We start from the raw sequence: 280986 nt of genomic DNA, 5'->3' as shown, positions 1-280986 counted from the left end.
TAAAAATTAAACGAAACAAACAAAAGCATTATAAGAAAACACAAAGAGAGAGTTTCAGTATGGGATGACAGAAAAGTTCTGGATAGATGGTGGTGATGGCATCCACAATGTGAATGTGCTCAATGCTACTGAACTGTAAGCTTGAAACATGGCTAAAATGGTAAATTGTATGTTATATATGTTTTACCACAATTCAAATTTTAAAAAGAAAAAGGATTACTTTTATATTCTTGTGATAGGGCTAGCTTTCTTAAGGCATAAAACTTTGGAGCTATAAAGGAAAATATTTGAAGATTTTACTATATGAAAAATTTAAATGGCTGTATGATCCAGAAATAAAAGTTACAAGACTGACATTCAATGAATGCTTCAATAGAAGAATAAAAAAAGATGAGCCACTGACAGGAATAACATATAAGTAATTTGTGTAACAGGTAAAGAATTAACATCTGAATATATAAAGCCACTATAATTCAAAGAGTATGACAAAAATTTCATGAAAGACATAAAACTTCTTAAGTAATCAGGAAAATGCACATTAAAACAATTTCATTTTTCACCCAGATTAATAACGTTAAAAATATTGAACTCCACAAAATATGAAACATATTTTCATCACCGTGGCTAGAATTGCAAAGTAGCAAAAACTGTTTGAAGGGCAGTTAGTGTGCAGCTGCCCAGATATTAGATGTACACATCCTCTATTTATTCTCTAGCCTGGAGAAATGCTCCCACAGGTACACAAGAATAAGGAAGAGTGTTCACCAGAGCATTATTTAAAATATCAAAAACCAAAATAGAACCCAGCTATCTACCTAACAGAAGGTGGTGAAATACATCTTCATACATCTACTCAGTGAAATACTAGCCAGCCTCTGAAACGACGTAGACAGGGAAACGTGTCACGACATGATTTATAAAAAAAAGGCAAGTTACAAAACAGTCCATACTCTGTAATCCCATATTTGTACAAAATAAATAAAATAACATACTTTGTGTAGAAAAAAAAATCTGAATGGATCCATATCAGGCTATTAACAGTGAACATCATCTCTAGGAGTAGCATCATGGGAAACTTTCCCTTTCTAAATTAATTATTTCTATAATGTTTGAATTATTTAAAATAAGCATAATCATTTTTATAATTGAAAAAATAGGAAATAAGATAAAGTAAAACATTTCCATCCCTCTGCAAAAAAACGTAGCTATGATCCCAATAAATGTCAGGTGTTGACCTCTGTGCAGTATTTTCCCTAAAGAGGAAGAGACAGAAGAGCTTTTAGAATGGCTCAGGAACTATCACTGCACCTCCAGTTCACAAGCAGGTTGACATGGTGGAAAGGACAGGGAGACACAGGAAGGCCTCGGCTGTATAGTGGATACTGAAGGAAAGCACACTCAGTACTAGACTCAAACTGTTTTTTGGCTTAACTTCTAATCTCTGAGTGGCTCCTCAGATCACCGTTTTAAGATTAGAAATATTTGACTTGAAAAGGTCACAATGGAAATCAGATCAGCTAAGAGAAACTAATCATGACTTCCTGGGTGAGACCTATAAAAACCTAGCTGTGCCCTAAAAAGACAGCAATAAATGCTAAGATATGGGAAGGCACAGTGCTAGAAAGCCAATGTCAAAGAAAGAGTATTACACTTGGGGGCCGAGGCGGGAGGACCACTTAAACCTAGGAGTTCAAGGCCAGCTTGGGCAACATAGTGAGATATCTCTGTCTCCATGTCCTTAAAAACAAAGAAAGGGCCAGGAGCGGTGGCTCACACCTGTAATCCCAGCACTTTCAGAGGCCGAGACAAGTAGATCACTTGAGGTCAGGAGTACGAGGCCAGCCTGGTCAACACGGTGAAACCCTGTTGTAGCCGGGCATGGTGGCAGGCGCCTGTAATCCCAGTTACTTGGGAGGCTGAGGCAGGAGAATTGCTTGAACCGGGGAGGTGGAGGTTGCAGGGAGCCAAGATCGCACCCCTGCACTCCAGCTTGGGCGATAGAGCAAGACTCCATCTCAAAAAATAAAAATAAAAACAAAGAAACAGCATTAGCCAAGTAGCCTCTACTCACAACCTCTGAAGGATGAAACCAAGGATGAGAAAAAAATGAAACGAAAGGAAAAGTAAACAAAAACATTAAACACTAGACACTGCTACCCACTTGAACATATGTAATCTTCACAACATCCAGGGAGGGATGTAGAAGAGGAAGCTCAAAGAGGTCCATGATTCGCTCAATATTACAAAGTCACAAACTCCAGAGTCCAGATTTGAATTTGAATCTGAATCTCGTCTGTCCAGTGCATGGGCAGCCCCTTCAATCGGCCAGTCAGCTGGTCTTAAACTTCCCAATAATGAAGCCCATGTCCTCAGTCCTTCCTGGCAGACTCACCTGTGAGCTGGAGGGCAGCACCTGGGAAGAGGGCTCCTCGGATGGGGCTGCTCCTGTGCCCATAGGGCTCAGCGTGGTGATCCTGCTCGGCTGGCCACGAAGTGTCAGAGTAATGGTGGTGGGGACCTTCAAGCCTGAGATAAAGAGAGAGAAGCCGTATTTTTGAGTCACACTCTCCACCTTCTACTGAGGCTTTCCTTTCCTGGAGAGCTTCTCCCCCACATAACACAGTCCCTTGGCCTCCTCCCCAGCTGGGTCATCTATGTCCTATCAGTCAATCTGAAAGGACAGGAAACAGCCCGTGTTCTCTCAACCTCTCTGGGGGATAGGTCCACACAGCTGAATCCAAAGGTCAATGCCAGGACCCTGTGGGACTGGTTTCAACATCATACCTTGCCCACATGAGATGGGAAGGTCCTGGGGGGAAGATCCCAGATCTGGGAGTCCCCACAGTTCTCATGAGACTCACCTGATGCTTGGTTAGAGATCTGAGCCAGGCCAGGGAGGCTGCTTGCCAACTTAGCGAGGCCCCCATTGGTCAGCAGCTGGTGGATGGCTGTGGGCTTCCCACCAGGAGTGGCACCCAAGGAGGAGAGAGTGGTGGCCACAGGAATGGTACGGACAATGGTGCTGGTGCCCGTGGTGATGGCACCCAGGCTCTGCATGGGGGTGGGCAACTTCACACTGGTGGCCTGTGGGACACACAAGCCCAGGTGATCAGAAGCTGTCGCCCAACAGCAACGTTCGAGTTTGGAAGGCCCACAGCATATTCTTAAAGGCTAATATGTATTGAGTGCCTACTACATGCAAGGTACTCTTCTAGGCATTTTGCATATATTATTTCATTCTTACAACAACTCTGTGAAGGAGGTACTATTATTACCTCATTTTATAGACAAGGAAACAAAAACAGAGTGGTCAAGAAACTTGCCTAAGGTCACACAGTAAATGACAGACCTTAACCTTTGGAAGTTCCCTGCTGTGTAGCTAGAAGGCTGTTTGTCCTTGACCCACTGACTCCAGACCTAGTTTCCCTGCCAAAACCAACTAAGCTGAGGAGGCCTCCTCCCTACACCTGCCCAGCCCAGCAGATGACAGATGTGCACCTGTGGGGCTGGTCCTGGGGAGGGATTTGCTGGAAGGCCAGAGGTCTTGCTGCTGATATCCTGCAAGCTGAAGCTGAGACCTTGGAGGAGGCTGCTGGCTGATGTGGCCCCTAAGAGAGGACATAGCAGGAATCAGTAGAGACTCAATCACTTGCACTATCCCAAGAGCAGCCACATCCATCCACCCTCACCACCAACTAAAACACCAATGGTGCTTGCCCTTGGACACCCCTGTCCTCAGAAAGAAGGCAGGAAGCTCTCCCCAGCCAGGCACACATGCAATGGATTCCACACAGGAAAGGTACTGTGCCAGACACTGCCCCGGACTTGCTCTGCAACTGCTGCAAACCATCAGTCATACATTTTAGACCATTTTGAGAAATCCAAGTTTGTTCCTTTCTTTCCAGGGAAGAAGAACATTTTAAGCCAAAAGAATTCTAAATATCCAACTTTCACTTCGCCTCACACAATCAAAGCAGTAAGGAAGTAGCCTCAAAGCAATAAGAAAGGTTCTCTTAAAGGAAAAGGGTTTCTTTTCTTTTTTTTTTCCTTTTTTTTTAGACGGAGTTTCGCTCTTGTTGCCCAGGCTGGAGTGCAATGGCACGATCTCGGCTCACTGCAACCTCCACCTCCTGGGTTCAAGCGATTCTCCTGCCTCAGCCTACCAAGTAGCTGGGATTACAGGTGCCCACCACCACACCCAGCTAATTTTTTGTATTTTTAGTAGAGACGGGGTTTCACCATATTGGCCAGGCTGGTCTCAAACTCCTGACCTCAGGTGATCCACCCACCTCAGCCTCCCAAAGTGTTAGGATTACAGGTGTGAGCCACCGTGCCAGGCCAGGAGAGGGTTTCTGTAATGCCTTGGCCCTGCTGGGCTCAGGCAACAGGCCTTTCAAAGTAGGGTTAGGGGGTAGGACAAAGTGAGAGACAAGCACAGACAGAAAAATGTCTCATTTTGCTAATGCCCAGTGTAGCACCATTTCCAGTTTTATTCAGTCAGATGTGCTTAAAACAGCAAAATAAAACCATAGTCAGCTCTCAATTATCTGTGGGCTTCGCAGCAGATTCGCAGACCGCGGATAGAAACCTGTGAATATAGAATTCCAACGGTATGACATAATTTCATATAAGGGACTTGAGCAGCCGTGGATTTTGGTAGTGGTGAGGGTCCTAGAACCAATCTCCTGTGGATAAGAAAGGCTGACTACACATATATGTCCTATCGGCTATTTCTCTTTACAGTAGAGGATACAGCACCTGTAGACTGGAACATTTACTCACTTGCAGACCAGGACATTGACTCACTGCATTTATTCATGGCCAAGGAATCCCTCTGCCCAAGCTAATTCCAGCTTCATGTCAAGCCTCTATGATCACTTTAAGACCTAGAGGCCCATCCTGTGGATTCAGCTCCAGGGATGCTTTCCCAGGACCACCCACCAGCAAAAATTCTATGTTGGAAGGAGAGAATGCTGGGCCACAAGATACCTGGGAGGGAGCTGCCAGGAGATGTGGCCACCAGGCGGCTCTGCAGTGTGTGCAAGGCACTGGGTGCAGTGCTGCTGGAGACCACTGAAGGGACTGGGCTGGCTGAGACTCCACCTTCAGAAGAACTGGACCTGGAGACAAAGGAAGGAGCTCTGTTATCCAAAGGTCACAGGGCAGCAAGCCCTAGCAACACTGGCAGAGTACAGAGTGAGGCCCAGCAAGGCTTTCAGCAACAGACACACACCAAGAACCTTCAGCTTCTTTGTCCCACTTTCTGTACCTGGCCTCTAGTCTTCTAAAAGTCCTTACTTACAGGACTTATAGCAAAAGCCAGGGGACGCTTTGGAGTCTCAAGTAAAAATGAACTCTGGGTTGACCCAAAAGCAAGACAAAGATCCCAATCAGAAGGAAGTCACATTTCCAAAACTGACAGAATCCAGAATCCATCATTTTCCAAAGCACTAAATGAACCAGAAACAGAGGGAAGGGAAAAAAGGAATAGACACAGATGGTCCAACGAACACTCACTTGGCTGTGGTGAGAAGTCCTGTGAGCTCCTTGGCCCCTGCTGAAGCCTGCCCCAGTGTCATGGTGATGGGCTTCCCACCTGCAGCTGCGAAACAGAAAACCCCAAGGCCCCTGGTCAGTCCTATTTGGCCTCTATGTTTCCAGGTTCCACAGCTTAGGCTAAATGCAAGATATTATGGATGAAAACTGGAAGATGAAAAAAGATGAACTATGCTAGAGCAGGGAGAGTTGGGGTTATTTTTTCCTTCTATTTTCTAAACTTCCTGAAATATTCTGTACCTTTAATTGAAGCAAACAAAAAAAAAGAACAAAATATAGGATGCTTTGAACGATGGCACAGCTTCCTCTCATATTCTGCCTGCCTGGTCCTCATTCAGATGGGCTCACGCCCACTTTACCCACAGGTACAGCCTCATGCTTTCTTTGCTCTGGGCATCTCTCAAAATGAAGCAAAGGCTGACATGCTGGTGAGTGGCCACCAAAGGGCAGTGCTGTGGTACTGAGAGAGCTCAGTTCTCATTTAACGTACCAAGAGAAACTCACCTTCTGGAGCACTTCCTTGGGAAGGAGCACAAGGCCCTCCAGCTGTGTCCCCTTGGGAGATAAGGGACACCTTGATCTTCGGTCGCTTGGAGGTCTTACTGCCAGGAAGGGGACTCGAGGGATGGTGTCGCTTCAGCTGAACCCTAAGATCCTCTTTTTCTCCTTCCTCCGGTGGTTCTGATGAAATGGGAACTAAGAGATGGAGCTGAGTTGAGATCCTCCACAATCCAAAAAATCCCAACAGACACTCAGTCAATACCAGCACCGACAAAGCCATGTGTAGAACACACAGGAGAACCACTCTACATACAGGGCCACCCCTCAAAGGAGACTGCCCATGCTTCAGGACCACTTCACTCAGGCCCTGTCCGTGGGGGATCCCACTTTGCCCTTCTTAGAGGATGGCACCCTTCTCATCCCTCATCCTGCACTGGAGTCAGAAGAGAAGGGGCCCTGAGTTTGTAGGAATTAAAAGACAGAAGATATCCTGACCCTGCCTAGCCAAGGCCAATAGCAACAACAAAAATAGAGGACTCAACACAATGAGTAAACAGTCCTTCTCAGACTCAAAAAATGTGATCATCTTCCTGTCTGAAGCCCTCCCCACATCATCACACAGTTGGGGACATTAAACATTCTAGGAGAACTCATGCAGGAGCAGGTCGTCCAGTCCTCTCTAAAAAGTAGAGTTTTCCAAAAGGCTCTCAAGAGTCCCACCCTGCCCTAAGAGCCCACGGTTGAGGATCCACTTGCCAAATGGAGGCAATGAAGAGGACTGTCACCAGGACTGAAAGCTGGCTATGAGAAGCTACTAGGAGAGAGAGTACCTCAACCAGGCAACCTCACAGCTCCTGCCCAAAAGTAACAGGGCAACACTGGCCCAGGTCACAACCTAGTCCCCAGGTCATGTGTACTAGTACAGACAAAGGCCATCTGTTCACACATGGGCTTCCACTTCCTCTGACTCAAACAGGCTCATCATGTATACAGCCAAGCTTTTTGGACTCTTAGGTTATCTTTCGAGCTTCCTCAAAGATTCCCTCCTCTTTAAACCCAGAAGTCCACCCTAGTCCTCTTGTAGCACAGAGAAGCAAAGAGTGGGGTGGGGAGGAAGGCAGCAGTCACATGAGGAGGGAGGAGGTGTCCTGGCATGAGGCAACAGTCAGGACATAACCAGTGAGAAGGATTGCTTAGGGGACAAATGCACTGGCTAAAATCAGAGTAGGAAGGAGGGTGGAGGGGAAAGGAGTTTCAGGTTCTATGCTGATATGTGGCTGGTGGGCTTGTAGCCACCAGATAAACACAGGACAAGAGGCAGGGAGAAAAACACACAAGGAAACTGAGACTCACAGGCAATGCCACAGACATACAAAAAAGCAGCAGAGGCCGGGCGCGGTGGCTCACGCCTGTAATCCCAGCACTTTGGGAGGCCGAGGCGGGTGGATCACGAGGTCAGGAGATCGACGCCATCCTGGCTAACACGGTGAAACCCCGTCTCTACTAAAAATACAAAAAAGTTAGCCAGGCGTGGCGGCGGGTGCCTGTAGTCCCAGCTACTCGGGAGGCTGAGGCAGGAGAATGGCGTGAACCCGGGAGGCGGAGCTTGCAGTGAGCCGAGATTGTGCCACTGCACTCCCGCCTGGGCAACAGAGCGAGACTCCATCTCAAAAAAAAAAAAAACAAGCAGCAGAGCCAAGACCATAGTGAAAGAAAGAACCACACGAAGAGACAAAAAAGAAAACACCATGAGAAGCAAACAAAAGAATGGAAAAAAGGCAAAGACTACAGGAGTAAGCAAAAGGGGTCAGCAAAACAAAAGAATACAAAGAAAAAGAGAGAAAAGAACAGGAGGAAACCAAACTGAGGCAGATGAGAGGCAGAGATGGAAAATAAATAAGGGGTTGAGGAGCAGAATGCAGTGGACGAGCAGGCAAGAAAGAGTAATACTCACCAAAGAGACAGGAGGAGGTGCCAGGAGGAAGAGCTTTCCTCACCAGCATATTTTGTTTCAGAAAAGCAGCAAACTGTGCTGGAATGAATCAGAAAGAAATTACAGAATCACACCCAGCCACAGAAGGGAGAAAAAAAGAGGGAATAAGAAAAAAGGTTGTAGAAAATGGCCAATAGGGGCTCCTTCTGAAATTACTGCATGGCAACCTGACTCTGCCACAGAGTCGGTCTGTAGAAGCATCTAAAACTGAATAGTACTACCTGCCTCATGGGGCCATGCCAAAACTCAACAAACTACAGCAATGCGAGTGCCATGAAGAAGGCATGGCACACAGCAAGGACTCCATATATGTTCACTATTAGTATTCCCTGTTTGCCTATCAGCTCTGCTAAGCCAGGGTTCGAAAGCTGCTACCCTCCCCCATGACACCCTAGATCCCCATTTCAAACCCAGCTCGCCAATCAGCCTTCCAAACTTCTTAGATTCTCAATTAATCACCCTCTGCAGAAGCACAGCAGACCACCAGCTCTGTCTTTGTCAGAAGTGTAAAGACACACTGTCCACATGGGACTTGGCTCTGGCCACCACTCACGAAGATCCATGGCAGAGCATCCACGCAGACCCTCGGGGCCTGGCCTCATTTCTCAACTCCTCCCATCCACTCACACTTCTACTCCTTGTTAGTACTACTCTTACAAGCAAACTCACAAGAGGTCTAGGTTTTGGTTCTGATCCTTTGGCTCCACTAAAAGAAACACAGGGAAAGTAAACAGATGAGCCTCCTATCCCCTCCACGTCTGTCTGCCAGACAGCCAGCTCTGGCTGCTGCCTCCTCCCAGGCACCCCTATTCCTGAGAAGCTCAGGTGACACATGCTCCTGAACACATCATTAAACACCAATGCCCAAGAGGCCTTACCTCAAGGCCACCCAACTGGATCAATGTGGGGGAAGGGGGACAGAACGACTGTTTCTTCTTTCCCCACCCAATGAACTCTCCCTTTTCTATAGCTCCTTTCATAGCACTTGCAGCTCACCAAACTCTTACTTTCGACTATATGAATACTTCCCAGCCTCATCTGAAACCTGTCTGCAGAGAACCCTGATAAACTTCACTGAAAGTCTCAGTGTGAGAATCTTAATGCTTCAAGGGTCAAACAAAGAAACAGCATGATGCCAGGTGAGTTGCCCTAGAATCTGATTAATAAAATCAATCACCCAATGCGTATGATTGGAGAGCCCCGACTGGAGGAGTGGCTGGCAAGGTAGAAAAAAGTTTAGGCCAATATACATGTTCATAAAACCTAGCCTCCCCAGAACAGCAAGACAAAGCTATAACTAGTCATCACAAAGCCCCACTAACTCGGAGGCCTTGGCATTCATTTCAATAATTAATTATGAATTTTGCCTACACAGAAATGTGAGAAAGGGTGCCTCTCACATCCCCCTGAAAAAAGCTGTAGATATCAATACTGTGCAATTGCCATGTGACATGAACTACAGAAGACAGACCCAAGAGGAGCCACTGGCCAAGTGCCTATACCTTGAGCTTGTTTATGGGTCAGCACAGCTTCTGTCCGCTGCACATGTCTCTTCAGCAGCTGCGAGCTTCCAATCTGACTGGACTTCTGGGCAGAGGTCACCGTGGTCACTTTGGTCTTGGGACTGGAGGTGGGGCTGCTGGACACACTGGAGAGATCCTGAGTAAGGTGAGAAGGCCAAGAGATGAGCCAATGTTATTAGGATCTGACCATGAGTCAGCATGTCCCTCTGGAATTCCCCTTGTAGGAACTTACAGGCCCATGGCACTAATAAGACAGAGGCAACCCCAGGAAATTAAGGAACCAACTCTGTGGTGCTGATTCCCCAGCAAAAGCACTCCCTCCCTGCTCATACTACCTCTGAGCCTGAGGGTGAGGCGGGCAGCTTGGCAGCTGGGGAGGCAGGTCGACTGCCCCGCTCAGGGACTTCAAAGGCCAAGTCTCTGCGGGCCACATCGCGGGGCTTCTTCTTCTTCTCAGCATCCTGATCCCGAGGTTCAGAGCCCACGTGACCCTCAGCACGAGTGAGCACTCCAGTCAGAAAGTCCACAATCTCATCCTAGTGTAGCAAGGAGCCAACCAAGGCCTTTTAGTCCTCATCTGGAGAATGGGAACCTCTCATACACTTTCCAACTAAAACAGATTCTCCCTCAGCTCTGGCATCCACATGTGTGAGTCCTTCCCTACTCAAACAAAGCCTGGCACAAATCCCAGGCTTCTGAGCAACTGTGGTTCAAGAAGACCAGCAAGTACCTCTGTCAGGGGGAGCTCTGGGGTGGTCACATTCCACCACTTTTCCAACACTCTCCCCCCTGATGCTTTGCTTACATTAATTCACCACTCTCATTTTTCTTTTCTTTGCTTATGACTGAGACCTACCAGAGGCCCCAGTGGAGGCCTTAGAGCCAAAGAGGCCACTACCAATAAGACCAAACCTAAAAGGCTACAGAAAGGCAAGCCTAGCTGAGAAAAGCACACAAAACAACTGTTTACCTGAATACATCTGTCCACCATGCTCTGAGTCAACCCTTCTGATTTCTTCTTTGCTTTGCTTATTCTAAGAAACAAAAAGGATGACATGTTTACTTCTTAAACATTCCATGGCATCCTATGAAAATAAGAATGTATTTCTTTTCTGGGTTATTTTGTAGCCCCAGAAGGAGGGCCGTGTTAGCCTTAGGCAGGTAATGCAACCTCTCCGAACCTGTTTCGTGTCTGCAAAATGGGGAATCATAACATCCCATTCATGGAGTTGTGGGGATTAAACAAAATAACATATGTAAAGAAACCAAGCACAGTGCCCAGGACAGTCTGCTCCAGAATTCCTATACCTATAGCTTAATAGATCAACTCTATCCAGAACCCAGGAGGCGGAGGTTGCAGTGAGCTGAGATTGCACCATTGCACTCCAGCCTAGACAACAAACAGAGCCAGGTGCCACTTCAAAAAAAAAAAAAAAGCTCAAGGTCATGAAAGACAAAAATGGAGGAACTCTATCAAATTAAAGGAGACTGAGGAGACAAGGCAACTAAATCCAAGTGTGATCCTGGGCTGGATGCTGGACCAGAAAAAATGACATTAGGTAAACAACTGATGAAACTTGAGTCTGTAGATTATAGTATCATGTTGACGTTAATTTCTTGATTTTGAGAATTACACTTTGGCTATGTAAGATATTTAACATCAGGTGAAGGGTATATGGGAATTTTTTTGTACTAGTGTTATAACTTTTTATAAAGCTGAAATTTCAAATATTAAAAAAGATTTTTTTAATGCTGTCTTTTTTTAATTTTTTTTTTTGAGATAGAGTCTTGCTCTGTCACCCAGGCTGGAGTGCAGTGGTGGGATCTCGGCTCACTGCAAGCTCCGCCTCCCGGGTTCACACCATTCTCCTGCCTCAGCCTCCCGAGTAGCTGGGACTACAGGCGCCCACCACCACGCCCAGCTAATTTTTTGTATTTTTAGTAGAGACAGTGTTTCACCATGTTAGCCTAGGATGGTCTCAATCTCCTGACCTCGTGATCCGCCTGCCTCAGCCTCCCAAAGTGCTGGGATTACAGGTGTGTGTCACTGTGCCCAGCTAATGCTGTCTTTTAACTTAACCAGACTGGTCTGTAGTTACATTGCCAGCTTACAGGCATATCTCTTAACACTGTAACACAGCTCTCTTGCAGCTCTGGGAGAAACTACCCACCTGAGATTGTCATCAGCTCCCCCAACCACCACCAAGCTGTTCTCAGCTCGAATCTTCTCCCGGAAGTCCTCCATGGCTTCAGGGTGACATTGAAGGGAATTCTGACCAATGACAAAGAGGACTGGAGTCTTCATATCCAAGAGGGGATCATCTACATCCTAAAACAGGTATAGATTTTAGAATCGGCTTCTTCATATTCACAAAGCACTGACCCAGAAACTCCACTAAGGAGGATCAGCCATGCAACTGCAGTCGGCCTCAGCATCAGCTTGGACAAGGCATGCATACTCGCACTCCCACTGCCAATGACCCAGCACTCAGCTTTACCACATTCTTACCCCTCTGGGGCCATCCACGGTAAGCAGAGGAAACCCAAGGCAGACAACTGCAGTGACATACTCCATTACTGACACCTGTAAATAACAGAACAGTTTGTCTAAAGGTCAACTGAGTTCATGGCACCTCAGCCTACCCAGAATCCAGGAGTGGTCCAGACCCACCAGAAAGTCTCACCTCTTCCTCCCGTCCTAATATCCGGGTGCATCTTCTGCCACGACGGCAGCAGTAAGAGCACAAGACACAGGTATGTCATTCCATAAGCAGCCACTACCTAGAGAACTGGGGCCCCAAGAGGACCCCAGCAGGTGGCTGAACCATAGGATAGAAGGTTCAGTATTCCTACCCTGTCAACTCCCTCAACTAGAGCCCTCCTGCTCCATTTTTCTCCACAAATAGTAAATATAGTCAAGAGAACACAATGTTGCCATTAACCCTTAAGTGAAAAAAAATTCTCTCTATTGAACTTAATGGATAGCTACCAGACAGCCTAGATTTCTTGAAGCAACTGCTAAGGCCTACCACCCTGGGAGCAGGGACTATGGGGACCTTCTTCCTCTCATAGCTATCACACTTGATTGGACTGCATGAAGCAAAATTAAGACTTTGGACACATGAGGGACACTTACACAAACTGATAGACATACAAATATATGTAAAATACAAAAAGATTCCTTGATGTCTTGGAAAGGGACTGAAATGAACACAGCATCAAATTCCAGAGCTATTAATATTTGCCAGCTACAATTATTGTTGTTTTTTAGATGGGAGAACAGTATGGTACTTATGTTTAGAGAAAAAAAGGGATCCTTTTTTTTCCCACAGATATATACCCATATATATTTAAGTGTGTGTGTGTGTGAGTGTGTGTGTGTGTGTGAAAATGCTATGATATTTGGGATTTTCTTCAAAACGACCTGGGGGAGAAAGAAAATGAGCAGGGTGAGATTAAACAAGCCCAGCCAAGAGTTGATCACTGGTAAAGCTGGGTGAAGATCCCGGGGGTTTATTATACTACACCTGCTTTTGTTTCTGCTTAAAGTTTTCCTAAATAAATTAAGAATTGTTTTAATAAAATTTGTCTTCTACAGTTTAAAATGCAATTATATAGGTAAAGTATCTAGGGCAGGGCCTGAAACATAGTAAAGGACTCAATGGTAGATACCATTAGTGGTATTCCATCCCAGGACAACCTCCAAATAAGATAGAAATTACTTACATGACAGGCCACCAAAGCTCCTGTGTTCCAGCCAATCAAGATAATGGGTTTGTGTGGGAAATGACTGTGAATCTTCATGGGAAGAGAAAGAAGACAGTAAGACAGGAGGCCAAAGATGGGTGCAGAACAACCCCAGAATGCTGGGTATGCCACAACGTACTGAAATAGGGGCATTCTCACCTCCAGCACTTTGCTTCTCACTGCCCCAATCATATGCTCGAGACACTGTAGAACTCCTACCCCACTGCCATTGTTCAGCAGATGGGTGGCTACAGGGATGACCTGAAGGAAAGAAGTAGCCCCCACACCAGCAGAGGTAAGTTTCAAATCTTTCAATTCTGTTTAACCTACGCTAAACCCTTTCAACCTTGGAATTCCACATGAAAGAAGGGTTAGAGGAGGCTCCACATTCAAGTTTTCCATTTTGGCCTCCTCCCACATATTCTTCTCCTCGATCCTCCAAGACTATATTCCCTGCCAGGAAGGAGTTCCTCTTGCCCCCACACATACCTTGCCTAAGCAGGACAGCTGAGATTGCCAGAAGCGGTGGCGGCGTGAAGTGGGAAACACAGAGCTGGAGGGACCAGAGGAGGCGATGAGAATCAGTGGAGAGCCAGGGAGTTTGCTCTAAAGAGGAAGAATCCCACCCAAAAACCAGTGAGTGAGAAGTGTTCTTCCATGAAATTCCAAGTATCCCAATACCTTTCTTATCCCATCCAATGCTCCTTTGCTTGTGAAATTATGTTAAGCACTATGCAAAATAAATTATTAATAATAGTTAAAGAAGCCGGCCAGTCGTGCTGGCTCACACCTGCAATCCCAGCACTTTGGAAGGCCGAGGCAAGTGGATCACCTGAGATTAGGAGTTTGAGACCAGCCTGGCCAACATGGTGAAATCCTGTCACTACTGAAAACACAAAAATTAGCCAGGCATGGTGGTGCATGCCTGTAATCTCAGCTACTCAGGAGTCTGAGGCAGGAGAATTGCCTGAACCCAGGAGGCAGAGGTTGCAGTAAGCCGAGATCGTGCCACTGCACTCTAGCCTGGGCAACAGAGCAAGATTCTGTCTCAAAAAATAATAATAATAATAAATAGTTAAAGAAGCCATTTACCTTCTGCCAAGGTTCTAAGGCTTGAGTCTAAAATTTTTATGTGCCATTGTTAAGTCCTGAGCCACCCAACTTACTGGTTTGTTATGAGAAAGCACGCCCACAGCAGGGTCCCAGGGCCTCTTCAGTAGGAGAGACAAGGCCTCAGCTCCTGCAGCCCCAGTCTTCGTGTTGGATGACACAAGCATCCGGTCAATCAAGGTTGGGATCTACAAAGAAGAAAGAGCAAAGATGACTCCAGTGTAAAGCAGGAGACCTTCCACCACCAGCAATCAAGCAGAAGAACAGAGCCCCACTATAAGCCATAGACAGACTTCAACTAAGCCTCTGAAAACCTCCTCAGGAACAAGAGTATATATAAATAAATGGGTGAAAAGTATGCTCCCCCATGAAAAGTGAATGGGTACAATCCTTTGGAAAGCAGTCCGTATATGCAGCAAGGGACTTAAATGTATTCCCATCCCTTTTCCAAATGTTTCTACTTCTGAGAATCTTTCCAAAGAAAATGTATCAGAAACAAAAACACACACAAAAGGATGGGGACAGTTATGCACAGAGACAAATTAACTATGAATAATAATAAAGTAAAAACAATTTAATATATATATGTAAGGAAGTAGTTTAGTCAACTATCTACCTAATTGGATATTAAAGATTATTTTCAAATATTTACAAGAATTTATTTATTTATTTATTGAGACAAAGTCTCGCTCTGTCGCCAAGGCTAGAGTGCAGTGGCCTGATCTTGGCTGTCACCTCTGCCTCCCGGGTTCAAGCGACTTCTTGTTTCTCAGCCTCCCAAGTAGCTGAGATTACAGGAGTGCACTACCATACCCAGCTAATTTTTTGTATTTCTAATAGAGACGGAGTTTCACCATATTGGTCAAGCTGGTCTTGAACTCCTGACCTCAAATGATCCGCCCGCCTCAGCCTCCCAAAGTGCTGGGATTACAGGTGTCAGCCACTGCACCCAGCTTTCAAATATTTACAAGAATATATAATAACATACAGAAATAATTTTGCTAAAATGTTACAGGTAAAATAGAAAATATAAAAATTATCTCTACTCAAAGCTGGGCTCAGTGGCTCATGCCTGTAATCCCAGCACTTTGAGAAGCCAAGGTGGGCAGATCACTTGAGGTCAGGAGTTCGAGACAAGCCTGGCCAACACGGTGAAACCCTGTCTCCACTAAAAATACAAAAATTAGCCAGGTGTGGTGGCACACACCAGTAATCCCAGCTACTCGGGAAGCTGAGGTATGAGAATCACTTGAACCCGGGAGGTGGAGGTTGTGGTGAGCCAAGGTCACAACACTGCACTCCAGCCTGCGCAACAGAGTGAGACACTGTCTCAAAAAAAAAAAAAAAAAAAAAAAGAAAGAAAGAAAAAAATTATCTCTACTCAGAAAAAAAGACTGTAAGAAAATAGGCTGCACGCCTGTAGTCCCAGCTACTCAGGAGGCTGAGACACGAGAATCGCTTGAACCCAGAAGGCAGAGGTTGCACTGAGCCAAGAGCGTACCACTGCACTCCAGCCTGGGAAACAGAGGGAGACTGTCTCAAAAAAAAAAAAAAAAAGAGACAAAATGTTAATAATGATCTCTATGGAGTTTATGGGTGACTTTTTCCTTTACAGATTTCTATGTTCCCTAAATTTCCTCAATGAGTATCAGTTGATTTTATAATTTTTTTAAATCTCCATTTTCTTCTAGACTACTGCCTTCAAGCTGTGGTGTACTAAATAAATCTGTTATTATGTACAAAAATACGTATCCTGCTATACTATGTACAGTATACTTTATCTCATGTCTGTTTTTTACTATCTACCAGAAATGTGACATTACAGATGTGCAAATATAGGTTTCAGGCATGTTGATGCTTACACTGAGAAGAAATACCTGCGAATCCATGCTACCCACAAAAGGTCAAAATGACCTAGGGGAAAGGAAAAATGTTTAAATATTAGAGGCAGTTTTCAGAAAAAGAAAAAGGTTTTGAAAAGTTGGAGAATAAAAAGTACTACGGTTTGATACAAGTTGTAAAACTCCAAAAATAGCAGAAGATAAGTTGCTCTTAATTTAAAAACAGAGACACTAAAAGGATTTCTGTATAAGAAATTAGAGAATTATAATCATTAGACTTTCTCAGTTTAACTCAGGAAACAAATATTCGTGCAACTGCTTTTACAAGGCACCAGGCTAGTACTGCAGAGAAATTTAATCTACAAGAGGTAATGAAGACAAACACACAAATAATGGTGGGGGACGGGAATAGGGAAAGACCAATAACTGCCATGAAAGAAACAGAAGCCTATGATTCAAACCACCCAACGGAGAAGGAGAAGTTAACAGGCAATTTTCATCTAAAGATGCAGCATGTGAAATGAGACAGGCTCTTTGGAACAGGCAGGATTCCAACAGAAGATGAGAGAAAAGCCTTCCAATCAGAGACACCAGCAAGAGGCAAGAATGTGTAGAGCTTATTCCAGGCACAGATGGACTAAAGTCAAGGACGCAAGTAAGGAAGGAGGAGGATGTAAAAAGCCAGTAGGAAGGATAGGACCAAACCCCAATGAATAAGACCAAACTGCAAAGGATCTTCATGTTCTTTATAACTCACTCTAGAACTATGAGCCACTCAACACTTTGAGGCAAAGGATCTGACCCTGGGTTAAGCTTTTACAGTTGTATATAGCTTTGAAACCAAAAAGCCTTGAAACTTGCTTCCTGTCAACAAGGGATAAATAATCAATAACTGACTTTTCCACTTGGAGCTGGGAAGACCAAGCTTCCCTGGCCTTTTGCATTCACTCTCAACAGCCGATTAAACGGCTAAGGTCTGTACCTTCTCTGCCCTCTTTATCATAATGGAGCTAATGGTGAAAGTAGCTGGGTGAAGAGCCATGATCCCATCCACCTGCGCTTTCACATCCAGCAGGCACTTTAAAAGTAAAACAATCCTACAATCATTTATATCCTTCGGGAAACAACCAAAGTATTTGTTGTGAATCTAAATATAGTCATGGGAAAATAAGAGTCCGATGGCAGAGGAACCACTGTGGAGAGCACAGCCCAGAGAGGATGTTGTCTTGAGTCTGAGGCCCTTGCTGACTGGTGTACCAGCGAGCCTTCCACCATTCCAGCCAACCCACACCATGGCCCAGCAGCATGGAAGGAAAGCACCCAACTATGCATGCTGTGGAGTTCCCCCAGTGGTCTGCCATGGTCATAATATCTGACATGCACACAGGATATGTCCAGTCAGTAACTTAAATAGGGCAGCAGTACAAATTCCTCCTGAAAGGGAAATTATGCTAGCCACGGTGACTGAGGCAGGGTCACCAGAGAACTGAGACCCTGGGCACTACCAACACTCATCTCCTACAGTGTATTCACCAATGTTACACTTTTACCATAGGTAGAATGCTGAGGAGAACATATGTGAAGATGCCTACAATACTTCTGGGCCACCACTCTCTGTCTGCCAGGATCCGGTCTGGGCCCCACACTCTACCTGCCCACCACTCACCTCCCGAGTCCAGTGTTTCTACTACAGGGGAGCAGTATGGGGGAAAGTCTGGGACTCCCTTTTCATTTGTCTCTTTCTTCACTAGAAAATACACTCCACCAGAGAAGGGACCAGTTTTGTTTTGCTCACCCCAGTACCTGACACATGTAGGGTCCAAAATAAGTATTAGTTAAACAAAAAAACTAATGTCAAATTTCCTACCATGAATATCATTAATGTATCTAGTCCCGAGTTTTATTTCAGCACTAAACCAATCTTCTAACAAACCTGGCACCCTTTAACTTAAAAATATATAAGAAGCAATGAGTCTGCACGTTTTGAGGATGTGGCTGAGGGAACATGTGGGCCAGGCAACTTACAGCAGCAAAATGAGCCAGCTTCCTGTGAAGCAGAAAATAAAACTATTAAAAAAAAAAAAAAGTCAAAAACTGAATCATGCTTATGCCTGTAATCCCAGCAATTTGGGAGGACAAGATGGGAGGATTGCTTGAGGCCAGGAATTCAAGACGAGCCTATAGCAAGACGGTCTCTACAAAAAAATTAAAAATTTAGCTGGGGGTGGCAGGCACGGCGGCTCACGCCTGTAATCCCAGCACTTTGGGAGGGCGAGGCAGGCAGATCACGAGGTCAGGAGATCGAGACATGGTGAAACCCCATCTCTACTAAAAATACAAAAAAAATTAGCCAGGCGGGGTGGCACACGCCTGTAGTCCCAGCTACTCAGGAGGCTGAGGCAGAATTGCTTCAACCCAGGAGGTGGAAGTTGCAGTGAGCCGAGATCGCGCCACTGCATTCCAGCCTGGGTGACAGAGTGAGACTCTGTCTCAAAAAAAAAGAAGAAAAAAATTTTTTTAGCTGGGTGTGGGGGTGGCACACACCTCTAGTCCCAGCTACTTGGGAGGCTGAGGCAGGCGGATTGCTTGAGCCCAGGAGTTCGAAGTTATGGCGAGCAATGATAGTGCCACTGCACTCCAGCCTGAGTGAGAGAGGAAGACCCTGTCTCCAAAGAAAAAAAAAAGGCCTCAGACAACTTGGATTGATTCAGTTCTTTCTCTTCTCTCTCTCTCTTTCTCAGAGACAGGGTCTCCCTCTGTCACCCAGGCTGGAGTGCAGTGGCGGGATCGAACTCACTACAGCCTCCTCCCACCAGCCTTCTAACTAGCTGGGACTGCAGGCGTGTGCCACCATGCCTGACTAATTTTTTTATTTTTAGTAGAGACAAGGTCTTGTTATGTTGCTCAGGCTGGTGTCAAACTCCTGAGCTAAAGCGATCCTCCTGCCTCAGCCTCCCAAAGTGCTAGGATAGGCATGAGCTACTATGCCTGGCAGTGAGGCCATTTTGTATTGGAGCAAAACACCCCAAATATTTCAAGAACCTATGAGGGTACTACTTAAATAACTGTTAATATTAGTAATAATAATTACTGTGGGCTCACTGCTTACTATGTGCCCAATTTTGTGTTAAGCACTCTACCTGAATTAACTAATTTAACTTTCATAAAAATCCTAGATAAGTATTATTATCAGCCACATTTTAGAGATGAGACACCAGTCCAAGCTTACACAGCTAATAAGTAACAAAGTTGAGATCAGCCAGGCAATCTGCCTCCAGCATCCGCATTCTACCACATTGACGACAGCCTGATGCAATCACTGGAATCACCAAGAAAAACAGTTTAACTTTGTGCAATACTAAGTAAGAAAGCAGGGAACTATAATGATATGTTTGTAGTGAATTATAAAAGTCTAAGTGTTGCTACTAAAGGCTCATGCCCTGGGGAGCAGAATTGAAGGCATCACGGCACGTTCCTGCTCTGCAATCTCCCAGTGCTCCAAACAACAAGGGTCTGTTTCTGTCACCTTTCTCAACAAACTCTTCCCTGGTAAACCCTTCATCTCCTTCATGATAACTCAATTCAGCCATGACTCAAACCACAAGCTGCAAGGCTAGGAAGGCTAAATGTATACTCTGGTTTTCAGGCCCCATACCTCATCCTGGAGCCAGCAGGGCTGAAAACGTTTACACCAGACACAAATGTGAAATGATACTGTCTCCCAATTTTAATACCAAACCCATTAGTTTTGGCCATGCACTCCAGACTGACCAGATAATTACTTTGCCTAACCCCACATCCTGAACCCACAGGGGAGGATGGCTATCCCTAGGACAGGGCAGACCCCAATCACAGACTTACCTTCCCCTTCAGCGTCTGCAAAGCATCCAGGTAGGCTGCCAGCATGGGCAGACTCAAGGTCTCCACGAGGGTGGTGTGCAGCCACTGGATCAGCTTCGTATCCCAGCTCACACTTGCCAGAGCCTGCCGCACTCTCCTTGCACACTTGTCCACAGCAACACGGCGCAGCACTGGCTCATTACAAGCCTGAAGGATGTAAGTGGAAGTGATAAAACTTGAGGACTACCTGGCTAACAAGTGGGGGGACAAGTCAGTCAGCCAGTGAGGCCTGAACTACGAAGAGCCCACTGTGGGCAGATTTCTGGTGTCTTACCCCTTCGTTGGCCAAGCGGGCAAGCCGGTCAGACTGCAGGGCTTTGAGGATCTTGTTGAATAGCTTGTTCTGGGCCATTGTCCAGCCAGTCCTATAAGGGAAACTCTGAGGAATTATAGTCAAACCCTGGGGATGCTCCTCATGTATGTACACCATATAAAGAAGATTATGCCATAGTTTTATGTCTCTACTATGGAACAGTAAAACGAAGTAGCTTAGTCTAAGACCACTGAGCTAAAACACAAGACCTAGATTCTGGTCCCAATCCTACCAAATGAAATCGTCACAGCACACACTTGTATTAATAATACACACATACACACACACAATAATATACACAGTACAAGTCAAGACTACTCATGAAAAAAGTCTTTCAGGCTAGCAAAGCTAATTATTTACTTAGTAGCTAAAATAATTCCAATCGTAAATAAAAGCACAGCACCACTGAACAGACATATTTGAATTTCATAAGTTTCATATTTCACACAAAAAGGCAGACAGGATCAGCAAGCATTTTAATGTACTAAAATCTCAGACCAAGGTAAGAATTCTATTTAAACCAGGCTTAAGAACAAAAATATAGCAGAAATATAACCAGTAAAGAGGCTATTCTTCCACTCCTCAATATTCTACCCCACACTAATCTCTCTTCTCCATATATATTTTTTGTATTTTTTCTATATGTCACACAACTAGCAAATTTATTTTTGAGAGGCCTGTTCCATATAAACTAATAGGTTATCATCCCAGCATATGGCACTGGTATTCACATATCTACCTTATTGCTTATTGCTTACCTATTACTTACTGAGGCTTTGTGTGTTGCAGACATCTATCCTACTGTTCTCATCTCCACCTCATCACACCCAGTTTAGCGATATGGAGCTTATTATTGTCCCCCTTCACCCCACTCCCAGCAATCTTAATTACTCAGATGCTCTAACTCTGGCTAGTGACCTTCCAAAGATATCAAAAGAAAGGCAACTGAAGATGCTCTATTAATATTTGTTTACCTATTCTCCCTGCCTTAAAAAAAAAGCTGATGATGGCCAGGCGCAATGCTTCACGCCTATAATCCCAGCACTTTGGGAGGCCAAGTGGGGTGGATCACTTGAGTCCAGGAATTCAAGACCAGTCTGTGCAAATGGCAAAACCCCATCTCTACAAAAAATACAAAAATTAGCTGGGTATAGTGGTGCGTGCCTGTAGCCCCAGCTACTCGGGAGCCTGAGGTGGGAGAATCGCTTGAGCCCAGGAGGTTGCGGCTGCAGTGAGCCGTGATCATGCCACTGCACTCAAAGCTTCAGTGACAGTGAGGCCTTGTCTCAAAAAAAAAAAAAAAAAAAAAAAAAATTACGTGGGTGCTACACCCAAATGAGACCCTGGAATGGGATCAAGGTAGCATTTCAAATCAGTTTGGATAAAGTCCCTAAATGTAGGGCTGAGACAACCACTGGCCGACTGGAAAAAGAAAATCTGATCCCTACATATCATTCTACATCAAAATAAATTTCAGATGGAAGAAAAAGAAGACATAAAAGGAAGAAAGAGAAATGTAACTACATAAAAATTTCAAACTTTGGCCAGGAGTCTGTAATCCCAGCACTTTGGGAGGCCAAGGCGGGTGGATCACGAGATCAGGAGTTCAAGACCAGCCTGGCCAATATGGTGAAACCCCGTCTCTACTAAAAATACAAAAATTAGCTGGGCGTGGTGGCGTGCGCCTGTAGTCCCAGCTACTCGGGAGGCTGAGGCAGAAGAAGCGCTTGAATCCGGGAAGCAGAGGTTGCAGTGAGCCGAGATTGCGCCACTGCACTCCAGCCTGGGCGACAAAATGAGACCCCGTCTTGAAAAAAAAAAAAAAAAAATTTCAAACTTTAAGCCGGGCATGGTAGCATGTGCCTGTAGTTCCAGATACTTGGGAGACTGAGGCAGGAGGAGCCCAGAAGTTCAAGTCCAGCCTGGGCAACGTCTCTCAAAAAAAAAAAAAAAAAAAAATCGAAAAAGTATAAACAAGGTCAAAACACAACGGGAAGATGACCGCCATTTCATTAAAATAGAAAGCGGCTTTAGAAAATTAATAAGAAAAAGATGAAATACTCAAAGGTCAAAGAACACAAAAAGGCAGGTCACAAAAGTAAAGTCAACTCTACTTCAAAATTAAACAAGCTGGACGTGGCTCACGCCTGTAATCTCCACACTTCAGGAGGCCAAGGTGGGCGGATCACAAGGTCAGGAGTTCGAGACCAGCCTGGCCAACACAGTGAAACCCTGTCTCTACTAAAAATACAAAACTTAGCCGGGTGTGGTGGCACACGCCTGTAGTCCCAGCGACTTGGGAGGCTGAGGCAGGAGAATCGTCTGAACCTGGGAGGAGGAGGCTGCAGTGAGCTGAGACAGTGCCATTGCACTCCAGCCTGGGTGACAGAGAGACTCCTTCTCAAAAAAAAAAAAAAAAAAAAAACAAATGCAGCCAGGCAAAGTGGCTCACGCCTATAATCCCAGCACTTTGGGAGGCTGAGGCAGGAGGATAGCTTGGGCTCAGGAGTTTGAGACCAGCTTGGGCAACAAAGTGAGACCTTGTCTACTAAAAATCAAAAAATTAGCCAGGCATAGTGGCAGGTGCCCAAAATTCCAGCTATTCAGGAGGCTGAGGCTGCAGGATGGCTTGAGTCTAGGATATCAAGGCTGTAGTGAGGTATGATCATGCCACGGGGCAACAAAACAAGACCTCGTCTCAAAAAAAAAAAAAAAGGAGGGGGAGCCAAGATGGCCGAATAGGAACAGCTCCGGTCTCCAGCTCCCAGCCCCAGCGACACAGAAGACGGGTGATTTCTGCATTTCTGCTTGAGGTACCGGTTTCATCTCACTAGGGAGTGCCTAACGGGTTCAGGACAGTCGGTGAAGCGCACTGTGCGCAAGCCGAAGCAGGGCGAGGCATTGCCTCACTCGGGAAGCGCAAGGGGTCAGGGAGTTCCCTTTCCTAGTCAAAGAAAGGGGAAACAGACGGCACCTGGAATATCGGGTCAGTCCCGTCGTAATACTGCGCTTTTCCAACGGGCCTGGAAAACGGCACACTAGGAGATTGTGTCCCGCACCTGGCTCGGAGGGTCCTATGCCCACAGAGTCTTGCTGATTGCTAGCACAGCAGTCTGAGATCACGCTGCAAGGCGGCAACGAGGCTGGGGGAGGGGCGCCCGCCATTGCCCAGGCTTGCTTAGGTAAACAAAGCAGCCAGGAAGCTCGAACTGGGTGGAGCCCACCACAGCTCAAGGAGGCCTGCCTGCCTCTGTAGGCTCCACCTCTGGGGGCAGGGCACAGACAAACAAAAACTCAGCGAGAACCTCCACAGCCTTAAATGTCCCTGTCTGACTGACAGCTTTGAAGAGAGTAGTGGTTCTCCCAGCACGCAGCTGGAGATCTGAGAACGGACAGACTGCCTCCTAAAGTGGGTCCCTCACCCCTGAGCAGCCTAACTGAGAGGCACCCCCCCAGTAGGGACAGACTGACACCTCATTCAACCGGGTACTCCTCTGAGACAAAACTTTCAGAGGAACTATCAGACAGCTGAATTTGTGGTCTCACGAAAATCCGCTGTTCTGCAGCCACCGGTGCTGACACCCAGCCAAACAGGGTCTGGAGTGGACCTCTAGTAAACTCCAACAGACCTGCAGCTGAGGGTCTTGTCTGGTAGAAGGAAAATTAACAAACAGAAAGGACATCCACACCAAAAACCCATCTGTACATCACCATCATCGAAGACAAAAAGTAGACAAAACCACAAAGATGGGGGAAAAACAGACTAAAAAAACTGGAAACTCTAAAAAACAGAGCACCTCTCCTCCTCCAAAGGAACGCAGTTCCTCACCAGCAACGGAACAAAGCTGGATGGAGGATGACTTTGATGAGTTGAGAGAAGAAGGCTTCAGACGATCAAACTACTCTGAGCTACGAGAGGAAATTCAAAACAATAGCAAAGAAGTTAAAAACTTTGAAAAAAAATTAGAAGAATGGATAACTAGAATAACCAATGGAGAGAAGGGCTTAAAGGAGATGATGGAGCTGAAAGCCAAGTTTCGAGAACTACGCGAAGAATGCAGAAGCCTCAGTAGCAGATGCGATCAACTGGAAGAAAGGGTATCGCTGATAGAAGATGAAATGAATGAAATGAAGAGAGAAGGGAAGTTTAGAGAAAAAAGAATAAAAAGAAATGAACAAAGCCTCCAAGAAATTTGGGACTATGTGAAAAGACCAAACCTACGTCTGATTGGTGTACCTGAAAATGATGGGGAGAATGGAACCAAGTTGGAAAACACTCTGCAAGATATTATCCAGGAGAACTTCCCCAATCTAGCAAGGCAGGCCAGCATTCAGATTCAGGAAATACAGAGAACGCCACAAAGATACTCCTCGAGAAGGGCAACTCCAAGACACATAATTGTCAGATTCACCAAAGTGGAAATGAAGGAAAAAATGTTAAGGGCAGCCAGAGAGAAAGGTCGGGTTACCCACAAAGGGAAGCCCATCAGACTAACAGCTGATCTCTCAGCAGAAACTCTACAAGCCAGAAGAGAGTGGGGGCCGATATTCAACATTCTTAAAGAAAAGAATTTTCAACCCAGAATTTCCTATCCCGCCAAACTAAGCTTCATAAGTGAAGGAGAAATAAAATACTTTACAGACAAGCAAACGCTGAGTGATTTTGTCACCACCAGGCCTGCCCTAAAAGAGCTCCTGAAGGAAGCACTAAACATGGAAAGGAACAACCGGTACCAGCCCCTGCAAAAACATGCCAAATTGTAAAGACCATCGAGGCTAGGAAGAAACTATAGCAACTAACGAGCAAAATAACCAACTAACATCATAATGACAGGATCAGATTCACACATAACAATATTCACGTTAAATGTAAATGGGCTAAATGCTCCAATCAAAAGACACAGACTGGCAAACTGGATAAGGAGTCAGGACCCATCAGTGTGCTGTATTCAGGAAACCCATCTCCCGTGCAGAGACACACATAGACTCAAAATAAAGGGATGGAGGAAGATCTATCAAGCAACTGGAAAACAAAAAAAGGCAGGGGTTGCAATCCTAGTCTCTGATAAAATAGACTTTAAACCAACAAAGATCAAAAGAGACAAAGAAGGCCATTACATAATGGTAAAGGGATCAATTCAACAAGAAGAGCTAACTATCCTAAATATATATGCACCCAACACAGGAGCACCCAGATTCATAAAGCAAGTCCTGAGTGACCTACAAAGGGACTTAAACTCCCACACAATAATAATGGGAGATTTTAACACCCCACTGTCAGCATTAGACAGATCAACGAGACAGAAAGTTAACAAGGATATCCAGGAATTGAACTCAGCTCTACATAAAGTGGACCTAATAGACATCTACAGAACTCTCCACCCCAAATCAACAGAATACACATTTTTTTCAGCACCACACCACACCTATTCCAAAATTGACCACATAGTTGGAAGTAAAGCTCTTCTCAGCAAATGTAAAAGAACAGAGATTATAACAAACTGTCTCTCAGACCACAGTGCAATCAAACTAGAACTCAGGATTAAGAAACTCAGTCAAAACCGCTCAACTACATGGAAACTGAACAACCTGCTCCTGAATGACTATTGGGTACATAATGAAATGAAGGCAGAAATAAAGATGTTCTTTGAAACCAACGAGAACAAAGACACAACATACCAGAATCTCTGGGACACGTTCAAAGCAGTGTGTAGAGGGAAATTTATAGCACTAAATGCCCACAAGAGAAAGCAGGAAAGATCCAAAATTGACACCCTAACATCACAATTAAAAGAACTAGAAAAGCAAGAGCAAACACATTCAAAAGCTAGCAGAAGGCTAGAAATAACTAAAATCAGAGCAGAACTGAAGGAAATAGAGACACAAAAAACCCTTCAAAAAATTAATGAATCCAGGAGCTGGTTTTTTGAAAAGATCAACAAAATTGATGGACCGCTAGCAAGACTAATAAAGAAGAAAAGAGAGAAGAATCAAATAGATGCAATAAAAAACGAAAAAGGGGATATCACCACCGATCCCACAGAAATACAATCTACCATCAGAGAATACTACAAACACCTCTATGCAAATAAACTAGAAAATCTAGAAGAAATGGATAAATTCCTCGACAAATACACCCTCCCAAGACTAAACCAGGAAGAAGTTGAATCTCTGAATAGACCAATAACAGGTTCTGAAATTGTGGCAGTAATCAATAGCTTACCAACCAAAAAGAGTCCAGGACCTGATGGATTCACAGCTGAATTCTACCAGAGATACAAGGAGGAACTGGTACCATTCCTTCTGAAACTATTCCAATCAATAGAAAAAGAGGGAATCCTCCCTAACACATTTTACGAAGCCAGCATCGTCCTGATACCAAAACCTGGCAGAGACATAACCAAAAAAGAGAATTTCAGACCAATATCCTTGGTGAACATTGATGCAAAAATCCTCAATAAAATACTGGCAAACCGAATCCAGCAGCACATCAAAAAGCTTATCCACCATGATCAAGTGGGCTTCATCCCTGGGATGCAAGGCTGGTTCAACATACGCAAATCAATAAATGTAATCCAGCATATAAACAGAACCAAAGACAAAAACCACATGATTATCTCAATAGATGCAGAAAAGGCCTTTGACAAAATTCAACAACCCTTCATGCTAAAAACTCTCAATAAATTAGGTATTGATGGGACGTATCTCAAAATAATAAGAGCTATCTACAACAAACCCACAGCCAATATCATACTGAATGGGCAAAAAGTGGAAGGATTCCCTCTGAAAACTGGCACAAGACAGGGATGCCCTCTCTCACCGCTCCTATTCAACATAGTGCTGGAAGTTCTGGCCAGAGCAATCAGGCAGGAGAAGGAAATAAAGGGTATTCAATTAGGAAAAGAGGAAGTCAAATTGTCCCTGTTTGCAGATGACATGATTGTATATCTAGAAAACCCCACTGTCTCAGCCCAAAATCTCCTTAAGCTGATTAGCAACTTCAGCAAAGTCTCAGGATACAAAATTAATGTACAAAAATCACAAGCATTCTTGTACACCAATAACAGACAAACAGAGAGCCAAATCATGAGTGAACTCCCATTCACAATTGCTTCAAAGAGAATAAAATACCTAGGAATCCAACTTACAAGGGATGTGAAGGACCTCTTCAAGGAGAACTACAAACCACTGCTCAATGAAATAAAAGAGGATACAAACAAATGGAAGAACATTCCATGCTCATGGGTCGGAAGAATCAATATCGTGAAAATGGCCATACTGCCCAAGGTAATTTATAGATTCAATGCCATCCCCATCAAGCTACCAGTGACTTTCTTCACAGAATTGGAAAAAACTACTTTAAAGTTCATATGGAACCAAAAAAGAGCCCACATCGCCAAGTCAATCCTAAGCCAAAAGAACAAAGCTGGAGGCATCACGCTACCTGACTTTAAACTATACTACAAGGCTACAGTAACCAAAACAGCATGGTACTGGTACCACAACAGAGACATAGATCAATGGAACAGAACAGAGCCCTCAGAAATGATGCCGCATAGCTACAACTATCTGATCTTTGACAAACCTGACAAAAACAAGAAATGGGGAAAGGATTCCCTATTTAATAAATGGTGCTGGGAAAACTGGCTAGCCATATGTAGAAAGCTGCAACTGGATCCCTTCCTTACACCTTATACAAAAATTAATTCAAGATGGATTAAAGACTTATATGTTAGACCTAAAACCATTAAAATCCTACAAGAAAACCTAGGCAATACCATTCAGGACATAGGCGTGGGCAAGGACTTCATGTCTAAAACACCAAAAGCAATGGCAACAAAAGCCAAAATCGACAAATGGGATCTCATTAAACTAAAGAGCTTCTGCACAGCAAAAGAAACTATCATCAGAGTGAACAGGCAACCTACACAATGGGAGAAAATTTTTGCAACCTACTCATCTGACAAAGGGCTAATATCCAGAATCTACAATGAACTCAAACAAATTTACAAGAAAAAAACAAACAACCCCATCAAAAAGTGGGCAGAGGACATGAACAGACACTTCTCAAAAGAAGACATTTATGCAGCCAAAAAACACATGAAGAAATGCTCCTCATCACTGGCCATCAGAGAAATGCAAATCAAAACCACAGTGAGATACCATCTCACACCAGTTAGAATGGCCATCATTAAAAAATCAGGAAACAACAGGTGCTGGAGAGGATGTGGAGAAATAGGAACACTTTTACACTGTTGGTGGGACTGTAAACTAGTTCAACCATTGTGGAAGTCAGTGTGGCGATTCCTCAGGGATCTAGAACTAGAAATACCATTTGACCCAGCCATCCCATTACTGGGTATATACCCGAAGGACTATAAATCATGCTGCTATAAAGACACATGCACACGTATGTTTATTGCGGCACTATTCACAATAGCAAAGAGTTGGAACCAACCCAAATGTCCAACAACGATAGACTGGATTAAGAAAATGTGGCACATATACACCATGGAATACTATGCAGCCATAAAAAATGATGAGTTCGTGTCCTTTGTAGGGACATGGATGAAACTGGAAAACATCATTCTCAGTAAACTATCGCAAGGACAAAAAACCAAACACCGCATGTTCTCACTCATAGGTGGGAATTGAACAATGAGAACTCATGGACACAGGAAGGGGAACATCACGCTCCGGGGACTGTTGTGGGGTGGGGGGAGGGGGGAGGGACAGCATTAGGAGATACACCTAATGCTAAATGACGAGTTAATGGGTGCAGGAAATCAACATGGCACATGGATACATATGTAACAAACCTGCACATTGTGCACATGTACCCTAAAACCCTAAAGTATAATTAAAAAAAAAAAAAAAAAAAAAAGAACCAACAAATGCAAATTAATAAAGTATTATTTTTCACCTATCAAATGGGTAAAAATTAAGAATTTAATAATTCTCTGTTGTTGTGAGGGTGCAAAAGAAGTCTCTCTGTATTCTGTTGATGGAAATATAAATTAGTACAACCTTTTGGAAAAGCCAATTTGGAAAAATTAATTGAAAAACCTAAGTCAGATCATGTCACTCCTTTGCTCAAAGTCCTTCAGTCGCCCCAGTTCAATCAGCTAAAAGCCAAAGTCCTTGCAATGGGCTGCATGGACTCCGTGTCTTTCGGATCTTATCACCCATGACTGATCCTCACTTATTTCAGTCACACTGCCTTCCCTCACAGCACCCTCGACTTCCCTGCCCTTGCACATACAACAGGCATGCTCCTGCATCACAGACCAGGGCCCTGCCCTTCATTATGCCAACCTGAAACAATGGCTCCCTCTCTCATCTCCTTCAGGTTGTTGCTCAAATGTCACCTTCTGCTGAGGCTTGACCTATCCCTGTTTAACACTGTAACCCTCCAGTCTTACCCTGGGATTCACTAACCTGCTTTCCAGCCATATCACTACCTCATATTCTATCCATGCTATTTATTTGTTTAGTTTGTTTCTCTCTGCCTGCCAGGGTATAAATGGCCAAGATGGCCAGGATTTTTGTTGGTTTTAAGTGCTATATCACCAGCACATAAAACAGAGCCTCACGCACACTAGGGAGTTAAACATCTGCTGAATAAATAAATGGATGAATTGTGTGCACACTGCATTCTAAGTTCTATAAACAGCCAGGTCCCTATCCAAACCCTCAGACTCCATACCATACTAATGCTGAGGAGCAAAGAGGAACACAGGCACATGATTTATGTCTTTCACCATACCAAGACAGTCAAACTGCAGGAATGCTGCTTGAAACAACATCAACAATCTCAATTTCTCTGGCTTCATAAGAGACCAGCATCCTGTCCATCATATCCCACCCCACAAGATACTCTAATTTCTACAGGTCATTGTTCTAGGAACACCAACAATATGGCCCAGTGAGTATACAGACGGAGGACAAATTACCCTTTGTTATTCACTTTGTACAACTATCTAAATGTCCCTGGATAGAGCAAATACCCTCTAGAAGGGAGGAAAACAATGGTCAAACTCCTTTTCCTTCTGTAAAATAAAATCTCCACCTACCACACCTCCAGTTTTATAACTTAACCACAGTTACAGGATCCAGGAGAACCCTACCTAGGGACAAGGGTTCTATCCCACCCTCTAATAAAGAGCTATATACCCTGAGTCTTCTTGTCCATAAAATAGATACAGCTAGATTACCTCTAAGTTCCTTCTAACAATAAAAAAATTCAGGTTAGCTATGATTACTGACAGCAGCAAAAGTTGAGAGCAGTCGAAATCCAAATTAGAGAAACAAAATGGGATGACTGTCTTCTTCAGAAGTGCCCTCCATCTTCAGAAGCTTTCCTTGCTAGAACTAAATCCTCTCTTAACTGCCAAAGCTGCCCATCCTTTTGTAACCCCCTTTTGGGGGTACTAGAAGCATTCTGAGGTTTCTTGGAATTGTCCTTTTTCTTATTCTTCCCTAGTTATCTTGGCTTAATCTCTGCTACTTCATCAGGATCCAGTTTTTGTGGTTTGATATTCAGAGATTCTGGACTTAAAAGATGAGGGGATGAAAGCTTCAACTCAATGTTGGGACTCAGGATGCCTTGGAACTGGGAAGGTTTGCTGAGACCAGAAGCTCCAGCCCCACCGGTTCATTATCTTGTTTTCTGTCACATTATTTAGATGCACAGCAGACTCACAAGAGTAGTAGCTCTCTTATGTACAGTGATTCTCAGATGGGCTTGATAATTTGATGGTGGTAGGAGACAGAGGATGCTTACAAGTCATTTGAAAAAGCTCTCTGGAAACATGGATATATCTCCATGTTAATACACCTCTGTTTTTAAAGGCTAGGTAAGTTCTACCTTATTTGTGGACATTTAGGTTGTGCATTTTTTAATCGCAATTTATAAGCCACTGCAGTGACCACCCCTCCCTTCCTCAAATATATACATACACATCTATCTATATTTTATTATTAATTCTTGTTGTTGGTGAGACAGAGTCTCACTCTGTCGCCCAGGCTGGAGCGCAATGGCGCGATCTCGGCTCACTGTAACCTCTGCTTCCCAGGTTCAAGTGATTCTTCTGCCTCAGCCTCCAGAGTAGCTAGGACTACAGGTGCCCGCCACCACACCCAGCTAATTTTTATATTTTTAGTAGAGGTGAGGTTTCACCATGTTGGCCAGGCTGGTCTCGAACTCCTGACCTCAAGTGATCTGCCCACCTCAGCCTCCCAAAGTGCTGGGATTACAGGTATGAAGTCACCACGCCCAGCCCTATCTATCTATATTTTATATACTCATACAAGTATCTCTGTAGGATAAATTTCTTCAAATGGAAATGACCAAAGGCTATCTGTGTTATAATCTCTGGATAAGGCTGGGCATGGTGGCTCACGCCTATAATTCCAGCACTTTGGGAGGCCGAGGAGGGCGGATCACCTGAGGTCAGAAAGGAGGTCAAGACCAGCGTGGCCAACATGGCGAAACCCCGTCTCTACTAAAAATACAAAAATTAGCTGGGCATGGTGGTACAAGCCTGTAATCCCAGCTACTCGGGAGGCTGAGACAGGAGAATCGCCTGAACCCAGGAGGCGGAGGGTGCAGTTAGCTGGATTGCCCCACTGTACTCCAGCCTGGGTGACAGAATGAGACTCTGCCTCAAAAACAAAACAAAACAAAAAAAACAAAAATCTCTGGATTTCCAGTTCCTTGAAATAGGTATAAAAGACCTGTAGCATCTTGAAAGTAGTATTATATTGCAGCCTTACCTCTAGCAATCATGCTAATTTATAATCAACCAGGTTAAGCAACGAATACAATTTTTTCATGTTCAACAATCTCTGGAGCTTTCTCAAAGCCTATTGATCACGTTGCAAACTTTAATTCCAACAACAGAGAATGAGGTATAATTTATTTATGAAACATCAACAGCATTTCCAAAATTATCCTGTTTTTATTATATAATGATGTTTTCCCTATTTGTTTTTCTTACTCTGTATTAATTCTGCAATCCAAAATTATGGGAGTAAGGAAAATGATGTGAATGCAAGGTGCGGAGGGTTAGAAAGCTATTTAGAAATTATTACCATACACCAATGACAGCTGAAATTAAATTTTAAAACCACAATGTTGAGAGTCCAAAATCCCAGAAAAAGTTCTTAGGATTGCTGCTGGATATATAACAAAGTGACTCCAAGAATTGAAACATGATCTCTATATTCTGTCAGCTTCGTGGGAGGCTGGAAAATTAAGTGAGCAGAAAAAAATGATCTAAGCCAAGATTAAGATAAAGAGCATGCAAGAGATATAATTAGCGAAAATTTTAAAAACAGGAGACAGAATTTTAAATACAAGCCTAAACAGTCAAATAGCTGATGGGAACTGTGGTGAGTCAACTGGCACTCCCCATCCCACGCCCCACCCGCCTATTCAATTTTCATGAGGGCAAAAATGCCTTTTCTTCCTTTCTTAGATGAGATCAGAGAATCTTTTGTTCTCCCTGCTCTGACTGAACCTGAATGATATGCTGACCTCTGGCTCATTCTATTCAAAGCAGCCAAAATATAACATTGGTCCTGAAAATATCTGATATTTTCAAAGGTATTCATTATTTTGGATACTGTTTCAAAGAAGACTAATTAATTCAACATTAAAATATCTAAGGGATTTTTTTTTAACCAGAAGTCAAACAAGGAGACACAAAGAACATCAGATAAACTCAATAGTCATACTTTCCTTTTTCAGATTATAAAATTCTTTGTCTAAACACTAGAAGAAGGGAAGGAATGAAGGAAGGGGAAATAAAGAGGGTGGGGGAGGGGAAGGAGGGAAGATAACTCAGACCTTGGACTTAAAATTTCAAACATCCAACCTAAGATTTATACAGATACATACAATATTGAATATATAATTAAAGAAGGTTCAGAAAAGGAAAATGGGGTGTTTTTGGCTGGAATTCAGAAGTTCTGATTTCTAAGATAAGAAAGCCTGCTTTTGGATACTACATTCTTTCGCTGAAATGTTGGAAATGTCCTAAAATCCATTTGAGCAATGCTGAGAAGTATCATGTGTCAGGAAAATTTTATTAAATGTCTTTCAAAAGCTATGCAACTAATGAAACTAAGCATTTGACAAACATCTGGAGGAAAAAAAAAGCTGGCCCAACATCTTCAGGACTACATCACTGTGCCAGCAAATAGAAATCATTTTCAAAGGTCCTCTAAGTCACATGCCATGGCACGCAGACACAAGAACATGACCCAGGCAGCTCACTTTTTCTATAAGAGGCCGGACAGAAAATGTTTTAGGGTTTGCAGGCCATATGGTTTCTGCCACTATTCAATTTTGTGGCTTTACTGCAAAAGCAGCCATGGATAATACCTAATGAATTTGATTGTGTCTCAATAAAAGCTTATGCACACTGAAATTTTAATTTCATGTGTCATGAAACAGTATTAATTTTTTTTGCAACTATTTAAAAATGTAAAAACCATTCCACACAAAAACAAGCAATGGGCCAAATTTAAATCAGCCCACTGTCATAGTTAGACAACCACTAATACAGACAATTAAATAAGGTAGCAATATTTAAACCATTTCACAAAATATCAGCCATTAATAAAGAAAGCCAGAGTCGGGGCAAGGAAGGGAGGAACATGCTTCTTTTTTTTTTTTGAGACGGAGTGTTGCTCTGTTGCCCAGGCTGGAGTGCAGTGGCACGATCTTGGCTCACTGCAACCTCTGCCTTCCAGGTTCAAGAGATTCTCCTGCCTCAGCCTCCCGAGTAGCTGAGATTACAGGCGTTTGCCACCACGCCCAGCTAATTTTTACTATTTTTAGTAGAGATGGGGTTTCACTATGTTGGTCAGGCTGGTCTCAAACTCCTCAACTCAAATGATCTTCCCGCCTCAGCCTCCCAAATTGCTGGGATTACAGGTGAGAGCTACTGCACCTGGCCTATACACACACAGTTATCTGAAGACAGTTTCTACTGAAATCATTCAAGAGGGAGGAAAAAAGCTCTTAACTTAAATTAAGTTTCTGTCTCCACAGATAAAGAGCAATTAGTAAACTCTCCGGGAAAGAACTCCAGAGTTCTAGGGAGCCGACCTATACCGTTCATGGAGCTCTTGATGTGGGAAACTAATTTTACATGACTTTATACAAGAAGAAAGGAAGCAGCAATTTAACAATCAAGTCAGGGAAAGAATGGCAACACGATGATTATAATCAGAGCAGAAGGAACTGCAAACTCCAAACAGGCTACAGATTCAGGGACAGATATAACCATAAAATGGTTATATCTGAAACTGAAGCTAATAAGTTATCATTAAATAATAAAATCGGCTATGTACAAAAGTTACCTACCAAAAGAGATGGTTTGTAAGCCTGCTGCCAATGAAAGAAGGCCTCCAAAATCTCATCAGACACTAAGAAAACAAATAATCTGATAAACTGAGCTTTAATGGATTACATCAATCTGTGGCAATGTCATAACAGAAGGATGGTGGTCCACAAGGAGACTGGAGAAAGATAAGCCAAAGATAAGAATCTGTCAGTGTTTCTCTAAAGGATGGGCAGGAGAAGGTGCACACTTGCCTATTCTGTGGACCCATCTTGCCTACAGGAAAGATGTATACATCCAGCTATTCTGCTGTGCCTCCTGTGTAGACTCTCCACTCATCTATTCACTTCTAAAATAAAATGGTTTTCCAGACTTTCCTACTGAGAACAGACACTCTGGCCAGGCCACCCCAGTGTCTCTTATGCTTTGCAGTTATATCTCTCCTTATAAATTAAGAAACTCAGCCAAGTGCAGTGGCTTACACCTATAATCCCAGCACTTTGGGAGGCCAAGGTGGGCAGACCACTTGAGCCAGGAGTTTGAGACCAGCCTAGGCAACATGGCGAAACCCAATCTCTACAAAAACTACAAAAATTCGCCAGAAATGGTGACGTACTCCTGTAGTCCCAGCTACTTGGGAAGTTAAAGTTCCCACCCAGGAGAATCACCTGAGTCCTGGAGGTCGAGGCTTGCAGTGAGCTGAGATCGTGCCACTGCACTGCAGTCTGGGTGACAGAGTGAGACCCTGTCTCAAAAAAAAAAAAAAAAAAAACAAAGAAACTGGTATTTATAGTGTTATTAAGTCTCTAATGACTTTGGTCAGTATGAATAGTCCACAAAAACCTCTTAATCATAACCATGGATGAACTGACAAAAAAAAAAAAAAAAAAAAATCACACAGTTCTCCTATGTACTTTCTGAAATTGCAAAGGACAAGGTAGTGGAAAATACCACAAAGGGGTACATAACCATATGAGGCCACCTTGTTCAGCCACCACTAACTGGTCTTAATCTCTTCTTACTGCCCTTAATTAAGGCAGAGGGTATGGTAGTTGAGAACACTGGGTTCTGGAGTCAGACTGCTTGGTTTGAACAAACTCCATCACTTCCTAATTAAGGTTTCTTAAACACCCTGAGCTCAGTTTCTTCATCCTGTTAAGCAGAGATGAAGGGGGGATATACCTCCAAGAGTCATTGGGAGGATTAAGAGACAATGCATTTGAAGAGCTTGATACAATGTCTGGCATCTAGAAAGCACTCAACAAATGGTAGCTCCTTTCTGTTATTACTATTGTTATTTTTTATTATTAACTGTAAAAATAGTGATAAATCCTTTTGCTGAATATACTGACTCTAGCAATATTCCAGTAGTTGATCTTCATTCGTAGCAGTTTTCTTCTTTATCTGAAGCTCAAAAGAGTTTTTTTTTTTTTTTTGAGACAGTGTTTTGCTCTTGTTGCCCAGGCTGGAGTGCAATGGCACGATCTTGGCTCACCACAGCCTCCGCCTCCCAGGTTCAAGCGATTCTCCTGCCTCAGCCTCCCGAGTAGCTGAGATTACAGGCATGTGCCACCACACGCAGCTAATTTTGTATTTTTAGCAGAGACAGAGTTTCTCCATGTTGGTCAGGCTGGTCTTGAACTCCCGACCTCAGGTGATCCACCCACCTCAACCTCCCAAAGTACTGGGATTACAGGCATGAGAAAAGAGCTTCTTAAGGCACTAAATTAATTCCAATGCAAGACCCCAACCAACTTCTTCACAAGCTTTTTTCAACCAAGGTGCAGAACTGCTCCTCCCTCAACAGCTGCTGTTTTGATCACACAAGCACACCTGTTCAATCTCATTCCCAACTTCCAACCAGCTTCAGAAATCATGTCAATCACCTCAAACTTTCTACCCCTCTTTCTATTATAAAATAAGGGTTCTCCAAAATTATGGAAAGTTACCACCTACCAACTCCTGATATAAGAAGTAACATTTCCTTATATATAGTAGATATACGGATACACAGACAAAAAGCCATCAACAAAATATAAGTTGAAACCACAATGAGATGCCACTTTACACCCAGTAGAATGGTTATAATTTTTTTTAAAAAGAAGAAAATCAGTAAGTGTTGGCAAGGATGTGGAGAAACTAGAACTCTCGTACACTGCTGGTAGGAATGTAAAACGGTAGAGCGACTTTGGAAAACAGTCTGGCAATTCCTCAAAGGTTAAATACAGAGTTATCATATGACCCAACAAGTCCACTCCCAGGTATATAACTAAGAGAATTAAAAACTTAGATCCACACAAAAACTTGTATGCAAATGTTCATAACAGCGTTATTCACAATTGCCAAAAAATGATGACAACCTAAATATCCATCAACTGATTAATGAATAAATAAAATGTGGGCTATCCACACAATGTAAATGAAGTGTTGATACAGCAACCACATGGATAAACCCTGAAAACATCATGCTGGGTGAAAGAAGCCACTAGGAAAAGACCACATATTGCATGATTCCGTTTACATGAAATGTCCAGAATAGGCAAATCGATAGAGACAAAGGTCAATTAGTGCTTCCTAGGGACCAGAGAAGCTGGGAGGAAATGGGGAGTAACTGTTTATGGGTATGAGGTTTCTTTTTCGGATGATGAAAATGTTTATCAAATTGACAGTGGTGATGAATATACAACTCTGACTATACTAAAAACCAATGACTGTACACATTAAATAGCTGAATTGTAAGGTATGTAAATAATAACCCCAAAAAGATGTTATGTGATTAGGTAAATGTTTACCAAATGAACAGGAACAAATAACCAGGAGAGGAGTGCTGAATCCCCTGGGGGCGGTAGAAAGCTTGGGAACAAAACTAGCCAGTATACTCATGAAAACAGGCATCAGTGTGCCCTCCATAGCCTGCAAATCTATTTTTAAAAGCCACTCAAACATCTTTTAGCTTTTCATGTGACTTCACAACTTTCATCATCCTAGTTATAAACCATTTAAACACATTATCTTACAAATGTACATTTCGTTTTTTTGTAGTTTGGGTAACCCCTATATCATAACTTATACAACAGAAGCTACTACAGAGCTAGTCATATCTATCAAATTTTTTTTTTTTTTTTTTTTTTTGAGACAGAGTCTTGCTCTGTCGTCCAGGCTGGAGTGCAGTGGCGCAATCTTGGCTCACTGCAAGCTCCGCCTCCCGGGTTCACGCCATTCTCCTGCCTCAGCCTCTCCGAGTAGCTGGGACTACAGGCGCCCGCCACCCCGCCCGGCTAATTTTTTTGTATTTTTAGTAGAGACGGAGTTTCACCGTGGTCTCCATCTCCTGACTTCGTGATCCGCCCGCCTCGGCCTCCCAAAGTGCTGGGATTACAAGCGTGAGCCACCGCGCCCGGCCTATATCTATCAAATTTAATTCACTTATTTATTCAACAAACATTATATGCCTACTGTGTGCCAGACAACGTCCTAGTGTGAAGTATGCAAAGATGGTTGAGATGTAAGCCCGGCTCTCAAGGAGCTCACACACAGCATGGTGAACTGAGAGTTATAATGCGAGACTTTGGAGAACACTCTGACTTGTGTTGTTGCAAATGAAGTAAGGTCCTAATAAGTGTTACTTCAATGAAGATGATACAAAATAATTACAGGGCAGTGACCATCCTCCTGATTAGCAGCCTACCTGTTAACATGCTCCTCCCAGTCCTCTGGTGGAGGAGGGGCATCTGCATCAGTCCTGGCAAAGATGACATGCCGTTCACACTCATTCATGACGCTGCGTGCCTTCTGATTGTCATAGAGTGGCATAGGCGTTGATGTGACCGTCTCCACATCTATTGGGACGTCTGATTCACTGTAAACAGGTGAGGAAATAGGACCGGGCCACACATACTTCACAGGTATTTAACAATCATCTGGTTGACAAAAAATGTATCTTTAATACAGTCAGCTTTAAATCACGCATAAGCACATTATATTCACAGGAAAATTTTGATCCAAAGTCATCTTTCCCACACTTGTCTAGATCTCTGCCCTCTCAGACATGATGGTATGTACTGGAAGAACACAAAGTCGTTTTTTCAATGAGTCTATATAAAAAATGATAAATATCTATTTTTTTTTTTAAGATAAATATGGGCCAGGTGCAGTGGCTCACGCCTGTAATACCACCACTTTGGAAAGCCGAGGCAGGTGGATTGCTTGAACTCAGGAGTTCAAGACCAGCCTGGGCAACATGAGGAAACCCTGTCTCTACCAAAAATACAAAAATTAGCTGGGCATGTGGTACATGCCTGTGATCCCAGCTACTAAGGAGGCTAAGGTGGGAGGACTGCTGGAAGCTGGGAAGTCAAGGCTGCAGTGAGCCATGATTCCATCACCGCACTCCAGCCTGGGTGACAGAGCAAGACCTGGTCTCAAAAATAAATAAATAAATGACAAATACGGCCAGGCACAGTGATTCACACCTGTAATCCCAGCACTTGGGAGGCTGAAGCAGGAGGATCACTTAAGCCCAGGAGTGAGCTGGTCTCAAAAAATAAATAAATAAATGACAAATATAGCCAGGCACAGTGATTCACACTTGTAATCCCAGCACTTTGGGAGGCTGAAGGAGGATTGTTTAAGCCCAGGAGTTCAAGACCAGTTTGGCAACATGGCAAAACCCCATCTCTGCAACAAACACAAAAATTAGCCAGCCAGGCATGGTGGTGTCTGCCTGCAGTTCCAGCTACTCAGGAAACTGAAGTGGGAGGATGGCTTGCTTGAGCCCAGGAGGTTGAGGCTACAGTCAGCTCTGATCATGCCACTGCACTCCAGTCTGGGTGACAGAGCAAGATCCAGTCTCAGGAAAAAGGACAATATATTCCATAAGCAAGTTGATTTGACTCAAGCTAATATTTTTAAAAGATCACTATCAATTTTTGTTTAGTAGGCTATAGCTCAGGAGTGGAATTTAGAAGACCAGCTAGGCAGCCACTGCAGTTGACTGAGATGGGCCAGAAATCATGATACCTTGTTAAGGACAAGAACAGTACAAATGGAGAAAAGTGGCTAACAAGTTGATTGCCTAGATACTGTCCAATACAGTAGTTATAAGCCACACAGGACTACTTAAATTGAGGCGGGTGGATCACGAGGTCAGATCGAGACCATCCTGGCTAACACAGTGAAACCCCATCTCTACTAAAAATACAAAAAATTAGCCAGGCATGGTGGCAGGTGCCTGTAGTCCCAGCTACTCGGGACACTAGGCAGGAGAACCGTGTGAACCCAGGAGGTGGAGCTTGCAGTGAGCCGAGATTGTGCCACTGCACTCCAGACTGGGTGACAGAGCGAGACTCCGTCTCAAAAAAAAAAATTACTGGGCACAAGGGCTCAGGCTTGTAATCCCAGCACTTTGGGAGGCCAAGGTGGGCAGAACGCTTGAGCCCACAAGTTCAACGGTGTGGGCAACATGGTGAAACCCCATCTCTACTGAAAATACAGAAATTAGCTTGTGGTCCCAGCTACATGGGAGGCTGAGGTGGAAGATCAACTGAACCTGGGAGGCGGAGGTTGCAGTGAGCCAAGATCGCACCACTGCATTCCAGTCTGAGTGACAGAGACCTCGGGCCAAAAAAAAAAAAAAAAAAAAAAAAAATTTAAATAGAATTAAATATTCAGGCTGGGCATAGTGGCTCGTGCCTGTAATCCCAACATTTTGGGAGACCAAGGCGGGTGGATCACCTGAGGTCAGGAGTTCGAGACCAGCTTGGCCAACATGGTAAAACCCCATCTCTACTAAAAAAAAAACAAAAATTAGGGTGTAGTGGCACGTGCTTGTAGTCCAAGCTACTTGGGAGGCTGAGGCAGGAGAATGGCGTGAACCTGGGAGGCGGAGGTCGCAGTGAGCAGAGATCGCACCACTGCACTCCAGCCTGGGGGACAGAGCGAGACTCCATCTCAAAAAAAAAAAAAAAAAAAAAAAAAGGCTGGACATGGTGGCTCATGCCTGTAATCCCGGCACTCTGGGAGGCAGAGGGCAGAGGTGTGCGGACTGCCTGAGCTCAGGAGTTTGCGACCAGCCTGGGCAACATGGTGAAACCCCATCTCTACTAAACACAAAAATTTAGCTGGGTGTGGCGGTGTGCACCTATAGTCCCAGCTACTTGGGAGACTGCGGCAGGAGAATTGCTTGAATCCAGGAGGCAGAGGTTACAGTGAGCCAAGATCGCACCACTGCACTCCAGCCTGGGTGACAGAGCAAGACTCCGTCTCAAAAAAATAAAAAAATAAAAAATTCAGTTCCGCAGTGACGTTAGCCACATTTCAAGTGTTCAACAGATACACGTGGTGGCAGTTACCATACTGGACATCCCAGGTATAGAACATTCCAATTATTACAGAGAGTTCTGTTAAACAGTGCTGGTCTAAAGTTTTAAATTCATACAAACTTTCCCTTTCATTAGCAAGTCAACTGGTAGTTATTTAATATATAGTATAAAGTCTATGATTTCCTTTCTGTATGATCATCTAAGACAGATGACCTGGAATGCACATACCTTAGCTATTTAGCTCATTTTGTACAGAGCCTAGAACAGAAACAAATATAAATGAACATCTAAAGGTCTTTCATATTTTAAAATGAAATCCAGCCGGGCATAGTGGCTCACACCTGTAATCCCAACACTTTGGGAGGCCGAGGCAGGTGGATTGCTTAAAGTCAGGAGTTCAAGACGAGCCTGACCAACATGCTGAAACTCTATCTCTACTAAAAATACAAAAATTAGCCAGGCATGGTGGCGGGTGCCTATAATCCCAGCTACTTGGGAGGCTGAGGCAGGAGAACTGCTTGAACCCAGGAGGCGGAGGTTGCAGTGAGCCAAGATTGCGCCATTGCGCTCCAGCCTGGGCAACAGAGTGAGACTCCGTCTCAAAAAAAAAGAAAGAAAGAAAAAAGAAATCCTAGTCCCCAAGGGTCCTTCCCCACTTTATGATACATTGCACCAACTCTGTCACCCCAAATACTATGCCAAACAAACTCGTCTAGTGGCTATCTGCCAAACTTTATGTTAACTTTTTGACCTCGGTGACCTTACTGCATTCATTTCCAATGACTGAAATAATTACATCATTATGAAACGAAATGAAATCATGTGCAGCTAGATTGGGTGGTGGGCAAAAGAGCTGATAATCTTCTCTAGGCCAGACACTGAGCTAGGTACTTGGATACGTGTACCTAAAAGAGAACTCTTGATTTTACCATCACAAACCTATCCTCCTCCAGTTTTCCCTAACTCATGGCACCACCCAACTGCTCAAGCCAGAAATCTGTCATCCTAATTTTACCTTTCCCTTTAACCCTGGTTCTTGCTCTTCTTTCCAGTTCACCATAGCAGATCCTATTAACCTATTCACTCTACCTATGAGATACATCTGAAAGCCATCTATATTTCTCCATTTGTACTGTTCCTGCCCTATACAAGATATCACGATTTCTGGCCCATCTCAGTCCATTGCAATGGCAGCCTGCAGCTGGTCTTGTAAGTTCTACTCCTGCACTATGATATACTCAACAAAAAATCCAAAATGATCTTTTTAAAGTATAAATTGAATCTGTAGTTTAAGATCCTTCAATGACTTCTTACCACTCTTAGAATCAAATTCCTTCACGAGGTAACCTCTGCCAACTTCTCCCTACCTCCCACTTATACCCCTACTGGCCTAAAAGAGTTCTTAGAGCATGCCAAATTCTCACTTTCAGGGTCTGTATTTGGAGACAGAGATTATAAAAGGAAACAATTTTCTCAGTACCAAAAGAACCAAGTCCACAGAATCTCACTTTAAGAAAATGTCATGAGATGTGGACACAGGAGTTTTAATGTCAGCAAGAAGCTAATACGCAGCAAAAAAGGAAAAGACTTCAACTACTATTTAAAGGAGCTTTTCAGATACGCCCTAGGCCAGAGGCATCAAGATTATGCTAAATTTTGCCTAAAGTTACAGATTTTATCTCCTGTACAACCAAAAAAGCCAAGAAAATTATAAAGTCATTGGGAAATGAAATAAAAAACACTATTCTGCACATGTTTAAAACACACAGTGGGTCAGGCGCGGTGGCTCATGCCTGTAATCCCAGCATTTTGGGAGGCCGCGGCAGGTGGATTGCCTGAGGTCAGGAGTTCAAGACCAACCTGGCTAACATGGTGGGTGAAACTCTGTCTCTACTAAAAATACAAAAATTAGCCGGGCATGGTGGCATACGCCTGTAGTCCCAGCTACTCAGGAGGCTGAGGCAGGAGAATCACTTGAACCCAGGAGGTGGAGGTTGCAGTGAGCCGAGATCACACCACTGCACTCCAGCCTGGGCGACAGAGCAAGACTCCATCTCAAAAACAAAACAAAACAAAACAAAACAAAACAAACACACACACACACACACATTGTGGTATCTCTAACTCATTAGGTCATTAAGGCTCAATTCCAGGAGGGGGTGACTCTAAAGAAGCTTCTACAAGGGCTCTAACCCCCAACAAAATTAAAACCAGTGCTTAAGGAAAGATTAAACATTAGATCAGATTAAAAACAGACAAAATTCTTCTCCAAAAGTTTACAAAATTATTAAGGACATGATTTGATCACCATAACGGAATATATCAACACATCTTGAAACATAATTAGAATGCCTTAAAGTGCAAAAGAATTGGCAAACAGGTTTATTTAGACCAAATGTAACTGTATCACACATCAGGTAGTCAATTTATGAAACTTCCTTACCCTATAACATAGGCTGGGTGAAAATATCATTAGACATAAGAAGGGTTTAGATTAACCCATGGGTAGCAGCTCTGTAACAAGGGAAGAGAAAAAGCAACGTCTTGGGAATTGGCTCCTAACCTTCGTGTGTGAAGCCAAGAAAAGCAAAATGCATTACTATAAAAAGGCTATTGTTGCCACTGTCAAGCAACCCAGAGCACTGGACTAATGTGATAAAGAGTCGTATCTTGTGTGGTAATCTTTTAAAATCACCTTTTCGTCTTTTTCTTCACCAGTTAAATAACCCTCTACGATTTTCCCCTTTCCACACGTCCTACTAAGTGGAATATATTGTCTGCTTTTCATTTGCACGTCTTGCTTTCCTAACTCTTGTTAGCTGTCTCATAGAGATATCCACATTCAAGCCTGCTATCCTTACGCTGCTTAAGAGATGCCTGAATTTAACATCCAAATGCCTCATAAATCTCCCCCAGTCAATCCTGAGAAAATCCTCTCTAAATTCCCATCTGATCACTGCCCAGTGAGGTTAGCAGCAGCCCTTAGAAGCCCAAACTCACATGGTACTTTCGTGCTGCCGCCGGGGAGTGACAAAGAGCATGCGGGTGGGGCGGGCACTACTGGCATCTGGGTGGGCACTCCAAGGCTTGGCATAGCTATGATCCAGAAAAACCAGGTCCAGCTCCCGTTCGTGCACTGAAAGCTGGAAGAGCAGCGAGGTGCCCATGCGTCGAGCTGAAGTCTGGAAGTCCCTCTCCCCACCCCGGTGGGCCATGTCAGTGGAGGGGCAGAAAGTCAGAGCATGGGTATCTGCATGCTAGTCACCTGCAGTGAAAAGTTTCAGTTTAGGTCAATTCCAATATTCTAGATTTCTCCCAATCTACACCATCTAACACGCTTACTTTTGTAACCTACTATCATTCCTATTGAGTATCCATTTCACGGCAGACCCCTGGTGGGGACGGTTCGTGGAATCCCACACCAACACCAAAAAAAAAAGAAAAAAAAAAAAACTATGGTGCCATGAGTTGTCCCACACTCAACCTCTAGCGAATTGAAATTAGCTAACGGGAGAGCTCACCTACCCCAAGGTTCAGAAAGACCTCGCGTGGACACACACTAAACTTGCTTGGCCAGCACCACTTCCTAGGTGGGCAGGAAGGGTTTTGGCAAACAGGAAATCACAAATATGAATTCGTTGAAAGCTAAGGATCTCTGTTGCTTCACATCATCCTCTAACGACAATGCGAACAGAGCCAGGTCCGCAGCTAGAGCGTGGGCACCCCTTAAGGGCAGGGCGACGCGGGCCTCAAAAAAGCGAATCCCAGCTAGGGCTCCATTTCCTTCAAGCGTCTCGTATTGTGCGAAACAAAAGTTCTGTAAGTACTTCGTAATATTCCACAGTTGTTTATATAAAAATGAGAGCTGCCCCCCCACAAAGCCTGTGACAAAATGATCCCCGTTGAAGCCCTTTCACCCTCACCCCCGGTGAGGCGTCCCCAGCAAACCGCCCAGGACCACGGCTGCCCCGCAGGCGTTCCCGCCACTGAGCCTCCACACGGCTCATCTAGGAGACAGGGCTATGACTCGCATTTTACAGACGAAGTCGCCAGCTCGGGGAACTGAAGCGACTTGGCCAAGGTCATCCAGAGTTCGCGACAAGGAGGAGCTGCCTGGCCCCCGCCTCCCGCCCCCCGCCTCCCGCTCCCTGGGGCAGGGCTCGGCAACCGCGTCACGGAGGCCCAGAAGCGGCCCCCGCCCGACCCGCCCGACCAGCCCCGGCAGCCGGCCCTAGCCCGGGCCCCCGCATGCCCCGGGAGCCCTGAAGCCCTCGCCGAGACCCCTGGCCGTCCCAACCAGGGCCGTGATCCCCACGAACCGCCAATCCCCTCGAAGCCAACGCTGTTCTCACCCGCGTTCTTACGGCCGCGCGCTCGGCCCCGGCCGGATCCCTAAGCGCGTGCGCGTTAACGCCTCCACGCCCCGGCGCTGCGGGCACCGAGTAAAACGCGGAAGCGGGTTACGGCCTGGGAAGGGAGAGGCGGTGAGCGGCAAAGCCCGGTACGGACGAAGCTCCGGCGCCTCTGTCCGAAAGAGGAGCGCCAAGAATGTGCGAGCAGTCCGAAGCAGAAAGTCAACACCTAGGCTGGAGTTTCCCCCTCGCGCATTTTCAGTAGGGAAAGCGAGGGCGGAGGACTAGGCTGGCTTCTACGGCCCCAGTTCTCGCCGCCCCCACCGTGTTGCTCCTTTGTGCCCTCTGGGCGGTCGAGCACCCAACTGTCCACCTCCACCAGGGCAGCCCCCTGAATTTACTCATTAAGAATTTACCTATGTGGCTCACGCCTGTAATCCCAGCGCTTTGGGAGGCCTAGGCAGGAGGATCTCTTGAGCTCAGGAGTTTGAGATGAACCTGGCCAATATGATGAGACCCCCGTATCTATAAAAAATTGTAGAAATTAGGCCGGGCGCGGTGGCTCACGCTTGTAATCCCAGCACTTTGGGAGGCCGAGGCGGGCGGATCACGAGGTCAGGAGATCGAGACCACGGTGAAACCCCGTCTCTACTAAAAAATACAAAAAATTAGCCGGGCGTGGTGGCGGGCGCCTGTAGTCCCAGCTACTCGGAGAGGCTGAGGCAGGAGAATGGCGTGAACTCGGGAGGCGGAGCTTGCAGTGAGCCGAGATTGCGCCACTGCACTCCAGCCTGGGCGACAGAGCGAGACTCCGTCTCAAAAAAAAAAAAAAAAATTTTAGAAATTAGGCGTGTGTGATAGTGGTGTATGCCTGTAGTCCCAGCTACCCAGGAGGCTGAGGTGGGAGGATCACTTGAGTCTGGGAGGTCCAGGCTGCAATGAGCCATGGTCGTGCCACTGCACTCCAGCCTGGACTACGAAGTGAGACTACGTCTCAAAAAAAAAAAAAAAAAAAAAAAAAATAGAATTTTGTTACTGACCCTAGATTGCTTTGTGTGGTTAACTTTCCTATGTGTTTTGTGTAGAAAGAGTAGATCCTCAAATCAGGGACATTAACCTTTGTATCCTCCAGAGAACATACAGCCCAGAACATAGGTAACTGTTCAAATGTTCACTGATCAATAATTGGTTATTTGGTTGACTGAATGACAACAGGACATCAAGAGACATGAGACAAGACAGCAAGAGACATGGTTCAAGATGAGAAATCTCACCCGGGAGCTGTGGCTCATGCCTATAATCCCAGTACTTTGGGAGGCCGAGGTGGGAGTATCGCTTGAGCCCAAGAGTTCAAGACTAGCCTGCACAAAACAGTGAGACTTCGTTTCTATTAAAAAAAAAAAAAAAATGGCCAGGTGTGCTGGCTTACGCCTGTAATCCCAGCACTTTAGGAGGCTGAGGAGGGTGGATCACGAGTTCAGGAGTACAAAACCAGCCTGGCCAACATAGCGAAACCCTGTCTCTACTAAAAATACAAGAATTAGCCGGGTGTGGTGGCGCATGCCTGTAATCCCAGCTACTCAGGAAGCTGAGGTGGGAGAATCTCTTAAACCCAGGAGGCAGAGGTTGCGGTGAGCCGAAATCGCGCCATTGCACTCCAGCCTGGGCGACAGAGCAAGACTCTGTCTCAAAAAAAAAAGATAGGTACAGGCATGCAAACACTCGAAACATTCAGAAAGCTACACATTCAAAGCTGTGTTCCACAAAGATGAGAGGGTAAACTGAGAAGACGGAAGGCATAGGATCGGGGAAGCAGGGTCTAACACAAGAAGCAGATGAGGAATTCTGAAGGTGATGGCAAAGAGTATCCCAAGACAATAGTTGTGCTGCAGGACTGGGGACCACTAGTCTCGGCTGGGGGAGAAGAGAAGACCAGGAGGGAGAGCCCCAGGGAAAACAATAAAACTGGGAAAATGCCTTACAGATTTGAAAAAAATCAAGGAATGCTATTTAAAAGTGCTGTTTAGAAATATGGAGCTTAATGCCATAGAAATTATCACAAATAGAGCAGCCCCTGCCCCACCTCTCCCTACCCTTAACTTTGTCTCCTGGGCGCTTGTTTGGGGCCAGGGTTCTGCTATTTCTCTACTTATATTCCCATTCCCACTATAAACAGATTTGTATCTTTTCTCTACTCCTTCCTTTCCTCAGCACCGCGTTTATCATTTTGTTTCATTCTTTGCCAATTTAAGAGGTGATAAATGGTGTCTTATCCCATTTATTTGCTTATTAATGAGTTTTTTTTGTTGTTTTGTTTTTGTTTTTTTTTTGAGACAGAGTCTCTCTCTGTCGCCCAGACTGGAGTGCAGTGGTGTGATCTCGGCTCACTGCAACCTCCGCCTCCCAGGTTCAAGCGATTCTCCTGCCTCAGCCTCCCGAGTAGCTGAGACCACAGGCGTATGCCACCATGCCCGGATAATTTTTTGTATTTTCAGTAGAGATGGGGTTTCACCGTGTTAGCCAGGACGGTCTTGATCTCCTGACCTCGTGATCCACCCACCTCGGGCTCCCAAAGTGCTGGGATTACAGGTGTGAGCCACCGTGCCCAATGAGTTTGATTTTTTTTTTTACATCTTTTTTGGCTTTTGAAACCAATTTGGCAAAGTCATAAATTGTATCTCATTGTATTTGTTTGATTATTAACAAGACTGAGGGTTTAAAAAAAAATTTTTTTTTTGTCATTTTGGGCAATTATCTGATAGGAGCTTTGCCTTTGTTTTCCTTTGGGATAGTCATCCTTTTCTTATTAAGTAAGAGCTTGCTCTATAAACATTTATTAAATAACCTTTTGGACATTAAGTACATTGAAAATGTTTTCCCTGCTTTGATATTTGTCTTCTAGCTTTAAGGCATAATTTCTACATAGGAATTTTTTATTTTATACAGTCAAAGCTGTCAGCTTTTCACTTACAGGGTCTTTTGTGTCATGCTTACTTTGAAAAGCCATTCACAAAGTGAAAAGCACTGTGTTGTGTTTAGATTTCAAGAAAAACTTCCAAGAAGCACTTTGTTTTTTTAATCTGCTGCACCAGAAAGCAATCAGCACCCTGATCACTGACCCAGCGTTTCAGTCTTTGAAACCATTCATCTCTTAGACTGCATGGTACACTTACTGCTAAGTAGTTGTTTCATTAACTAATAGATAGTTCTTTTTTTTTTTTTTTTTGAGACAGAGTCTCACTCTGTCGCCCAGGCTGGAGTGCAGTGGCTCGATCTCGGCTCACTGCAAGCTCCACCTCCCGGGTTCACGCCATTCTCCTGCCTCAGCCTCTCCGAATAGCTGGGACTATAGGCGCCTGCCACCACGCCCGGCTAATTTTTTGTATTTGTAGTAGAGATGGGGTTTCACCATGGTCTCGATCTCATAACCTCGTGATCCGCCCGCCTTAGCCTCCCAAAGTGCTGGGATTACAAGCGTGAGTCACCGCGCCCGGCCTAGATAGTTCTTAAATATTCTTTTTTTTTTTTGAAACAGTCTTGCTCTGTGGCCAGGCTTGTGTGCAGTGGCGTGATCTCGGCTCACTGCAACCTCCGCCTCCCAGGTTCAAGCAATTCCCCTGCCTCAGCCTCTGGAGTAGCTGGGACTACAGGCGCGCAATACAATGCTCGGCTACTTTTTTGTATTTTAGTAGGGACGGGGTTTCACCATGTTGGCCAAGATGGTCTTGATCTCCTGATATCGTGATCCGGCCACCTTGACCTCCCAGAGATCTGGGATTACAGGCTACAGGTGTAAGCCACAATGCCCAGCCTTTTTTTTTTTTTTTTGAGATAGAGTCTCGCTGTGTCGCCGAGGCTGGAGTGCAGTGGTGCAATCTCGGCTCACTGTAACCTCCACCTCCCAGGTTCAAGCGATTCTCCTGCCTCAGCCTCCCGAGTAGCTGGGATTGCTGGCACGTGCCACCACGCCCAGCTAATTTTTGTATTTTTAGTAGAGACAGGGTTTTGCTATGTTGGCCGGGCTGTTCCCGAACTTCTGGCCTCAAGTCATCTGTCCACCTTGGCCTCCCAAAGTGCTGGGATTACAGGCATGAGCCACTGATCCCAGCTTTTAAATATTCATTAGTTTTCATTCTAACTATTGGATAAGATGTAATTTATATGATGTTCAACCCTAAAGCCTAAAAAGCCTTGCTGTGGACAATAAGAATAAATGCCCCAGCTCCATCTTAATGCACAGAGGCTCGGACAGCCATAAAGACAGCCGCTTCAAAACTGCATTGGCTTCTTTGACCTTCCATATGAGCTCATTAATTCAAAAGCTAATTTCCTTTTGTCAAAGAGGGTCTTGTATCTAAATTTAGGTTTTTCTTAGTAAAAAGGAGGTTTCCACGTTAGGAAGAACTTTCCCTGAGACCTCACAGAAATAGTCCTTGATTTTCCTATCCCTTTTCTCAGGTCGCTTCACTGTTTTCTTATTTTCTCATCTAAATTGTGTGACTTTGGCAATGATTCACTCCAGACAACTTGCTTGTACAAGCAGAAAACATCAACCTTATGTCTGACCTTGAAATCAAAAGGACAGCAAGGAGGGCAGGTGTGGGGTGGGCAAAAAAAAAATTAAAAAAGGCCAAACTTGGTGGCTCACACCTGTAATCCCAACACTTTGGGAGGCCAAGGCAGGCAGATCACCTGGTGATCTTTGGGAGGCCAAGGCAGGCAGATCTCGAACTGGTCGGGAGTTTGAGACCAGCCTGACCAACATGGAGAAACCCCATCTCTACTAAAAATACAAATTAGCCGGGTGTGGTGGCACATGCCTGTAATCTCAGCTACTCGGGAGGCTGAGGCAGGAGAATTGCTTGAACCCGGGAGGTGGAGGTTGTGGTGAGCTGAGATCGCACCTTTGCACTCCAGCCTGGGCAACAAGAGCAAGACTCCATCTCAAAAAAAAAAAAAAAAAAAGCATAATAGGAGAAAAGAGAAAAGAGGGGGTGAAAGCAGCCAGGTGGTTTTGTTTCTACAGGCCCAGTCACCTATACCCTGTTCCTCCTCCCCCCCCTTTCTCATTAATTCCTCTCCAGAACCAAGAACTGCCCACCTTTGTGACATCCTGTCTGTTGCTAAGCAACAGATAGGAAGCAGGGCTCTACTCACCCCAGGATCCCTGGGAAGAGCCTTGGACTGAGGAGCTCCAAAAAGGAAGCTGTGGCACTGCGGAGGCAAGGAGGGAAGAAAGTAGGTCTCCGAGATGCTGCGGCTTGTTGTGCAGTCAGCCAAGATTGACCCACCACTAGCCCCCCTACCCAGGCCCTGCATGTCCATCGACTTCAGAGGTGAGAGCCTCCCTGGGTCCACATGGGAGAGAGAAGCCCCCAGAGGCAACATGCATTCAGTGAAAAAAGAGGTGTATGGCACCCTACTACATAAAAGATGGCCTGTGTAACACAAAGTGAAGTAGACGTTGTCCAGCTCTCTCAAAACTTATTGCTATCATTTGATTATGACTTCCCTGCCTCCCACTTTTGCTAGGGAATGGCTATGGAAAAAAGAGAGGACTAGTGCTTCTGGACCTTCTTCCATGACCTGGAGCTGTGCCATAAACTAAGGTTTAAAGAGAAAGTCCGTGCTTCCTCAGATTGATGCGGGAGTTTAAAAAGATAATAGGTGTATAGTCCTTAGTACAACTTTTAGTAATAACTGCTTGATCATATTAGTTTCGTTTGCATGAGCTTTACAATTGACAAAGCATTTTTTTTTTGAGACGGACTGTCACCCTGTCACCCAGGCTAGAGTGCAGTGGTGTGATCTTGGCTCACTGCAACCTCTGCCCCCCAGGTTCAAGCGATTCTCCTGCCTCACCCTCTGAAGCAGCTGGGACTACAGGCACATGCCACCACACTTGGCTAATTTTTGTCATTTTAGTAGAGACGGGGTTTGACCATATTGGTCAGGCTTGTCTTGAACTCCTGACCACAGGGGATCCACCCGTCTCGGCCTCCCAAAGTGCTGGGATTACAGGCGTGAGCCACGGCGCCCAGCTGACAAAGGCTTTTCATATGTACAATGATGTCTGGTCCTCACAGCAATTCCAGAGGTAAATGAAGCAAGTTTTATTATCTCCATTTTTTTTTTTAGGTAAAAGAATCCCAAGAAGGAAGGGAAAGAAAGGAGTGAAAGAATTTGTGAGAGAAAATGAGAGATGTTAGGTATATTTAGATATCAAAGATATGGCAGCTAAAAGGAAAGAAGTAAAAGAAAAAAGGGTGAAAGGGCGGGGCACAGTGGCTCACACCTGTAATCCCAGCACTTTGGGAGGCTGAGGACGGCAGGTCACTGGAGGTCAGGAGTTCAAGACCAGCCTGGCCAACACGGTGAAACTCTATCTCTATTAAAAATATAAAAATTAGCTGGGCATGGTGGCAGGAGCCTGTAATCCCAGCTACTTGGGAGGCTGACACAGGAGAATTGCTTGAACCTGGGAGGCGGAGGTTGCAGTGAGCCCAGATCGCACCACAGCACTCCAGCCTGGTCAACAGATGGAGATGAGGTGCCGTCAAAAAAAAAAAAAAAAAAAAAGAGGCCAGGTGTGGTGGCTCACACCTGTAATTCCAGCACTTTGGGAGGCCGAGGCGGGCAGATCACGAGGTCAGGAGATCGAGACCATCCTGGCTAACATGGTGAAAACCCGTCTCTACTAAACATACAAAAAAAATAAAAATTAGCTGGGCACGGTGGTGGGCGTCTGTAGTCCCAGCTACTCGGGAGGCTGAGTCAGGAGAATGGCGTGAACCCGGGAGACGGAGGTTGCAGTGAGCCGAGATAGCACCACTGCACTCTGGCCTGGGCGAAAGAGCAAGAGTCTGTCAGAAAGAAAGAAAGAGAGAAAGAGAGAGAGAAGAGAAGAGAAGAGAAGAGAAGAGAAGAGAAGAGAAGAGAAGAGAAGAGAAGAGAAAAGAGAAAAAAGGGTGAAAGTACGTAGGTGGAGATACAGGATGGTGGATACAGGCAAATGGGTTTTACAGGGACCGTCGGCAGGGAGAAAACCGGGCCCAAGATAAAAGAGGACACAGGAGTTCCTACAGGAGATATGAGTAAAGAATGGAATTTCTTTATTTTATTTATGCTGTTGTTCTGTGAAACTATGCTTGTTGAACACAGCAATATTCAGAGATTGAACATTTGGGACTCCAGGCTCACAGGGTGATGCATGCTGATGTCCTCAGTCTGCAGGTTTCAAGAGGGGCAGTGGGAGCTCAGGATATATTTGCCCTGATTGACTAATTTTCCAGTTAGCCAGGCAAGGGCCTGGCAGTTCTTCTCTGATTCTGAGCCATCTTCCCCACCACCTCATGGGCACCATCTTTCTCATTCCAGAAATATCTCCCACAAGATGCCTAATCTCCCAAAGTGCTGAGATTACAGGCGTGAGCCACCGTGCCCAGCCGACTTGAAGTTTTCTTAGAGTGTCCTACTTCTCTTTACCCCACTCCAACCCAGACATTGAAATATTTCCTACCATCAATGCCAGCCTCTTGGTTTCTTTGCAGATATCAAGAAAAGAACACGTGTGGTGGAAGGGAATGATCCCGTGTGGAATGAGGTAGATAACAGGGCAAGCCCAGAAGAGGAAATAACGACCACAACAGCAAGGGGGCAAGGATGGGGTCCAGTCAGGTGCTCAGAGGTCTAGGGAGAGGACATGCAACCTCACAGGCTTTCCTCAAGGCTGGGCATCTTGGCCTGGGAGTAGCAGCCTCTGACCCGACAAGGCTGTGAAGGCCACACCTGCCCACGACTGTTCGTGGCCCTTCTCCCCCACTCTGAGGATGGACCATGGTATGGCCTATCAACTAGTCCAGCTGGGCCATCTTGATGTTCCTAGAAGCCTGAAGCAGAGTGAAGGCTCCCTGTGCATGACTCCCTCTCACCTGCCATCACTCCATGCTGCCCCTCGCCCCATTCCTAGTCCCCAAACCCTTAATTCCCAACATGCCCATGATACTGCAGTTCAAGTAACAGAAGCCGAGTGAGATGCCCACACCTTGGTGAAGGATAGCAAACGCCATCTCCTGAGGAAATTAGACACGAGGGAGGTTCCTCAGTCTTAGAGAAACGCAGCGCCAGCCCGTTCCCCACGTCTTTCCTCGTTTCCTAGAAACGTGGGATGGGAAGGGCAGAGGAAGGATGCTGACCTCTCTATGCCCCCCACAGACCCTAATCTGGCACCTCTGGAACCGCCCCCTGGAAAATGACTCCTTCCTGCAAGTCACCCTTCAGGACATGGGCTCACAAAAGAAAGAAAGGTGAGGCAGAGAGAGGCAGGAGGAGCCTAGCTCCTGACCAACGCAGCAGCAGGTTACGTGAACCTTGTCTCTAATCTATAACTCACTCAGATGAAGGAACGGAACCCACTCCAGCCAGCTAAAAAGAAAAAAGAGGGGTGGGTACTGAAAGGGTAGCCAGAGCAAGACTGCAAATCAGCTGGGACAGGAACTTGGGAACCCAGCAGCAGCTCTGTCCATCTGAGATACATCTGCCACATATCTCAAATTTCTGCTTCTCTCTGCCCAACCTCGGCTTCTTATCCCAGCCTCATCTAGTGCCCAGCTGAGACTCACATGCCCTAAGACTGAGGCTATGCCATCCCAGGTCAAAATTCCTAGGACAGAGAATCCTATTGGCCCAGCTCTAGCCAGGTGTCCATCCCTGGTCCAATCAACTGTTACTTGCCTAGGAGCCCCAAGACAGTTCCCAGAGCCAGGAGCCCTGTGCCCTGTCGTGGATACCCAGCCCCACTGCATTCTTCTCCAGCCTCTCTCTGAGGACAGCACAGCCCTGGGAGGAAACCGTCTCTAGCTAAAGCCCTGCCTGGGAGAGAGGAGGACACTCTTTCCTCTGGCTCAGGATCTCACATCTGCTCCTTGTCTCCCCAGATTCATTGGCCTGGCCACAGTACTGCTCAAGCCATTGTTGAAACAACCAAGTGAGGTCCTTTTTGTGAAGGACTTGACCCTGCTCAACCATTCCATGAAGCCCACAGATGTGAGTCAGGCCCAGGAAGGCCCAGGCAGGGTGGCTGGAGGAATGGGGGCAGCTGGTGAAGCGGCCCACAGCACAAGAGTGCTTCCTGCTTGGGGGGCCCCATCACACTGCCTTCCTCTCCTGACCACCTCCCTTGCCATCATCTGTGCCCCCCTCCCCAACCCATCTATTTAGATGAATTGACCTCCTTGCATTGGGAGTCAACCACTGTGCCAGGCCCTGTGGTACAAAATTGCCTTAAGCCCACGGTCTGTTGGAGTAGGCTCCACTTACAGTGACAAGTGCTCCAGCACCCATGAGACAAGGTTCAGTAAAGCAAGGCCACTGGCTCAGGTCAGGAGGGAGTGAACGATTTGTCTCAGGAGGTCATGGACAGCTTTACAGAGGGGGTGATGTTTAAGACCTATGGAAATGTAGGGAGACCATCCAAATGAGAACAAGCAAAGGCTATTTATTCAGAGCTTGTGCTAGCAAGGGACTCGGTCATCATCATTTGTGTTTTGGCAGAGACTCAGAGGCAGCCAGGGGAGCAGGAGAGCTTCGTAGTGGAAAGAAGGGAAGGCTGCAGATGTGCCCTGATTGGAGGCTACAGGGGAGCCCAAGTCGGGCTAACTAGAAACAGGGCCTCCCATGTGATTGGTTAGAGGGGCATGTTTGGCTCTCTCTGGTTGGTCCTAAGTTGGAAGTGGGAACAAAAATTATGGCAGCTGCCAGTTATTAATCAAGGCCTGGCCATTTGGAGCTGATCGTTATTGATTGGCTTCCTGGATTATTGCTAGAGACAGCAGTCTGACCTCCTACAAGTCTGACTTAGAGCAGGCTGTCTTCCTGGGCTGGTTGCTGTAGATAACAGGTTGGTTCCCTGGACTGGTTGCTGCAGATGGTGGATCTGAGTCTTATTTTCTAAGTGGTTTGGCCATTGTCCATTTGTATGCAGACAGTCTGTGACTTACAATGGATGGACACACGATATTGTTGACTTACAATGGGTTTATCGGGATGTGATCCCATCATAAAGTCAAGGCACATTCAGTCTGTCAGTTGAGTTGTAAGAAGGGGCATGAGTTTTCCCAATGGACAAGAGGGGAAGACCAGCCCAGGCAGGGGCATAAAGTGGGTGGAGCAGGAGGCAGGGTGAGGGAGGGTGTGCTGCACTGTTGTCACATGGTGGGGGGGTGGGGTGGAGGTGGGAGAGCTGAGGTTTCGTGGGAGAGCTGAGGTTTCGTGGGCGACCAAGGCCTAGAGGTCAAGGGCCTTGTGGTCCATGCTGGTGAATTGTGACTTAACTTTGATCATTTAGACAGTTGGGGTGTTCAGGGGGCCATCCTGGTGATGGTCTGGAGGCTGGGTCGGTAATGGGAGCACATGAAGGAAGGAGCTCAGTTAGAAGGCAGGAGTGTGCAGGGCCTCCCACATGAGTTCATGAGATGTTGGGCTAGGGGAAGAGCTGCTAGCATCTGTGTTCTGGGCTCAAGTCACCTCTCCCTCTCCTCCCCACCCTCCTGCATCCTTTTCTGCCACCATGTGGCTGCTTTAGTCTACAAACATCCCCTCCACTGTAACCCATTGCTCTCTCCTCACCCATTTATAACCTCCCTCACCCAGACTGTGCAGATGCCCATGGTGTGGCCCCATCCCATGACTAGCATCATGGCCCCCACCAGAAGGACCAGGTGTGAACCCAACCAGGCTGTGCAGGGCTTGGGCGCTGTGTCCAAGGACGGCAGGGTCTGGCTTAAAGCTCCCCTGCCTTTGTCTTGCAGTGTACTGTCACCCTACAGGTGGCCCACATGAGCAACCAGGATATTGAGAAGACAGGTATGTCCTTCCCTGGAGCTTACCCTTAAGGGCCTACCCTGTCCTTCTCCACGCACAGCTGGATGGGTTCTTGTGGACCTTCAAAACCCAGGCCTTGAGGCCTACAGAAGGAAAGTGACCAGGCTAGGGTCCCTGGAAGCTACAGGGTCTAGATGCCAGATCTCCAGACATCCGGCTGAGGCCATCCCAATATGCCTATTTGTCATTTCTAGACATAAGACCCATGAGATACGACATAAGTCTCCAAGGGGCTGCAGACAGACGAGGATGGTCATCTCCCAGAGCCCCAATGTGTGGAGCGGGGTCCAGGGATCCATAGTTCCTGAGGGTGAAGGGGCCCATAGTATTGTTCTGGGGAGGACATATGTCCCTGTTGGGGCCTCTTGGCCATGCTTTTAGTCAGGAGATGGTCACTGGGGACAGCATGATGGAATGGGGAAAATACCTCAAACCTCCTGGGCCCCAGGCCTCTGAGCCCACCCTGGACTGTGTCTCCGCAGGAGCTGAAGACCTCCTAGGCATAACGGCAAGAGAGGCAGCCAGGCAGAAATTGATGGTCCCTGGCTCCACTGTGCACAGGGCTCTGTCCTCAAAGCCTCAGCACTTTCAGGTGAGGACCATCCAGGTTGCAAGCTCTTGGGACTCACCTGACACTCTTGTTTGCTGTGTTCCCAGGCCACCTCACCCCTCCCCAAGGTCATGGTAGAAGGGCAGAGCTTCAGACCCAGCCTCAGGCCCTCAGATCCTTGCCACATGCCCTGCTCCTCCCGTGGCCATTCTGGAAACTTCTGCCTGTAGCTGAAGCCACAGAGCTCCAGTGAGGCAGTAGGAGAGCCAGCTGTGTACTGGCAGGCCCTGGTACCTGCTGGGGAAGCAGCGCAGATGACAGAGATCCTGCCCTCTCAGAGTCCTCGGGTTGTTGGCAAAACAAAGTGGGGCACAAGCAAAGTTAAATTAACTGTATACGAGAGGCTGGGGAGTGTCTGATCTGAGGGGACCTATGGGAAGGTCCACATTTCCATGTGAATTCAGGAACCCTCATCCTACGGCTTATCAACTTCTCTCTGGCTTCTAGCCTGTGGCCTAACATTCCTGCCATGGTTTTACCTGCTCCCCAGCCTGCTCCTTGCACAGGAGCTGGGAGTCTCCTGGACCGCTCCTCTTCCTGCATCCAGGCAGTGGCCAAGTCCTGGCTCTTAATGTCACCCACTGCTCCCATTTCACCCTCACCACTTCCATTCCCTGGCCTGAGCCACCACCACGTCTTCCCTGGACCACATCAGAAGGCTTCTCCTGAACCCCCAGCCTCCAGCTGTCTCTTGTTCGTTCTCCAACCAAAGTGTCCTTTCAAAGACGTCACTCTTATCATGCCAAGCACCTTCTTCAAAAGGCCCAGTGTCTTCTGCACAAGATCCAGTTCCTTTTACAATGGCTTCCCGGGCCCTTGATAACCCAAGCCTGTCTCTCCAAGTCCATCTCCTCCTAGCCTTCTCCCAGTGGATTGTCTGTCTGCACTGTGGCTAGGGCTACAGTCTCTTTCTTTCTTTCTTTCTTTCTTTCTTTCTTTCTTTCTTTCTTTCTTTCTTTCTTTCTTTCTTTCTTTTTCTTTCTCTTTCTCTCTCTTTCTTTCCTTCCTTCCTTCTTTCTCTCTCTTTCCTTCCTTCCTTTCTTTCTTTTTCTTCCTCCCTCCCTCCCTCCCTCCTTCCTTCCTTCCTTTCTCTCTCCCTCTCTTTCTTTCTTTCTTCTTTCTTTCTTTCTTTCTTTCTTTCTTTCTTTCTTTCTTTCTGTCTTTCTTTCTGTCTTTCTTCTTTTTTTTTTTGAGATAGAGTCTTGCTCTGTTGCCCAGGCTGGAGTGCAGTGGCACAATCACAGCTCACTACAGTCTATACCTCTGGGCTCAGATGATCTTCTCACCTCAGCCTCCCAAGTAGCTGGGATTACAGGCATGCACCACCATGCCTGTCTAATTTTTTCGTAATTTTTGTAGAGACGGGGTTTTGCCATGTTGCCCAGTCAATCTGGTCTCAAACTCCTGGGCTCAAGTGATTCTCTCACCTCAGCCTCCCAGAGTGCTGGGATTACAGGCGTAAGCCACTCACTGCACCTGACCTAAAATGTTTTCTTATCCGAACAATTTTGTCCCAGCTGGAGAAGGCGGGGCCAAGGCCCTCAATATCAGCTCCCCATGTGTTCTCCCCTTAGGTTCGAGTGAAGGTGTTTGAAGCCCGACAGCTCATGGGCAACAACATCAAACCAGTGGTAAAGGTGTCCATCACAGGCCAGCAGCACCAGACGCGCATCAAGATGGGAAACAACCCTTTCTTTAATGAGGTGGGCTGAATGGGACACATCAGGCAAGGAGCCAGCCAAGGGCTGGGCATCCCCAGTGGGCAGCCGGCAAGCTTGCTCCTTGACTAGGGTGTCTTCATGTGTTTGTTCCACAAGCATTTACTGAGTGTCTACTGAGGGCCAAGCACTGAAAATACAGAACAAGATAACTCAGAGCCCTGTATCTGAGGAGCTGGTGGGCTGGCGGGGGCACAGCTCATGAATCCATAAACAATTACAGTGGAGCAGATCATGGTTTACAGAGGTCTGGGAGCATTGCTATTGGAGGTTTGAAGCACAGACCCAGACCATGTACATCCCATTGCTGCCGGAGCCTCAAATTGTAGCACTGTGCCTGATACACAGTAGGTGCTCCATAAATACTTGTTGAATTAATTAGTAAATGAACAAATAAAAGATAAAAGCACAGTGGAAGCTGGGAGGAGTAAGTGAGTAATGAGGCTAGGGGTGGCGGAGAGGACTCAGAAGGGCTCCAGCAACCCTGAAGGAAGATTTTACCAGGGAAAGACAGACACGATGGGAAAAGATAATTCAGGAAAAAGTGGTGGTGTTTTCAAAGGCCTAGAACCAAGCAAGCTGCAGACTTGACAGCAGAACTATAGCTATGGGTGTGGCTGGAGGAGACTGGCTGGAGGGGAGCCCTACAATGTGGGCTGGGGTCCCATCCTGGACACTACTCAGGAGCCATGGAGGACTTAAGCAGAGGAGTGACAGGCCTACGTTTGCATTTGAGAAAGGAGTTTCTGGCTGCCACGGGGAGCAGGGACAGAGTGGACTGGCAGGGCAATCTAGAAGGAGGTGTGGGCTCAAATCTCCATCCTGGGCAGCTAGCTGGGCCCTGAGTTCTCCAGGGATCTCCTACCATTCCCCATTCTGGGCAGAAAACCCTCCAGGAGGCTGGGCGTGGTGGCTCATGCCTGTAATTCCAGAACTTTGGGAGGCCATGGTGAGTGGATCACCTGAGGTCTGGAGTTCGAGACCATCCTGACCAATATGGAGAAACCCTGTCTCTTTTGTAAAAATACAAAAATTAGCCACATGTAGTGGCGAGTGCCTGTAATCCCATCTACTCAGGAGGCTGAGGCAGGAGAATCGTTTGAACCCGGAAGGTGGAGGTTGCAGTGAGTTGAGATTGCACCACCACACTCCAGCCTGGGCGACAGAGCGAGACTCTGCCTAAAAAAATAAAAAGGAAACCCTCTAGGAGCCTGGGAGGCCTCTGCTTCTGGAGGAGCATGAGAGAAGTAGCACAAGTTGAGTATCCCTTACCCAAAATGCATGGTATCAGAAGTGTTTTGGATTTCAGATTTTTGGGGGGAATCTGGAATATTTGCATTACACCGGTTCAGCATTTGTAATATGAAAATATGAAACCCAGAATGCTCCAGTGAGCATTTCCTTTGAGGGTCATGTTGGCACTCAGAAAGTTTCAGATTTTGCAGCATTTTTGATTTCAGATTTTTGGATTAGGAATACTCAACCTGTACTTGTAAACCCATTGAAATGGGTAAAGTTGTGGAAAGAAGCACATTATTCTGAGCTTTCAGGTTTACTGAGTTCAGCTTGGGTGAAGTGGTGGAAGAAATCGTCCACTCTACCCCAATTCTCTTTGCCTCAGATCTTCTTCCAGAATTTTCATGGGGTTCCTGCAAAGTTCTTCGATGAGACCATCTTAATCCAGGTGAGGAGCCAAACTGGTCCCCAGCAAGGTGGGTTTCTTGTCCCACTTCAATACTGGGAAGCACTGCAGCTCCAGCCCCTACCCTTAGAGCCAGGGGCACTTCAGATTGTCTTCCTGACCCCCACCACTTTCTTCACCCCCTGGCACCCAGATCATTCATTTACTCATTTATTCAACAAACGTTGTGGATTGCCAACTGCCAGGCCCTGAATTGGGCGCCAAGGTGAACAAGGCAGCCCCTTCCCATGTGCCAGGATTTTCAAGCCACCAAAGGCCCCTCCAAGTAGAATACTCCATTCCCTAACCAAAGGGAGCCCAGTAACAATGGTGAACATGTGGTTGTCAAGTGCCTGCTATGTGCCCAGCACAGGGCTAAGGAGAACAAAGAGGCTTCTTCCTTTGAAGAATTTACATGTTCTTGGGAACGAAGGCACAGAGGAAACAACCAGGAGAGCATGTAATGGATAACGTTGAGTGCAACACCTTGCTTTGTGTTGACTTGGGGCAAAGAAATTGACCTCTCTGATCAATTTCCTCATCAGTAAAATGGAATTAAAAATCTGAACCTCACAGGGTTCCTCTGAGAGTGAAAGGAGAATGCACATGTGCAAGTGTCTGCCCCATTAGGAAGCATTCAATACATCGGGAGGATCCTGGATGTGCCTTTGCTATTCCTCTTACAGGGGCTGAGGGAAATTGGGATTGTGAATAATTAAAATATTTCTGGGAACTCCCTTGCAGGTGGTGAACTCCTCAGCAATGAGATACAAAGCAGAGATCGGGAGATTTCAAGTGAGTACTGTACATGTGAGGAGGTTCGGTGAAACAGTTATAATAGAGACCCACGCTGGGCTCCATGCCCAAGTCTGGGGAAAAGGACTTGGATTTTCACACAGAAAGATCCAGACTCAGCCGGGCGCGGTGGCTCACGTCTGTAATCCCAGCACTTTGGGAGGTTGAGGCAGGCAAATCACGAGGTCAGGAGATCGAGACCATCCTGGCTAACACAGTGAAACCCCATTTCTACTAGAAATACAAAAAATTAGCAGGGTGTGGTGGCGGGCACCTGTAGTTCCAGCTTCTCGGGAAGCTGAGGCAAGAGAATGGCGTGAACCCGAGAGGTGGAGCTTGCAGTGAGCAGAGGTCGCGCCACTGCACTCCAGCCTGGGCGACAGAGTGAGACTCCGTCTCAAAAAAAAAAAAAAAAAAAAATACACACACACACACACACACACACACACATATATATACTCAATCTGGAGGGTGATTGTGAGGATTAAAGTATATATAACGTTTATGAAAGCTTGTGGAATGTTGAATTCCACACTCCCATAATACTGTGGACGCAGTTCAAATCTCTGCCTCCAGGAAGTAGAAGCAGAGGATCCAAAAGGTCAGCCTACATGTTAGGGAAACTCAGAGAAAGATTGCTGCCTTTGAGCACAGAGTGAAAAGATGTGATTTGGAAAGACAGGCTGAGAGATTAGGAGAGTTTACAGTCATGATGGGCTAAACTAAGATTCTCCAAATCCGAAAAGATCAGGAAAAGGTAGGTTGCTAGGTTAAATACAGGATGCCTGGTTACATTTAATCTTAGATAAACAAAAAATACATTTTAAATATAAGTATGTCCCAAATATTACATGGCTTCTTACCAAATATTGCAGCGGACATATATGTATTAACAAAGTAGTCATTGTTTATCTGAAATTGTAATTTAAGTGGGCATCTTCTATTTTTATTTACTAAATCTACAATGTTAGGAAAGGGGCACCACCCTTGGAAAAAAACATAGAGAGAGATTCTAGAAATGTTGGATGGTAGGAGGTGAAAAATGTTGTGCTCTTGACAAAGGCCATTGCATGATTTCTAGACAGTGACCAATGACATAAACTGACTAAGTTATAGAGGTCAGAGAAAACCTGAGTTTAACCAAGCTTCTTTTTTTTTTTCTTTTTGAGACGTGATCTTGCTTTGTCACCCAGGCTGGAGTGCAGTGGTGCGATCACGGCTCACTGTAGCCTCGAACTCCCAAACTCAAGCAATCCTCCCACCTTAGCCTCCCGAGTAGCTAGGACTACAGGTGTGCACCACCGCACCTGGCTAATTTTTAAAAATTTTTTGTAGCGAATGGGTCTCACTATGTTACCCAGGCTAGTCTAGAACTCCTGGGCTCAAGCCTTCCTCCCACCTCAGCCTCCCAAAGTGCTGGGGTTACAGGCATGTGTCCACCACACCCAGCCGAGCTTATTTATTTATTTCTTTTTATTTTGGTGTCATGAACTCCCATATCCTCATCACTCATCTTCACCAATTCACAGTCCATTGTGTTTTACCTACACCTAGCCCCCTTCCCCTTCACCACTGGATTATTTCGAATCAAATCTCAAGCATCATATCATTTTATCTTTCTACATTTCAGTACGTATTGCAAAAACATAAGGATTTTATTAAGCATAACCACATACAATTATCACATCTAAAAACCTATATAATTCCTAGGTAGCATTAAATACCTAGTCAGTGTTCAAATTCCCCTAATTGTTTTATTTATTTCTTTTACAGTTTGTTCAAATCAGGATTCCAAGCTGGGCACGGTGGCTTACGCCTGTAATCCCAGCACTTTGGGAGGCCAAGGCAGGCAGATCGCCTGAGGTCAGGAGTTCAAGACCAGCCTGGCCAACATGGCCATCTCTACTAAAAATACAGAAATTAGCTGGGGGTGGTGGCACATGCCTGTAATCCCAGCTACTCATGAGGCCGAGGCAGGTGAATCATTTGAACCCAGGTGGTAGAGGTTGCAGTGAGCCAAGATTTTGCCACTGCACTCCAGTCTGAGCGACAGAGAGAGACTGTCTCAAAAAAACAAAAACAAAAAATAAATCAGGATTCCAAACCAGGTCCATTCATTGCAAGTGGTTAATATGCATTTTAGTTTCCTTTTATTCTGTTGGTCCTCTCTGCTCCCCCAACTTCCGCTTTTTTTTTTTTTTTATTTGCAACTTATTTGTTAAGGAAACTGGGTAGTTGGACCTGTAGCGTTTTCTCCAGTCTGGGTTTTGCTGATTTCATCTTCAGGGGATCATTTTGCATTCCTCCACCCCATTTCCCTATCTAGAGTTTAGATCAGTCTGAACCAATTTGTTGGCAAAGTGACTTTAGCAGAAGGCACAGAATGTCTGCTGGTCTCTCATTTTATGTTGTTAACAGCTAATGATGATCACCACCTGGATCTGTTGCTTCATTAGGAGTGACTGAGTTTTTATTCTGTTTTTTATTTTTATTTTTTAATTTATATACATATATATTTTGAGACAGAGTCTTGCTCTGTCACCCAGGCTGGACTATTGTCCAGCGTATGGATGTACCACAGTTTAATTATCCATTCCCTTGTTTTTTTTTTTTGTTTGTTTTTTGTTTTTTGAGATGGAGTCTTGCTCTGTCACCCAGGCTGGAGTGCAGTGGCGTGATCTCGGCTCACTGCAAGCTCCACCTCCCAGGTTCATGCCATTCTCCTGACTCAGCCTCCCGAGTAGCTGGACTACAGGCACCCACCACCACACCCAGCTAATTTTTTCTTTTTGTATTTTTAGTAGAGACAGGGTTTCACCGTGTTAGCCAGGATGGTCTCGATCTCCTGACCTCATGATCCACCTGCCTCGGCCTCCCAAAGTGCTGGGATTACAGGCGTGAGCCACCGCGCCCAGCCCATCCTTTCCCTTGTTAATGGACATTTAGATTATTTCCAGTCTGAGGCTGCTATAATGGGGCCATGTAAACATTTGTGTACAAACCTGAGTGTGGACATAAGCTTTAATTTCTCGTGGGAAAATATGTAGAAGCAGAATGACTAAATCATATGGTAGGTATATGTGGTATATGCTTAACTTTTTTTTTTTTTTTTTTTTTGAGATGAGTCTCACCCTGTCACCCAGGCTGGAGTGGCATGATCTCGGCTCGCTGCAACCTCCCTCTCCCGGATTCAAACGATTTTCCTGCCTCAGCCTCCCGAGTAGCTGGGATTACAGGCACCCGCCACTATGTGTGGCTGATTTTTGTATTTTTAGTAGAGACAGGGTTTCACCATGTTGGCCAGGCTGGTCTCGAACTCCTGACCTTGTGATCCGCCTGCCTTGGCCTCCCAAAGTGCTGGGATTACAGGCATGAGCCACCGCACCTGGCCAACTTTTTTTTTTTTTTTTTTTTTGAGACAGAGTCTCTGTCACCAAGTTTGGAGTGCAGTGGTGCGATCTCGGCTCACTGCAGCCTCCGCCTCCCGGGTTCAAGCAATTCTCCTGCCTCAGCCTTCCGAGTAGCTGGGATTACAGGTGCACACCACCATGCCTGGCTAATTTTTGTATTAGCCCACCTGGGCCTCCCAAAGTGCTGGGGTTACAGGTGTGAGCCAATGTACCCGGGGGTGTATGTTTAACTTTTTAATGAAAATTTCTAAAAGTTTTTTTCCAAAATTCCAAACAGGTTCTGCCACTGTACATGGCCACCAGCAGTGTATTAGAGTTCCAGTTGCCCCACATTCTCCACAATACTTGATCTAGTCCATCTTTTTTATTTTAGCCATTCTAATGGTGTGTAGTAATATTTCATTGTGATTTTAATTTAAACCTTCCTAATGACTAATGATGTTGAGCATCTTTTCATGTGCCTGTCATCTGTATATCTTCTTTGGTGAAGTGTCTGTTCAAATATTTAGCTTGTTTTCCTTGGATTGTTTGTTTTCTAACTATTGATATACGATTTGCAAATATTTTCTTCCAGCATATGACAGCCCATTCATTTTCTTAACAGTGCCTTTCAAAAGCAGACATTTTTCATTTTGATGAAGTCCAATTTATCAAGCCTTTCTTTGATGGGTTGTGCTGTGTTGCTGTATCTAAGAACACATTATGGGTGGCCATAATGTTCCGTGGCAGCTTGCCCCACATATGTCACCTTCCATCCCGAACCACATTCCTCAAATTTCTGTGTCAGAAACTATCTCCAAGGGGAAAGAGAAAACCCGTAGTTTCTTTGTCAACTCCTACCTCTTACCTTAACCATCCTCTTCCCCAGGACCAGTGAGCCCTTCCCTGACCCCGGAGTAGGGTAGAGTCGGGCTGTGTTGGCCGAAAGGGTGGCACAGTGCAGTGTTGAGGAGCTTTTCCATGCAGGCTTTCTCACTGACTGGTTGTAAGACTTTGGGCACCTCTCTCAAACTCAGTATCTTCCTCTGCAAAGTAGAGGTAATAATGGGCCTACCTCCCAGGCTGCTGTAAAGATGAAAGGAGTTAGGGCAGAGAACATACTGAAGCCCCAACAGCGAGTAGTTGGGTCAGATTAGTTGGTATTACAAATCTTGGCTACAGGCCCTAACTAATCCTCACCCCACTCTTGTTTTTTCAGACAGATATTGGGTTTATCTATCATTCTCCAGGTAGGTAACACTTATGGCAAATATGTATGTCTTCTGAGAAAAATCAGGCCGGGGTCAGAATATCTTAAAATCCCCATATGTCCAACGCTTGGGTGGAGGGGAGTATTAGAGGTAGTAAATTATTTTCTGTATTTGATAATATTTCACTGTACATTGTGGTATTTTATTTTACCTTATTTTTTAATTTAATTTTATTTTTTGAGATGGAGTCTCACTCTGTTGCCCAGGCTGGAGTGCAGTGGCTCGATCTTGGCTCACTGCAGCCTCTGCCTACTGGCTTCAAGCAATTCTCCTGCTTCAGCCTCCCAAGTAGCTGGGATTACAGGCATGCGCCACCACACCCAGCTAATTTTTTATTTTTAGTAGAGATGGGGTTTCACCATGTTAGCCAGGCTGGTCTCAAACTCCTGACCTCAGGTGATCTGCTCGCTTCAGCCTCCCCAAGTGCTGAGATTACAGGCATGAGCCACCACACCTGGCCTATTTTACTTTATAATAATAGCATCTTTCTCTGAAAAACTCAGGGCATCTCTTTGGGTCAAGTGCTAGCCTTTTATTACAATCCTGGGTTAGATTTCTATTTTTTGAGGCCAGTATTGGGAGATTAAAGTTTGAGTGGAAGTTTCCACCTTAGACCTGGCTATAACATACACACCACGTTGAGGAAAATGCTTGCCTCTACAGTGCCTAGTTCCAGATCAGGCCATAGTGAGAACAGTAGGTTCCCAAGGCATAAACAGGGGTCCCTGTTTCCTAGAGGCAACAGCTGGCAGCCTTGTGAGCACGCTATCATTGCTTTGTGGTACGAGTGACTCCCCTTTTCCTCTGCCACTGGATAGAAAACAGGATACCCAAGACATATTTCCACCTTCCCCTTCTCTTAAAACAAAGGCTGGTTTCAGGGGAGAAGGAAGGAGGCTGGAGGCGGATCTCCCATGGCCTCTCTGCCTCTCTAGGTCACACACTCCTAAGGAAATGGCTAGGCCTCTGCCAGCCAAATAACCCTGGCAGTGGTGTGACAGGCTACCTGAAAGTCACCATCTGTGCCCTCGGTGTGGGAGACCAGGCCCTGGTGAGCTGCCCCTAATGCCCCAGGAAACTTTCCTATCCTGGCTGCCTCCTGGGGGCACCCCTGGGCCTCACCCTGGACATTGACCATCACATCTCTCCTGTATCCGCTGCGTCACTGCAGGGTTGTCCCATCCCCCCTGCACCAAGTGGGAGGTTGGGGAAGCAAAAGTTTGGTGTCCTTGCCTGTGACCTCCCCATGACCTTGACTATATCAGCTCTCTGGTCTCTCTAGATAGATCAAAAGCTGCTATATGGGGCCGATGACACTGATATTCAGATCTTCAAGTCAGCGGTAGTCCCGATCAACATGGCTTACTTACAGTTCTTCATCTACTGCGCAGAGGACCTTCACCTCAGTTAGAGTCTGGGTGCAGGGGAGGGAGCAGCCCTGAGGTTCCCTACACGGTGGTACCCTGGATCCTCATGGAGTTTCCTCATTCCTTTTGACACTAAACTACGGTTTGGGGTAGGGGGACAGGGTGAGACTGGAATGCCCCAAGACTTGTCCTGTGGAGGTGCCATGGACACCCTTTCAAATGGGTCTCACACCCCCAGCCTGTCTATGATGGCCAGATGCAAACTCAAGGCTCCCTATGTCCCCCAACCCCATGCCATTGTGTGGAAAAAGAAGGGGCATGGTGGGAACTGGAGACAGGTCTGCCCAGGGGGCCCCCCCTAAATTATAGGGGGGGGTTTTCAGTTGTTCTATCACCACCCTATTTCCTCCTCCTGAAAAAATATGCTGCTGGCTCAGATGTCTTTTTACTTGTTGTTCACAGAGAAACACCAGTCAGTGAATCCTCAGTTGGAGGTGGAACTAATTGGGGAAAAGGTAAGTGTAGAAATGTTCTGAGACCTAGAGAGATTGGCGCCTAGAGAAAGTAGTGTGGAGAGGAGGGTGGCCTGGTGGGCAAGACCACAGGAATCATCTCCCAGTCACCCACTGAGGGAAGCATGCACCCCTGCACCTGGAACTCTGTGCAGGCGGAGGCTATGTCTTATTCTCTGCATGCCAGATGCCCCCTAAAAACCAAATACACATGGAAGAATGAGTGCGTGAATGAAACATGCCAATGAGTGAACAACATCAAAACTGTCGCCACCCCTCAGTTTCTTCATGTGTAAACAAAGGTTCTGGGCAAGAGAGTTGCTGACATTCCATAAACCTCTATGAATACGGAATAGCATTTTCCAAAGTGTGCTGATGGGTGTCATGGGTAAAAAAAGGGTCCTATGTTCAAATTCGGAGAATGCTAGGTTAAAGTTAAATAGATATGTTTCCATATTTGCCAAGCAGAATTTCTACCATATTCTATTTGTTGCAAGCAAGTCGTTAAACCCAGCCCACACATGAGCAGAGAGAAAATAACGTCTATCTTTTGAAGGGAGGAGTACCAAAGAATTTGTGGACATATTTAAAACCACTATACCGAGTATTTCCCAGTGAGTGGTTGGGTACCCCCAAAGCTAGGTGAAACGTTCTCAGGTGGTAAGTGACACAGAGTTTTCAAAAATTTTGATACTTCTGTGTTCACCTTAGTGTACCTTAAAAAGTTTAATAAGGCCAAGTAACACTTGGTTTCACAGATACCACTGCTTAAACATGAAGTCAACTGATGGCTTTAAAACAGGCATGCTGCTGCCATTAGCTGTGTTTTTGCCCATTTTTCTTTTGGGATCTTAGAATCTGTCTAGCAAAATCTATGTCTATACACTCATATAGTAAGGTTAGTAGCCCTATATCTACTTAAAAATGAAGTCTATTGAAAGCTGACTTAAGGAAAAGTATGAGGAATCTGAATCTGGCAAACACTTCGGATAAGTACACAAAGGACTGGTGCTGTTGCTGCTGAGAAGTTGTGCAGGTGTCTTGAGACCAGGGATTAGCCCAAGCACCCCTGTGCTGTGGTGTCCACTGGGGGGCTGGACAGGAAGAGCTGGAAGGTGAGGCCAGTGGAGGGAGGAGGGGGCAGGCTGGCACCAACATTGCTTTGGGACATTCCAGCTCAGGACACACATGCAGACCCAAACCGACAACCCGATATGGAACCAGATCCTGACCTTCCGGATTCAGGTATGGCTCTTCCATCATGCCCACCCTTCTCCCACATTCCCTAACAGAGAAGGGAAATTTGGATGGTTGTGTGGGGGTGAAGACAAGAGGGTGGGGGCCAAAAAGCATGGCAAGGGGGACTCTGCCTGATAGGGAGCATGAGGAAGCCCAGGACATATTATGGAAAACTTTACCTTTTACAGCTTTACTGAGTTATCATTGACGTACCTATATCAATGGTATGTATGACTTGTAGATATTTAAAATGTACAATTTGGCTGGGCACGGTGGCTTACACCTGTAATCCCAGCACTTTGGGAGGCTGAGGTAGGCAGATCACTTGAGCTCCGGAGTTTGAGACCAGCCTGGACAACAGTGGCGAAACCCAACTCTACTAAAAAGATAAAAATTAGTCAGTCATGGTGACATGCGCCTGTAGTTCCAGCTACTCGGGAGGATGAGGCAGGAGAATTGCTTGAACTCAGGAGGTGGAAGTTGCAGTGAGCTGAGCCGAGGTGGTATCACCTACTTATTTGAGCAAACACTTCAGCTAAGTAGGTGATAACAACCTGTTGCTCAAGCCAAGCCACTGCACTCCAGCCTGCGCAACAGAGGGAGACTCAGTCTCAGAAAAATATAAAAGAAAAAAGAAAGAGAGAGAGAGAGAGAGGAAGGAGAGAGGGAAGGAAGGAAGGAAGGAAGGAAGGAAGGAAGGAAGGAAGGAAGGAAAGAAATGTACAATTTGATACATTTTAAAATATGTACACATCCAGGAAACCCATCACTACAATCAACATAATGAATATATCTATCACCTCCAAAAGTTGCCTAATGCCCCTTGGGAATCCCTCCCTGTGATTCCTATTCCACACCCTCCCATCCCCAGGCAACCACCAGTCTGCTTTCTGTTACTACGTATTAGCTTGCATTTCCTAGTGTTTCATAGAAATAGAATCGTTCAGTAAGTAACCTTATTTGTCTGACTTCTTTCACTCAGCATAATTATTCTGAAATTCATTCATGCTGTTGCTGTGTATCAGTGGTTCGTTCCTTTTTGTTGCTAAGTAATATTCCATTGTATGGATGTACCACAGTTTGCTTATCCCTTTCCTTGTTTATGAACATTTCCGGTTTGGGGCTGTTACAATGAAGCTGTAAACACTTGTGTACAACCCTTAGCATAGACATATGCTTTCATTTCTCTTAGGTAAATATGTAGATGCAGAATGACTAGATTCTATGGTAGATGTATTAAGCAATGAGTGGGTCATACAACTGAACTTTCCAGAGAACCTAAATGTGCCCTCTCACCCACATATAAAAACAAAACAAATCCCTTTAAAGACACATTTTAAATGATAATATACATTTTCTTATCTTCTCAGCAACTTGCCCTGAATATAATTAGAGCTTTTTGTTGATGGCCTGGAGCCATTATGAGAACATAGTTATTATCCTGGGCTATCTACAGTACCCGGCTACTTGTTCCTACACTAAATGGCTCCGAGATACTTTCTTTGTGGGGTTCTGTAGTCTGATTTTGATCGCCTTTCTTTTTTTTTTTTTTTGAGACAGAGTCTCTCACTCTGTCGCCCAGGCTGGAGTGCAGTGGCGCGACCTCGGCTCACTGCAAGCTCCGCCTCCCAGGTTCATGCCATACTCCTGCCTCACCCTCCCGAATAGCTGGGACTACAGGCGCCTGCCACCGCGCCCGGCTAATTTTTTGTATTTTTTTTAGTAGAGACGGGGTTTCACCGTGTTAGCCAGGATGGTCTCGATCTCCTGATCTCGTGATCCGCCAGTCTCGGCCTCCCAAAGTGCTGGGATTACAGGCGTGAGCCACCGCGCCCGGCCTTGATCGCCTTTCCATCTGTCTCTGTCACCTATCAGCTGTTGTGGATGACAGTTCTCTTGAAGGTGGAGCCTTACTGGCTTTTTGACTCTAAGTCAGGCTTCTAAGAGCTGTGTGTAAAATAAGAACATAGTTCTGAGAGATAACTTGAGCTGAGAGATAACTTGAGCTCTCTCATAAGTGCAGGCACACAGGAATTTGTGTGACATGGATTTGGCAACCCAGAGAGTGTTTTGCTTCCTCATACCTTACATTGTGAAATATGAAATTAGCTAATGCGCTCCTCTTCTCCCTCCTGTGAACTCCCCTCCTTGCTGCTTCTGGTAGCTACCCAGTCTGCCTTCCTGTGAGTCATCACTTTCAACCATTCCTCATAATCCCTGCCTCCTTGGATGATTTTATAGACTCTGAAAGTAGCAAGACATTTCAGAAGAGGCCTAGTCCATCCCCCATCCTTGCCAAGCTCCCTCCCACATTTTCCAGCCTGTGGTGAGGGCACAGGGCTGGGATCCTCAGATGCTCTGTGGCTGTTCAGAGCCTTGGGGAAATCTTTTTTCATCTTCTTTGTTCATCTTCTTTTTTTTTTTTCTGAGACACAGTTTCACTCTTGTCACCCAGGCTGGAGTGTAATGGCGTGACCTTGACTCACTGCAACTTCCGCCTCCTGGGTTCAAGCTATGAGTAGCTGGGACTACAGGTGCCTACCACCAAGCCTGGCTAATTTTCCTATTTTTAGTAGAGACGGGGTTTCACCATGTTGGCCAGGCTGATCTCGAACACCTGACCTCAGGTGATCCGCCTGCCTTGGCCTCTCAAAGTGCTGGGATTACAGGCATGCATCACCGTGCCTGGTTTATTATTTATTCTTTGAGGAGACAGATATACCGCTGTTTAAAAAGTTGATGGCTAGACGTGATGAAGACATTCTAGGTCCACGGCCTCTCCATGAGATGGTTTGGTGAATGTGCATTCAGACTGCGAGGGGCTGTGCGAGGACAGTAATATCTACCAGCCCACAGTCAGGGCAGACTCAGAGGTCAGAGGGGCCTGAAGCTTATGCAATTAGGGGACTTTTTTTTTTTTTCTTTTTGAAATAAGTTCTCGCTCTGTCGCTCAGATTGGAGTGCAGTGGCATGATCATGGTTCACTGTAGCCTCAACCTCACGGGCTCAAGCAATCCTCCCACCTCAGCCTCCTGAGTAGCTGGGACTGTAGATGAGTGCCACCACACCCAGCTAATTTTTGTATTTTTTTTGTAGAGAGAGGATTTCATCATGTTGCCCAGGCTGCTCAAGTGATCTGCCCACTTCAGCCCCCCAAAGTGCTGAGATTACAGGTGTAAGCCACCATGCCTGGCCAGAGGGCCATTTTAAAAGCAAAAATACAAAATGATCATGTGACAAGTTCCAGGCCCCTCTCAGGACCTTGCAAGGGGCCCATTCAAATGGGAGGCCCAGCTGGGCGAGGTGGCTCACACCTATAATCCCAACATTTTGAGATCCTGACGCAGGAGGATTGCTTTTGCCCAGGAGTTCGAGACCAGCTTGGGCAACATAGTAAGGCACCTGTCTCTACAAAAAAAAAAAAAAAAAAAATTGTTTTTAATTACCTGGGCTTGGCAGCAGGTGCCTGTAGTACCAGCTACTCAGGAGGCTGAGGCGGGAGGATAGTTTGAGCCTGAGAGGTGTAGGCTGCAGTGAGCTATGATCATACCACTGCACTCCAGTCTGGGTGACAGAGCAGCACCCTATCTGAAACAAAACAAAGCAGACCCCCAGAAAACAAATAAGAGGCCCTAAAGCCAAAGCTCGATTAGCTTGGTTCGAAATCCAGCTTTTCTATGATGAAGTGGCTCACTGGTAACTGAGCCAGGACTTGCTCCCAGACCCGAGATTCCCTACCTGTTCTTAAAATCTCCACGAAGACCAGACCATCCCAATGTGTACTCACCGCTCCTCTCTCCTTCCCTCCACAGCTACCCTGCCTCTCCAGCTACATCAAGTTCAGAGTCTTGGACTGGTGAGCAACCTGGTGGAGGCTGAAGCACACAGGGAAGGAAGAAACGAGAGCTGGGCCGGGGGCTCAGCCTGAGGAGTCTGTTTCTCTCCAGCCACAGGAAGGACTGCCCGGATGAGATTGGGACGGCCAGCCTGTCCCTCAACCAGATCTCGTCCACCGGAGAAGAGATAGAAGGCAAGCAAAGCCTCGAGCCCGCTTCCCACGCCTCTCGTCCTGCGCCCGACCCTTCTCACTCTCTCTCTTTTCAGGAGTGTACTCTGGCTTCCTGCCCTGCTTTGGCCCCAGCTTCCTGACTCTGCACGGGGGTAAAAAGGCCCCTTTCAGGATCCAGGAAGAAGGCGCTGTAAGCTTCTCACATCAGCTCTAGGGGACAGTGGAGGTAGAGCTTCCCCATGTAAAGCAGTAGGGCCTGGGACGTGCCCCGAGGCCCCGGCCCTGGTTTCTGTCCCTCGGGGTCTTGTGGAGGACGTGAAGCCTGTCCATGAGCAGCCACGTGCATGTGGGACAGGCGTGGGGGCACGAGAAAGGGGCAGACGGAAGCTCTGGGCTTTCCCTGAGGAAGCGGCTTTGAGAGGAGACCACGGTAAGATTTTCAGCAGGTGGGAAGGGTGCGAAGGACGGAGGACACAGCACAGGCAAGTGTGAGGAAGCATGAGGTTATTTAGGAATGGTGGTAAATGCCAGAAACCCAACTCGAACTGGCTTAAACCCGGGGAAAAACAAGAGCCCTGTCCGCCCGGATCTACTGTGGATCCCAGTTTCTGACTGTGCAGAGGCCCTGGGAAGGAATGAGGCAGGAAAGGATGCCGAGGAAGAACCACAGGCATTGGTCCTCAAGGCCACTAGGAGGCCCTCACTCTCCTTCGCCCCGCCTCATTCCCTCCTGCCTCAGTCAGGTTTCCGGGCTGGGAACCTCACCACACAGCCTCCAGCAGGGAAGGCCAGGGAACCATTCTAATTGGCCTCCTTAGGTCATGTGTGCTCCCCTTGGATCACTGTTGCCAATGAGGCGGAACAGGCTCTGATTGGCCAGGCGGGTAGCGCAAACTCAGTGATAATCACAGTTACCACCCAGCCTGAAGCATTGTGGGAGCACGGTCCTCCATGGGGCAGGCAGGTTCCCAGGGTGCAGAAGAGGGCTCAATGCCCAGAGGTTTCCCGGCGTGGAGGTGTCTGGAATTCTTCTCCAGGATTGTGGTTGGAGTAAGCCCCGGGCAGGCAGTGACTGGACAACCTTGTCTTTGCCTCAGGGGTTTCAAAGGAGATTGGCCTGTTCTTTTTTTCTCACCCCTTTTCTCCCTTTTCCTCTCACTTGCCCTAGTGTATTCCCGACTCTGTTAGGGATGGTTTAGCTTATCGAGGCCGAGTCTTCCTGGAGTTAATCACCCAAATCAAGTCCTATCAAGACTCCACGATAAAGGATCTCTCCCATGAAGTGACCAGGATAGAGGTAACTGCAGAAAACAGGTAAACCAGGGAAAAACAAGAGCCCTGTCTGCCCCGGATCTACTGTGGATCCCAGTTTCTGATTGTGTAAAGAGGCCCTGGCCACTGGCTGTTGAGTGTGTAAGGATGCTTGATCAGCCTGATTATTTACTAAGCCCCTGCTAGTGGCTTCATGCTGCACCAAATCCCGGTGGTTGGGGGACCCTGATGGAAAAGATAAGGTTTCAGTTTAAGAAATGCCTAATCTGGGCAAGGTGCTGTGGCTCATGCCTGTAATCCCAGCACTTTGGGAGACCAAGGAGGGAGGATCACTTGAGTCCAGGAGTTTGAGACCAGCCTGGGCAACATGGTGAAACCCTGTCTCTACTAAAAATTAAAAAAAAAAAAAAAAAAAAAAACATTTAGCTGGGCATGGTGGTGCACGCCTGTAGTCCCAGCTACTAGGGAGGCTGAGGCAGGAGAATCACTTGAACCCGGGAGGCGGAGGTTGCAGTGGGCAGAGATTGTGCCACTGCACTCCAGGCTGGGCAACAAAGCAAGACTCCGTCTGAAAAAAAGAAAAAGAAAAAGAAATGCCTAATCTGGGCTGAGCGCGATGGCTCACACCTGTAATCCCAGCACTTTGGGAGGCTCAGGCGGGCGGATCACTTGGGGTCAGGAGTTCGAGACCAGCCTGGCCAATATGGCGAAACCTCATCTCTACCAAAAAAATACAAAAATTACCCAGGCATGGTGGCTTGCGCCTGTAGTCCCAGCTACTTGGGAGGCTGAGGCAGGAGGATTTCTTGAACCCAGGAGGTGCAGGTTGCAGTGAACCAGGATCATGCCACTGCACTCCAGCCTGGGTGACAGAGCAAGACTCCATCTCAAAAAAGAAAAAAAAAAAAAAAAAGGAATCCCTGATATGGTTAAGGAGAAATTGTGTTAATTCATGACCTAGTTTCTCAGGGCTTTGTAAAACACTCTAAGGGATATGGGGAGGGCTACTTACTGAGGCAGGAAGGGGCAGGAGGAACAGTAACAATAGACTGGAGGAGAGTAAGTTGGGGTCACCCAGTCAAGAGAAACAGGAATACAGCCTTGTTGGCAGAGAGCTAGAGATGAGGTGGGTAGGTTTCAGAGACCCTTTGGAAACAGAATGGCCAGAGCCAGTGACCAACAGAACATAAGAAGTGAGGCTGACTGCGCTAACTGAGGCCCATTTTCTGCCATGGGTGACGAGGTAGTCAGGAGTGCGATGCACCAAGGTGGGCTCGCTAAAGAAGGAGCAGGTATGAGGGAAATGATGAAACCCATCTCTGACATGTGATGTGAGACATCCACATAGACCAGCTTTGGAGCCTGCTAGACACAGGGATGTGACATCAACACATCAAGGTTTGAACCTGTGGTAGTGGAAGAAATTGCCCAAGGAGAGTAGGTGGAATGAAAGGCTATGAGGATGTCACAGTCTAAGAGGCGGGTGAAAGAGAAGGGATTTGCAGAAGAGGTTGGACAGGAGCCTGCAGAGGCGGACTCAGGAGTGGAGATTTGCAGAAAGGAGTGACCAGCAATCTCGAATGTGGCAGAGAGAAAGGGCGAGGACTGAGAGATATCTGCTGGTTATTAGGAAGATGTCTCCTTGGGTCAGGAGAGAAGCTGGGCTGCCATAGATGGAAGGGAGAGGTAGGAGCCAGTGCACAGAGACAAACCTTCTAAGAAACCTGATTGAAAAGCAGGGCGTGGGAGGCTGAGATAGGAGGATTACTTGAGCCCCAGGAGTTTGAGACCAGCCTGGGTAACATAGTGAAACCACATCTCTAAAAAAAAAAAAAGTAAATTTTTTTTTTTTTTTTTTGAGATGGAGTTTCGCTCTTGTTGCCCAGGCTAGAGTGCAATGAGGCAATCTCAGCTCACCACAACCTCCACCTCCTGGGTTCAAGCAATTCTCTTGCCTCAGCCTTCTGAGTATCTGGGATTATAGGCATCCACCACCACACCCGGCTAATTTTGTATTTTTAGTAGAGATGGGGTTTCACCACATTGGCCAGGATGGTCTTGATCTCTTGACCTCGTGATCCACCTGCCTCAGCCTCCCAAAGTGTTGGGATTACAGGCGTGAGCCACCACGCCCAGCCTCAAAAGTAAATTTTTTTAACGTGAAAGGAAATGAGAACAGGTGGTAGCTAAATAGGGGTTCAGATGGGAGAAGGAAAGTTATTTTTTTTCAATAGGGGAAACCTGAGCTAGTGAACAGACTGGGGGAATGCAAGAATGGGGCAGAGGTTGGCAACGGAAACGAGGGGCTGATACAACGGACAGGAGGCCCAAGCAAGCACTTAGTGAGAACAGCCAAATTTGGGGGGATAGTGGGCAGCTGGAGCAGGAAGCGGGAAGGTTCAACCTTTCTGGGAGTATGTGTGTGTGTCTGTAAAACCTCAGCCCTACACCCCTATCCACATTGTGTCTTCTGAGAGAAAGGGTTTAGGCAAAAAGGAGGAAGCATCTCTACTTGGAATGGGGATGGGGTGGCCCAACTCAGAGCCTACCCTAACAAGGGAGGAGATCACCCCCCTCCCCAGCCACCTGATTTCGGGAAGCGAGGGAGCCACGGCTGGCTGGGTGGAGGGGCCGGGTGATGGAAGTCCTAGAGGAACTGCCCTGGATCAGCCAGGTGCGAGGGAGCCTCTGAAGGCATTTGAGAGGGAGAGAACGGAAGATGGCTTTAAAAGAAAAAGTACCTCATCCTTGCCTCCCCGCCCGTCAATATAACCCTTGGCTTATGTACTGGGGATGGGGGGTGGGGGCGCTTATTGTTTTAGAAGCACCAGAACCGCCAAAAGTATGGGCTGTGCGTCATCTTCCTCTCCTGTACCATGATGCCCAACTTTGAAGACCTGATCCATTTCGAGGTCAGCATTGGTCACTATGGGAACAAGATGGACCTGAATTACAAGCCTCTAGTCTCAAGCACGCAGTACAGCCCAGTGATATATGATGGTAATTGTCAGATTCAGGCAAAGAGTAGAGAGCAGCCACTGCATGCCAGGCCCTGTGCTAGGCTCTCTCAGGGGTGTTAGCTCATGGAAGATTCATAGGCATTATTTACCTATATTTCACACATGAAAAAATGAGGTTCAGGGAGGTGAAGTCATTTGCCAAACTGAATAGCTAGCAGGTGGTGAACCCAAGAGTCGAAACTAGGTCTTGACATGAAGTCCTTCTCTACACTGCTTTCCACACTACAACTTCGCCAACCCCATCTTTTCCCCTACTCTGAAACACCTCTCATCCATCCATCCTCCACCCACCAATTCATGCATCCATCTATTTTTTTTTTTTTTGAGACGGAGTATCGCTCTGTCGCCCAGGCTAGAGTGCAGTGGCGCAATCTTGGCTCACTGCAAGCTCCGCCTCCCGGGTTCAGGCCATTCTCCTGCCTCAGCCTCCCGAGTAGCTGCAACTACAGGCGCCCACCACGATGCCCGGCTAATTTTTTGTATTTTTAGTAGAGACGGGGTTTCACTGTGTTAGCCAGCATGGTCTCGATCTCCTGACCTCGTGATTCGCCCGCCTCTGCCTTCCAAAGTGCTGGGATTACAGGCGTGAGCCACCGTGCCTGGCCGCATCCATCTATTTTTTATCCATCCATTCAGCCACTCAACTCCCACCCACCCACTTACCCCAACATCCAACCAACTACCCCTGCAGCCATTCATTCACTCATCCAATATATACTTATTGCACACCTATATTAGGCACTGTAGAGCAGCGGCTCTCAGAGAGCAAGCCCTGGGCCAGCAGCATCCACATCACCCGGAAACTTGTTAGAAATGCAGATACTTGACCCCACACTAGCCCTAGAGAATCCAATAACCTGGGGAAGAGGCCCCACAGTCTGTGTTTTATCAAGCCCTCCAGGTGACTGGGGTGCATGCTCCAGTTTGAGAACCACTGCTGCAGAGCACTGCCGTCTCGCTTTCATCTTTTTCATCTTTACCATCTCATCACCCATTCTGAGCCTTTCTGGGCAACCCACTTCCCTAACTGTCTTTTAAAAAAGCTTTATTGAGATATAATTCACAAGCCATACAATTCGCCCATTTAAGTTTGTACAATAGTTTTTTCATATATTCACAGAGTCGTACAACCATCACCACAATCAATTTTAGAACATTTCCTCATCCGGAAAAGGAACCCTATGCCCATTGGCAGTCACCCCCCATTTATCTCCCACCTCCCCAGCCCTAGGCAACCACTAATCTTTCTTTTTGTTTTTTTGTTTTGTTTTGTTTTGAGACAGTGTCTCTCTGTTGCCCAGACTGGAGTGCAGTGGTGTGATCTTGGCTCACTGCAACCTCCGCCTCCCGGGTTCAAGCGATTCTCCTGCCCCAGCCTCCCGAGTAGCTGGGACTACAGGCATGTGTCACCACGCCTGGCTAATCTTTTGTATTTTTAGTAGAGACGGGATTTCATCATGTTAGCCAGGATGGTCTCGATCTCCCGACCTCAGGTGATCCACCCACCTTGGTCTCCCAAAGTGCTGGGATTACAGGCATGAGCCACCGCACCCGGCCATCTACTTTCTGTGATTGTAGATGTTCCTATTCCATACATATCATATAGGGAACATATAATATGTGGTTCTTTGTGAATGGCTTTCACTTAGCATGTCTACTTGATTTTTGTATTATGAAATAGGAAAAAAAGCATATGAAATGCGTATGTATAGTTTAAAGAAGAATAATAAAATGAGGGAGGCCGAGGTGGGAGGATCACCTGAGCCTGGGAGGCGGAGGTTGCAGTGAGCCAAGATCGCACCACTGCACTCCAGCCTGGGTGACAGAGTGAGACCATGTTTAACCAAAAACTAAAAAAAAAAAATAAAATGAGTACCCATGAACTCACCACCCAGCTTAAAATATAGAAAACTATCAGCATCTTAGAAAGGGTCCCTGTTTGCTCCTCCCAGATTCCTTCACCCAAGAAGTAACCATGACCCTGACTCTTGTATTAATCACCTTCTTGCTTTTCTTTTTAATTCTTCACCTATGAATGAAATCCTAAACATGATACTGTTTTTATATTTTACATAAATGGACTCTTTCGGTCTGTATTCATCTGTCTTAAAAATCTTCTGCTCAACGTTAAACTTTGTACGTGGGTATGTGTACTGCAGTTCATTTTCACTTCTGCATAAATTCCACTGTGTGCTTATACCACAAAGTGTGTGGTATATGTAGGCATTTAGGTTGTATCTTTTTTTGCTATTGTAATAATTTTGTTATAAACATTCTTGTGCATGTCTCCTGGTTACAAGTGCAAGACTTCCTCTAAATTATATACCTAGGAGTGGAAAAGAAACTCAAAGCAAAAGTGATTATACCAAATTACACTCTCCTCAGCATGGTATGAGAATTCCTATTACTCTACATTCTCACCAGTATTTGATATTGCCCAGCCTTTTTTTAAAAAAAATTAATTAATTTTTTTTGGAGATGGAATCTTGCTCTGTTGTCCAGGAGGGAGTGCAATGGTGCAATCTCAGCTCACTGCAACCTCCACCTCCCAGGTTCAAGCGATTCTCCTGCCTCAGCCTCCCAAGTAGCTGGGATTACAGGCGCCTGCCATCACGCCCAGCTAATTTTTGTATTTTTAGTAGAGATGGGGTTTTGCCACGTTGGCCAGGCTGGCCTTGAACTCCTGACCTCAAGTGATCTGTCCGCCTTGGCCTCCCAAAGTGCCAGGATTACAGGCCTGAGACACTGTGCCCAGCCTATTTTTAAAATTGTTTATGGAGACAGGGTCTCACCATGTGGCCCAGGCTAGCACCACCACACCTAGCTAATTTTTCATAGAGATGGGATTTCACCATGTTGCCCAGGCTGGTCTCAAACTCCCGAGCTCAAGCAGTCCACCCCCTTTGGCCTCCCAAAGTGCTGGTATTACAGGCGTGAGCCACCGCACCCAGCCCTGTTGTTTATCTTTAATTTTATAGTTAGTACATTATGTGGTCTAAGAAATATCTGTCTCAAGATCATGAAAATTGTCTCCTCTGTTTCATTCTACAAGCTTTATCGTTTTATCTTTTTTGTTTGGGTTTATGATCCAGTTTGACTTAATTTTTGCATATGATATGAGGGAGGAATTTAGATTATTATTTTTCTCTATACAGATAACCAGTTGAGCACCATTTGCCTGAGAGACTATTCAGTCCCACATTGAATTACTTTGCCACCTTTGTTGAAAATCAGTTAACCATATTGATCTATTTGCCTATCCTTATCCACCACAACCTCCGCCTCCTGGGTTCAAGCGATTCTCCTGCCTCAGCCTCCCAAGTAGCTGGGATTACAGGCATGCGCCACCATGCCTAATTTTGTATTTTTAGTAGAGATGGAGTTTCTCCATGTTGATCAGGCTGGTCTCGAACGCCCGACCTCAGGTGATCTGCCCGCCTCATCCTCCCAAAGTGCTGGGATTACAGGCGTGAGCCACCGGGCCCAGCCTAGTTGTTCTTTTACAAAATAATTTTGGCTATTGTACAAGTCTTTGGGTTGGACTTTGGTTGAAAATGGGTTACTTCCCATTTTCCTATTTTAGCATAAGCTCAACAATTTCTACAAAAAAGGCCACTGGAATTTCCCATGTTCTTTTGTTTTCATCAGGTATTTTTTGTTTTGTTTTTAGTATTGCATTCTATCTATTGACAATATGTATCTTTGGATTAGTTTTAGTGGTTGCTCAAGGAATTACAATATTGACCCTTAACTCATCATAGTCTACTTTGGGTTAATAATATGCCACCTCACAGAAATAATTGTTTTATTATATGTAATATACCATGCAATTAATTACAGTATAATTGCATTGATACCTTACATTATCTTTGTTTTACCTTTTTTAAAATATTTTTGGGACGGAGTCTCATTCTGTTGCCCATTCTGTTGCCCAAGCTGGAGTGCAGTGGTTTGCCTCTTGGGTTCCCAGGTTCAAGTGATACTCCTGCCTCAGCCTCCCCAGTAGCTGGGATTACAGGAGTGTGCCACCACACCCAGCTAATTTTTGTATTTTTAGTAGAGATGGGGTTTCTCCATGTAGGCCAGGCTGGTCTCGAACTCCTGACCTCAGGTCATCCACTCGCCTCAGCTTCCTAAAGTGCTGGGATTACAGGCGTGAGCCACCATGCCCGTCGTATCTTTGTTATACATTCTGGAATTGGCTTGCTAATATTTTGTTGAGGCTTTTGCATCTATGTTGATGAGTAAAATCTTATTTTGTTAGTAATTTATTTAGTGATGTAATTTACCTACCACAGGATTCTCTTGTTTTGTAGTCACTCCCCTGTTCCCACCCCCAGGTCCACACAACTACTAATCTACTTTTGTCTCTGCATATTTACTTTTCCTGGATATTTCATATAAATGAAATTATACAATATGTCATCTTTTGCATCTGGCTTCCTTCACTTGGCATAATGTTTTCCAGGTTTATCCATGACGCAGCATGTATCAGTACTCCATTCCTTTTCATTGCCAAATAGTATTCCATCATATGGATGTACCATCCATCATTTGTTAATCCATTCATCAGTTGATGGGCATTGTTCCCACTTCTTAGCTATTAAGAATAAAGCTGGCTGGGTATGGTGGCTCACTCCTGTAATCCCAGCACTTCGGGAGGCCGAGGCGGGCAGATCACCTGAGGTCAGGAGTTCGAGACCAGCCTGATCAACATGGAGAAACTCCATCTCTACTAAAAATACAAAATTAGGCATGGTGGCACATGCCTGTAATCCCAGCTACTTGGGAGGCTGAGGCAGGAGAATTGCTTGAACCCAGGATGGGGAGGTTGCAGTGAGCTGAGATCACACCATTGCACTCCAGCCTAGGCAACAAGAGCGAAACTCCATCTCAAAAAACAAACAAACAAAAGAATAAAGCTGCTGTGAACATTCGTATACAAGTCTTTAAGTGGAATGGCTTTTTAAGAAACTGCCAAGCTTTTCTAAAGTGGCCACACCATTTTATATTCTCCTAGCAATGTAAGATGATTTCAGTTTCTCATTTAATATCTGTCTTTATTTATTATAGTAGGCACACAGTGGTACCTCATCGTTGTTTCAATCTGCATTTCATGTAATGACACTGAGCATCTTTTCTTTTTTTTTAAATTTTTATTATTTATTGATTTTTTTTTTTGAGACCGAATCTTGCTCTGACACCCAGGCTGGAGTGCAGTGGGGCAATCCCAGCTCACTGCAACCTCTGCCTGCCCCCCGGGTTCCAGCAATTCTCTTTCCTCAGCCCCACCAAGTGGCTGGGACTACAGGCATGTGCCACCACGCCTGGCTAGTTTTTGTATTTTTCATAGAGACAGGGTTTCACCATGTTGCCCAGGCTGGTCTCAAAACTCCTGGGCTCAAGCAATCCACCCACCTCGGCGTCCCAAAGTGCTGGGATTACAGGTGTGAGCCACTGCACTCGGCCTATTTTTATTTTCTATTCTTTGAGACAGGGTCTCGCTCTGACACCCAAGATGGAGTGCAGTGGTGCGATCACGGCTCATGGCAACCTCTGCTTCCAGGGCTCAGGTGATCCTCCCACCTGAATCCCGAGTAGCTGGGACTACAGGCGCACACCACCACACCTGGCTAATTTTTGTATTTTTAGTAGAGTTTCTCCATTTTGTCCAGGCTGTTCTTGAACTCCTGGGCTCAAGCAATTCCTCCACCTTGGCCTCCCGAAGTGCTGGGATTACGGGCATGAGCCACTGTGCCTGGCCACATCTTTTCATATGCTCATTAACCATTCATTTATCTTCTTTAGTGATATTTGTATTCAAATGTGTTGCCTGTTTTTAAAGTGGGTTGTTTCTCTTATTATTGAGTTGTAAGAATTCATTATATATTCTGAATACAAGCCCTGTACCAGATATGTCATTCGCAAATAGTCTGTGGCTTGTCTTTTCATTTTCTTAGTAGTGTCTTTTGAAGTGCCACCATTTTTAATTTGATAAAATCCAATTTATTTTTTCTTTTATGGTGTTATATCTAAGAACTCTTTGGTTAACTCATGATTGTGAAGATTTTTCTCCTATTTTTTCTTCTAAGTTTTCTAGTTTTGGCTGGGTGTGGTGGCTCACACCTGTAATCCCAGCACTTTGGGAGGCTGAGGCAGATCACTTGAGCCCAGGACCTCAAGACCAGCCTGGGCAACATAGTGAGATCCTACAGAAATTTTTAAAAAAATTAGCTGGGCATGGTGACACACACCTATAGTTTTTTTGTTTTGTTTTGTTTTGTTGGTTTTTTTTTTTTGAGATGGAGTCTCGCTCCATCACCAGGCTGGAGTGCAGTGGTGTGATCTTGGCTCACTGCAACCTCTGCTTCCCAGATTCAAGCAATTCTCCTGCCTCAGCCTGCCGAGTAGCTGGGATTACAGGCGCGTGCCACCACGCCCAGCTAGTTTTTCTATTTTTAGTAGAGATGGAGTTTCACCATGTTGGTCAGGCTGGTCTCGATCTCGTGACCTTGTGATCCACCTGCCTCGGTCTCCCAAAGTGCTGGGATTACAGGCATGAGCCACCGCGCCTGGCCACACCTGTAGTTTTTACAGTTTTACTTCTTACACTTATCTGTATGATTCATTTTGAATTAATTTGCATGTGAATATCCAGTTGTTCAAGCACCATTTGTTAAAAAGACCATCCTTTCCTCATGTGTTTTCCTAGGTTACATGTTAAAATACTTACTCTGTTCCATTGTTTAATTTTCTACATCAGAGGTTCCATTTATGGGTTTAGTGATTCTCCTTGGTTTTATCTGTATCTCTCATTTTCTCCCTGATCCTTTTTTGACCTATTCTTTCCATTTCATTTCGGTTACTTTTCTTATTTCTATCCTTATTTCCATGCCCCTCACTGAATTGTCTGCAGCGTCTAATCGCCCGTGGACTACTTATGTTACCTTCCCATCTCTGTTTTTGTTTTCTCTTCTACTTGTTTTCTGAGGTTTGCGGGCTCACATTGCCCCATGTGTGTCCTGAGCTCCTTCAGGGAGTGTGTTTTTGCTGGCACTTTCTGCAATCTGCCCCTACTCAGCATGCTTCCCGCTGTCTGTCTGGCTAGTCGCGTCCCGCAGGTGGCTGCTGCTGCTGCGCTTCACCCCTTGGCCTCGGTGGTGGTCACAGTTGCTTTTGGCAGTCTTTACGTGTATTTTGAGTCTGCAGATTATATCTGTCTCCTTGGTTTGCTGAAAATTGAGGTATTTTCCTTCTCCTTGTTGCTTTTGTAAGTTCTCCAAGAGTAGGAGAGGAAAATTGCTGTTGTGTATCCTCACACTGAGAGCCCCAGGCATGCATCTCTGCTTATTTATCATTCAAGTCAAAGGCCAGGGTCTGAAACTGGTGTCTTACAAAAATCCCGGAAAATTATATTTTCCCTTTGAAAATTACCTCTTCCCCACTGTATCTCCTTCCAGAACTCACTCTGTCCTCTGTGGACCTTCTCATTCTGTCCTTCGCATTTTTAAATCTCTTCCATATTTTTCATCTTGTCCTCTCTCTGGGCTGCATTCTAGATGATTTCTTCTAGATCTTCGTAGAAAGTCCGTAGGTGACCATTCTGTTTAAATTACTCGGCATCTCCCTTTTTCCCTTCCCCACTTTTCTTCTTAGCATTTTCCATGTTTGACACACTGTATTTTACATACTGATTTTCGGTGTTTTGCCCCACTATTTTTTAATTTCTTACTTTCAATTCAGGTAGAACATACCTATGGAAAAGTACACAAACCAAAGTGTCAAGCTCAGTGAATTATCACAAAGCAAACATGCCCTTGTAATAGCACTCAGATCATGGAGCGGGAGCACTCCAGAGGCCCCTGTGCCCACCCCACCCCACCAAGGCCCTCTAGATCATTCGGATCAAAAGGAGCAAGTATCAAGCACGCATAAATGCAGCTCGAAACACTTTGCTCAACCACAGCCACTCCTCACCTCCATGGCATGACCATAGTTCACTGTAGCCTTGAACTCCTGGCCTCAGCCTCCCAAAGCACTGGGACTGCAGGCGTGAGCCGCCGTGCCCTGCCTCTTTAAAAAATAATAATTATTATTATTATATAAAAAATCATATCATGTGTATTCTTTTGTATCTGGTTTCTTTTGCTCACTGTTCTGTTTGTGCAGTGTGTTCACAGATCCAGATGACATAGGGTATAGTCATAGCTCATTCACCCACTGCTGTGTGTTATTCTATTGTGTGAACGTACCATAATTTGTTTATCTTTTCTACTACTGAGAGAGATTTTTGAGAGATTATTTATTTTATTTATATATTTATTTATTTATTTCAGAAGGAGTCTCACTCTGTTACCCAGGCTGGAGTGCAGTGGCGTTATCTCTGCTCACTGCACCGCCTCTCGGGTTCAAGCAATTCTCCTGCCTCAGCTTCCAAAGTAGCTGGGATTACAGGCACACACCACCACTCCTGGCTAATTTTCATATTTTTAATAGAGATAGGGTTTCACCATGTTGGCCAGGCTGGTCTTGAACTCCTAACCTCAGGTAATCTGCCCACCTTGGCCTCCCAAAGTGCTGGGATTACAGGTGTGAGCCACCGTGCCTGGCCCTTTTTTGTTGTTGTTTTCGAGATGGAGTCTGGCTCTGTTGCCCAGGCTGGAGTGCAGTGGCTCAATCTTGGCTCACTGCAACCTGCGCCTCTTGAGTTCAAGTGATTCTCCTGCTTCAGCCTCCCAGGTAGCTGGGATTACAGCTGCCCACCACCACATTCAGCTAATTCTTTTTTTATATTTTTAGTAGAGACAGAGTTTCGCCATGTTGGCCAGGCTGGTCTCAAACTCCAGACCTCAGGTGATCCTCCTGCCTTGGCCTCCCAAAGTGCTGGGATTACAGGCGTGAGCCACCGCACCCGGCCAAGAGATTTTTTGAGAGATATTTTGGCTGTTTCCAACTTTTGGCTATTATGATGAGAGCCGCTATGAACATTTTTCTCCACGTGTCTCAATGATGCTGTATATGCCCTTCTCTTGGGTGTATACCTAGGAGTGGAGTTGATGGGTTAGGAGTATGTACACTGGTTCTCAGCTGCTCACTTTCTTGGAACTTTGTGGGCATTCTCTGAGGTCTGGCTAAAGTTTCATTCTCCAGAGAGGATTGGCTTGCTTCTTCCAGTTACCTGGGACGCTGCCAAGCAGGGACCACTTTATTTTAATTTATTTATTTATGACCACTTTGTTTTATTGATTGGTTGAGACACGGTCTCACTCTGTCACCCAGGCTGCAGTGCAGTGGCATGATCACGGCTCATTGTAGCCTCAAACTCCTGGGCTCAAGCCCACCCCAGCCTCCTGAGTGGCTAGGACTACAGGTATGAGCCACCATGGTTGGCTAATTAGAGACAGGGTCTCGCTATGTTACTCAGGCTGGTAACAAACTACTTGAGACCATTTTAAATTAAATTTTTTGTTGGACACTCTTCAGGCTACACAGATAACATGAGCACCAAATGTCAACGTCCATGAGGCCCCACTTGCTACAAATTTTGGGGAAGATTTTCTTCCCCTCCACCCAGAGAGCCACACTGGAGACAGGCAAGCTTCCCCACTGTCCCCTCCTGTGTGACGGGTCAGTTCTCATTCCCCGGCCCCAACGGCTTAGGGCTTGGAGTTCGTGCTCTGCATGGTGTATGACTGCCGTAGCAAAGTACTACAAGCCAGGTGGTTTTAGACCACAGAAACTCATGCTTTCACACGTCTGGAGGCCAGAATCTCAAAGTCAGGGTGTCAGTGTTGATCCCTGCCGAGGGCTCTGAGGGAGAATCTGGCCATAGCTCCCTCCTGGCTTCTGGCGGTTGCTGTGGTCCTTGGTGTTCCTGGGCTCACAGCTGCATCCTGCCAGTCTCTGCCTCCGCTCTCACACGGTGTCTCCCTGTGTCTGTCCTCACTCAACTGCCATCTCTCTGTCTCCCTTCTTATAAGGACCTCAGTCATTAAGGGCCCACCCTGCTCCAGTAGGACCTCATCCTAACACATTACATCTGCAAAGCCCCCCACCCCCCGCCCAAATAAGGCCACCTGCTAATGTCCTGGGGTTTGGGACTTGAGTACACCTTTCCCGGGGGGCACACAGCCAGTCTGTAGCACATGGGTCCCTGTTAGACTGCCCACCCTGGTCAGCCCTAGGCTTTCTCTTCTGCCCCCCGTTCCTCCCATAGTTGCCAAAGAAAAGCACAAGTTCTCCAAGAACTTTCCAGAAATTTGGAGAACAAAAGCCAGCATTGGCTTCTGCCTGCCTCACAGATTTTCTGCATATTAAGTGTTCGTTTTCTATGGGTTTCTGCCTCTAAGGCTGACTCGGCAGCAGTGCGGTTCAGAATCTTTTACGTTTGGTTTCGCTTCCACCTTTCAATAAGGAACATGGCGAGGGAACCCAGTCTGTGGCACCCATCAGTGGTGTTTATCTACACTTGCTCCCCCTGCCCCCGTCCCACCCAGAGGCGTGCCCTGTTCCCCCACCCCTGGCATCTCGCTTGAGGTTCAAAACCCAGGGCTCTGGAGCTAGGCACCTGCGTTATGACCGCCTGGCTGTGCCACCTCAGGGAAACTGCTTCCCATTGCTAGCCTGGATTTTCCCACTGTAAACTGGGGACTCTGGAAGACCATGTGACAATGAAGGGTCAAAGTGCACACATTCTCACATTCTCACTTGGGCCCCAGCCCAGCCTCCCAGCTGGAGGGCTCCAGTTAGCATTGTTAGCAGGTCGCATCTTTGAGGGTGAAGTGGTCCAGAGAGGTCCTCGGAGGGAACACAGTGAGAAGAGACCTCCCAGAATCCCCCAGACACCCTATCCCTCCATGTTTCTCTGTGTTTCAGGGAACATCTACCATTATGTGCCCTGGTACAACACCAAGCCTGTCGTGGCCGTGACCTCCAACTGGGAGGACGTCAGCTTCCGCATGAACTGCCTCAACCTCCTCCACTTCACTCGGGACCGCCTGGTGAGTGGTGCAGGAGCCGATGCTGGGAAGGGTTCAGAGTGTGGCTGGGAGACTTGGGAAACTGCATCACAGTGGCAGGAAACTGGTCACACAGCTCATTCATGCATTCATTCCACACTGTTGAGAAGAACATGCCAGAAGCAGGGCTAGGCACTGAAGACACAAAGATGATTAAACACAGCTCCTGTCCTCACTGTCTAGGGAAGTTAGACATGCAGGCAGTGACTGTGCAGTGCAACTCTGGCTATGATGGAGATGCGGGTACCAGATGCTATAGGGCCAGAGAGAGAAGGTGGGGAGAGGAGAGGAAGAGTGGATAGTCAGAGGAGGTGTGCACAAAGGAGATGACACATCAGCAGGGTTTTGAAGAATGCATAGGATTTTGTTGGGGACTGGGTGGGGGTAGAAGGGAATAATGTGCAAAGCCGTGGCAATGTAGTGGTTTCTGAAGTTCGGCAGGATCGGGGGGAGGCATGGAGGTGACATGAAGATAAGACCATAGAAGCTGGAAGGAGTGAGATCAGAAACGATCTCAGGTGCCTGTTGGGAGTGTAGTTCTCGGGACCCACCTGGGGCTGGCACCTCTGGCATGACTTCCTCACACCTATGTGGAGGTCAGGGCTCTGCAGTGCTTCCCAGTCTTATCCCATCCCAGCTTCTTGCCACCTGTTTCTTCTGTTGGGTAGCAGGAAGGATGTGGGGGGTTCCTAGCCTCGGAGTTGTGGACAACCTTGAACTGATATCACCAGGTTATCCCTCAAAGTTCCCAAGGTCATGGCTGAAAACATCTTGGGCCAATCAGCCCTATGGCCTGTCCAGCTGGGCTCCATGCTGAGGCGGGCTCTCTCACCATTTCTCTCCTGCTGGGCAGAAAGCCAACCTGGACACCCTGAAATCCACGCGGAATCTGAAGGACCCAGCTCTCCTCTACCAGTGGGAGAAACTGCTGAGGGAGCTGGCGGAGGACTGCAAGTAGGAATGGGGGCACTCCAGGATACAGCTGGCCTGGAGCTGAGCCAGATCTGGACCTAGGGGCTCAGAGCAGTGCCCTGAACACCTACCTCCCCCCGCCCTCCTCGGGGAGGAGCACTGCTCAGACCTCTCCCCAGCAGGAAACCCCAAGAGTCGCTTCTCCCTTCCCATTCAGGTCCCTGCTGCCCCACACCCACACCCGAGGCTCCTACCAAGCCAGCCTGTCCCTTTCCTCCAGACAAGCCCACATAGCCCCACCTCCCTGCAGGCCCTGGGAGGGTGGGAGAGGACTGGATGAGAACCCAGGGCTGGACACACAGCGAGCAGGCTTCCTATGGAGCGTGGGAAGGGCTCCTCGGCCAGGCCAGGCCAGCAGCGGATGGGGGCAGGATCTTGAGGCCAGGAGGGGCACGCTGGCCTAAGGCAGGGCAGGAATGGTGACACTGGGAGGCAGTAGAGAGGTCCAGCCCCTGCTACCCTGTCCTGGCCACAGGCGCCCTCTGCCCTGCATGACCTATCAGCCCAAAGCCACCAGCCTGGACAGGAAGAGGTGGCAGCTCCGCAGCCTCCTCCTGCAGGAACTGGCCCAAAAGGCCAAGCAAGCCAAGCCCAAGGACATGGTGGCCACAGCGGAGGACTGGCTGTACCGCCTCAACGCCGTGCTCCCTGAGGTGGGTGCTGCACACACTGGCCTGGAGCAGGGCTGGGAGCCGGCTGCGCAGGGCCTGACATTCTCCTGCCTCGGCAGCCCCAGATGGGCCTCCCTGACGTGATGATTTGGCTGGTGGCCAAGGAGCAGCGAGTGGCCTATGCACAGGTGCCTGCCCACTCCGTCCTCTTCTCCCCGGCAGGGGCTCTGCACTCCGGCAGGCTCTGCGGGAAGATACAGACACTCTTCCTACAGGTGGGAATCAGGGGCTCCTCAGCGGAGAACAGGGCTGAGAAATGCCCCCAGAGGAGCCCCTGAGCTTGCAGGGCAGCCCTTATGGGGCCTGTTTCCCTGGTCCCTTAACCAGGTGGAATGGGGTTGAAACAGTCCCTAGAGGAAGAGAGGGGTCTGTGGCTGTCAGCATGTTGGGTGATGCCAAGTCCATGTACCTCCTAAATGTTCCCCAAATCCACCTCCTTGCTGGGCGTGGTGGCTCACAGGTAATCCCAGCACTTTGGGAGGCCAAGGCGGGTGGATCACCTGAGGTCAGGAGTTCGAGACCCAGCCTGACCAACGTGGTGAAACCCCGTCTCCACTAAAAATACAAAAAAAAATTAGCTAGGCATGGTAGTGCATGCCTGTAATCCCAGCTACACAGGAGGCTGAGGCAGGAAAATCGCTTGAACCTGGGAGACGGAGGTTGCAGTGAGCTGAGACTGTGACACTGCTCCAGCCTGGGTGACAGAGCGAGACTCCGTCTCAAAAAAAAAAAAAAAAAAAAAACAAAACCAGAAAACAAATCCACCTTCTCTGTCATCCTCATGGCCGCCACTTGGTCCAGCCCCTTGTCATCTCTTCCCTGCACCGTGATGGGGTGATCTCCAAAATATTTAATGTCTGTAAGGTTTGGCACCAGCCCATCATATCAGATGCAAGCTATAAATAAGACTAAACACCCTGACCACCACCCCCACCCCTGGCTGTGACAGTGGCCTCCCTGCTTCTAATCCTCCCTGGGGGGGCGTGGGGGCCACTCCCTCCCCCTTCAGAGACTCCCTGGCTCCCCACTGCCTCCTGGAGAAGGTGCCGCCTTGCGGCCTGGCCCCGGACCCCTGGCCCCTGTGCCTGCATCCATTCTCTCTGGCCCATACTCTCAACAGTAAGGACACTCTGAGCTTTCTTGGCCCCAACTGTACCTGCCCTTTGCCCTCTCCACCAACGTGCAAGCCTCCTTTCATGCCCACCAGAGTCCTTCACATCCCACAAGAACCCCTGAGACATGAATCCTGGCTCTATGTGGCCCTAGGCCAACTCTTGACCATGGCCTCAGCGTGCTGCTCCGTAGAATGGGCCTGCCAATCACCGTGCCCTCCTCATGGTGGGGTGTGAGAATCCAGGCCTACGATGCACACTGGGCAACTGGCACAGTGCCGGCCCATAATAAGCACACAAGGAATGTCCATCAGTCCCATTATCAACGTCCCTGCTACTCCCTCTGTGAGGCACTCCCAGGCTCTCTGCTTCACGGCTCCCAGGGTGGAGCCACCCCACTCTGAAGGGCAGAACAGAACTCCATGCCATTCACTTACAGCTCCAGCACTCAGCTCAGTGAAGGCCCTGCTTCCAGGGCTCGGGGGGAAGGGGAAGGTACAGCCCACTCGGGGTGGCCGGGGTGGCGTTCAGGGTGTTTAGTGCCCCTGTGGGACCGATCGGCCTCTGGCTCAGTACCCAGAGGGTGAAGGACAGAAGGATGTGCTCCCAGCTCACCTCCGGGTCTGCATGTGGCTTGGCAATGTCACAGACAGCAAGGACCTGCAGCTGCTCCGCCAGGGTGACATGGCGGTGTACGCCGAGATGGTGAGTGGTGAGCGGCAGCCCAAGGCCAGGGCAGGCATGCGGGGGTGGAGGTGGGGTGGCCTCGTAGGGAAGAGATGGCCTCCCTGCAGGGCATTTGGCGTGAGGAGGGAGGGTGTAGCTGCAGTAGCCCTGCACTGAAGAGGAAGAAAAAATTCCTGACTGAAACTGAGGGCTAGGAGAGAGTCTGATGGAGGAGGCAGAGACTAAAGCAATCGCGGACGCTGCCAGCTCTGGTCTCTTGTTGATCCTCCATACACGTGTGGAGACAAAGGGGGTGACTAAGTGACCTCTGGGGCCTGGTCCCCCTCTCCCTGATGCAGGTTTATTCCGAGCTTTCTCCTAGTTCATCAACAGCATGTGAAGTGAGCAAGGCTCTGACTTGCAGGGGCCTCACCCATCACCAACAGGGCAGCCCGGGACCCCTGCAGGCCCCAGTGGGGTCTCAGGAGGTGAAGGACTAGAATGGTAGAGGAGCAGGATCTGAGGCATCTGCCCACAGAACCATCAACCTGGGGACTGGGTGGGCAGCGGCCAGGGACTGCTCTAGAACCAGAGGAAGGGAGATGTCCTTGGCTCCTGGGGGGAAGGACATGGCTCAGGAAGCCACGTGAACAGCAGAGGGGAAATAAGATTTGAGTGTCAGGCTTTTTAACTTACTGAATTAAAACATATGTTTGCAGTGTCTAAGTTGCATGTGTAGATGGATACATCATAATATGTCTAACCAGTTCCATAGGTCTTGGAGGTGCAGAGGCGGAGAGGGGTTCAGGGTGAGGGGCAGGGAGCAGGGCCTGCGTGCTCAGCGGGCACCAGAGGACTGGGCCGGTGCCTTTGATGCCAGCTGCCTGCTCCCTCTTCACTGCAGACCCTGGGGAGCCCAGCTCTCCTGCACCACCCACCATTGCTGCCTCTGGGCCTTTTCATCCACACTTTCCCTGCTGAGCACGCAGGCCCTGCTCCCTCCCCTTCACCCCGGACCCCTCTCCACCTCTGCGCCTCCAAGCACTACATAGATGTCTTATGATATCTCTGTCCACACATGCAGCATCCACCCCACTCTGCCAGCTGAGTGATCCAGGGCAGGATTGACCTCTGAGCCTCAGTGCCCTCACCTGTGCAATGGGGACATGGCCCTTTCTTGCCTGGCTACCACATTTTTAGGATGCCCCTGCAGCCCAGAGTCGGGGGCCCAGGGAAGGCCCATGTCCCCGCACTTTGTGCTGAAGGAGGCGGCCACCCTGACAAGCTTCCCTCCCCTAGTACGAGAATCAGGCCAAGTATAAAGACCAGTGGGGGCAGCAGGGGCTGTATCGCTGCCCCAACTTCTCAGATGTCATGGGGAACAAGACCCTCCCCATGACGAATTTCCAGCCACCCCTGGGATGGCACTGGCAGGACAGCTGGACAGTGGAACCTCAGAGAAGGTAAGGCCAGAGGGGGCAGGCCTCACTGGAGGGCACACTTCACCTGGGAGGGCCAGTCCGCGGCAGCCCAGAAAGATGGGTACCTAGCCCCTAAGCCTGGTGCCAGAGAGCCAAGGTGCACCAGGCCAAGGGCCCTGCCCACCACCCTGTCCTACGTGCCGGGCCCTGCTGGCCCTGTCCTGCCCAGAGCAGGTGGGGATGCCAGGTATGGGAATGCCTGGCCAGCAGAAGACGGCCCCAGGGGCTGCTCGGGGAGGTGTGCTGGGAACTTGGGGTCTCTCTACCCCCAGATTCCTCCTGGACATAGACATCAACAAGAGCCAGGTGCTGGAGGAGGTATATGAGAACCAGGGCCGTGACACCAGAGGCGCCTGGGGGCCTGCCGCCGTCCCAAACACAGACGTGGTGAGCAGGGCCGAAGCTGCCTCAGGGGTTGGGGGGCAAGCAAGGCCACCAGGCGGGGCGCCTTGGAAGCTGGGGGTCCCAGTGGAAAGGGTCTGAGCCCTATGCCCTGCACTATGTGTGGGGCCCTGGGTGAGCGCGCCAGCCTTCAGGCACTCTCTCTCAGCACTGATGGGGTGAGGGGTTTGTAGAAATACCTTAAATAAGACTGAGAAACAACAAAAGGGAGGCAATGTTTCCTCCTAGGCCTCCTTCAAAGGTGCTGCTTACCACAAAGGAGAGAATCTGCTTGGGGTAGGCTAACCCAGCACTGTCCAGTAGAACTTTCCGTGATGATGGAAATCTTCTATATCTGCACGTGTGGCTATTGAGCGCTTAAAATGGGGCACTAGTGAGATGAAGGAACTAAACTTTGAATTTTAACTCATTTAAGCTAGAGTAGCCCCAGGCGGCTGGTGGCTACTGTATTGGGTAGTGTGGGTTTAATGGATCTCAAAAGCATGCTAGTCTCCCCTTTACGATGAGGAGGAGCAGTTTCCAGTGCAGAAAGGCAGGTCCTTGGAGCATATTCAGTGATGGCTCTGGTGGTATGAGGTGTAGCAAGCACAGTCTGGCCCGGAGTGGGAGGCTGCTGCAGCCACAGCAGGCACGCACACAGGTGTGGGAAGAGGGAGGGAGGGCAGCCTCCTCCCAGCTCATGTGCCCCTCGCTCGCCCTCTCTGTCCACCTGCAGAATGGACAGCCCATGGAGGCCCGGGAGAACGTGAAGTGCCCCCAAGGCTGGCACTTTAAGAAGGACTGGGTGGTGGAGCTGAACCACGCAGTGGACAGTAAGGGTCAGTCGTTTGGTCAGGGTTGGGATCAGGAGAGACCAGGGCCTCAAAATCACGGCAGCCAGCAGGGTGGGATCAGAGCAGCCAAGCCCTCAGTGGGATACGCCTAAATTCCTGGGGCCCCCTGGCCTCCAGAGCTGGGTCTCCAGCATTTCCTTACACATGGTCCCCACTTTTGAGACAGCACAGGCCGTCAGTGTGTCCTGAAGCCTGGCCCAGAGCAAGGCGTGGCAGATGCTGGTGAACAGGAGGCTGTCACATGGTGGCTGAATTCACCCACAGCAGCTCCACGGCAGGAATGATGATGGGCTGCAAGTCTCAAGGCCCGGGCTCAAGATGCAAGCTTTGCTGCTTATGGGCTATGTGGCCTTGTGCGAGTCATAGGACTTCCCTGAGCCTCACCTGCCTCATTTGTTAGCTGGGCAGCTGGGGGGCCCAGGCCACTCAGGTGACACAGTGTAGCCACACTCTCCTTTCTACACCTCAGGGCCAGAGACCTGGATGTGAGGGAAGTAATGCCCTTCTAGGGCCTGTCTCCCGGGCCTGTCCAGGCCTCCCAACCTGCGGGCACCTGAGGACTCAGAGGCCATGGTCCCCCCACTGCAGGCTGGGAGTATGGAGTGGGGATCCCACCGTCAGGCCTGCCCCAGGTCTGGAGCCCGGTGGAGAAGACGTACCACTCGTGCCGCCGCCGGCGCTGGGCGCGTGTGCGCTTCAGGAACCATGGGGAGCTGAGCCACGAGCAGGAGACCCTCTCCTTCCTGCAGCTGGTGAGGGGTCGACGGGGGCCCTGGCTGGGACTGCGGGCAGGGCCGCCTTGGCTGCTGCAGGAACACAACCCTGCTCTCCTCCCCACCGCAGGGCCTGGCCAAGGGCGAGGAGGAGGGCTGGGAGTATGACACCTTCGGCTCCAAGTTCCACCTCAACCCTCAGCCCCAGAGCCGGTTCCGCCGCCGCTGCTGGCGCCGCAGGCTGGCCCCCAACAAGGACAAGGGCATCGCGCCCATATTCCTCCTGGAGGGGTCCTTGGTAAAGCCTCACAGGCTGGGTGACGCCTGCCTGTAACCCCACCTCCCAGAGAAGCCAGGGCCTGGCCTGGCTGGGGTGCTGATTGCGGAGGAAGGGCCTCTGTTCCTCAGGCTTGCGAGGGTGGCAGTGTGAGGGAGGAGGGCGACTGGGCCTAGGCTAGAGGAAACAGGAGCAGCACCCAAGAGCCTCAGGGGAGACTGTCCTGGGTACAGGCTATGGATCTGAAATACCATGCTGGGAAGGAAGAGAACAGCAAGACATGGCCATGGGGTCTGGACAGACAGTTCAGGGACCCCCAGAGGCAGGACACCCGGCCCCCCAACTTGCCCTTCATCTACTGCACCTTCAATAGTAAGCGCTGACGTGGGTGTCTGCTTGAATGGCCCCAGAGGCCAGTACCTGAGGGCAGGGGGTGGGGACGGGGTGGGGGCAGTCAGAGGGAGCTGCTGGGGTCCTGGGGCAGGTGACAGGCATGGCTCCTCTTTCCCCAGAGCCCCACTACTACCAGCTCTTCTGCTACATCTACCAGGCCCGGAACCTGGTGTCCAATCAGATCCTGACATTCCAAGGTAGGTGGCAGGCAGCCTTGTCCCTAGCTGAGGACAAGGCCTCAGGGAGGACAGCAGGGTCATGTTCCTGCAGCAGCCAAGGCGGCCCTGCTTGCAGTCCCAGCCAGGGCCCCTGCCTGTCGGCCCCTCACCAGCTGCAAGCCTTGTCCCTGGGTCCTGGTGTCAGCTGCTCAGCAGTGTAAAGACAGAGGCATGGATGAGGGTGACAAAGACACAGACCCCTCTCCCAAGCAGCTCATGGTCCTGGTTTGGGGAAAAGACACAAAACAAAGACTATGAGGCAGGGCTGCTCTTGAGGGGTGACCCCAGTGCTGTGGAATTAGATGTGGGAGCTGAGAGGGCTCCATCCCAGTGGTGGCCACTTAGCTGGGCATGGAAGAAGGAGGAGCTTGCCTGGCAGTACTGGTGGGGCATGAGGGCAAGAGAGAGGGCAGTATGCTTGGGAACCATGTGTCACTCGTGTTTGGACAGAGGCAGAGGGGCCTGTGGGGAGGGCCTGTCCTTGGTCCTGTGAGGACGCCCCAGCGAAAGTTTCAGGAGACAAGCCACATGCTCCAGCCTGGTCCTTATTGCTGTTTGTAGGGAGCGGGGACAGTAGGTGGCAGGGCTTCAAGGATGTCTGCTGGGAGCTGTGTCCCTTGGGCTTCACCACCCACATCGAGAGGCCCATGTGACACTCCCTGATGCCAGGCCACTTGCTGCTGCCATGAAAGGGCAGCCACAGAGCCGGGCGCGGTGGCTCACACCTGTAATCCCTGCACTTTGGGAGGCCAAGGTGGGCCGATCACGAGGTCAGGAATTCGAGACCAGCCTGGCCAACATGGTGAAACCCCGTCTCTACTAAAAATACAAAAATTAGCGGGGTGTGGTGGTGGGCGCCTGTAATCCCAGCTATTCGGGAGGCTGAGGTGGGGGACTGCATGAACCCGGGAGGCAGAGGTTGCAGTGAGGCGAGATGCGCCACTGCACTCCAGCCTGGGTGAAAGAGCAAAACTCTGACTCAAAAAAAAAAAAGAGAGAGAGAGAAAAAAAAAGGGCAGCCACAAGTGGCCTTGTCCCTAGAACTCCTCCAGAGGAGCCCCTGCCCTCCATCTCTGTGAGGCCCAGGCTTCAACCCTGGGAGGCACACAGAACTCGTGGATGGGACCAGATGATGCCTGGCCTCTGGTGACAGGCCCCGGTGCTCTGCAGCTGACTCTGAGGGGGCCTCTGGGAGGCCTCAGTGGCTGCCCTGCCTGACCCTCCTGGGCCCCACTGGGTCCAGTGGCTGCAGCAGCAGAGGAGAGGAAAGCCCCTCTTCCCAGCTCAAGACACTGCTACCTCCTCCTCTACCCCTCCAGGGCCCTTCATTCGGGTGGTCTTCCTGAACCACAGCCAGTGCACCCAAACCCTGAGGAGCTCTGCAGGCCCCACATGGGCCCAGACACTCATCTTCCAGCACCTCCTTCTGTACGAGAACCCGCAGGACACCAAAGAGAGCCCACCACTTGTGGTGCTGGAGCTGTGGCAGCGTGACTCCTGGGTAAGGTGGGCTGGGCAGAGCACGGGGAAGAGGACCTACCTCGCAGAGTGGCTGAGGGGATTTATTTTAGACGAAAATGTATGGAAAGTGCTCCCATGAGGCCTGACGTGCAGAGAGCACCATGGAAATTCGCCTGCCAGCTGTCGCCCTTGCCTTGAGAAGCCCAGACAGAGCTGGGCCTGCCAGTGTGGCCTCCATGCTTTGTGAACTTCCCCCCTCCAGGGCAAGGAGAGCTTGTGGGGACGGAGCATGTGGCCCCCAGTGGTCTGGCTGGATCTCCAGGACCGGATCCTGCCCCCCATGAGGTGGCACCCCCTTGTAAAGGAGTTGGGGAAGGAAGAAGGCGAGATCTTGGCATCCTGTGAGCTGATCCTCCAGACTGAGGTATTGGGAGAGAGGGCCTGGCTGGGAAGTGTGGCACTCAATGCCCCTCCCCAGCCCACCCCCAGCCAGCGGGGGCCAACTCCACCCTGTCAGGAAATGCCTGGGGCCCAGGATCCCGAGCTGTGGGCTTGGTGACGCTGGCCTGACCAGCCTCTCCCCTAAGTCCCCCTGCCAGCCCCTACCCATGGGGCTCTGGGCTCGGTGAGGCCTCTGAGGGACCTGCTTGAAGTGGGGGTGAGGGCAGCAGGACCAGCCCAGAGGACCTCATGCTCCCTGCCCTCCCCCAGAAGCTTGGAGAGAAGCAGCTGCCTATCTTAAGCGTTCCCTGGAAGAATGGGGCATACACACTCCCCAAGAGCATCCAGCCCACGATAAAGAGGATGGCCATTGAGGTGCTGGTGATGTGGAACGCGGACAGTGGGCAGGACAGGCGGGGGTGGTCTGAAGTGCGCTGCAGCCTTCTGCTGGTCCTCCCTGACTACTGGATCCAAAGCTCACACCCCGAGAAAGACTACCTGGGAGGTGGAGGGAGACAGGAGAGAAATGAAGAGGTTCTGGTGTAACACTGGAAATCATTTTACCACAAACCTCTGCAGTGAGGAGTAGGCAAAGGGCTGTAGCATGCATGATCACATGTCGGACTCACGCTGCCCCTGCGCAGTAGGAACTACTTTGCAGAGAAGGAAATAGAGGCTCCAAGAGATAACACATTCCATGCACAGTGATGCAGGGACTAAGTGACAGGGCCATTTAGGCCCAGCTCTGTCTGCCTGCAAATGCCAGGATGTTGCTCACCTCTCTTCTGAGAGTAGCGTGAGGGTCCTCATTCAGAACCTGTGTGCCCTGCCGCAAATGTGGCAAAGAGCACAAGATGGTCAGGCCTCTGGGACTGAAGGCTTCCCTGAGATCAGGCAACTTGGCTGGTTCCTGCTTTGGGCCCCGAGGAGGCCCAAAGTCAGGGTGCAGCTATTTCCTGGCAGGGTGCCAGGTCACTGAATGGCCATTGGGGTCCTCAGTGAGCTAGATGGCACAGGGGCCCTGAGAAATCCAGGCACTTCCTGCTTCTTCGGGCCTCAGAGGCAGTCAGCCTCAGGAACTGATGAGGCTAGACAAGGCAGCAGGTGAGGAGGGGCAATGCCTGCGAGCTATGGAGGTCAGTGGAGGATGCAGCCAGTGGCCAGAGGGCACCTCCCTCATGGGTCGGGGGACAGCGTCCCAGCCCCAAGGACAAGCATTGATCCCTCACAGGACGGGGAAGCCTGTCCTTATGCGCCTTCAGACCCTGGCTCCTCTGCAGCCCCATTCCCTGACCCTGCAGGTTCCTGCTGCACCGCTATTGCCCCTCAGCCCCCTTCTCTGGCCAGGACCCCATTACAGAGGCACTGCCTGCCCCTTGTCCTGCTCTCCTTCTTTGTTCTGGTAGATCCTGGCCTGGGGCCTTCGGAACATGAAGAAGGCGAGCTCCCCTCAGCTCCTGGTGGAATTCGGGGAAGAGTCCCTGAGGACAGAACCCATCAGGGACTTTCAGACCAACCCCAACTTCCCCGAGTCCGAGTCTGTCCTAGTCCTCACAGTGGTAAGAGGCCCTAGGGCAGGGGCTGGGCAGCCCTCTTCTTCTGTGGGTCTCACGCTCCCCACATCTTCTCGGGGCTGCAGCTCATGCCGACGGAGGAGGCCTACGCACTGCCCCTCGTGGTGAAGGTGGTAGACAACTGGGCCTTCGGCCAGCAGACTGTGACGGGCCAGGCCAACGTCGACTTCCTCCAGCCCTACTTCTGTGACCCCTGGGCTAAGGACTACATGCACCCAAAGCTTCCAAGTATGGCCCTTCCTCCGTGCCTTTCCCCAGGCCTCACAAGCGAGCCCACAGTGGGAGTGGGGCAGGCCCTGCTCCCCCGTGGGGTTGGTGCTTCCTCCTCGGCCCTCTCCCCATCCTGAGACTCGTCCCTGTGCTCTCTCTGCACAGCGCTGTCTGAGAAGCACCACCAGGATGTAAGTAAGGGCTGCAGGCCCACCTTCTCCCACACTGCTGACGGGGCGTAACCCTTGGGCCTAAGGAGGGGTGTCCATTAAACAGTCTGGATACCCGTGCCCAACTGTGAGGCCCACCTCGCACTGTAGGGTCCTCAGCCTGTAGGGTCTCTGTAGGTCTCTCAGCCTGACTGCACGTTAGAATCATCTGAGAGTTTTTGTGTTTTTTTTTAACTTTTGAATCTTTTTTTTTTTTTTTGAGACAGAGTTTTGCTCTTGTTGCCCAGGCTGGAGTGCAGTGGCGCAATCTCGGCTCACTGCAACCTCCGCCTCCCTGGTTCAAGCGGTTCTCCTGCCTCAGCCTCCTGAGTAGCTGGGATTACAGGCACACGCCACCATGCATGGCTAATTTTTTATACTTTTAGTAGAGACGGGGTTTCATCATGTTGGCCAGGCTGGTGTCGAACTCTTGACCTCAGGTGATCCACCTGCCTTGGCCTCCCAAAGTGTAGCAATTACAGGCGTTGAGCTGCCATGCCTGGCCTTAAATCTTAAAAAAAAAACTTTCTTTGGCTGGGTGCAGTGGCTCACACCTATAATCCCAGCACTTTGGGAGGCTGAGGCGGGCAGATTACTTAAGGTCACAAGTTCAAGACCGGCCTGGTCAACACGGTGAAACCCCATCTCTACTAAAAATACAAAAAAAAATTAGCTGAGCATGCTGGTGCATACCTGTAATTCCAGCTACTCCAGAGGCTGAGGCACAAGAATCGCTTGAACCCCAGAGGTGGAGGTTGCAGTGCACCAAGATCCCACCACTGCACTCCAGCCTAGGCAACAGAGTGAGACTTCCATCCCCCACTTAAAAAAAAAAAAATTATAGAGACAGGGATCTTGCTATGTTTCCCAGGCTGGTCTTGAACTCCTTAGCTAAGTGATCCTCCCACCTTGGCCTCCCAAAGTGCTGAGGTTACTCAGCCTCACCTGAGAGTTTTAAAACTCCTGAGGCCTAAGCCACTGATCTATTCTATCAGAATTGCTGAGGTAGGACCCAGGCATCAAAATTTTTTCCAACCCCTTCCACACAGGTGATTCCAATGTGCTTTCAGGGTCCCCAACTATTGCTCTAAAGTGGCACTTGTCAAACTTGAATGTGCAGGAATCCTCCAGACATCGTCACCAAAAGCAGACTCTTAGTAGGTCAGGGTGGGGCTTGAGGTTCTGCATTTCTGAGCCCCTTCCAGAATCCAGTCTGCAGCTATGGGCAATGAGGACAAAGAACTATGTGTCCCCTCCTTCTTGCTCCCTAGATCCCATTTCTAAAGACCCCTGAATTAAAAGGTCTATGTGAAAGGCAAGGGCAAGGGCGCCAGGGAAGCCCTGGCCTCGACCCCCCTCTCCTCTCTGAAGTCAGAGCCCATGAGTGAGCTATGGCTTTCCCTTGCTCACCCTCTCCTTTTTCAGTTCCTAGGCTACCTCTACAGAAAGTTCTGGTTCAAGTCTAGTAAAGCACAGGTGATGAAGGCTCAGCCCCAGGGAACAAGGAGCAGCCCCATTCAGTGCAGGGAGGTGGGAGGCTGCCCCTGCCCAAGGCCAGAATGATCCTCTTCTCTGCCAGGATGAGTATGAGCACGAGGTGGACTGGTGGAGCAAGCTGTTCTGGGCCACAGATGAGCACAAGTCCCTGAAGTACAAGTACAAAGACTACCACACCCTCAAGGTTTGAAGGAGGGAAGAAAGGGGGATGGAATCAAATCTCCCACTGGAGGAGGCCAGCAGAGCTAGCCTTGATTCCTCTGGGAAGCCTCAAGTGGGAGGGTTCCCGCCCTGTCTCCCAGAGACAGCTCCAGCCGCCACCCTGCCTGAAGCACACAGTGCTGGCCCCAGGGCCGCTGACTGCCAGATGCTTTGGAGCAAGACCTGGGAGCTGATGGTCCCTCCATCTCCTAATCCTGGGAACAGTCCCCACCAGCCAGGGTTCCACACACCCCTGCAGGTGTATGACTGTGAGCTGGAGGCCGTGCCAGCCTTCCAGGGCCTGCAGGACTTCTGCCAGACCTTCAAACTCTACCAGGAGCAACCCAAGTTGGACAGCCCCGTGGTAGGGGAGTTCAAGGTGTGTGTCCACCCCAGCTTAGCTGCCCCTGTCTCCTTGTGCACCTTCTGTCCCCAGAAGACAAATAAAAGCCCTGGCTCTATATGCTCATTGTGAAGATGGAGCAGGGCTTAAGAACATTCTGGGAGTGAAGGAGCAGAGATTCGCCTCCACAGGAACTTGGGGAGCGCTCCCCTTCCCCTCCCTGCTCTGGCCTATGCTGGCCTCCCAAGGCCGCAAAGCCACAGAGAACAAGCCCGAACCTGAAGGGATAGATGGGGTGGAATGAGTCCACAGCAGCACAGATGGGGAACTCACCTACTGACTGCGGTTCCTTTGCCAACACCCTGCTTCAACATAGTGGGCCCTGCTGAACACCTTCTGTACCTGCCTCCACTGTCCTCACGGCCCTCTATCCCTGCTACCCTCAGCCCAACCCTCTCTCCCCTGAACATGGGCTGGGACACCTCCCAGAGGGCTTTACAGAGCTGGCCAGCACTGCCAGGCTGGGCCCCCAACACTCTCCCCCCGCCAGGGCCTTTTCCGCATCTACCCCTTTCCTGAGAATCCAGAAGCCCCAAAGCCCCCGCTCCAGTTCTTGGTTTGGCCAGAGAGAGAGGACTTCCCCCAGCCGTGCTTGGTGCGGGTGTACGTGGTACGAGCCATCAACCTGCAGCCCCAGGACTACAATGGCCTGGTAAAGAACAGTACCTGCCCCGCAGAGGTGCCCCGAAGGCTCCCCTCAACCCATCTCTGGGAGTCCCCTCCAACTGCTGACACACAGAATGCCAACTCCCCATAGGCTCCATGTGGTGCAAGGGGCTTGTTTCCACCCTCCTCCCACCCTCCCTGACAAACCTGGATGGCCTCCCCAGTTCCTATCCTTCCCCCACTTGTATCTGACCCCAGTGTGACCCTTATGTGATCCTGAAACTGGGCAAGACAGAGCTTGGCAACCGGGACATGTACCAGCCCAACACTCTGGATCCCATCTTTGGCACGTGAGCTGCCCCAACCCCCAAGACCCCTTCTCCACTCCTACCCATACCACGCTGGAAGTCGGCCGGAGAAGGCACAGAATTCTGGCACTCATGTCCAGCCTCCAAGTTCCTACCACAGCGTCTTACATGCCCTGGTGCTCAACAGATAGAAGACAAATGCATGGGTGGGCCGGTTCTACCCTCACCTCTCACTCTGGCTGGGAGGGGAGCTCAGAGCCCCACATCGGGCCTTTCCAAAGTTATTTTCAACCATAACCAGGGGATGGCGATTGGCAGAAGGCAGCCTACCCCATGCTCTGCTCTCCACAATCTCCATGAACAAACAAGGGGCCTATGGGGCCAAGATACCGGTGAGGGAGGTGGGCACAGAGACATTGCCCACATCCTCTTCAGTCTCCAACGCCTCACCCCTAGGATGTTTGAACTCACCTGCAATATACCCCTGGAGAAGGACCTAGAGATCCAGCTCTATGACTTCGACCTATTTTCACCTGATGATAAGATAGGAACCACAGTCATCGACCTTGAAAACCGACTCCTCTCTGGCTTTGGAGCTCATTGTGGGCTCTCCAAATCCTACTGCCAGTGAGAGTGGGCCTGTCCGGGGGAAGGGAGTCAGGTGGGGTGAAGTGAGCCTACAGCTCCCTTGGGAGAAGCCTGCATCCTAGGCGGGAACCAGGGCCCAGACCTGCCCAGTCTCCACCCAAGCTTCCACCCATGGTCAACCTGCAGCTCAGAGCGGTGTTCTTCAGGACCCAAACCTCCAGACCTCCTCCTCTCACATCCCCCACAGGTCAGGGCCCTTTCGATGGCGGGATCAGATGCCCCCAAGCTACCTCCTAGAACGCTATGCCAAGCGGAAAGGGCTACCTCCACCTCTGTTCAGTCCTGAGGAAGATGCTGTTTTCTACAACGGGAAAAAGTTCAAGCTGCAAAGCTTTGGTGAGCAGCACAGAACACTAGCAGAAAGCACAGACACAGGCCACTGGAAGCTGTGAGGCTCCAGAATGGAAGAGCTGCAGACTCGGGGGAGAAAGGGGAGGACAAGAAAAGAGCTCCCTGGAGCCAGAGGGCAGCCCACCCCTTTCCCCTTCACTCCTACCCAGGCTGCGGTGGGGAGGGCAAGAGCCTACCTAGGAGATAGGAAGGCTAACGACCTCGCAATCCCCTCCTTCCATCCCCCTCCAATCCAGAGCCCAAAACCCCTACTGTTCACGGTTTGGGACCCAAGAAGGAACGCCTTGCACTGTACCTTCTGCACACCCAGGGGCTGGTACCTGAGCACGTGGAGACCCGCACACTGTACAGTGACAGCCAGCCAGGCATCGACCAGGTATGAGACTGGAGAGGCCACTCCTGGCTCCTATGGGAGGAACTAGATCAGGAGACAGAGATGCCTGTCCACCCAGGACATAGTCCACGAGAGGGGAAGGACAGGCCAAACATTTGGTAATGTACATGCACAGAAGACAAGCATGCTGTGCACGTTAATAAGCAAGAAGTTCTGGTGGTGTCACTTAGAATGGAGAATTTCAGAGCTGGAAGGGTCATCTACAAGAAACAGAGGCCATGCACCAGCTGTGGGAGGCACTAGGGAGCCCTACCAGTCAATGTCTCCATTGCCTTAAGTGTCTCCCGAGGGGTGGGAAGGTGGCGCTCAGGTCAGACAGTGCAGACATGACAACGCGGGTTCTCGCTGTTAATTGCAGGCTGTGTCTTCTCCACAGCAAATAACCCCAAACAGAAATAAAAATCCCCAAAGGCACCTAATTATCATTCACTCTGCAGCCACCATAATGGCTCATCTCATTCTCTAAACTTCTCAAGCTCATACCACATTCCAGACAGAAAGTCCGCTGCTGAGCAAGATTTTTAAAAAACCATTCTCTGGCCAGGTGCGGTGGCTCACGCCTGCAATCCCGGCCTGTGGGAGGCCGAGGCGGGCAGATCACTTGAGGCCAGGAGTTTGAGACCACCCTGGCCAACATGGCAAAACCTCTTTACTAAAAATACAAAAATTAGCTGGGCATAGTGGTGGGTGCCTGTAATCCCAGCTACTCAGGAGGCTGAGGCACGAGAATCGCTTGAGCCTGAGAGGCAGAGGCTGCAGTGAGCTATCATGCCCCACTGCACTGCAGCCTAGTGACAGAGGGAAACTCTGTTTCAAAAAACAAATAAAAAACCATTCTCATTAAACCTGTTTTCTCAAATGGGTCAACTTCAAAAGAATATAATTAGGTCAGGTAGTCTGAAAGGCAGAACGTATTTGTGTATTCTTCAATGTTGGCAGTTCTGCCCTTTTTCTTTCCTTTTCTCCTCCTTTTCATCCTTTACCTTCTTTCCTCTGTATGTGTGGCTAGTTTAATACCCTTAGGTTGTAGTTCATAACATAAAACGACCTGAAAATCTGGACTGGTATCTAGTTTCCTCATACTCGAGGCTATCAAGCAACACCAAGCTGCTTGATAAATGAAGCCCCAACCCCGATCTGGAGCCCCGTCCAGACAGGCCATCTAGCATGACCTAGGCAGTGGCATTCACCCTCTAGACCTGTCGTAAGTGGAATCCCAGCACCATGCCATCAGCCCCAAAGCTACCGTGTCCCAATCTCCCTGCAATACTCTCTCAGCCAAAAGAAAGGGGGAAGCTGGTGGGTGGTTGCCTGCGGCCTCACAGATATCTCTGTACCCCACCCCTCGGTGTTGGGAACACAACCTCAACAGACCTCAGAACCTGGGACAGGGAACCCCAGGCCAGCCTGCTGAGAACAGAGGCTAGCAACCCCCAACCAGCCAATGTATCCCGGCTCTAGGGAAAGGTGCAAATGTGGGTGGACATCTTCCCCAAGAAGCTGGGGCCTCCTGGCCCCCAAGTCAACATCAACCCCAGAAGGCCTAAAAGGTGAGTGACAGCCCACTTCCCAATTGCTGCATTTCAGTTTAGCCTCCTCCCAGTGCAGGGCACCACTGTCCTCAGGTACTGAGCTGCAGTAATTCGTTTCTCTACTGGGAAGAGAGGAAGCTCTACTGGGAGCTTTCTTCCCCTGAATTCCCCACACTGAGCAAGAACACACAGGGCAGCCTCCCAGGCCTCTCTGCCCTCACCGAGGCTGCAGCTGGGGAGCTCCTCCTCAGCAAAGCCTCAGAGCACAGTGGCCGCAGGTATGAGCTGCGCTGCATCATCTGGAAGACTGCCAATGTGGACCTGGTGGATGACAATTTAAGTAGAGAGAAGACAAGCGACATCTACATCAAAGGGTAAGGAAGAGGAGTCAGGCTCTGGCAGAGCCCCTCAGTTCCCCAGTTCTGTCATCCTGCTGGCATGGCCCAGTCCTGAATGGGACACCTCTCCACTTCCAGCTCTGCCTGGCGTCGGCTGGGCAGCCCTTCCCATGGGGTTCCAGCTGGGGGATGGGGACAAGGCACATGAGCCACAGGTGACAGGACTCTGGCCCCAGGTGGTTATACGGGCTGGAGAAGGACATGCAGAAGACAGATATCCACTACCACTCGCTGACTGGGGAGGCCGACTTCAACTGGCGGTTCATCTTTACCATGGACTACCTGGCGGCGGAGCGCATGTGTGTCCAGAGCCAGAAGGTAACAGGCCTGGGGCGTGAGGGGCAACAGGCCACACACAAACAGACTCAGGCTCCTGGAGCTCCTCCCCCCACCCCTCCAGAGGCTTGCAATCTGTCCCAGAACATCAGAAACATGTCCTCAGGTGGAAACCCTCTTCCTTGATGGTCTATCACTGCTGGGTGGAGGGCCACTGAGGGGTTCAAGGGAAACGTCCAGGAGACAGGCCAGTAACACGCCCTTCCGCCATTCCCCCAGGATTATATATGGAGCCTGGATGCCACGTCCATGAAGTTCCCAGCCCGACTCATCATCCAGGTCTGGGACAATGACATCTTCTCCCCCGACGACTTCCTAGGTGAGGTCCTGACATAGGGCTTGTGACCACAGGACAGGGAGCTCCTTCTTGCTGATGTCATTTTTCTGGGCTCAGGGGTCCTGGAGCTGGATTTGTCTGACATGCCCCTCCCGGCTCGGCACGCCAAGCAGTGCTCCATCAGGATGATGGACGCCGACCCCAAGTGGCCCTATTTCCTCCAATACAAGCACTTCTCCCTCTTTAAGAAGAAGACTGTGACTGGCTGGTGGCCTTGCCAGGTCCTCGATGGTGGCAAATGGCGCTTGTCGGTAGGAGCTGGGGAAAGTGTCTACTGATTAGGGCTGCTATGCCACATGTCCTGGCTCTAACAGACATCTAGGGACCTGGCTAAATCCCCTTTCCTTTCTTGATCCCGGGAGGAGGTCCTAAAACTACCCGGCTCCTGCTGTCTGAACTCAGCCTCCCCCTCACCCATGGTGTTCCTAGGGCAAGGTGAAGATGAGCCTGGAGATTCTGTCAGAGAAGGAAGCCTTAATCAAGCCAGCTGGGCGAGGCCAGTCGGAACCCAACCAGTACCCTACACTTCATCCTCCCCTGTAAGGGGCAAAAGTACCAGATCTTTCTTGCTCCTCAGTGTGTATGGGGTGGTGACCAGTGGGCCTACCATGGAGAGGTGGTAATTACCTCCCACCCCGCAGCTCTGTGCTCAGTTATAATCAGCAAAGAACAGAGCTGGGGTGAGGGTTGGGGTAAGCAAAAGTTGTGTTTTTTTGTTTTTTTTTTTTGAGGTAATTGTCTCACTCTGTCACCCAGGCTGGAGTGTGTGGTGGCACAATCTCTGCTCACTGCAACCTCTGCCTCCTGGGTTCAAGCGATTCTCCTGCCTCAGCCTCCTGAGTAGCTGGGATTATAGGGGCCCGCCACCACGCCTGGCTAACTTTTGTATTTTTAGTAGAGATGTGGTTTCACCATGTTGGCCAGGCTGGTCTCAAACTCCTGACCTCAGGTGATCCACTCACCTCGGCCTCCCAAAGTGCTGGGATTACAGGCGTGAGCCACTGCACCTGGCCCAGTAGTTGCTTTTTTAAAAAAGAAAGCTCTTTGCATCAGATTACTTGACCTGAACGTTCTCCCTGCCATTCTCTGACATCTCCCTGGCTCCTGGACAGACGCACCAACACCTCTTTCATGTGGTTGCAGTCACCAGTTCAAAACTTCTGCTATATTTTCTGGAAACGCTATCGCTTCAAACTCATAGCCTTTATGGTCATATCGATTATAGCACTTATGCTGTTCAACTTTATCTATTCAGCTCCGGTGAGTGGCAGCCATGGGGGCAAGGACAAAGGTGGTCTCGGGATGACTCTGGGGACAGCGTCTTCAGTTTGCCACCCCAGGCTAACTGTTGTCCTTTCTCTCTAGCACTATTTGGCCATGAGCTGGATCAAACCTCAACTTCAGCTGTATCCTCCCATTAAAATATTCAATATTATCACTTCACTAAACACCAGCAATGCCAGCTCTTCCATCCTTCCCACCCAGGATCCAAACCTAAAGCCTACAATAGACCATGAGTGGAAACTCCACCCAGGACCCACAAATCACCTGAGTGACATTTTCCCAGAACTTCCAGCCCCAGGAGACTAATTAGCCCATGCTGCCTGGCTTTCCTCCCGCTACCAACAGCCCTCCCCTTGGGCTGGCTACCGGTTCTTTGTTTCTATCTTCTAGGATATATGCAAGGTGCTAGGAATGTTCTGGCTGTGTTCAGAATATTTCTGTGTTCAGAAATCACTTCCAACAAGAAGAGCAGAGCTGTAATTTTCCACTGAAATAAACAAGTTCTATAACAGAGAGCCATCTTGTAATTTGGGGGCACTGAAGACAACATGAGAGGCTGAAAATGCCAGCCCTTCAGACAAGACTCACAGGGACAGGGAGTGATGTCATCTTTATGTACCACCTCTAGTCCACAGGGTCTCTTCATGCTAAGAGGCTCGGAATCAGAGGGCAATGGAGGGAAAGGGTGATTGTGAGAAGTGGCCCTTATGGGTAAGCAGCAAGCCGAGGCACTGGCTCTCACCCGCAGCATGCATGTACAGAACAGCCCTACCACAGACCAGGCATCTCCCTCCTGTAGCACACAGCTAGGATGACACTGCCCAGGACAACATTCCGCCCATTCATGATGGGAAACATTTGTTTCTAGAACAAAAAGCAAGAACCAAAGCAGGGCATCCTATGCCAGGTCAGGTGGTTTTCTTGCACCATACATTTCTCTAAAGGACCCCAAGGCAGGTGGGGACTGCATTTCATGTCTTCCCTGCCCTCTTTAAAAAGCCTCAAGGTATTCATGAGCTGGAATCATACAAACCCTACAGGTTCCATCTCTCTCACTCTGCCCCTCCCCTCTGATGAGACCCCTTCCACCTGCACTGCTGCCTTGGCCATCTCAAGAGCCTACCTAGGTCCTCCCACGGGTCCATACAATCTCCCCTTCAACTCAAAAAAGACAAAACCACCATTTTCTTTTTCAGTTCTCCCTGCTCCAAGGCCAAGCTCTAGGTCACAGTTTGTCCTCTGGCACCCTGAAGCCATTCCACTATTGTGGAGGGGAGGTGGTAGGAGGATGCCTCGTCTCTGCCCCACCTGAATCCCACCTGCAGGAGAGCACTATAGCCTGTGCTGTTTAAGTAAGTGCATGGGAAGGAAAGAAAGCCTGAAGAGACAGAGACCTGTGCCTAGCCAAGGTGACCCCCTTTCCTTCTGAGCTGAGCTAAGGGCTTTTCCAACCCAGGAGAAGGCAAAACAACGGTTGACGGGCTTGAAGCTCAAAAAAAAGGCCTGCTCAGAATAAAGGCCTGAACTTTCCCCAAACCCACTCCTAGAAGAAAGAACACAGTCAGAAGCTCATGTTTGGTTCCATCGGTGATTTTAAGAATTTCATTTAGGCTACAGAGGTTCATAGGAGGACTCAGAGTTCCAGGCCCGCCAAGGAGACTCTGGCCTGAAACTGATTTAATCCCAGGGCAGTAAGGTGAGCAGCATGTAACCCCTTGTCAGATAAGGCAGTGGAATAAGGGTTGACACACAGAGGCCAGCACTCAGGCTGTGCTGCTCAGTAACAGTGAACTCTTCCAGGCACAGATGATGAGGGTCTGTTGCTCTCAGACTTGGAACATGAGAACAGCAACTGTTTCTTGTTCATTAAGAAAAAAAAAGCCAAATTTCTTCTCTGGGCAATACCCAAGCCCAGGGTACAAGAAGAAAGCTTCCTTACACTTTCAACACTCAAAGTGGGATTCCAAAAATCGTAACTACAAAACATGCAGCTAAGCAGGCTCTAGCAAGTCCAGAAACATCTCCACATGGTCAGACCACATGACAAATGTTGCTTTTGGTTGGTCAAACCTGGAGCTGGTCAGTTGCACAGCTAATTCATGGCATCCATGATGTCTTCCAGGGTTCTCTTGATTTTACACCAACCTTTAGCCAAACTTCTCTGAGGGCCTGAAGAGACTTGATTGGGAAGGCCATGGACACGCCAATAGACCCAAGACCCGTGCTAGAGAACAGAAGCTGGAACAGTGATCCAAAGCAGAAAGCCCTCTCCCTAGGGCCACCTAATGAAGGCCAGTGAAACGTAGGTGTGTTCTGCAGCCCCAGGCCCCAACAGAGAGGCATCCAAATGCCTTTCCCAGCTCAGGTTGCACATAGAGAGGACAATGAATGGAGTGAAAGGAAGGTGAGGCAGGGAAAAGTTTCCATCCTGGTTTCCAAAGAAAGCTCCTCAGGTAGGCAGAGGGTTGGGTAAAATGCAAAACCCAATGAATGGATGGTCAGAAAGCAGTTTTTAATTCTTTGTGGGTTCAAAACTGAAGTAGAAGGGCCTTCTGAGTCAAACAGCATGGCAGCCTGGGCTATGAAATTCTGTTCTGTGATTTTGGCATCACAACCACGTAAATTCTCTTCACACCTCTGCTTCCACGTGGAAGGACTGCAGGGAAAGGCACATCACAGCAGCATTGCCCTGGGGTGGGTGGCTTCCCAGACCAGAGTTAGATGTCCCCATGCACAACCATGGGAATGCGGGGTCCCTGCGTGCAAAACTCCAGTGACAGAATATAGTCCCCCACCAGCTGCTAGAGACGAGAACACCCTCCAGGCTGCATGCTCAGGCCAGTGCCTGCTCCTTCCATACCTCATGGGTGACAGTCACAGAAGTGGTGGCAGCAGGAGGGCTCAGTAGAAGCGCTTTCGGCTCTGTTCCTGCCACTTGTTGTAGAGTATGATACCAATGACTATGGCAAATACAGAAAACACCAGGGAGAAAAAGACGATGAGGAAGAGGGCCAGGCCACTCAGGGGCGGCAGTGGAGCTGTCACTGAGGAAGCAAGAGAGAAGCAAGTCATAAAACAGGGAGCACACCCAATAGGGAAGGATCAAACTACAGGCTGTCCGGCCCCCAGTTTCTGACACCTATTTCTGGGAAGCCAGAGCTTAGACCCCCTCTTTCCAACTGAGAAACAAAGTGGCCCTCCTGCTGCTCATCTGTAACTTGAAGGGGAAAGGCAGATGCAAGTGCTCCCTACCCTTCAGAGGAAGAACACAGAGCAGAGACCACCCTATGAGCTATGGGTGCAGCACTGCAAGCTCCTCCCCAGCTATGAGACCATTTCCCGCGGGCCCCTGTGCTCACTCTCAGGCAGCTTCATATTGTCCACTGAGGGCAAGAACACATCTCGATGGAGCTTTTCCTCTTCTGGGGTTCTCTCCACTGTCAGTTCAAACAACTTCAAGGAAATGACATCATGATTATCTGAAGAAAAATGGAAGAAGGATGACTTGTGCCACTTGAAAAAGAGGTATGTTTCTTGAAGTCAGTATCTTAGTTCATGCCTCTGATCCACAGCTAACCAGCAGTGACCTTGAAAAAAAAAATTGAAACCTCTCCATTTTGCAACTAAAAGTAAGGATGGGGAACAAGGCATATTCTATATCTTCTGTATTTAAGTTTTTATCAACAAGCATGCATTACCTGTATAGAAGATCCCTGACTTAAAATGGTTTGACTTACAATTTTCCGACTTTATGATGGTGTAAAAGTAATCTGCGCTCAGCAGAAACCATACTTCAAAATTTGAGTTTTGATCTTTTCCCAGGCTAGCGATGTGTAGTACAACACTCTGTACCGAGGCTGGGCAGCAGCAGTGAGCTGTAGCTCCCAGTGAGCCACACAATCACAAGGGTAAACAACCAGTACTGCATCGTGTATTGTATTCCATACGTTACATCAGACATTCAACACTTTTTACAGCATAGGCTTTGTGTTAGATGATTTTGCCCAACTGTAGGCTAATGTAAATGTTCTAAGCACATTTAAGGTAGACTAGGCTAAGCTATGACGTTCAGTAGGGTAGGTGTATTGAATGCATTTTCAACTTATAATATCTACAACCTACAATGAGTTTATTGGGACATAACGCCATTGTATGTCAAGACGCATCTGTATAATTACAAAATTTGGAGATAAAACAAGAATTAAATCCCGTATGTTAAACCTTCCAGCACAGTAAGAACAGACAAAGTAGGACTGCAGCTTCCCCGCTGGTGAAGACCACACACACACACGTACAACAGGAGAAGGTCTCATGGCAGCTGTTTAATGGGCCGTGGGCAGGGCACAGCTATGGGCATGGGATACACTGTCCTTCTAGACTATGCCTGTTTCTCTGTGGCTTCTTGTAATTGTGACTCTTAATCTCCCTAATAATTACCAGAGAGAAGATCAAGCAATTAGGGACTAGATTTCTCTCTTTAAAGTATCATTATAAACTTTTACATTTAACCATATCTGATGTGTTGCAATGCACTGAAGTTAGACTTTTTTTTTTTTTTGAGACAGAGTTTTGCTCTTGTTGCCCAGGTGGGAGTGCAATGGCACGATCTCGGCTCACCGCAACCTCTGCTTCCCAAGGTTCAAGCAATTCTCCTGCCTCAGCCTCCCAAGTAGCTAGGATTACAGGCATGCACCACCATGCCCGGCTAATTTTTTGTATTTTTTTTTAGTAGAGACGGGGTTTCTCCATGTTGGTCAGGCTGGTCTCGAACTCCCAACCTCAGGTGATCCACCCGCCTTGGCCTCCCAAAGTGCTGGGATTACAGGTGTAAGCCACCATGCTGGCCTGAAGTTAGATTCTTATTGATGCTCAACTCACCTGTCTTTGTCAAGTAGGAGCCTATTCAGTTTGGTTCCTGAGTCTCTTTACCTAAACCCAGAAGTTTTTTATAACTTCCTTGCTTTTCTGGGAAGTTCCAACTTACAGATTTCCTACCTCAAACCTTGCATCAGCCATTTCTCAAGGAAGCTGCAGTTCCTTTTAGTGGGAATTGGTATTTAGAGACCACAAATCTGAGTGCTAGGGGTGCCCATTGCTACTAGGTTGGTTACTGACTGGGGCCTGGATTTCTGGTCATTTATAAGGAGAACATCCACAGCTGCTTGGACTGCTGGAATCTTTAGCAGATTCCCAGGTAGTGAAAAACTGGATTCGTCTTCTGTTGGAAAAATGTTAACTGTCAGAGCTCAGTTTAAACCATGGGACAGGATAAAAGGCCAGGGCAATGCTCCTCACACAATGCAGGGCATTAAAGCCTGGAAGAGGTGGGAAACATCCTAACTTTCTCAGCAGTTTTCAACAACCCACTATACAACAAGAGGATGGCAACAAGAAAGACCTCAAAAGAAAGAAACGACTTGCATTTAGGTATACCCTATGGGCAGAGAACACAGACTTACTAACTTGGGTATTCTCACTAAAGACCTAGGGCAAAAAACTTAGAATAAACAAAAAATTATTCTCTCCTGCCATTTCTGACAGTTGGGGAATTTCCATTAAAAAGTACTTCAGGAGGTTAACCCAGAAACCTGTAAGCTCAAAGGAAAATGTACAGTCATATAATGAGATTATATAGCAAAGATCTCCAGCCTATGCCTCCTATCCCCCTGCCGAGGCTAGATTTTTCTGACAGGTCTGGCCTGCTCGGTACTTAGAAACTAACTGCCAAAACTAATCTCCCTACATGACAGAAAGCAGATTAATGGTTGCCTGGAATCCAAGAAGGGGAGGTATACTGCAAAGGGGAATAATAAGGCTTTTGGCAGGTGATGGAAACATTCATATCTTAATTGTGATGGTGACTACATAGGTGTAAATATTTGTCAAAACTCTTCAAACTGTATTCTTCTGTTGTATGGAAAGCACACCTCAGTAAAGTTGATTAAAAAAAAATCAGATGCCAGAGTTTTAAAGATCAGCAGATTGCATTTTAAAAATCCAGATTATCCAGGCTGAGCTCGGTGGCTCATGCCTGTAATCCCAGCACTTTCAGAGGCCAAGGCGGGCAGATCACAAGGTCGAGATGGAGACCATCCTGGCCAACATGGTGAAACCCCGTTTCTACTAAAAATACAAAAATTAGCTGGGCGTGGTGGTGCGCCTGTAGTCCCAGCTACTTGGGAAGCTGAGGCAGGAGAATCGCTTGAATACAGGAGGTGGAGGTTATAGTGAGCTGAGATGGCGCCACTGCACCCCAGCCTGGCGACAGAGCGAGACTCCATAAAAAAAAAAAAATCCAGATTTCCAGCTTCTCTTGAAGAACTGGAAGATTTAGCCTCACTGAGCTGACATTTCCTTTTAGCTACAATGGCTGGAGCTCACTAGCTGTCGGGTTTTTCAGATGGGTATCTGCCTTTCCATTTTGCCACAAGAAGCATCTATTCCAAACTAGCTTTATCCAGGACAAATTATATTAATCAGAAGAAACGAAGTTCAGTTCCTTTTCTCCTCCCAAAAGATGTTATGATTCGGGCTAAAGCAAAGAGAGTAAGTGTATAAACGAGAAGCTAAGAATTAGGCATAAGTAGAAAAAGAAACAAGAGGAGATGGAAAAGTAAAAGAACCAGGTGCTGTTAATGTCACGTAAGTCAAGAAGGCAAGAGTAGGCCGGGCGCGGTGGCTCACGCTTGTAATCCCAGCACTTTGGGAGGCCGAGGCGGGCGGATCACGAGGTCAGGAGATCGAGACCACGGTGAAACCCCGTCTCTACTAAAAAATACAAAAAATTAGCCGGGCGTGGTGGCGGGCGCCTGTAGTCCCAGCTACTCGGAGAGGTTGAGGCAGGAGAATGGCGTGAACCCGGGAGGCGGAGCTTACAGTGAGCCGAGACTGCGCCACTGCACTCCAGCCTGGGCGACAGAGCGAGACTCCGTCTCAAAAAAAAAAAAGAAGGCAAGAGTTTCAGAGTAATGGGTTAAATGAGTTGAGGAGGACAAAGGGTGAGAACGAGAATAGAGCACTGAATATGGCAAGGAAACAGAATGACCTTTCATGAGAATGGTGTTAGTGTACTAGCAAGGTAGAGCACAGGTCTCAGTCAGCATGTTAAGGAGGTGGACAGCTAGGAAACAAAAGCATCTGTACACACAACACATTCAAAAGTCTCAGCAAAAGGAGAGTCTGGGGTCAGAAGGACGGCAGAGTCAAGGAAAAGCTTTGTTAAGGAAGGAGAACAGGGAACATTAGTGAGTGGAAGGAGAGGAGCCTGACAGCAGAAATTAGAAAGCAAGGAACTCACGATACAGGCTAGAAGAGCCAGCTTAATGAAGGGACAAACACTGCTTTCTATTAGCACCAACCATCTTCTAGTGACAACTGTACTAGGAAAGCCTGGCCTGGGTTTTTAAGGAATGTGGATATAAGAATGCAGAAAGAGAAGCAGTCTTGAGGCACCTCCTTCCAGAGCACCGCTCCTCTGGCTCTCCCCTGTGAGAGGCCTCAACGAAGCATGGGTATTGAGAAGAGGCCTCAGTCAGGGCAAACGAAGAGTGCACGTGGCAGTACCTGAGAGATCCCCAGTGATGGAGGAGGTGCCGAAGTAGTAGCCGCGGGGCAGGCGGACTCCGGGCACTTCAATGCAGTCCCTCCACTCATGCTTGCCATCAATATCCATCATTATCTAGAATAAAAAGAGAGATAAATCAGGGTCAGGCCATGGGAGCAAAAGCGACACAGCCCACACCACCATCTGGTCCAGGACAAGGACTCTCACCGTCAAATGCCTCTTGACATAGCGAATCACCAGGAAGGTGTCGTAATGAAGATTGCGGACAACGGCCGTGCAGCCTCCCAGCTCTGTAGGCCGCCCATCCCGTTCATGATCATAGCTGAGGGAGCCGTTGTTCACCATGGCTGAGATGTAGGGGAATACCCGCTGGGAGGCAGAGAGGGGGAAGCAGATGCTAAGGAAGAGCACATAGGAACGCCTGTACAAACAGCAACAGGAATTCAGCACATACAAGTTGAGCCCCTTACAGCAGAACAGGAAGCCACTCGACCTCATTGTCAGCAGCCCCTGAGAGCCCACATTCAGATGGTCTCTCAAGGGAAATGGGCCGAGGAAGCAACTACACTTGGTATTTGCCTTCAGTAATTCTCTTGGCTCCTGAACTGGGGTGGGCCTGAAATGGCCCCCCTAAGACGCTGGAGTCTGACTTGAATGCCCCAAGGTCACCATTTGGCACTTATGTGCCGCCTAATACCAGGGGTTTCCTTTTCATGTATATGTACCTATCTCCCCAGCTGCCACATAACGCTTCTTGAAGAAAAAATTCATTTATCACATGTCTTCATATGTCTAAACTTCAGCCCCATCTCCTCCCAACCATGGTTCTGCACACAGCAGGTATTCTGAAAATACCTGTTTGAGCAGGGGAATCTTTCCATTCAGGATAGCTCTTTTCAATTCTAAAATTCTATAAGCATATAAGGCTAAATGGATTAGAACTCAGAACATGGAACAGGGTTGCTGGATGGGCTCAGCCAGCCACAATGACTGTCCTTAGTCAAAAGACTTTCCAGCCCACTTAAGCCTCCTCCACACGTAACTTCTCCGAATAATAAGAGGGCAAGGTTCTCCCTTAACAGGGAGAAAACCGCAAGTTTCCCCATAAGCCACTCATTTTCCCATCTATTTCAGGGGCCCTCTCTCCCCAATAGAGTTGTAGGAGCAATTCTTCCTTAGAAATGGCGAACTAATCATTCCAGAACAAGCCCAATGCCAAGGCAGTGCAGAGAGGCAGGGTGGTGAAGGGGTAACATGAGGCATGCCACTCCTTTGGGGAGTATTTGTCCCTTTGTCCCACATGGTTAACATGCAAGGTGGAGATACAGTCGAGACCAGAGACTCCTGAGACAACCACATGGACTTGAAACAGCAACAAATGTTGGATGGACACATGGGAATGAGGGATGCTCATGATGAGCCAAGAACTGAGTACCTGGACTCCTGGAGAATATCGCCTCTTCTGGGCCTGAGAGGGTCCAGCAGGTTATGATAAAAGCAAGAGAGGGCACAGAAGACAGGAGACCAAGTCAGAAAGACACAGCCACAGAAGAGCTATGACCCAGCTGTGATGGATGAACAAACCAACTTAAATCCCCAAACAGAATTTTAGGGTCCCTGAAGGGCATCCGTGAAGTCTTTGTACCCTCAAGATGACAGGCAAAACCATATGCGCAGGTGCTTGTACATTTTTCTGAGGAGAGGGTCTGTTACTATATCAGATTCTAAAAGGGGTCTCCTAGGAAGACCGCTCTAACCCATAGAAGGTCCTGAAGCTTTTGGAAGGCACTTTATGAAACATATAGCAGTATGCTGTCCAGGCACGCCCCACTTATGTCTCTGGGAGTCAGTCTCAAGTTTGTCTGTATTTCTATAGCAAGGGGAAAGAGGAGACAAACAGGGCTAAATTCTTCTGAATTCAAGACGTCCTTTACTATCCAGGATCTCAGAAAACAGCTCCTGCCCAGAAGACCAAAATCCTGCCACTTGAGAGACTATGAAACTAACTCTAATCCAAAGGGATCATTTACCCTCTAACTGAGCCTTATGGTCATATATTCCCAAATAACTATTGTCATTCTAACCTACCACACATAGGCAAGGAAGAAGCTCCATGGGGGCGTTGCAGAATGACAGATTTAGAAAATCATCAGGCGTGAGGGTATTAAGCTATGCTCCAGCAAACAGCCACAGTTCTAAGCCATTAGCGACAAGAGGTACCTACACAAGCTCAGCTCAGCTCTGCCCTGTGGAACAGGTAGGCGAGGGTACAGACCTCAAACCCTTCACTCCTTTAATACAGTGAACACCTACTACAAGCCAGGTACTGTTCCAGATGCTGAGGGTCCAAAGAGAAACAAGACAGACAGGAATGGAATTAATATCAGAGTGGAAGAGACAAACAACAAACAAATCAAATGATTTCAGATAGTGAAAAATGCTATAAGGAAAATAAAATAGGTAATACAAGGGACCAGCGAGGGAACCTCTCCCTGAGGAGGCAATATCTGAGCTGAGACTCAAGTAATTAGAGGGAGTCCACCAAAGATCTGAGGGCACAAGAAGCATGAGGGCGGCACATTTAAGGAACTGGAAACAGATGGGTCAGAATCACAGCTTGTGAGAAGAGGCTGCCGTGAGGCAAGGCAGCACCCACGGCACTGGGCTCCATGGGCGACAGCCAGGAGTCTGAGGCTGCAGTGCAGCTCCCCTGCCGTCCTCCTCTTAACGCCACTGGCAGAATTCGTACAAGACACAGAAAGGCAAGACATCAATCCGTGGATGATTAAACTGGCAGGAAGTTACTCTTCAACAACTACCATTTAGAACAAGGAAACGGTGAGCACGTTATCAAGCAGGCTACGGAAACTGGCATCTGAGAGAATGCTCATAATTTCAGTGACAATTAAGGAAAAGGGATTAAAAATGCCCTGTGGAGCTCTGATGAGCCCAAGGCTTGCTTCACTCATCACCTCCGGTAACCCTGATTAGAAGTTTAAGTTGCAACTTTAAAGAGATAGCAACCTGCTATGTTAGCTTGCTTAGAAAATAAACAAATAATAGAGACAGCAATCCTTAGCCTAAGGGTGCCTTACTATTCCCAAGGCTGGTGTGGACCCAGTTCCAGGTAACAGCCAGAGGCATGCTGGGCCTTGGGGGCACCTGAAGGAGCTTGTTAACTGCACATATACCTGGGTCCCTCAGTCAAAGAGTCTCATTTGTAGGGCTAGAGTGGGGTGCAGGATTGTTTTTTGTTTGTTTTTTTGAGATGGAGTCTCGCTCTGTCACCCAGGCTAGAGTGCAGTGGTGCAATCTCGGCTCACTGCAACCTCCACCTCCTGGGTTCAAGCGATTCTCCTGCCTCAGCCTTATGAGTAGCTGGGATTACAGGCGCGCACCACCATGCCCAGCTAATTTTTGTATTTTTAGTACAGATGGGGTTTCCCCATGTTGGTCAGGCTGGTCTCGAACTCCTGATCTCATGATCTGCCCGCCTCGGCCTCCCAAAGTGCTGGGATTACAGGCATGAGCCACTGCACCCAGCCAGGATTATGTATTTTTAAAAAGCACCACAGAAGGCTATGATGTGCAGCCAAATCGAAGAAACGCTGCACCAGACAGGGAGCCCCACAGCTTTGCAACTAGAGAGAATATGTCTACTTCGGCAACACGAGTTGGCCTTCAACTTTTAACCTCACATTAGTGTAAGTCACTAAATACCATCTTATTTTCTACTCCTAGTCAAGAGTTCCTGGAAGTATTTCTTGGATAACCACTAATTTCACACAGAAGCAATTTTGTTTTTCCCCTAGAAAGCAGTCTGTAAGTCAGAACCAAAGATTGAAGAATCACACTGGTTCAGGCAAGGTGGTCGTTTTATTCCTAATTTAAGAGTCACCAAAAAGGAGAAACTCTCACCTGTTTTATCATCCAAAGGATTGTTGTTTAAAGGGTGGAGAAATGTTTTCAACTTTTTGTACTATAAGACTACTTTTAAAAAAGTGTTTTTTGAAGACCTCTACGGGATAACTGTATCTTCAGCATATTTTGATGGAAAAGACACCCATTAGCTTGTGGATTTATGGATTCTAGGCTAAAATTCCAAATGGCCTCTGTAATTAGGGAGACCTGAGTTCTAACTGCAGTTATGTCACTCATAGCTGTGTAACCTTGGGTGGATTACATCACCCTTTCGAGATTCTATTTCCTCACTGTAAACAGAACAATACAAAGCTCACAGGGTTCATTATGAAGATGAAATGAGACATGCAAAGCATTTAGTACAATGTCTGGTATTCAGGGGGAGTCAATAAACATTCAGTCAATGACTAGTGTATTTCTAGATACAAATATTGTTCACGGGTACTCATACATATATAAACACAAAGCCAAACATACATCTTTTAAAGCACAAATTCTCAGACCACTGGCTGTCATTAACCATTAATATTTCCAAAAATATTTTGGAGAGTATTAGATTTGGTTTCTTTTTATTGCTTACTAAAAATATTAAAATACAATAATGACAGAACAATCATCTATAATAAACATCATTTTACAAAAGGACATTTTAACACCGAAAGATGAGAGAGAACCATGTAATTTCGTAATGAAACAACTGAATACATTTAGCACTTAAGAAAAAGAACTTCACTATTGCGATTCTTGCACTAGTGAAAACTGTTACCAAACAACAGGAGTTCATACACTGGCATCTGGGAGCCACTCTTTCAGAGCAGTGTTTCCATCTCAAACCATACCATTGTCTAGTAAGCTGACCATTTGCTTTCTGGAACCCAGAGGTGAAGAAAAGAAGGCAGGGAGGGGAGAGGAAGAGAGAAGAGAACTACGATGTTTGCAAAATGTCCCTTAGGAATCCACTGAATGGTGTGAATAATAGCTGGTGTTTATTGAGCACTTAGTCTGTGCCAGGTACTGAACTCAGTAATGAGCACTTTTGCATTTAATTCTCACAATCCTATGAGGTAGTATCAGTACTCCTCATTTCACAGGTAAAAAAACTTGTCCAGGGTAACACAGGCATTAAGTAGTGAAATCAGGATTTGAAACCAAGTATTCTGGCTCCAGAGCCCTGACTCAATCACTGGGATACACTGCTTTCAATATCTCTCAATATGGAAAAATGTTTCATATGTATTGTTTTTTTTTAAATCAGGTCTAAACAGTATGTACTCTGAAGCACAACGAGAACACTGAGAATAGTTCCAGATTAAAGGAGAGTAACAACTGAATACAACACAGGATCTGGGACTTTCTTTCATTATAAAGGACATATTGGGACAATAGGTGAAATATGAATAAGGCCTGCAGATTAGATAATGGTTTTGTTGTAAATGTTAACTTCCTGATTTTGATCACTGTGCTGTGGCTACATAAAGTAACTTTTTCTTTTGTAAACATACACACACACACACTTAAGTATTTAGGATTAAGGAGGCATCATGACAGCAATTTACTCTTAGTTCAGAAAAAAAGACACACAAGCACAAACACACACGCAAGACACATACACACAGACACACAAAGAAAGAGGTTAAAGGAAAGGATGGCCAGGTGTGGTGGCTCACACCTATAATCCCAGCACTTTGGGAAATGAAGGTGGGAGGATTGCTTGACCCTAGGAGTTTGAGACCAACCTGGGCAACATGGCAAAACCCCGTCTCTACAAAAAGATAGCTGGGATTGGTGGCATGCACCTGTAGTCCCAGCTACTTGGGAGGCTGAGATGGGAGGCTCTATTGAGCCTGAGAGGTTGAGGCTACAGTGAGCTGTGATTGTGCCACTGCACTCCACCCTGGGTGACAGAACAAAACCGTCCCCCAAAAAAAAATTAAAATTAAAAAAAAAAAAAAAAGAACAGCCAGGCGCAGTAGCTCACACCTGTAATCCCAGCACTTTGTGAGGCCGAGGCAGGTGGATCACCTGAGGTCGGGAGTTCAAGACCAGCCTGACCAACATGGAGAAACCCCATCTCTATTAAAAATACAAAATTGGCCGGGCATGGTGTCATATGCCTATAATCCCAGCTGCTCGGGAGGCTGAGGCAGGAGAATCACTTGAACCCGGGAGGCGGAGGCCACAGTGAGCCAAGATCGTGCCACTATACACCAGTCTGGGCAACAAAAGCAAAACTCTCTCTCTAAAAAAAAAGGACAAAGCAAATGTAGTAAAACATTAACATTTTCAGAAATCTGGGTGAAGAACATTCCAAAATTCTCTGTTATATTTTTTTCCCCCGAAAGGACCAACTTTTTTTTTTTTTTTTTTTTTTTTTTGAGATGAAGTCTCACTCTTGTCCTCCAGGCTGGAGTGCAATGGTGCGATCTCGGCTCACTGCAACCTCCACCTCCCGGGTTCAAGCGATTCTCCTGCCTCAGCCTCCCAACTAGCTGGGATTACAGGCGCCTGCCACCACGTCCGGCTAATTTTTGTATTTTTAGTAGAGACAGGGTTTCACCATGTTGGCCAGGCTAGTCTTGAACTCCTGACCTCAGATGATCCACCCACCTTGGCTTCCCAAACTGCTGGGATTACAGGTGTGAGCCACCACACCCAGCCTGTTGTATTCTTACAACTTAATCAGAAGCACAAAATTATTATCAAATAAAGATTAATCTGAATCTAGTATTTACCACTCAATTTTTCTGTTTTTCTCAATTTTTCTATATATCTGCAATTTTTAAAAAATTTAAAAAGGTTTTAAAAACAGTATTTACAACATGATGCAATGTCTTTGTTTTTAAAGATGTTTGTACACTTGTTTTTTCAGCATTTTCCAATTTTTCTGTAATGTATGTAAAAATAATTAACAAAACAAATGCCTTCTACTAGATGCTACTAGGTGTGAAGCATCCCCCACCACACCTCCATTTTATCCTCCCTGGGACCACTAGTGGAACACACTCACTTACACAGGTAGACCTGTCACTTTTCAGACTTTCAAAGCTGTATAAGCTGCTGGTCCTACAATAATCTTCATCTAGCCCTTTATGCAGAAATCCAGACAAAGAGGAGACAATACCCATCCTATTTAAAGTGAAAAGAAGATCAGTGAGATTCTTTACACATTACTAGGCAGCCTGAGAAGGCCCTTGCTCTGTAAGCCCCCAGACTCCCATAAAGCTATGCTAGGGACCCTGTCCCCAGGACTCACAGCTTCTCAATTGGAGGACACAGAAAAGTGGCACTTCCAGGCCTGGAAACCTTCATATAATTGAATATCATCACGCTCTCTTAAGAAACTCATGGAATGATCTCAATCTCATTTATCTTAGTCCTCAAATCAAGTAAGTTGAGGACTTCAGTAAAGAGTACTCCAAAATCAGGAGACTAAATTTGAGGTGTGCCCCAAGCACTGACCTTTATAACCTACTCACCCAGATTACAAGTACCAAGTTTCAGAATATAGCCTATTATGTGATAGCACGTCAATACTTCTTGTTAATGAGAAGAGCCATCAATTCTATAGAACAGGGGATCTTCAGATCTCCTAAAATCATGTCAACTCCTCTGTGTACGTGCCTCTTTCTGTGGGTCCAACACTTTAATCAGAGTCTCAAAAGGGTCAAAGCCCAAAGAAAAGAACTAACCCAGGGATAAGCATCCTCTGGAGCACTGGCCCTTGCTTTCTTCCTTTCTCCCTCTTTCACTGTCTCAGAAAAGAAACATATGTAAAATTCTCTCTGCCAACAGTAAAGAGACCACTTTGGAATCAGTGTCTTCATCAAGATAAAGACTTAAGGGGACCGAGTGTGGTGGCTCATGCCTGTAATCCTAGCACTTCGGGAGGCCAAGGGAGGAGGTCACTTGAGTCCAGGAGTTCAAGAACAGCCTCAAAAACATAGCAAGACCGTGTCTCTACAAAAAAAAAAAAAAAATTTTTTTTTCTTTTTTTGACACCAAGTCTCACTCTGTCGCCCATGCTGGAGTGCAGTGGCGTAATCTCGGCTCACTGCAACCTCCGCCTCCCAGGTTCAAACAATTCTCCTGCCTCAGCCTCCCAAGAAGCTGGGATTACAGGCATGTGCCATCACACCAGGTTAATTGTTGTATTCTTTATTAGAGATGGGGTTTCACCATGTTGGCCAGGCTGGTCTTGAACTCCTGACCTCAAGTGCTGGGATTATAGGCATTGGCCACTGCAACTGGCCAAAAAAAGTAAAAATTAACCAGGCATGATGGCACAGCTGTAGTCCCAGTTACTCAGAAGGCTGAGGCAGGAAGATTGCTTAAGCCTTGGAGTTCGAGGCTGCAGTGAGCTATCACTGTGCCACTGCACTCCATCCTAGGCGATAGAATGCAAGACTCAGTCTCAAAAGAAAAAAAAGAAAAAAAGACTTGAGGAAAGTTTTTTTAACTGAATGGCATGGTATTGTTAAATTTTCTTCCAGTTCAAAGGAGGAAAAAGCAATCGTCACATCAAAAAAAAAGTATGGGGAGTACCTCAAAGTATGGGGAATACCTCAAAAACGACTCCCAAGCTGTTCTCCCCACTCTCTAGCTGTTTCTGCCTCCCCAGGGTTGAGGCCCAAACATCTCACAGAAAAGAATGAAGGCCAAGACCGCAATGGTTGCATTCTGTGCTCTCATTCCAGGAAGGCCTCTTCTCATTCATTACGCTCTGATTTCAACGGAAACACATTGTAGCTCCAAGATTGCTACTGACTTCCCTGCAACTTTTCACCAACATCTGGGTAGGTTCATGTGAGAAAGTGATGATCATCAGCTGATGACTTGATAGTGCAAGAAAAGATAATCAGGTTATCTTTACTTTTTTTTTTTTTTTTTTTTTTTTTATAGTGATGAGGACTTGTTATGTCGCCTAGGCTAGTTTCAAACTCCTGGACTCAAGCTATCTTCCTGCCTTGGCTTCCCAAAGTGCTGGGATTACAGGCATGAGCTACTGTGCCTGACCACTGGTGATCTTTTAATCAACATTAAAAAATAACTACAATACAGACAGGCGCGGTGGCTCACGCCTGTAATCCCAGCACTTTGGGAGGCTGAGGCAGGAAAATCACAAGGTCAGGAGTTTGAGACCAGCCCGGGCAACATGGTGAAACCTCATCTCTACTAAAAATACAAAAATTAGCCAGGCGTGGTAGCAGGCACCTGTAATCCCAGCTATTCGGGAGGCTGAGGCAGGCGAATCACTTGAACCTGGGAGATGGAGGTTGCAGTGAGCCAAGATCACGCCACTGCACTCCAGCCTGGGCAACAGGGTGAGACTCAGTCTCAAAAAAAATAAATAAATAAAATAAATAAATACAACACTGAGATATAATTCACAGACCACACAATTCACTTGAAGTATATAATTCAATGGCGTTTAGTATATTCAGAGTTAAGATTATGATTACCACAACCAATTTTAAAACATTTTCATCACCCGAAAAAAAATCCCATGCCCACTAGTAGTCACTCTCATCATCTCCACCCCACATTACCCCAGCCCTAGACAACCACTAATCTACTTTCTGTCTCTACAGATTTGCCTGTTCTTGACATTTCATATGCATAGGATCATACAATATGTGGGTCTTTCGTGACTGACTTGTTCCACTTAGCATGGAAGTTTTCAAGGGTCATCCATGTTGGAGCACATATCAATACTTAATTTCTTTCAGTCTTTTTTTTTTTTTTGAGACAGGGTCTTGCTATGTTACCCAGGCTGGAGTGCAGTGGTGTGATCAAGGTTCACTGCAACCTCGAGGTCCTGGGCTCAAGTGATCCACTCACCTTGGTCTCTTAAAGTGCTAGAATTACAAGTGTGAGCCACCGTGCCTGGTAATTACTCCTACTTTTTTTTTTTCTTTTGAGACAGTCTTGCTCCATCGCCCAGGCTACAGTGCAGTGGCAATCATAGCTCACTGCAGCCTTGACCTCCCGGACTCAAGCAATCCTCCTGCCTCAGCCTGCAAAGTAGCTGGGACCAGCTAATTTTTTTGTTTTTAGTAAAGATGGGGTCTCCCTGTGTTGCCCAAGCTGATCTAAAACTCCTAGGCTCAAGCAATCCTTCCACCTTGGCCTCCCAAAGTGTTGGGATTATAGGCACGAGCCACCACACCCAGTGACACTTAATTCTTTTCATTGCTGATAATTCCATTATATCAATATATCACATTTTGCTTATCCTCTAATCCAGTAGTCCTCAACCTTTTTGGCACCAGGGACTGGTTTCCTGGAAGACAATTTTTCCGTGAACCGGGGAGTTGGAGAGGGGGTGGTTTCGGGCTGATTCAAGCACATTACATTTATTGTGTACTTTTTTATTTATTTATTTTTTTGAGATGGAATCTCGCTCTGTTGCCCAGGGTGGAGTCCAGTGGCGCGATCTTGGCTCACTGCAAGCACCGCCTCCGGGGTTCACACCATTCTCCTGCCTCAGCCTCCCGAGTAGCTGGGACTATAGGCGCCCACCACCACGCCCGGCTAATTTTTTGTATTTTTAGTAGAGACAGGGTTTCACCATGTTAGCCAGAATGGCCTCAATCTCCTGACCTCGTGATCCACCCACCTCGGCCTCCCAAAGTGTTGGGATTACAGGCGTGAGCCACCGCACCCAGCCCGTGTACTTTATTTCTATTATTATTACATTATAATATATAATGAAATAATTATACAACTTGCCATAATGTAGAATCAGTGGGAACCCTGAGCTTGCTTTCCTGCAACTAGACAGTCCCATCTTGGGGTGATGGGAGACAGTGACAGATCATCAGGCATTAAATTCTCCTAAAGAGAAACCTAGATCCCACATATGCTCACTTCACAAGAGGGCTCCTGCTCCTATGAGAATCTAATGCCACTACTGATCTGAGAGGAGGCGGAGCTCAGGCAGTAATGAGAGCAATGGGGAGCATCTGTAAATACAGATGATGCTTCATTTGCTCACCCACCACTCACCTGCTGTGCAGCCTGGTTCCTAACAGGTTGGGGACCACTGCTCTAATCAGTTGATGGACATTTCAGTTGTATCCATTTCTTGGCTATTATGAATAATGCTGCTATGGACATTCATATAAAAGTTTTTGTGTAGGCCGGGTGCAATGGCTCATGCCTATAATCCCAGCACTTTGGGAGGCCAAGGCAGGCAGTAACTTGAGGTCAGGAGTTCGAGACTAGCTTGGCCAACATGGCAAAACCCGTATCTACTAAAAATGTAAAAATTAGCCGGGCGTGGTGGCACGCACCTGTAATCCCAGCTGCTTAGAAGGCTGAAGCAGGGGAATCACTTGAGCCTGGGAGGCAGAGGTTGCAGTGAGCTGAGATCACGCCACTGCACTTCAGACTGGGCAATAGAGCGAGACTCCATCTCAAAAAAAAAAAAAGTTTTGTGTAGATGTTTTCATTTCTCTTAGGTACACACCTATGAGTGGAATTGCTAGATCATATAAAGTCTATGTTTAGTCATTTGAAGAAATGTCAAACTTTTCCAAAGCAACTGTACCATTTTACATTCCCACCAACAGTCTATGAGGGTTCCAATTACTCCATATCCTTGCCAACACTTCTCATCTTTTTTATTTTAGCCATTCTAGTGGGTGTAAAATAGTGTCTTATGGTTTTAATTTGCATGTCCCTGAAGGCTGATGCTGCTGAGCCTCTTTTCAAGCTTCTTGGCCATTTGTGTATCTCTTTTGGAGAAATACCTATTAAGATCTTTCGCCCATTTTCTAATTTGGTTGTCTTACTATTGAGTTGTAATAGTTCTTTATGTTTCAAACAAATCTCTAATAAGATATGATTTGCATATATCTTTTCCCATTCTGTAGGTTCTTTACATTTCCTTGATGATGTCCTATGAAACACGTAAGGTTTCAATTTTGATGAAGTTCAATTTATCCTTTTCTTTTGTTGCTTTTTCTTTTGGTGTCACATCTAACAACTGCCTGATCCAAAGTCAAGAAGAATCAACCCGATATATTTTTTTTTCTAAAAGTTTTATAGTTTTAACTTTTACATTTAGATCTTTCATCCATTTCGAGTTAAATTTTCTGTGTGGTGTGAAATAGGGGATAACTTCATTATTTTACACGTGGATAACTAGTTGATGAAAAGATGATTCTTTTCTCCATTGAAATATCTTGTGGAAAATTAATTGATTAGGCTGGGCACGGTGGCTCACGCCTGTAATCCCAGCACATTGTGAGGCCGACGCGGGTGGATCACGAGGTCAGGAGATCAAGACCATCCTGGCTAACATGGTGAAACCCCGTCTCTACTAAAAATATTATAAAAAAAAATTGCCAGGCGTGGTGGCGGGCACCTGTAGTCCCAGCTACTTGGAAGGCTGAGGCAGGAGAATGGCGTGAACCCAGGAGGCAGAGCTTGCAGTAAGCCGAGACCGCACCACTGCACTCCAGCCTGGGAGACAGAGTGAGACTGTCTCAAAAAGAAAGAAAATTAATTGATTAAATGTGACAGTTTATTTCCAGATTCTCAGTTCTATTCCATTGATCTATATGTCTACCCAGATGCCAGTAGCACACTGTCTTTATTATTGTAGCTTTGTAGTAAGTTTTAAAATCAGGAAGTGTGAGCATTCCAACTTCACTCTCCTTTGTCAAGATTATTTTGGTTATTCTGAGTCCCTTGAATTTCCACATGGATGTTAAGATCAGCTTGTGAATTTTTGCAAAGAAGCCGGCTAAGTTTTTGAGAGGCAGGGACTGCATAGAGCAATGTGGGGAGTACTGCCATCTTAACATTACCAAGTCTTCCAATCCATGCCATAGAACATCTTTCCATTTACATGGATCTTCTTTAATTTCTTCCAATAATTTTTTTTACTTTATTTCATTTTTGAGACAGGGTCTTGCTCTGTTACTGAGGCTGGAGTGCAGCGATGCGATCGTGGCTCACTGCGGCCTCACTGCGGCCTCAACCTCCTGAGCAAACCTCCACCTCAGCCTCCCGGGTAGCATGCATCACCCACCATACCAGGCTAATTTTTTTTTGAGACAGTCTTGCTCTGTCGCCCAGGCTGGAGTGCAGTGGCGCAATCTCGGCTCACTGTAGCCTCCACCTCCCAGGTTCAAGCAACTCTCCTGCCTCTGCCTCCATAGTAGCTGGGACTACAGGCACACACTGCCAAGATCAGCTCTAATTTTTTTGTATTTTTAGTAGAGACGGGGTTTCACCATCTTGGCCAGGACGGTCTTGATCTCCTGACCTCATGATCCACCCGTCTCAGCCTCCCAAAATCCCACCCCTGTTGGGATTACAGGTGTGAACCACCACGCCCGGCCTAATTTTATTTTTTGTAGAGACAAGATCTTGCTATGGTGCCCAGGCTCATTTCAAACACCTGGCCTAAGGTGATTCTCCCACTTCAGCCTCCCACAAGTGCTAGGATTACAGGTGTGAGCCACTACACCTGGCCCCAACAATATTTTGTAGTTGTTAAAGTTTTTCTGTTAAATTTACTTCTTTGGTGTTTTTTTTTTTTTTTGAGATGGAGTCTCATTCTGTCACCCAGGCTGGAGTGCAGTGGCACGATCTCGGCTCACTGCAACCCCCGCGTCCCAGGTTCACGCCATTCTCCTGCCTCAGCCTCCCAAGTAGCTGGGACTACAGGCACATGCCACCACGCCTGGCTAATTATTTTACATTTTTTTAGCAGAGACGGGGTTTCACCGTGTTAGCCAGGATGGTCTCGATCTCCTGACCTCGTGATCCGCCCACCTCAGCCTCCCAAAGTGCTGGAATTACAGGTGTAAGCCACCGCGCCCGGCCAAATTTACTTCTAAGTATTTTATTCTTTTTGATAATAGTGCAAATGGAGTTGTTTTCTCATTTCATTTTCAGATTGTTCACTGAAAATATACAGAAATAAACCTGATTTGCCAGGCGCGGTACCTCACGCCTGTAATCCCAGCACTTTGGGAGGCTGAGGCAGGTGGATCACGAGGTCAGGAGTTCAAGAACAGCCTGACCAACATGGTGAAACCCCATCTCTACTAAAAATACAGAAATTAGCTGGGCGTGGTAGCACGTGCCTGTAATCCCAGCTACTCTGGAGGCTGAGGCAGAAGAATCACTTGAACCCAGGAGGCGGAGGTGGCAATGAGCAGAGATCATGCCACTGCACTCCAACCTGTGTGACAGAGCGAAACTCCGTCTCAAAAAAAAAAAAAAGAAAGAAACCTGATTTTTGCATACTGATCTTGTATCCTGCAACCTTGCTAAATTCACTTAGTAGTTCTAATAGGTTTTTTTTGTGGATTCCTTAGGATTTTCCATATTCTGTCATCTGCAAATAGAAATAGTTTTACTTCCTTTCCAATCTGGATGTCTTTTATTTCATTTTCACGTCTCTTGCCCTAGCTAGGTCCTCCAGTACAACGTTAAACAGAAGTGGTAAGAGTGAATATCCTCGTTTTATTCCTGATCTTAGAAGGAAAGAATTCAACTGTTTACCACTAAATATGTTAGCTGTGGGTTTTTCTAGCCAAGCACAGTAGCTCACACCTGTAATCTCAGCACTTTGGGAGGCCGGGATGGGCAGATCACCTGAGGTCAGGAGTTTGAGACCAGCCTGGCCAACATGGCAAACTCCCATCACTACTAAAAATACAAAAACTTACCTGGGAGTGGTGGCAGGCGCCTGTAATCCCAGATGCTCAGGAGGCTGAGGCAGGAGAATTGCTTGAATCCAGGAGGTGGAGGTTGCAGTGGGCAGAGATCATGCCCCTGCACTCCAGCCTGGGTGACAGACCAAGGCTCTGTCTCAAAAAAATAAAAAGGTTGGGCGCAGTGGCTCACTCACACCTGTAATCCCAGCACTTTGGGAGGTCGAGGTGGGCAGATCACTTCAGGTCAGGAGTTCAAGACTAGCCTGATCAACATGGTGAAACCCCGTCTCCACTAAAAACACAAAAATTAACCAGGTGTGGTGGTGCACGTCTGTAATCTCAGCTACTTGGGAGGCTAAGGCAGGAGAATCGCTTGAACCCGGGAGGCAGAGGTTGCAGTGAGCCAAGATCACGCCACTGCACTCCAGCCCAGGCGACAGAGCGAGACTCTATCTCAAAAAAATATAAAAATAAAACGTGTGTGTGAGACACACACACACATACACATATATATTAGCTGTGGGTTTTCCATAGATGCCTTTTATCAGGTTGAGGAAATCCTCTTCTATTCCTAATTTGTTGAGTGTTTTTATTATCAAGAGGTATGAAATTTTGTCACTTTTTCTCTATCTATTGAGATGATTATATGTTGTTTGTCCTTTAGTCTATTAATGTGGTATATTATATTAATTTTCAGATGTTAAACCACAGTTGAGGGGCCAGGTGCAGTGGCTCATGCCCATAATCCCAGCACCTTGGGGGGCCAAGGCAGGCAAATCACTTGAGCATAGCAGTTTGAGACCAGCCTAGGCAACATGGCGAAACCCTGTCTCTACAAAAAACACAAAAATTAGCCAGGTGTGGGTGGTGCATGCCTGTGGTCCCAGCAACTGGGAAGGAGGCTGAGGTGGGAGGATTGAGCCTATATACTGAAGTCTCTCACCCTCTTCTCAGATGCATTACTGGTTGCTATGATTTTCCAAATATTTTCTCATGAACAAATGTGGTAAGAAGTTGAGCAACAGGGTCATGTGGACTTTCGTGACAAAGAAACAGGAAACCAGAAAAATGTCTTCACCACTATCTAGAGGAATTTCATGAATTGTTCCACACGCCCTCCTACCTGCTCCTTGTCTTCCTGGTCTAGGACATCTTCTGCACACATACCACGGTCATTTGTAAGTTCTCAAAAGGTACGGTATTTGTTACCCTCTTTTAATGAGCTCAAAATAATAAAGCAATAATAACAAGACTGGAGTCTCTGGAGTCAGGCGCACTACATGTGTGACACTAACAAATTCTGTAACCTTTCTACACGCACTTCAGTTTCTTACCAATAAAGTAGAGATAATACTATTATCTACCCCAAAACGTTGTTATGATAAGTAAATAACATATGCGAAAGTACTTAGAACAATGCCTGGCACCTTTATGCATATCGAAGTAAACCATGCCACTGACAAACACATTTGATTTTACCCTCTTAGACAGTTGTGTAGGGTGTTGGGATGTAAAAAGGAAGATACTTTTGGCCGGGCGCGGTGGCTCACGCCTGTAATCCCAGCACGTTGGGAGGATCACGAGGTCAGGAGATTGAGACCATCCTGGCTAACACAGTGAAACCCCGTCTCTACTAAAAATACAAAAAATTAGCCCGGCGAGGTGGTGGGCGCCTGTAGTCCCAGCTACTCAGGAGGCTGAGGCAGGAGAATGGCGTGAACCCCAGGGGGCGGAGCCTGCAGTGAGCCGAGATCGCGCCACTGCACTCCAGCCTGGGCGACAGCGAGACTCTGTCTCAAAAAAAAAAAAAAAAAAAAAACAAACAAAGAAAGGAAGATACTTTCTATACTCCTATACTCTCTGGACTGAATATAAGCTCTAAGAACTGAAATTGCATTTGCATTGGCCAGGCGTGGTGGCTCACGCCTGTAATCCCAGCACGTCGGGAGGCTGAGGCAGGCAGATCATGAGGTCAGGAGATCGAGACCATTCTGGCTAATACGGTGAAACCCTGTCTCTACTAAAAATACAAAAAATTAGCAGGGCATGGTTGCAGGTGCCTGTAGTCCCAGCTACCCAGCTACTTGGGAGGCTGAGGCAGGAGAATGGCCTGAACCCAAGAGGCGGAGCTTGCAGTGAGCCGAGATCACACCACTGCGCTCCAGGTTGGCAGAGTGAGACTCCGTCTCAAAAAAAAAAAAAAAAAAAAAATTAAAAGAAATTGCATAGGACAGCATGTAAACATAGTATTAACAGGCTGGGTGCGGTGGCTCACACCTGTAATCCTAGCACTTTGGGAGGCCGAGGCGGGTAGATTACTTGAGGTCTGGAGTTTGAGACCAGCCTGGCCAACGCGGTGAAACCCTGTCTCTACTAAAAATACAAAAATTAGCCAGATGTGCTGGTGTGTGCCTGTAATCAGCCAGACTAGGTGCGAGTGTGCCTGAAATCCCAGCTACCCCAAAGGCTGAGGCAGGAGAATCACTAAACCCAGGAGGCAGAGGCTACAGTGAGCCGAGATCACGCCACTGCACTCCTGCCTGGGCAACAGAGCAAGACTCTATCTCGAAAAAAAAATAAAATAAGGCCGGGCAAAATGGCTCACCCCTGTAATCCCAGCATTTTGGAAGGCCGAGGTGGGCGGATCACGAGGTCAGGAGATCAATACCATCCTGGCTAACACGGTGAAACCCCATGACTACTAAAAATATAAAAAATTAGCTGGGTGTGGTGGCAGGCACTTGTAGTCCCAGCTACTCAGAAGGCTGAAGCAGGAGAATGGCATGAACCAGGGAGGCAGAGCTTGCAGTGAGCCAGGATCGCATCACTGTACTCCAGCCTGGACGACAGAGCAAGACTATGTCTCAAAAAAAATACATAAATAAAATAAAATAAAATAAAACAAAATAATAATAATAATAATAATAATAAATGTCTCCATTCTCAAGAAAGTCAACCTGACAAAAAAAAAAGGATGGGAGCTGGTAGAACATCATAGATAAAAGCACAGCTTCTGGAATCTGGTGGACCTGTGCTTCACTTTATATTGACTATTACCTTGAAACAGACACTTAACTTCTCTAAGCCTCTGTTTACTCACTGGTCAAATGGGAAAAATACAGACTATAAAGAGGTTTGACGAGGATTAAGACAATATTTGCAAAGTACCTGGCACACAGCAGCCATCTAATAAACAGCAAGTGATTTTATTTTATTTTATGGTTGTTTTTTTTTTTGAGACAGAGTCTTGCTTTTGTCGCCCAGGCTGGAGTGCAAGGGCATGATCTTGGCTCACTGCAACCTCCACCTCCCAGGTTCAAGCGATTCTCCTGCCTCAGCCTCCCAAGTAGATGGGACTACAGGTGCCCGCCACCACACCTGGCTAATTTTTGTATTTTTAGTAGAGACAGGGTTTCACTATGTTGGCCAGGCTGGTCTCGAACTCCTGACCTCATGATCTGCCCACCTCGACCTCCCAAAGTGCTGGGATTACAGGTGTGAGCCACTGCGCCCGACCTTAAATTTAGTTTTATAGGGAAAAAAGGAACCCATGTTAGTCCAAGGGGTCTCAACCTTGGCTATACATGTGAATTCCCTGGAGAGCTTTAAAAAAGAAAGGCTGCCTAGACTGCACTTCAGACTAACTGAATCAGAAGCTCTGGGGTTGGGACTGGATGTCAATACTTTTAAAAATTCTCCAGGGAATTACAATGTGCACTTGGAAGTAAGAACCACAATAGCTAGCCAGAAAAGATGTCTCAATTTTTACCATCTAAAATAAATTTTTTTAATTAACATCTACAAAATCCTTACAAAGTAAACCCAAGTCAGAATTTCTACTTTCTCATATCAGAATTACTACCATCTCATGGTGAAATGGAAGCTAACAGAGTTTGAACAATTTGTTTCTGGAAGAAACAGAGACAAGTTTAAAACTCTTGTCAGGCCCTAAAGCTGACAACTCTTATTCAGATGTATTTCTAACTAGCACTATTGCCTCAACATGACTACAAATCCAGTCATGATCCTCTCTTCAATAAAATCCTTTAATGCACCTACCCCTTCAGAATCAAGTCCAGACTCCTCAACAGGAACACAGTCCTTCAGAACTTGGCCCCAAGTGGTATATGGTGAGCATGAGTCACATACATTCAGTCTGCTCTGGCTCTCGTCTAAACAGTTCAACCACCAACCACCCAAGCAGATGCTGCTCAGTCTCAGTGGCTAGCTAACATGCCGAGGCTACGGTGTTAATACTGTAGAATGCAAGGTGGACAGCAGCCCTAGGAACTGTGCAACATGACAAGACTACTGGCCCTGCTTTTCATTCTAGCCTCATCTGTCTCTGATTCTACTTTATTTCCACACACTCATCATCCCCTCTCTTTTTTTTTTTTTTTTTTTTTTTCTGAGATGGAATCTCACTCTGTCGCCCAGGCTAGGGTGCAGTGGCGCAATCTTGGGTCATACTGCAACCTCCACCTTCCAGGTTCAAGCGATTCTCCTGCCTCAGCCTCCTGAGTAGCTGGGACTACAGAAGCATGCCACCACGCCTGGTTAATTTTTGTATTTTTAGTAGAGACGGGGTTTCACCATGTTGGCCAGGATAGTCTCAGTCTCCTGACCTTGTGATCCACCCGCCTCGGCCTCCCAAAGTGCTGGGATTACAGGCATGAGCCACGGCACCCAGCCTCATCATCCCCTCTCTTAACCTTAGGACCTTACACATGCTTTTTTCCCTCTGCATGGGACACTGGTTCCTTACTCTGCAGACCTCAACCCAAAAGGCACTTCCTGGAAGAAGCCTTCCCCACTACCACCAACACTACTGCCCCACTTCAGGTTAGAAGCTCCTGCTGTGTCCTCCCATAGTGCCCCAGAGTTCCCCGATCAGCATTCTCAGTGCTACTGAGTACAAGGACCATGTTATCTTGCTCACTAATTCCCAGGGCCTGGCACCTAGAAAGTAGTTAATGTATGTGGAATGAAGAACAGCCCAGAAGGAACACAGAGAAGCAGCTGTAACTGATCCACAACAAAAGGTTATTCTCCTAACTCAGGTCTCACATTCTACCACCTCTAAAGTGAGCTCGCTGGGCACAGTGGCTCATACCTGTAACCCCACCACTTTGGGAGGCCAGGGTGGGTGAATCACCTGAGGTCAAGAGATGGAGACCATCCTGGCCAACATGGTGAAACCCTGTCTTTACTAAAAATACAAAAATTAGCTGGGCGTGGTGGCATGTGCCTGTAGTCCCAGCTACTCGGGAGGCTGAGGCAGGAGAATGGCTTGAACCCGGGAGGTAGAGGTTGCAGTGAGCCGATTGCGTCTCCAGCCTGGAGACAAGCGAAACTCCATCTCAAAAAATGAAAAAAAAATAAAAAATAAAGTGAGTTCTGTGGGAAATGTTAACAACTGTTGAATCTGAGCGTCACAGATACAATGATCATTCTCTATTCTTCTAATTTTTTTGTTTATTTTGGTGACAGTCTCGCTCTGTTGCCCAGGCTGGAGTGCAGTGGTGCGATCTCAGCTCACTGCAACCTCCGCCTCCTGGGTTCAAGCCATTCTCCTGACTCAGCAACCTGAGTAGCTGGGATTACAGGCTGGAGTGCAATGGTGGTCTCAGCTCACTGCAACCTCCACCTCCCAGGTTCAAGTGACTCTCCCACCTCAGCCTCCCAAGTAGCTGGGACTACAGGTTAATACTAATAAAAATACTAATTTTTGGCCGGGCGTGGTGGCTCACGCCTGTAATCCCAGCACTTTGGGAGGCCGAGGCGGGCAGATCGCCTGAGGTCGGGAGTTCACGACCAGCCTGGCCAGCGTGGTGAAACCCTGTCTCTAATAAAGATACAAAAATTAGCCGGGCGTGGTGGCAGGTGCCTGTAATCCCAGCTACATGGGAAGCTGAGGCAGGAGAACTGCTTGAACCCAGGAGGTGGAGGTTGCCGTGAGCCAAGATCGCACCACTGCACTCCAGCCTGGGCAACAGAGTGAGACTCTGTATCACAAAAAAAAAAAAAAAAAAAAAACACTAATTTTTGTATTTTTAGTGGAGACAGGGTTTCACAATATTGGTCAGGCTGGTCTTGAACTCCTAACCTCAAGTAATCTGCCCACCTCGGCCTCCCAAAGTGCTAGGATTACAGGCGTGAGCCACCATGCCTGGCCTTCTAGTGTTTTTTAAGTTTGAAAATTTTCATAATAAACCTTTGGGGAAAAAAATAATGCGACCTTTGCCTCTATTTCTAATCCTACTTTCCTCGCTAGGTATTACTTAGCTACAGGATACCCAGCAACAACCTGTCACAGTTTCCCACCATCTGATGGCAGTGCCATAGGACACAGAGAGTACAAACCCACTGTCAACATAAGAAAGCAATAGCTGGGCATGGTGGCTCACGCCTGTAATCCCAGCACTTTGGGAGGCCAAGGCAGGCGGATCACGAGGTCAGGGGTTCGAGACCAGTCTGACCAACATGGTGAAATCCCGTCTCTACTAAATATATAAAAGTTAGCCGAGTATGGTGGCAGGCGCCTGTAGTCCCAGCTACTCGGGAGGCTGAGGCAGGAGAATGGCTTGAACCTGGGAGGCGGAGGTTGCCGTGAGCAGAGATCGCGCCACTGCACTCCAGCCTGGGTGACAGAGGGAGACTTTGTCTCAAAAAAAAAAAAAAAAAAAAAAAAAGAAAGCACTAAAAAACTCTTATGGTCAGGTAACAAAAAGGCCTGCCAACACCCAGATACTAGGTTCCAACAAAATGCTGGGCTTTCTTCAATTTCCTTCTCATTATAGCCTTATAGCCTTTTCTTTCTTTCTTTCTTTTTTTTGAGACAGAGTCCCACTCTGCTGCCTAGGGGGGAGTGCAATGCTGTGATTCTCCTGCCTCAGCCTCCCGAGTAGGTGGGATTACAGGCACCCACCACCACACCCATCTAATTTTTGTATATTTAGTAGAGACAGGGTTTCACCATGTTGGCAAAGCTGGTCTCGAACTCCTGACCTCAGGTGATCCACCCGCCTCGGCATCCCAAAGTGCTGGGCTTACAGGTGTTAGCCACCACACCTGGCCAATTATAGCCTTTTCTATAGGCGAGGAGAACTGTTCTTCAGGTCTGAGATGAGGAAGAAGAAAAAGATGCTGAAAAGTGGGTGCAAGTTGCAGAAGAGAGCACAGCACTGATGGATTAAAAGTCAGGTGAGGCTGAGTTACATAAATTTGGCTCGCTCTGGTGGTGGTCTAGCAGCCAAATCACCAATCAACCAAACATGCTCAATTTTAGTGGCTATCTAATAGGCACAAGAGAGAACATGATTAACACTAAAGAAAAAGCCCCTGTTCAAGACAGCTATTCCCAAAGGACTGTACACTCCTAAATGATTCCTCTAAAAAAAACACTGACAAGGACATTAACTTTTGAAGTTCAATAGATGAAGAACCCCTCACTTTCTATCCCCTTTGTTCCCTCCTGTACAATATTCCTGAGGCAAAGAACTGTGATGTCAGTGCAGCTGACCTAGGCTCTGACACTTGCCATTACCTCTTGCTGCTTCTCCTCATTGGGGTAGGTGTCTACAAATACTCCCAGCCCCACAAATTTGTCCATGTTTCCAAACACAGGCCCTAGAGAGAGAGAACAGATGATGAATAATGAAATAAAGCTAAGAGTTGAAAAAGGAATAATATATCACTATGATGAAGGAAAAAGTAAAATTCAAATGACTCCCAAGCCTCTCTCAAGATGAGAAAACACATGTAAAAGTGCCCAGCAAAGTGCATGGCCTGTAACAAGTGCCCAGTAAATATCTGTAATTGTTTGTTGTTGGAGGCAAGCGAAAGAGAGAAGGCCACTGCGACCTTATTTAGCACTCAGGCAGCTTCCTGATCCAAACTGGTTACTAAGGTGCCCCTACAGAATTCTGCTTTACAAACACTTGGTAAAGACTATGCCCCCAAGAGAGAACTGAATTCCCTAGTTCTCCTTCTTGTTGCAAAAGAGATCAGGTCAAATCAGATTAAGCCTGCCATCTACGTGGAGCAATAATAGCTCCTACACAAGGAAAATACATAACTCTTCTCTTGACTCAGCAGCGCTGAGATCATTCACTGTAAATGCTCAGAAGAAATCAGCTCACCCAATCGTCAGTGTTCAGGAGAGCCAGTGCTTTCATCCAGCCAACAGGCCAGGTAGTTTCACAAGGAAACTCAGAAAGAAGTAACAAGCAAGCAACTGCCTCAGGATGAGTCAAATTCAGCTGCTTATGAGGACTCAGACCCCATTCTAGAGACTAGATGGGCCAGTGTTCATCCACATACATTAAGGGAGAGGGAAAACGGCTGGCACTGTGGGGAAGGAACCTTTTCAAAAAGACGGCACATGAAAAAGCAGGCTGTCACACCCACACAAGAGTAACACAGGGTCCCAATACCTGGCTGCATCCGATCCTTTGTGTACCAGATTGCCAAGCCATCCCCATGCAGATTCTTCTTTCCTTGTCCATGGATTTTGAAGTGCACCTGCAACTCCCAGTCTCTCAGGAAACATGGCTAAAGTGAGAAAGACATTAGAATCAATGAGGAGCATGAAATGCAAAACCCCTCAAGCCCGCATCAGCAATCAACAGACTTGGAAAACACAAATGCAGGTAAAACTAGGCTAAGGGTTAAAACCTAAATCTAAGACTTGCTATGTGTTCATGTCATAAAATTAAATGGATTGAACTTTAGAGATTTAATATGAAAATGAATAAACCTCCCGATTATTTTCAACATTTCCCAACAGAAACAGGACAGAACTCCAAAGTTGGAAAAGACAAGAGTATACCAAACTCCACTCCTGTGATCCTACACCCACCCAGCAAAGTAGCTCGGCTTTTAGAGTACAGATGGCTGAATTCATACTCATTTACAACTCAAGATCACCCCTCAGACAGAAAGACTCTGAAAAGCTGGATTTAAAGAAAGGTCAAAGCCTAATTTATTATAGTAGAAAAAGAAAAGCTAAGCTATTATGCAAACGTTTCCAGGAATAATTAGCAGATACTACAAACAACTCTAATTATCTAGACCTAGCCCTCTGCCAAGCTGAGGGGTAAGCCAGAATTCTCACAAGAAGAGCAAGTTACAGTCTCCCAAACCCTCCCGTCCATGGCCAAGAAGCTTAAATGCACTTGAAGATGGATGCAAGTGGATGGTTAAGTGTTTTAAACAGTTGAACAGTTTCAAGAAAAAACCAGAGTGGGTAGTTGATTTAGGGAAGCTTTTGGTTAAGTCTACTGTGAAGAAAGAAGTGAAGGAAGAACAGACAGACCAGCTGGGTTCAGCCAAAGGCTCTCCAAATAGACTGTTCTGGGCAACATATTGCTAGTTCATTTTCAGTTTTCATTCTTTATTTCTGGGATATTTTCCAAAAGTGTTCATATTAGAAGCACATAGTCAAAATGAAAGGGGGTTGGGTACTCCTGCATTTAGCAAGGGGCCTGAAATCTCCTACTCTATTGAGCCAGTCTCTGTCTTGTCACTCTGGATTCTTATCTCTCTGCTGTTGCATTACAATTTCAGAGAAACGGCCCAGCATGGTGGCTCACGCCTGTAATCCTGGCACTTTGGGAGACTGAGGTGGGCAGATCACAAGGTCAGGAGATCGAGACCATCCTGGCTAACATGGTGAAACCCCGTCTCTACTAAAAAACACAAAAAATTAGCCAGGTGTGGTGGCGGGTGCCTGTAGTCCTAGCTACTCAGGAGACTGAGGCAGGAGAATGGCATGAACCCTGGAGGCAGAGCTTGCAGTGAGCTGAGATCATGCCACTACACTCCAGCCTGGGCAACAGAGTGAGACTCCATCTCAAAAAAAAAAAAAAAAAAGATTTCAGAGAAAGGCCAGGCACAGTAGCTCACACCAGTAATCAAAGCATTTTGAGAGGCTACAGTGGGAGGATCATTTCAGCCCGGGTGGTCCAGGCTGCAGTGAGCTGTGATAGTGCCACTGCACTCCAGCCTAGGCAACAGAGTGATGAGACCCTGTCTCAAAAAAAAAAAAAAATAGCTTTCAGAGGAAGAGTGAAATTCAGTGGGGCAGGAAGCTGCCAGGAGGTAGGTATTACGCCCCTGGGAAGAGGGCAGAGTCACAGAAGTTCTCAGTGAGCCAAGAGGTGTCTGTCACTGACTCTTGGCCTCCAACAGCACAATGCTATACTGTTTTTCTCAGGACCACGTCTAATTGTGGTTCTGAAATTCTGCTACACACTGGATTCACCTAGGGAGTTTTAAAAAATCCCAATGGCCAAGCTGCACCCTATTCCAATTAGATCAGAATCTCTGGGGGTGAGAACCAGGCATTGATTCCAATGGATAGCCAAATTTGAGAACCACTGCTCAAACAAATGCATCCTATTCAAATAACTCAGAAACAAGCCCATAGTCATGGTGATAGCCAAATAACAGCGAATACAGGCATCAGAAATCTGAAAAAGGGAAGAACTAGAGGCTATACTAGAACTGCTGCTACAAGTTATGTAGAGACAGATAGCTAGCAAGACAGCAGCAGAGTATCAAGCCTTGAACATAATCATCCGGTAACCCACAAGAGCCCCATCGACAAACTTATAGAAGTGTAATAACACAACACATATTTCTGTAACCATTTTAACTTGCCACAGTCTTTTCATGTCTATTGTCTTATTTTATTCTCACAACAACCCCAGTGGGCAAGTAGAACAGGTATTCTGAAGCTCATTTATCAGATGGAGAAACAGAAAACTATGAGGTTAAATAATCTGCCTAGGGCTCACAGGAGGACTGTGACAGAGCTGGACGGAGAATCCCAGTCTTTCAACCGTCCTTTATCTCTCCTACCAAAACACAATGCTCTGTACTCTGTCCAAAAATGAGCTCAGCACTATGATCTAGGTTAAGGGGCCAGCTTGTGCAGATAGCTAATGTAGAAATTTCTCTTGCTCTCCTGAACAGGGAAAAGAAATGGCTTCTTTTCTGAGATTCACTTATCTACAACTAATGAGAAAAGCGATGTAAAAGTGAGCTCTTAGTTTATGAGAGTTCCAGAGAAAGTATCAAAGGATGCCAGAGTCATGCCCAAAAGTAAACTGGTCGTAAAAGATTTAGAAAGAGCCCTGGAAACAGAAAAGAAAGCATCATCTTACACTTGTACAAAATCACAGTGCAGCCACACCAGGAATACTGCATTCACTTCTTGTCGCCATACCTCAAGGAAGACAATGCAGCTAGAAAAGGTCCAGAGAAGGACAAATAAAATGACCAACAGCTCAGAGTGGCTTTCACACGAAAATAAAATTTTATATCAGACTCTTCAAATTGAAATAACAAGGTGGGGATGCTGGGATAAGGTTTGGGATCAATTTAAGAGAGTACTCTCAACCAGGCCTGGTGGCTCACACCTATAATCCCTGACCTTTGGGAGGCCAAGGCAGGAGGATTGTTTGAGACCAAGAGTTTGAGACCAGCCTGGGCAACACAGCAAGACCCCATCTCTACAAAAAATGTTTTAAAAATTAGCCAGGTGCAGTGGCACATGCCTGTAGTCTCAACTACTAAGGAGGCTGAGGGAGGAGGAGCCCTTAAGCCCAGGAGTTTGAGGCTGTAGTGAGCTATGATTGTGCCACTGCACTCTGGTCTTCTTATAATCTTCTTACAAAGTGGTTAAGCAGGAGTTATTATTAAACCCTAAGAAGTAGTAATATTGGACCAATCAGGAATTAAAGACATTTCAGGATAAAAAAATGAATTATTTGCTATAATTAGAGAGCATTTTACTAAATACCTGATTTATTTACTATGAAGGTCAGAATAATCTAAAAAATAAAGATCCTTGATATCCACAGAAGACAGAATACCAGGGGGATAGACAGTAAAATTAAATCAGTATGCCACTGCTGAACCTTTTAGGCCTTTCTGGGTCACCAACACAGGAGGGAGAAAGATTCTTACCACCCGGTTCCACAAGGCACCCTGTTTACTTTGCATATCTGGGGTAAGGCGGATATACTGGGTCATCACCATGGCATTGCCCATCAGATTCCACAGTGAGGAACTGCCTGTGCCCACACCTACAGGAAGGAAGTAGATCAGTTCATACTCTTCAACACCAATCCATTCAGAAAGCAGCCACCACAGAGCCTCTGAAAGCTAAGCCATCATCTTTTTCCCCCTTTAATGTCACTCAATCTCCTATCTTCTCTCACTCATGAATCTTAAATCCTTACCATCTCTACAACTTTCACAAGGCCTTTATCAGGTGAGGACCCCAAAGTACATCAGAACTATCACTTTATGCATGTTACAGTAACCATAGCTCACATCCATCCTTCCTGTTTTATATGTGAGTAAACTTCAGTATCATAAAAGAAAAAAATTTTCCTGAGTTATATCAAAAACAGTTTGACAGGCCAGGTGCAGTGGGTCACCCATGTAATCCCCACACTTTGAGATGCTGAGGAGGGAGGGTATCTTGAGGTCAGCAGTTTGAGACCAGCCTGGGCAACATAGAAAGATCCTGTCCTTACCAAAAAAATAAAAATTAGCCAGGTGTGGTAGTCCTTGTCTATAGTCCTAGCTATTCAGGAGGCTGAGGTGGGAGGATCGCTTAAGCCCAAGAGATTGAAACTGCATGAGCCATGATTGTGCCACTGCACTCCAGCCTAGGCCATGGAACAAGACCCTGTCTCTAAAAACATATAAATAAAAATAAAAAGAGTTTGACCCTCAGGCCTCTGCTGGGGCTTAGTCACATTCATTTTTTTTTTTTTTGAGATGGAGTCTCGCTCTGTTGCCCAGGCTGAAGTGCAGTGGCACGATCTCAGCTCACTGCAAACTCTGCCTCCCAGGTTCACGCCATTCTCCTGCCTCAGCCTCCCGAGTAGCTGGGACTACAGGCGCCCACCATCACACCCGGCTAATTTTTTTGTATTTTTAGCAGAGATGGGGTTTCACCGTGTTAGCTAGGATGGTCTCAATCTCCTGACTTTGTGATCCGCCCGCCTCGGCCTCCCAAAGTGCTGGGATTACAGACGTGAGCCAACGCGCCTGGCTGTCACATTCTTTCTTTAAACAATCCCTAAAGTGTGAAGCTACTCCCCGTACCCTCAACTATAAACTTAAGAGTGAAAACTTTGTGTCTGCAAACCCATAAGCATTAGCAAAGAGATCAGCACAGAGGCACTCCAGGCATGTAAGTGAACAAATGATTTCCCTTAGTAGTAGCGTATACTCTTGCACTTTGAATTGTTTTCTGCCCCACTACCTACGCCTTAGTGGGGAAAGACTTGTGTTAGTTAAGCCATCTGCACTGGTTTGTCATCGTTTTGTAGCTAACTGTATCAATTTTCTGGCTGATAAGCCGTGCTTAGAGTTCTGTGAACCCTAACCTCTTTCACCAATAGGGCCCCTAGGCTGGAGAAGAGAAGGTGGTTCTACCCAGCAACATAAATTTATCATCTTTCTTCTCATTTCGTTCAAGTTCTACCCCAGTTCTTCCTCCTGCTTTATTTCTAGCACATCCACAGGTCCACCTGGAGACCGGTTCATTGCTAGTAGCCCTCAATCACTCCTCACCATTCTCAATTCTCTCCCCTTCCCAAACTCCTCCTGTCTAACTCCAGGCCTAGCACTAGTGGCACCCGACAGCCCTGCCTTTACCTACTGGAAACTTCCAGAGCTTGGCAGGCACACCTAACTCCTGCCTTTCAGACCTGTGGCTCCCAAATGCGGAGGGAGTCCCCGTGGGCCTCACCACCGCCAGCAGTTTCCTCTGGGCCACGAAGCCCTTCGCCGCCCCCGCCTCTACCCCTGAAATCAAGTCCCGAAGCCCGCCCCACTGCAGGACCACCTCACCCTAGGCGCCTCACCCTGGTAGGGCTTCGACAGCGAGTGCTCCCGTTTCAAGTACTCGAACGTTTGACCCGCCCCGACTTGCTGTGGCCCCTTCCCAGACCCCAACAAAAGAAGAAGGAGTAACATCCTGGACCCATCCCGAGCCGACAAACATCGCCGCCACTGCTGCCACAACCCAAGGGGTCCCAGAGTCGCCGCCATCTTTCCCACCGCCGACCCTTCATCAAAAGCCCGCCCCGTCGCCCAACCCATTGGCCCGAAGGACCATCTTCCCCGCGTCCTATTGGCTCTCGTCAAGCCCCCGCCCCTGCAGGTGAGCATATCACCGATTGGCTAGCTTGGGTATCAGTTGCCTTGCCAACCCAGAAAAGGGGCATAGCCGAATGCCCAGACTCCCTTATTTGCATTTGCCCTGAGTTCCACTAGGCTTGCTGGGATACGTAGTTTATTACTATTTTGTTTTCTGCGTACGAGAGTAAATTTAAAGAGATAAAACGTTTCTTCCGGTCCCAAACATTCTATCCTCTCTGCAATAGTACGCTCCTGACTGCAGCTCTCTGAATCAGTTTGGAAGATATAGCAGTGAAAGGAGAAATAGACAAATCCGTAAAATAGCTGGAAAATTATTAGTTTATAAAAGACTACCGCACTACCAACTAACTTGACCTGTAGATATTTATAGAAATTCCACCTAACAACTGCGGAAGACACATTCTCTTCAAATGCAAATAACTCCTTTGCCGTGATAGTCTGGGCCATCAAGCAACCTACAGATATAAAAGAATTGAAAGCACACAAATTAATTAATTCTAAAAGCCATCAGCTCTTTTCCTCCCTTCCTCTTTTTTTTCTTTTTGGTTTGAGACGAGGTCTTGGCCGGGCGCGGTGGCTCACGCCTGTAATCCCAGCACTTTGGGAGGCCGAGGCGGGTGGCTCATCTGAGGTCGGGAGTTCGAGACCAGCCTGACCAACAGGAAGAAACCCCCGTCTCTACTAAAAATACAGAATTAGCCAGGTGTGGTGGCGCAGGCCTGTAATCCCAGCTAGTTGGGAGGCTGAGGCAGGAGAATCACTTGAACCCGGGAAGTGGAGGTTGCAGTGAGCCGAGATCATGCCACTGCACTCCAGCCTAGGCAACAAGAGCGAAACTCTGTCTCAAAAAAAAAGAAAGAAAAAAATACACATAAAGTACAACTTATAATTTTTAAGTACAGACGGTCCTCAACTTACAATGGGGCTACCTACAGAAAAACCAAATCCATTCTAAAGTCTAAAAATCCTAGGCCGGGTGCGGTGGCTCACGCTTGTAATCCCAGCACTTTGGGAGGCCGAGGCGGGCGGATCACGAAGTCAGGAGATGGAGACCACAGTGAAACCCCGTCTCTACTAAAAATACAAAAAAATTAGCCGGGTGTGGTGGTGGGCGCCTGTAGTCCCAACTACTCTGGAGAGGCTGAGGCAGGAGAATGGTGTGAACCCAGGAGGCGGAGCTTGCAGTGAGCCGCGATTGAGCTACTGCATTCCAGCCTGGGGCGACAGAGCGAGACTCCGTCTCAATTAAAAAAAAAAAAAAAAAGTCTAAAAATCCTAAGTCAAACCATCATTAAGTCAGGACCATGTGTACTCAGTTCAAAGGCATTAAATTCATTCGCAGTGTTATGCACCCTGTCAGCTGAATTTCTGACAGATTGACACCTGCGGAAATCTCATTGTAAAATTCTGTGTGATGAGGAAAAGGGGAATAAAGGAGAAGGGTATGAAAGGTGAGATGCACTGGACAATAAATCAAATCGTTTTGTTCAGACTGTTGCAATAGGAAGAATGCTCATTAATGAGGAATGTATCAAAGAAAAGGAAGAGTCAGGCCCGGTGGCTCATACCTGTAATCCCAGCACTTTGGGAGGCTGAGGCGGGCGGATCACAAGGTCAGGAGTTCGAGACCAGCCTGGCCAATATGGTGAAACCCCATCTCTACTAAAAATACAAAAATTAGCTGGGCATGGTAGTGCACGCCTGTAATCCCAGCTACTCGGGAGGCTGAGGCAGGAGAATCGCTTGAACCCAGGAGGCAGAGGTTGCAGTGAGCCAAGATCACGCCACTGCACTCCAGCCTGAGCAACAGAGCGAGACTCCATCTCAAAAGAAAAAAAAAAATGAAAGGAAGGACAGGCAGGGCTCGGTGGCTCACACCTGTAATCCCAGCACTTTGGGAGGCCAAGGTGGGGGTGGGGGGCAGAATCACTTGAGGTCAGGAGTTCGAGACTGGCCTGGCCAACATGATGAAACCCTCTCTCTACTAAAAATACAAAAATTAGCCAGGCATGGTGCCTGTAATCCCAGCTACTTGGGAGGCTGAGGCGGGAGAATCGCTTGAACCCAGGAGGCGAAGGTTGCAGTGAGCCAAGATCACGCCATTGCACTCCAGCCTGGGCAACAAGAGTGAAACTCCGTCTCAAAGCAAAAAAAAAAAAAAAAAAAAGACCTGGGGTAACTCCAGGTAAACAAGGGATTTTTCATGAGAGGAAGGATGGAGAGGGTCTTATCTGAGTCACTGAGGAAGGGTGGAAGTGGGTCTTATCTTGGGATATTCCAGAGTAGGGTAGTCCGTTAAGATCAGCCATTTCTCAGCTGGGCGCGGTGGCTCACGCCTGAAATCCCAGCACTTTGAGACGCTGAGGTGGGCAGATCACTTGTCAAGAGTTTAAGAACCAGCCTGGCCAACAAACATGGTGAAACGCTGTCTCTACTAAAAATACCAAAAAAATTAGCTGGGCATCATGGCACGTGCCTGTAATCCCAGCTACTTGGGAGGCTGAGGCATGAGAATCACTTGAGCCCGGGAGGCAGAGGTTGCAGTGAGCCAAGATCGCACCACTATACTCCAGCCTGGACAATGGAGTCTACAAAATGAGATGGAAGGAACACAAAAGGATGGGGGATTTCTTTACTGTTGCTGCTTTTCAGAAGCACAAGCTTCAGCTAAGTTCAACACAGTCAAGGTGTTGAGGGGTGGTGGTGGGAAAGAGAACAAGTAGCCATGGCCCCTTCAACACCGCCTTTTACTCACACGCAGAGGCACCTCCGAAAGCTGGCTCAGGTCTTGCGCTGCCATCTTTTCAGCTGCCTAGTGGTCCCCTTTTTCTCTGTGGAATCATCTCTCTCCCACGATCCAGGGCTGCACAACTTCGGGGCCGGGGTATTCATATACAATGTGAGTTGTGCACTCCAGCAGTTCTGCGTGATTCCTCTACCTTCCTGTCTTCCAAACCAAAGAGCAGGGCTGGGCGCGGTGGCTCATGCCTGTAATTCTAGCACTTTGGGCGGATCACTTGAGCCCAGGAGTTCAAGACCAGCCTGGGCAAGATGTTGAGACCCTGTCCCTTTAAAAAATATTAAAAACAACAACAACCAAAGAGGTACCTCCACTCAGGAGCACCTTGAAGCCTGATGCCCCTTCACCCCATGACAGAGGCTCCAGGGCAACCTCTTGGCCTATTCTTTCCACTGCTTCTCACCCTTCTTTTACAAACCTTGCCATTCAATTCTGATCCACCCCCTCCCAGGACCAAAGCAGCCCTCCCTAGGCCAAGTACAACCATCCATCCATCCTCAGGTATCCAGTGGGTCAGGTCCATCTTCAGCCCAATAGTCACAGCTGACCGGGTCCTACCAATGGTACCTCCAGTTCCCCAGGTAGCCACTGGAGCATACAAGAGGATAGCAGCTCCAACACTAACTAGCCAGCTACTTCCCAGCGGTGACTTCTCAACATTGGCCTCCTGAAAGCCACAGTCAAATATCCTGGGGTAGGTACCTTTGCCTGAGCCCTACTGCCAGACACTTGACTCAATAGGTGTATGGATTTAGCTTTGAAGAAAAAAAAATAAAACCTGGAGAATTTAATTTTATTTTTTTGAGAGAGTCTCACTCTATCACCCAGGCTGGAGGGCAGTGGCGTGATCACGGCTCACTGCAACCTCTGCCTCCCAGGCTCGAGCCATCCTCCCGCCTCAGCCTCCTGAGTAGCTGGGACCACAGACACATGCCACCACACCCAGCTGATTTTTATATTTTTTGTAGAGACAGGGTTTCACCATGTTGGACAGGCTGGTCTCGAACTCCTGAGTTCAAGCAATCTGCCCACCTCAGAGTCCCAAAGTGCTGGGATTACAGGAGTGAGCCACCATGCCTGGCCTTTTTTTTTTTTTTAAGAGATGGGGTCTTGTTCTGTCACCCAGGCTAGAGTACAGTGGTGTGATCATGGCTCACTGCAGCCTCAAACTCCTGGGCTCAAGGGATCCTCCTGCCTTAGCCTTCTGAGTAGTTGGAATACAGTCAGGTGTCACCATGCCTGGCTATTATTTTATTTTATTTTTTGTAGAGATAATGTCTTGCTATTTGCCCAGGCTGGTCTTGAACTCCTGGGCTCAAGGCATCCCCTACCTTGGCCCTCGAAAGTGTTGGAATTACAGACGTGAGCCATCGTGCCCACCCCACCTTCCACCAGAGAATTTAATATGCAGCCCAGTTTTCAGAACTACAGCCCTTTCACATCCAGTATCTCATTTTGACCTCACAATGACTTGTTGTGGTAATCTTTAAGATTAGGACAGGCTGGGCTCAGTGGCTCACACCTGTAGTACCAGCACTTTGGAGGCCAAGGCAGGAGGATCACTTGAGTTCAGGAGTTTGACACCAGCCTGGACAACATAGTAAGACCCCATCTCTAAAAAATACAAAAAATTGTCTGTGCATGGTGGTGTGCACCGGTAGGCCCAGCTACTCAGGAGGCTGAGACATTTTACCCCAGGGGGTCAAGGCTGCAGTGAGCCATGATCAGGCCACTCCACTCCAGCCTGAGTGACAGAGAAAGACCCTATCTCTTAAAAAAAAAAAAAGAAAAGACAGGAACAGTTCATAGAGGCTCCAACTCCTGAATTTAGAGATAAGAATTAAAGATTTGCTTTAAGATACTCTAGAGGAATATCATGTGTATGTGTTTAGAAGGGTAGGATGGATAAACAAAAAAAGCATCAGGATGTTGAGAACCGCTGGAGCTGAGATATAGGTGCACAACACTCCCTCTAGCTTCATGGATGTGTGAGAGTTGCCATAAGAAAAAGCTTCTCAAAGTCTCCCCTGGAGATGATGAGGAAATATGCTGGGTATGCATTTGTGGTGTTTTCTAAATTTCCCTGAGGGAAGGAAAACTGTAATTAACTATAATCTAGTAAAGTTCATTGTGACCCATCCAATATAATGTTGTCATAACTAAAGAGAAAGGCGTCTGAAATCTAGAAAAAGAACAGTCAAGGGATGAAAATAAGTCAGAGTTGTATCAGTTCTGTCCAGGAAAGAAAGTGCTTCTAAGTAGTCTGTGTTAGATCTTCATATAACTTTATTCAAATAAAGCCTATTTTCTGAGCATTTTTATAAAGACTTCCAGCCTAACGTTCTAATCCTCTCAGCAGTTTAATTTTTCTGTATAAATTAAGAAATTAGTATGTATTTGGGTTTATCACTTAGTTATTAGTTTAGTCAGAGTGACTTAGCCCTCCCAGTTCGTGTATTTGCAGGGGAATTGATAAAAACCAGTATCCTGAGGACCAGATCTCAGATCTATGGTGGCTCCTTGCAGTGGCAGAGCTCCCACAATTCAGCAATGCCTCTGGGGATCCAGATGCTTGCTTCCCACAGAGTTAGGGCATAAGATTCGCCAAGGATCGCAGAATGGGGTATGGTGAAGGAGGAGAACTCTGGCATATCTGATTGGAGTTGGAATGAAACATCTGCCTTTTTGAGACCCAGCTGTACTGTATGATCTCAGGAAAATTACATAATCTCTCTGAGTCTCAAATCTTCTCTCTGTAAAATGAGTATGATGAAACCTACCACACTGGACTTCTGAGAGCATGAAATGAAAGACTGGGCTGGGCACAGTGGCTCACGCCTATAATCCCAGCACTTTGGGAGGCCAAGACAGTCAGATGACCTGAGGTCAGGAGTTTGAGACCAGCCTGGCCAACATGGTGAAACTCTGTCTCTACTAAAAATACAAAAATTAGCCAGGCGTGATGGCACGTATCTGTAATCCCAGTTACTTGCGGGGGCTGAGGCAGGAGAATTGCTTGAACCCAGGAGGTGGAGGTTGCAATGAGCTGAGATCACGCCACTGTACTCCAGCCTGGGCGACAGAGCGAGACTCTGTCTCAAATAAATAAATAAATAAATAAATAAAAGAGATGGAGAGTCTCTGGAAGGTTATGAACACAGGAGGTTGTAATCTAACCTATATTTTTAAAGGATCACTCTGGCTGCTGACTTGAGGAGTGACTATAGAGTAGAATGGGTAGGAGCAAAGAGACTAAGCAGGAGGCTGTGCGGTTACCCAGTGAGAAAGGGAAGGGCTGGGGGCTGGGTGTGGCTACTGGATGGGTCTTACATATATTTTCAAGGTACAGCCAGCAGGGTTTGCTGATGGGAAACACAGAGGTCTAAGAGAAGGAGAGGAGTGGGCCAGGCACAGTGACTCACGCCTGTAAACACACACTTTGGGAGGCCCTGGCGGGCAGATCACCTGAAGTCAGGAGTTCGAGACCAGCCTGGCCAACATGGTGAAACCCCATCTCTACTAAAAATACAAAAATCAGCCAGGTGTGGTGGCACGTGCCTGTAATCCCAGCTACTGAGGAGGCTGAGGCAGGAGAATTGCTTGAACCCGGGAGGCAGAGGTTGCAGTGAGCCGAGATCATACTACTGCATTCCAGCCTGTGTGGCAGAGCGAGACTCTGTCTCAAAAAGAGAGAGAGAAAGAAGGAGAGGAATGAAGGATGACTCCAAGATTTTGGGCCACAGCAACTGGAAAGATGGAATTGCCACATACTGATAGAAGGGAAATTATGGAAGATACGTCTTTATGGAGAAAAGATCAGTAGTTTCGTTTTGGTGATAGTAGGTTTATATGTCTATTGGACATCTAAGCAAAAAACAAGTCGTCAGAGCCATACCATCACCCCCAGTAAGACCAAATTTTCAGTCTTTAAGAGAAGCCAGAAAGTCTCTCTAAGCCTTCTCTGGCTCAGGAGGCTGTCCAATTACAAAAGAGAGACAGAGAGAAGCTGTTGGGTCAGGGAATGGTGGCTTACACCTGTAATCCCAGCACTTTGGGAGGCTGAGGAGGGAAGATGGCTTGAGGCCAGGAGTCCGAGACCAGCCTGGTCAATATAATGACACCCCATCACTACAAAAACATTGAAAAAATTAGCCAGGCATGGTGGTGAGCACTTGTAGTTCCAGCTACTCAGGAGGCTGAAGCCAGACGATCACTTGGGCCCAGGAGTTTGAAATTATAGTGAGCTATAATCGTGCCACTGCACTCCAGCCTGGATGATAGAATGAGACCCTGTCTAAAAAAGAGATAGAGAGTGGGCCAGGCGCGGTGGCTCATGCCTATAATCCCAGCACTTTGGGAGTACGAGGCGGGTGGATCAACAGAGCTCAGGAGTTCAAGACCAGCCTGACCAACATGGAGAAACCCTATCTCTACTAAAAATACAAAATTAGCCGGGCGTGGTGGCGCATGCCTGTAATCCCAGCTACTCGGGAGGCTGAGGCAGGAGAATCGCTTGAACCCGGGAGGCTGAGGTTGCAATGAGCCAAATTGTGCCATTGTACACCAGCCTGGGCAACAAGAGTGAAACTCCATCCAAAAAAAATAAAAGAGACAGAAGCTGTTAGGGGTCAGGATGGCGGGAAATTTATCAGTGGATCAGTGCTCAGTAAAGATAATTTTCCCTCACCTGTTGTGATAGTCACTTCCAAATGGCCCCCATGATTTCCCCTCCTGCTATTCATGCCCTTGTATGGTTCTTTCCCACACGATATTAGGTTTGGTCTATGTGACCAATAGGATATAGAAGAAGCAGTGATATGGCATTTCTGAAGCTAAGTCATAGAAGACATTGTGGCCTCCACCTCGGTGTTTTTCTCCTCGGATCACTTACTCTAGGGAAAGCCAGCTACAATATTGTGAGCAGCCCTTCATGCAGGTCCTCATGGTGAGAAACTGAAGCCTCTTGCCAACAGCCAGGAGAGTGAGGTTGGAGGTGGATCTTCCAGCCCCAATTAAAACCTTCAGGTGACTGCAGCCCCAGCCAACATTGACTGCAAGAGTGAGTCTGAGCCAGAACCACCCAGCTAAATTGCTTCCTAATTCCTCCCCACAGAAACTGTGACATAATAAATGCTTATTGTTTTAAGCCACTGAGTTTTGGGGATAATTTTTTTATGCATCAATAGATAACTCATGCCGGGTGCGGTGGCTCACAGCTGTTATCCCAGCACTTTGGGAGGCTGAGGTGGGGAGATCACCTGAGGTCAGGACTTCGAGACCAGCCTGACCAACATGGAGAAACCTTGTCTCCACTAAAAATACAAAAATTAGCCAGGCATGGTGGCGCATGCCTGTAATCCCAGCTACTCGGGAGGCTGAGGCAGGAGAATTGCTTGAACCCAGGAGGCGGAGGTTGCGGTGAGCCAAGATCATGCCATTGCACTCCAGCCTGGGTAACAAGAGTGAAACTCCATCTCAAAAAATAATAATAATAATAACTCACATACCTTTCCAAGTCAAATGAAGGGGATATTCCAAAACAATTCGGAGGCTCCTGCAAAGAAGGGAGACTGGCACCTCATGCCACAGTCAGACCTCTGTAAGAAGGGAGACTGGCACCTCATGCCACAGTCAGACCTCTGCTCAGGCAGTGAACTTGCTCTCCTGCCCCCCTCACTCCTAGAGCAGAGGGAGGAGAGAATTGGAGAGAGCTGGACAGAAAGAGGGATTGGTGGCCAGGCGCGGTGGCTCACGCCTGTAATCCCAGCACTTTGGGAGGCCGAGGCGGGCGGATCACGAGGTCAGGAGATCGAGACCATCCTGGCTAACACGGTGAAACCCCGTCTCTACTAAAAATACAAAAAATTAGCCGGGCGAGGTGGCAGGCGCCTGTAGTCCCAGCTACTCGGGAGGCTGAGGCAGGAGAATGGCGTGAACCCCGGGGGGTGGAGCCTGCAGTGAGCCGAGAACGCGCCACTGCACTCCAGCCTGGGTGAAAGAGCGAGACTCCGTCTCAAAAAAAAAAAAAAAAAAAAAGAAAGAGGGATTGGTGGCAGGGTGCACTGGCGCACGCCTGTAGTTCCAGCTACTTGGGAGGCTGAGGTGGGAGGATCACTTGAGGCCAGGAGGTTGAGGCTGCAGTGAGCCAAGATTGCACCACTGCACTCTAGCCTGGGCAACAAAGCAAGCCCTGTCTTGAAAATAAAAAAAAAAGAGGGGTTGGCCCTGGAGTGGTCTCTACTACAACCCTTGGGTAGGCTCCCCCAAGAAGGGTACCCTCCAGGCAAATGGGACCCCAACAGTGAGAAGCAAGGAGCAAGGAGGACTGACAGGGGCTGAGCCTCCCACTACCAGAACCAATATCTGGACACCAAATCACACTCAGTCAACCAGTAACAACCACAAAAGGAGTGGCGATTAAATTGTGGGAAATTAAGTAAAGAGAAATTACCCTTCTTCTCTCTCTTTCCTCAACACTGGAAAAGTTAGACCTGAGAAGGAAGGGAATGTGTACCAGAACCATCCCATGACCACCTACACTCAACACCAGGCACAAGCGAACACACACAAATATATCCCCCTCCAGCCAACTGCAGCAAATGGAGGGGTGAAAGGCTGACCAAAGCCCTTCCCCACCTGCAAGTCCCTGCAGCAGAAACTGATCCCCAAGCCTGGAGAAAGATGATAGGGAGGGGACACAGATGATATACATCAGAAATGAGATGGCAGGGGTTTTTGTTTGTTTTTTTGTTTGTTCGTTTTGTTTTTGTTTTCTTTCTCCTTCCTTCCTTCCTTCCTTCCTTCCTTCCTTCCTTCCTTTCTTTCTTTCTTTCTTTCTTTCTTTCTTTCTTTCTTTCTTTCTTTCTGATGGAGTCTCGCTCTGTCACCCAGGCAGGAGTGCAGCAGCACAATCTCAGCTCACTGCAACCTACTCCTCCCGGGTTCAAGCGATTCTCCTGCCTCAGCTTCCCAAGTAGCTAGGACTACAGGCACACACCACCGTGCCTGGCTGATTTTTGTATTTTAGTACAGACGGGGTTTCGCCACGGTTGCCAGGCTGGTCTGGAACTCATGACCTCAAGTGATCTGCCCATCTCAGCCTCCTAAAATGCTAGGATTACATACGTGAGCCACCACGCCTGGCTTGTTTTGTTTGTTTGTTTTGTTTGGTTTTGTTTTTGAGGCAGGTCCTTGCTCTGAGGTTGGAATGCAGTAGAGCAATCATGACTCACTGCAGGCTCGACCTCTTGGGCTCAAGCGATCCTCCAGCCTCAACCTCCCAAGTAGTAAGGACCACAGGTGTGTACCACCAAGCCTGGCTAATTTTTAAGTTTTTCACAGAGATGGGGTCTTGCCATGTTGACGAGGCTAGTCTTGAACTCCTGGGCTTAAGCAATCCTCCCTCCTCAGCCTTCTAAAGTGTTAGGATTACAGGCCCTGATTGGGCTTTTAATGCTAAAAGTCATACTAAAGCTATGGAATCTATCCAAGACCTCAAGAAGGATACAGAAAGGGAAATGTGACAGAAATGGGTTAAAAGCCTTGAATGGAAAAGAAATAAAACCGTGTCATGTTAAGTCCCCACTGAGTTGAGATCACTGATAAAAAGGTCATAATCTTTTTTTTTTTTTTCTCTCTGAGACGGAGTCTTGCTCTGTCACCCAGGCTGGAGTGCAGTGGCCCAATCTCGGCTCACTGCACCCTCTGCCTCTCCTGTTCAAGCAATTCTCCTGCCTCAGCTTCCTGAGTCGTTGGGATTACAGGCATCCGCCACCACGCCCAACTAATTTTTTTTTTTTTTTGATGGAGTGTCACTCTGTCACCTAGGCTAGAGTGCAGTGGCGTGATGTTGGCTCACTGCAACCTCCACCTCCCGGGTTCAAACGATTCTCCTGCCTCTACCTCCCCAGCAGCTGGGATTACAGGCGCGCGCCAACGTGCCTAGCTAATTTTTCTATTTTTAGTAGAGATGAGGTTTCACCATGTTGGCCAGGCTGGTCTCGAACTCCTGACTTCAGGTGATCCACCCTCCTCAGCCTCCCAAAGTGCTGGGACTACAGGCGTGAGCCACCGTGCCCAGCCATTTTATTTTTATATGTTTTTATTTTATTTTATTTTATTTTTTATTTTATTGAGACAGAGTCTTGCTCTGTTGCCTAGGCTGGAGTGCAGTGGTGCAATCTTGATTCACAGCAACCTCTGCCTCCCAGGTTTCAGTGATTCTCATTCCTCAGCCTCCCAAGTAGCTGTGATTACAGGTGCCCACCACCATGCCCAGCTGTTTTTGTATTTTTAGTACAGATGGGGTTTCACTATATTGGCCAGGCTGGTCTCGAACTCCTGACTTCAGGTGATACACCCACCTCTGCCTCCCAAAGTGCTGGGATTCAGGTGTGAGCCACCATATCCGGCCTATTTTTTAACTTTTGTAGAGATGGGGGTTGGGGCGGGGGTGGGTTGGTGGTAGTGGTCTCACTATGTTACCCAAGCTGGTCTCAAACTCCTGGCCTCAAGTGATTCTCCTCAGCCTCCCAAAGCGCTGGGATTACAGGTATGAACCGCTGCACCCAACCCTGAGAAGGATTCTTAACCTTTCCAAATCTCTATTTGGAAAATGAGACTAAGAATGGTACCCCTCCCAGTCTCCTTGCAGGGCTGAGGTGAAGGGGGACAGAAGCAGTGCATTCAGCAGGTAGAGGGGACACTGCAGCTGACAGCTTGAGGCTTCCATAACCTCCATTTAGGGACCTCCTCCTTATATAAAAGCCCCAGTCAGACCCCTGATCAACCCTTCTCGGTCCCCTCCCCACTGTAGATGAACCGCAGCCAGGGGTGCTTTGATTGTCCATGCCTGGGTAGTTGCCCATTCCTACTGGAACCCTTGGAAATGGAGGAGGGACAAGTCTCCAGAGAAAGGGGAGGTACCGCACCTGGAAGAAAGAGGACAGGAAGCCGGACAGATCTAAACAACAGGTGCCCACTACATCTGACGATGCTGATTTTGCCTTCACCTTACAGAGGTCAGTTGCAATTCTTTCCTGTGTTGCCCAGGAAGAATTACACATCCAGGAATTTAAATCAGCATTGAACCTGTTTATCTGATCCAGTCCTCTTATGTTAAAGATAAAGGCCCCGAGGCCCAGCAAGTTGAGCTGGTTGCTAAATGTCTACAGGTAATTGGCACCTTGGCAATTGTTTGGGACAAACCTGAGAAAATCTGGATACTTGGAAATGAAGATCTCAAAGGCTGTATGGATTTCTGGGTGAGTTGGGACACAATAAGATTGAGGAATCAGGAACTTGCCTCATTAGTATGCCCGAGGTGATTTATTGCCACATGTGAGTTGTGCCAAGTTCTGTGGGTGTGGGTGCTGCTTACATATACTAGAGCCTTCTAACGCCCACCAGTCCCTGCAGCCTTCCTCCCAGAGGAATTCCACCGGGATGCCCATGAGCAATATATGAGACCAGTATTTTTCAAATGTGGATCAGTCAAGAAATCAATTTAGTTGGATCAAGACACAGATTTAAAAAAAAGAAAAAGAACAGAACTTATATCAATACATATAGTCTCTGGAAACAGAATTGTAATTTTACATATAAGGCCGCTGGCCAAGTGCTTCCCACTCATTTCCTACCCCTGGGCCCCAAGAGTATTATTCCTACTCCACTTTATTTTTTTTTTTTAGAGACGGGGTCTTGCTGTGTTGCCCAGGCTACAGTACAGTGGCTAATCACAGGACTAATTGTAACATGCTGCAGCCTCAAACTCTTGGGCTCAATTGATCCTTCTGCCTCAGCCTCCTGAGTAGCTGGGATTATAGGTGCATACCACTGCACGCAGCTCATACTTCTTTTTTAAGGGAAATCCAATTCATTCCATAAATGCATATGGAATGCTGGGCACTCCTGATACAGAGATGACTATGATACAGTTTTTGTCCCCGAGGGATTCTAAACCCAATAAGAAATGGCCTCTAGCCCAGAGTATGGTAGAGAAGGTAATGAAGAAGGCAGACGGTGGCAAAATACTGAACAGAAAAATAATCCCTGGGCCCTGGGATGAAGGGGAAGGAGGACCAACGTTTTCTACTTTATACACTGTGTTATTTGAATTTGTTGCAGTGAACATGTATAACGTTTGCATTTTAGAAGCCCAGTAAAAATAGAAAATTACACAAATGATCAAATGATTGAAATGTAATTGAAAATCTTGGACTGGGGAAGGAAAAGGAACTAATATTTATGGAGCAGTGCTTTCAAACTCTGGCTCATTTCGTCTTTTTGATGCAGTGAGAAGGGTCTCTTGATCCCCATCTTATTTATGTATTTTTATTTATTTTTTTTTTTTGAGATGGAGTCTCTCTGTGTTGCCCAGGCTGGAGTGCAGTGGCACAATCTCGGCTCACTGCAACCCCCACCTCACGGGTTCACACCATTCTCTTGCCTCAGCCTCCTGAGTAGCTGGGACTACAGGCACCCGTCACCACACCCGGCTAATTTTTTGTATTTTTAGTAGAGACGGGGTATCACCGTGTTAGCCAGGATGGTCTCGATCTCCTGACCTCGTGATCCGCCTGCCTCGGGCTCCCAAAGTGCTGGGATTATAGGCGTGAGCCACCACGCCTGGCCTCCCATCTTATTTTTAAAATTATTTACTTTTATTTATTTTATGGATGTATTTATTTATTTATTTTAGTCTTACTCTTGTCGCCCAGGCAGGAGTGCAATGGCACAATGTCGGCTCACTGCAACCTCTGCCTCTTGGATTCAAGCAATTCTCCTGCCTCAGCCTCCTGAGTAGCTGGGATTACAGGTGCACACCACCACACCTGGCTAATTTTTGTATTTTTAGTAGAGATGGGGTTTCACCATGTTGACCAGGCTGGTCTCAAACTTCTGACCTAAGGTGATCTCCCCACCTTGGCCTCCCAAAGTGCTAGGATTACAGGTGTGAGCCACCGCATCTGGCTTTTTTTTTTTTTTTTTTTTTTGAGACAGAGTTTCACTCTGTCGCCTAGGCTGGAGTTCAGTGCTGTGACCTCAGCTCACTGAAACCTCTGCCTCCCAGGTAATCCCCATCTTAAAAATTGAGAAACCAAGGCCCTAAGAGGTGAAGCACTTTGCCCCAATTCTCTGGTTAGCAAGGGAAAGAGCCCTTGATATTTTTGCTATAGACTTTTTTCCATTTGCCAACTCAGAAAAAGGGTCAGAAACTAGGGACGATGATTCCAAGCACTTTGTTATTAGGCCTTTATAAATACTCAGTGTCTGTTATCTTGTTCTTTCTTGTTTTTCTCTAGTGATTTATAGTTAATGTCTTAAAATAATGGTCTTTGTGTTTTTGGAGGTGGAAGGAAAAGCTTCCTGGGGTAGCCAGTCTTGGGGACAGTGGGCAGGAGGAGGGTGGCATGAGAGAGGGCAGGCTGAGGGACTCCCCACCCAGGCCCTGGTACTAGCAGGGGCTTCCCAGGCAGGCCTTGCCTAAGGGCTTGCCAGGTGTCTGATGCCGAATGAGAGGCTTCCCTCTCTTCCTGGCTTGCCCAGCCTTTTCAGCTTGAGCCCCTCTGTGCTGTGAAAACCTTTCTTAGGCTCTCTTCCAACAGGCTTCTCCTCCACTCCCGCCTCCTTTCTGTCCTCCCAAAGGAGGCCCAAGGGTCCAACGGGGTCTTGCTTAGTCCCAGGTGGCCTCCCCCTCAACCTCCCTTCTTCCCTCATCATCCACGCCTGGTGTTCTCCCTCTGGAGGAAAGGGAAGAAAATGAACGAGAAGACTGTGGTTACGAGTGGATGGAGAGACACACTGGAGCTAAGGAAATTTACAAGCGGCTTCTAAAAATCCTGGCTGTGGGGCTGGGTACAGTGGCTCACACCTGTAATCCCAACACTTTGGGAGGCCGAACTAGGAGGATCACTTGAGGCCAGGAGTTTGAGACCAGACTGGGCAACACAGGGAGACCCTGTCTCTACAAAAAACAAAAAAAAATTAGCTGGGCATGGTGGCGTGCACTGGGACTGTGGTCCCAGCTACTCAGGAGGCTGAGGTGGGAGGATTACTTGGCCTAGGGAGGTTGAGGCTACAGTGAGCCATGATTATGCCACTGCATTCCAGCCTGGATGACAGAGTAAGACCCCCTCTTAAAAAAAAAAAGAAAAAGAGAAAAAAGGATCCTGGCCACATCATTTTCATAATTATCATGGTGACTGGGCATGTTTATTGAGCTCTTACCATGGGCCAGGCACTTGTGAAGTACTTATGGCTCATCATTTCACTCAACACTAGAGAATGTCCCAGAGTCCCAGGTCACACAGGCAATCAGCAGCCAAGCCAGCCCCCAGGGCCCTTCAAAGCTGTGCTCTGAACCTCCATCGTGGGGCATCCTGCCTTCCATGGTCCTCCTCCCAAGAAAAACAATTTGTCCTGTGGCCAGAGGAACCTTGAAGCCCACTTACGTAGTTAATACAAACCCCTTCACCTTTGCTGCTCTGGCATTCGACTTCCTTGGCCTGGACCCACTGATGTGATGCTCTCACTCTCTCCTCTGGCTCAATTAAACATTTGTCTCAGGTAGAAATCATGACATCCTCCTATCCAGGTCCTCATGCCCCCACTTGCTGGGATGACCTGAGTTGGGATTTGAGCACCACCCTAGCTAACTCTACGCTCACTCTGTCCTTCTGTAGAAGGTTGACTGCTCCTTCCTTCCTGAGATAATTTAACGGCATGGATGAGTCCTGCAGGTGTTCAGGGCTATCATAGTAGACTCATGGGCAGCCGGTGAACAGGCCACTGCATGTACTGACGACAGCGCATAGCTCACCCTGAAAAGATGTCTCATGGTCCCCAGCCAGGTTCTCCAACCCTGGGGCCCACAGTGCACCCGGAGGGATTCTGCCCATTGTGGGGCCAGGGCAGGCCTCAGGCTCTGAGCCTCACTAGCGGAAGGGCAGCTTCTCTGCCAGCAGCTCCTCTGCCAGCAACTCCCCATCTTGGAGACCCAGAGGGTGAAGAGGGCTAAGAAGCTAGCCTGGGAGGATTAGATGCCGGGTTACTAATTCAGGATCCTTGTTCATCATCGGATCTCCAGCATCAGCGCGATGCCAGGTACAAGCGAAGGGGCACTAAGCCTTTAAGACTGTTACCCTGCACAGAACCAGAAGGGAGCGGGCTCAATTATGGGAGGTGTAGCCATGTTGCCATAGGGCTTACACCTGGAAAGAAGCAGTGAGCTCCAAGGATCTCATGACTAGGGTGCTGTTACATGCTCAGGGGTCCAGGATCAGGACCCCTCTGGGCAATTTCTACTTGCAAATAGAAGCCACTAGGTAAGTAAGGACTTGCCACCCTGAGGCAGAGAGAACAGGTTTTTTTTTTTTTTTTTTTTTTTTTTTTTTTTTTTTTTTTTTTTTTGAGATGGAGTCTTGCTCTGTCTCCCAGGCGGGAGTGCAATGGCGCGATCTCGGCTCACTGCAAGCTCCGCCTCCCGGGTTCATGCCATTCTCCTGCCTCAGCCTCCCGAGTAGCTGGGACTACAGGCGCCTGCCAACACGTCCGGCTAATTTTTTGTATTTTTAGTAGAGATGGGGTTTCACTGTGTTAGCCAGGATGGTCTCGATCTCCTGACCTCGTGATCCGCCCACCTCGGCCTCCCAAAGTGCTGGGATTACAGGCTTGAGCCACCGCGCCCGGCCGAGAACAGGTTTGATCATGCCTTTATCTGCCCCCAAAGGAGAGAGGCTCCTCGCTTGCACGTTTGCTTTCTGCCATTCTCACCGCCTGGCTAACCGAGAGCCACACATGCATCCAAGCTTCCTGACTCAGCATGTTAACAGACCGCTGTCTCCATGCTGTCCCCACGGTGGGAGAGGTATTTCGATGTGGCAGATGCAGAAAAGGCAGACTCCCCTAACCAGGGTTGCAAGCTGGCAGCAGCTGAACCTGGACTTCGGCCTCGGCCCCGTGTGCCTCCTCCAACAAGTGATACTGTGTTTATCTTTTTATTTTTATTGTATTTATTTATTTTTTTTTTTGAAATGGAGTCTCGCTCTGTCACCCAGGCTGGAGTGAGTGGCATGATCTCGGCTCACTGCAACCTCCGCCTCCTGGGTTCAAGTGATTCTCCTGCCTCAGCCTCCTGGGTAGCTGGGACTACAGGCGTGCATCACTTCACCTGGCTAACTGTGTATTTTTAGTAGAGATGGGGTTTCATCATCCTGGCCAGGCTGGTCTTGAACTCCTGACCTCAGGTGATCTGCCCGCCTTGGCCTCCCGGGGTCCTGGGACTACAGGTGTGCACCATCATGCCAAGCTAACTTTTTATTTTTTAAATTTTTAGTGGAAACGAGTTTTCGCTATGTTGCCCAAGCTGGTAATCCCACATTTACCCTAAATATCTACAAAACTTATTTTTCCTTTTCTTTATTGGCTTCTGTCATTAGACTCAGTGCGTATGAACAGAGCTTCTGAGTGTGGACAGCCTGAAAAGGGTAAAATAAAAAGAGCCAATTCGTACTTAAGCAGAAAAAAGACATAATAGAGAAAAAAATAAAATCATAAGAAAAAGGGAAAAAATAGCCAATTGATTGATAGTAGAATGGGAAAGTTTCTAAGTATGGGAGGTGGGGGTAGGAGTGGAGCAGGGCGCTGGCGTTACAGCTCACTAGGAGATGAGGAGAGCTGGGCTTGCTTTGAGGCAATTCAGGTGGCTCTTCCTGGTTGGTGGAGACAGGGAAGGAACAGGCAGTCAAGGTTCTGCTTTTGTTCTGTCTCAGCCAGTGCCCATTCCAAGGCTCCTATTCCTCGAAAAAACTGGCCTGCTGGGCACTCACTACAAAGTATCCGCTATGAGTGGGGCCCCTACTTGCAACAGACTTCTCCAGGCTGGCCTAGTTTACAGACCCTTCAATCTCGGCTAACAGGCCTTTCTTGAGTCAGGGCCTCTCTGCTACCACACCTCCTCCCACAACATTGTATGATCCTTTCTGTTTAGGCTCCTTCTGTTTGGTACTGATTGTTGCTTTTATTAGCAAACATTATACCAAAATGAAAATAAATACAAGTGTCGGTGCGGGAAGAGAGTAAAGTGGGTTCTGTGTCTTCAGTACTGGGAAAAGATTTGCTGTGAGACCTGGTGGTCAACCCAGTACCTGATCTTCTCTGTGCACCTCTGCAATTATTGTAAGGATATTTATCTGTCTGTCTCCTTCTCCTTCACAGGGCGGGCAGCTGCGGTCTTCCTTATACACCCTACTGACACAGGGGTAGGGCCATTCACGAAGCAGTCATTTCAGGGATAGGCCCACTGCTGCGCCTGCCTGCTCATGTCCACAAGCAGCTGCCCAGCTAATCAGTCACCACAATTTGGGGTTAGGAGTTTGGTCCTGGAAGGCAGGTAGCAACAACTACTACCTAGCCAAAGAATATTCTAAAGAGCTGTCCTGTCGTGTTCAATGTCTAGGTCCACAGTTCCCGCAAGCTTAGCGAAGTAATGCTCTATCATTCTTACCCTCATTTACAGATCGAGAAATGGGCTGGGAGATGACAGTATGGAGGGACCAGGATTTGTGTCTTGGCTCAATTTCTGCATCTCTAAATGGAAATAATTCTACTAACTCTGAGGGTTGTTGCGTAAATTTAATGAATATATGTGTTTACTTGTTTATATCCTGTTTTCTGTTCTAGACTGTAAACCCTAATGGGCAGCGACTTCGGCTTGTTCACTGCTCTATTGTCAGAGCCTAGAACAAGTGCCTGGTACAAAGTAGGTGTTCAGTAAATATCCATGCTAAATGGAAGAGACAGGAGACAAGTCTAGGCCAGAGCCTGGCCCTTCTATGACCTTAGTTCCCAGATTTGCCTTCCACATCAGGCAGCCACTGGTTGATGGAAGCATCGTCGGGCTGGGGCTGGGGCTGGGGCTGGGGCTGGGGCTGGGGGAACCTACTTCTGGCCTTAGGACAAGTTCGGCAAAAATCTCAGCAGTGAGGAGGCCAGAAAAGTCTCCAAGGGGCAGGCTGCAATGCCAGCCTAAGCCCTCAGGTGTCCTTTTTCTTTTTCTACATCAGGAAAAGCACTTTTCTCGCCCTGCCTGCAGAGCGGGCCACCCCTAGCTGCAGGTGCGGGACGGGAGAGGAGCCTCCCACGTGCGAGGCCGAGGAACAGGAACGGCGTGGCTAGGAGACCAGGTCCCGGAGGAGAGCTGGCCCCACTGGCAGAGAAAGGCGGGGAAGGGCGCGGAGGCGGAGCATTGGGCGGGTACCCGCCGGCGGCTCTCGCGCTCCGGCGCTGCTCCACCTTAAGCGTCTGGACCCCCCCCCCCCCTTAAGGGCGGGCGCTCAAGCAGCGAGCCCCGGGGGCGGGGCCTCCAATGCAAATGAGGGGCGTGGGCAGGCGGGGCGTGGCGGGCGGGGCGCTGACCTGACGTCAGGCTCGCGGCCCTGGCAGTTGGCTCGGCGGCAGCGGAACGGCCGGAACGGCCAGAGCGGCCGGAGCGGCGGTGCGGAGAGGGGCCGCGCGGCGTGGGGAGCGGCGGCGGCGGCAGAGCCAGAGCAACATGGCGCCGGTGGGCGGGGGCGGGCGCCCGGGCGGCGGGCCGGCCCGCGGGCGCCTCCTCCTGGCAGCGCCGGTGCTGCTGGTGCTGCTGTGGGCGCTGGGGGCCCGGGGCCAGGGCAGCCCCCAGCAGGGCGCGATCGTGGGCATGAGGCTGGCGAGCTGCAACAAGTCGTGTGGGACGAACCCGGATGGCATCATCTTCGTGTCCGAGGGCAGCACTGTGAACCTGAGGCTGTACGGCTACAGCCTGGGCAACATCTCCAGCAACCTGATCTCCTTCACCGAGGTAGACGATGCCGAGACCCTCCACAAGTCCACCAGCTGCCTCGAGCTCACCAAGGACCTGGTCGTCCAGCAGCTGGTCAACGTGAGCCGCGGGAACACGTCCGGCGTGCTGGTGGTGCTCACCAAGTTCCTCCGGAGGAGCGAGAACATGAAGCTGTATGCACTGTGCACCCGGGCCCAGCCCGATGGGCCCTGGCTGAAGTGGACGGACAAGGACTCCCTGCTCTTCATGGTGGAGGAGCCTGGGAGGTTCCTGCCTCTCTGGCTGCACATTCTCCTAATTACGGTGCTGCTGGTGCTGTCGGGCATATTTTCTGGCCTTAACCTCGGGCTTATGGCCCTGGACCCGATGGAGCTGCGCATCGTGCAGAACTGTGGCACCGAGAAGGAGAGGCGCTATGCCCGTAAGATTGAGCCTATCCGGCGCAAGGGCAACTACCTTCTCTGCTCGTTGCTCCTAGGGAACGTGCTGGTCAACACCTCCCTCACCATCCTTCTAGACAACCTCATCGGGTCCGGCCTCATGGCGGTGGCCTCCTCCACCATTGGCATTGTCATCTTTGGGGAGATCCTACCGCAGGCCCTGTGCTCCCGACATGGGCTGGCTGTGGGTGCCAACACCATCCTTCTCACCAAATTCTTTATGCTACTCACCTTCCCCCTCAGTTTTCCCATCAGCAAGCTCCTGGACTTTTTTCTGGGCCAGGAGATTCGCACTGTTTACAACCGGGAGAAGCTGATGGAGATGTTGAAGGTGACGGAGCCCTATAATGACCTCGTGAAAGAGGAGCTCAATATGATCCAGGGTGCCCTGGAACTACGGACCAAAACTGTAGAGGATATCATGACCCAGCTCCAGGACTGCTTCATGATCCGCAGCGATGCCATCCTGGACTTCAACACCATGTCGGAGATTATGGAAAGCGGCTATACCCGCATCCCGGTGTTCGAAGACGAGCAGTCCAATATTGTAGATATTCTCTACGTCAAAGACTTGGCCTTCGTGGACCCTGATGACTGCACCCCCCTCAAGACTATTACTCGCTTCTATAACCACCCGGTGCACTTTGTCTTCCATGACACCAAGTTGGATGCCATGCTGGAGGAGTTCAAGAAGGGTAAGGCCAGATGTAGTTCCCCTGGTTCAATTTCCTCGTGACGCTTCTTTTCCCCTGTCGTGTTTTGTGTCTGCTGGCTTTAGTGTTCTGTTTGTGTGATTCTGTGTCCCTTTGCCTCTGAGGTGAACGATTTTGGAGCGGTAGACCCATTCTTAAGTGTCTGCCGTCTGCCAGGTAGTGTGCTGTGTGCTCCTGATGAATCAAAGCTGAATAAGACACACTCGCTCCCTTGGAGGGCTGGAGCAGGGCCTCAGGTAACTATTGAAGCAAGACAGAGTAAGACAGATGCCTGAAAAGAGGCCAGGGCGATGGAGATTTAGAGTATGGGGTGGAGTCAGGAAGGGGCTGGGAAATTGGGGAATTCACAGGGAAAGGAGCATTTGAGGAGAACCTTAAAAGATAGAGAGGCTTGCTGCTTGAGACAGAGGGAACCCCGCAGGCAGAGAACCCGAGTGGAGAAGCAAAGGTGTGCTTGTGGCCCAGCAGGTGGTCCTGTTTGGTGGGCATAGTGGCTCTGATGCTCAGTGGTCAATGGCTGGAGTAGTTTGGGGCCCGGTGGTGGACGCTAAGTTTGCTCCCAGCTTGGAGCTACAGGTTTTTGAGCAGGGGAGTGATGTTACTGGAGGTGCTAGCCCACAGAAGCAGAATTGGGAGGTCTCTAATTGGCTTGCTGCTCTGAACAATGCCAAGTAGCGCTTTCTACTATTCAGCAGAAGCAAGCAGATTAAGTTTTGGCAATTGTGGCGCCAACATAAGCTTCCCTCCAGTGGTCTGCTGGAAATCTTCAGCTGCCTTGCACTGCCTTGTGTTTTTTTCTCACCTGGGTTCTTGGCCATTTCACAGGTAGTTAGAGAGGCATTTGGAGGGTTTACTCATCAGCCTCAAAGCTCAAGGCACACACTCCTTTTCTTCCAGCAAAATTTTCCTCCCACCTCTGCCATTCAGAAACCCTCAAAGTGGCAGTAAACAAGCCAATTATGGAGTGGAACCCTCCCAGGCTGAAGGAAGTGAGGAGGCAGAAAGGGAATTTCTTTTTAAAGGAATGGGGGTGAGGGGCTCATCCTAAACTTGGGGACTTTGCTTTCTAAACACCCTCCCAGCCTTCATTCCCATAGGAGAGCTCCTACTGGCTGAGGCTGCTCAGGCCGACCTAGGGCTTGGAGGGACTTCGGAATCCTAGCAGGGAGTGAGCTGGCAGGTGTTTCTGTAACGGAGAATGGAGGACAGCTTTGGAGTGGGATAGGGAGGAGCTGGCTTTGCCAGGTTTGGTCTGAAAAGATGCTGAGGTCAGGGCCAGGGTGGTGGGTTGGTACCCTCCTAAGTTCAACAGACTGAATCTTAGCATCGGACCTGAGGACCACTTGAGTAAAGTAAGCCAGAGTCTGGGAGAGCCCCCGGGAAGGCGGCCTCCCTGCAGAGACTGGAGAGACAGACCCCTGGTGGTGAAGGCAGAGGCTGCGGTGGGGCGGGGGTGGGGGCGGCTTTGGGAGTGCAGACCCAGGAATCAGGTTTTCCCAGGTACCCAAGCCTGGGACAGAAAACAGTGAGGATCTGTGCCCCACCCCCACCCTAAGTCTTGGGACCTGAAGACTCCTCCTATTGCTTAGTTGGGAACCTGATTAGGACCCTCCAGGGCAACTTCCTCCTCACTGCCTCTGTGGTGTTTGGGACTGTGGCTTGTGACACACCCAATAGCACCTTCCCATCAGTTCATTTGGAATCTGGATCCAACCAGTATGGATTGGTCTGACCAATCTCCCAGTCTTGATCAGCAGGGCTGAGCTCTCTTGGGTGGGAGTCTCCTGGGTCTTGAGAGGGCTGTCTTTGGGCTCTGTCTTGTCAAGTGCCCTTTCATTAAGTTGGGAAAACAGAGCTAGCATCTCTTAGGCCAGAGCAGAGCTCTGCTAAGCCAGAGTCCCCAGGTTCAGTTTACTCCGGGAAACTCTTCTTAACAGAGACCAGTAGCCTGAGGCCAAGCCCTGGAGCAGTGCTGGTAATCCCAGGGAACTGCACATAGGCTGCCTAGCACAGCAGGCCGCCCTGGAGATGGTGATAGTCCCCCCTCTCTACCCACCCCCCACAAATGAATAGGCCCTGCGGCTTTATGCCATCACTTACTTCCCCATTCTCAGAGGTCTTGGAAAACCAGTTTTAACTCATTGCACACCGGGTTCCCTGCAGTGTGGCCTCTTCCAGACCTTCCAATCTGGCATCCACCTTCTTAGTCTGAGATTGCCCAGGACACAGCACACACCTAGTATACATCTGCAATTTAAGAGTTTCTTGGCCGGGCACGGTGGCTCATGCCTGTAATCCCAGCACTTTGGGAGGGCGAGGCGGACAGATCACAAGGTCAGGAGATTGAGACCATCCTGGCTAACATGGTGAAACCCTGTCTCTACTAAAAATACAAAAAATTAGCCGGCCGTGGTGGCACATGCCTGTAGTCCCAGCTACTCGGGAGGCTGAGGCAGGAGAATTGCTTGAACCCGGGAGGCAGAGGTTGCAGTGAGCCCAGATCGCACCACTGCACTCCAGCCTAGGTGACTGAGCAAGACTCTGTCTCAAAAAAAAAAAAAAGAGTTTAGGAGTCTAGTGTTGGGAATGCTTTTTTTTTTTTTTTTTTTGCTAAGAGAAACAAGTGAGCAAAGTTAGAACAGCTGGCATTGTTTTATTTGTTTGTTTGTTGTTGTTTTTTTTTTGAGACGGAGTTTCGCTCTTGTTGCCCAGGCTGGAGTGTAATGGCACAATCTCAGCTCGCTGCAACCTCTACCTCCCGGGTTAAAGTGATTCTTCTGCGTCAGCCTCCAGAGTAGCTGGGGCTACGGGCTACAGGCATGTGCCACCACCCCTGTCTAATTTTGTATATTTAGTAGAGACGGGGTTTCGCCATGTTGGTCAGGCTGGTCTTGAACTCCCGACCTCAGGTGATCCACCCGCCTCGGCCTCCCAAAGTGCTGGGATTACTGGTGTGAGCCACCCCACCCAGCCTTTCAGCTGGCGTTGTTAACAGCACCAGAGTCAGAGTTGGGGCGACTGTCGGCCGGGCGCGGTGGCTCACGCTTGTAATCCCAGCACTTTGGGAGGCCGAGGCGGGTGGATCACGAGGTCAGGAGATCGAGACCACGGTGAAACCCCGTCTCTACTAAAAAATACAAAAAATTAGCCAGGCGTGGTGGCGGGCGCCTGTAGTCCCAGCTACTCGGAGAGGCTGAGGCAGGAGAATGGCGTGAACCTGGGAGGCGGAGCTTGCAGTGAGCCGAGATTGCGCCACTGCACTCCAGCCCGGGCGACAGAGCGAGACTCTGTCTCAAAAAAAAAAAAAGTTGGGGCGACTGTCTAGCCCAGCATCTCTCTCTGAGGGTCTATCCTGGACCCTCCTCCACCCAAGGTTGGGTGAGGGTCCTGAGCCTAGCTTTGCCAGAGTCCTTCTGCCCCACAAGTAATCCTCTTTTAGGGCCTTTGTATTCCTTCTTTCCCCTTTCCAGCATTATAAGCTCCTTGAGGGTAGAAGCCATGCCTTCTTAGTGTTTTCACTGAAACTCAGTGCTTGGTAAAGAGACGGGTCTCCAGTAAGTGTTGGACAAATGGATGAACAATGGATGACTATCTGGCAAGCCCTGCTGGCCTTTGTGCTGTTCTATTCTGTTCTTTTCTTTTCTTTTCTTTTCTTTTCTTTTCTTTTCTTTCTTTTCTTTCTTTCTTTCTGACGGAGTTTCTCTCTTATTGCCCCGGCTGGAGTGCAATGGCACTATCTCGGCTCACTGCAACCTCCACCTCCGATTCTCTTGCCTCAGCCTCCCGAGTAGCTGGGATTACAGGCACCCGCCACCATGCCCAGCTAATTTTTGTATTTTTAGTAGAGATGGGGTTTCACTATATTGGCCAGGCTGTTCGCGAACTCCTGACCTCAGGTAATCCACCCACCTCAGCCTCCCAAAGTGCTGGGATTACAGGCATGAGCCACTGCGCCTGGCCTTTTTTTTTTTTTTTGAGACAGAGTTTCACTCTGGCATGATCTCAGCTCACTGCAACCTCCGCCTCCCAGGTTCAAGCTATTCTTGTGCCTCAGCCTTCCAAGTAGCAGGGATTACAGGAGCATGCTACCACATCTGGCTGATTTTTGTATTTTTAGTAGAGATGGGGGTTTCGCCATGTTAGCTAGGCTAGTCTTGAACTCCTGACCTCAAGTGATCTGCCCGCCTCAGCCTCCCAAAGTGCTGGGATTACAGGTGTGAGCCACCGTGCCTGGCCCTTTTTGCTGTTCTTAAACACACCAGGATGCTCCCACCCTGGGGCCTTTGCCCTGGTTGTTTCCTTGAGCTGGAATATTCTTCTCCAGAAGTCAGCATGGCTCACTGTCTTCCCAGGTCACCTCTCAGTGGGGCCTTCTTGCCACCTTGTTTAAAACTGCACCCACCATCCCACCCCAACTTCCTAATCTCCCCTGCCCTGTGCTGATTTCTCCTCTTCTCATAGCATGCATCGCTCTTTAGCATCTATGTAATTTGCTGATTTACTGTGTTATCTACTGTCTGTCTCCTCCCACTGGCATATAAGTTTCAAACGGCAGGTCTCTTTGTTTTGCTCATCAATGTATCTCTAGCCCCTAGGATGGCTCTTCGCACATAGTAAGGCCTCCATCCACGGCACTGAGTGAGTAAGTGAGTGAATGCATACCTGTCTGGTTTGGCAGAGGATTATTCCCATTTTAATAGTGTTAGAATTCTGAGGAGCTGATGAGGGCAAAGAAAAATAGGTGTTGTGCACTTACTGGGTTCAGAGTTCCAGCCACACAGGACAGACAGGAGGAGCGCCTGGGATGACATGTCAGGGACTGAGGAGTTTGGGGCCTTGAGTGTGATGCATGGTTCCCCTCCATGTGCCTCAGTTTCTTCACCAATAAGTGGTCTTTGGCCACTGGGGGTTTACACAGCTTCCCTCGTTAGATGAGTCATGAATGTGCTCCTGCACACTTAGAGGCGGGCTAGGGGCATCGGTGCAGAGGTGGAGGCCAAGCATCCCTAGGAGTAAGGCAGGGGGTACAGTCTTGCAGCACTTCTGTCTCCCAGCTCATGGCAGTTAGTGCCAGATATCTGTGGAACCCCATGCTGCGTGCAAGACGTGATGCTAGGTGCTGCAGGACCACAGGAGTAAGATCACCGAGTTGGTGAGACAAGCCCTCAGGCCTAAGAGTCTCCTGTGATTTGAACCTTGGCCCTTCCGCTTAAACCTCACCTAGAACTGTTTGCAGTACTGGGTGTTGTGGGTGGGTTTGTCCAGCTTGGAATCTCAGAACAAAGACGCCTCCAGCTCCTCCTCCGCCAGTCTGTGTTTTGCCTTCACCACTCTCCCAGACCCTGAAGCAAAGTAATGAAGGAAGAGGGCAGAGCTATGCACCCCACCTTGCAACCCACTTTCCAACTTCTAGCTGTGCCCCACCCTCTGGGACACTCTTTCCTTCCCAGGTACTTAGCTCATCTTTAAACACCTTATCTTTCCCCACCCACCTTATAACCACCTAGACCCTGTATAGACCTGGGTGTAACTCCAGCCAGCCTGGTCACTGACCTGTGAGGTGGCCTTGGACCTGTTACTCCTCCTCTCAGCAAGTTAGTGCAGTATAAATTGGTGGGGAAAAGCTAGAAATATTTTCATTAAAAAATCCTCCTGGCTGTGGCTAACGCCTGTAATCCTAGCACTTTGGGAGCTCTTTGGGTGGGTCACTTGAGGCCAGGAGTTCGAGACCAGCCTGGCCAACGTGGCAAAACACCATCTTTACTAAAAAAATGCAAAAATTAGCTGGGTATGATGGCACATGCCTATAATCCCAGCTACTAGGGTGGCTGAGGCAGGAGAATCGCTTGAACGGAGGTTGCAGTGAGCTGAGACTGCACCACTGCACTCCACCCTGAGCGATAGAGCAAGACTCTGTCTCAAAAAACAAAACGAAACAAAAAAAAAACAACAAAAAAACACCCATATTTTCATCTAGGCCGTGTCAGATTTTCCCACTGACTTAATTTTATTCCTGGAACAACTTTATAAAGTTGAGAAAAAACACTGCATGATTTTTGCATTCACTTTTGGTTCCTCTCATCTGACACACCTTAAGTAACTTATCTTCCACACCCCACCCTCCCATCCGCACCTGCTTGTTCATTCATTTGTTCAACCAGCAGTGACCATTTTGAAGCCTGTGTGTCAGACACTATGCAGGCTGTTGGGAATCAGAGATGGATAAAACTGCCTTGTTCACAGAACTCACAGTCCACCAAGGAGAGAGACACGTGAACAACGCCTAGCTGCACAGAGCTCACAGATAGGGTGCCATGGGGCTGAGGGAGGGCAGGCCTGCGAGATGCTTCTGAAGTGAGAGTAACTAGACTCATTGATCCTTATGGAGATCTGGGAGTCACGGCCCGGAAGTAGTTGTGAAAGTCTGAGGTTTCTAGCTGGGGATTCACGTTGATTATGTCATTTAACTGCAATCGGGAGAGGGGGACGAAGAGACAGTTTGGTGAGGGCAGAGGGAGGTAAGTGGTGGTAATAATAATGGTGTGACCCGTTACTGAGCTCCTTCTCCATGCCCAGCATTGTTTACACTAGAGCTTCTCACACTCAACTGCCTGGACATTTTGTTAAAATGCAGACTTGAACTCAGTGGGTCTGGGTGTGGCCTGAGAGTCTGCATTTCTGACAGGTTCTCAGATGATGCCCATGCTGCTGGCCGTGGACCACACCAGTGTGCAGTAACATCTAGGCAGGCATGCAGGGGAAAATGCCCACATGAGGCTGAGGAGCAAGGCCAGGACAACGCTAAAAGGTTTAAGAGTCGGCCAAGAGGCTGGGTGCGGTGGCTTACACCTGTAATCCCAGCACTTTGGGAGGCCGAGGCAGGCGGATCACGAGGTCAGGAGATCGAGACCATCCTGGCTAACACAGTGAAACGCTGTCTCTACTAAAAATACAAAAAATTAGTTGGGTGTGGTGGCGGGCGCCTGTAGGCCCAGCTACTCAGGAGGCTGAGGCAGGAGAATGGCATGAACCCGGGAGGTGGAGCTGCAGTGAGCCGAGATCGCGCCACTGCACTCCAGCCTGGGCAACAGAGCGAGACTCCGTCTCAAAAAAAAAGGAGTCGCCCAAGAGCAGGCAGAATGGAGAGAGAGCTGCTGGGCACAGTGGCTTTGTAATCCCAGCACTTTGGGAGGCTGAGGCGGGTAGATCACCTGAGGTCAGGAGTTCAAGATCAGCCTGACCAACATGGCAAAATCCCGTCTCTACTAAAAATACAAAAATTAGGCACGGTGGTGGGTGCCTGTAATCCCAGCTAATGGGGAGGCTGAGGCAGGAGAATAGCTTGAATCGGGAGGCAGAGGTTGCAGTGAGCCAAGATCGTGCCATTGCTCTCCAGCCTGGGTGACAGAGTGAGACTCTGTCTCAAAAAAAAAAAAAGAATGTGTGAGAGAGGAAAGGACAGTGCAGGGGGTGTCAGTGTGTAGAAGCCGGGCTGAGGCGACTCCTTGATGGAGACAAAGAGAACCAAAGAGGCACTGTATTCGGGAGCCTCCTTGGAGGGTCAGATGGGGTGAGGACCACGCACAGACTGTGGGATGGGACCTTAGGCTGTGGGGTGCCCAGCGAGAGCAGCCTCGGACAAGTGGTGCCCGAAGGCAGCTGTGCACCAGCTCTCCAGCCGTCAGCCCTGCCTGATAATAGCCTCAACAAGGTGATTTGATCTCAAGAAGCTGCCCGGGGGCAGGTGTATCTGAGAGTGACAGGAGCTGGTTGATACTCTGGGTGCAGGCAGAGGTCCCAGCGGGGACAGCTGACAGAGCTGTGGCCAGGCTCCTTCTCACTTTCCCTTTAGTGCACTGCTGTGGGAAGGGAACATGAGCATGTGGAGGGGCCTGGTGCGTGCCAGCCGGCGGGCGGCTGCACCTCCTTCCTGGCTGGCCCCGTGCAGCCTATGGGCGGGTTCCCAAAGAGGAGCCAGAACTGAGAGGACACTCACGTGTCTTCACTTGACAGTTCTCAGAGGTCTTGTTTGTGCAATGGAAGGCAATGCTGTGCATCGAGGCCCTGATAGGTTCTTAGGTTATTCTGGTGTTTACTTTTCAAAGGTCTCGTATTTTTAACTAGGAAATCCCGCTCGAGTGTTTTTCTGCTCACCTCTGGTCAGGACGGGAAGCACTGAGCAGATGTTTAACCTTGAAAATGGGTGAATACACAGGAGCACATCATCAGGGAATGGCCCTACAGGATCAGCAGGGGGCCCTTGGGAAGGGGAGGCCTGTCTCATAAGTAAAAGTCTGGGAAGACATTTCAGCGGAATTTGCTAGGGTAGGTAGACATGGCGTTTTCCACGCTAGTACGTGTTGCCCTGGGAGAGCTTGGACAAGACCCAAAGGCTGAGAGGTGAGCCTCGCCGTCCTCCTCAGCAGCTCTGGGGATGTGGCTCAGGCCTCCCGGGCTGCTTCCCATCCTTTTCTAGAGGGACATGGGAGTGCGGATCCCTGGGTGCCTCTCTCTGCACCCCTCCCACATGAACCTGGTTGACTGAACAGCAAGGACATCTTTGAGGGGAAGGAAGCCTGGCCCCTCTGAAGGAGTTGCTACTACAGGCCTCCAGTCTCCTTGAGGGCAGGGTCCAGCATGGTTGCCCTGCACTGAGCGCTGGCTCCTGAAAGGCCGCGCAGCCATGGAGAGTGTGTATGGAAAGGCAGCCCGGGCCAGGCCTCTGTCTCTGCCTTGGTGACTGATTTTCGCAGAGCCTCCTGGTTCCTTCTCCCCAGCCTGTGGGCCATGGACAGGCTGTCTCGAAGCCTTTCTGTGGTCTTAGGGATTCTTGGAACTCCTTAGCAGAACTGACTCTGAGATGTGTGAAGGTGCTAGAATTTCCAGAGGTACCCGGCTGGCCCTCGGCTGAGGGGGTGGGAAGCAGCTGTCTGGCTGGTAGCTGCCATTTGCTCCAACCTGCTGCGGTACAGCTCTCAGCCCCTGTGTCTGCTGCCACGCCTGCCCTGCGTGGCAGCCCTGCCCTGCCTCGCTTACCCCTCTCCTCTCACCAGGACATACTGTCGTGGAGAGGGTCGGAAGTTCCATAAAGGGCCCCTGGCTCATGTCGTAGGCTAGAGCCTGGACTCCTTACTTCTGTACCTATTCCACTGTTAGATGATTTTTTTTTTTTATTAGTGTTTATTATTTTTCCGTAGCCATAAAAGAGATACATCTCATTGCTGGAAATTGTCTCTATTAAAAACAAAACAAAACAAAACAAAAACCTTATAACAAACAGCATGGCTGGGTGCGGTGGTTCACACCTATAATCCCAGTACTTTGGGAGGCTGAGGCGAGTGGATCACCTGAGGTCAGGAGTTTGAGACCAGCCTGGCCAACATGGTGACGTGGTGAAACCCTGTCTTTACTAAAAAAGTGCAAAAAATTTTAACCGGTCGTGGTGGTGCATGCCTGTAATCCCAACTACTTGGGAGGCTGAGGCAGGAGAATTGCTTGAACCCGGTAGGTGGAGGTTGCAGTGAGCCAAGATCGTGCCACTGCACTCCAGCCTGGGCGACAGAGCCAGACTCCATCTCAAAAAAAAAAAAAAAGAAAAAAGAAAAAAGAAAGAAATCCTTGTCTGCATGCTTTTTGGAACACAGTTTAGATGGGTTCTTCAGATTTCCTGCTGATAAGAAATTAAATCCTCATCCCCATCATCCTTTGGGAGTCTCTCAGAGAATCTGCACCAGGACAAGGGTTGGGCAGTGCTGTGCGCCTCTGCGGGAAGGTGAGCCCAGAGGCTGGGTGTACAGCTGCTAGTTTGTTTTGCTGGGGGTTAAACTTGGTGTTGCTGGAGCATTCCCCAGAGGTTACAATCAGAGTTGCTTCCATGCTGCAGGGCTGATTTACTGTGAAGGGGTAGGGTTGTTGCAGGACTGGTTTCCCAGGCTCTCTGGAATACCTGGTCTCTGGCCAGGAGGCAGCCTGGAGCCTCAGTGCAAGGAGGATCCCTCCCCCTCCCCAGGTAGGGCCACTCCCACCCATGTGCGCACCCACACTCATACCCCCACCCACACTCATACCCCCACATAGGCACAGGCAGGCTCACTCCCACCTATGCGCACACACACACTCATACCCCCCACAAAGGCACAGGCAGGCGCTCACACACACATGCGCACACACACACTCATACCCCCACGTAGGCACAGGCAGGCGCTCACACACACATGCGCACACACACACTCATACCCCCACGTAGGCACAGGCAGGCGCTCACACACACATGCGCACACACACACTCATACCCCCACGTAGGCACAGGCAGGCGCTCACACACACATGCGCACACACACACTCATACCCCCCACAAAGGCACAGGCAGGCGCTCACACACACATGCGCACACACACACTCATATCCCCCACAAAGGCACAGGCAGGCGCTCACACACACATGCGCACACACACGCACTCATACCCCCACATAGGCACAGGCAGGCGCTCACACACACATGTGCACACACACACTCATACCCCCCACAAAGGCACAGGCAGGCGCTCACACACACATGCGCACACACACGCACTCATACCCCCACATAGGCACAGGCAGGCTCACTCCCACCCATGCTCACACACCCACACTCATACTCCCCACAAAGGCACAGGCAGGCTCACTCTCACCCATGCACGCACACACACACTCATATCCCCCACAAAGGCACAGGTAGGTGCTCACACACACATGCACACACACACACTCCCACCTCCCAGATGCATAGGCAGGGCCACTCACACATGTTCACACCCACCTGCTAACCCCCCATGTGCACACGCAGGCTTGCAAACACCCACATTTATGCATACATGGACTGTCATCAGGAGTCCTGCCTTAAACTGAAACCTATCTCTCATGAAACTTTCCCAAGAGTTAGAGGTGAGTTTCAAAAATTAGTAAATGCTTGTACAGTGTGATTTATTTCATGAAATGCTCAAAATAGTGACTTTCTCTTCAGCTGCTAGTGATCTGATCCTCCACATTGATGACTGTGTCCTCGTGTCCCCTTCAGACCTCATGGTGAGGACTAAGTGAGGTAAGGCGTGCAAGGTGCCGAGCTCTGTGCCCAGCACTGTGTAATCATGCGGTAAATATTAGTTATTTTTAAAATTATTCTTGCTATTGTCCAAAAGGTGCCCCCGTTGACACCGATGCCGACCTGTGGCCACAGCAGTTCTCATACACTGTCTCCATTGGCAGGCTGCCCTGCTGTTCAGGGTGGTGCCATTTTTGGAATTATAAATACACTGACATCTACTATATACCCACAGAAATTTAAAATTAAATGAAATGGCCAGGTGCGGCGGCTCATGCCTGTAATCCCAGCACTTTGAGAGGTTGGACAGACCACCTGAGGTCAGGAGTTTGAGACCAGCCTGGCCAACATGGTGAAACGCTGTCTCTACTAAAAGTACAAAAATCAGCCGGATGCGGTGGCGTGTGCCTGTAGTCCCACCTACTCAGGAGGCTAAGACTGGAGAATGGCTTGAACCCAGGAGGTGGAGGTTGAAGTGAGCCAAGATCATGCCACTGCACCTCAGCCTGGGTGACAGAGTGAGACTCCATCTGAAAAAAAAAATAGATAATAAATAAATTAAATATAGAAAACTTATTAAAAATAAATAAATAAACTGAGCTCAAAAGAACCCTCTATATAATTATATGCTAATTCAGATGCCATCTTATCTGAACCCCAGTGTATATAGTCAGGGTAACAGAAGGCAGAGCTTAAGGGAAAAAAATGAAAGTGAAACAGGAAATTCACCTCATTTACTTAGTTTTCCCCCCTTCCAAACTGGGGAGAGTTAAACCCGCCGTCCTGACCGCCAGCGCATCCATGTTCCGACTGCAGGAGCCTCATGTGAGGGCTGCCCTGTGGGAGGGGGCAGGGGAAGGAAGGAGCACAGCTCTATTTGCCAGTCACGTGTTTTCATTTCAGCTTCGCTGGTCCTCTGCTGCCTCCCAGGTGTCTCAGGGAGGGAAGCAAGAGGCCACCAGGTGAGTCACTGTTCCCTTGGAGCCCCATCTTGCCTCTGCAACAAAGATCTGTGGTCACTTGGAGGCCAGGAGTTTGAAGTTACATGAGCTATGATTGCACCACTGCACTTTAGCCTGGGTGGCAGAGCGAGACCCTGTGTTTAAAATTTTTTTAAAAATTAAAAAGTTAAAAAAAAAGAACGAACAGGAAATGCCTGTGCTGTGTTAGTGGTTAACATTTATGGAATAATTATTTAATCCTCCAAGTGCTGTAGATGGGAAACTGAGGCTCAGAGAGGCCAACAGTCTTTCCCAGTCACATGACAGCTGAGTGGCAACCTCAGGCTGTGTGGCCCTAGCAGCCATGCTCTGAAGCACTATGCAGTGTCTCTTTGCAGTGAGATTGTAGCTGTTAAGAAAGAGAGCAGGCTGGGTGCAGTGGCTCACGCCTGTAATCCCAGCACTTTGAGAGGCCAGGGCGGGTGGATCACCTGAGGTCAGGAGTTCGAGACCAGCCTGACCAACATGGCAAAACCGCGTCTCTACTAAAAATACAAAAATTAGCTGGGTGTGATGTGTGCCTGTACTCCCAGCTACTTGGGAGGCTGAGGCAGGAGATTCGCTTGAACCCAGGAGGTGGAGGTTGCAGTGAGCAGAGATCGTGCCACTGCACTGTAGCCTGGGAGACAGAGTGAGACTCCATCTCCAAAAAAAAAAAAAAAAAAAAAAAAAAAAAGCCAAAAGATTGGGAGATTCCAGTAAGTTCAGGCTAAAAAAAATGCTAAAAAATATACTGTCAGTTTTAGATTTTTTTTAGGTAAACTTTTTGTTGATGTGTAATATAGAGAAAAGTGCATAAATCATAAGTGTACAGCCTGATAGTTTTTCACAAAACAAACACCCCTAACTGCCACTGAGCTCCAGTAATAAAACATTACCCACACCCTGGAAGCCCACCCCTGACCCCATGCACCCTCCCAGTCCCTGCCCTGCTCCCTCAGTCATCATGGGTCAAATTTTTTGTTTCTAAACTTTTGTAAGTGAATCATATCATATATACACTTTTGTGTCTGGCTTCTGCTGAATGTTAAGGGTCTGAGCTTCATCCATGTTGTGTGTAGCTGTCATTCATTCCTTTTTGTTGCTGTCATAATATTCCCTTATATAACCAGTAATATTGTTGATGGACATTGCATTGTATCCAGTTTGGGACTATTACAAATGATGCTGCTACAAACACTCTTGTGCATGTCTCTTGCTGAACATATGAAGGCATTTCAGTTGGGAATATGCCCGGGAATGGAATTGCTAAGGCACAGGGACAGTAGAGATGAGAGTTTTCCAAAGTGCTTGTATCAGTGTTCACTCCTATCCCCACCAACTCTGGTATTGTTCAGTACGTGTATATGTGTTTAATGTTTGCCATTCAGGTGTGTGCATGGTTGTGTCTCACTGTGTTTTGTTTTTGTTTTGAGGCAGGGTTTCTGTCATCCAGGCCAGAGTGCAGTAGCATGATCACAGCTCACTGAAGCCCCAACCTCCCAGGCTCAAGCAGTCCTCCCACCTCAGCCTCCCAAGTAGCTGGGACCACAGGTGTGGGCCACCATGCCTGGCTAATTTTTAAATTTGTGTAGAGAATGTGGTCTTGTCTTGTTGTCCAGGCTGGTCTCGAACTCCTGGCCTCAAGCTATCCTCCCTCCTCGGCCTCCTAAAGTGCTGGGATTACAGGCCGGAGCCACTGTGCCATTGTGGTTTTTTTTTTTCTTTTTGAGGTGGAGTCTCGCTCTGTCGCCCAGGCTGGAGTGGAGTGGCGTGATCTTAGCTCACCGCAACCTCCACCTCCCCCAGGTTCAAGCGATTCCTCCGCCTCAGCCTCCGGAGTAGCTGGGACCACAGGCCATGCGCCACCACGCCTGGCTAATTTTTTATATTTTAGTAGAGACGGGCTTTCACCGTGTTCATCAGGATGGTCTCGATCTCCTGACCTCATGATCCACGTGCCTCGGCCTCCGAAAGTACTGGGGTTACAGGCGTGCCACCGCACCCGACCACCATTGTGTTTTTTTAAAATTTACTTTTATTGATACATAACAGCTATTTTCACAGTACATGTGATAATTTGATAGATTCATGTAATCAAATCAGGGTAATTGGGATATTCATCACCTTGAATAGTTATGTGTTCTTTATGCTTGGAACATTTGAATTATTCTAAGTTATTTTGAAATGTAAAATTGACTAATGTTAACCATTATCACCTACTGATCTATGGAGCACCAGGTCTTATTTCTTCTAAGTGTATATTTGTACCCATTAATCAACCTCTTTTCATTCCCCTCATTGTGGTTTTGAGATGGAGTCTCGCCCTATTGCCCAGGCTGGAGCGCAGTGATGCATCTTGGCTCACTGCAACCTCTGCCTCATGGGTTCAAGCAATTCTCCTGCCTTAGCCTCCTGAGTAGCTGGAATTACAGGCATGAGCCACCATGCCAGGCTAATTTTTTTGTACTTTTAGTAGAGATGGGATTTCACCATATTGGCCAGGCTGGTCTCGAGCTCCTGACCTTGTGATCCTCTCGCCTTGGCCTCCCGAAGTGCTGGGATTACAGGCGTGAGCCACTGTGCCCCACCTCATTGTGGTTTTAATTTAGATTTCCCTAGTGAATTATGATATTGAGCACATTTCTATATGCTGACTGTCCATTTGACTATTCTTTTTGTTTGTGTCTGTTAACTGTTTTCTTTTTTTTTTTTTTTTTTTTTTTTGAGACGGAGTCTCACTCTTGTTGCCCCGGCTGGAGTGTAATGGCACAATCTCGGCTCACCGCAACCCCCGCCTCCTGGGCTCAAGCAATTCTCCTGCCTCAGCCTCCCAAGTAGCTGGGACTACAGGAGCGTGCCACCACACCCAGCTAATTTTTGTATTTTTAGTAGAAACAAGGTTTCACCATGTTGGCCAGGATGGTCTCAATCTCTTGACCTCTGCCTGCCTTGGCCTCCCAAAGTGCTGGGATTATAGGCATGAGCCACTGCGCCTGGCCTCTTGCCTGTTTTCTAGGAGGTTGTTTGCCTTGCCTTTTTATTTCTTTTTTGAGATACAGTCTCTCTGTCACGTAGGCTGGATGCAGTGATGCAATCATGGCTCACTATAGCTTCAACTTCCCAGGCTCAAGCAATATATTCCACTTTACAGCCTCCTGAGTAGCTGGGACCACAGGTGTGCGCCACCACACCCGGCTACTTTAAGACGAAGTCTCACTTTATTGCTCAGTCTGGAGTGCAGTGGCACGATCTTGGCTCACTGCAACCTCCACCTCCTGGGTTCAAGTGATTCTCCTACCTTAGCCTCCTGAGTAGCTGGGATTACAAGCGCGTGTCAACACACCCGGCTAATTTTTTATATTTTTGGCAGAGATGGGGTTTCACCATGTTGGCCAGGCTGGTCTTGAACTCCTAACCTCAGGTGATTCACCTGCCTTGGCCTCCCAAAGTGCTGGGATTACAGGTGTGAGCCACCATGCCTGGCCAACTTTGTGTATTTTTTGTAGAGAGAGAGTTTGCCCTGTGTTGCTCTGGCTGGTCTCGAACTCTCTGCCTTTTTTTTTTTTTTTTTTTTGAAACAGGGTCTTGCTTTGTCACCCAGGCTGGAGCACAGTAGTGTAATCTTGGCTCACTGAAGCCTCGACTTCCTGGGCTCAAGAAATCCTCCCACCTCAGCCCCCCAAGTAGCTGGGATCACAGGCATGTGCCACCATGACTGGCTAATTTTTGTATATTTTGTAGAGGTGGGGTTTCACCATGTTGTCCAGGCTGGTCTTGAACTCTTGAACTCAAGTGATTTGCCCACCTTGGCCTCCCAAAGTGCTGGGATTACAGGTGTGAGCCATCATGCCTTACCCTCTCTGCCTTTTTCTTAACCATGTTTAGGAGTTATTTATATATTATTTATTCTATATATTCTTTATATAGTTATGTATATCTGGGCCCTTTAAAAATTTATTCCTAGGGGCCAGATGCAGTGGCTCATGCCTGTAATCCCAGCACTTTGGGAGGCCAAGGCAGGCAGATCACGAGGTCAGGAGTTCAAGACCAGCCTGGCCAAGATGGTGAAACTCTGTCTCTACTAAAAATACAAAAAAATTAGCTGGGCATGGTGGCAGGCGCCTGTAATCCCAGCTACTCAGGAGGCTAAGACGGAGAATTGCTTGAACCTGGGAGGTGGAGATTGCAGTGAGTCGAGATGGCACCACTGCACTCCAGCCTGGGCGACAGAGCAAGACTCTGTCTCAAAAAAAAAAAAAATTATTTCTACGTATCTTTTTTTTTTTTTTGAGATGGAGTCTCGCTCTGTCACCCAGGCTGGAGTGCAGTGGCGCAGTCTCGGCTCACTGCAAGCTCCGCCTCCCAGGTTCACGCCATTCTCCTGCCTCAGCCTCTCCGAGTAGCTGGGACTACAGGCGCCTGCCACCACGCCCGGCTAATTTTTTTTGTATTTTTAGTAGAGACGGGGTTTCACTGTGGTCTCGATCTCCTGACCTCGTGATCCACCCGCCTCGGCCTCCCAAAGTGCTGGGATTACAAGCGTGAGCCACCGCGCCCGGCCTCTACGTATCTTTTTTTTTGTAGCTATTGTAAGCAGGATTGCCTTAAAAAATTTTTTTTTATATGAGGGTCTCACTATGTTGCCCAGGCTGGTCTTGAACTCCTGGGCTCAAGTAATCCTCCTGCCTCAGCCTCCTCAGTAGCTGGGACTACAGGTGCATGCCACTTGTCCGAGCTAATTTTTATGAACCCTTTATCAGACATATGTATTGCAAATACATTCTCCCACTCTGCGGATTCCCTTTTCACTCTTTCAGTTTTAGGATTTTAGCCTTTAAATAGCTTTTTTATTTTAAGCATTTAATTGACAAAAACCATGTATAGTTGTGGTGTACAACAAGCTAATTAATATATATGTGACCTTATATACTGTCTTAAGCCTGGTTTGTTAGACTGGGTGATTTATTTATTTTATTTATTTATTTTTTTGAGATGGAGTCTCGCTCTGTCGCCTAGGCTGGAGTGCAGTGGCGCGATTTTGGGTCACTGCAAGCTCTGCCTCCCGGGTTCACGCCGTTCTCCTGCCTCAGCCTCCCAAGTAGCTGGGACTACAGGCGCCCGCCACCACGCCCGGCTAATTTTTTTTTTTTTTTTTGTATTTTTAGTAGAGACGGGCTTTCACCGTGTTAGCCAGGATGGTCTCGATCTCCTGACCTCGTGATCCACCCGCCTCAGCTCCCAAAGTGCTGTGATTACAGGTGTGAGCTACCGCGCCCGGCCGAGACTGGGTGATTTATAAACAGTTTAAGTTTGTTTGGCTCACAGTTTCGGGGTTGGGAAGACCCAGATGAGGTTTTGCATCTGGTGAGGCATCGTGCTGCAGCACTCATGGGGCTGGCAAGAGAAGGGAAGGCGAGTGCATGCGAGGGGGCAGACTCCTGTGCCGTCTTCTAGAAACTGTATCATTTATTTTTCGCATTTAGATCTGTAATCGTTATGGAACTTCTTTTTGTTTTTGATGTGAATTAGAGGTTAGTATTCTTTTTTTTTTTTTTTTTTTGAGACAGACTCTTGCTTTGTCAGGCTGGAGTGCAGTGGCGCTATCTTGGCTCACTGCAAGCTCCGCCTCCTGGATTCACGCCATTCTCTTGCCTCAGCCTCTTGAGTAGATGGGACTATAGGCGCCTGCCACCATGCCCGGCTAATTTTTTCAGTAGAGACGGGGTTTCACCGTGTTAGCCAGGATGGTCTTGATCTCCTGACCTCGTGATCCGCCCGCCTCGGCCTCCCAAAGTGCTGGGATTACAGGTGTGAGCCACCTCGCCTGGCCAATATTCTTTCTTTAAAAGCTGTATGGAATCACTTGAACTCAGGAGTTTGAGACTAGCCTGGGCAACGTGGTGAAACCCAGTCTCTACCAAAAATACAAAAATTAGCTGGGCGTGGTGGCATGCACCTTTGATCCCAGCTACTGGGGAGGCTGAGGTGGGAGGGTTGTTTGAGCCTGGGAGGCAGAAGTTGCAGTGAGCTAAGATTGTGCCACTGCCCTCCAGCCTGGGTGACAGAGCAAGACCTCGTCTCAAAAAATAAATAAATACATAAATCCATATGATACCCAGGACTTTGTATTGAAAAGATCCCTTTTCTCACTGGACTGTGGTACACATGTGGGTCTCTCTGGACTCTTAGATTTAATTGATCTGTTTCTTTTTCTTTGCTCCAGTAACCATATTGGCATAATTGCAGTAACTTTATAATAAGTTTTGATATAGGTAATGTTAAGCCTTTTGTTATTCAAGATTGTCTTAGCTGTTCTTAGCTTTTTACCTGGGAGTTTTATGGAATTGCACTGAATCTGCAGATCAACTCAAAAACGTGACATTTTTTTTTTTAGACGGAGTCTCACTTTGTCTCCAGGCCGGAGTGCAGTGGTGTGATCTCGGCTCACTGCAACCTCCGCCTCCTGGGTTCAAGCGATTCTCCTGCCTCAGCCTCCTGAGTAGCTGGGACTACAGGCATGTGCCACCACACCCAGCTAATTTTTGTATTTTAGTAGAGACGGGGTTTCACCATGTTGGCCAGGATGGTCTCGATCTCTTGACCTTGTAATCTGCCCGCCTTGGCCTCCCAAAGTGCTGGGATTACAGGCAGGAGCCACTGTGCCCGGCCAGACTTGACATTTTATAGTAGTGAATCTTCCAATCTGTGAACATGATGACCTTTTCATTTGTGTCCTCTTAGTTTCTTTCAAAAATATTTTTGTGTGGAAATCTTACACATTTTTTCTTAAGTATATTCCTAGTTATTTGGTGATGATAAATGAGGGCTCTAAAATTAGATTTTCCAAAGTTTGTTACAGATTGTTCCATTTCCACCCCAACTGGGGTATACTGTGGGGTGTACTGTAGTTTAGTTCTGGCGCCAGCTGCCTGGAATTAGCATCACTGGATTCCACAGGTTTAAGGTTTCTGCCCTCCCCAAGACTGCCCACTTGCTCTCCTTTTTTCTTTTTTTCTTTTTTCTTTTTTAGAGACGGGCTTCACCGTGTTGCCCAGGCTGGTCTCAAACTCCTGACTTCAAGTGATCCTCCTGCCTTGGCCTCCCAAATTGCTGGGATTACAGGCATGAGCCACCATGTCCAGCCTCACTTATGCACTTCTAACCAACCGACTCTGTGTTCAGGGGTTCTCATGACTTCAGGTTCAGTAATTCATTAGAACAACTCACAGAACTCAGGACGGTGCTACACTTAGGATTACAGGTTTTTGTTTTGTTTGTTTTGTTTCTTTAAGGAGGTTTTTTTGTTTTTTTTTGTTTTGTTTGTTTGTTTTTTTGAGATGGAGTCTCCCTCTGTTGCCCAGGCTGGGGTCCAGTGGCACGATCTTGGCTTGCTGCAACCTCTGCCTCCTGGGTTCAAGCAATTCTTCTGCCTCAGCCTCCCCAAGTAGCTGGGACTACAGGCGCGTGCCACCACAGCCAGCTAATTTTTTTTTTTGTATTTTTAGTAGAGATGAGGTTTCGCAATGTTGGCCAGGCTGATCTTGAACTCTTTTTTTTTGAGACGGAGTCTCGCTCTGTCGCCCAGGCTGGAGTGCAATGGCGCAATCTCGGCTCACTGCAAGCTCCACCTCCCGGGTTCACGCCATTCTCCTGCCTCAGCCTCCTGAGTAGCTGGGACTACAGGCACCCGCCACCATGCCCAGCTAATTTTTTGTGTTTCTTAGTAGAGACGGGGTTTCACTGTGTTAGCCAAGATGGTCTCGCTCTCCTGACCTCGTGAGCCACCTGCCTCAGCCTCCCAAAGTGCTGGGATTACAGGCGTGAGCCACTGTGCCCGGTCTGATCTCGAACTCTTGACCTCAGGTGATACACCCGCCTCGGCCTCCTGAAGGGCTGGGATTACAGACTTGAGCCACCATGCCCAGCCAAGAGACAAAGTCTTGTTCTGTTGCCCAGGCTAGAGCGCAGTGGCACCAATCATAGCTCGCTGCAGCCTCAAACTCCTGGGCTTAAGTGATCCTCTGCCTTGGCCTCCCAAAATGCTGAGATCACAGGCTTCAGCCACCATGCCCGGCCCTGATTATAGTTTTATTTTGAAGGATACACATAGCATGAGGCTTGGTCGGTCCTAGAAGAGCTTCGTGCCCTCTGCCTGTGGTGTCAGGGCACTCTGTCTAGATATGTTAATGTATTCACCAACCAGGAAGCTCAGTGAGCTTTGAGGTCCAGAGTTTTTATCCAGACCTCATTCATACTCATGTTTGATTAAGTCATTCACCACAGGATTGAACCCAATCTTTAGACCCCTCCCTTCCCTGGAGGAAGGACAATTCAAAGCCCAAACTGGGTAATCACCTGCTTAGTCTTCACCATGTTGCCCAGGCTGTTCTGGAACTCCTGGGAAGGCTTTCAAAGTTGATCATTTTATATGATTTTGCTAGGGTTTTTTGTCAATTTCCTTTACCAGATCAAGGAAATTCCCTTCTGCCCTTAGTTTGCTAAGAATTTTTATGATGAATAGGTGTTGAGTTTTGCCAAATGCTCTTTTTGTATCTGTTGAGATGATTGAATAACCTATTTTCCTTATTCTGAAATACACTGATTGATTTTTGAATGTTAATCCCAAATTTATTGTATAACTGGAGTAGAACTAACTTAGTGATATTATTCTATTTACACACCACTCTATTTGATTTGCCAATATCTTTATTCAGGATTTTGGCATCAGCCAGGCGCGGTGGCTCACGCCTATAATCCCAGCACTTTGGGAGGCTGAGACGAGTGGATTGCTTGAGCCCAGAAGACGCTGTCTTTATTGAAAATAAAAAAATTAGCTGAGTGTGGTGGCATGAGCCTGTAGTCCCAGCTATTTGGGAGGCTGAGGTGGGAGGATCATTTGAGCCTGGCAGGCGGAGGTTGCTGTGAGCTGAGATTGCACCTTTGCACTCTAGCCTGGGTGACAGAGTGAGACATTGTCTCAAACAAAAAAAAAAAAAAAAAAAAAAAAAGAATTTTGGCATTTATGCTCACGAGACAGATGAGTCTGTAATTGTTTTCCCGTTGTTAAACTGAAGAAAGACACCATATCATTTTTTTCTTTAATGGCAGGAAAAATAATTGATAGTGAGCAAGTAATATTCTTGTCCTCTTCCTCCCCTTCTGTTCCTACACCTAACAACCAGTATCAGCCTCTGGCATCACCTCAACTGTTGCTGTAGTTTTCCTCTCTGTTTGACATCAGTGATTCCTTGGAATGATTTTAGTAGTTTGTAAACATTTGGAAACAGTATATGATTACCAGGAAGCAACTGGGGTTTACTAAGGGGGAAAAGAGCTTATTTTCATTTCTTTCGTGTGTTGGGGAGGGTAGGATTACTAGGTTAGTACAATGGAAAACTAGTCCCAGAATAGATGTATTTCAGCAAAGTATAACAGAATTTCGGTTAAGTCTTTAGGATCAACATGGGACCTGTGGGCTCTTTAACAGTGGTCCAGCCTGGAAATGGGGGCTCACACGTGTAATCCTACCACTTTGGGAGGTCAATGTGGGAGGATCTCTTGGGGTCAGGAGTTCAAGACCAGCCTGGTCAACATAGTGAGACTCTATCTCTATTTTAAAAATTATAAATAAAAAAAATTAATGGTCCCACTTTTAGGTTGATTTGCCTGTGGATTATTAGCTGGTTGCCAAAAACGTTCAAAGAATGGAGCCTCACAAGGCCATGAGTGAGCTGTGCCTCTCTGTAAGCAATTGAGCAAAGGTACAAGGGGGAAGGGGTTCCCCACCACCTCTGGTAGGGGCTGCTGGGGCAGGGTCCAGATGGCTGTGAGCCATGCTTCCAGCTCTGCAGTTCCAGGAGAAAAGGCCAGAGGGGCTTCTGAGAATACGGACTGGGTGGAAAGGAAGAAGCAGTTTGCTGGAAGGGTCTGAACTCAAAAGGAGGCTGACAGTGCTGATAGGACTGCTGGGACCCCCTGCAGCTCCTGGCCACGGAGAGATCCTGCTCCCAGGGACCACTGTCTGGGCGGGACACAGTTCACTCCTCTCTCCACTTCGTGTTCTTTTTCTTCAGCAGATGGCTCAAGTTCCTTGTTTTTCTCCTTGCTTTCTGACAGCCCTAGCTTCTGAAACCTGCTGTTTTTGGTCTCCTGATGCCTGATTTCCTAATTGTCCTGACTGTGTCTTCTAGGAAGCATTAAGTCTGAACTGACTTATTAGGGAACTTCAGAAACTTAAACACACAAAACCCTTTCTTTGACTCCTATCTTAAGGACATAGAGATTTAGTTACATATATTTATACACAAGGATATTCATATGGCAAAAACGGGGAGAGGACACAATTTAAGAGCCTGATGGGGACTGGGATCGTGTATGCATCTGTACAGTGACATATTATGAAGTCATTCCGTTTTTTATAAAACTTTTTAGTGACATGGGAAAATACAAAGAATGTAAAGAATTTAAAAAGCAGGGTACAAAACAATATATGTGATCCAATTTGTGGTGGAAATATTTTATCTGTATATATCCATTTTATAACACCAAAGAAAATACACAGTTAACAGTAGTTATCTTTGGAAGGCAGGATTATAAGTGATCTTAATTTTCTTTCTTCCACTTTCGTTACCGATATCAGAAAAAAACTCTCTCTACAAAAATAAAATAAAATGAAATAAAATAAAATTAGCCGGGTGCAGTGGCTCAAGCCTGTTGCCTCAGCTGCTCAGGAGGCTGAGGCGGGAGAATCACTTGAGCCCAGCAGGTCGAGGCTGCAGTGAGCTAGGATCGTGCCACTGAACTCTAGCCTGGGTGACAGCGAGACCTTGTCTCAAAAAAAAAGAAAAAAAAAAGTCCTTATCTTTTAGAGATACATATTGAAATATTAAATATTTTCAGGTAAAATGTGTACATGTTTACAGATAAAATCTGAGCTTTGCTTCAAAATCAGTGAGTAGAGCAAGTGGGAGTAGAGAGGAAGCAAGGCTGGCCATGAGGAGCTGTTAATTATTAGGTGAGGGTGTAATTAGATTATTATCTCTACTTTTGTAGATGCTTGCTATTTTCCATAGTAAAAGCTTAAAAATCTAGAGACTACTAGCTAAATGGAAAATCAGAGGCATGAAGACCTGTCCCCAGGGTGAGGGACCAGTCTTAGAGTCCCCATCATCAGTTTGTCAATAGCTTCACCCCCTATGGGCTTGTATTAAAGGAAGAAGGCTATCTGTAGCAGATGTCCCATTTCTGTATCCCAGCCTGATCACCCCTTGTGGTGTGACCCTGGGCCTGACTTCTTTGGGCCTTAGCTTCCTCCTAGGAAGATTGGGATTGGCAGTAGATGTAGGGCAACACTCTCCTGGGAACATGGTCACCCTGACAGGTTGGTGGCAGGGAGAGGTTGACCATGTCCTATGCGAAGAGGCAACTGAGGCATAGCTATCTTTATGGGGCCATTTTTTCTTTTTGACATAGAGTCTGGCTCTGTCACTCAGGCTGGAGTGCAGTGGTGCAGTCTTGGCTCACTGCAACCTCTGCCTCCCGGGTTCAAGCGATTCTCATGCCTCAGCCTCCTGAGCAGCTGGGATCATAGGTGGGCACCACCAGGCCCAGCTAATTTTTGTGTTTTTAGTAGAGATAGGATTTCACCATGTTGGCCAAGCTGGTCTCAAACTTCTGACCTCAGATGATCCTCCTGCCTCAGCCTCCCAAAGTGCTGGGATTACAGGCATGAGCCACTGTGGCCAGCATTTACGGGGGTATTCTAAAGGGAGCTCTTCAAGCTTTTCATCTTGCCCCTATTTTAACACCTTTCTTTTTCTTTTTAGTTTGTGCCTCCATTCATTCAAAAATTATATACATGTGCTATTATACTAGTACATGTATTATAGAATGAACACATAAAAAAATTTAAAGAAGTAAAACCGAAGTCCAGGTGCAGTGGCTCACACCTGTAATCTTAGCACTTTGGGAGGCTGAGGCAGGAGGATTCCTGTAGCCCCAGAGTTTGAGACCAACCTGGGCAACACGGCGAAACCCCATCTCTACAAAAAATATGAAAGTTGGCCAGGCATGATGGCCTGTAATCCAGGATACTTGGGAGGCTGAGGTGGGAGGATCAGTGGAGTCCAGGAGGCGGAGGCTACAGTGAGCTGTGATCGTGTCACTCTGCAGTCCAGCCTGGGCCACAGAATGAGACCTTGTCTCAAAAAAGAAAACACAAAAAAATTAGCTGGGTGTGGTAGCACGTGCCGGTAGTCCCAGCTATTCTGGAGGCTGAGGTGGGAGGATTATTTGAGCCCAGGAACTCTAGGCTGCAGTGAGCTATGATTGCACCACTGCTGTCCAGCCTGGGCAACAGAGAGAGACCCTGTCTCTAAAAAAAGATAAAAATGCCAGGTGCGGTGGCTCACGCACTTTGGGAGGCTGAAGCGGTGGATCACGAGTTCAAGAGATCCAGACCATCCTGGCTAACATGGTGAAACCCCATCTCTACTAAAAATACAAAAAATTAGCCGGGTGTGGTGGCAGGCACCTATAGTCCCAGCTACTCAGGAGGCTGAGGCAGGAGAATGGCGTGAACCTGGGAGGCAGAGCTTGCAATGAGCCGAGATTGCGCCACTGCACTCCAGCCTGGGCAACAGAGTGAGACTCCGTCTCAAAAAAAAAAGATAAAAATAATTTTTAAAAAGTAAAAAAGTAAAGATAGGCCTGGCACGGCAGCTCACGTCTATAATCCCAGCACTTTGGGAAGCTGAGGTGGGCGGATCACCTGAGGTAAGGAGTTTGAAACCAGCCTGGCCAACATGGCGAAACCCCATCTCTACTAAAAACACAAAAATTAGCCAGGCATGGTGGCACATGCCTGTAATCCCAACTACTTGAGATGCTGAGGCAGGAGAATTGCTTGAACCTGGGAGGTGGAGGCTGCAGTCGAGATCGTGCTATTGCACTCCACCAGCCTGGGTGACAGAGCAAGACTCTGTCTCAAAAAAAAAAAAAAAAAGGTTCTTGAAAAGTAGCATATTAGAGAAACTTTTAGAAAAGTGGAAAATGATTAAGAAATGAAAGTCACGGCCAGGCACGGTGGCTCACACCTGTAATCCCAGCACTTTGGGAGGCCGAGGCGGGTGGATCACGAGGTCAGGAGATCGAGAGAGACCATCCTGGCTAACACGGTGAAACCCCGTCTCTACTAAAAATACAAAAAATTAGCCAGGCGTCGTGGCGGGCGCTTGTAGTCCCAGCTACTCGGGAGGCTGAGGCAGGAGAATGGCATGAACCCGGGAGGCGGAGCTTGCAGTGAGCGGAGATCATGCCACTGCACTCCAGCCTGGGCGACAGAGCGAGACTCCGTCTCAAAAAAAAAAAAAAAGAAAAGAAATGAAAGTCACATGGCCAGGTGCGGTGGCTCATGCCTGTAATCCCAGCACTTTGGGAGGCCCAGGTGGGCAGATCACTTGAGGTCAGGAGTTCCAGACCAACCTGGCCAGCATGGTGAAACCCCATCTCTACTAAAGAATACAAAAAATTAGCTCAGCGTGGTGGCAGGTGCCTGTAATCCCAGCTACTTGGGAGGCCAAGGCATGAGAATGGCTTGAAATTGGGAGGCAGAGGTTGCAGTGAGCTGGGATCGCACCACTGCACTCCATCCTGGGTAACAGAGCAAGACTCTGTCTCAAAAAAAAAAAAAAAAAAAAAAAAAAAAAAAAAAAAAAGTCACTCTTATCCCATCATCCAAAATGTGGATATTTTGGTGTATTTTCTTCTACAAAGTCAGCAACAAACCATATTGCTTCTCCCCCAATATGAAAATAGTTTATAATTAGAGTAAAAATAAAAAATAGCATGTTAAGTATAAAATGCATTAAGCAAAAGTGAAGCAAACCAGCAGTCCTTCCTACTCTACTGTTTTGGAACTTTTTACTTTACACAAATAGTGAATCACCATCTCTTGAGATAAATTCATGTCTGAGTCAGCCTTTTTAAAAGCCCTGCAATATTGTTACAGATAACATTGGCAGGCTCTCCTGGGCACACCTTGCATGCTGGCCTGGGTGTTTCCTTTGTATTAAGGTCACTTCCTAGGATTGGGAGAAATGGCAGAGTCCAAGGTCTTGCATATTTTACATTTTGGCACATACTGCCAAATTTCTGAAGAAAAAATTGAACTTCCAATGGTGGGTAGTTCTCCTGCAAACACTGAGAGTACCAATCTCTGAAATCTTGACTAATATGCTAGGTAAAAAATGAGTTCATTTTGAAAATTTGTATTTCCTTAGATTTTGTTTGTATTTATTGTATTTCTATTTAAAATTAAGCTAGTGGTTTTTCTTATGGATTTATAAGTCTGGTATAAAACAGTGACTTTGGACCAGTTAGCCCAATAACTTTCATTGAATAATCTCTTTTTTCTCCTGCAATTTAATATACCAGATTTATTATATACAGTATTCCCAATTTGTTAAGAGTTTATTTCTGTCCATAAGCCAGGCATGGTGGCTCACGCCTACAGTCGCAGCATTTGGGGAGGCCATGGTGGGAGGATCACTTGAGCCCAGGAGTTCGAGATCAGCCTGGGCAGCATAGTGAAACCTCATCTCTACAAAAAATTTTTTAAAAATTAGCTGAGCTTAGTGGCATGCCCTGTAGTCCCAGCTACTTGGGAGGCTGAGGTAGGAGGTTCACTTGAGCCCAGGAAGTCAAAGTTGCAGTGAGCTGTGATTGTGCCACTGTACTGCAGCCTGGGTGACAGAATGAGACCCTGTCTAAAAAAAATTGAAGTAAAATAAATATTTCTGTCCATTGTTCTCTCCATTACTGCACTGTTTTTGTTTTGTTTGCTTGTTTTTGAGACAGAGTCTCGCTGTGTTGCCCAGGCTGGAGTGCAGCGGTGCGATCTTAACTCACTACAACTTTTCGCCTCCCAGGTTCAAGTGATTCTCCTGCCTCAGCCTGCTGAGTAGCTGGGATTACAGGCCTATGCCACCACGCCTAACTGATTTTTGCATTTTTAGTAGAGATGGGGTTTCACCATGTTGGCCAGGCTGGTCTTGAACTCCTGACCTCAAGTGATCCGCCTCTTTTGGCCTCCCAAACTGCTGGGATTACAGGCATGAGCCACCACAACCGGCCCAGTACTGCACTGTTTTAATCGCTGTAATTTTTTTTTTTTTTTTTTTTTCTGGAGACAGGGTCTCACTCTGTCTCAGAGCCTAGCGAGTGTAGAGTGTATGGCCTGCCTGCTGGGCCACCGCAGCCTTCTGGTCTGGCCTTTGCCTAGACTGACTGCCCTGACTGCCAGCTGTGTCTCTGGGAGGAAGGGAGCAACATAGATGAGCCCTGTTTAGGATTATGGATGAGCCTGACTGCCCTCCCCGAGGCTAGAGGGCAGGGGCTTGTCACTCTGGCTGGTTCCTCTCCTGCCCTGGCTCTGCCTTCTTGCTGGACTGGCTGCCACTCATCCCGGTGGTTGAGGTCAGCACTATTAATAGCCAGTTTAATCCTGCGGGAGCTTGGGTGAAGGGAGGAAAGAGCAGAGAATCGCCAAGAAATCAGGGTGCTCAGTCATCTGCAGGTGTGCACCCAGGGCCCAAGCCTGTGGCTTCCAGTCAGTCCAGCCCGCACCTCTCCCATTGGGAGGGCCTGAGAGCGAGGGAACATCCTGGGGCCCTGGGATCTCAGAGGCTGGACCTTCCTGGGAGATTCAATGAGTAAGATGCAGAGGACTCCTTCTTGGGTGGTGGGAGTCCCTGGTCTGCTGTGGGGCCCCTGGCTTTTCCCCATGAGAAAAAGCAGCTGGAGCTGGTGAGTAGGGCCCTCTCAGGGCCCCTGTGGACTTTGTAACCCGGCACCTATAATACGTTTTTCTTAAGGACTTTAAGGGGCTGTAAAGTCTTTTTTATGGAGGGCGGGGAAGGAGGACGCAGCAGTTTGCTAAAATGGCCATTGTGCAGGGCAGGGCCATCCTTTCTGTATCCAGCAGGGGTGTGGAGCACCTGCTGTGCCAGGCACAGTGGGAGGGGTTGGGGTAGCATGGCGAGGAGCGAGGGCACTACTCAGGCCTCAATGGGCTGCAGCCTGGTCGGTGGGAGATAGATGCCGGTCAGCCGATGGCACAGAGCTGTGAAGGGAAGAAATGGGTCGGGGTCCAGGGCCCTAAGAGCCAACATGGGCACCCAGGGCTAATGTTTGAGCCCAGGGAAGAAGGATAAAGAGGTGACACAGAGGCTGGGCAGCAGGAGGAGCTGTGAGGGACTCAGGCAGGGCTGGGATCCTCACTCCTTGCCCCTGCGCCAGCTGTGAGGGAACCATGAGGGAGACTGAGGCTGGCACCTGTGGTCTGCCCAGCCCTCCGGGGTTTCTGGAGGCCTCACATGGTGTTCTTTGACTGTGGAGGGTACGGTCCCACCTGGCTGCTGCTGGACAGAGGTCGCTGAAGGGCAGAGTGGGCAAGCATGCCACCAGGCAAAGCCTGGAGAAGACAGTGGGGACAGCCAGGGTGCCAGGCACCTTGTTTCTGGGCCCCCCTTTCCTGCAGTGCTTGGAAAGTGCTTGGGAAGGCTCAGGAACCCTGAAGTCCCAGAGGAAGCAGTATTAGAATTTTATTTTATTTAATTAATTAATTTTTTTTTTTGAGACGGGGTCTCACTGTGTCGCCCAGGCTGGAGTACAGTGGTGCGATCTTGGCTCACTGCAACCTACGCCTCCCAGGTTCAAGTGATTCTCCTGCCTCAGCCTCCTGAGTAGCTGAGATTACAGGCGCACACCACCACGCCTGGCTAATTTTTGTATTTTTAGTAGAGACGGTGTTTCACCATGTTGGTCAGGCTGGTCTCGAACTCCTGACCTTGTGATCCACGCCCCCCCCGCCGCCCGCCCCGGCCTCCCAAAGTGCTGGGATTACAGGCGTGAGCCAACACGCCCAGCCTAGAATTTTTTTTTAAAGTTAATTTAATGGATGTGTTTTTTTGTTTGTTTATCTGTTTGTTTTTTTGAGACAGACTTTAACTCTTGTTGCCCAGGCTGGAGTGCAATGGCACGATCTCAGCGCACTGCAACTTCCACCTCCCAGCTTCAGGCGATTCTCCTGCCTCAGCCTCCCGAGTAGCTGGGATTACAGGCATGTGCCACCACGCTCGGCTAATTTTGTATTTTTAGTAGAGACGGAGTTTCTCCATGTTGGTCAGGCTGGTCTCAAACTCCCGACCTCAGGTGATCCACCTGCCTCGGCCTCCCAAAGTGCTGGGATTACAGGCATGAGCCACTGCGCCCAGCCTAATGGATGTGTTTTTTTTTCTGATTATGAAATTAATACTATTGGCCAGGCATGGTGGCTCACGCCTATAATCCCAGCACTTTGGGAGGCCGAGGTGGGCGGATGGATCACTTGAGGTCAGGAGTTAGAGACTAGCCTGGTAAAATCTCATGGTAATCTCACAGAGACCAGCCTGGTAAAATCAACATGGTAAAATTTCATCTCTACTAAAAATACAAAAATCCTGCCGGGCGCAGTAGCTCATGCCTGTAATCCCAGCACTTTGGGAGGCTGAGGCGGGTGGATCACCTGACGTCAGAAGTTCGAGACCAGCCTGGCCAGTATGGTGAAACCCCGTCTCTATTAAAAATATAAAAATTAGCTGGGCATGGTGGCCTGTGCCTGTAGTCCCAGCTACCTGGGAGGCTGAGAGAGGATAATTGCTTGATCCGGGGAGGTGGAGGTTACAGTAAGCTGAGATTGCACCACTGCACTCCAGCCTGAACAACAGAGTGAGACTGTCTCAAAAAAAAAAAAAAAAAAAAAAATTAAAATACAAAAATTAGTAGCCAGGCATGGTGGCGCATGCCTATAATCCCAGCTACTCAGGAGGCTGGTGATCCACCCGCCATGGCTTCCCAAAGTGCTGGGATTTCAGGTATGAGCCACAGCGCCCAGCCCATAAAATTGTATTTTAATGAGCTACCTTATGTTATTATTGGTGTCTATTCAATTGGCTGATTAGATTTTGGGGGTGGCATCAGCTGGGTGCAGTGGCTCATGCCTGTAATCCCGGCACTTAGGGAGGCTGAGGCAGGTGGATCACCTGAGGTCGGGAGCTCGAGACCAGCCTGGCCAACATGGTGAAATCCCGTCTCTACTAAAAATACAAAAAATTAGCTGGGTGTGGTGGCGGGCGCCTGTAATCCCAGCTAATCAGGAGGCTGAGGCAGAAGAATCCACTGCACTTGAGCCTGGGCAAAAGAGAAAGACTCTGTCTCAAAAAAAAAAAAAGAAAAAAAAGAAGCATGGAAATTAAAACAATACATCTACAGCTAAAAATCCACATTTTTCAAAGTAGTCCTTAGTCAATGAAAAATGACCGAGGAAATATAGCAAAATGTTAGTATTTGCTTGAGCCATATAAAATTGCTGATACTCAATTATATTTTACCAAAACCAGCAATTCATGTGGCTTAATCTACATATGGGGGATTCAGGATGGTTTCTATTTTCTTTTTTCTTTTTATACTTTCCTATATAAAAAATTGCAAATTTTTCATAATCAATAGTATTAATTTCTTTTTCTTTCTTTTTTTTTTTTGAGATGGAGTCACTCGCTCTGTTGCCCAGGCTGGAGTGCAGTGGCATGATCTTGCCTCACTACAACCTCCACCTCCCGGGTTCAAGCAGTTCTGAGCCTGAAATCTCAGCACTTTGGGAGGCCGAGGCAGGCTGAACACTTGAGGTCAGGAGCACGAGACTAGCCTGGCCAACATGGTGAAACCCCATCTCTACTAAAAATACAAAAAATTAGCCGGGTGTGGTGGCGGGTGCCTGTAATCCCAGCTACTCAGGAGACTGAGGTGGGAGAATCACTGGAACCTGCGAGGTGGAGATTGCAGTGAGCTGAGATTGCGCCACTGCACTCCAGCCTGGGTGACAGAGTGAGACTCCAGCTCAAAAAAAAAACATGCACACAAAAAAATACAATTTTATTAGAATTTATACTATGAGAATCCTAAATATAAGTCCTAAATTGATCTGCTTATTTTAGATGTTAAATCAGTTAGCAATAATTTCTGAAGTATAGAAACTTCTAAATTGCTGAAATCTAAAATAATTCTTTCCATCTTCGGCTTCCCTTCCCCTTCCCCGCTCCCCTTCCCCTTCCCCGCTCCCCTTCCCCTCACTGGTTACTTTTCTCCTCCTGCTAAATGGATGTAGAGGGACAAAGAAAGACAGGAGGAACCGGTCATGGTGGCTCACACCTGTAATCCCAGCACTCTGGGAGGCCGAGGAGGGTGGATCACCTGAGGTCAGGAGTTCGTGACCAGCCTGGCCAACATGGTGAAACCCCATCTCTACTAAAAATACAAAAAATTAGCTGGGCGTGGTGGCGGGCGCCTGTAATCCCAGCTACTTGGTAGGCTGAGGCAGGAGAATCACTTGAACCTGCTAGGCGGAGGTTGCAGTGAGCTGAGATCGCGCCACTGTACTCCAGCCTGGCGACAGAGCAAGACTACATCTCAAAAAAAAGAGAGGAGGTCGGGCTCACTGTCCCATGGGCCTGATAACTGGGACAGAGCTGCCCTGAAGGGAGACAGGAGCGTTGGGGGGATGGGCATGAGCTGGGTTTTGGCTACGTTAATTTCAAGGTATTAGTGACGTCAGGCAGCACTTGGATAGAGGAATCTGGAGGGCACGGGAGAGGACAGGGCTGCAAAGATTTATTTGGGACACTTGTACACTTGTGTTTAAAGTTGCTAGGCAAGGGACCAGGTGTACAGACTGAGTTCTGAGTCTCTCCAGCATTAAGTGGTCAGGGAGAAGCAGTGACCCCTGAGGTCAGGAGCACTGGGAGGGCTGTGTCCTGGAAGCCCTGGGCAGAAGGGGCTTCCAGGGGAAAGGAGGGAGTGACCGTTGGTCAGCAGGTCATCTGAGAATAACACTCCACCATGAAAGGTTATTGGTGACCTTGACCAGAGGCTCTCTGGCCTGGGGAGGGGAAAATTCTACCAGGACAAAAAGATGTCCCCTCTGGACAGACTAATTAGAAAAGAGGAAAAACAGCCCAGGGGCCCAAAGCTCACCCTGCAGAGGGTGACTGACTGGCCCCTTAGCCTGGAACCTCTGTACGGAACCCCAGTTGGCCAGCCATCAGCCGGTGTCCAAAGCTCAGCTTGCAGAGGAGGGGTGAACGTGTACACGGTGCCCAGGGCTGCACACCTACAAGGTGCCTGTCATGCAGCTGGCTGCCACCCGAGGGTGCACACACACAGCAGTGGATCCTGCCAAGGGGTCTTAGAGAGGAGGTGAGGGGCGGAGAATGGTATCAAGACCCTGCTCAGGGAATCAGGTCATTTCATCTGCAGGAGGGCTGTTTCCACTTTAAGAGAGGCTGCCAGGCCGGGCACGGTGGCTCACATCTGTAATCCCAGCACCCTGGGAGGCCAAGGCAGAAGGATCACTTGAGGTCAGGAGTTTGAGACCAGCCTGGACAACCTGGCAAAACCCCATCTCTACTAAAAATGCAAAATTACTGGGTCTGGTGGTACGCACCCAGCTACTCAGGAGGCTGAGGCAGGAGAATTGCTTGAACCCGGGAGGTGAAGGTTGCAGTGAGCTGAGATTGTACTGGGCCACTCCAGCCTGGGCTACAGAGCGAGACTTATCTCAGAAAAAAATAAAAAAAGAGAGAGGCCACCAGCCTTTCACTGTGAGGGAACCTTTCGTTGGTCAGGATTTGGTCTGAGCCTATGGAATAATTAGGGATGTGAATGTAGTGGGGAGGTTGTTTTCTGACTTGGGGGGTCTGAACAAAGTTCTGCTCACTGAACCTTGTCAAAGAACACACCCCCATTCCCTGGGGCTCGACCTGTGGCAGTGGAAGGCACAGAGGGCCCTTGTCCACCCTAGCAACTCTCACCAGTTTCCCTTTGTTCTCCTTAATTTTGTTTTCCCCCTTAAGTTTTGTCTCAGTTTTGTTTTTAAATTATAAAAGTAAAACATGCCCATCAAATAAAACAGTATAGAAGGGGATATAGACAGGCAAAATAGCCTCTTCCCCAAACTCCAAATACCCCCAAAGGCGAGCACTCTTACTGCTTCTGGACGCTTCCAGGGCAGTTCAAGCCCACACACCCCCTTTGTTTCTGTGCAGGCAGATGGCTCCATGCATTCTGTTCCGTGACTTGCTCTTTCACTAATAGCGTATCTTAGATTTCGTTCCGCACTTTATTCATCCACCGCCGCCGTGTTCTCCCTTGAGTAGCTGTGGCCCCTGTTGAGTCCCTGTGCCCTATTGCTGTTGCTTTAGGTTGTTTCTCGTTTGGGGCTGTTAAAAAGAATGTTGCCAAGAGCCCCTTTCTCGTGTGTCTTTTGTGAAGGTTACCTCTCCCTAGGGTAAGTTCCTAGAAGTGGACCTTCCAAGTCCAAGGTTAGGAACCCTTGATTTTATGACATCCTGACCAACTGGCCCCCTGAAATGTTGTACCCTTGTACCTGGCCACCAACCAGATACATGTGAGGGCCTGTTTGTCTTCCCCATCCTCTGCCATAACTGGGCATTACCAGGCTTTTTAGAGGGTGCCTATCTGGAAGGGGGTACAGGTTGGGCATCCCGAATCCAAAAATCCAAAATCCTAAATGCTCCAAAATCCAAAACTTTTTGAGTACCAACATGATGCTCAAAAGAAATGCTCATTGGAGCATTTTGTAGTTCAGATTTTCAGATTTGGGATGCTCAATGGCGTGTATTCTGCAAATATTCCAAAATCCAAAAAAATCTGAAATCCGAAACACTTCTGGTTCCCAGTGAGGAATAAGGGATACTCAGCCTGTGAAAGCTGCCTTGCTTTAATTCCCATCCCCATGTGGTGACATTGTTTAGCTAGATGCCCAGGCCCTTCCAGGCACTGTCTTTCTTGAGGGCACTCCTGTATGGACAGCCTCCAGCAGGCACAGAGGCCTGGGGGCGGACCCCAGGGTCCCGGCCTGGCCCGCTGCCGCCCTGCTGGAGGGCCTCACAGATCTCTTGAACTTGTTGGCTCATCTCTAGGAAGATACTGGGGTATTTTCAATCGAGTCCAGCCATGGCTCTGTCTAGCAAGGCTCTAAATGTTTTTTGACCAGAACCTGTGGTGGGAAATACATATATCATAGCCCCTGGCATGTGTGTGAAAAACTTTCACAATGCAGTACTCCCCCCCATCACATGGGGTGTATTGTGAGAATTTTTACTTTAGTCATGAGACCTTGCATTCTCTCTGCTCTCCCTGAGAGGCCCTTAGAAGTTCTGAACAGCCCATCTTGGGCTGGGGGATATTCTGTGGCCTTAAAGACCTGGAAAACATCCTCCACCAAGGGTATTTAGGATGAGTTCTTTAGTCCCTAGAGCGAGGCCCTTGGATTGTGAAGGGGAAGCTGTGCAGAAGACCCTGACCTGACCTTCCCAGATTTCCAGGGGCCTTTCTTCCTAGGCTGCTCCAAACCTGTGTTCCTGCGAGTGGGGCACGGCACACAGGACTCATTCTGCCTAGACTGTGGACCTAGCCCTTCTTGGCTGGCCCCTCTTGCCACTCACTGGGGCTGGGGCCATAAGAGCAGGGTGTGGCCTTCAAAAAGAGGTCTGGGAAGACCCACCACCCCACAGGGTTTCTGTGGAGGGTCCTGCCCCACCCCAGCCTCCTTCCCTCACTTTGGGTTGAGGGGGTGGCCCCTCTCTAATTGTAGTCTCTGCCCCACCTAATCACAGTGCTCAGCCTCTCTGTGCCCTTGTCAGTTTGGGTCTTTCCCCTCCCCTAGAGTCCCAGAAGCCCCTGATAAGTGATACCAGGCAGGGTCTTTTTTTTTTTTTGAGACAGAGTCTCGCTCTGTTGCCCAGGCTGGAGTGCAGTGGCATGATCTCGGCCCACTGCAACCTCTGCCTCCCGGGTTCAAGCAACTCTCCTGCCTCAGCCTCCCGAGTAGCTGGGACTACAGGTGTGTACTACCACACCTGGCTAATTTTTGTATTTTTAGTAGAGATGGGGTTTTACCGTGTTGGCCAGTCTGGTCTCAAACTCCTGGCCTCAAGCAATCTGCCCGCTTCAGCCCCTCCAAGGTGCTGGGATTACAGGTGTGAGCCACTGCTCCCAGCATTGCCATTTTTATCCGATTTAAACAAGTAGTCCTGGCCTGGCATGGTGGATCGTGCCTCTATTCCCAGCACTTTGGGAGGCTGAGACGGGAGGACTGCTTGAGCCTAGGAGTTTGAGACCAGCTTGAGCAACATAGCAAGATCCATCTCTACAAAAAATAAAAGAGTTAGCCAGGCATGGTGGAGCACACCTGTGGTCTCAGCTACTCGGGAGGCTGAGGTGGGAGGCTCTCTTGAGCCCAGAAGTTGGAGGCTGCAATGAGCTATGATTGCGCCACTGCACTCCAGCCTGGGTAACAGAGCTAGACCCTGTCCTTCCCCCACGAAAAAAGAGAAAAACAAAAAAGCGGTCCTTAACAACATGCTTTTAAAAATTACTTTTAGTTTTCCTTTTCATAAAAGCAATGTCTGTTTGCAGTAGAAACGTCAGGAAAGATGGAAAAGATAAAAACCACCATGACCCCATCCTGGTGACTTATGACCCTAGGTCTAGAGTTAATGTTTTGGTTGAGGGAGTCTCATGACTGGCCTCTGGGCTCTTGTCTGACCTGCTGCATTGTCCCACAGGGAAGTCCCACCTGGCCATCGTGCAGAAGGTAAACAACGAGGGTGAGGGTGACCCCTTCTACGAGGTCCTGGGCCTGGTCACCCTGGAGGACGTGATCGAGGAGATCATCAAATCAGAGATCTTGGACGAGTCCGACATGTACAGTGAGTCCAGCCTTCCACAGGGCCCAGGACCCCTTTCCTGCTTGGATTGAAACCTGGTGTCCCTAGCTGGAAGGGCCATAGTGCAGGGACACAGGAGGCCTAGCATCCGGAGGCCCAGTGGCCAGGTGCCCTGCACTGGCCAAGGTGAGCAGGGAGCAGGTTGCTGAGAGCAGTGCCCGGAGGCTGCCTTCACCCTCGGCCTCTGTGCCTTGGCGTCAGCCCAGGACCCTGCCAGCCAGAGCCTGCTGTTCCTGCATGGGACTAGGGGCTGGAGAGCTGGAGCTGCGGGGCGGGTTCCAGTCTCTTCCTGAGTCCTCAGGGGTCTGTGTTCTCAATTCCATGCTCTTCTTCCGGCAGCTGACAACCGAAGCCGGAAGCGGGTGTCTGAGAAGAACAAGCGTGACTTCTCTGCCTTCAAGGATGCAGACAATGAGCTCAAAGTGAAAATCTCCCCGCAGCTCCTCCTGGCCGCTCATCGCTTCCTAGCCACAGGTAGCGTGAGGAGGACCTTCCGGTCTTGATGGAAATATGGTCACAGGGGGAGAAGTCCTGGGTTTCTGGCTACTTTCCCCCCATAGGACAAGGGCTGCAGCAGGTGAGGGGTGCAGAGACAACACACCCACCCCTGGAAGGGGCCAGGTGTCTGCTCCACCCATGGGGATCTCCCTGCGATTCATTTGCCATTAATGGGCGGCTACTGCAAACTTCTAGGAAGCATCCCAGTTACTATATTTAATAGTTTGGGAAATAATGACTAGGCACTATGGCTCACACCTGTAATCCCAGCACTTTGGGAGGCCAAGGCAGGAGGATTGCATGAGCCCACAAGTTCGAGACCAGCCTGAGCAACATGGTGAGACCCCATCTCTACAAAAAATACAAAAGCCAGGCATGGTAGTGCCCTCCTGTAGTCCCAGCTACTTGGGAGGCTGTGAGGTGGGACAGTTGCATGCCTGTGGTCCCAGCTACTCAGGAGGCTGATGTGGGAGGACCACATGAGCCCAGGAGTTTGAAGCTGCAGTAAGTTGTGAATGCACCACTGCACTTAGCCTGGGCCACAGAACAAGATTCTGTCTCAAAAACAACAAAAAAGAAAATAACCACTGAGGTGGGCCCCTAGGCTGGCCAGGCCCATCAGGGCTTGTGGAATGGGAAGGAGAAGGGACCCTTCCCCTTCTGCAGGCCTGCTGGGTGTGGCTGGACCCCTCGCGTGCTCACCCACTCTGAGGAGCTTGCATCCAGCTCTGCTCTTATCCCTCTGGCCCTCCCCTCTGCAGACGTGTGCTGGTTCCTGCAGGAATTCACCTCTAGTTCAGAGACATTTCTCTCTTTTCAGCCCTGATTCAAAGCTCCATTGGGGACTTGGGTGACAGGTTCTGCTCTTCCCACTCTGTCTCCCTCTCCCCCCCGGCCCAATTCATCTTCCTTCCCACCCCTTACTTGCTAAAGGGGTGGTAATTCCCTCTCCATTATTTTTCCTGTGGAATATTGATGTTGATGCTATAATTATAGTCACATATACTAAGTGCTGTCCATCTGCTATCCCATTCGCCCTCACAACCACCCTGTGAAGCTTTTACCCTTGTATTACAGATGAGGAAACTGAGATGCGGGTTAAGTAATTTGCCCAAGGTCACGTGCTGTTCTTGCAGGAGCCACTGCTCAAGCCCAGGCAGGCAGGCAGCCTTGGATCCAACCAGTCAGAAGCCAAGCGTGCTCCCTCCCCAGGGAGATGCAGAACCGAGGGCCAGCTGAGCAGGGCGGGAGTCATCTGAGCACAGCGTGGCTGCTGTGGTTGGGGTGGAGGCACAGCAGCGATCGAGCTTTAGGGCCACCCGGCCAGCCCCGTGTGAGGTCTCTTCTCTCTCCTCCTACAGAGGTCCCCCAGTTTAGCCCCTCCCTGATATCAGAGAAGATCCTGCTGCGGCTACTCAAGTACCCAGATGTCATTCAGGAACTCAAGTTTGACGAGCACAATAAGTACTACGCCCGCCATTACCTGTACACCCGAAATAAGCCGGCCGACTACTTCATCCTCATCTTGCAGGTGAGCCCGCTCAGCCCTGGGCCTGCCACCTGCTCCCCCTGGCACTGCCACCTGCTCCCCCTGGCACTGCAGCACCCCCCAGGCCCTCTTTCCCACCTGCTGTGGAGGTGCATGGCTTCCCGGCCTGGGGAGCCTGCTGCCTGCCCTCGAGCCCCGCCTGCCCCACGTGGCCATCCTCTCCCTGAGAGGCCACCCTTGATCTCATAGGTCAGGCCCCTGAGCTCTCCAGGGCTCCAGTACCGGCCCTTCCTCCTGCCCCACCGTCCCTTGTTCCTCACTCCCCATCCTGCCTCATCCTTTGTTTCCTCCCTCACTCTGTCTCTAACTTCAGCCCTGTGTTTTTTCAGGGGAAGGTGGAGGTGGAGGCAGGGAAGGAGAACATGAAGTTTGAGACAGGCGCCTTCTCCTACTATGGGACTATGGCCCTGAACTCGGTCCCCTCCGGTGAGTTGTTGGGCATGGTCTTTGCTGCCCTCTGGACCCCCTGCAGCTGGGGAGCCATGGACCGACACCAGAACTGAGCATGGGCCTGAGAGCTCATAGCCAGCTGGCTGGGGCAGAGGGAGGCTGGTGAGGCGGGAGCCGCCAGGGCCCGGAGCGGGTGGTGTGGAAGAGCAGAGGGAGCTGCCCCTTTGGATGGGGTCCAGAAGCTAGAGGGGAAAAGAGGAGTGAGGGATTTTAGCGTAAAGGCCTGGAGGCAGCGGAGGGCATGTCCAGAGGTTGTGAGGAGACCAGCCTGCCTGGGGAGGAAGCCTGTGGGGAGGAAGGCCCAGGGCCCTGCTCCTGAGGACAGGAGGGGAGTCTGAGCGTCCTAAGTGCCTGGGGTCAGCAGCCAGGCCAGGGCCTGTTTGCCAGGGCAGGCTGCAGATGGGTTTGGCTTTTTGGAGGATGTGGCTACTGGGTTTTGGTTAGAGGTAAGCTCCGATGGAATAAAGGGCCTTGGGGACAGACAGAAGGGAGACTGGGCACCCTCCGAGAGGGGTTATGGAAGGTCCGGGGATGCACCGCTCTGGCCGCCCCAGTACCGTCTCCTGTGCTGAGTGGCTCAGGCTTTCCCCACAGAGCCCCACAGACAAGGCCCCGCAGGCCCAGGTCTCGCCAGCTCATCTCCTCGCTCCTCTCTAGCTTTCGGTCCTGGGGCGAGGTTGCTGCAGGATAGAGAAAGTCCACTTTGGTGCTGGAGAACAGGCCACGCCAGTGGGGTACGTGCTGCAGCTCCCAGAGAACCTCTGTGCTGTGCCTCTCACTGTCCTTTGACAAAAAGGACCCCGAGGGGGAATGGGGGTAGGGCACCCATGAATATTGACACCCAGCTCGGCTTATCCACCATGTCCTCGGCCCCTCCATCAGATGAGTGGGGCATGGCAGGCTCCCTGGGCAGGGGACAGACAGGGCCCCAGAGTAGGGCTCTGAGCAGGTTAACCCTGCCAGATGCCTCAGGCCTGGGGACGACTTCCTGTGCCTCCAAGAGCAGCTGTTCTCTGTTCAGTTTGAGGAAATCTCATTCAGAAGGGCCGGCAGGCACGGGAGACTCTTCCCCCAGGCACTGTTTGTGCAGTGAAGCCTCAGAGGCCCTGGTCAGGGCCCAGGCTCTGTCTGTCGACCCACAGTCTCTCCGTTCCCACTTGGTGTAGCCAGAAGGGAGGGGAGATGACTGGGCACACTCAGCCAGCTTCTGCCCGTCTCTGCACAGGGCTCATCTCTGTGCCCTGAGCACCCTTCCCAGCAGAGCCATGTCCCTTTCTTCACTGGGCCCGTCTCTGCCCAAAGCAACCTGGCCCCGTCAGGTCTGCCTCTGTCCTGTGCCTGTGGTTCCGTGTCCTGTCTCCTGACTGCGCCCATCACTGACCTTCTCTTTTGCTCCAGTGCCTTCAGTCCAGGTCGGGTGTCCGCCTGGCAATCGGAACTCCCTGCTCTGCTGGCTCACAGGTAACGTGGCATGGCTGAGGGTCACGCTGCCACCTGCTGCCTGTGCCTGCACACTGCAGCTGCATTAACCTCCCCACAGAGACCCGGGTGCCCGCCTGCTCAATGTGGGCCGCCAGACCTCAGTGGCTCTGCTTGGCTGGGGCCCAATTTCTGGGCAGCTTTGCTGCCTCAGCTCTAGTAGGGACCCCCAAAGATCTCTTAGTCCTTGAGATCACACACTCATAGACACATACACACAGAGACACACAGAGAGATACACATACAGGTACACATAGCCATAGACACACGCAGAGACACACACAGTGAGATACCACACACACAGAGACCACACACAGAGAGACCACACACACACACAGAGACCACACACGCAGAGAGACCACACACACACACACAGAGACCATACAGGCCACACACGCAGAGAGACCACACACGCAGAGAGAGACCACACACACACACAGAGACCACACACACACAGAGACCATACACGCAGAGAGACCACATGCAGAGAGACCACACACACAACCACACACACAACCACACACACACAGAGACCACACACACAGACCACACACACACAGAGACCACACAGAGAGACCACACACACAGAGAGATACCACACACACAGAGACCACACACACACAGAGACCACACACACAGACCCCACACACACACAGAGAACACACACAGACCACACACACACAGAGACCACACACACACAGAGATACCACACACACAGAGACCACACACACAGAGAGACCACACACAGACCACACACACACAGAGATACCACACACACACAGAGACCACACACACAGAGAGACCACACACACACAGAGAGACCACACACACAGAGACCACACACAGAGACCACACACACAGAGACCACACACAGAGACCACACACACACAGACCACGCACACACAGAGATACCACACACACAGAGACCACACACACACAGAGACTACACACACAGAGAGACTACACACACACACAGAGAGGCCACACACACACACAGGCCACACACAGAGAGGCCACACACACACACACAGGCCACACACAGAGACCACACACAGAGACCACACACGCAGAGAGGTCACACACACAGAGATACCACACACACAGAGAGACCACACACACACAGAGATACCACACACACAGACCACACACACAGAGACCACACACATACAGAGACCACACACACAGAGAGAACACACACACAGACCACACACACAGACCACACACAGACCACACACACAGAGAGACCACACACACACAGAGATACCACACACACAGACCACACACACAGAGACCACACACATACAGAGACCACACACACAGAGAGAACACACACACAGACCACACACACAGACCACACACAGACCACACACACAGAGAGACCACACACACACAGAAATACCATACACACACACAGACCACACACACACAGAAATACCATACACACACACAGACCACACACACACAGAGACCACACATAGACCATACACACAGAGAGAGACCACACACACACAGAGACCACACACAGAGACCACACACACAGAGATACCACACACACAGACCACACACATGCAGAGAGACCACACACACACAGAGACCACACACGCAGAGAGAGACTACACACGCAGAGAGGCCACACACGCAAAGAGAGGCCACACACACACACAGGCCACACACAGAGGCCACACACGCAGAGACCACACTCAGAGAGAGGCCACACACACACAGAGAGGCCACAGAGAGAGGCCACACACAGAGAGAGGCCACACACGCAGAGACCACACTCAGAGAGAGGCCACACACGCAGATAGAGACCACCCACGCTGAGAGAGGTCACATATGGAGAGACCACACATAGAGAGAGGCCACATATGCACAGAGAGGCCACACAAAGAGGCCACACACAGAGAGAGACCACACACAGAGAGAGACCACACATGCAGAGAGAGGCCACACATGCAGAGAGAGGCCACACACATGGAGAGACCACATGCAGAGAGAGGCCACACACATGGAGAGACCACATGCAGAGAGAGGCCACACAAACACAGAGGCCACACACACACACAGAGGCCACACACACACACAGAGGCCACACACAGAGAGAGGCCACACACAGAGAGACCACACACACAGAGAGACACAGATACATACATCCATAGACACATACACACAGAGACACACATGGATACACATACCCAGAGAGACACACAGAGATACCACACAGATACCACACACACAGACATACACCCATAGACACACACAGACACAGAGATACTACAGACACCCATAGACAGAGATACCACACACAGAAACACACACGCAGATATACCCATAGACACAGATGCCACAGAGGCATACACAGAGAAACACACACCCGTAGACACACCAGGATACACATACACACACAGATACACCACTCATAGGCACACAAACACACACCCATAGGCACACACACAAAGAGACACACACAGATACACACACCCATAGACACACACAGACACACACAGAAACACCCACCCATAGGCACACACACAGACACACACAGATACACATCCATAGACACACACACAGACACACATACATACAGGTATATATACACAGATACACCCAGAGACACACAAACACAGAGACACACAGATACCACACACAGATACACACCCATAGACACACACACACACACACAGAGATACCACACACCGAAACACACATCCATAGACACATACACACAGAAACACACCCACAGACACACACATGCACACACAGAGGATAGGCTGGGAGTAGAAGGTTGCTCCTGGCCCAGCCAAGTGAGCACCGGCCAGCCTGCTGCCCTCCATGGCCAAGAGGAGATGCACCCCAGCGGGTATGCACCTCCTGCTCCAGGCCACCCACACACCGTGGCAGGGTGACTTGTCATCTCATCAGCTTTCTCTAAAAGACTTTCCAATTTTCTTCACAAGCTTTGCTTCCCGTTCAGCTGCTGGCCCGGTAGGCAACTGCGAGGCCCCGAGGGGCATGGCCCCGGGTCAGACTGCCCACTCAAGAGCCACCTCCACAGTTGCTGGCTAAACGATAGTCTTTGTCTCTGCTTTCCCCTCTGCGAAATGGGAACAATGCGTGTACCCCCTTCATAAGAGTTATCAGGAGAGTACGTGAGAGAATTCATGTAAAATGTTGAGTTAGAGCTCAATTATTATTACTTCTGTTTTTTCCTGATTACAATGAAAATGTGGTGTTCCAACCAGAAAGGCTTTCAGGAAAGGCCAGTGCCATATGCTGCTTCTGGCCTTGGATGTGTCATGCTCCTGATGCCTGTCCGGGGAGTCGGTGGGAATAGGGTCAGACTCATTCAGCTCGAGGCTTGCTGGGATTCCCGTGTGCAATCAGGCCGCAGAGGGCACAGGACGGTGCCGGTCTCGTCAGGTGTGGCCTGTGCCCATCAGGAGCAGCACCAGCATCTCTCACCTCCTCACACCCCAACTGCCCTAAAAACCCGTCACTGCAGCACAGGGATTTCCATGTTTACATTTGTACAGCTGGGCCTTCTTCCATCTGAACTGTTCCAAGGTATACTCTGCTATTTTGACCCTCTGTTTAATAAATAAATAAGTAGATGAAAAGGTGACTTAGAAGCAGTTATTCCCTGTCCCTTTCAAACCTCCCCAGTGTGACCTCAGCCTCCCTCCCCTCCTCTGGGCTCGCTCTGGTTTCATGGACGGCCGGGAGGTGATGCACCCGTGGTTTGAATCCTGAGAGCAGGTGTGCCCTCATTGATTAATTCTCTGCTTTACGCTTTATGCATATTCATGGGGGTCTTTATTATAAACAATACCATGATACAAACTTTTTTACGCAAAAAAGCAAAAAACTTTCCCTGTGTTTAAGGTTATGTCCTTAGGATATCCTTTCAACAATAAAATTACCAGGTCAAAACCTTGCAGTTTTTGTTTTATTTATTTTTTGCTTTACTCATAAAAATAAGGTAACTTATTGGGAAAATAGAAAAAAGTCTTGAAAAAATAAAAAGCATCATAATTTCATCACTCAGAGACAAAATGGATTTTGGTGAATTTTTTCTAGGACCTCTGTTTTTTTGTTTGTTTGTTTTAAGAGACACGTTCTTTCTCTGTCACCCAGGCTGGAGAGCAGTGGTGCAATCATAGCTCACTGCAGCCTGAACCTCATGGGCTCAAGCAACCCTCCCACCTCAGCCTCCCAAGTAGCTGGGACTACAGGCAGGTGCCACCATGCTGGGCAATTTTTTTTTTAACTTTTTGTAGAGATGGGGGTCTCACTATGTTGTCCAGACTGGTCTCAAACTCCTAGACTCCCCCCACCTCAGCCTCTCAAAGCACTAGGATTACAGGCATGAACCACTGCACCTGGCTGGACCTCTAATCTTAATAGGTCACGTCACTAATTTTTTTTTTTTTTTTTGAGATGGAGTCTTGCTGCAACACCCAGGCTGGAGTGCAGTGATGTGATCTTGGCTCCCTGCAACCTCCACTTCCCGGGTTCAAGTGATTCTTCTGCCTCAGCTTCCCAAGTAGCTGGGACTACAGGTGTGCGCCACCACCCCCGGCTAAGTTTTTTTTTTTTTTTTGATATGGAGTCTTGGCCCTGTCACCTAGGGTGGAGTGCAATGGCGCGATTTCGGCTCACTGCAACCTCCACCTCCCAGGTTCAAGTGACTTTCCTGCCTCAGCCTCTCGAGTAGCTGGGATTACAGGCATGCACCACCACCCCTGGCTAATTTTTTGTATCTTTAGTAGAGATGGGGTTTCACCATGTTGGCCAGGCTGGTCTTGAACTGACCTCGTGATCCACCCGCCTCGGCCTCCCAGCATGCTGGGATTACAGGCGTGAGCCACCGTGCCTGGCCAAATTTTGTATTTTTAGTAGAGACAGGGTTTTGCCATATTGGCCAGGCTGGTCTTGAACTCCTGATGTTAGGTGATCCGCCTGCCTCGGCCTCCCAAAGTGCTGGGATTACAGGTGTGAGCCACCAACCACACTCTGCCCATGTCACTAATTTGTGTTGGTTTTAAATTCAGTCTCTTGGCCAGGCTTGGTGGCTCATTCCTGTAATCCTAGCACTTTGGGAGGCTGAGACAGGAGGATTGCTTGAGCCCAGGAGTTTTGAGACCAGTCTAGGTAACTTAGTAAGACCCTTTAAAAAATAATAATAATATGGGGTGGGGGGAGGGGGGAGGGATAGCATTAGGAGATATACCTAATGCTAAATGACGAGTTAATGGGTGCAGCACACCAACATGGCACATGGATACATATGTAACAAACCTGCACATTGTGCACATGTACCCTAAAACTTAAAGTATAATAATAATAAAATAAAAAAATTAAAAAATAATAATAATAAAATAAATTCAGTTTAAAAAGAAAATCAATTGTTTATTTTAAAAATAAAATTCAGTTCCTGTTTCTAGAGCGTTAGGAAGCATTAATTAAAAGCATTCCATCATTCAGATAGCTATGTGAAGTATTAAGTAATACCCCTAGTATTTCTGCTTTTCCTAGAACTTAATCGGAGATGTTACTCATTAGATACTTGCCCTTGATCCTCTAATGATCCTCTAAAATATTTCCTGTTCCTGCATGAGAATACCACAACCTCATCATAGAATGGCCAGTTTCCTGAGACACTATAAACTATAAACTACAAACTAGGAAACTAGTTTCCTAGTTTTATAAATAAAAACCAAAGCTTTACTTAAGCACAAAGATAGAGTATTACTCATTCTCTATTGTTATACCCTGGCTCCTTTTCAGTTTTATGAAAATAATTAGATGTTTTAGGAGCATGAAATTACTAGCTTTCCAGCTAAAATGTTCTCAAATCTACAAAATACAGAGCTACATAAACATGAAACCACTTTTGATAACGTCAGTCATAAAGACTTGGACTCAGACTTCTCTTTTTTTTTAAATTTAATTAGATCTTGGGTTCAGAGTTGAATTAATCATTATCCTCAGTTCATGACGCACTAAGACCTTACCAGGTCCCTCTTTTGTCTCATTTAATTTTTATTTTCCCCTTTGTTCTTCATCTCTTCTTCCTTCCCTAGCTATCCAACACACACACACACACACACACACGCACGCACGCACGCACGCTTGCACGCATGCACGCACTTAGTTAAAAATTGTATTGGTCATTGAGTCACTAGATTCAGTATGTTTGTTCTCTTCACTTGGCAATTTGTTAGAATGGCTAACTTAGTAACTTAATAGTTAAATAAGCAAATCAGCTTAGTCCGCTTCCTGTTTAAAACGATCCTGCACGCCTTCACAATTAACTTCTTTGTGCATTTCATGGTTTCCTAAGTGTTCTCAAAAACAAGTTAATGATATACAGTAACGTATATCATTTGAAAAAGCAGTTTCTTTTTCGAAATAAGAAGCCCATTCTTCCTTATTCAAGATTGTTACAACTCTTATTCGAGATTGGAGATTGTTACAACTCTGCCTCATGAGAGGGGAGAAGCTGGGCCGGGCGCCATGGCTCACGCCTGTAATCCCAGCACTTTGGGAGGCCGAGGCGGGCGGATCACAAGGTCAGGAGATCGAGACCATCCTGGCTAACACGGTGAAACCCTGTCTCTACTAAAAATACAAAAAATTAGCTGGGCGTGGTGGCGGGCACCTGCAGTCCCAGCTACTGGGGAGGCTGAGGCAGGAGAATGGCGTGAACCCAGGAGGCGGAGCTTGCAGTGAGCCGAGATCCCGCCACGGCACTCCAGCCTGGGGGACAGAGCGAGACTCTGTCTCAAAAAAAAAAAAGAAAAAAGAAAAGAAAAAAAAAAGAAAAGAGAGGGGAGAAGCGCCTGTCACCCTGACCCGCCCCGGCCAGGCTGGCTGGGTTGCAGGTGGAAGTGGGTAGGACTGTGTTTCATGCTGAGTAGGTTATGTGCAAAACACACTTTTGACTCCATAAAAGCATTTTCTTTTTTAGGGGCTCGGTGGGTGGACATAGTGTAGCGGTACAATCTCGGCTCCTTACAATCTCCGCCTCCCAGGCTCAGGTGACCCTCCCACCTCAGCCACCCAAGGAGCTGGGGCCACAGGCAAGAGCCACCACGCCTGGCTAATTTTTGTATTTTTTGTAGAGATGCGGTTTTGCTGTGTTGCCTAGGCTGGTGTTGAACTCGGGCTCAAGCAATCTGCCCACATCGGCCTCCTAAGGTGCTTACAGGTGTGAGCCACCTCGCCCAGCCCCCGATAAGAGCATTTTAAGAGGTGACAGGGCTGGCAGGGTGTAGTGGCTCACACTTGTCTGTAATCCTAGCACTTTGTGAGGTTGAGGCAGGCGGATCACCGGCAGTCATAAGATCGAGACCGTCCTGGCTAACACAGTGAAACCCCGTCTCTACTAAAAAAAAAAAAAAAAAAAAAAAAAATTAGCCAGGCATGGTGGAATGCACCTGGGCGACAGAGCGAGATTCCATCTCAAAAAAAAAAAAAAAAAAGAAAAAAAAAATTATCCGGGCGTGGTGTTGGGCGCCTGTAATCCCAGCTACTCAGGAGGCTGAGGCAGCAGAATTGCTTAAACCTGGGAGGCGGAGGTTGCAGTGAGCCAAAATCATGCCACTGCACTCCAGCCTGGGTGACAGAGTGAGACTCTGTCTCCAAAAAAAAGGTGTGACGGGGCATATTATGTGTGGGGTGTGTATTCACAGTGAGAGAGTGCAAACTATACATTCTTCCTTTTAATGCATATTTTTTATTTAAAAGTGTGCAGTTTATGTCACTTGATATAAGCTGGTATTGAGACAAGGATGGCAGTTTGCTTGTTTGTTTTGAGACAGAGTCTCGCTCTGTCACCCAAGCTGGAGTGCAGTGGTGTGAGCTTGGCTCACTGCAACATCCACCTCCCAGGTTCAAGCAATTCTCCTGCCTCAGCCTCCCAAGTAGCTGGGATTACAGGTGTTTGCCACCACACTTGGCTAATTTCTGTATTTTTAGTAGAGAGGGGGTTTCACCATGTTGGCCAGCCTGGTCTCCAACTCTGACCTCAGGTCATCCTCCTGCCTCGGCCTCCCAAAGTGCTGGGATTACAAATGTGAACCACTGTGCCCAGCCTAAGGATGGCAGTTTGCCTGTCCTGCTAGGATGATCATTGTGTTGCCCTTGACTGATTGGTTGTTGTGGGAAACGAGAGATTTTGTAGTCATAAACTTTCTGAGTCTGTGGTTTTTATTTTCTGTTTGGTTGATTTGTTTTGGTAGACTTTTTAATACTTGTTGCACAATAGTTCTAAACAAACTAACTCATTTGCTTTAACGAAGTCAGACCTTATGCAGTCAGACCTTCTACATGCTTCTGTTTGTCCCTAAGAATGACTTCCTGTTCCTGGGTGGGGTGTCCCTGGGCTTCCATGGGATGAGGTGAGACAGGAGGGTGAGAGTGGGCATCGGAGTTGGCCTTTGGCATGACAACCTCTGCTCTTCCTGCAGACCGTTCCCCAGTCCACCCCACCCCACTCAGCCGCTCAGCCTCCCTCAGTTACCCAGACCGCACAGACGTCTCGACTGCATCAACCTTGGCAGGCAGCAGCAACCAGTTCGGCAGCTCTGTCCTGGGCCAGTACATCTCTGACTTCAGCGTCCGGGCACTCGTGGACTTGCAGTACATCAAGGTGAGTGCCCCACCGCCCTGTCTGGGCAGTGCCATCTTCTGCTCAGGAATCGGCTACTTCTTTCATCCACCAAACCCAGCATGGTGGGCCCAAACCCGAGATGCCTTTTTCTTCTGGAGACAGGGTCTTGCTCTGTCGCCCAGGCTGGAATGCAGTGGTGTGATCATAGCCCACTTCAGCCTTGAACTCTTGGGCCCAAGGATTCATCCCACCTCAGCCTCCTGAGTAGCTGGGACTACAGGTGTGCATGTGGCTTCGGGTTTTTTTTTTTTTTTCCCTTTACAGAGATGGGGTCTCACTGTGTTGCCTAGGTTGGCTTGAGACACCTGGGCTCAAGCGATCTGCCCACCTCAGCCTCCCGAAGTGCTGGGATTACAGGTGTGAGCCACCGTGCCCAGCCCTGAGATGCTTTCTTCTCTTGTTTGTGCACCTTGTTCTTTGTAAGGGCTTCCAGAGACCCTGACTGGTCATGTTCTCTCTCAGCTCACAGCCTCAATCCTGGCCCTGTTTCTCCAGGCCTGGTGATAGGGTCTGCCTCCCAGCCCCTCTCTCCACGAACTCATCCCTTCCTCATGCAGATCACTCGGCAGCAGTACCAGAATGGGCTGCTGGCCTCGCGCATGGAGAACAGCCCTCAGTTTCCCATAGACGGGTGCACCACCCACATGGAGAACTTGGCCGAGAAGTCTGAGCTGCCGGTGGTGGACGAGACCACAACTCTTCTCAACGAGCGTAACTCCTTGCTGCACAAAGCCTCCCACGAGAGTGCCATCTGACAGGAGGGCCCGGGGCCCCCCGCCCACCCTGCGGGGGCCTCCCCAGTGGGCCCACATGAAGAGAGGGAACCTGTTAGTCCAGAAAGGATGTGGATAGATAGCCTGTTTGAAGAGCCAGGTGGCCCCCAGCCTGTGGGGGATCTGGCCTCTGACAGGGACCTCTGAGTAGCTCTGAAGTGGCACTGTCCAGCCCTGGATAGGTGGGGCAGTGGGCCAGCTACCGTGAGCAAAGGCTGTTTTTTACTGAGAGAATTTCTAAACTAGGCTCATCGCTCTTTTTTTTAAATATGATTTTGGGAAGGGAAGACAGGGTTAAGGAACTTTATTTAAAAAAAATATTTTTTTCCTAAAAACTATAAAAGAGGAAGGGTTTCTTGTCCCGGGAAGCAATGGACATAATCTGCTCCCAGCCGTGGCCTTCCAGCTTGTGTCCCTGATTCAGGGAGCTCTCCCTTCCTCCTCCTCCTCCGGAGGTGGGATCCCAGAGCCTGCCAGTGGAGGCTTATCCCTTGGGAGGAAGACAGCTCTTCACAGAAGCAAAGAACAAAATGGCATGGAGATCAGCTGCCTGGGCACCTGTGCTGTAGCTTACCTGACAATGCTGAGGCCAAGAGCTCCTGGGTAGCTGTGATTAGGGACACGATAATCCGAGCTATGGAGAGGAGCACATCTGCTGTCAACCGCTGTCCCAGAAATCTCCTAGAACTCTGCCGACAGCCTCTCCTGGTGAGTCGGGACTCAGCTGAGGACACATCCCCACCCTGCCTCCCATCTGGCCCTTTGGACAACTGGCCCTTTGTGACAGGGCTGACTCAAGTGTTAGGCAGGGTCTCAGGCCTTTGATTGCTCACCCCTGCTCCCCAGGCCCTGCCCTCACTTTTACCAAAGGTTCCCCCTCGGCGGGAGGGCATCTATGTTGGAGGTGATTTGTCTGGGTTCTTCCTTTTGGTTCCAGAAGGAACTGTCAGTCATCAGCATCTGCGTTGTTAGCAGTCAGTACCACCCCCACCCCACAATGAGAGTCAAGGCTGACTTGTTGACTGAAGCCTTTTTCCCAGACCCCTTATTTCGAATCCCCAAGCTTCAGTCCCTCTTGGGGGTGGAGACAAGAGGACATGTGGGAAGCCATGGAAGCAGGTTCTTTATGTCCTTTCCTCTGTGGCTAGCAAGGCTCACCTGGGCTTATCCACCCACTTATGGAACCTCAGAGAGGAGGGCTCCTCCTAAAGGCATGCAGCTTGCAGCCCCGCTTTCTCACACGTGTGATCTTAGCGTGAGAGGTCATCCTGCCCTTGCTGAAGTCAGTAGTACTGTACTAAGAGCTCTGCCCTCATGTGAATTCCTGCCCTGGCGCCTCTTCCCTGGGGCTGAGTCAGGCCCTGCTGCAAAACTCCAGGCTTCCCAGAGTTGGGGAGGCTGTGGGACCAAGGTCCACGTTGGTCCTTCCGCTGGGTGCAGCAGGAGCTGGGTCCTGAGAGCCTGGCAGGTGAAACTCTGCAGGCCTTCCCCCTGAGTATTATTTATTCACTCCTTTCCTCACCCCAAGTGCCCTGCTCTCCAGGTGCCTAGAGAATCCTAACTCTTAGGACCAGGGATTGTCTTGCACCAAGTATGCCTACCCCTGGCCAGTCTGAGGTCTCCTAGCCATAGAACTGACTCCTGGAAGCCTGGAGAGAAGGTGGTGACACCCATGGGTTCTCAACTGTAAGGAAAAAAGACACCAGACTTTTGTTCCCTATTGGGGGGAAGCCCTTAGTCTTCTACAGGAGCAGCTTGCTCCCAGGTCCTTTTGGAAGCTGGCAGAGCTATATTCCTGACAGCCCTGACTGCCAGGTGGAGCAAGACATTGGTGGGGGTATGTGAAGCAAAAGGGGCAGGTGCACACACCTCCACAGTGACCTCTGTGCACATGGTTACCAACTGGCTGGCGCTCCTCCTCTTCCCTGGCCCATTGATCATCCTTTCTCACAGAGGGTCATCATTATTTCCAAATATTGTTGGTCTAATGACTTCCTCTTCCCAGTGCAATTTTTCACTTCCTAGTTCAACCTCTGGTTCCTAGGATGAGCCATACCCTGGAACTGGCGCACCCACTGTGTCTTCCTCGTAAGGGAGACCTTTGCAGATGGCATCCAAATGGGTAGGCAGGTGACAGCCGCCGTATTTATTTTGCATAATATTTTAATTTGTATATTTTTGTGATTTATTTTGGTGTTACAGTTTGACTCTCGGGGAGTTTTGTTGTTATGACTCTTGTGTCTTTTGTCACAAAACAATGATAATATTTGCTAAACGATATATGGAATTTATTTTTGATTGGTAATAAAAAATATGTATAAATCCTGGTGAGTCTACAACTTGCCTGTTTGTTCTGTCAGTATTCAGTATGTTGTCGAGATAAAAGTGGCTGTGGCTGGCCGTCTCTTGTGATGGGGCAAGGGGCAATAAAGGATTCTAGGACCATTCAGCAGTGAAATGCAATCAGAAATGGAATTTCTAAATATAGTCAAGGCTGTCACAGGAGTGAGAGGGTCATGGCTGCTGGCAGACATACAGGACAGATGTGCTCAGCTGCCATAAGCATGAGTCCTGTGAAACAGATCCCATAGGGCCCTTGGCTTGTGAGTACTGGAAGGGCAGTGGGCTTCAGCAAATTGCCCCTCCTCCCTACCCATGGGACTGAAAGAAGCTTGATCCAAAACTATGAGTAATATTGTTTTATAACATGCAGCTGCCTTTTCGTCCACACTTACAGGCTAGTTGTGGTTTCAAAGTTGGAGTGTTCATCCCTTGAAGAACCTGAATTGCAGCTCTGCAGGGGACTCCTATGGTGCTGTATAGGTGCTGCAGGCTGGCTTGTGCGATTGAGTGTGCTGAGGCCAGGGCCTCCAAGCATGCAAAGTTCCATGGAGTAGACAAACTGGGGGCATCTAGGTAGGCAACAAAGAAGATAGTCCAGACAAAAGAGGTACACATGCCAACGTTTGTGTCTAGGGCAAGATTTGTAAATTATCTTCATCCATCTGTTCCACACGTTTAAGCCCCTATCGCACGCCAGGTACTACCAACCCCTCTGTGAATTTAGTGAAGAACCTTCCCACCACCCCAAGGGGGACAGTCACACACAGCTTTTCCATTTGCTGTCTCCCTGACCTGGGACACATCTCCTAAGTCTTGATAAGGCTCAGCCCTCATTTCATTTAAGCCTCAGTTCAAATGCCATCTCCTTGAGAAGGCTTCCGATTAGCCCATCTCAATCAGCATCACCCCAGCATCTGTCTCTTTATCTTGCCTTTTTCCCTCCATAGCACTTACTACCAGATATTGAAATATAGACTTGGGTATTTTCTATCCTCCTTGCGCTAGAATCTAGTCTCACAAGGGTAGGGACTTAATTTTATCCCCGCTACAGTCCCAACACTAGAACAGTACCTGGTACATTGCAGGGACTCAATGCAGGAAATACTTGTTGAATTAATAAATGAATACATGTTACAACAGGGGATATACTGGATGATATGGGGAGAGCACATAGCTCCAATAACCTTGAGCCAACCTAGTCAAGAGGGTCAAGGAAGATCACTCGGAGGGAGCAGCATATGAGCTAAGGCTTGAGAGATAAGCAGGAATTAGCCAGTGGGTTTAAAACTCAAGAATAAATATTTAGATATAACATGGAAATGTCTTGATCCAAAAGACCAGTAAGGAAAACGGCCCAGGGAGGGCCAACAATGGTCTGAAGGTCAAGTGGCTGTGTCTCCACTGATGCTAACCAGGGGTGGGGTAAAGAATGGCACAGCCACAGGAGAAGCTGGTCAAGGACTGTTGAGGCCTCTACTGCAAACGGGAAACCACTCCAGGAGCAGCTTGCGTGCCCCATACTGGATTTTTTTGTATCTTTGGGTACTGACAATTTAAATGACCACTTATGTTTTCCAAGTTTGATCCAATTGTTCTTCCACCTGAAGCTTTACTCCCAGAAAGTTAGTTACAGGTTGTTTTCCAAGGAAGCCTGAGACAAGGAAAAAGTAACATGTTAAAGGTGAGAGCTCTGTCTCTAAATCCATGGGGAGTGTTTCCTGGCTTTCCTCTGGAACTGTTCTTTGTTAATAACTTTTCAGGCACATGACTCATTTCAAGCATGTCATCTATTCTATTTCAATGTCAGTATTTTATCTTGACTTGGAGATAGAAGTGAGAACTAAAGGAGCTGAATCTATTGTAATGTTTGCACTTTTTTTTTTCTTCAGAGGCATCATGTTCCAGTGGAAAGGCCCAGTAATGTCTTTATTGCTTCTGCTGGCGGCTTACTCTTGTAATCTGCAAAAGTAAGGTAAACTCAAAGGGCACAGAACATCATCTGGATAATAAAAAACACGGAGATGCCCCATTGGCCTAGTCACAGCTCTGAGTTTACAATGCAGAAGAGACACTATTACCATCTTTTAAAAATACACTATTACCTTTTTTTTTTTTTTTTTTCAGACGAAGTCTCGCTCTGTCACCCAGGCTGGAGTGCAGTGGCGCGATCTTGGCTCACTGCAACCTCCGCCTCCCAGGTTCAAGCGATTCTCCCGCCTCAGCCTCCTCAGTAGCTGGGACTACAGGCGCCCGCCACCACGCCTGGCTAATTTTTTGTATTTTTAGTAGAGACGGGGTTTCACCGGGTTAGCCAGGATGGTCTCCATCTTCTGACCTCGTGATGTGCCCGCGTTGGCCTCCCAAAGTGCTGGGATTACAGGCATGAGCCACTGCGCCAGGCCACTATTACTTTATTTATTTTTATTTTTTTGAGACATAGTCTCATTCTGTCTCCCAGGCTGGAGTGCAGTGGCGTGGTCTCAGCTCACTGCAAGCTCCGCCTCCCGGGTTCACACCATTCTCCTGCCTCAGTCTCCCATGTAGCTGGGACTACAGACGCACGCCATCACACCCGGCTAAGTTTTTGTATTTTTAGTACAGACAGGGTTTCACCATGTTAGTCCGGATGGTCTCCATCTCTTGACCTCGTGATCCGCCCGCCTCCGCCTCCCAAAGTGCTGGAATTACAGGCGTGAGCCACTGCGCCCAGCCCACTATTACCATCTTTTAAAAAGTTTTTTACAGGCCGGGCGCGGTGGCTCACGCTTGTAATCCCAGCACTTTGGGAGGCCGAGGAGGGCGGATCACGAGGTCAGAAGGTAGAGACCACGGTGAAACCCCGTCTCTACTAAAAATACAAAAAATTAGCTGGGCGTGGTGGCCTGTAGTCCCAGCTACTCGGAGAGGCTGAGGCAGGAGAATGGCATGAACCCGGGAGGCGGAGCTTGCAGTGAGCCAAGACTGCGCCACTGCACTCCAGCCTGGGTGACAGAGCGAGACTCCGTCTCAAAAAAAAATTTTTTTTACAAAGCCTTTTCCTTTGGTCATTCACCACCAGCTTACTCATTTTTTTTGCACATTACCTTCCACACAAGTTTTACTTTGTGGCCACAATGTGCATACTTTTCTTGATTGTTACTTTCATGACATAGCAAATTGTTTCTATAGTCTTTATAAAGGTCATTTAAAATGACATGTACAGTAAGTCAAAGTCTTGTGCTAGGAAATTTGAAAAAACAAAAGTGTAGAGAAAAATACAAAAATTACTGAATCGGAACATCTATAGATAAGTGTTGTTAGCAGTTGATCTATTTCCTTCCAATCACATACAGATCATATCTAATGGGTAAAGAATATTCCATACTGTCAACAGACCACACTGTCTTCTAAAATCGCTTCAGCAGTGAGGATCCTCTGGAAAAGATCTTGTTAATCCTGAGGAATTACTCTCCCAGCGGTGAGCTATGAGAAGTGGAATCACCAGATGTAGTAATTCCTGACAGAACTGCCGCCTCCTTGTGTGGCTGAGATGCTGACCTAGGTGTCAGGCTTGTCGCGCCGGAACCCAGCACCCATGCTGAGTCTTTCTCAGCTCCACTCTGCTCCTGTAAGATATTAACCACCTGAGGTAGCTATCCAGATTCAAGGTGGTAGTGATTTTGCGTGTCTGTGTATTTATCACGGGGTCCGCGGCGGGAACGCAGGGGCTGGGTCCGACGTCCCCAGACCCCTAGCAGGGTACGGCGCGATGAACATCTTCCATAAACCATAAACCTTAAACCTCAAACCTCCGGGCGCTCAGTCACTGGTTCTTATTTCAGCCCTCTTAGCCCTGTAGGTCGGCGCGCTTAAAACCTTTCTGGTACCTGGGGCCTTTCCTAAGAAAAAGGCACATGTCTCGCACATTTAAGTCTGGTCTGCAACTTCAGGCGCGCCAGCACCCGAGGTTCTTCCGAGCGGCCGCTCAGCTCCGGAGCCGGGAACTCCCAGAGCATTGGCCCGGCCTCCGGGCGCGGGGGACAGCCTCGGGAGGAGTGGGACTCCGGGCGCCGCGCACGGGCCGAGGACAGCCGGGCTTGGGAGGCCCTGCCCGCCGCCCCGCGTCCTCCCGGCCACTGCCACCCCGCGCATCCGGAGTCGCGGCAGACCCGGCGGGGCCCAGAGCCCCACGCCCCCGGCCCGCCCCTGGCCGCCGCTTGTTTACTCCCCGGCGCAGCCTAGTCCGACCCTGGGGCCCGCCCCCGCCCACCGCCTATTGGCCGAGGAGGCTCGAAGACCGGTAACGATTGGCCCGGGGAGGCGCGGGGCGAGCGGGGTAGGCTGCGCGAGAGGCCGAGAGGGGGCAGCAGGCGATGGCGGCGGCGGCAGCTGCGGCGGGTCGGTTAGGCTGGTTGTTCGCCGCGCTCTGCCTGGGCAACGCCGCGGGGGAGGCCGCGCCGGGCCCGCGAGTGCTGGGCTTCTGCCTGGAGGAGGATGGAGCGGCGGGCGCGGGGTGGGTACGCGGAGGTGCGGCGCGGGACACGCCGGACGCCACCTTCCTCCTGCGCCTCTTCGGCCCGGGCTTCGCCAACAGCTCTTGGTCCTGGGTGGCCCCGGAGGGGGCGGGCTGCCGGGAGGAGGCGGCGGCCCCCGCGGGCGAGTGGCGCGCGCTGCTGCGCTTGCGCCTGCGGGCAGAGGCCGTGCGCCCGCACTCGGCGCTGCTGGCGGTGCGCGTGGAGCCGGGTGGCGGGGCGGCCGAGGAGGCGGCGCCGCCCTGGGCTCTGGGCCTGGGGGCGGCCGGGCTGCTGGCGCTGGCAGCGCTGGCGCGGGGCCTGCAGCTGAGCGCGCTGGCGCTGGCGCCTGCCGAGGTGCAGGTGCTGCGCGAGAGCGGCTCGGAGGCGGAGCGTGCGGCGGCGCGGCGTTTGGAGCCGGCGCGGCGCTGGGCCGGCTGCGCCTTAGGCGCACTGTTGCTGCTGGCCAGCCTGGCGCAGGCGGCGCTGGCGGTGCTGCTGTACCGCGCGGCCGGCCAGCGTGCGGTGCCCGCCGTGTTGGGCAGCGCGGGGCTCGTGTTCCTGGTGGGAGAGGTGGTGCCGGCCGCCGTGAGCGGGCGCTGGACGCTGGCGCTGGCGCCGCGCGCGCTCGGCCTCAGCCGCCTGGCCGTCCTGCTCACTCTGCCCGTGGCGCTGCCCGTGGGGCAGCTGCTGGAGCTGGCGGCGCGGCCCGGGCGGCTGCGGGAGCGGGTGCTGGAGCTGGCGCGCGGCGGCGGCGACCCCTACAGCGATCTCAGCAAGGGCGTGCTGCGCTGCCGGACGGTGGAGGACGTGCTCACGCCCCTCGAAGACTGCTTCATGCTGGACGCCAGCACCGTGCTGGACTTCGGCGTCCTGGCCAGCATCATGCAGAGCGGCCACACGCGCATCCCCGTGTACGAGGAGGAGCGCTCCAACATCGTGGACATGCTCTACCTCAAGGACTTGGCCTTCGTGGATCCCGAAGACTGCACGCCGCTCAGCACCATCACTCGTTTCTACAACCATCCGCTCCACTTCGTCTTCAACGACACCAAGCTAGACGCTGTCCTGGAGGAGTTCAAGCGAGGTAACGGCCCGGGCATGGTGCAGGGGACGCCCGTGCCAGTGCCCTCTCCCTGAAAAGGGGTGGAGAGTTATAGAAGCCTTCAGGAAAGGATCCCACCCCCGTGGAGAGCAGTGAGACAGCTAAGGTCCCTTTTCAAGATGGTATTGGCCTTGCAGCTTGGAATGACCTTTTGAAATACTTAAAAGGCATTGATCAGAGTGGGAGGAATCCTTTAGACAGCGAACACTTTAACCCCCGCGTCAGGATAGCCCCCCCCCCATTTGCAGGGAGGGGTATGTCCACTTGTCCTCTAATCCCCCAGCTCTTTCCCTCTCCCAGACTGTTTCTGTGTGCTTGGCTTTGTAGCGGGTCCAAATTTTTGGATAGAAACTAGAAGAACATAGAAAGGAAGGTAGTCTCCAGGTATCTGGGACATGGTTGTCTGCACACATGTAATATCATATTGACTCGACCTGTGATGTTTCCTTCAGAGCATTCTTAAGGTCCCTGGCCTTACTGCAGATAAGGGTATTTAGGTGTCAATCTCTTATCTGCAGTAAAGCCAGGGAAACTTACACTTTGCTTTCACCAAAAGTAACTCCATTTATGCTGACTTAGTCTCCCTTTCTCCCGGCTCTGTCGCGCAGGCTGGAGTGCAGTGGCCGATCTTGGCTCACTGCAACCTTCGCCTCCCAGATTCAAGCAGTTCTCCTGCCTCAGCCTTCGAGTAGCTGGGACTACAGGTGCACGCCACCATTCCGGGCTAATTTTTGTATTTTTAGTAAAGACGGGGTTTCACCACGTTGGCCAAGCTGGTCTTGAACTCCTGACCAGGCGATCTACTTGCCTCGCCCTCCCAAAGTGCTGGGATTGCAGGCGTGAGCCACGGTGCCCGGCCTTTTTTTTTTGCTTTTTAATCTGTTTTTAAAAATTTTATATAGAGACAGGTTCTCACTATTTTGCCCAGCCTGGTCTCGAACTCCTGACCTCAAGTGATCCTCCCACCTTGGCCTCCCAAAGTGTTGGGATTACAGGCGTGAGCCACCGCACCCAGCCTCACCTTTTCTTTTCTGACCCTAAGGTCTCAAGTTCTCCCTTAACTCCACATTTTCATCCCTCCCTTCACTGTTTTAGCTGAGCAGTTCGGAGGTTGAAGGTAAAACCAGTACCCTCCAGATGTGAAGGTGTGGTTACTTCTGCAGTCCTTTCCAGTGTCATCCTTAGGGGTGCTCCCCAGAGTTTGGTGCTCAGACCTTGGCCAACAGCCATGCTTCTCACACCTGCACTCCTGCAGGGTGAGGGTGGGAGCACCCCAGGGTGCTGGGTGGGCTTGACCCTAAAGGCTGCCAGCTGTAAGGCCAAGAAGTGGCAAAGCCCCCTGGTATTTGTGGCAGGATGTCTCTGGCACCGTCTGTCGAGAGCCCCTGGCCTGTCGGTGCAGGAAGCCAGGCCAGGCTTTGTGGTAATGACCGCTACTCCTGACTGAGCACTGCTGTGTGCCAGGAGCTGATGGGCACTTTCTGTGTAATCTTGTCCTTCATTCCTTGCAGGAGGCCTGGGTGCTAAGTTACTGTTACTATTCTAGCTCAGGAATGGGTGGGAGGCTTGGGTGGGCAGCTCTAACTATTCCTTTAGACTCTTGGGTGCTCCTGGCTGTGTCCCTAGAACATGGCCATGCCACCCTGCCCTGGGGAGGGAGCCTGGGTTTGGGTCCAGACAGAGCCTCGCGGTGGTAAGTACTCCATCTGGGCTGCCGGAGCCCCTGAGGCAGGGGTGGTTCTCCTGATATGGTGGCCAACAGTGCAACCCTGGAATCAGCGGAGTAGGTTCCATCCTGCCCTTGCCTGCTCCCAGGCCCTGGAAGGCTGCTCAGCCTCTTGTGGCACAAGGTCCTCTGCTGTTAGTGGTAAGAGTGGGTAAACGGACCTGCGGGGGGAGACTCATCAAGCACTTTGGCCAGTGCCTGGCATCCATGTGCTGTGTGCTTGGCGTTAGCAGGTGGTTCTTACTCCGGGACAGGCTCTGCTGGTAGGTGAGCTGTTTGCCAATCCAGGAGCAAGGGGTAAACCTGGAATTGCAGATTTCCGTTCTTCTAGGCAGGTCACCAGACTTCCTTTTTTTTAGGGGAAAAGTGGAAGACCGTAGCTGTCCTTTCAGTGTTCTAAGCACTCCCGTTTCTAGATTTTTTAAGAAAAAGCTCACTCTGGTGTCTGGCTTCAGCCGGCTGCTGCTTTCAACAGTTGAGCAGTCACCAAGCAGAGATTTGGAGCAGCGGAGATGGAAGGGTTGCCCTGTTCAGAACTAAAGGCAACTTCTGCAGTTGGTCATGATGCTCAAGATGAGGTTGGTGAAAGTGGTCTTTCATTTTCCAAACCGTTAGTGTCAGGATCTTCGCTGCCATGGTCTTGTCTTTCAGATGCGATGAATGAGCTTGGTCCAGGGTGGTTGAGGATTCCACTTGGGGAAGAATAAAAAATGTTCATGTTCATTGGGAAGGAGCCTAGAGGCAGGATGTCCCCTGGGCGGGGGGGCTTGTGTGCTGTGTAAGGAACTTGGACTTGATCACCAGGGCCATAAGCATCAAGCAGCAGCATGAGTTATTTTTACAGATCAGTAACAATTGTGGACACCAGCGCAGGGAGACCAGCGGTGTGAGGGATCCGGGTGAGAGGGGATGATAACCTGAACAAGGTTCATGGCAGGCCTGGAGAGGAGCCCCAAGAGGGCAGCAGAGGTGGAATTGGGAAGATTGGTATCTGGCAGCGGGGCTGTGCAGCAAGGAGGAGCAGCTGAGGATGAGGCCCAGATTTCTGGCTGTGTGGTGGCGGTGCACCTTCACTAAAGGCCGGGCGTGGGGGCAGGTTTTGGCCATCGAATTAGTGTCTGTGCAGTGTCCCAAGAGGCAAACTCCTAGCAGGCCGTTGATGAGAAATGCAAGTGGGAGGCAGAATAAGAGTGTCTCTCAAGTCATGGGAGGGAGGCAGAGAGCCTCAGCCTCCCAGGAGCACAGGTGTGTCAGGGGCAAGGGAAGCCCAGGAGAAGTTGGCCAGGAGGAGGCGAGACCAAGGAAGGAGGAGACCCCGAGATGCAGAATGTCCTGGAAGCTAAGGGAAGAGACCACTTTCCCAGGGGAGGTGAGTGACAGGAGAGGAGGCCAGCAAACAGGATGCCGTTGAACTTTGCAAGAGCAGATTTGGGCCGGGCATGGTGGCTCACACCTGTAATCGCAGCACTTTGGGAGGCTGAGGTGGGCGGATCACAAGGTCAGGAGATCGAGACCATCCTGGCTAACACGGTGAAACCCCATCTCTACTAAAAATACAAAAAATTAGCTGGGCGAGGTGGCAGGCGCCTGTAATCCCAGCTACGCGGGAGGCTGAGGCAGGTGAATGGCGTGAACCCCCGGGGGGCAGAGCCTGCAGTGAGCCGAGATCGTGCCACTGCACTCCAGCCTGGGCAACAACGAGACTCCGTCTCAAAAAGAAAAAGAAAAAAAAAGAGCAGATTTGGTGCCACGGCAAGGGAGCCATTTGGGGAATGAATGAGGTGTGGAAAGGTACGAGAACCAATGTAGACAGCCCTCCACAGAGCGTGGCTGCAGAGAGCAGTGACTGGCAGAGGATGTGGGACAGGGGACGAGGCCTTCTGCTGTTTGGTTTTAAGATGGGTGAGTCCAGCAGGTTCAAATTGAAATGCAGGTTGAAATGTAGCTAGGAAGGAAATTAGAGAGGCCAGGGTCCAGGCTGCTCCTGTTCTGGGCTGGGTGGCCTCCAGGCAGGTCACAAGCAGCCCGATGCAGGAGGATTTGGGAATGAGTGTCTCTGCTTGAAACAGACCTTTCTAAAAGCTGCCTGACAACACACTGAGAAGGATCCCCTTGGAAGACAGTGGAGGAGGTTTTTGGAACCTGGAGGTTAAATGGGGAGCTCTTTAATCCCCCTTGACTTCCCTGCTCCTGTGGTGAGTGAGGGCCATTCATGGGCAGACTGGCCATGTCTTTCTGGTGACATCCCAGAGCTTTTTTCTCTGCTTCTCTAGTTCAGTGCAGTCCTTTGGCAAATATCTTTATTTTTTCCACGTTAAAGTCCTTTTTGTCCTTCCTAACCTTCTTAGGCATTCCTCCACTTAGGAACAAAGGGCATATTGCAGTCTTTGTGGCGCGTGAGGTTTTAAAAATCGATTCCCTTCCCATCTCTCTGCCAAGCAAATGAGCCTCTGAATTTCGTGGAGCTGGAGTCCCTGCCATCTTGGCAGCTTTCATTCCGGGTCTTGTTTCTTTTGCTGTGTCTGCTAGGGAACTTTGTAGTCTGGGGGCGAGGTAACCTCCCCAGCAAGGCGCCCCTCAGTCAGTGCCAACTTGAGATGATGTGCTGATTATTTTGTGCAGACGTCACCAGGAAGAGTGAGTGCTTTGGAGCCGTAATAAATAACTTGGACAGCTGCTCCTTGACTTACAAATGGAGTTATGTCCTGATAAACCCATTGTAAGTTGAAAATACCTTAAGTCAAAAATGTGTTTGATACATCTAACCTACCAAACCAAATAGTTCAGCCTGGCCCACCTTAAACACGCTCAGAACACTTACTTTAGCCTACAGTTGGGCAAAGTCATCTAACACAAAACTATTTTAAAATAAAGTGTTGAATATCTCATGTAATTTATTGACTGCTGTACTGAAAGTGAAAACAGAATGGTTATATGTGTTTGAAGTATGGTTTCTACTGAATGCATATTGCTTTTGAGCCATCAAATTTGAAAAATTATAATTTGAACCACTGTTAAGTCAGGGACCTTAATGTACAAAAGAACATTATTATTATTATTAATTTTTTTTTTTGAGATGGAGTCTTGTTCTATTGCCAGGCTGGAGTGCAGTGGCACAATCGCGGCTCACTGCAACCTCTGCTTCCCGGGTTCAAGTGATTCTCCTGCCTCAGCCTCCTGAGTAGCTGGGATTACAGGTGTGCACCGCCATGCCCGGCTAACTTTTTTGTGTTTTTAGGAGAGACGGAGTTTCACAGTGTTGGCCAGGTGGTCTCGATCTCTTGACCTTATGATCTGCCTGTCTCGGCCTCCCAAAGTGCTGGGATTACAGGCGTGAGCCACTGCGCCCGGCCAAGAACATTATTATTATTATTTTTGAGACAGAGTCTTGCTCTGTCACCTGGGTTGGAGTGCAGTGATGTGATCATGGCTCACTGTAGCCTCTACCTCCTGGGCTCAAGCGATCCTCCCACCTCAGCCTCCTGAGTAAGCTGGGGCCACAGGTGAGCACCACCATGCCCAGCTAATTTTTAATTTTATGTAGAGATTGGGGTCTCCCTATGTTGCCCAGGCTGGTCTCAAACTCCTGGCCTCAAGCGATCCTCCCAGCTCAGCTTCCCAAAGAGATGGAATTACAGGTGTTCGCCACTGTGCCTGGCCGCAGTCTCTGCTTTAAAGGAACCCAGCTCTGGTGTCCTGTCTGCTGGGAGCCAGATGATTGCCAGGATGCGGAAAAGAGTCTGACCAGCTCCAACAGCGGTGAGGAGCGTCAGCACACTACTTTTGTCTTTCTGACAGTATTCATTCATTCACCGAGGTGCTTTAGAAAACAAGTGAAGGTAGAGGAACTTACACTCCAACTGTTACTAACATCATAGAAATTGGGCATTATGAAAGGGTACTTTGGCATTCAAATAGTTGGGGTACCTTGAAACCTGCTAACTAAAATTAAACTTGAAGCTTTTCCAGGGCTTTCTGCTTCACGTTGGCAAGACACACTGTCAGCTGCTTGTGGCTCCGTGGAGCTGGCCTGTGGGCAGGCATCGGCGTGAGTGGTTCCACTCTGGTGGCTCAGCAGATGAGAGGCGACCTAGAGTTCCCTCCAGCTGCCCTTGCTCTGTCCCCCTGCTGCCATCTTTGGCTGCCATCTAGACCCCTCAGACATTCTTCTTGGGATTCAGTCACCCAACCACTGTTTCAGGGGATCTTCCAGGGCCTGCTTTCTTCTGTTCATGATAGAATCATCCCAGTGTGGCAGGCCATGGAGATTTGTGTGCCTTGTTCTAGAGAAGTTTGAATACAAAGGAATGAGTCCCTTTCTGTAGGAAACCTGCCAAAGGGGCTGGCTTCCTGGGAGAAGGGAGCCGAGATGAGGCCTCTCTGCGCTGAGGTGGCCATTTAGATCCTGGGCTTTGGTGCTAGAATCCAAGACATTAACCAAAACCACATGTCGCGCTTGGCTTTCCTGGCCTGGCCTGACAGGTTTGTACTCTGGTGGGGCAGCCATGGCCCATGTAGAGACGGCACCCAGCACAAGCACTGAGGGTTAGAAGGTGTCTAGAAACGCAGTTCAGCAGGGCTGAGTGGCAATCTCCAGGGGCCCTAGCCTTCTTCCCGGAAAGCGGGGAGACGATTCATGTGGCCATTTCCAGCTTTTTGTCCAGGGCAACACAAGCATCCTGGAGAACTATGCTTTATTTAATCAAGCCCATGGGATGTAAAGTATGATCCACACAACAACACGAACTTGACTGTTTGATTTCCCAAAAGAGTCTTGAAGCAGGTACCCCCTCACAGGCAGGTCCAGGCCAGTTTCCCCTCAGCGTTTCCACTAGTGACAAAGGAGGGCCTGGTTGAATGAGTTGCTCCCATACCCCTGTCCTGGACCTGTGCTGCCTAGGCCGGCAGCCCCCCTCCACCTGGGGCTGTGCTACCTAAAGATGGGAGTCTGAGTTGAGATGTGCAGTGAGCATAAAACACACCAGATTCAGAGAGTGCAAAATAGACAAAATGTCTATGACTATTTTTTGTATTGATTAGGTATTGAAATACTATTTTGACTATATTGGGTTACTTACAATGTATTATTAAACTTAATTTTATGTGTTTCTTTTGACTTTTTTAATGCAGCTCTGCAGATTTTAAATTACTTAGGTGGCTTGCATTCTGTTTTTTTCAGACGGGTCTAAAGTAGTGTGGATGAAAAGCACTTATCTGACACATAGTAAATTCCTGAAGCCTCCCCAGCATTCCCCAGCACTCTGAGACTTGGGCCTTTTTCCAAGCTTACATTCCCTCAGTAAGCAAACAAACCAAATAGGAAGCTAACCTGAGAAAGACATATAGGGTAAGGTGGAAAATCTCAGCCTGGTGCTCCTCCTCCCTGCACAGCTTGGCTCCCGAGTGGCCAGCTACCACTCCTCTCATCCCCTGGTTGACAGCCCCTAATGGGCAGCTTTAAGAATTAGGAAAACCAAAAGATACACAGACACACACACACACATACACACAGCCTATCTGTCTGTCTATCTTTCTGTCTCTTTCTAATTTCTATCATAAAGCCGTTCACATTTATGTAGGATGGACAGCATATATATTTACTGTAAAAAAAAAAAAAAAAGAATTAGGAAAACCTCCCAAGGACAGTCACGCTGGGTAGCCCCACAAGGCTGCCCCGTGTGGACTGTTGCGGGAGAGCCTGTGTTTCCAGAGTCAGTGCCCTTGTTAGCCTGCATATGCAGGCTGGCTACTGTGTAAGGCATTTGTGTTCTCCACTGGATGCATCCTTGTCTAAACTGCATCCATGACATGGAGGTGCATGGACATGGAGCTGGATCCCAGCTCTGCCACCTCTGCCTGGGGGGCCTTGTGCAGATGAGCATGAGCCCAGTGCTTCATTTTCAACCTGTGTGAAAATAAGGCCAGTTCTCATAATCATGCTGGGAGTCTTAAGTAGAAACCTAGAAAAGAGTCTGGCTCTGTGCCTGGCACGTTGTAGGAACATGAACGTTAGCCATGTCCTTTTGGTGGGCCTGTACCAGGGGAGACGAATCAAACTGGGGGGGGCCCCAGCAAGCTGTTCCATGAGTGTCCTCCCCCCACAGGGAAGTCCCACCTGGCCATCGTGCAGAAGGTGAACAACGAGGGTGAGGGCGACCCCTTCTACAAGGTCCTGGGGCTGGTCACCCTGGAGGACGTGATCGAGGAGATCATCAGGTCCGAGATCCTGGACGAGTCTGAAGACTACCGTGAGTCCAGACTCTTGGCAGTTCTGTCTCCACTGGGCCCGCACACTTCCCCAGGCATATGTTGCTTCAGAGGCCAGTGGGCCTCTGTGCTGCTGGAACCCAGCAAGATCCACAGCCAGGCCCCCTTCTGAGCCCTGCATGGGCGCTGGCAGGGACCCCCTTCCAGGAGGGCTCACGCCTACACCTCCACACAAGCATGGTTGCCTCTGCCAGCAGTGGCCTTGCAATCCCAGGGCTCACCTGGGGCTCCATTAGCAGCAGTCCTATTAGTTTCCTCCATTACTGAGAGAGCTGTGCCCTTCATTGGCCTCTCCCGGTCTTCTGTCTCCCTAGGTGCTTTTGTTTTTGCAGGTTCTTTTGTACATTACAGAAATGTCCCCTGAAAGAACCCATTGTTTGCCATGAAGAAAGTCTTCCCAGCTGGCTGCAGTGGCTCACGCGTGTAATCCCAGCTCTTTGGGAGGCCCAGGCAGGCGGATCACGAGGTCGGGAGTTCGAGACCAGCCTGGCCAATATGGTGAAATTCGATCTCTGCTAAAAATACAAACATTAGCTTGGTGTGGTGGTGCGTGCCTGTAGTCCCACATACTCAGGAGGCTGAGGCAGAAGAATCGCTTGAACCTAGGAGGCAGAGGTTGCAGTGAGTCGAGATCGCGCCACTGCGCTCCAGCCTGAGAGACTGGGAGGGAGTGGAAATAAGTCTTCTCAAAGCAGCTGATCCCGGGCCCTTGATTGCATGGTAAAAGTGTCCGCCTGTTAGGATGGTGGCTGAGGTCTGCAGTGCTGTACAGAGCCTGTGCGTCATGGCCGGGCCACCTGCTCTGCATGCTTCCAGAAGTATCGCTTTACTCATGCGTCGATTTTCAAACATATCATCTCTAGTTCCGTTCCTGAGACTGCCATAGGCATGGGGTCTCCAGGTTAATTGCTGCCCGTTTGCACTGGTAATCCTTGAATACGTGCTTTGTAGTGAGAAGTTCTTCAGTGGCCAGAGAGGCCTATTATTATTATTTTTTACTTTGTTTGTTTGTTTGAGACGGTCTTGCTCTGTCATCCAGGCTGGAGTACAGTGGCGCAATCATGGCTCACTGCAGCCTCAACTTCCCAGGCTCAAGTGTTCCTCCCACCTCAGCCTCCTGAGCAGTTGGGACTACAGGCGCATGCCACCACACCTGTCTAATTATTTTATTTTTTTGTAAAGACACGGTCTTCTATGTTGCCTAGTCTGGTGTTGAACTTCTGGCCTTAAGTGAACCTCCCGCCTCAGTCTCCTGAAGTGCTTGGGGTTACAGGTGTGAATCACTACATCTGGCCTAAATTTTAAAAAGTTTTTAGTCTACATCCAGTGACCTATCAGGGATGCCTGTTATTTTATAAAAGCTGCTTTGTTATCATATCAGCATTCTCTTCAGCCAGCTCCAAGGCAGATAGCCACCCCTCTCTCTTTGTGGTTGGGGTGGGAGCAGGCCCCGTGAAGGGAGAGGTGCTGAGGACATGTCCCTGGGGCTCTGATGCTGCTCCATCGAGGACCCCCTGGCCTCAGGAGGAAGGAGCAGGCGACACGGCCTCTTAGTGTGGTCGTGTTGACTGACAGGTGGTTGATGCCTGCGCGCGCCCTCTTCTTCCATCTTAGGAGACACCGTGGTGAAGAGGAAGCCTGCTTCTCTGATGGCCCCTCTGAAGCAGAAGGAGGAGTTCTCCTTGTTCAAGGTGTCTGATGATGAATATAAAGTAAAAATCTCGCCTCAGCTGCTCTTGGCCACCCAGCGCTTCCTGTCCCGAGGTGAGGCGGGAGGGTGGTCCATGCCCCCTGCTCTCCTCACCGTTCTGTGGGTCAGGAGGCCGCCCAGGGCCGACACTGACTCTGCTCCCCACTCCTAGCAAGCGGGTGCGTCTTGAGGACTTCTGTGTTCTCTGCAGCCCTGCCAGCATCTTGGGTCATGGGAGAGACGGCTCCTCTCTGCCAGATGACCAAGAGCAGGGCCAGGCCAGTGCCACGCCTGGTGTGCCACAGCCGGGGCCTCAGCTCTCAGCTGGGTGGGTGTGGGGTGCCCTGCCCAGTTCTTTTTTTTTTTTTTTTTTTTTTTTTTTTTAAGAAAGGGTCTGGCTCTGTCACCCAGGCTGGAGTGCAGTGGCACGATGTTGGCTCACTGCAACCTCCGCCTCCTGGGTTCAAGCGATTCTCCTGCCTCAGCCTCCTAAGTAGCTGGGATTACAGGCGTGTATCACCACGCCCAGCTAATTTTTGTATTTTTAGTAGAGGCGGGGTTTTGCCATATTGGCCAGGCTGGTCTCGAACTCCTGACTGCAGGTGATCCACCTGCCTCAGCCTCCCAAAGTGTTGAGATTACAGGCATGAGCCATCGCACCTGGCCCCTGCCCAGTTCTCTTGTGTTGAGGTGTTGGGGGCAGCTGCTCACAGGCCATCCGGGAGAGCCCTGGTGGGCACAATAAATTGCCTACAGTGTTGGGTGTGGTTCCCCCGGCCACTAGGCCCCAGTGGACGCTGTCCCTTTCTTCCACCACGGGCAGAAGTGGATGTATTCAGCCCACTGCGCATCTCTGAGAAGGTCCTGCTGCACCTGCTGAAGCATCCCAGCGTCAACCAGGAAGTGAGGTTTGACGAGAGCAACCGCCTGGCCACACACCACTACCTGTACCAGCGCAGCCAGCCGGTGGATTACTTCATTCTCATCCTACAGGTAGCTGTGGGTCCCAGGCCTGGAGTCCCTCCTGTTTCCTCAGGCCAGGGAAGGGTCTAGGAGAAGAGGGGAGCAGGGGCATGCAGATATGCACCCTCCCGCCCCAAACAATTGTGGTGGGTTTCTCCTTCTGCTGTCTTCTGACGGGAAAGGTAATCTGGCTGCATCTCTTTCTCTCCTTGCTACTCCTCCAGGGCAGGGTTGAAGTGGAGATCGGGAAAGAGGGTCTGAAGTTCGAGAACGGGGCCTTCACGTACTATGGAGTGTCGGCCCTAACTGTGCCATCCTCGGGTAAGCCACGGCCCTGCTGGTGCTGAGGGCCAGGGTGGATGCTGCAGAGCCTGTCCCCCATCATTGCTTGGGCTCTCAGTGCCCCTCCTCACCTCTCCTTCCACCTGAGCCCACCACCCCACAAGGTGGTGTGGCCCCTGGGCTTCCAGGAGGGAGGGCAGCATTCTTCATCGCTCAACTTTGCGGCCCACTCCACCCCTGCAAAACCTCTCCCGGCCGTGTTTGTCCTCGTCTCCCAGCTTCCCATGCACATCGCCTCTCCAGGGTGATTGGTGGGGTGGGTCTTTGAAACTGTGCAGCTGTCCCCAACAGGGGAGGGGGCTCCCAGCTGCCAGTACTGGCTTCTGCCATCACTGATTGTTCCTTTGATAGTTCACCAGTCCCCGGTGTCCTCGCTCCAGCCCATCCGCCATGACCTGCAGCCTGACCCAGGTGATGGCACGCGTTCATCTGCGTATTGTCCCGACTACACCGTGAGGGCGCTCTCTGACCTGCAGCTCATCAAGGTGACTGCCTGGGCTGCTCGTGGGTGCTGGCTTTAGCCGACTTTGTGTCACCGGGGGCTAGACCAGCTAGTCTGAGACTGCCCGGAGCAAGGCCTTCCACTCATCCTGAGGGATACAGACCTTTGCACCTAGTTTCCATGCGAGGTCTTAAAAACACTTGACTCAGTTGCTCTTCTCTGCCCTTAACTAGCTTAAAGTTGTGCCTCTGTCCTCTTCTGGCATGATGTGACCTTTCCTGCCTACCTTCTGCGTCTCGCTTCACCATTTGAGTCTTCCAGTAACGCTGTCATCCTCCAGGTTACGCGGCTGCAGTACCTCAACGCACTCCTGGCTACCCGAGCCCAGAACCTGCCACAGTCCCCTGAGAACACCGACCTGCAGGTTATTCCAGGCAGCCAGACCAGGCTCCTTGGTGAGAAGACCACCACAGCGGCAGGTGAGTGCCGAGTGGCACATCGTGCGTGGTGTCTGGACCTGAGGGCCGTGAGCTCGCACACACAGACTTGCACTCTGCCCCACCCTGCCCTCTATCTTTTTTCTCTCTTTTCTCCCCATCCTTTTCCCTTCTTGCCATATATATATCTTTTTTTTTGAGATGGAGTCTTACTCTGTTGCTCCGTTGCCCAGGCTGGAGTACAATGGTGTGATCTCGGCTCACTGCAACCTCCGGCTCCTGGGTTCAAGCAATTCTCCTGTCTCAGACTCCTGAGTAGCTGGGATTACAGGCACCCACCACCACGCCTGGCCAATTTTTGTATTTTTAGTAGAGATGGGGTTTCACCATGTTGGCCAGGCTGGTCTTGAACTCCTGACCTCAGATGATCTGCTTGCCTCAGCTTCCCAAAGTGCTGGGATTACAGGCGTGAGCCACTGTGCCCAACCCCCTTCTTGCCTTTTTTTTTTTTTTTTTAATTCTTCATTATTCAACTTGAACTTCTTGCTGTCTTTAATAGCATGGATGACACCAAACTATAGACTAACTGGTATTTAGAGTAGAGTATAGTAAGTCAGTATTTCTCTCAAGGACCTCTTAGAATGGATTGACTTAATCGGAGAATTGTTGGGAAGTGGGAATAAGTTTTAGTTCAGATACTCTTTTGGCCATTTAAGATTAAGTTTAGGTCACTTGGAGTCAGCAGTGGCCCTGGCTTAGAGGGTGTGTGGCTGGCAGACACCATCCTAGACACTAGAAGGGCGTTTGTGAAGAGTTTGGTCAGTTCATACTAATATTTAAGCGTGGCCCATCCAGGGCTCCACTGTGAGCAGGAAGATCGTGTTGAAAGAAATTTTGCAAATGGAACTAAAGGTTGTGGGATATGAAACCCCATCCCCGCACTGCAAGGAGGGAGGTGAAAGAGTCTGAAGTGTAGGCTGTGGGTAGGAGTGGTGAAGGGTTTCTTGTTCTTGTTTTTCAAGAAGATACTTTAATTCTGATTGCGTTCCTAAGGCTGGGGTCAGAGATATGCCTGAACTTGAGATTCCTGGAAGAGCTGGCAGGGCTTCCAGAGAGGCTGTGGAGGGAGTTGCAGGCTTGCTTCTTCCCACCCCCACCTGCCCCACTGTGAGGAAGACAAGCTGTTATCAACGCTTCCTCTGCCAGGCACTGCGCTAGGAGCTTCCATGTCTAACTGCTAACCTCCCCGTGGCCAGAGGGGTGCTAGCTGTTCTGCCTGTTCTACAGGGCAGGAATGAGAGCCAGGGAGAAGGCCCAGGGACTCTGACCTGCTTCCTGTAGGCCTCCCGTGGAGCCGCTCTGGCTACTCAGACCCACCCTTGAGAGTACAAACATGTTTTTCTAATAGTCCTTTCTGAATTGTGAGGTGACGTGCAGGTGCAAGGGACAGAAATCCCACCCTAGGCCACGTGGATGCTTCAGCCCCTGTGGGCTCCAGATCTAGGTGTTGGCAAAAAGCAGGTGAGGTCGTGCTGCTTAAGTCTTGGATCTGGGGATGGGTTGCATCTCTTTATAAAGAAATCTCTCTAAGGATGGTGCTGCACTTTTTTTAAGAGATAAGGTCTTGCCATGTTGCCCAGGCTGGCCTCATACTCTGGGCTCAAGTGAGATCCTCCTGCCTCAGCCTCCAAAGTAGCTGGACGAGTAGCTAGTGCCACACCTTTTAGGGTTGTTGAAGCTTCTGTGCTTACCCACTGTGATGGTTTCTTATTGTATGAGGTGCCCCTTCTACAGAAGTTCACACTGTCACATTACACTGGGGTCTCAGAGACCAAGGTGTTGTGTTTTCAAAATGTGAGCCTTTTGGTTTTGGTTTTCCCACATGAGCCTTTTTCTGGCTCACTGCTACTCAGACTGCACATGTTGTGTTGAAGGTACAGACCTAATCCCAGAATGATGCTCTTCCCGTCATTGCACACCCAGAGATTTTTAAACAATCTTCACTGGGCCGTCCTGTAAGAGAATAGTTTATAGTGGCTTTGTGGGTCATTTCCTCTTTGTAATGGATTATTATTCTCTAGACACAATGTTGGTTATTGGACACTGACAGTTTCACTGACCTGACAGTTGCTCCAGTGAGGCTGGCCTGCTGTCTTTCTGTTTCTTGCCTGAACTCGGGTTGTCCTGCATTTTGTCCCGTGAGCTTGGCACTTCACTGTCCAGAGGAGCGTAGGGCCGCTGCACACCTAGAGATTTTGGTGGGGCACTGCTTAAATTGTGCAGGTGAGAACCAGTTTCTGGAGACCTTGGCACTAGACTCCCAGCAGAAAAGTGCCTTTTTTGAGACTTGGAAGACACAATAATTTTAAATTGCCTACAGTGGGGGTTGGCAAATGGTGGTGCAAGGGCCACATCTGGCTAGCAGCCTATTTTGAGAAGTTTTATGAGAACCCACACATCTGTTTGTGGATTGCTATGGCTGCCTTTGAGTTACAGCAGTGGAGCTGAGTAGCTGTGACAGAGACCATATGACCTACAAAAACTAAAAATATTGATCCTTTACAGAAAAAGTTGTCTGACCCCTGGCCTACCATTTCAAATCCTGGGTTGGTCCTCCACGTCAGTTCTTCATGGAACTGTATTGCCGAGGGAAAGGCAGTCCCCACACTGTGCAGCCCTCCATGCTGTGCTCCTGGCTTCCTCTGCCATCCTGAGCCACAGGCTGTGGGGCAGCACAGCACCAGCACTGCGGCTGCCGGCTCTCCCTCAGCTTCCCCTGCCCGGGGCACCGGCCCTCTCCATGGTGCTGCCCGGAGTCAAGAGGCACAGCCATTTCTGCTCAATAGCTTCTCCTCTTCTTTCTCTCTCTGCTCTCTTTAGCCTTCCCAGTAGACCTTTCCCTCTTTGGCACAGTTGGAAACTGCAGTTGATAAATGACTGTGGACTAGTGCGCATTTTTTGTTTTCAGAGCACACCCAAGGTAAATATCTTCCCCCTCCCTGCCCCTTTACTTCTCTTTCCTGGCCCTTCAGCTGAGGGAGGAGCAGAGCCCACGGCTCCCCAGGCTGGGGGGCATTTTTCTCCAGGGGTGTGGGGTGGGTGCTCCCTTCCATTCTTCTGGAAGACAGGAGGGGTCATGAGACTCCTCCACTGTGGAAAATGGTGCTTCCTTCCAGCACAGGGCGCTGTATTGTCCCGGGAAGGTGCCTCTTGTTCAGCATAATGACCTGGGACCCCCGGGGCCAGAAATCCACAGCCCCAGCTTCCCCCATCTCCCAGGGAAGGCATCTGTTAGCTGACTGTCTGCTAACCAGTTGCTCCTGGCTCTGCTCTGATACCTCCCAAGGCATCCCGAAGCCCCTGTCTTAGCTGCCCCTTCCTGTCCCACAGAGGATTTGGCACTTGGTTTTGACAGGACCCTTTTCCAGCTTTGATGTTAATTCTCCTTCCCTTGTCTCCTGTAGGGTCCAGCCACAGCAGGCCCGGCGTCCAAGTGGAAGGCAGCCCTGGGCGGAACCCAGGCGTTTAACTGCTCACTAGGCAGCCCCAGATCTGGGGAACAGATGAGCACGTGGGGAGCTGGAGTGAGCTGAGCAGAAGCTTCGTGCCCGCCTGCCCCCATCCACTCCAGGCCACGTTTTAGATGGCCCTTGTAGATGTGGGTCCTGGGTGTCCTCAGAACTAGACATCAATGCCTGGATCCTTCAGCCGGCCCTGCCCTCCTTTAGGAGACAGGAGTCACCAGGGCACAGCCCTCCAGGCCCGCGTCAGGAAGGAACAAAAAGAATACCATCATCTCTAGTCCCCAGGGCCCAGCCTTCCCCTTCTCCCCCGAGGCAGGGACAGCGCGGCATATTCAGATTCAGACCTCTTTGGGCCGAGCCACCTTGTGAGTGCAGTTACTGCCTTTGTGTGGCCGTGATACTGTATTTGTTTGCTTTTAATTTGCCAACCTATCGCTGCTGGCAGCACTTTTTGAGCAAGCCGAGAGCGCCCATTTTGGCTGGGGGTTCAAATCGATGGCCTTGTCCATGGTGTCCTTTCTGGCTTCCCTGATGGTGTCATGTTTCAAAGCATGCGCCCAGCCTTTCCCATGTGCCAAACTAGAAGCTCCACTGCCCGTAGGCTGTCCCTGTAGCCCTGCTCCCTCCCTGGAGGCTGCTCTTCGGATTCTGAGAGCTGGCCTAGTGGTGCTGAGGGCCCCTTTCTGCTTCTCTGCCCACCTGCTGAGTTGCCACTTGCAGCGTTGTCAGTTCCTGTGTTCTGAGAAGAGGTCATGCCTGGGAGGAAGGGATCGTCATGCTGCATCGAATCCTCTCTCTGCTGTGTGGCCCCCGGGAGAGTAGCTGCCTGTTGCACCTGCTCCACACCTCCCCACAGCTTCCCTGCAGGTGCTGTGTGGCCATGATGTGCAGAGAGCAGTGAGGGAGGGTTTATGAACCAGGTGGATCCTCTTTAAAAAAAAAAATCCATTTTTGTTATATCTCTAGAACATTTCAAGTCTTTTCCTTTTTTTCTGTTCCTAGCTATGGGATTTTAGAGAAGTGGGAACAGGAAGGCATTTGTCTTTTTCTTTTAATTTACTACATTTTCCTTCCGTAGTTCTTCAGCTGTGTGGAAACTGGGGCATCACAAGGACATAGGATCATAGATTGGGTAGGGAGGGAGGAGGATTTCTGGAACTTTTCTCAAAGGAATTTGGACCCTTATAAATGGGAATGAAGGTCAGAACAACAGTGGTATCCTTGCTTAGAAATTGTCCTCAAGGAATAAACTCTGAGAGCAAGCCCAGGTCGGAAACAGATGCTTTAAAATCCTCTCTCCAAAACAGTGGTTTTTTTCTATATTTGAGATGGAGTCTCACTCTGTCACCCAGGCTGGAGTGCAGTGGTGCGATCTTGGCTCACTGCAACCTCCACCTCCCAGGTTCAAGCCATTCTCCTGTCTCAGCCCCCTGAGTAGCTGGGATTACAGGTGCCCACCACCACACCCAGCTAATTTTTGTATTTTTAATAGAAATGGGGTTTCACCATGTTGGCCAGGCTGATCTTGAACTCCTGACCTCAGGTGATCTGCCCGCCTTGGCCTCCCAAAGTGCTGGGATTACAGATGTGAGCTAAGAATAGGGATTCTTTTTTTTTTTTTTTTTGAGACGGAGTCTTGCTCTGTTGCCCAGGCTGGAGTGCAGTGGCGCAATCTCGGCTCACTGCAAGCTCCGCCTCCCGGGTTCACGCCATTCTCCTGCCTCAGCCTCCCGTGTAGCTGGGAATACAGGCACCCGCCACCATGCCCGGATAATTTTTTGTATTTTTAGTAGAGACGGGGTTTCACCGTGTTAGCCAGGATGGTCTCGATCTCCTGACCTCGTGATCCGCCCACCTCGGCCTCCCAAAGTGCTAGGATTACAGGCGTGAGCCACTGCGCCCGGCAGAACAGGGATTCTTAACCTTGGCTGCACATCAGAATCACCTGGCAAATTAAAAATACGTGGACCCGCCGCCAGAGCTTGTGATTTAATCAGAGTCGGCATCAGAGTTTTCAATTTTTTATTTATTATTTTTTTGAGACAAGATCTTGCTCTGTCGCCCAGACTGGAGTGCAGTGGTGTGATCACGGCTTGCAGCAGCCTCGACCTCCCTGGTTCAGGCCATCCTGCCACCTCAACCTCCTGAGTAGTTGGGACTACAGGTAGGCACCACCACACCCAGCTAATTCTTTTAATTTTTTGTAGAGATAGGGTCTCATTATGTTGCCTGGGCTAGTCTCGAACTCCTAGGCTCAAGCAGTCCTCCTGCCTCAGCCTCCCAAAGTGTTGAGATTACAGGCGTGAGCCACCATGCCCAGATTCACAGAAGTGTTTCATACACCTTTCATCCAGGTTCCCCTAATGTTAACATCTTACATACAGCCTTGGTACATTTATCAAAACTAAAGGTGCAGTCATACTATTAGCTAGAGTTTATTTGGATTTTACCATTTTTCTCAATGTCCCTTTTTTGCTGCAGCAGCAAATCCAGGATGCCATACTGCACTTAGAGCTGTTGCTTTCTTTTTTCCTAACTTTATATTTTGAAATAATTTCAGATTATAGGAAGTTGTAAAGGTAAGGGCCCCACGCACCCTTCATCTAGTTTCCCTCCATGGTTACATCTTATATGATTGTAATGCAGTATTCCAACAAAGACTTTGACACTGGTGCAATGTGGGTGGACAGTCCAAATCATTTGTCACATGTACATCTGTGTAACTACCACTGCAATCACGATAAAGAAGTCCCATCCCCGCAAGGATCTCCCTCCACACCATCCCTACCTCCTGGTAACCACTAATCGTTCATCTCTTATTTTGTCATTTCAAGAATGTCGTATAAACGGGAGCATAGTGTGTAAGCATTCGGGATTGTCTTTTTTCACTCAGTGTCATTCTCGGGAGATCATCCAGGCTTTGCATGTGTCAACAGTTTGCTCCTTTTTATTGCTGAGTGGTATTCCATGGTGTATGCATTGGCCCCCCGAAGGCCACCTGGGATGTTTCCAGTTTGGGGCTATTCCAAATAAAGCTGCTACGACTATTCACGTACAGGTTTCTGTGTCAAGATTAGTTTTCGAGGAGTGTAAATGCTTGGTCATAGGGTTGTTGCATGTTTCGTTTTTTAAACCATCAAACTTTTTTTTTTTTTTTTTGAGACGGAATCTCGCTCTTTTGACCAGGCTGGAGTGCAGCGGCGTGATCTCAGCTCACTGCAAGCTCCGCCTCCCGGGTTCATGCCATTCTCCTGCCGCAGCCTCCGGAGTAGCTGGGACTACAGGTTCCAGCCACCATGCCTGGCTAATTTTTTGTATTTTTAGTAGAGACGGGGTTTCACCATGTTAGCCAGGATGGTCTTGATCTCCTGACTTCGTGATCTGCCCGCCTCAGCCTCCCAAAGTTCTGGGATTACAGGAATGAGCCACCGTGCCTGGCCACAAACTGTCAGACTCATGTCCTCACCGGCAACCTAGGATGATCAGTTTCCCTGAATCCTCCACAGCACTTAGTGGTGTCATGTTTTTACTTCGGCCGTTCTGACAGGTGTGTCGTGATGCCTCACGGTGGTTTTTCATTTGCGTTTCCCAGTGGTGGACACCTGTGTTTCGCTTCAGTGGAATATCCCTGTCTTTCACCCGTTTTCTGATTGATTGGATTGTTTTTTCTGTTGAATTTTGAGAGTTCTTTCTTTGAGATTCCTTTATGGGATTTTTGGTTTGCATTGGTCTGTAGCTTATCTTTTCACCCCTACCTCCCCCACCTTTTTTTTTTTCCTGAGACAGAGTCTCACTTTGTCACCCACGGTAGAGTGCAGTGGCACAATCTTGGCTCACTGTATACTTGACTCCTGGACTCAAGCAATTCTCCTTCTTCAGCTCCCCAAGTAGATGGGACTATCACCACGCCCAGCTAATTTTTTTTTTTTTTTTTTTTTTTTTTGAGATGTAGTTTCACTCTTGTTGCCCAGGCTGGAGTTCAATGGCACGGTCTCGGCTCACTGCAACCTCCGCCTCCCAATTCAAGCAATTCTCCTGCCTCAGCCTCCCGAGTAGCTGGGATTACAGGCATGTGCCACCACGCCCGGCTAATTTTGTATTTTCAGTAGAGACAGGGTTTCTCCATGTTGGTCATGCTGGTCTCAAACTCCCGACCTCAGATGATCTGCCCACCTCAGCCTACCAAAGTGCTGGAATTACAGGCATGAGCCACTGCGCCCAGCCTATGCCCAGCTAATTTTTTATAGAGATGGGGTTTCACCATGTTGCCCACACCTGGTCTCCAACTCATGAGCTCAAGTGATCTGCCTGCCTCAGCCTCCCAAAGTACTACAATTACAGGTGTGAGCCACTGTGCCTGGCCATCTTTTCACCCTCTTAACAGGGTTTTATACAGAGCAAAAGTTTTCAGTTTTGATAAAGTCCACTTTACTGATTTTTCCTTTATGGACTGTTGCTTTTAGTGTCACATTAAGAATTCTACCTAGTCTTAGATCCCAAAGGTTGTCTGCTTTTTCCTAAAAGTTTTATAGTTTTACATTTAAGTATGTATGTGAGCCACGTTAATTTTTGTATAATGTGTAAGACTTAGGCTAAAGTTCTTTTTTTTAATCCTATAGCTGGTCCAGCTGCTCCAGCACCGTTTGTTGAAAGGCTGTCCTTCCTCCATTGAATTACTTTTGCACCTTAAAGTCAGCTGGGCGTATTTGTGTGGTCCTGTTCCCATGATGATCTCGGCTCTGTCGATCTGTGTGTCTGTCCCTCTGCCAGCATTGCACTCTTGGTTCACATAGCTATATAATAGATCTTGAAATCAGGTGGACTGATTCCTCCTCTCTATTCTTTTTCAAAATATTCTTGCTATAAATTTTTATATGAATTTTAGAATAACCTTGTCTACATCTACAAAACATCGTCTAGGATTTTGATAGGAACTGCATTCAACCTGTATGTTAATTTGAGGAGAATTGATATCTTTACTGTATTGAGTCTAACAATCCATGAACATGGCCTATTTAAATCTTTGATTTCATCACGTTTTGTAATTTTCAGCATACAAGTCCTTGCATGGTTTGTTAGATTTAAACCGAAGTATTTCCTTTTTTCAGCAACTGTAAACAGTACATATTTTTAACTTTTGTGTCTACATGTTCATTTCCAGGAGGTAGAAACAGGTTTTTGCGTGTTTATCTTGCACCCGAGATTTTGCTGGACTCCCTATTTGTCTGCTTTCTATAGATTCTTAGGATTTCCCACATAGACAAGCATGGCCTCTGCATGAGAATACCTGGATCCTCCCCTCAGGGCTTCTGACTTAGGGTCTGGACATCAGGACTTTTTAAACCTTCCTGGTGATTCTGATAAGCAGCTGAGGTGGAGAACTACTGCTCTTTGACCTTGTCGTCAGTGAGCAGAGATGCCTTAAGCACAAGAGGCTAGTGCTAGGACCCCGCATCCTGCCCACTTTGCACTCGGCCTATCTTGTCGGCAGGCATGGCTAACAGGCCTGGGCCCTACCAGACAGTCCCTGGTGACTGAAGCATGGGCTCCTCTCAGCCCAGGAAAGACAGCTAGGCTGTAATGGATAGCCAGTTTTAATGAACAGAGGATACTGACTGGTATAAAAAGGTGTGTGTGTCACTGAGGTGTCCTCATTTTCTAGATGAGGAGTTGTCTTCTCCATGGTCTTGAATGCCTGCTTCGCCATGGCACCAGCATCTGGGTGCACGCTGGCTGTCGCCACAGGGCAGGAGCTGCTCACGGAAAGGTGTGTGCCCCTAGTGTGGAGCACTGGTCAGTTTTTCCACATAGTAACAACAGCCTTGTTCTGGGCCTGAGAAGGCCACCAAAGGTAGACGAAAAAGAACCATGGCCAAATGCCTATCAGCCCGGTACCTAATGTAACCCAGGACCCATGTGAGGGAGGCTGAGCCTTCACCTTTCAGCCCTTCCCTCAGCATGTGGTTCTCAGTTTAGGGCAGAGCTGCTTAAGATTCCCTTTCTGGCATTTAGGGGCCCAGCCCCACCAGCAGTACAGGCCTACACCAGTATAATTTGAAACGTACAGACAGTGGAAGAGGAAGAAGTCTAGGGAGCTTGGGTCCTTAGACCACCAGGGAGCAGGGAAGGGGGATGGGAAGGGCCGGCGGGTGACGGGGGCTCACCTTCCCCTCCTTCCCTGTGGGCTGGGTTCAGACCCCTCAGTGTCCTGGCCTCCCAGTGGGATCAAGCAGGGTGGGTGCAGCTGCAGCGTTCCAGGCAAGAGCTCAAGCTCCAGTACCAGGGACATAAGGGGACATAAGAGCCTCAGGCAAACTAGGGTTACGGGCCACCGCCCCAAGAGTTGAGTGGGCCACAAGCAATCCCCAGTGCCCAAGCACTTCCCCATGAGAGCCGCCAGCAGGTAACAGTGTGCCAGGCCGGCCTGAGCGGGGCCAGTACACAGTGGGTGCGAGGCTTCTTTCTTTCAAATACGCGCTCCAGCTCATCAGTCTTAGGGCTTCTGAGGCAACCTAGTGGGTCCTGGACTTCTGTTGCTGTGGGGCCTCAAACCTGTTGAGTAGCCACCTCAGACGACCAGAACCCACCTCCAGAGTCCCTATGACCAAAGTTGTCTAGAGCCGCTCCAGACACTGCCAGGGTTGCTACTGACAGAAATGGGGTCCCCGGAGAAAGCCGTGCCCACAGGCATCCACCAGCTGCAGACAGGCCTGGCCCCTGCATGGCCTGCCTTGTCTGCCCCTTACATATCCTGGATGGCATCTGCCGGCCACAGGCTGAGTCCCCACACGCAGAGACACCCTGGGGAGAGCAAGGCAAGCCCCCTAACCTGGGACAAGTGGACACTGAGGACTCCCAGACCCAGCCCTGGGTGGCTCCAGCTTAGGACTGCTCCCTTCAGGCTTGTTCTTGGCCCTCACTCTCCTTCCTGGCCCTCATCTGGACCCGCGCTTTCTGCTGCCTCGTGGTCCTCTGCTCCAGCCCTGGGAGGGAACGCGGCTCCCCTGACACTCGAAGCCAGGGAGGCCTCTCTTTCTGCCTGTTGGGCCCGGTGCCGCTCAGTTCTGCCAGGGCTGCTGAGTAGGCACAGCCCGGAGGGGGAGGAACCGGGGCTGAGAGCAGGAACCACAGAGGTGCAGACGCGGGGGCGGAGCACAGGATGGAATGGTGGCAGTGCACAAGGCGCGGGGCGGGGGGGGGGGGGGTGTGCGGCGTGTGTGTGCTGCGGTCAGCACCGGGTGCGTGGATGCACCACGTGGGCCTGCAGGGCCTCCCGGATGCCGCGCTGCCACTCCCGAGCCAGCTGCACCGGGGTCACGGAGGCCTGGGAGCAACAGTGTGGGTCAGTCCCTTGCAGGCGCTCCACCTGCCCTCGGGTCAGGAGCCAGGGCAGCGCCCACACTCACCGCGTTCCGCACCCCCAGCTCGGCCCCATAGAGCAGCAGTAGCTTCATGGCTTTGTAGCTGCCGTGCCGCACGGCCTCGTGCAGAGCCGTGTCCCCTTCCTGCTGAGAACGCAGGCAATCAAGCATCTGCCTCCACGTGCTGCCCTCATGCAGGAAGGTCAGGGCTGCTGTCACTGAGCAGACAGCACCTCTGGTCCTGGCTGGGGCTCCTCAGTCCCTGCCCCTCTGGAGCTGCCCGAGCCGGAAAAGACCAAGCGCCTGCCTTACCTTATCCTGTGCGTTCAGGTGGGCGCCACACTCGATGAGGTGCTCTAGGCAGTCGGGGTGCCGGGTGCGCACTGCCACGTGCAGGGGGGTGCTCCCAATCTGAGAGCAAGTAGGGGTCAGTGCTGGGTCTGGATTGGTGAGGCCTCCCTAACCCATGGGACTACGTGCTCTCTTTTCCAGGAACAGCGTCTGCTCCCCTGTGTTCCCGACAGGCCCCCAAAGCACCGTGCCACTCACCTTGTCCCGGGCATTGACCCGGGCTCCCTGGTTAAGCAACTGTTTGAGGATGTCCAGATGTCCTCCGCGGCAGGCCCAGAACACAGGTGTCCTGTCCAGCTGCAAAACAAAAGCGCCCAAGCACTCAGCTGCTGGGATGTGAAGCTGGGCGTCGACCAGAGGCTGGGCCTTTCCCCGACCTCACCAAGTCCCGCACGTCCACTGTGGCACCTGCCACCAGCAGCTTGTTCACCAGCTGGCTGTGACCCTTCAGACAGGCCCAGTGCAAGGCAGTGCGGTGGAGCTGGGGACAGAGATAGAAGATGAGGCAGAGGGAGTGCAGCCACCCCCAGAGACCCCACGCAGTCCCCTTCCCAGGGCCAGGTCCCTGAACGGAATTGCCGCTTCCCCCACCACTCGATGGGCCACTCCCTCCCCTCCATCTGCAGGCACTACTGGATTCATGCCCATAAAAGTGAAAATCCCTGCAGCCTCCCAGGCCAGGACTTGAACACACTGAGGGCAGTGCTCCTGCAGCTGCAGCTGTTGCCAGCCGACTCACCCAACCTGTGCTACCTTGTCATGGGCATTGGGGTCCCCTCCGTCTGTCAGGTACTTGTCAATCAGGTACTCCTGGTTCTCAGCAGCTGCCTTCAGGAACATCTCCAGGCCCACAGGCTCCACCTGGGCCTGGGGCTGCGGCTGGGTCAGTTGAAGACAAGACCAAATCACTCCCGAAGGCCGCAGGTGCCCAAGATGTCACAGCTTCACCAGCCTGGCCCACGGGTCCCACGCAGCCCACCAAGGAACACTGCTGGCTCGTACTAATGCAGTTTCTTATTCTAATCCCACGCCAGGAGATTGAATAGACTGTGTGTGTGTGTTATGGATTGACTTGTATCTCCCCAAGATTCATATGAAGTCCTAACCCCAGGTACCTCAGAATGTGACCTTATTTGGAAAGAGTCACTGAGGATGTAATTAGTTAAGATGAGGTCACACCGGAGTATGGTGGGCCCCTCACCAATATGACTTGTGTTAAAGTGGGCTCTAATCCAGTGTGACTAGTGTCCTTATGAAAGGGGACACGTGGGCTGGGCGCGGTGGCTCATGCCTGTAATCCCAGCACTTTGGGAGGCCGAGGCCAGCGGACCACGAGGACAGGAGATTGAGACCATCCTGGCTAACACGGTGAAACCCTGTCTCTACTAAAAATACAAAAAAAAGTTAGCCGGGTGTGGTGGTGGGTGCCTGTAGTCCCAGCTACTCGGGAGACTGAGGCAGGAGAATGGCGTGAACCCAGGAGGCGGAGCTTGCAGTGAGCCGAGATCACGCCACTGCACTCCAGCCTGGGCGACAGAGCAAGACTCCGTCAGAAAAAAAAAAAAAAAAAAGCGGGGGGAGACACGTGGACACAGGCATGCACACAGGCAGAACGCCCAGCTAACATGAAGGCAAGAGTTGGGTGATAAATCTACAAGCCAAGGAACACCAAAGATCACCAGCATCCACCAGAAGCCAGAGAGGCATGAAGGGATTCTCCGTCACTGGGATTCTCCCTCAGAGGGAACCAGCCTCTCCAACACCTTCCTCTCAGCCTTCCAGCCCCCAGGACTGCGAGGTGACACATGCCTGCTGTTGAGGCTGTCCAGGCTGTGGGACTTTGTTATGGCAGCCCTGGCGGACACATCCACGGGGACTCTGGAGTGGATTTCATGGGCTCCCCAGGCGCTGGCTGTGTGGTCCTGGCCTGCAGTGCCCACTCCGCCCCAAGCCCTTCCTCTGGAACTGGAGCCCTGGCGTGTGCACTGCCCTAACCCCGACCTCCCACTCACCTTAACCAGGGGCTCGGGTTTCCTGGGGGGGACTCTGTGTCTCAGTCGCTTTTTCCGTCTTTGAACCAAGTTTTCCAAGTCAGCCAGGTTATCCAGATTAAATCTGGAACTGTTAAATCTTTCAAGCTGGGGCAGAAGACAAGACCATGCCAGCCATCAGCCGCTGGTCAAGAGATCTCTCTGCCCTGCCGACAGGAGACACCACCTGCTCAGGCTGCCCCACCAGAGTCCCTCCAGGCCTCACTGCTCAGCTGGCCTCAGGGATTAGCCACTGCCCCCAACCCCCGCCCCCGCCCCTCTCACTTTCTTCTTCTTCTCTTCTTCCAATTTCAGCTTCTCCCAGGCCACAGCCTCTTGGGGGCCCCTCCTCCAGTCACTAGGCCAGACTCCAGGGTCAGGAACTCCATGTCCAAATCCCAACACTTTCCCTTCAACTCCTTCTCCACTTACCTGTAGGAACAGGATATGAGTACCGAGTTGGGAAAATTGGAGGAACCCTTAGAAAACAGAGCTGTGGAGTACCAGGGAGCTGCCATAAGGGCAGATGTCACAAGGCTGGTGCCCAGGATGGGAGCCAGCCTCAAAGCTCCTGCAGTCCAGAGTGCTGGCAAGCTCCCTCACCCCGTGGGTGCTGCAGGCTCTGCAACTGTGTCATCGGCTAACACCCAGGGGACAACTGATCCCCACCTACCGCTCCTGTCAGCAGGAACACAGCTGAAGGGACATGAGGCCACAATCTATTTATACTGCTGGGCATGTGCCCAGGTAGCTTCAGGGCAGATGACATCTTAGCTTCCCCCATGTTGTTGTTCTTAAGATTCCTACCAGATCATACTGACTGCCACCTGACTCCAAACTCAGAGGGACAGAGGAGAAGTCCCCCCTGGGGTAAAATTCTAAATGCCTGGGTTCAGTTCTCGGCTCCTTTTGAAGCTACAGTTAAGCTCAAACACTTTAGGCACTTGCCTAAAGGAGTTGTGAAGGTTATGAGTTATTGGCACCTGTGCCTGGGGCAAAGCCTCCGTAGCAAACACCCATGCAGCAAACACCCATGCAGCACACACCCATGCAGCACACACCCATGCAGCAAACACCCATGCAGCAAACACACATGCTCCCTCCCACCGGGCCCCACCTCAGGAGTTCAGGAGCTGGGGAGCATTGAGGAATCAGCATGTTGTGGGGAAAGAACAGGCTGGAATGATAGGGTAACAGATCCTAGGACTTTCCAGTCAGGTAGAACCATATTCCTTCTAAAGAACTCTAGCAATCAAACACTTTCCTGCCATTTGCCTCCTGCCAGAGGCTGCACCAGGCTGGGGCCACCAGCCCACAGAGGGGCTTGCTGGGCCTCACACCCTCCAGGCCCCTCCTCACTCAAACCGACATCCCTAAGAATCACTGTTTCCTTCACTGCCCAGGGAGCGCAAGAGCACCCTTCCCCATCCCCAAAGCAGCCAGGCCCTCTGGCCATTTCCAGAGCAACAACTATCATGGTGCTTAAGCTGAACTACACCACCACAGCCACACTTGCATCTTCCAAAGTAATCTGCCATTTCCTGTTCCTCTTTCGCCATCACTATCCAGGGCAAAACTCACTGAACTCAAGGATTTTCATGTCTTCTTTCCCATTCAACTTCCCTCTCTTGCTCCCTAACCCCCTCACCACCTCACATGAGAACCGAGCAGACACACCAGAAAGAACTGCACGCTCAGCCGGGTGTGGTGGTACACGCCTGGAGTCCCAGCTATTCGGGAGGTCCAGGTGGGAGAATCGCTTGAGCCTGGGACTTCAAGGCCAGGCTGGGCATCATAGCAAGACCCCGTTTCAAAAAATACAGATTTTTATAAAAGAACTGCATGCTTCCTTGCACCTAAGACTTGACCCTCACACCACAGAAAGAAGCTGCCAGCCTCCTCCTATCAAGCCAGTCCCAGGGTGCCTCCCATCTCCGTCCCACATCCTTACCAACTGCTGAATGTTGATGAAGTCCATGGTCCCCCCTGTTCCTCACACCCCCCAGTGAGAAGAGCTGAACTGCTCAGCCCTTTATAGGAGCGCCTGGGGGCGGGCAGGGGTGGACAGGGAGGACTGGCCCAGGGGCTTGCACCTGGGCCAGATGACTCTGGGACTCTGTCACACCAACCAAAATACCAGTCTGGGAATGCAGCCCACTGGGGAAAGGAAAAGGAGCTGTTTGGAGATGAGTTGGCTGCATCCTCGGACACCCACTCCCGCACCTCTGCCATGCCCCACACCTACTCAGGGGCCATTTAACCAACACACTGCTAGCCCAGATTCGGGTGAAACGTGTTCCCCTCTCCTAAGTTTAGATGCCACTCCCGAAGAAAGCCCAGCCTGGGCCTCCATGTTGTAGGGCCGGCTGCCTGCGAACCTGAAAGTCCAGCCTAGATGGCTGAGCAAGGAGGCTGGAAGCCTGAGGGGGTGGTCGGGAGGGGCAGGAGCGGCCAGCCTACAGCCTCAGCCCTCATGGTGGCCACGCGAGGAAACTGTGATCTCCCAACTTGCAGTTTCAAGGCTGCCCTTCCCTTCCCTGTGCTGTGGGTTTCTCGACCCTGGGCTCCCCCGCTCCTCCCCCAGCGCTCTGAGAGCACATGGCAGCTGCCCCAGCCCCGGAGACAAGCCTGGCACCTGTCCTCGGGCCTCCGGAGGTCCTCCCTGCCCCTCCACAGGCCCCTACCAGATGCTCTCCAGGGACGGAGTGTGCCCTTCCAGCCACAGGAAAGGGGAGACAGATCCTCGTCAGGTCCCGGGATGGAATAGTAACTGTGAAATCCAGCCGCAGAGCAATGTGTCTCAAGCCACCAGTCACCCTTCCTAATTCTCAGGAAGCCAGGCATGCCCTTCGCCCAGCTGGACCTTGAACTCCGCCTTGGCCTTTGCAAGGAAATCAGCCAATAAATAAGACCCCAGAATCAGAGCAACCTGAGCAGACATGACCAGGGTACAAGGAGGGAGAACTGTGGCCAAGGACGGCCACGGGCCCCAAATGGATGCCCAGCTCCCAAAGAACTGGCATCTTGGAAGGGCTTCCACATTTTCAGAGAACTCAGGGAAAGGCAGAGCTTTCTTAGAAAACCCAGTTCTTGGCCCGGTGCAGTGGCTCACGCCTGTAATCCCAGCACTTTGGGAGGCTGAGGCGGGCAGATCACGAGGTCAAGAGATCGAGACCAGCCGGGCCAACACGGTGAAACCTCGTCTCTACTAAAAATACAAAAATTAGCTGGGTGTGGTGGCACGCACCTTAGTCCCAGCTACTCGGGAGGCTGAGGCAGGAGAATCACTTGAACCTGGGAGGTGGAAGTTGCAGTGAGCTGAGATCACGTCACTGCACTCCAGCCTGGCGACAGTGAGACTCCGTCTAAAAAAAAAAAAAGAAAACTCTTTTCTTTTTTTTTTTGAGATGGAATCTCGCTCTGTGGCCCGGGCTAGAGTGCAGTGGCGCAATCTCAGCTCACTGCAACCTCCACCTCCCTGGTTCAAGTGATTCTCCTGCCTCAGCCTCCCGAGTAGCTGGGATTACAGGCACCCGCCACTATGCCCAGCTAATTTTTGTATTTTTAGTAGAGACGGTGTTTCACCATGTTGGCCAAGCTGGTCCTGAACTCCTGACCTTGTGATTCACCCGCCTCAGCCTCCCAGAGTGCTGGGATTACAGGCTTGTTCTATCGTGCCCAGCCGAAAACTTAGTTCTTAGACTAAATTTAGGGTGCTTTTTTCAGGCAAAGGTGTTCCTTGCTTTTTTTTTTTTTCTTTTTGAGATGGAGTTTCACTCTTGTTGCCCAGGCTGGAGTGCAATGGCATGATCTTGGCTCACTGCAACCTCCACCTCCCTGGTTCAAGTGATTCTCCTGCCTCAGCCTCCTGAGTAGCTGGGGTTACAGGTGCGTGCCACCACCCTGGCTAATTTTGTATTTTAGTAGAGATGGAGTTTCTCCCTGTTGGTCAGGCTGGTCTCAAACTCCCGACCTCAGGTGACGCCCAGCCTGTTCCTTGCTTTTGGTTATGAGGAGGGAAAGAGTCATCTAAAATGAGGGCAAAGGGGCCCGGCGTGGTGGCTCATGCCTGTAATCCCAGTACTTTGGGAGGCTGAGGTGGGCAGATCACCTGAGGTCAAGAGTTCGAGACCAGCCTGGCCAACATGGTGAAACCCCATCTCTACTAAAAATATAAAAATTAGCCGGGCACCTGTAGTCCCAGCTACTTGGGAGGCTGAGGCACAAGAATCACTTGATCCCGGGAGGTGGAGGTTGTGGTGAGCCAAAATCACAGCACTGCACTCCAGCCCGGATGACAGAGCGGGACTCGGTCTCAAAAAAAAAAATAAAATGAGTGCAAAGAAACAAGAAAAAGTAAGACTGGCCACCACTGTCCACTCCAACTCACAAACACCCCCTCAGCACGTGGCACTGGAGGAGTGGCGTTTTGTACCCCCAGGCTTCAGGGAAGTTCTCAATAGAAAACCCATTAGTTGTCTCGTATGACTGGTATTAACTCTGACTTAAAAAAAAAAAATCAAGCCAGAAACAGTGTGTTGAACAAGAAAGGAAAAAAGATTCCTTATTAAAAGTCCAAACATAAATAGAAGGCTCAGGACCTCCTTGACTAGCTCTCTTGCCACATGGCCCAGGAGAAACCATGGCTGGCAGTTTAACAGCCACCCTCCTGCTTCCGCTCTGTGCATTTTGTGGATGCACATCCACGTTTTTCCTTTGAGACAGGGTCTCACTCTGTTGCCCAGGCTGGAGTGCAATGGCGCAAATCTCGGCTCACTGCAACCTCCACCTCCCGGGTTCAAGCGATTCCCCTGCCTCAGCCTCCAGAGTAGCTGGGATTACAGGCACCTGCTACCACATCCAGCTAATTTTTGTATTTTTAGTAGAGACAGGGTTTTACTGTGTTAGCCAGGATGGTCTCAAACTCCTGACCTTAGGTGATCCTCCCGCCTCGGCCTCCCAAAGTGTTGGGCTTACAGGCGTGAGCCACTGCTCTGGCCTACATCCACGTATAGATCCATACATTTATCTATGATCTTAGCCAAAAGGCTGAGAGGCAATCACGTTCTACAGGCATGTTCTGTGTGAAGGGGGTCCCACTGTGGACACAAGCAGCAATATCCTGTCAGCACGCTGTGCTCTGCTGTGCAGCCGAGAACTTGGATCTGCAGAACTCAACCACTCCCTATCAGGGAGGAGTCGGTTCTCTCTTTATTTTTTAACATTACACTCCATGCTCCAATGCACATATTTGTAAATGCTCCTGTAAATAAACATCTTTGTAACCATGGAAGAAAATCTGTCTACATAACTACAGAGAAATCAAATTATTGGCTCTGCGCATTTAAATTTAAATAGATACTGTCAAACTGCCATCTACAGTGGTTGTACCAATTCCCATGAATGGATATCAAGAAACAAAGACAGCACTTTGGGAGGCCGAGGCGGGCGGATCACGAGGTCAGGAAATCGAGACCATCCTGGCTAACACGGTGAAAACCCATCTCTACTAAAAATACAAAAAATTAGCCGGGCGTGGTGGCGGGCACCTGTAGTCCCAGCTACTTGGGAGGCTGAGGCAGGAGAATGGCATGAACCTGGGAGGCGGAGCTTGCAGTGAGCTGAGATAGCGCCATTGCACTCCAGCCTGGGTGACAGTGAGAGTCCGTCTCAAAAAAAAAAGAAAGAAAAGAAAAGAAACAAAGAGACAGCATAAAAGAAAAAAAGGGAAAAAATTAAATGTACATATATAGAACAAAGGATCAGAATCTAGAATATAAACACTCCTATGAATCAATAAGAAGCGTTTCTAAAATTGGCATGGGTAGGCAGCCCACAGAAGACACAGGTGCTCAACCTCACTAGTAACCAGCAATGAAAAATGAAACAGCACTTTTCTCCCATCGGACTGTTGCAATGAATGAAATCATGGTATGCGCAAAGTGCTGATGAGGAGCTCGGGAAGCGGGCCTCCCTCAGGCTGCTTGCCACGTGCCAGGCACTCTCTCGAGGGCTCTCCCAGTGTGCACTCACCTCATCCCACAATGACTCTGAGGCAGGCCCTATGATAACCACTCTCATTACAGAAGAGGAAATGCAGGGGCAGACAGCTAAAGTGACTTTTACCAAGGGCATTCAGCTAGAAAGCAGCTTCTCACATAGTTCCTATTTTCTTCTAATACTTACATAGTTTTGTGTTTTTATATTTAGATTTTAATCTTGCAATTTCTTTGGGTATGGGATGAGGTAAGGATATAACTTTATTTTTTTCCAAATGAATAGATGTCTCATATGAGCTAATTTAGAATATGATCATCTGTCCAGTCTTAAACACTTTTAGCCACACCAAATCTACTCCCTCGCTTCCACAGTGACCAGACTGGGGCTCTTCCTGGGTGGTCTGGCCTCAGTTCCCTGCCCAGCAGCATGGATGCTGACCAAGGCAGGGGCTTGGAGAACTGGTCTGTGTACCCTTTAAAGGCAGCTGGAGACAGGGTGGCAGCTCAGCTGGATAGCAGGTCCCGCAGGTCACTGTTGCAAGGCAGCAGGTCACATGCCAGCCGTGCCTTTCGGTCCCGGATGGCCTTCAGGGCTGGGCTGTGTTGCAGGAGGAGGGAGCAGATGTCCCCGTGACCCCTCTCAGCAGCCTGCGGAGAGAGAGGCTGGAATCAAAGGGCATACCCCTCACTGGGCTCTGCTCTGTCTTGTTCCACTTTCAGGGGTTCTTCCTTCTAAAAAAGAGGCCTCTCTGGGCGCAGTGGCTCACGCCTGTAATCTCAGCACTTTGGGAGGCCAAGGCAGGCGGATCACAAGGTCAGTAGTTCGAGACCAGCCTGACATGGTGAAACCCCATCTCTACTAAAAATACAAAAATTAGCCAAGTGTGGTGGCACGTGCCTGTAATCCCAGCTACTCAGGAGGCTGAGACAGGAATATCGCTTGAACCCGGGAGGCGGAGGTTGCAGTGAGCCGAGATCATGCCATTACACTCCAGCCTGGGCGACAGAGAGAGACTCCGACTCAAAAAAAAAAAGAGGCCTCATGGAAATAGACACAGCTGTTTGAGTAGATTTCTTCTAATTCCTACCAAATCCCAATGACTTTATTCTGATTTGTGGAGTATCCCAGTGCCATTCTCGCAGTTAGCCTGAGTTTTTCTTTCTTGTGTCCTTTGCCAACTGTCTTTGGCCAGACCTACACATTAAAAACAAGTACAGCACCTTGTATCTCCAGGCATCTCTCACAAACCTGCACACATCACCTAGAGGGTGCTGTGCACTGTGGGCACAGGAGGCACCAGACACGGCCCCCACCCTTTGGGAACTTTTATTTATTTATTTTCTTATATTTTTAGATTTTTATCTTTGCGTTTTAGAGATAGGGTCTCACTCTGTTGCCCAGGTTGGAGTTCAGTAGTGCAATTATAGCTCACTGCAGTCTGCAATTCCTGGGCTCAAGCGATCCTCCTGCCTCAACCTCCCAAGTAGCTGAGATCACAGGCATGCACCACTACACTTGGCTAAACTTTTTTAAAAAAATTATTTATTTTGAATTTTTAAAAATAGAGACAGGGCTGGGTGCAGTGGCTTATGCCTGTAATCCCAGCACTTTGGGAGGCTGAGGTGGGCAGATCACTTGGGGTCAGGAGTTCGAGACCAGCCTGGCCAACATGGTGAAACCTTATCTCTACTAAAAATATAAAAATTAGCCAGGCGTGGTGGCATGTGCTTGTGATCCCAGCTACTTGGGAGGCTGAGGCACGAGAATTGCTTGAACCTGGGAGGCAGAGGTTGCAGTGAGCCGAGATCATGCCACTGCACTCCAGCCTGGGTGACACAGTGAGACTCTATCTCAAAAAATAAAAATAAAAAAAAATAGAGACAGGGTCTTGCCATGTTGTCCAGGCTGGTCTTGAGCTCCTGGACTCAAGCTGTCCTCCCACCTTGGCCTCCCAAAGTGCTGGGATTATAGGCATGAGCCAAAGTGCCTGGCCAGGAAACTTTTAGACTGGCAGGGAAAGACTGGGGCATAGTTCCCTGTGTTCTCTTCTTTTTAACGTAGAAGACCCCAATCCAGATGTCAATTTCTAACCTACCTCCTCCAAAAAATAATAGAGTTAAGTGATTTACACAGACTATCTTACTTAACTTTCAAAATAGCCCTCACAGGCAAGAATCATCATTATTCCCATTTTACAGATGAAGAAATGTAGGCTTAATAAATGCCTTGCCCAAAGTCACAGGGCTAACATGTCCACCTGGGATTCTAAACCAGGTTTGCCTGAACTCTTAATAACTCTGTGAACCACTATTATTTCCTACTCCTCCCAACAGACAAATTGATAGACTACAGGGGCTTTTGAAAGGTATCAAAATTAACACTAGTGGCAACCACCATCCCAAATTTGAATCCAAATCTTTACTCAGCTGGTCCTCCTAATGAGTACAGACACAAAGCTCTCAATTCCACTGCCTTAATTCAGGCAGTGGGATGTTGTCAGCAGCTGTGAGATGCATCCCAAATAATTTTTACAAAAAATAAAATACCAGTGTTTGCAAATAGTTTTAAAAGACACATACACAGGCCAGGTGCGGTGGCTCATGCCTGTAATCCCAGAACTTTGGGAGGCCGAGGGAGAGGGGATCACCTGAGGTCAGGAGTTGGAGACCAGCCTAGCCAACATGGTGAAACTCTGTCTCTACTAAAAGTACAAAAAATTAGCCGGGCGTGGTGGCACGTGCCTGTAATCCCAGCTACTTGGGAGGCTGAGGCAGGAGAATCACCTGAACCCAGGAGGCAGAGGTTGCAGTGAGCTGAGATCGTGCCACTGCACTCCAGCCTGGGCAACAGAGCGAGACTCTAAAACAAAACAAAAACAAAAACATACACGATAAAGAAAAATTCACATATCTCACATTTGCATTATCTGCATGAGAGAAAAAGGGATGGAGATGGACCTAACTATGGGTAACACCAGCCAGGTATACCCACAACAGCATCCTGGCTGTTTACATCCATCATGTGAGTTGTTGTAGCAGTAAAATGTCTGAGCAACACCATTAAAAATAAACAATCTGTCTATCCAATTGGCAATGATTTTTTTAAAAACCCAACATTCAGCTGTTCACTCAGCACGTATTCACTGGGCACCTGTGCTAAGTGCTAAGCCTGCAATTTTTGGGGGGTTTTTTTGAGACTGAATATCTCTGTGTCACCCAGGCTGGAGCCCAGTGGCACGATCTCAGTTCACTGGAGCCTCCACCTCCTGGATTCAAGTGATTCTCGTGCCTCAGTCTCAAGAGTAGCTGGAATTACAGGTGTGTGCCACCACACCTGGCTTTTGTTTTTTATTTTTATTTTTTTTTTGAGACGGAGTTTCGCTCTTGTTGCCCAGGCTGGAGTGCAATGGCGCGGTCTCAGCTCACAGCAACCTCTACCTCCCAGGTTCAAGTGATTCTCCTGCCTCAGCCTCCCGAGTAGCTGTGATTACAGGCACGTGCTACCACGCCCACCTAATTTTGTATTTTTAGTAGAGACGGGGTTTCTCCATGTTGGTCAGGCTGGTCTTGAACTCCCGACCTCAGGTGATCTGCCCGCCTCAGCCTCCCAAAGTGCTGGGGTTACAGGCGTGAGCCACCACACCCGGCCTAATTTTTGTATTGTTAGTAGAGATGGGTTTTGCCATGTTGCCCAGCCTGGTCTCGAACTCCTGGACTCAAGCAATCAGTCTGCCTTGGCCTCCCAAAGAGCTGGGATTACAGGTGTGAGCCTTTCCACCCAGCCAGGCTGCAACAATTTAAACAGGACAAAGCCCCAGCTGTCTCTACTGAGACACGCAGACCCCAAACAGGGAATTTCCAGGGGTACAGGAATTAGGAAAAGTTGAGTCCATGGCATACAGCTAGGCATACATCCAAGTGAGCTAACCATGTCTAGGGATCAGGAAAGGCTCTCGTGGGGTGTGATGTGTAAGCTGAGATCCAGAAGAAAGGGTAGAAACAAGCCACATAAAAAACGGGAGGGGAGAGGCACCCAGACAGAGGATAACTTGTTATATATGGCTCTGGGGGGACAGAGTAGTAGGTTCAAGAAAATTAAAATGGCTGGATGTGGTAGCTCATGCCTGTAATCCCAGCACTTTGGGAGGACTGCTTGGGCCCAGGAGTCGAGACGATAGTGAGAGACCGTGTCTCTACTACTACTAATAATAATTTTAAAAGCCTGGGCAATGTGGTGAAGCTATTTTTACAAAAATTAGCCAGGCATGGTGGCATGCACCTGTAGTCCCAGCTACTCAGGAGCCTGAGGTAGGAGCATTGCTTGAGCCCAGGAGGTCGAGGCTACAAGTGAGCTGTGATCGTGCAAGTGTACTCCAGCCTGGGTGAAAAAGTGAGACCCTGTCTCAAAAATAAAATAAAATAAAATAAAGTAAATTAGCTAGTCATGGTGGTGCAGGCATGTATAGTCCCAGCTACTCAGGAGGCTGAGGTGGGAGGATCACTCGAGCCCAGGAAGTCGGGGCTGCAGTAAGCTGTAATCATGCCACTGTACTCCAACCTGGGTAACAGAGTCAGACCCTGTCTCAAAAAAAAAAAGAGAAGAAAAAAGAAAAATTATTAGTAGGGCCTCTGAGTGTAAGAGATCAGGGGACAAGAGCTCAGGAGAAAACTGGAGGGGTGGGGAAAAAAGACAAAAAAGAAAAAAAAAAAAAAAAACTGGAGAAGGGGGCAGGAGCAAACCCCAGGAAACCTTCACAATAACTCATGGACCTGGAAAAAGCAAGCCTCAAGGATTCCACGTGGGGGCGTGGCATGATCAGAACTGCTTTAAACCATCACTCCAGGAGAAAATCAAAGAAGGGGCAAGGGGGAACTAGATTTACACATGATTTACACACATATATGATTTATACACATATGCCACATATGCATAGACCGCCTCTCAAAGGTGCCTGCAAACTCAGTAAAGTGGCCAAGCAGGGTAGCTCACACCCATAATCTCAGCACTTAGGGAGGCAGAGGCAGGAGGATCGATTGAGCCCAGGAGTTTGAGACCAGCCTGGGCAACACAGTGAGACCCCATTCCCCACAAAAAAGGAAAAACAATTGGTAAAGTGAATGCCTCAAAGGACGGGCCTAGAAGGCTGAGGGATGAGGAGCTGGGTGGGAGGGAAACTCGCTTTCATGGCATGCCCTTGTAGACTCTTCACATTGTTTAACATGTACAGGTATTTCCAGCTAGAAAAAGTTTAATTAAATGATCACTCCGGCTAACATATAACAAGTGGACTACACGGACAGGCAAGAGTATAAGTTTCAGAAAACTATATGGAAAAGGCTTCATGACATGTCCCTAAGGGAAAGAGAACTAAAGTGCCACTCTACATTTTAATTTACACGCTCAGAAAAAAGGCTGGAGAATTATCCATTAGTCCTAAAGTGATGACAGGTGAGCAAGGGGATTACAAATGATTTTAATTGTCTTCTCTCTGATTTCCTGTTTTCCCCATGTTTTCTACGTGAACGTTATAACTTTAAAAATAAGGAAACAACATTTTTGGAAGGGGGAATGGGCCCACCTTATGCAGACTGGTCATGCCGTCGTCATCCACCACCCTGGGGTTGGACCCATGTGATAGCAGGAGCCGTGCAATTTCAGTGTGCCCGCAGTAGCTGGCTCGGTGCAGAGCAGTGGCACCCCCGTGGGTCTGGGCATCACACTTAGCTCCGCTTTCCAGCAGGAACTGGCACACAGCATAGTGCCCATTGCGGCTGGCATAGTGCTGCAGGGAACAGAGACCGAGGTCAGATGAGAGAAGCCAGGCAGGCGACAAGGGTGGTGGAGAGGTGAGAGCATGGCCCCCCTGCAGCGAGGGGCCTGGAATCATCTCAGGTGCCAACCCCAGCAGTCGTGTGACCTGGGCAAGCTTCTGCATGACTAACCAGAGTTTGTTCAATTGAAAAATGGGGAAAATGATCATTCCTATCTCACAGAATTGTTACGAAAATAAAACTAAATCATTGGCTGGGCACAGTGGCTCACGCCTGTAATTCCAGCACTTTGGGAGGCCGAGGTAGGTGGATCACCTGAAGTCAAGAGTTCGAGACCAGCCTGGTCAACATGGTGAAAACCCATCTCTACTAAAAATACAAAAATTAGCTGGGTGTGGTGGCGTAGTCTCAGCTACTCGGGAGGCTGAGGCAGGAGAATCGCTTGAACCTGGGGGGCGGAGGTTGCAGTGAGCTGAAATCGCATCACTGCACTCCAGCCTGGGTAACAGAGCGAGACTTCATCTCAAAACAAAACAAAACAAAACCTAAATCATTGATGTAAAGCTCTCACACTAATTTAAAAAATGCAGGTTCATATGATGCTTAAAAAGAGAAATTTTGCTGGAAGAGAAGAAAGGGAGGGAGGAGGTAAAAGGTAACCATCAATCCCCCTCCTCAGAAGAGCAGGTGTCTCCTGAGTTAACGCTTCTGTCTCCTGACCCTGTGCTCCTCCCTAGCTCACCAGCGCAGTGTAGCCGGCCGAGTCGGGCTGACTTGGGTCCTCGGCCTTCTGGATTAAATGCTTCACTCGGCCCAGGTCTCCATTCAGGGCTGCCGACCAGATTCCTGCAGAAAGGCAACCAAAGGACTGAATGATGCTGAATGGGAGTTTCAGTGCTCGCTTTGCCTCTTGACCTCAGTTTTCTTGTCTATAAAGTGGAGAATATTCATTCCTTCAACAAATATCAACTGAGCACCTCCTCTGTGTCGAGGTTTGTTCTGAATGCTGGTGACTTAGCTGTGAACAAGACAGACAGGGGCGCTCTCATCAGGACAGTAGGACTAGGCAGACACAGACATCTCCATCCCACTTCAAACACAGAAGTGCTGGATGAAGTAATGTTTAAATTTGGATCTAGAGTGAAATTCAGGTCAGGCTGGGATTACAGGCGCCCACCACCATGCCCGGCAAATTTTTTGTATTTTTAGTAGAGACAGGGTTTTACCATGTTGGTCAGGCTGGTCTTGAACTCCTGACCTCAAGTGATCCATCTGCCTTGGACTCCCAAAGTGCTGGGATTACAGGTGTGAGCCACCGTGCCCAGCCAGAAACAACTTTTAAAAAATATAATGATGCCTCCAGAAGCCTGCCAAGGCAGTGTGACAATCTCCCACAGAAGAGGATCTCCCTGGTGAGCACAAAGACTGAAAGTTGCAAAACAAGAAGCAATCTGCTGCCCTAAGAGACAATCAGCAAATACAGGTGAGATGAGGGGAGTTCGGGGAGTTCCGGGTAGCATGGCCACAGATAACAACAAGCAAATACAAGTGGGAACACGCATGCCTCCAAATTGAGCCATTATTGCACAATCCAAAAAAGACCTTAAAACAACAACATTGAAGGTGTTCACAGAGACAAAGGGATAGAATCCACAAATCAACAGAACATTAGGAAAAACAAAACGGCCAGATCTGAAACAGGAAAGTTGATAAATTAAAACACAGACTCATTGAAACAAAACAACAACAATAGATGGGTCAAAGAGTACTGCAGACCTAGTCAAAGAGAATTAGTGATTTGGAATTCACCCAAAATGTAGTACAAAATGATAAATAGAAAAATATTGGCCAGGCGCAGTGGCTCACGCCTGTAATCCCAGCACTTTGGGAGGCCAAGGCGGGTGGATCACGAGGTCAGGAGATCAAGACCATCCTGGCTAACATGGTGAAACTTCATCTCTACTAAAAATACAAAACAAAATTAGCCGGGCGTGGTGGCAGGTGCCTGTAGTCCCAGCTACTTGGGAGGCTGAGGCAGGAGAATGGCGTGAACCTGGGAGGTGGAGCTTGCAGTGAGCTGAGATTGCGCCACTGCAGCCTGGGGACAGAGCGAGACTCCAACTCAACAACAACAACAAAAAAGGGTTACTATAGTGAAGTGGATTAACAAATCTCACAGTTTCTTTTATTGGTGACAACAGTAGCTAAAATTGGCTTATCAAAAACACTCTTGCCATTAATGTTTTAAAGAATGTATTTGTTTGCACAAAAAAATGAGGAAATTGTTTGCGGTAAAAATTATTTTTTATGAAAGCAAGATGCCGGGTGTGGTGGCTCACGCCTGTAATCCCAGCACTTTGGGAAGCCAAAGCGGGTGGATCATGAGGTCAGGAGTTCCGAGACCAGCCTGACCAATATGGTGAAACCCGTCTCTACTAAAAATACAAAAACTAGCCGGGCGTGGTGGCACGCACCTGTAATCCCAGCTACTCAGGAGAATAGGAGAATCGCTTGAACCCAGGAGGCGGAGGTTGCAGTGAGCTGAGATTGCGCTACTGCACCCCAGCCTGGACAAAAGAGGGAGACTCCATCTCAAAAATAAATAAATAAAAAGCAAGATGATGGATACATCAGAGTAACTGGCCTAACTTTGGATAAGGCAATATTTACTTCTTAACAGCACAATTGACAGTTATGCGCCGGGTGATTATTGTAGCGAGCTGTCCTGTGCATTGTACCATGTATACAGCATCTCTTGTCTCTACCTACTACATGCCTGTAGCACCCTCCCGATTGTGACAACCCAAAATGTCTCCAGATATTCCCAAAGTCCCTTAAAGGGCAGAACTGCCCCCAGTTGAGAACTGGGGTGTTTAGGGAGGGTCTCTGAGGAGATGACATTGGAGCTGGGATCTGAAGAAAAGCATCAGCTAGCTTAACGGTTGTAGGACGTTCATTCTAAGGAGATGGGACAGCAAGTCCAACGGCCGTAACTCAGGAAAAGGTCTTGCATATTTGAGACACCAAAACAAGACCAGTGTGGCTGCGGCGTAGTGACTGGGAGAATAAAAGCAAGAGAAATAAAATGAGGAGGAGAAGTAGAGCCGGCAGGGGTGGGTCTACAGAGCTTTGTAGGCCATAACAGGGAATGATGTGATTTCTAATTTTCAAAAAGCCGCTCTGGCTGCTATGTGAGAGTAGAAAATCCTGTAGGAGGGCAAGAGTGGAAGCGGAAAGACCCTCTGAGGCAACCACTTCAGCAGTGCAGAGGACAGCGGTAGGAGGGGCGGAGGGAAGTAGGCAGGTGCCAGAAGCATGGTAAATGAAGAGTTCCATGAGAATGCTTACACAGCAGTGGCAATCGAGGGCTGCATCCGCACGGGCAGACGACACAGCACAGTAGCACAGTGGTTCCTAACACTCACAAGAAGCACCTTGGTTTCCCGCCTTCCTCTGCTCCTATTGGCACCATAATCTCTGTATAATCTGGGCCAAACGTGTTACCTCTCTGGGTGCCACAGATAAGATACTGTGCCCTGCCTCGAAGGCTGCCTGTGCGAAGCTCTTGCCATCTTTAAAGCATGCAGGCTGCCTGGCACCCGGGGCTAAACAAGGGCCAGTGCTCTCCTTCACCGTGCTCATGGTGAAACCTCATCTCTACTAAAAATACAAAACAAAATTAGCCGGGCGTGGTGGCGGGTGCAGCCCCCAGGCCTGCAGCTCCATGCCCCTCAAGTTGAATGCAATGCCCCAGGTGCAGATCCTGCTCCCCGGGCCCTCTCTCCGACACCTGAGCAGGCTTGTGTCTCCCACGGGAGGTCGTCCCCCGCTACTCGGGAGGGTTACGGAAACCAGTGCCTCGGCTTCCCCGCCGCCCGCGGGACAGGTGTCTCCTGGCCGAGCTCGTGCGGGGCCCTGGCAGGCTCTCAGTACGCGGGAACCGCGAGTCCCGCCCGCCCTGCTGCACCAGGCCCCAAGCTCTCGGGGCCCAGTTCACCCGCCTCTCCTAGGCCCCACGCCTCCTCCTAGGGTCGGGGCCTGTGGAGAGCCACCAGGGCTGCGCGGCCGCCTCACCCCTCTCGAAGTCCATCTCCTCCAGCGTCTGCTGTACGCCGAGCACCGTGCTGGGATGCGAGCAGCACGGCCCGTCCGCGCAGGGCCGCGGCGTCGCCATCCCGGCCCCGACGCCAGCCGATCCGCCCCGGGTCTCAGACTCGGCCTCGGCGGGAGGGGCGGACGCAGGGCCCGCCCCGCGTCCCGGATCTGGGCGCTAGGCGCAGCGGCTGTCGTCCTAGTCCCGCCTCCCCGCCAAAGCCGACCAATCAAAAGCCTAGACCTTAGCTCGAGAACCAATTGAAGCGGTAGGGCGGGGCTTGTTGCGCCCTGCCATGCCCCGAGGCCGCCGCGCGAGGGCGTCCAAGGCTAAGCGGAGGACGGAGGCGCTGGGTTCCGGGAGCCGCGCGCCGCTGGAGGGCCGCCGGGCCGCCTGGCCTTGCAGGGTGTGGGGATGAGGCGGCTGGGTCCGGTCGGGAACTTTCCCGTTACCTTCGCCATTACCCAGCCCTCCAGCGACCTCGCAGGCTCCTGTCTTTACCGCCCCTAGTCCCGCCGGGCTCCTAGGGCAGGGAGGCGCCACGCGCTCCATGGTCTTTTTTTTTTTTTTTTTTTTTTTTTTTTTTTTTTTTTTTTTGAGACGGAGTCTCGCTGTCACCCAGACTTGTGTGCAGTGGCGCGATCTCGGATCACTGCAACCTCCGCCTCCCGGGTTCAAGCGATTCTCCTGCGTCAGACTCCTGAGTAGCTGGGACTACAGGCGCCGCCACCACGTCCGGCTAATTTTTTGTATTTTTTAGTAGAGACGGGGGTTTCGCCAGGATGGTCTCGATCTCTTGACCTCGTGATCCGCTCGCCTTGGCCTCCCAAAGTGCTGGGATTACAGGCGTGAGCCATCGGGCCGGGGCGCGCTCCACGGTATTTACCCCATCTTCCTGGCACCACCCCGGACCAAGGCCGACCGCCCCTGGGACAGCGGCAAAGTGACGGCTGGAAAGGCCTCGAGACGCCCCTCCCTGTACCCTGCTCTTCCTTACAAGTCCAGCAAGGGGCAGGTGGCCACAACTTGTCCTGCCTGTAGCTCCACCTCAGGGCAGGGGCAAGGGCAGGGCCTTGGTTTGTGCAGAACCCCCTGGCCCCACAGTGGGCGCTGAGTTTACGGAATCGGTCTTCATGATCAAAACCTTCCGGGCGGCCGTCTGCGGACCGTGCACCCGCGCAGCGTGCTCCTCAGCGGACCCCAGCCTTCTCAATTCCCAGTTAAAACCCAGGCAGCTGCCTGCCCAAGCCACGATCAAGTGTACAGGGGAGACCTCACTTCCACCGCCTGATCGGCTTACAAAGAGTGCATGAACGACAGAATGCAGGTTGGGTTCTGTGCCAGTCCCTCTCCAGGACAGTGGTCTGGTGCACACTGGGTGTTAAGTTCCTTCCCCCCCAGTTGGGGCACTGAAGACCCTAGCATTCCTGGTGGGTAGAAGGCTGGAAGTCATTTCTCCTCCCCTAAGCGGGTTGAGAACCCCATCCTCACACAAGCAACGATCTCATCTCCACAAACTTCCACTCCTTTGGCCCCTCATTCCCACTACCCGTCCTGAGTTCTGGGAAGGCACCACCCCCGCCCCCCCCCCACTCCGCTTCTCCCCTGGACTCCCAGTGCCCTGACTTCTCCTTCTGGCCAGAAGCCAAGGCTGGCTCCCAAGGGGCTGTGGCCATGGTCTCGTTCCCAGCCCCGCAGCCACCACTGTGGGAAAACACTAGAGCTGGGCTGTCCCCTCCCACAGGCAGGCAGGGACCACAAAAGTGGTGGCTGCCCTGGGATTGTGGGGGAGGCCCAGTCCAGCCTCCCTCCACCCAGAGAGCCTTCCCTCTTGGTACCCAGAAGGGCTTTAGCCCAAACGTCTTAGCCCCATCACAGCAATTGTTTCATTTTCTCCATTTTATTTGTCAATATAAAAATACTCAGATATTTACAACAAATAAATACGCGGGGACACAATAAGTTACACCGTTAGGAGCCCTCCTCCTAGGGCTGGAAGAGAGTATGCCATTGTCCACAGCAGGCCCACCCCCTCTCCCTTCTCTACCCTCACACAGCCTTTCCCAGCCCTGTACAGGAAGAAGACAAGTATAAAATACCACTGAACCCCGGGGCCAAGTGGGAGGCCCCACCCACCCTTCCCCCCAAACACACAGGAGGCTCCATCTCCCTCCCCCACCCTGAAAACATTCACAGCCCTAGGAGCAGGACTAGGCCCACCCCGAGCCCTGCACTCCCCCTGAAGGGGCACAACACCCTGTCCACCCCACCCCCGTATGTACATCGCTGCCCGACACTCGGGACAGTGGGGGTAGGAGAGACAAAGGGATACGACCCCTTCCCCTTCATAGCTCCAATGACTCACCAGGAGGACCCAGGCCAAGGGAAGACTTGACAGAAACAGGAAGGCTATGCCACAAGCGCGCACGTGCGTGCACACACACATACACACACACAAACACACGTGCAAATACAGACAAACACACATCTTGAAACCTCTGCCTTGAAAAGTTTTGGCGGCTGGGGTCCCGCGTGTCTGTGATTCACAGAGAGGAGGAAGATGCCTTCTGCGAGGCTGGTGCCCTGGTGAGCCACACCAAGTGGCAGTGCCCGTGCTGAGCAGAGCAGGTCCTCATGGCCGGGTGGGTGCTGGGCAGTATCTGTCCCAGACAGAGCAAGTGCCCGTGCCATGTCCCTGAGGTAGCTGGTGCCTGTGCAAAAGTAGGAGCTACACCTCCCACGCTTCCCGCCAACGCGGTGGGGGTTCCCCTCATACTGATGACTCCTCGGGGTTGGAGTCGGGCAGTGGCTGGCGTTGCTGCAGTTTGCGTCTCAGTTCATCCGCGAGCTCAGGCAGGGGGTGCCCGAGCCCTCCCCGGTCCTCCCCTCCTAGTTGTAAGCGCACGTAACCATTGGCATTTGAGTTCCGCCCACCCCCCAGGTGAAGCCGAGTTGGAGAAGGCAGAGGCTGGCCTGGGATGCCTGGAGGTGGCGAAGGGGGACCCCCGCCGGGCTGGCACCGGGCATGCCCAGGTACTATCTTAAGGGAGCCATCTGAATAGTAGTAACCGACAGGATCCCAAAGTTTCTCATCTGGTTCAGGACAGGGCCGGAAGGGGGGACTGGTGGGCTCCTTGGGCAGCTCCAGGGGGTACACCAAGGTCCTCTCAGTAGCCTTGGCCCCTTTCTCCAGCTCTTCCCGCAGCCGCCGGCGCAATGATAGCACCAGCAGCAGCAGCACCAGGCACACGGCCCCCAGGGCCACCACCGCCAGCCACACCAGCCCCAGGTTTTCCAGGGGGGCCCGGGCCTCCAAGGTCACTGACGGGCCTGCCACGACAGCCACAAGGTAGCCTTCAGCAGCCAGCCGCGCCCCTTGCTCCTCTGAAAAGCAGTGGTAGGCCCCGGCGTGGCGGGGCTGGGCGGCCATCACAACCAGGGCCTGGAGCCGGGCATCGTAGAGGAAGGAGCCGGGCTGTTCCGCCGGCAGGTCCCGGTCCCGAAAGGTCCAGCGGGCATGGGCCAAGTTGGAGGAGAGGTGGCAGGGCAGCACCAGGTCTGTGCCCGCCACCACCGTGATGTTTTTGGGAGTGGGCCTGACTATAGTGGCAGAGAAAAGAGAGTGCATGTTAGTGCAGGAAAGTGGGGCTGGGGAAGAGGAAAACAGAAACTCCAGCTCTGGTCCAGGGCTCAGCCCGATGCGAGGGGAATGAAAAAGCTCACCTTTCTTACTGCCATGGAGGTTGCAGATGCCTGAAGTGTCCGAGATCGTCACATGCTGGATCAGTAGAGATCTGGTAGGGGATGTAGGGTACATCAGCAGACTGGCTCCAACCACCCTGAGTCCCTGGAGGTCCTGGCGTATGTAGAGCCCAACTCACCCAGAGTGGCCACTCACGGCCACACAGCGGCTGGTGTTGACGCTCCAGGCGCAATAGGGGTCCCGGGCGAGGACACAGTCTGCACAGGAGCGATACTTCATGCAGTCGGCCAGGGGCAGCTGCACCAGCTGAGAGTGGGAGCCGGCAAAGAGCAGCTTCTGCGAGAGAAGCGGGGAGCAGGAGTGGGGTCAGCCAGGGCCACACCACCAGGAGGGGCGGCTGGACCAGAACGTAGCACGGGGACAGCTTGGACTCCTGCAGGGGCACAGGACGGGGTGCCAGAAGGAGGAACAAGGCAGAGCCGTAGTGCTGAAAAGGGAACTCTAAGAACCACAGAACTCAGAGGGCTTACACAGGCCAGATGCAATCCTAAGCCCCTTATAGACGTGACCTTATTAGAAAGGGATGATGGGGCTGTGAGGCCAAAAAGTATAATCACACACACTCACACGCACATAGTGCAGGAAATACATTTCTCTCAAGGCCCATCAGCCCTCACAACAGCAGCAGCATAACATAAGATGTTTTCCTGTTTCAACGGTGGATGCCAATCTGTGTGTTTATTCAACCACACACTTTCTTTTCTGCCATTATTCCATGTTCTGGGGGACAATTTTGAGTCATAATAGCTGGTAAAAGGCAAACAAATCAAAGTTCAGGAGGTGTGGCAAACATGCCACAAGAGTATTGCACAAGGCAACTAGGCACAGCAGGTCATGCCTGGAATCCCAGCACTTTGGGAGGCTGAGGTGGGCAAATCACTTGAGGTTAGGAGTTCAAGGCCAGCCTGGCCAACATGGTAAAATCTTGTCTCTACTAAAAATACAAAAATTAGCCGGCTGGCCAGGCGCAGTGGCTCACGCCTGTAATCCCAGCACTTTGGGAGGCCAAGGCGGGCGGATCACGAGGTCAGGAGATCGAGACCATCCTGGCTAACACGGTGAAACCCCGTCTCTACTAAAAATACAAAAAATTAGCTGGGCGTGGTGGTGGGCACCTGTAGTCCCAGCTACTTGGAAGGCTGAGGCAGGAGAATGGCGTGAACCTGGGAGGCAGAGCTTGCAGTGAGCCGAGATTGCGCCACTGCACTCCAGCCTGGGTGACAGAGCGAGACTCCGTCTCAAAAAAAAAAACAAACAAAAAAAATTTCCAGGCATGGTGGCACGTGCCTGTAGTCCCAGTTACTTGGGAGGCTGAGGCAGAATTGCTTGAACCCGGGAGGTGGAGGTTGCAGTGAGCTGAGATCATGCCACCGCACTCCAGCCTGGGCGACAGAGTGAGACTCCATCTCAGAGAAAACAAAAACAAAAACAAAAAACCTTTAGCTGGGCATAGTGGCAGGCACCTGTAATCCCAGCTACTCAGGAGGCTGAGGCATGAGAATAGCTTCAACCTGGGAGGTGGAGGTTGCAGTGAGCTGAGATCGCGTCACTGCACTCCAGCCTGGGTGACAGAGTGAGACTCCATCTCAAAAAAAACCAAAGAGAGTATTGCACAAGGGTATAATGCAAGCACTTCAGGAACAGTCATGGAAATGGAGGGCTGGGACCAGAGAGCAACTGGGGGCTGGAAGGAAACCACCATGGTGAGGGCATCATAAACATCTCACAGCCTGGGAGGTCTGGTCACAGGGGCATGGTCAGGGAAGAGGCCAGAGCCAGAACCACAGCACAGCTTGGAGGGTCTGAAAGAAACATGGGAGCAGTTGCCAAGGCTTGATGCTGGGAGCGCAGCCCCGTGACCTGGCTATATATAATGGCCCTGTGCAGCGCAGATTCCATTCTGTTTTCATTCTCATTTCCAGGAACCCACCCCAAGTTAGGCAAGGTGTGCATCCATACGTGTGTCTGTTCCTAACTCTGCACTGTCCAAGCACATAGGCCCAACTGGGAGAAGCAGCCAGACGGAGAGAGTGAGATGGGATAGTGCTGGGGACAGTGGCAGACGGCCCAACTTACTACCTTGCTCTGAGACAGCACCAGGCTTCTCATGGGCTCCTGGTCAAACAGCTGCAGCTCCTCAATCAGGTGAACCCAGGGCCCCTGGCTCACAGCCTTGAGCAGCCAGCCGTCTCCTGGGGGGTGCAGAGGAGAAGGTGTAAATGAGAGGTCACAAGGCCGTGGGGCAGCTCCAAATCTCCCTGCCCTGGGCACACGGGCTTCTGCCCAGCCTTGAGCAGCCATGTCTGCATACCCATGCACCCACCTGTGCCAATGAACAGCACTGTATAGGTGGCTCCATCAAGTCCTGTAACCCGGTCAGCCACCAGGTGGGTGAAGTTGGTGCCCTTCTTCACGAGCAGGGGGCGGCTCCACCGAGGCCCCACCTGCTCCTCCATCAGCGGGTGCTTCTTGACGAAGTTGAGGATGTTGTCGGGCAGCTCCAGGGAGCTGGTGTAGCCGTGGCGCCGATGCCAGTTGTTAATGCACTGGGGGCAGGATGTGGGGGGCAGGCCATCAGCAGGGTGGGATGGCACCGCAGCTGGGTGGGGAGATGCATCCCTGCCCCAGCACTCACCGAGCCAGGCCGAGGGCTGGGTACAGGGTCAGTGTAGCGGTCCCACTTCTGGGCTTCCTCATGGTACTCCTTGTAGGGGCCCTCAAACACCCGCTGGATCTCTTCCAACTGGTACTCACAGACGGCCGACAGGTACATGTCACCCCTGTCACAGCGAAAGGGAGCCCAGGGTCAGGTACCCACCTTATCTCTTCCCACCCCAGCTAAGGGCAAGCAGCAGGAAGGCAGGGCCCGGCACAAACTGGCCATGGGCACCAGAATGCCCTGGCAGCTCAAGTGCCACCTGGCATGGGGCCCTGCCCCTTCACAGGCAGCTCTGAAAGGGGCAGGTGCCAGCATTCTCCTTGGCTTTTGGACACGTGGCTTCTGGGACTGCCTCTGAGGCCTGGTCCAGGCTCCCACCCATGCACCATCCCTGACCTGAACCCCAGCTCCTCCCTACTCTGTGGGAGCCCTGGCCAACTCACCACTGCGCTTGAAAAACCCCAAAGAAGGTGGTGTTGTGCCAGGAGGTGTCCTGCAGGGTGTGCATCGCCTGTAGCTGGTTGAAGTAGAGCTGCCAGTTCGGGGCAGAGCACGCCAGCCGCGCCTTCAAGAACGTGGTCCACTTCTTCTGCAGGGTCCGTGCGCCCCCCACATCGCCCTGGCAGACGGCAAGGGGACACTGCCGGTCAGCCCCGCTGGGCCAGCGGGGCTCCCAGGGCCCACAGCTGTGAGACTCGGTACCTTGCAGACGCGGGCCACACGAGCCACCACCTGCTCGGCATAGCAGTCCGACTCCACTGCTCGCTCCCTGAAGAAGAAGTAGACCTTGTCGTCGTCCCCCGTGAAGCTGCCCACACTCTCAGGTACATAGGCAGAGCCTACAAAGTGAGGTTCTGTGGGAAGGGGAGGAGGTCAGCAGGGAGGGGCTGGGCCCCGGGGGCCTCCCACCCATGGCTCCCGCAGGCCCCCCGGGGGCTCACCGTTGAGCCAAAAGGCCAGGTACTCTGTCTTCATGGAGTGGTGGGGCCCCATGTTACGCAGGATGATGGGTTCTGTGCCCAGGAAATTGTTGAGTGTGGCCGAGTACAGCTCACCATCTATGGGAGACAGAGGTCAGCCAGGCCACACATGAGGTATGGACACATCTGGTCAACACAGCCCCAAGTGGAACCAAGCCCCAAGGACTCACCCAGCCTGCATGGGGGGCAGCCACTCACCCACAAGAAGGCCAGCGTGGCCCTTAGCTGGGTCATAGGGACACTTGCCCTTCCCATCTTCAAACTCTCCATGCTCCAAAGTGAAGGTGAGCATGTTCTAGGGACAGAGAAAGAGGTGATACTTAAGGGCAGGGCCCTGTGGGCCACATCCACGAGTCCAGAGAAGGGTGAGGAGGACGGGGGGCTGGGGACACCGATGTAGGAGGGTGGCACTCACGATGTAGGTGCACTTGGGCTGGAAGGCGTAGGTGCCACAGACGTACAGGTGGGAGGCATTGTAGGGCTGCAGGAAGCGGATGAAGTTGAAGCACTCGGTCTGGGGGCAGAAAGGTGTCTGGTTAGTGAGAGCGAGAGGGCCAGAATGGGAGGAGATGCCCTGGGGCGAAGGCAGCACCAGGAGCAGCGTCCAAGCACCCACCTGGTTGTTCTTCCCTTTCTGGATACACTCAGTCTTCTTCTCCACAGGAGCCTCCCAGGAGATCTGGGAAAAGGGAAGGGGACGTCAGTCACGTTACAGGTACAGACTGAGCATGTGTCACAAGCACAGCCTGCAGCAACAACACAGGGACGCCCAGTGCAGAGGCATTGTCCCTGTTCTCTGGGGGCTTCCTTCAGTACAGAATGGAAGCCCCAAACCACCCCACTACACAGAATTCAGTAAGTGCCAGAGAGGAGAGGAATGCCGCATGCTGACCCCAACCAGAGGGCAGGCCCGGGATGCCCAGCAGCACTTCTGTGGGGGCAGCTAGGCTGAGGGACCACCTGGCCAAGCACAGCCTTTCTGGGCCTTGCCCTCTGGCAGCCCGACTGCCTCCCGCTGCCCCACCTCTCACCGCTCCTTGCAGCTCCAGGGCCTCCATGCTGAAGGCAAACAGGGCCTCTCGGGCCCCCACATACAGAAGCCCAGTCTGCTCCGTCAGCGTCAGCGTCAGGAAGTCCTGGATGCCCGTCTGGGAGAACCGCCGTACTACCGTGGCCAGCTCTGCAGGGGTAAGCATGGCTGCTGATGGGCGGACCCCTGGGGCTTGACAGCCCTCAGTCTTCCTCCACGAGAGCCAGCACCCCATGCCACAAGCAGATGCCAGCCAAACTCCAATTGGCAATAAAGGACGCTTTTGAAACAGCCTTTGGCCCTGACAGCCCCACCCGGGCCTCCCTAGCCTTTCCCAGCCTGGGAGGAGGCAAATCCAGGCTGCTGGGAGGAAGGAAGGATATCTCAGCCACAGCTTCCGGCCAGAGGAAGCCATCAGACTGATGGCTCTTGCTCTCAGGGTCAATGGCACCTCCGGCCGCAGGGCTGGGCACCCCCACCCCACCCTCGCTTCCTCGGTGGCTGCTTCCTTCTTTGCCCTGCTGCCCACTGCCTCTCTGAGAGTCCAGCAGGGCAGGAGGCACAGACGGCTATGAGTACTCCCTGCCTCAGGAAACCCTTCACTCCAGCAGGACCCCAATCCAGGCTGCCAGAGATGCGAGCACAGAAGGCCACTAGGACAGGCGGGGATGGCAGGAGGGGAGCTGGGCTGTGAGCCAGGCCAGGGAGGTCCGGAGAAACCAGAGGCTCAGAGAGCAGAGATGGGGCTGGGGCCTGGGAAGTCTTGCTGCCACCCGGCATGCAGGGCACCACGACATTTATACAGTCACGTGATTCCTACACCAGCTGCCAAATATGGCTGCTGACCTGTCCTCAGGGTCCCCCCAAACCAGCCTCAGTCTTTGCAGGCAACAATGGATCCAGACACAGACCGGCATGGCAGGGCTTCACTGGCACCCGAGTGGAACCTGTGGGAGGTGAGCTCATCCCAGGTCCCCAGAGTGCACGGCTGATACAAACACCTGACATCACCTTTCACATGGGTGTGTGCACACGGGGCACTGCTGGGTCCCCGCTGTGCCCCGGCAACCATGTGAGCATGTGCACATACACACACACTTCCAGGGCCACCAGAGGGTATGATGTGTACAGGGCAGTAGGAGGTCTTAGCGGGGCCCTGGGGAGCCAGGAGAGAGAGCCTCCAGTTTGTATTTATCCCGGTTCCAGTTTCTCTTTAGGCTCCCAGCGCCAGTGACAATTCAAGAAGCGAGGCGTAGAGAGGGCGAGGCAGAAGGCTCTCCCTCGCACACCTGGGCAGGCAGTCTGGGGTGGGGAGTTGGACAGAGCTCCCCCAGAGGAGGCTAATCCCAGGTCCCAACCTGCACTGCCCATTCTTGGCCCCTGGGGTCACTCGAGTTTCCTAGAAAGCTGTGCCACACACATGAGAATAAAGCCAGCACACTATGGGGGCAACTCTTCAGCAGCCTGTCCCTGACTTCCTCCTCACCCCTCCAGGCACTCACCCCCAGAAGACACTGTCTTACGCGGCACAAGGTTCCACCACACCTCAGCCCCAATGCCCAGGCCCCACAGCCTTGCTGCCAGCAGCCAGACAGCCCAGTGTGGGGCCATGGCTCACGCCCCGGCTCTGAGCTTCAGGCCAGCTGTCCTGCTGAGGGAAAAGACATGGTCAGAAATCAGAGCCAGAGAAAGCAAACCAAAGGGCCCCGCAGCAGGAGAGGCCACGGGACTCCTCATCGGGCCTTCCAGGAGCCCCGGTGCCCTCCTTCCCCTTCTCTTTGGAGGCGGACCTAAGTCCCCACACTTGGCCTCTGCCTAAAAGGCCACGGGTGTCCCTGGGAAGCGGGGAGGAGTTGAGTTGGCTGAAGGCTAAACAGGCTCGGGGAAGCCCTCCCTGGCCTCCAGACCCACCACTACCTCTGCGCAACAGGAAGTCATTTTGAGAAATAAAAAAGGGACCCCCCCCCAACATACACACTCTGGCCTAAGAGGTTTGAGAGTTTCTTGAAAGAACCTCAGGCAGCAGGCCTTGCAGCCACTGGGGCTCCGGACACCGCCAACACCTAATTCTGGGAGGAAGACTCCTTAGGGCGACGAGGGCATGCGGTGGGGTAGGCGGTTGGGAAAGCCCCACAGGCGGAACCTGGTGTGGCCGGCTGCGAGCGGAGGTCCCGGTCCCGGCCTGTCCCCTTCCCCAGCGCAGACAATAGCCCTGCAGAACCCCAAACCCCGTTCCACATCAGCAGGGCAGGAGTGGGAGAAGGGCCGGGAACGAAGGGGCCCAGCTTCCCGAGGCCCCTTTGTTGCCCAAGAGGGAGGCAGGAAGTGGGTGGGATGGGCGTGGAAATGACCAGGGCCTCATCCTGTTCCTCGCACTGCCTCCTCCGAGACACCAGCCTTCTGGCGGAGGGACGGTGGGGGGACCAAGCTCGGGTCGAGTCGGGGACTCTGGCGGCGCGGGCAGGCGACGGGGGGAGGTAGGGGCGGGGACGCGAGGGGGTTCCTCCCGGGCCGCTGGCAACGCTGCGCTCCCGCGACTCTGACGAACCTTCCCAACTCGGGGACTGCGCCCCAGGGACCCTGGCCTGGGCGGGCCAGCGGGATTGGCTTCCCCCGCTCCAGCCTTCCCGTGCCGGGGACGGAGACGCAGAAGCTGGGGACCTGCTCACCCCCAAACAAAGGGTCCCCGCCAAGACCCAGTCCCGGGTCCCCCCTGGTTCTCCCCTCCCCCAGCTCCAGGGATTTGAACGCAAACAAAGCGGCGGCGCGGGGAGCGTGGCGAGCCCGGCCTGCGGACGCCCCCTGTCGGCCCAGAGCCCCGGCGCAGGAGGGCGGGGGGCGGGGGCTGCGCCCCAGACCAGCCCCCCAAAACGCCCCAGGCTCCATCTCGGCTCCTTACCCGAGGATCGGGCCGCACCCCGTGGAGTGCTCCGAGGATCCGCCCGGCAGCGGTGCTCCCACCCGCAACTCCCCCCAGGGCGAGGAAACTGGCAGCCGGGAGGAGGGGTTGGGGGGAGGGGTGCGGGCTCCAGGCGGGGCGCCCCACACCCTCGCCCACCCGGAGCGGCCAGCCGTGGACCGCGGCCCTCCCTGCAGGGCGAGCGCTCCAGCCGGGGACGGCGCGGCCCGGCTCGGCCCGGGGGCCTGGCTTTCCGGGACAACCCACCTCCCCAGCGGAATGGGCGGGCGGGCGAGGGGCCGCGGCAGGGAAATCCGATCCCACAACATCGGCCTCGCTCCAAGCCCGCCCCAAACTTTCCATCGGGGGTGGGAGCGCCGAGGGCAGTCCAGGAGCCTGGCGAGGATCCCGGCCGCGGACCGGACCGCGCGAGGAACCCTCGCTGGTGCGCCCCTCCGGCCCCGGGGTTGCGGGGCTGCAGGCGCTGTGCGTCCCACTCCCGAGACCCTGCGAAGCAGCAGCGGCGGGGCGCAGGAAGGATCCCTGCGTACAGCCGTCTCCACCGCCGCGGCTCTCCGCGCCCCAGCCCCTGTCCCTCCCTCGTCCGGCAGCCCCTGCCCAAGCAAGAGGACAAAGCGGCGGCTCCGGGGCCCCGCGGCTCCAGCCTCCTGCAAGCCCGGCCTCGCTCACCTATTGCGCGCAGCTCCAGTCCCCGGGCGCCGCCCTCGCGTTCGGCTCCGACCGCCGTCCGCCCCTGCCCCCGCGTCGCCGCCTGCCCGCGCTCGCCCGCCAGCCCTCCGCGGCCCCTCTGCCACCGCCCCTCCGTTCCCGCCCGGCTCCGCACCCCTAGGCTCGGGCTCCCCGCGCCACCACGGCGGGCGCCGGCTCTTTCTCCAGCGCGGCCGCGGCTCTCCGCCCCCTTCCCCTTGACGTCAGGCTGGGGGGGTCGAGCGGAGGCCGGGGGCGGGCCGCGAAGGCTCGCTCAGGAGGGGGCTGCGACCTGCAGCGACCTGTGGACCCGCCCGCTCTCCGCCCGGGGGCTCGGACCTCCGCCCCTCCGGGTGCCCGGACCTCAACCCCTCCGGGTGTCCAGCTGCCCCGGGGCTCGGAGTCGCGGGCTGCGCCACAGCGCCCGGAGGGAGGTGGGGCGGGGGAGGGACTCCGGGTATGGCCACGGGGGAATCACACTCACCCGATCTTTCTGAAGTGTCCCCCGAAGACCCTGGGCGGGCTGTGCTGGGGAGAGGGACTCCCGACTCTGCAGTTGCAGGAACGACCGCGGGCGAGCCACGTCGATGCGAGTATCCGGGGGAGGCACGCTGGGGAAACCGAGGCGTCTTTTGGGGCGGACCAGAGGGGTCTGCCTTTTGGCCCCCAATTCTGCTTCTTTCTAGGCCCCGAGGACCACTGGTCCCTGCCCTCAAGTCTGGAAAGGGCTTCACCAGCCAGGAAGACCCTTCAATCAACAGAAAGGGCCTGCTCCTGCTTCTCACGCTTTGGGCAAAGCGCCTATCCCCAGAAAATGACTCCTGGTGCCACTGGAAGGCTGATTAACAAGTGGCATGAGCCTACTGTTCAGATGAAAGGGGCTGGGGGGAGCCACGCTGCAGAACCACCGCCACCTTCAGAACCACCAGCCTCCGCCCACAGCCACTCCTAGAAGCAACTTGTGGCTCTGGCCTCATGGGCGGTGCAGCGTCTTTCCTCCCAGCTGGTCCTCTGAGCTGGGCAGGTGGTTAGAAGAGGTGGTCCTCATGGAGGACACCCCACGGGCACCTGGAGACAGATGCTACCTCCTGGCTAGGGGCAAAAGGCAGAGGTGAAGGGACTTGACGTCCTGAGGTTTGGAGGTAACTTTAAGCCAGGGTGCAGTCCTGGAGGGGAGGAACACTTCAGGCTGCGTCAGCAGATCTGGATTATAAATCAGTCCGACAGCAGCTTTTGTTCTGGGTTAAAACTTGGCATCTGAAAAGTGGAGACCAGAAGAGTGGTGGAGATAATTGAGAAAAGCAGCCCAGTATGGTTTCAGTAACAATCGGGTTTTTGCTGGTACACATAATGTCCCCTTCTCCCTTGCTGGCCAAAGCCACGTTTCCCAGCTCTTTTCCACTAGGAAAAAGAAAAAAAGCTGTGGCCTTGGAGATGCTGGAGATAATGACCATGGGGGGGACAGAGAAGGCCTCCTGCTTCAGCTGACAAGGTGGGAGAAGATGTGTCACCCTCGTGTTGATTAGTTTATTCCCCATATCTATTCAAGTGGGGGATAAACTGAGATGCAAGTGCCCTCACTTGTGTTCTGTGGTTTAGATTTTTGCAACTTGTCTTGATGTACATTTTCTTACTCCACCCTTATTACCACCCTTTAAAAAGTAAGTAATTTGGGAGGCTGAGATGGGAGGATCACTTGACCCCAGGAGTTCAAGACCAGCCAGGGCAACATACTGACACCTTGTCTCTACAAAATAAATTATTATTATTATTTTTGAGACAGAGTCTCACTCTGTCACCCAGGCGGGAGTGCAGTAGCGCGATCTCGGCTCACTGCAACCTCCACCTCCTGGGTTCAAGCGATTCTCCTGCCTCAGCCTCCCAAGTAGCTGAGATTACAGGTGCCTGCCACCACACCCAGCTAATTTTTGTATTTTTAGTAGAGATGGGGTTTCACCATGTTGACCAGGCATGCGCCACCATGCCCAGCTAATTTTTGTATTTTTAGTAGAGATGGGACTTCACCGTGTTGGTCAGGCTGGGCTCAAACTCCTGACCTCAGGTGGTCCACCCGCTTAGGCCTCCCAAAATGCTGGGATTAGCCACTATGCCCAGACCTGAATTTTTTTAGAAAAACTAGCGGGGCATGGCCTGGCGGGGTGGCTCACACCTGTAATCCCAGCACTTTGGGAGGCTGAGGCGGGCGGATCACGAGGTCAGGAGATCCAGACCATCCTGGCTAACATGGTGAAACCCTGTCTCTACTAAAAATACAAAAAAGTTAGCCGGGCGTGGTGGCAGGTGCCTGTAGTCCCAGCTACTCGGGAGGCTGAGACAGGAGAATGGCGTGAACCCGGGAGGCAGAGCTTGTAGTGAGCCAAGATTGCTCCACTGCACTCCAGTCTGGGCGACACAGCGAGACTCCCTCTCAAAAACAAACAAACAAACAAACAAACTAGCGGGGCGTGGTGGCATGCATCTGTAAGTCCCAGCTACTCAGGAGGCTGAAGTGGGAGGGTCTCTTGAGCCCAGGAGGTTGAGGCTGCAGTGAGCCGTGATTGTGCCACTGCACTCCAGCCTGTAGAGCGAGACCCTGCTTCGGCAAAATTAAAAAAATAAGTATTGTTGCTCCCCTTTTGGAGATGAGTCAAAAAGATTAAACAACTAGCCCCAAGTCATGGAGATAATTTAAAAAGATTAAATAACTAGCCCCAAGTCATGGAGATAAAAAGGTCAGAATTTCTTTTTTAGAAACGGGGTCTTACTCTGTTGCCCAGTCTGGAGTGCAGTGGCACAGTCATGGCTCAATGTAACCTCGGACTCCTGGGCTCAAGCCGTCCTCCCACGTCAGCCTCCCAAGACTACAAGTGCACACCATCACACACGGGACAGGGTCTCGCTATATTGCTCAGACCGGAAAGGTCAGATTTTTAAATCAGGTCTTGGGACTCCCAATTCTGTTTTTCCACAAAGTCACCATCTATCCTGACAATGCTCCATTTCATGCTGTTTTTCCTCACCTTCAATACTGCTCCCCGATCCCCCCACCTCTAGGTGTGAAAGTTACCAGGAGAGACCTGAGCTCTCTGGCTGTGACTCCAAGGTGGCCTCAGTGGAAAGTTTCAAAAGGCAACCGGTTTGGTTTCACTGGCAGGGCAGCGGCAGGCGTTTAGTTTCTGGAGGCCCAGGAATGTAGAAGCCTCCAGCTAACAGACTCCACACGCCTATCCTCCCAAATGCTCTCGGAGATAAGCTCCCAGCTCCCTCCCCTTTTCCACCTTCATGCACTTCCTGCTGTATTCTGTCCATTCCAGCACTGGCACTTTCTGTGGGTGGGTGGGCAGAGGATACAGTTTCCTGCATGACTACTTGCTCATGATTCATACTTCTAAATGAAAGTACAACTGACAGAAAAAAAGGATTTCTGGGTCTTCAATTAACAAAAAAATTACTAATACAGGTACCGGGGGTTGGGGGAGGCACACGTACCTGGCTAGTCTCCCTAGGGCCTAGCATATTCTATGGAAGGTATCCACACTTTGGGACTCAGGCCTTGACAATTGCTTGTGGTCGTGTCAAGGAAAGACACAGAAATTGTGCTAAATGACTCTCAAGGGTCTTCAAAGATCACCCAGCAGCTCAGGCCAGCCCCTACAGATGACCTAAGAGTCTTTCCTGAAAAGCAAGTCCCCCTCCCCATCTCTTGATGTTGGTTGTGGGCTACACTGCCCTTCATTTGAGCTACTCACCTGCCAGCTCTCCTGAGGCAGCCAGAGGGAGGCCTGGGGTGGACACTGGGTTCTCTGGTGAACGCTGCCTGGTGGATTTCCAAGGCAGCCAGGACTGCCGTCATCCCACAGATGGGGAGGTGAGAAAGCTTGGGTCAGCTACCCTTCAAGGGTCTTTCTGAGTGCCTGGGGACCGAGGTGACTGGGGACATAGGAAAAGGACTCTCCCTCCCTACTTCCTCCAAAGGAGAGTTATCAAAGCCACCCACCTGGGACGTCTTTCCCTTCCCAGCCCCTCCCTGTCACCAGTACCAAAAGGAAGCAGGAAAACATCCGTCATCACAGCCCCGGATGTGGATTTTCCAGTGGCTCCTATCAGGATATCCCCCAGCCTTTTCCCAAGGGCTTAGGGATCTGGAAAAGTCAAAGATCTGGAGGGCAAGTGGTCACATTGCCAGCACCACTGTGAAAATCTGGACCTTGGGGAGGCTGAGTCTCTAACTGATCCCAGACTAGTTTTAGAAGATCTGGTCAGCTCCCAGCCAGTCCCAGAGAGGGCCTATTACACACCCCAGGGGACAGCGTACGCCCTTGGGCGACCTCACAGTGCACACCTCTGCTCGGGTTACAGCCAGGTCTCTGGAGGGACTGTCACCGACACCTCCTCTCCCCTTGTTATCTATTTCTCTCTTGGGGGTGGGTATGTTTGGGGGGCAGGAGAGGAGGGGACAGTGGACAAGAGCCAGGACTGGGGAGGAAGGCTCCAGTTATCGACGCTGATGGATAGCTCGGCTCCTTCTCAGAGCCAGGTAGGGTCACCTTCGAGAACTGGAAACTCCCCCGTTCAGCTTCTCAGGTCTCCCTACTTCCTCTTTGCCCTTGGCAGTAAGAACAAAGAAGGGAAATTTCAAAGGTGATTTCCAGGTTTCCAGAGAAAAGTGAATAGCTGCAGATGAACTGTCAGTGCATGCAGTGTGGGAGCAGGGCAGCCCCCAGGGCAGGTGAAGGAGGCTGGCTCACCATAGTCCCTGCTCACTCACTGGAGGATCCGAGGTTGACCTGATGCTGCTGGGGCTTCAGGGGTGCCCGGGCCATGGGGGCATGTGACGCAGCCAGAAACAGAAACTTGAACTCTCACGGAGGTCGCCTGGCATCTAAGTCACCCTGGCCGAGGGTTTCTTCCACCTCTCATTTGGCAAAGGCTGCTAGGCAGAAAGGCATCCTGTGTGGTATCCAGCACTGTGCTGTGCGTGTGCCCGTGCCCCTGAATAATAGATGCCCCCAGCTCCTAGCATTCTGGGGACGCAGTGAGGGAGGCAGCTGTGTCTGAAACAACGCCAGGAACTGGTGAGCTCCAGTTCAAGTCTGCGTGTTGAGCCACTTGGCCTGAAAGTCTTTTATTTTGGGGGAGTCTCTCTCCTAGTTAGCCCACCCACCCTATCCCTGTGCATGAAAGCCAAAGAGAGGGAGGGGTACATAAAAGCAGAACAGTTGTATGCAGCCGCCATGGGAGAATTAGCAGACAGCCAGGGTTGAGGAGTGGGCACAGTCCAGTGTGGCAGGGGCAATCCTCTGCCACTGCCTAGCTACCTCTTGTGTCACCTGCAAAATCCCATCC

General features: G+C 49.5%; 8 protein-coding genes and 1 long non-coding RNA gene across 63 annotated transcripts in view; 3 read left to right on the top strand and 6 right to left on the bottom strand.

Moving 5' to 3' along the window:
- Positions 1 to 45588, bottom strand: part of KANSL3 (KAT8 regulatory NSL complex subunit 3) — a 51169-nt gene extending 5581 nt beyond the window's left edge. Inside the window, exons 1-22 of one of the 26 annotated variants that reach the window (XM_055240807.2) lie at positions 45508 to 45588; positions 44156 to 44420; positions 38524 to 38694; positions 20446 to 20536; positions 20133 to 20318; positions 14487 to 14618; positions 13810 to 13926; positions 13480 to 13581; positions 13300 to 13371; positions 12083 to 12157; positions 11745 to 11902; positions 10544 to 10607; positions 9909 to 10109; positions 9553 to 9709; positions 8012 to 8089; positions 6061 to 6252; positions 5518 to 5602; positions 4990 to 5120; positions 3499 to 3608; positions 2862 to 3084; positions 2393 to 2526; positions 399 to 1253 (exon numbers count right to left, since the gene is read on the bottom strand). In XM_055240807.2, coding sequence (XP_055096782.1) covers positions 1224 to 1253; positions 2393 to 2526; positions 2862 to 3084; positions 3499 to 3608; positions 4990 to 5120; positions 5518 to 5602; positions 6061 to 6252; positions 8012 to 8089; positions 9553 to 9709; positions 9909 to 10109; positions 10544 to 10607; positions 11745 to 11902; positions 12083 to 12157; positions 13300 to 13371; positions 13480 to 13581; positions 13810 to 13926; positions 14487 to 14618; positions 20133 to 20318; positions 20446 to 20536; positions 38524 to 38694; positions 44156 to 44370 — 2724 coding nt within the window. In that variant the 5' untranslated portion in view covers positions 44371 to 44420; positions 45508 to 45588 and the 3' untranslated portion in view covers positions 399 to 1223. Of the gene's footprint in view, positions 1 to 398; positions 1254 to 2392; positions 2527 to 2861; positions 3085 to 3498; positions 3609 to 4989; positions 5121 to 5517; positions 5603 to 6060; positions 6253 to 8011; positions 8090 to 9552; positions 9710 to 9908; positions 10110 to 10543; positions 10608 to 11744; positions 11903 to 12082; positions 12158 to 13299; positions 13372 to 13479; positions 13582 to 13809; positions 13927 to 14486; positions 14619 to 20132; positions 20319 to 20445; positions 20537 to 38523; positions 38756 to 44155; positions 44421 to 44497; positions 45270 to 45474 lie in introns of those variants that run through there. The other 25 variants (XM_063617661.1, XM_055240808.2, XM_055240809.2 and 22 more) reach the window with 25 other exon arrangements.
- Positions 45589 to 45619: 31 nt separating this feature from the next.
- On the top strand, positions 45620 to 108730 carry FER1L5 (fer-1 like family member 5). Of its 12 annotated transcripts, none has more exons than XR_008650859.2 (54): positions 45625 to 45656; positions 50592 to 50843; positions 53058 to 53110; positions 53722 to 53813; positions 54444 to 54552; positions 56316 to 56370; positions 56871 to 56980; positions 58573 to 58701; positions 60338 to 60400; positions 61142 to 61192; positions 65801 to 65831; positions 66788 to 66903; positions 67135 to 67258; positions 67682 to 67734; positions 68908 to 68976; positions 72783 to 72826; positions 72918 to 73000; positions 73075 to 73169; positions 74148 to 74276; positions 77074 to 77251; positions 88147 to 88271; positions 89143 to 89243; positions 89737 to 89914; positions 89992 to 90147; positions 91618 to 91749; positions 93010 to 93173; positions 93464 to 93578; positions 94309 to 94411; positions 95015 to 95178; positions 95270 to 95437; positions 95650 to 95788; positions 95929 to 96006; positions 97347 to 97528; positions 97751 to 97912; positions 98200 to 98304; positions 99336 to 99488; positions 99569 to 99731; positions 99879 to 99904; positions 101348 to 101398; positions 101502 to 101603; positions 101880 to 101999; positions 102514 to 102675; positions 102888 to 102979; positions 103394 to 103564; positions 103773 to 103921; positions 104173 to 104312; positions 105792 to 105880; positions 106141 to 106236; positions 106437 to 106578; positions 106816 to 106915; positions 106991 to 107184; positions 107363 to 107472; positions 108077 to 108193; positions 108299 to 108445. XR_008650859.2 is itself a non-coding variant. In XM_055242491.2 (54 exons), exons 2-54 carry the CDS (start codon positions 50759 to 50761, stop codon positions 108521 to 108523), a joined length of 6171 nt encoding a protein of 2056 aa, XP_055098466.1. In that variant the 5' UTR covers positions 45630 to 45656; positions 50592 to 50758; the 3' UTR covers positions 108524 to 108730. The 12 variants fall into 12 exon arrangements, 10 of the variants coding, with proteins under 10 accessions (XP_055098475.1, XP_055098466.1, XP_055098471.1 ...); XM_055242491.2 differs by having other exon boundaries at positions 45630 to 45656; positions 99336 to 99485; positions 108046 to 108193; positions 108299 to 108730; XM_055242496.2 differs by having other exon boundaries at positions 45631 to 45656; positions 89992 to 90060; positions 108046 to 108193; positions 108299 to 108730.
- A 1061-nt stretch (positions 108731 to 109791) lies between these two features.
- On the bottom strand, positions 109792 to 152401 carry LMAN2L (lectin, mannose binding 2 like). 7 transcript variants are annotated; one of them, XM_055241832.2, is made up of 10 exons: positions 144268 to 144469; positions 142352 to 142470; positions 138814 to 138931; positions 137925 to 138007; positions 117217 to 117249; positions 115989 to 116150; positions 115781 to 115895; positions 111577 to 111696; positions 111078 to 111261; positions 109792 to 110873 (listed from the first exon to the last, which is right to left on the bottom strand). In XM_055241832.2, exons 1-9 carry the CDS (start codon positions 144452 to 144454, stop codon positions 111119 to 111121), a joined length of 1080 nt encoding a protein of 359 aa, XP_055097807.1. In that variant the 5' UTR covers positions 144455 to 144469; the 3' UTR covers positions 109792 to 110873; positions 111078 to 111118. The 7 variants fall into 7 exon arrangements, with proteins under 7 accessions (XP_055097807.1, XP_063473769.1, XP_055097809.1 ...); XM_063617699.1 differs by lacking the exon at positions 117217 to 117249 and having other exon boundaries at positions 144268 to 144484; XM_055241834.2 differs by lacking the exon at positions 117217 to 117249 and having other exon boundaries at positions 109792 to 111261; positions 144268 to 144488.
- Positions 152402 to 163804: 11403 nt separating this feature from the next.
- CNNM4 (cyclin and CBS domain divalent metal cation transport mediator 4) lies at positions 163805 to 216993 on the top strand. Of its 2 annotated transcripts, XM_055241699.2 has the most exons (8): positions 163805 to 165319; positions 201082 to 201225; positions 201583 to 201717; positions 203103 to 203272; positions 203620 to 203716; positions 205139 to 205201; positions 213691 to 213872; positions 214451 to 216993. In XM_055241699.2, exons 1-8 carry the CDS (start codon positions 163918 to 163920, stop codon positions 214646 to 214648), a joined length of 2391 nt encoding a protein of 796 aa, XP_055097674.1. In that variant the 5' UTR covers positions 163805 to 163917; the 3' UTR covers positions 214649 to 216993. The 2 variants fall into 2 exon arrangements, with proteins under 2 accessions (XP_055097674.1, XP_055097675.1); XM_055241700.2 differs by lacking the exon at positions 205139 to 205201 and having other exon boundaries at positions 163806 to 165319.
- A 3303-nt stretch (positions 216994 to 220296) lies between these two features.
- Positions 220297 to 221213, bottom strand: LOC134732453 (uncharacterized). Its single transcript, XR_010115634.1, has 2 exons — positions 220876 to 221213; positions 220297 to 220614 (listed from the first exon to the last, which is right to left on the bottom strand). It is a non-coding gene; the product is annotated as an uncharacterized lncRNA (long non-coding RNA).
- Positions 221214 to 221336: 123 nt separating this feature from the next.
- On the top strand, positions 221337 to 241050 carry CNNM3 (cyclin and CBS domain divalent metal cation transport mediator 3). Of its 4 annotated transcripts, XR_008650681.1 has the most exons (9): positions 221337 to 222586; positions 230435 to 230578; positions 232212 to 232361; positions 233072 to 233280; positions 233475 to 233571; positions 233944 to 234077; positions 234375 to 234513; positions 237352 to 237451; positions 237936 to 241050. XR_008650681.1 is itself a non-coding variant. In XM_055241064.1 (8 exons), exons 1-8 carry the CDS (start codon positions 221362 to 221364, stop codon positions 237998 to 238000), a joined length of 2124 nt encoding a protein of 707 aa, XP_055097039.1. In that variant the 5' UTR covers positions 221337 to 221361; the 3' UTR covers positions 238001 to 241050. The 4 variants fall into 4 exon arrangements, 3 of the variants coding, with proteins under 3 accessions (XP_055097039.1, XP_055097038.1, XP_055097040.1); XM_055241064.1 differs by lacking the exon at positions 237352 to 237451 and having other exon boundaries at positions 233111 to 233280; XM_055241063.1 differs by lacking the exon at positions 237352 to 237451.
- ANKRD23 (ankyrin repeat domain 23) lies at positions 240001 to 250989 on the bottom strand. Its single transcript, XM_055241066.2, has 9 exons — positions 249689 to 250989; positions 248023 to 248169; positions 247720 to 247845; positions 246461 to 246586; positions 246090 to 246188; positions 245906 to 246004; positions 245669 to 245767; positions 245402 to 245500; positions 240001 to 245319 (listed from the first exon to the last, which is right to left on the bottom strand). Exons 1-9 carry the CDS (start codon positions 249713 to 249715, stop codon positions 245224 to 245226), a joined length of 918 nt encoding a protein of 305 aa, XP_055097041.1. The 5' UTR covers positions 249716 to 250989; the 3' UTR covers positions 240001 to 245223.
- ANKRD39 (ankyrin repeat domain 39) lies at positions 248032 to 263767 on the bottom strand. 2 transcript variants are annotated; one of them, XM_055241068.2, is made up of 5 exons: positions 263583 to 263748; positions 260251 to 260354; positions 259316 to 259519; positions 254209 to 254384; positions 248032 to 248169 (listed from the first exon to the last, which is right to left on the bottom strand). In XM_055241068.2, the coding sequence occupies exons 1-4, from the start codon at positions 263680 to 263682 to the stop codon at positions 254241 to 254243; spliced, it is 552 nt and encodes a 183-aa protein (XP_055097043.1). In that variant the 5' UTR covers positions 263683 to 263748; the 3' UTR covers positions 248032 to 248169; positions 254209 to 254240. The 2 variants fall into 2 exon arrangements, with proteins under 2 accessions (XP_055097043.1, XP_055097042.1); XM_055241067.2 differs by lacking the exon at positions 248032 to 248169 and having other exon boundaries at positions 253980 to 254384; positions 263583 to 263767.
- A 1715-nt stretch (positions 263768 to 265482) lies between these two features.
- SEMA4C (semaphorin 4C) lies at positions 265483 to 276196 on the bottom strand. 8 transcript variants are annotated; one of them, XM_055241879.2, is made up of 15 exons: positions 276125 to 276196; positions 273536 to 273681; positions 272035 to 272183; positions 271620 to 271682; positions 271419 to 271517; positions 271202 to 271298; positions 270965 to 271081; positions 270726 to 270877; positions 270467 to 270642; positions 270000 to 270144; positions 269688 to 269910; positions 269444 to 269556; positions 267483 to 267640; positions 267325 to 267395; positions 265483 to 267201 (listed from the first exon to the last, which is right to left on the bottom strand). In XM_055241879.2, exons 2-15 carry the CDS (start codon positions 273642 to 273644, stop codon positions 266372 to 266374), a joined length of 2502 nt encoding a protein of 833 aa, XP_055097854.1. In that variant the 5' UTR covers positions 273645 to 273681; positions 276125 to 276196; the 3' UTR covers positions 265483 to 266371. The 8 variants fall into 8 exon arrangements, with proteins under 8 accessions (XP_055097854.1, XP_063473749.1, XP_055097852.1 ...); XM_063617679.1 differs by lacking the exon at positions 276125 to 276196 and adding an exon at positions 275777 to 275831; XM_055241877.2 differs by lacking the exon at positions 276125 to 276196 and adding an exon at positions 275623 to 275710 and having other exon boundaries at positions 273536 to 273684.
- Positions 276197 to 280986: the final 4790 nt, after the last annotated feature.

The sequence above is a fragment of the Symphalangus syndactylus genome, chromosome 14 (genome assembly GCF_028878055.3).
Source record: "Symphalangus syndactylus isolate Jambi chromosome 14, NHGRI_mSymSyn1-v2.1_pri, whole genome shotgun sequence".
Lineage (NCBI taxonomy): Eukaryota > Metazoa > Chordata > Mammalia > Primates > Hylobatidae > Symphalangus > Symphalangus syndactylus.
This window is presented reverse-complemented; position numbering and strand designations above follow the sequence as displayed.

Bases quoted from the DNA above. Each gene is read 5' to 3' on its own strand.
- ANKRD23 (XM_055241066.2), bottom strand. From the start codon at position 249,715: ATGGACTTCATCAACATTCAGCAGTTG. The intron at 247,846-248,022 runs GTGAGAGGGGCG...CTTCTGCCCCAG, and splicing joins AAGAAGAGAAGAAGAAGAAA to CTTGAAAGATTTAACAGTTC. The intron at 245,320-245,401 runs GTGAGTGTGGGC...TGTTGCTCCCAG, and splicing joins AGCTGGGGGTGCGGAACGCG to GCCTCCGTGACCCCGGTGCA.
- LMAN2L (XM_055241832.2), bottom strand. From the start codon at position 144,454: ATGGCGGCGACTCTGGGACCCCTTGGGTTGTGGCAGCAGTGGCGGCGA. The intron at 142,471-144,267 runs GTGAGGCGCCTA...TCCTTCCTGTAG, and splicing joins GCTGTCGAAGCCCTACCAGG to GTGTGGGCACAGGCAGTTCC. The intron at 111,262-111,576 runs GTGAGCACAGGG...TTGCTTCCTCAG, and splicing joins CAATATGAAGCTGCCTGAGA to TGACAGCTCCACTGCCGCCC.
- FER1L5 (XM_055242490.2), top strand. From the start codon at position 50,759: ATGCTGCGGCTTGTTGTGCAGTCAGCCAAGATTGACCCACCACTAGCC. The intron at 95,789-95,928 runs GTAAGCGCTGAC...CTCTTTCCCCAG, and splicing joins CATCTACTGCACCTTCAATA to AGCCCCACTACTACCAGCTC. The intron at 103,565-103,772 runs GTGAGAGTGGGC...CATCCCCCACAG, and splicing joins CTCTCCAAATCCTACTGCCA to GTCAGGGCCCTTTCGATGGC.
- SEMA4C (XM_055241875.2), bottom strand. From the start codon at position 272,448: ATGGCTTCCTCTGGCCGGAAGCTGTGGCTGAGATATCCTTCCTTCCTC. The intron at 271,299-271,418 runs GTGAGTGCCACC...CTCTGTCCCTAG, and splicing joins AGCCCAAGTGCACCTACATC to AACATGCTCACCTTCACTTT. The intron at 270,878-270,964 runs GTGAGCCCCCGG...CCCTTCCCACAG, and splicing joins CCTGGCCTTTTGGCTCAACG to AACCTCACTTTGTAGGCTCT.
- CNNM3 (XM_055241063.1), top strand. From the start codon at position 221,362: ATGGCGGCGGCGGCAGCTGCGGCGGGTCGGTTAGGCTGGTTGTTCGCC. The intron at 222,587-230,434 runs GTAACGGCCCGG...CTCCCCCCACAG, and splicing joins CCTGGAGGAGTTCAAGCGAG to GGAAGTCCCACCTGGCCATC. The intron at 233,281-233,474 runs GTAGCTGTGGGT...CTACTCCTCCAG, and splicing joins ACTTCATTCTCATCCTACAG to GGCAGGGTTGAAGTGGAGAT.
- CNNM4 (XM_055241699.2), top strand. From the start codon at position 163,918: ATGGCGCCGGTGGGCGGGGGCGGGCGCCCGGGCGGCGGGCCGGCCCGC. The intron at 201,718-203,102 runs GTAGCGTGAGGA...CTCCTCCTACAG, and splicing joins TCATCGCTTCCTAGCCACAG to AGGTCCCCCAGTTTAGCCCC. The intron at 203,273-203,619 runs GTGAGCCCGCTC...GTGTTTTTTCAG, and splicing joins ACTTCATCCTCATCTTGCAG to GGGAAGGTGGAGGTGGAGGC.
- ANKRD39 (XM_055241067.2), bottom strand. From the start codon at position 263,682: ATGGCGACGCCGCGGCCCTGCGCGGACGGGCCGTGCTGCTCGCATCCC. The intron at 260,355-263,582 runs GTGAGGCGGCCG...GCCTTTCTGCAG, and splicing joins GGAGATGGACTTCGAGAGGG to GAATCTGGTCGGCAGCCCTG. The intron at 259,520-260,250 runs GTGAGCTAGGGA...TGTTCCCTGCAG, and splicing joins CGGCCGGCTACACTGCGCTG to CACTATGCCAGCCGCAATGG.